At 40.2% G+C, this 279,446-nt stretch overlaps 3 protein-coding genes across 8 annotated transcripts; 2 read left to right on the forward strand and 1 right to left on the reverse strand.

The window, feature by feature from the left end:
• Positions 1–6,279: 6,279 nt before the first annotated feature.
• Positions 6,280–46,225, forward strand: SLC39A12 (solute carrier family 39 member 12). Its single transcript, XM_063147617.1, has 12 exons — positions 6,280–6,424; positions 9,174–9,503; positions 11,194–11,475; positions 16,588–16,783; positions 19,234–19,406; positions 22,183–22,354; positions 23,693–23,865; positions 29,536–29,688; positions 37,492–37,555; positions 43,045–43,203; positions 44,819–45,006; positions 46,064–46,225. The coding sequence occupies exons 2-12, from the start codon at positions 9,240–9,242 to the stop codon at positions 46,190–46,192; spliced, it is 1,953 nt and encodes a 650-aa protein (XP_063003687.1). The 5' UTR covers positions 6,280–6,424; positions 9,174–9,239; the 3' UTR covers positions 46,193–46,225.
• Positions 46,226–72,179: 25,954 nt separating this feature from the next.
• Positions 72,180–243,447, forward strand: CACNB2 (calcium voltage-gated channel auxiliary subunit beta 2). Of its 2 annotated transcripts, XM_063127457.1 has the most exons (14): positions 72,180–72,396; positions 83,909–84,001; positions 188,538–188,657; positions 210,034–210,156; positions 212,620–212,756; positions 217,789–217,865; positions 222,913–223,046; positions 226,387–226,467; positions 226,984–227,042; positions 229,279–229,388; positions 237,810–237,961; positions 238,572–238,667; positions 239,410–239,595; positions 241,387–243,447. In XM_063127457.1, exons 1-14 carry the CDS (start codon positions 72,289–72,291, stop codon positions 241,870–241,872), a joined length of 1,962 nt encoding a protein of 653 aa, XP_062983527.1. In that variant the 5' UTR covers positions 72,180–72,288; the 3' UTR covers positions 241,873–243,447. The 2 variants fall into 2 exon arrangements, with proteins under 2 accessions (XP_062983527.1, XP_062983536.1); XM_063127466.1 differs by lacking the exons at positions 72,180–72,396; positions 83,909–84,001 and adding an exon at positions 187,568–187,672.
• Positions 243,448–251,167: 7,720 nt separating this feature from the next.
• Positions 251,168–277,654, reverse strand: NSUN6 (NOP2/Sun RNA methyltransferase 6). Of its 5 annotated transcripts, XM_063127494.1 has the most exons (12): positions 277,635–277,654; positions 273,925–274,033; positions 272,355–272,510; positions 271,612–271,691; positions 270,555–270,664; positions 269,252–269,405; positions 265,284–265,365; positions 264,166–264,285; positions 259,766–259,910; positions 256,940–257,088; positions 255,268–255,393; positions 251,168–251,830 (listed from the first exon to the last, which is right to left on the reverse strand). In XM_063127494.1, exons 2-12 carry the CDS (start codon positions 274,012–274,014, stop codon positions 251,624–251,626), a joined length of 1,419 nt encoding a protein of 472 aa, XP_062983564.1. In that variant the 5' UTR covers positions 274,015–274,033; positions 277,635–277,654; the 3' UTR covers positions 251,168–251,623. The 5 variants fall into 5 exon arrangements, with proteins under 5 accessions (XP_062983564.1, XP_062983556.1, XP_062983548.1 ...); XM_063127486.1 differs by lacking the exon at positions 277,635–277,654 and having other exon boundaries at positions 270,615–270,664; positions 273,925–274,097; XM_063127478.1 differs by lacking the exon at positions 277,635–277,654 and having other exon boundaries at positions 273,925–274,097.
• Positions 277,655–279,446: the final 1,792 nt, after the last annotated feature.

Raw genomic sequence — 279,446 nt, forward strand, 5'->3', positions numbered from 1 at the left:
TTTGCTCCGCTCCGTTTCGGGTTGTAGAAGCAGGAGTGGAGCGACCCGATCTGCCTCTGCCAAAGGTTGATCCGAATTGGGTCAGGGGGGCAGCGGATCGAGGTGAAGTGGTTCACTGAATTGCAGAGCTCCGATTGCCATTTTGTACTTTTTTTTTACATAGGATTGTATTGGGCGAAGAAATGCCTATAACTTCTTTGTTTTTAAAGCTAGATCCCTGAAAATTACTGTGCTTAGAGATTGATGATTGGGGGTCATTTGCGTAGATTTTCAAAAATCTATGTTCTGCGGTTTGCTTGCAATTAATTTTTATTGAATGGGTAAAAAACAAGAGGGGAACAGCTTTTTTCATCATTGATAGACAGCTTCATCTCCCAATTGGGGGGAGGATACTAAGCCAGAGGCATACAAAGACATTTTTCTCCCTGTGTTCATTTTTGAAGTGGTTAACCTGAGAGGAAGATTCTGATCTAGGTTTAACTTGAAAAAACTCCTAAAAAATCAGGGGATGATCTGATTTCCTTCAAAGTGGCCATGCCTAAGGATCTATGTGGAAGCTATTATGGTGCAGCTTAAAAAAATAACAGAGTTCACTGCATTTCTGTAAAGGGGGGAAATATTTTAAATATTCCGCAAAAATTGTGATGATCTGATTTCCTTCAAAATTGGCATGAATAAGGATCTATTTAGAAGCTATCATGGAGCAGATCTACACAGAGTTGTGAAGGCATCCTGAAGGCGCTTGCGTGTGCCTCCAGGGCGCCCCGAAACTCTTTGTGTAGATCCTGCCATTACCTGTCCAGAAGAGGAGGCGGCGGCGGCGGCGGCCCCGCATCGCCCCTCGTGGGGACGGGGCAAAAAGTTCCAGGGCTTGGCGGCTTCGCTGGTGAGTCCTTGCCACCGCCATCACCCACCTCCCCGCTGGCCTCCTGCTGTTGGTGAAAGAGCCACCCGGATTGGAGAGCTCAGCGGAAGAAGGCGGGGCGGCGGGTTCTTCCCCCGAGCTCTCCAACCCGGGTGGCTCTTTCGCCGGCAGCAGGAGACCAGTGGGGAGGTGGCCGATGCCGGCAGCAAGGACTCACCAGTGAAGGCGCCGAGCCCTGGAACTTTTCGCCCCGTCCCCGTGAGGGGTGATGCGGGGCCGCCGCCGCCGCTTCCTCCTCCTCCTCCTCTTCTGGACAGGTAATGGCAGGATCTACACAAAGAGTTTCGGGGCGCCCTGGAGGCGCACACAAGCACCTTCAGGACGCCTTCACAACTCTGTGTAGATCTGCTCATGGTGCCCAGTTACATGTCTGTATCTTGAGAAATGACAGAGATGAATGCAGTTTTGTAAATTGGGGGAATGGTTGAGGGTTAAAAAGTTGAAAAATCGCTAAAAATCAGGGCATGATTCAATTTCCTTCAAAGTGGCCATGCCTAAGGATCTATGTGGAAGCTATCCTGGTGCCCAGTTCCATGTGTGTAGCTTAAAAAATAACGGAGATCACTGCATTTCTATAAATGGGGGGAATCTTTTAAATATTCCCCCCAAATCAAGGGATGATCTGATCTCCTTCAAAATTGGCATGAATAAGGGTCTATTTAGAAGCTATCATGGTGCCCATTTTGATGTTTCTAACTTGAAAACTAAAAAAGTTATAGGCGTTTAACCTTTGCAATGCAAGTCTATGGGGGGGAAAGCGGAGCTCCGATCCGGAACCGGAGCTTCGCAGCGGAGCGGAGGCGGATCAACGCAGAGCAGAGCAGACCCAATCCAAAAGGAGCGGATCGGGGTCTCCATGCACAGCCCTATATCTCACCAAGCGCTTCCAGTTCTTTGGCTCACCACATGGGGGAGCTGCACAGGGATTTAACTGCTCCTCTTGGCACTAGCCTATCTGCTTCACCACCAAAGACCCTATATATCCACATGGCGATGTGACATTTGAATACAGACTAAATGTGCATTAGAAACACCACAGGTGTAAGCTAGAACTATGTGATCAGTTTGCTGAATTTTTTAAATTTATTTTTTGAGAATCAACTGTGTGATTGTGGCTATACATGTTGGATTTTACAGGCCATATTTTGATGTTATGTCCTCACATCGTGCAGGGAGGGCAGTTGCCCAAAATGGGTGCACTTAAGAACATAAGAAAAATCATGCTTCTGTTAACACAATGGCCAACCAACCATCGACCAGGAACCCACAAGTTGGATATGAGTGCAGCAGCACCCTCCCAAACATGTCCCCCAGCATACTGCCTCTGATACTGGCACATAGCCATCTGGACTAGTAGCCATTGATAGCCTTCTCCTCCAGGAATTTGTCTAACTCCCTTTTAAAGCCATCAAAATTGGTGGCCATCACTACATGTCGTGGTAGCGAATTCCATAGTTTTAACTATGCGCTGTGTGAAGAAGTGCTTCCGTTGATCTCTCCTGAATCTCCCACTGATCTGCTTCATGGGATGACTTATGGCTATGTATGTGATAGTTTGAATCAGAAAGAAGCATTGTCCAATCCAATCCTATATGCTTTGCACTGATGAATGGCACTTCTATATTGCTTCAAATTGTGGGTTTATTTATGGCATCACTTCTGGGTTGGCAGACTTTCCACATGCACTCCACCACCATTTCACTTTGTACAATGAATAAGATCCTTTCATAAAGAATGCGCCCCCATGGATCTAATTACAGGAGATGTGCGCACGGCACACTGTTAGCACAGAGGGAATCTGGTGTGCGCAGGTCTCCTCCTTTGTTGCTCATAATTGCTGTGCTTAGTAAGAAGGCTCAAAGCTCATTTAATAAGTTCGTCAAAATAAGTTGTTCATAGGTTCAGTAATGGTTGTTGCACAGCAATTGTGGGTCTCTATCAGAAAGCTGCACATTACCAAGTGGGCGTAATTAAAATATCATCTCCTACGCTTCCATGTAAATAAAACCAAACTCTTTTGCTGAGCTGGTGGCTATGCTTTCTGCTGTTAGCTAAGGGAAGCATTTGATCAAGCTTGTTAATATCCCCATATTGCTCAGTTGCTGAAAATGATAGAAATGAGAAAACTGCACACAGTAGAAACATTCACAGCTCTTAATGTCTACCTGGCGTTGTTCAGCCAACAGATGTAGGAGATGCTGCAAGAAGCACTGAGATAATATGTTGTGGAATGTTTACTCCTTTGTTTATGTTTCAGATCTCAACTACTTATGGTATTTATTTATATTTACCTTAAGTATTTCCACATATGGTACTATCTGCTCTAGGTCTGGTCTACGGATGCAGCTGAATGCGGTGATTATACCGTGGAAGACTCTCGAGGTGGTAGAATGGGCGGAACAATTTCACTGTGGCTGGGGCATCACATTTTTGAATGCTCCCCTATGTAAAAAAAAATAAAAACAAATAAAAAGCAGCTATCAGAAAAATAGAAAAGCAGGAGAGAACGTTTCTTCCCGATATGCTAGTGTCTTAATTGCAGAATGTTTGATACTTTAAACAACTAAAAAAATTAGATCAACTTGGCTAACTTCATGTTGTTGTTGTTGTTGTTGCTGTTGTTTTTATGTACTTTGGAAAATACCACAGTTAGTCATTGAGAAAGAATCTACCACCAGGAAGATTGTCTATAATCTAAAGAGACTTTGCACTGAGGATTTCATCCCTTCCAACCACTAGGTATTACACACAACTTGGCCTTAATTGACTTTTTTTTACCTAGTGCACTATCTAAAATTAATCTCTGGCTTTGCTAATACAGCATTTCTGTCCAGCAGCGGGCAGCCAAATTCCTCCAAAACTACTGTTGGAATGCACCATCTCCACTCTTCAAACAGCTCAGTGGCCAGGGAATTATGGGAGTGTTCCAGCAATCAGATGCAGAGAAAGTATTTATTTATTTACAATATTTATGTTGGCCAAGCAATAACAATATTCTCTGGGTGGCTCAAAAACATTCAAAAGTTAAAATATAATAACTACAAATAACGAATTGCAGCATGTTTCTTGTTGGTAAGAGAAAAAACAAAAAGATTTGTACAACATCAGTAAAAATGATGATAATGATGATTACCAATTACCTAACGATGATGGGCTCTCCCACACTAGAGGCATTCAAGAGGCAGCTGGACAGCCATTTGTCAGGGATACTTTAAGCTGGATTCCTGCACTGAGCAGGGGGGTTGGACTCGATGGCCTTATAGGCCCCTTCCAACTCTACTATTCTATGATAATGTCACATTCCGAGCCTTAATATCGCAATTTAAAAAAACACAGGAGAATAAAAAGTTCACCTGGGGCCTTTCCACACGTCGTACTGAGGCTGCTTCTATGCGACCCCAGCGCGACCCCAAACCGATCGTCTAGCTTACCTTTGGAAGAGACGAAGAAGAGGCGTCCTTGCCGCCGCCGCCACCCACCGACCTCCTCGCCGGCCAGCGAGGAGAGCTCGGCAGAAGAAGGCGGGGTGGAGAGCTTCTTCCGCTCTCCACCCCACCTTCTTCCGCCGAGCTCTCCTCACCAGCTGGCGAGGAGGTCGGTGGGTGGCGGTGGTGGCGGCGGCAAGGACGCCTCTTCTTCGTCTCTTTCAAAGGTAAGCTAGACGATCGGTTTGGGGTCGCGCTGGGGTCGCATAGAAGCAGCCTCAGTACGACGTGTGGAAAGGCCCCTGGTACCAAAATGATCCTAAAGAAGGTGCCAGATAAGCCTCTCTGGGAAGGGCATTTCACAACCACCAAAGGGCTCTCTCCCTGATAGCCACCTACTACAATTCCACAGGGTGTGGGGGAAGGCACTCAGAGCAGAATCCCAAGTTTCCCATTGATATGTGTGGGTGGAGGTGATCTTTCCAGGTAACTAATTATCCAAAGTATGTCAATTGTCTTTAATATCTTAATTTTGTTTGTCTTCTCAAAGCCATATGAAGTAGATTACCAGTATTATTCCCATGTTAAAGTGAGGGCAGTGAAAGAAAGAGAGTGGGGGGAGGGAGGGAGCATTGTCCAAGGTTACACACTTCAGTCTACTGCAGAAGTGAGGTTTAAATCTCGGCTTCCCAGTTCAAGTTCAAATTAATGTCCTCACACATGAGGAATTCTGTAAGTGGGCTAGCTACCCTTACCCGTGGATTTACCTGTCCAAATGTTGGTGTTGGTAGATATCTGAGTGCAAGGTGGGGCTTTCCACCTTGTAGGGAGGTGCAGCCATTTGCTGATGGGTACGTTTGTATTTAAGGAAATCCTTATGTGAGACGCAGCATTGATTAACAAAACCAAACGTTTTGTTAATCAATGCAAATCGTAAGTAGTTGTGTTGGTCCATGAGGGTGGACCAACACAAGCCACATAATTTTTTATAGCTAACTAGAATATCACAAAGTTGCAAGCAGGCCTGTGAGCACTTCATAATTCTTCTTCAAGCTGGTTCTTAAGCAAAAGAACAGGAAAGGGAGCAGGAAGAAGAGGCTGAGCATAATGTGAAATGAAAACCCCATTATCTGTTTGTACCTGCCTTAAGGAAGACCACAAGAAGTATTATGTAGAATGAATTAGCTATGTGCGAAACAGACTTCAAGTTGCACGGAGGGCTGCTGGAACAAAGGAACAATTGGCTTCTATTTTTTTTTAGAAAAATATAACAGCCAGCAGGTGCTCAGATTTTTTTCCAGCACTGAGCAGAGCACAGTGGTCCTTGGGAGGCAAAGATCAGAAGTAGACAGAGACATGGTAATCATCATACTAGCAAAGTTGGACAGGAGTTTTAGGGGGTACACTAGTCAATGCAAGCCAAAGCAGGTAGCATTAACTAGTGGCCGGAGAGCATATAGCCACTGCCACCTGCCACCCCCCACCTTTAAGACCTACCTATTGATGGGTCAAGCACGAGAGTCCAAAACAAGCCATAGAGGCTCCCCCCCCATCAGTTATTTTCTGTCGCGAAAACAAAATCTAGACATTCTGCAAGTGAAACAGAAAACCTTTTCAATCTTTCTCTTTTGCAGGAGAAAATCACTTGAAAACAGCATTACAGAATGCAGAGACATTTTTTTTTTCAAGTCACTCGTCTTTATCAACTCTTTGGTAGAAATTGTTTAGCAGATGCATAGACTGCTGCTTTGTGATGCTATTAACTGGAAGATATTTGCATAACATATAAACCTAAGATAGTTAGCTGCACTGATTTTATAATGTGATTTCTGAAACCTGCCAGGAAGAATTTGTAAAAATGTCGACCCACCTCCATTGTTACCTCAAGTGCAGCTCTCTCCATAGCAACCAGAAACTTTTCAAGGCAGAAATAAACTAATCCTCTCCGGCTTGCAGAGCACCGTCAAGGAATTTTAAAAACATTCAACTTCCCGGCAGCGACATACTTTCTGGGATTCAAAAGGCCACAGAGCCAAAGATACACAATCCTCCCTTTTTTGTCCCTTGACCGAAGGTAAGAGGAGAGAATTCAGAATGGGGGGTTTCCTTCTAATGTTGTTTGTTCAGTGCTAATATCTTTTTCATTAATATCATCCTAAAGCTAAAAAAAAAACCCTTTTTTTAAACCATCACAATGTCCTTGAAACATCCGCACAGTGTTAACTTTCCAGCTGACTGTGTGCCAGGCACTACTTTGGCAGGGGTTATTCACTCGCTCTACTTTTACAGCCTCTTAGCACATCTTTATTATGCAAGAAAACCTACATTCTTTTATAGTGAACCAGATCTGGTGTGTATATCAGGCATGGATATTGTCCAGGAGCTGTTTCCAATAAAAGGATGCATGCATTTACATTCCCATATTTGCTAGCTGGAACAGGCCAAACTTCCTATTGTTTGTCTTTTGATTCAGCTGGGATGAAGATACTATGAAAGACGTTCTGTGTGGTATCCTGACAATGCATTTAGAATAAATTGTATGTCTGTACGATGATCTTTGCATTGGCATGAGGGAATGTGGGTAAATTTCTAATCATGTTTTGACAAAATGACATCTTAGCAAATTGTTTCTTTCAGCACGATAAGAAAATAATTAACTTGAAGCCAAAAGGTGATGTTAGGGTTTTAACTAATGAGTGAGCTTATTGAGATTGATTGCTGGATGTACTCAAGGGGCCAGGAAGATATAGACTCTTTTTAATATAAATTTGAATAAAAACAAACAAAGCAAACAAAGAGACAATCCAAATAGATAACTGTTCCTGAAGGTACACAGCTGGATCATGAAGCAGTATTAATGTCAATGGCTTGGATCCCAAAATAAATTACAGGCGATTCTCCTGTCCCTCTCCCTCAACTCGTCCCACATTGTGTCAGACGGCTTTTCAGGCAGGCAGGCAGGGCAGAGGAGGAGATGGGCAACTTTTCATTTTATGATTTTAATTCAATTTTCCTTTATTACATGGGACAGCCTTGAGTTACAACAGTTGCAGCTTTGTCCTGGCTTTTAAGGCCAATTCAAACCGTAATGGTCTAGATAATAGAGACCGTTGAAATCAGTGTGGTGTAGTGGTTAGCATTATGGATTAAAGCTAAAGAAACCCATGTTCAAATCCCCCATTCAGCCATGAAGTGAGGGGCCCAAGGGTGGCCCCAGGCCTGTCATTTTCTCTCAGCCTAAACGTATCTCACAAGGTTGTTGTGAGGATAAAATGGGATAGAGGGCTATGTTTGAGCTCCTTGAAGGAAAAGAGGGATATAGATGTGATAAATAGGTGGCTGCAGCAGTGTGCAAGATCGGAGAATGAGCACTGACATGGCTGGAATTACAAAGGTAGGCGTTGTCTACACATGCAGCCGAATGAGGTTGTATTGTGGATTGTGGTATTGTGGACAAAGACCTGGGATAGAACCTTGCTCTGCTGGTTTGCTATTTTTGAGGAGCTATCTTTTTTCCTCCTCCTTCCTCCCATGGAGGATTCAAAATGGAACACACACCACATAGTTTAAAGTGGTGCAGTCCATTTTATCAGCCCAGCATCCTGCCACTTCATCTTACTTGTGTAGACAAGACCTTTGATCAGGGATGAACAACCTCTTGTTGAACTGCAGCTCTCTTAATCTCTGACCGTTGATGAGAGTCGGAATAAAACACTATGTGAAGATCCACATGTTCCCCAGCCCGGCCTTGGTTACTTCAACATAGGGATAGTAGCACCTGTATGTGGCTTCCTCAGCTTAATGGCTCATAGGTTCAAGCTATCATTTGCTACTGGATCAGGTTTAAGGTTCTGTTATTGGTGCACAAAGCCCTAAGAAACTTGGGTCCAGGATATCTGAGAGAGCGCCTTCTCCCCTACCAGCCTACCCAGTCACTGGTAGTTCCACATGGACCTATGGTCCGTTTGGAGTCCAGTTTGAATAGAGTCTTTAAGAGGCAATCCTATGCATATTTAGACCAAAAAAGTCATATAACTCCTAGCATTCCCAACATACATAGGATTGTGCCTTTAGCGTACTGGCCCCCTCTCTATAGAATTGCCTGCCTGTTGATGTCAGGACAGCATCAGCATTGTTTTGATTTTGATGCCTTCTGAAGACATTTTTATTTAAACAAACCTTTTCTGACTAACTCGTCATGGTTTTATTAATGCAACCTGATTTTAAAGGTTTAATTCATTATTATTATTATTATTATTATTAGTAGTAGTAGTAGTAGTAGTAGTAGTAGTAGTATTTCTCTTTTATTGTTCACAGCTTGGATATTTTATTGATGTACAACAGTATATAAACAACAACAACAATAATTGCACAAATGGTTGGAAGCTGGTATGAATTCTTGCTGAGTCCTCTTACTGATATACTATTTTCGTTGAATTTCCCTAGTCCTTACATTATGCAGTGAAAAGGAAACCAGCAACCTTTTCCTAAACTTATCACAAAGCCTACCATTATCGAATTTGTTAATGAGAAAAAAATCAGTGTACTAAATAGATATTATTATTATTATTATGGTTGGGGAGAGAAATCTGACTCAACCTTTTTCGGTGCAATGCTACAGAATCGTTCTGCCCACAATCAATGTTGTTCCCTGCTGCTTCCCTGCTGTAAACTCCCTACAGACGCCCCCCCCCCCGTTGTTCAGAAACAGCTTGCCGCTGCAAATCAGCTTAGCCAACCAATTAATAAATCCTTCCAAACATATTGCAGTCACGCTAATTAAGGGGTTTTCCCTCCCACCCTTTATTATATAAATTCTTCAGGTTTCAAGTCTAAGCTGCGAACTTCAAACCACCCAAAACAGACGCAGACTACGGGAAGGAGAAGAAATGACTACACATCCAATTCTTTGGATAGTATCTTTGGCTTTGATATTTGGCCCACATACTGCTGGAACACAACCTGGTGGAGAAATGAAGGAGGACAACAGCTATGACTCCCGCCACAGCTATTTGAGGGATGTTTTACATATCATTTCGGCTAACAACTACACTCAACACCACCAGAACCAATCAAGGGAAATTATCAGGATGTTGCTGGAGAAAACTGTGTGTCCTCAAAGGATTAATGGGATGCAAGAGGACTGTAATCTGGTTAGTGAGTCAAGGGATGAACAGAAAATTGTACGGATAATTTAGTAAGACAAAAACCTTGCTTTCCATGCATGTGGTCTCCCAGGTCAAAAAATAATAATTTCTTATTTATGAATTTATTCATATGGTATATTCTTTGTTTCAAAAGGTGTACTATGCCTTTCAAGCATATCCATACATTTTTGTTAACATTGAGTTTTCTCTAACGTTTGGGAGGTTTGTGTGTGTGTGTGTGTGTGTGCATGTACTTTAAAACCAAACAGAGAGACGCATTTGTATGGAAGACTAGACAAGGATCCTAGTACGTCAACATTGTTTCCATGCTGTTCAGGATTAACAGAAGCCGAAATAGTCCCGTACAACTTCCCAGGCTAGTTTTATTTTGCAGAGCTCAAACTTTAACCAAAATGATTTCAAATTTCATTTGCGATTTCCTGCATTCCCCATTAAAATCCAAATTTTAGTTAATGAGCAAATAATTCAGATGAAATGGACGTTGAGGCCCGATCCATACAATTCTGCCCCTTACTAGTATGTAAGGTATTTTCCTGTGGCATTTTCCCTATGCCACTTCAGTAATGTTTGGATCCACCAAGAGCCACATCAGCCAGGGTATTGATTGGGAAGTAGCGCATTGGGAGGGTAATAAGGAACTACATCATTGGCCCCAGCCCTATAGTTCCTGGATCCAAGGTCTGGTGTGATCAAGCATGGCAGAAGCCTGACTTTCTTCCATGTGAAGAAAGGATTATATCCATGTTTGGTACTTACCAATAAGATCTAAGTTGAGCCAGAGAAGTTTGTACTCAGAATCTGAGGGAGGCAGACTTGCCAGTGATTGGCCTTGGCACATATAAAGTAATAATGAAATAGAAAATCCTCATGAACATGTACACCTCTTCATTAAGTAACCACCACAACCAGTCTCTCTCTCTCTCTCACTCTCTCTCTCTCACACACACACACACACACACACATACACACACACACTCATTAGTAGATGAAACAGACTCTTCAGCAATGTGTGTAATACTGTGATCCTACTAAATGGTCCTCAGGACATCCACCATGGAGCCATTGCTGCATCTGGAGCCTTGCTGGAAAACAAGCAGCCAGGTCAGGAAGTCGGCTCAGCTTTTCACTGGTTTCTTTCCTGGCAGATCTTTGTGATTTCAATGGGAGGAGACTTATGTAAACCTGAGGCTAGCATACGTTGGGGATACAATCCAGGGGCATCCAGTGGATTCAAAGTTGCCTCTCCCTAGAACATTCTATTTTGGGGCCTTCTTCTGGCTACTGCTAGAGGTGGACCTATGCCCATGGAGATTTTCATGGGTATAACTGGGGCTTTGGTACAGATGTGCCGCCACCAACTTGCAGCTGGAGACCTCTATGGCATCCTAAACAGCAGGTCTGGGGGTTAGGATTTCACTGTTCATTTCCATCATGTGAGACTTAGGGCCAAACTACACAAGGGCTATAGCTAGACCTAAGGTTTATCCCTGGATCGTCCAGGAGTCAAACCTGTTCATCTAGGTGACACACAGGGGATCCAGTGCTCAGGCAGGGGCGAACCCTGGATGATCTCAGGATAAATCTTAGGTCTAGCTGTGGCCAAGGTGTCTAACTTGTATCTGTTTGTGGTGAGCCCTAGTTGAAATTTATTTTTGTTTGTTTTTCATATCCATAGTGCCTTGAATCAGATGCTTTCATATTAATTGCTGGAGGAGATTTGGAAGGCCATCTTAGTGAAGAAGTATTCCAGAAAATTTCCCTCATTCTTTTGTATTATATCACGCATCCAAAAGACATCTGTTCGTCAACATTCAGTTTGAGGGACAAGGATTATAATTTTTTCCTGAACAGTATGCTCAATTTAAGACACAATGAAGACTGCTATCATTTCTCTTGGAATGAAACAGAAGACGTTCTGGAAGCAATAAGGAAACATTTTAAAATATCTGAACACCAGGTAAAAAGCAAAATGAGGTAATACATAGGTAAAGGCTAAGCATTTTTTTTTTTAGCTGAATATTCTCATTGTTGTCCCACATAGGATTGTATATAGACGAACTATTCATGTTACCTTTTTTACACCATAATTTTAATACAATTGAAATACTGTAAGTTTGACTAGACTAGGAGGTTCTACACTAGGGCTCACTCAATGGGACAGTAAGCACTGTATTTTTTTCAAAATTATTATTATTTATTTATATAGCACCATCAATGTACATGGTGCTGTACACCATAGTTTCCATTGAGGCACACACTAACGAATGCAGATCAGTATCCATTTTCTTTATAACACAATTGCATGCCACACAAAATTGCATAGTGCTCTAATTGTGGAAGAAGCAGGAGGAGATTGAAAAGTCAGCCAGATATAGTTCTGTAAGTTTGTGTCACATATTGCTTTGCAGAGCTTGGATTGCATTAGAAGTGGAATGGCTGCTGCCTTGGTTTCTTTCCTTTTTTGACTCAGCTGACAGAATGCATATCTGCAATGGCGCAAGGTGACAGAGGTTTAAAAATGGAAAATTGAGAGATCCATTTACACCGCACGTCTGCAGTCAAAAGTAGCAGGAGAAAGAAAGAAAGATGCCCCAAAAGATGCCCAAGCAGTCTTGGAAACTACAGGTTATAAGGACTGAAATAGGATGAGAAAATGGATTACGGAGTGTGTCATATGCCGTACCAGTGATCCAAGTGTTACAATGACAAGACAAACCTCTCCTGTAGTTCAGACCTAGCTGACTATGCACATTTCTTTCATAGTGGCCAGCCTTGTGAATATTTTGGCATGTGTCCAAACCATAACTTACTATCTCCTGATGCAATCAAACGTGGATGTTTTGATTGAGCCACACATTCAACACAAAGCAATTAGGTTCATAGGACATGAACTTTCCTTATCAGTGTTATCAACGAACTCATCAACTTTAGGTAGTTGACCTTGGATAGCTCCTTCGGAGTTCTGGCTGGCTCTAATGAAACCCAGAACAGATTCACCACTCCAGTGACACCAGCCTCCACTGATTAATATATTACATCTAAAGAGGGGGTCTTGTAATGCCATTTAGAGCACAATCCGAAGAGTTGCGCTCCTGTTAGACAGAGGGCTCAGAGCTAGGCCTTAGCTAGACCTAAGGATTATCCCAGGCAAATGGAGGGGTCGTCCCTGCCTGCTCCCGGGATCCCCTGTCCCATGATCCTGGGACAATCCCGGGATATAGACCTGGTCTAGCCATAACCCCAGTGAGAGAAGAATGTTTTTATCTCTGACCCTGCACTTAAAGTATAAAAAGCAGCTAGCTGACTTGCCCTTTGGTGAGCAGGGAGGGAATTGGAGAGACCATGTGATCCAGGCTTCTCCTCTCCCCTCCCCATCCTTTTCTCTCTCTCCAACTTCACTTATGACATCATAGTTGCTATTTAGGGAGCACGGAATTGTTCTCTAAAGCCAGAGTCCAAAATGACCTAACTGTACCACTGTTCTTGATGGGGTTTTCTTCAAGTGTAAGCAATTGTCATAATTTACTGTAACTCTCTGTTAGCTACTCTATTTCATAACTGAATGTTAAAAAGTTTATGAGTTCCCCAGCATCTAACATGAATAAAATAACACATATATTTATCACTAACCTTGAATATGGGCATCCCAAGCCTTAGCTAGACGGGGCTTTAACCTGGGCCGAACCCCGGGATCGTTCCTGTGCATCCACATGACACACAGGGGATCCTGGGATCAGGGAGGGATCATCTTTCCCTTGCCTCAGGATATAGCCCTCCCCTTTGTCCCTGGTTTTTGTGCAGTCCCGGGCTGAGCCCGAGACCACGGAACGTGTGGCCAGGTGCTGCAGGTTGACCCGGCTCTGTGTGATTCCTCGTGAGGAGCTGGGAGCTGCGCCCATCGATGGTAGGATGGGAGTAGTGGGGAAACTAATTTAAATTTTTAAAAAGGACTTACCTTCAGCGCTTGAGCGTTCGTGCGCTGCTTCCCCTTTAAAAGATTAAAAAATGGCCGATGCAACGCCTCTCCTGCTGAGGTCGTCGCGTGCCATGTGTAGATAGAGGAGGGATCTCATGTTAAGCACAATGTGAGATCTTCCCTCCTCCGTTGCGGGATAGCAGGTAGGTCTAGTTAAGGCCCCATTCTCCCTGGTTAAAAGAAAAAAGCTCAGTTTAAGGGCAACTCATCAATTGTGCAAATGTCTCTTTCTCTCTCTCCCTGCCCCCCAACACTTACTTTATGATGCCAAATTTATCACTACTTTTAGAAGCCTTTATGGCAGCATGGTAACAATGTTGAAAAATCATGATCTGTGGTTATATGGCATATGGGGTGAAACCACTGCAAGACACCATGATATCAAACATAAGCCCAGATAATGACATCTCTACATCTCAAGATACCACTTTGGTTGTGAAAACTGGCCTTAATTCTCCATGAGGAAAAATACTCCTGTGCAAACAGAAGCAACCCCAATATAGCTCTTTATGTATTTGGTATTTTAAACTCTTATTAGCAACTAGAAAAAGATATTGTCTGGGACTGCTTTGTGTCTCTTTTGTTGGCTTAAGAAGATAAGATTTTGGAAGCCTGTTTTATACTCTTGAGTTCATGCGGCAGAAAGTAGTTCTTGAACCATGAACAGCTTGCATGTGGAGGGTGGGGGGAAATAAAACAACTATTGTATTTAAATGTAAACATCCCTTTAAAAATCAGGAAGCACGTGGCAGCTATTGTCTAGCTCCTTGAAAATATTTTTTCTAGGAAATTGTCACATCAAATCGGGTGTGCTGGAATAGGGTGACCATATGAAAAGGAGGACAGGGCTCCTGTATCTTTAACAGTTGTATAGAAAAGGGGAATTTCAGCAGGTGTTATTTGTATGCATGCAACACCTGGTGAAATTCCCTCTTCTTGACAACAGTTAAAGCTGCAGGAGCCCTGCCCTCTTTTGTATCTGGTCACTCTAGCATAACTCCTGCAACTTTAACTGTTGTGATGAAGAGGGAATTTCACCAGGTGCTGTATTCATACAAATGACACCTGCTGAAATTCCCTTTTCTATGCAACTGTTAAAAATACAGGAGCCCTGTCCTCCTTTCCATATGGTCACCCTATGCTGGAATATATATATTTGAAAGTCCTTCCCCCATTGCTAGCCATTTCTCATGTTTTCATCCTCTCCCTCCCACCCTTTAAGACACCATCTGGACATTATTTATTGTGCATACGCACGCACACGCACACACGCACACACACCAGTTACCATCTTTCCCAGGTTCAGTTTTACCTTCCACCATTTTAAGACCCCTCCTTTAAAGGAATGGATGGGTCTCTCTGTTTTGCTTTCTCCCAAATTCAGATTTTTTTAATATCGCAAGTTCTTTCCATCTTGAATATGAAGAAATTTGTGGATTTTGGTAAATTCTTATAAAAAATGAACTGAAACAAAAAATTTGCTCACCCTGCACTGGCCAAATTCACTAGCTGCAGCTATTTCCAGCATGGAGACGACCCCACCATGCAGTTGTTAAAGATGAGGAGCCTGTCAGAAAAAAGAGGTCTATGCAAATCCGGCTCTGAGATTCGAAAATTCGAATCCCGCTGGCCATTTTATGCCAGATCCGCCATTTGAATTCACAGAGCTCTAGGCCTGCATAAAGTAGGAGCAGCCTACAACTCCCAGCATGCACTGGCTGGGAGGGCTAAACCTACCAGGGCCCAGAGACAGTGGCAGTGGGATCGCGCCAACAACGACCCCATTGTTGGCGCGATCGATTGATCACCGCTGCGATCAACCACCCAGCAATGGGGTCGGCCACTCCCTGACGCAGTCCAGGATACTTCAGTCCGTGGAGGGGTCCTTGTGTGTTCCATAGGCACCCGCAGCCACCTGCTTCTAAGTATGGTAAAAATATACCTATGCCTATAAAGAAAGATTGGTGTCATAATTTCAACTTTGGGGGAAATTGCTAGAGATTTTATAGCAGGTACATACACAATGAGAAATCATCTGCCTCCAAGAAGCTTTCACTCCTAATCAGACTGCATAAAGCAAAGCTCTGTGTGTAAGGCAGGAGCGCAAATGGGCTATTATGATCCCTTTCTGACTAATTAAGAGAAAGTATGCAGAACAGACAGGAATAAAGTCTAGATTCCGGTAAAGACGAATCTAGTGTTTTAGTCACATTTTCTTCATATTTTGTAGATGTGCCAATGAAACTATATGAAACTAGAAATCATGAGGTAAGGAAAAATACTAGAAAAATTGTACTTCCCTAAACATCTCCCAAATGCTGCTGCTATCTTATGGGGGCCATAGCAGCAGGCTGTCTCAATGTATAGTAAAGGGCAGGAGAATGTTGTAGCAGTGGTGAGGCCTAACTTGTAGCTCAGCCCAAACGTCAGAGTTTATTTTATTTATTTATTTCATTTCTAAACTTCCCAATAGCCAAAGCTCTTTGGGTGTTTCACAAAAATTACAAATCACAAATGAAAGATAACAAAAAATCTTCATCTTCAACACACAAAATTTAAAAACAATTAAAACAGCTAAAAACGTTACAGAAAAAAAAAACTGGACCTGATAAAAAACAACTGTCATAAATGCTGCATCGTATGCTGGCAAATGCCTGAGAGTAGAGGACAGACTTAACCTGGTGCCGAAAAGATGACGGTGTCAGTACCAGGTGGAGCTCAGTGGCAGAGCATTCCATAATTGGGGGGCCACCACTGAGAAGGCCCTCTCCCTTGTTGCCAGCTTCCAAGCCTCCCTCAGAGGAGGCACTCGGAGGTGGGCCTCAGATGTAGATCATAGAGTCCGGGTAGATTTGTGCCAGGGGAGATGCTCCAGCAGGTATTGTGGCATGAGCTGTGCTTGTATTAGGTTGGGCATCTGGGCTGGGGAAATCCTTGCTCCAAAAATCCCAGATTCTGACTTCAGTAGTCCTAACCAATGTAGTTTTTATATTTGCATTGTAGATGGACTTAAGTTTCTATCCAACCTCACATTATTTGTACTGTTATGTGATGAAGTATTTCTTAATACATGGAATTTTCTTCTGTTTTCAGTGTGTTCTGGAGAAAGAAACTGGTATACTTCACAGCAATGGTGCTGATAAAAATACAGTTCCTCAGCTGGCAGCAGCCATCCTTACATTGGCTCTGCAAGGAGTCTGCCTGAGCAAAGCACATTTGCCCTCACCAGAATTCTTTATGAAATATATTTTCAGTTCTCTGAACAGTACCAATGAGCTCCATGTAAGAGGTAGATTTCCAAATGTATCTCAAAAGTTGTCTTCTCTGTTAGTGCCTTTTGATGTAAAATAGTCATCATCACAGTAAATATGCCTATGAATATAAGGGGTGGACAAATGTTCCAATTTCGGTTTCTCATCTTCCAGTCTTAAGTTTGGTTTGTTCCAATTCCTCATCGATTTGAAAATTTATATACACACACACATATATACACACACACACACACACACACACACACACACACACACACACATATATATATATATATATATATATATATATATATATATATACATATTTCACATAATATGCACATTTTTTGTATGTAGTTTGGCTTAATATAGGCATTTTAACAGCAATTTCCTCTAGTATAATGCATTTTTGTGCTTTATTTTTTTGATTGGGGAACTGCATCAAAAAATTCAGAGAAATGCAAATTTTAAAGGTTAACTGCATTTATATATTGGTTTGAAAGTGCAAATTTAGGTAAGTTCACACTGAAATGAGAACCGGACAAATTTCTCTTCCCTCCCTAGTAAATACCATACAGCTGGGGTGCACAACCTGTGGCTTGTGGGCAATTACCCAGAGGACCTTCTCTTCTGCTGCTCCCAGACTGTGGAATGGCCTGCTGGAGGAGACTCGTCAACTTGACAATCTATTAGCATTCAAGGAAGCTATCAAGACTGATCTCTTCCGGCAGGCCTATCCAATGGAATTTTAGGATGTTTTTAGAACGTTTTTAGGATGTTTTAACAATGTATATTATGCTCTTAATTTACTGTTGTTCCCTACCGCGGTCAAAATGGAGAGGTGGGTAAGAAATGATGATGATGATGATGATGATGATGATGCAATACTTAGCTCCTCCCAGTGTGGCCCATGGAGCCATGAGGACCACATCCACTTTATCCTGCAGCACAGCTGTTCAGCTGCTGTGCTGTTTTCCGAGTGCTAGCTAGGCCCTCACCTAGGGTGACTGGAGATAAGAGTGACTGGAGATAAGAGCAGGAATCCCCTTGTGAGCACTTGTGCTAGCTATGCACTCTTATTTTCAATCAGTGAATGGAGATAAGAGCAGGTGAGGGAAAGCTGGAGGTCACTGCAGTCCCTAGATCTCAGTAGACATGGATGGGAAGGTTTAAACGTGGAAGGGGAAAGTGTGAGTATGCATGGATGGATGTGCATGCACATGTACAGCCCCTGCCCCTCCACCTGGCACCAGATGCAGCATTTATTTACTTATTATTATTTATTTTATTATTATTATTTATTTCATTTTTATACCATCCCATAGCCGAAGCTCTCTGAGCAGTTTACAAAAATTAAAACCACAAAAATACAGCATAAACTGGATGCGCACCCTTGTCAAAGATGTTTGTTCTTAAAGTGCAACCTGTTTCTTCTTCTTTCACAGGGAAAGTGGAGTGGAATAACAAATTTCTCTTCCTCTTTTCCCCCCAACATATCAGGGCCACTATGATGAATCATGATGCATATGGGATGTAGGTGGCTTAATTTCCCAGGGACAATGATGGTTTTTTCCAGTGATTAAATGCATTGGTATAAGACAGACTGGCAGCTTTTCTAGCTGAATAGAGTATTCCTGCTACATCTCTCCTATTGGATGCTCTAGGACTTAACTTACCATCCCAGCAGCCTGCAAGCAGAATTTGCAACTTGAATTTATCTAATCTTGGCAATAAATTACCACACTATATCTTTTTCAACCAGACTTTTAACATGTATTGGTTAGTAAGAAGCTGGAGGTACCTTGACTTTCTTTTCTACTGTGGCATCATCCTTTAGTCCAAGTGCCTAAAAGTACCATTAGATCTAAATCAGAGGGAACGAAACTAAGATAACTCTGAAACTGGTTCGAACAGGCACTTCTTCCTCCCCATGTACATCAAACCTAACATTGATAGCATGATCCAGTACAACTATCTCCCTCCTACCCCTATTCAGGCTTTGGATGTTGGCTAACCCTCTTTGGGTAAGTCTACTCTGGAATTACACATGATTGCTACTATCACAGCAGACCTTTTTGAGTGATTATGGCAATCGCAGCATTTGTGTATATTCATGATGCATGTATCTCCAGTTCATATAGAGCTTTCTTCATCCAGTATTGAATGTGCTTGACTCTATATCTAGGAGGAGCTTCGGCTATTGGGCGGTATAAAAATGCAAATAATAATAATAATAATAATAATAATAATAATAATAATAATAATCTGAGCTCAAAGGAAGAGTGCGAGCTCCCTTCCTTTTCTCCTCTAGTGGTGGACTTAGCAGGCAATGCTTAGGAGGCAGTGCTATATACTGTGGTTATCAGGTGATCCACTATGACTGTTTACAGTCACCATAGTTGAAACATTATGGAAGTAATAAAAGAAACACATTCCATTTTCTGTTTCAGTTTAGTGAGTAATGCCATGTTTTCTAACAAATTCTTAGCTATAGACCAACTCCTGAGCATGTTGTGGGCTGGAAAGAATTGCAACACAAATACTGAAGCTCGCCGTGGCGTAACAGTAAGAGATGCTGGATATTTCACAATGAGGCCAAAGAATGGGAACACAATAAGCAGTTATAATGAAGATACTGAAGATACTGTTGAGTGGGAGCAGGTAAGCAAGTGCCTGCACAATAGACCGTTTCTCTACAAGGTTTTGCTTCTGTCTGTTTTATAAATAATTTGCTTAGGAACATAGGAAGTTGCCTTATACTGAGTCAGACCGTGGGTCCATCTAGGCCAGTATTGTCGACACTGACTGGCTGCAGCGTCTTTCCAGGTTTTCCCTACCTGGCGATGCCGGGGATTGAACCTGGGACCTCCTGCATGCCAGGCAGGTGCTCTATCACACTGAGCTACGGTTCTGAGTTACAGATCTGTGATGGGTCAGGTTCATTTCTGAAAAGACATGTTTTCAAAGGATCAACATTTACTTTATCTTAGATAATTCTTTTAAAAAGCAGAAGTAGGGGGTTTAAAATGAAAAGTAGGGATAGTTGAATTGGATAGAATAGATTCTAAGCACCTCGTTGGCAATCAAGTTGGAGTTGTCCTTATGTTACTGGAGCAGTTTGAATGCCAGCTCTTTGCTGAGTCTCCTTCTGCCTTGGTAAAATTTACATTCAGGAAATTACACGAGAGCAATAGATATAATTACTCCCCTCTCCACCATTGCCCCTTCAAGCTGCATCAAAAGGTCTTGCAGCTTCATATTTGGATATATCTATTTTATCCCACCCTTCCTACAAGGAGCTTCCTTCTGTTTTATCTTCACAACAAACTTGTTAAGTAGCTTGAGAAATAATGATGGGCACAAATTCACCCAAAGATACTTTATCTTTGGCTGAATGGGGATTTGAACTCAAATACTACAGCTTTACCCACAAGTTAGGCAAGCTGAAGTATAAAGACTCAGACTGAAAAAGAATTTGGCCAATTGTCTCCATCTATGCAGGGCTGGCACAAGACATTTTGCTACCACAAGCAAAGAACAAGATGCTCCCCATGCCATTGCATGTGTAGAAGCAAGCAGTATACCTTTACTTCCATAGTGATGACAGGACAGTGTCTTAAACCACACCCGAGGGCAGAATTGGACTGGCCAAGTGGCACACACACCTCTGTCCTCTCAACAGAGGGAAATAGTTGTGGCAGGCCGAAAGGGTCAGGATAATTGGCAGGAGGCTGCTGCTATTGCCTCCTATATTTGATGTAAACAGTGGTTGCCATACTTTGCCTAATGGTAGAGCTGGCCCTAGATCTGTGGGATGAAATTGGTTGGAATATCTCTCTCAAAACAAAGCTTAAATGGGTTCTGTGTAGGGCAGTGAAGTAGTAGCTTTGGAGAAAGGCACTTCTTTTCTGATCAACCTTTATTCCTGTTTCTTAATTGCCTCATTAATAGTATGCACACTTGTTTGAGGAGGTCACTGCTGAGAGTGATTTATTTTTTGTTGCAGCTAAATTGTATCTTCTGTTTTTCACACATACATAAGAAAGCCATTGTCATTCATTGGCAACAGATGGTGCTGGTTTTTGCTACTGCTAATTAAATTAAGATACTAAAATTCATTTCCTCAGATAAAATGCCACACAAGTAGCTCATCAATCCTTATGTGAATATAGTTGATATACTGTAAGAGTCATTGTTCTATTATCAATTTAAATAATTATTTAATAATTGTATCTTAATCTCTACAAAGGAAAAGCCTGTGTGATTTTAAGGGGGGGGTGTAATTAGGTCAAAACAGCAAGCTTATGTTGAACCCCCTTCATTAATTCCTTTCACCAAACAGTACATAGATTTCTTCCTTCAGATAATAAATGGCCTATTTTCTAACTGATTGCTGTTAAGCAAATTAAAATACACCACTGAGTAGTAGCTGCTGCAGAATAAGCACAAATTCAGACCTGACATTTCTGTTTGCAATGGCTCTGAGTCATCCCATTTGCAAGGCACAACTCAGCTTCTAGCTACCAAAGAAAATAGAGGGGATGAATTTTCCTTTGTCCATCCTTAAAAACAACTCAAGACAGCTTGTGTAACTGCTACTGCTCAGTCCAATATCTGCTGTTCCCTCATCCTGTGAAACAGGAAGTCTTTTATACTACAGCATTTCTATTAAATGGTTGTCTAACCTTTTCTTGAAAACCTCCAAAGGCAGGAGTTTCCTGAACAGCTTGTTCCAGTGGTGAAATGCTCATATAGGTAGGATATCCTGGCCAATTAATTAAGAATTCCTAAAACTGTAATTTAGGCAGTGATAGTTAAAACTGTCCATTGAATGTATAGGGGGGAGAGTATTCTTCATATTTTTTTAAATCTCATGCACCAATAGGGATGGATGAATCTGTCAATTTCAGTTTCTCTCAGTTTCACATTTTTTCCTACCCTTAATTCAGTTTGTCTGAAGGTTGAGAATTTCTCCAGTCTTAACTTTGGATCATGCTGAACTTGGAGGTGTTTTTTTTTTTTTGTAATTCACATTAAAAGTCATAAGCGCGATTGTGCACATTTTGTATGCATGTTTGCCAGACATACACATTTTGCAAGCAATGTTCCTAACATAAAGCAGTTTTAATATTCTTTTCCCTAATATGTGCATTTTTATATGCAGTTTTGATTGGAGAAATCCATTGCAAAATTCAGAGAAGCATAAAATTCTAAGGTTAATAGTTTCACTTTGCACAATGGTTCAAAAGTGTGAAATGAGGTACACATAAGTCTGTATATAAATGAGAACTGAATGAATTTCTCTCCCATCCTTATATGCCAATGCCATTTTTAAAAAACCATTTTTAAAAAGTATAGTATTGTCTTCAAGAGCTTCAAACTCTGGCACTTGTAACTCTCTCTCTCTGTGTGTCTCTCTCTCTCATCTCCCTCACAGACTTGTTTCTCTGCAAATGAACTTGTGAAGATATTTGTACATGACAACCGTCTATTAATTTCTAAGGAACATTTCAAGCAAATGAGCCCAGCAATCATTCAACAATTATTAAGTTGTTCTTGCAAGCTTATGGAGTCCAAACAAACGAAAGCTCCACCAACACCTTTGGAAAGTGAGTTATGTTGACATGATATGTTATAGAAAAACATCATAATTTTGATGCAGTGTAAAAATTCGCAGGGCTTATTCGATCATCAGTGTAATGTAATATGATTATTGGGTACAGCAATTCTGAAAGAGACTCAATGTTCCGATGAAATATATGATTTTTTAAGAGTAAGAAAATGTATGGCTTTTAATGCATTTCCTACTTTCCTACTATGAGAGTTGTTCATCCTGTATTTCAGTGTTTTTCAGGGGCATCAGGATAACAAAAGAACTGAATCTGTCATTTTCTGTCTGCTAGTTTGCTCTTGATAAGTAATCAAGCATCACATTTGCCTCCAACTGTGCACTGTATTATCTTACACCAGGCAGAGCTAACACAAAACCTTCTGATTCACTGGATCCTCTCTTCCCTCTCTTCTGCTTTGCCTGCACTTTGCCTGACATCGGATCACCTGCTCGTTCACCCAGCTTCACTTGTTTTTTGTTTTTATTATTTTCTCAGCTTCACACACCATGTGCCATAGTTTTGCCTGATCTTCCTCAAAAATGCTAGTTCTGCTTTGGTTTTCACCCTGGGTGAGGGAAAACACCTAAATGTATTTCAGTTGGATCCAGATTTTAGTGTGTGCAACTGGGCTGGAGGGAGCATATTTCTCCACCCTTTCCTCAACACAGCAGCCCCTTCAGGCTCCTGAAAATGTTACACAGAGGATCAGGTGACTCTTTTGAATATGGGGGAGCTGTGCCTGTGGAGGAGGGAAAAACAGGATTCCCCAAAATTGGGCAGAGGGACCTTCAGTGAGCAGGGTCCTTTTGTCAATAGAAGGCAGATTCTGAATCCAACCCATTTATATGAGCAGGTGATCCAATGTCAGGCAAAGTGCAGGCAAAGCAGAAGAGAGGTAAGAGAGGATCCAGTGAATCAGAAGGTTTTGTGTTAGCTATGCCTGGTGTAAGATAATAGTTGGAGGCAAATGTGATGCTTGATTACTTATTAAGAGCAAACAAGCAGACAGAAAATGACAGATTCAGTTCTTTTGTTATCCTGATGCCCCTGAAAAATACTGAAATATAGGATGAGTAGCTCTCATAGACTCTCACAAATGAGAGAAGATAGGACTCAATGGCTTTATAGGCCCCTTCCAGCTCTACTATTCTATGATTCTATGAAAGTAAGTGCAAACAAAATCAGTAGGACTTACTTCACCAAATGAGTTTGTTTGTTTTATTGCTTTGCATGGCAATTGGCTTTCAAAACTGAAGCTTTTAAGTTCTTTTAATGGAAAAAAATTGAAAGAATTTTGTTTTTAATTGCATATGTGTTGTTCCTTTTCTGCTACAGAATATGGCTATAGCACTCTTGCGGTTTTACTTATTACACTTGGATCTATGTTTGGCACAGCTCTCATTCTATTCAATTCCTGTCAAGAATGCTACACCCTAATTTTACAGCTGTTTGTAGGGTTAGCTGTAGGAACCCTCTCCGGAGATGCCCTGCTGCACCTTATCCCACAGGTAATGTTTGTGTTTTCATGTGCAAAAGCACAAATTATAATTTACACATTCAATCTGCCATTTCCTTCATCATCCACATACATTCCACATGCAGGGCCAGTTTACACATCACAATAAATTATGCTTTATCATATAACTGGAATTAGCCATCGTTAACCTTGGGTTCATGCACTCCTCTCTCCTTCTCCAGCACAGCTGCTTTTGCTTCTATTTTTTTGTGAAGTGCAGCTTTTCATTTCATCCAAACATTGTTAGTCTTAACTTTGGCTTGTTTAAAATAAGTCAACTTCAAGGTAGCTTATCTCAACAACCATAATTAAGATTAAACAGATTTTAGGGTTTGGATGGAAGGCTAAATTGCAGTTGATGAAAACGGGAGCAAAAGCTTCTGGTCTCCTCATGACCAAACTGGGGGGGATCTACACTACTGCCTTTAAAGCACTTTAAAGCACTTTGAAAACGTTTTGAAACCTGTATATGCAGTGTGTCCTGGGCCCCAACAGTTGTCAAAACTGTTATAGAGCGCTTTAAAGCGCTTTAAAGCAGTAGTGTAGATCCCCCCCTGGAAGAGGAGAAGGGGAGGGGAGAGTACAAAAGACCAAGATTTATTGTGACATCCAAGCCACCTCACAGTGTGGAAATCTTATAAAATAGCAACACCTTTCATATCCATAGGAACGTCAATAATACAAGGCTAGGAACTCAAGGATTTTTTTTCTGAGCACAACAATTCTAGGAAATTCTGTTTCTAACTTATGCAAGTCTCACTGCAATAGGTCTGCTCCAGACTATGGCTTAAATTAGAGATAGGCAATGTGGTGCCCATGGGCTCCAATGTGCCCCCAGACACCTTCCTTGGTGCCCAATGAGATACCCTACTCCTCCCAATTCTTATTTTAAAAATACTTTTATTTTTCTTACTAGCAGCTGGGATTGCTTCAAAGTGATATGGGAGCCTCTAGCAGCTGCCATCTTATTTTCCCATGAATGCCCTTGGGTAAGTTACTTGTCCTTTGTGACTAGCCATTCCCAGCCATGGCAGCCATTTTCTGGTTGCGCCCAGGATAGTTCCTCAAATTTCCAGATATGTCCATAGACCCAGAAGGTTGCCTACCCCTGGCTTCAACAGTTGCCTTCCCCTAGTAGAAAGCCTCTTCCACTCATATCAAGGCTTTTTCTGACCTAGCAGAAGAGTCTTACATGAGAAAAATGATTCCAGATCCAGAGTTCTTTCACTTGGACAATCTTTTTTTCTCCCCAAGACCTTCAATTTGATATGACCCAGTTTATAGACTGATACCTATACTTTCCTTCTTCTTTTTTGTTTTGTTTTACTCATTCTGTAAAGACCCCCACCCCCAAGAACTAGTTCAAGATATTTTACTATATGAGGAAAAGGACGAGATGGTGTAGCCCATTCCGTGCAAGATGCCAACAGGATTGGTGATTAAATCTTACTTCAACACTAGCAGCAGGACAGTGTCGTCCACTGCACCTGAGGGCAGTATTCTTGCTTAGGGGATGCAGCCACTCACAAGTCTCATCTTCTGATTCAGTGCTGCTCCTTCCCACCCCTCAGCATCTGCTGCCTGAGGCAGTTGCCTCACTCTGAATAATGATAGGGCTGGCCCCCCAACTCCCAAATACATTCTGGTACTCCGTTGTGAGAAGTCTTCCTCTACCACTCACGTGTTCACAAAACCACATTAATACAATTTGTTCTTTCACTCATTGTTCTTTGGATATGTAATTAGAAGATTGTTACCTAGCAACCTGACACTAAGCATTTAAAATGGCAGATCTATCTGTATGTACTGTTGGTATACAATGAGAAGGCCAGTATAACATTACTGTAAGTTAAGACAAAGTGCTGGCATATCAATCACTTCAATCCGTACTTAACATTTATTAACTCTTGAGGGATGTTTTAGGATTGCAATTCCCTTAAGTGCTTTTTCAATGTGGACCCTTAATTTTAATCTAGAATCATTGCAGTAAAACATTTCATGCAATTAACGAATGCGTATAAAAAACAAAAGTCTACAATGAACTATATTCCTTAGAGGCAAAGTGTTTTCTGTACATAATGGACTTTTGATGATAAATCAGGGCATGATTTTATCATCCATCCTCCCGGTTCTTGGAAGAGGATTAGAAAGGGAAAGAAAAATACTCCGGATGAACGACTGGCTACGAAGGTGGTGCCAATTTTGGGTTCTGGGACCATGGGCTACACTACTTGGAAGATGGACTGCTGGCAAGGGATGGGTTGCACCTCACAAGGGCTGGAAAGAATGTGTTCGGCCACAGCATGAAGAACTTGATCAGGAGGGCTTTAAACTGAATCTTACGGGGACGGGAGACGTAAACTTCGAGGCAACAATGGATGAAGGCCCATGCACCACAGTACAGAGAATAGCTCCAATAGTGCCCCAAAATAGTGTCCGCACAATGTAGGAACAAAGCCAGACTACAAAACACATGGTCTTCGATGTCTATATACTAATGCCCAGAGTATGGGAAACAAACAGAATGAACTTGAACTCTTATTACATGAAGGCAAATACGATTTGATAGGTATAACTGAAACTTGGTGGGATGACTCCCATGACTGGAATATAACAATTGAAGGATATAACTTGTTCAAAAAGAACAGAAGAAATAGAAAGGGAGGCGGAGTTGAACTATATGTTAAAAATACCTATCCCTGCACAGAAATACAGGCGGATCAGACTGGGAGCCCCATCGAGAGCATCTGGATTAAAATAAATGGGGCAAGGAATAAAAAGAACATGATAATCAGAGTCTACTACCGACCACCCAATCAAGGAGAAGATGAGGACAAAACTTTTGAGAAACAAATTGCCAGTGTTTCAAGGAAGTGTGATGTAGTAGTGATGGGGGACTTCAATTACCCTGATATCTGTTGGGAGACAAATACTGCCAAAAGCAGCCCTTCCAAGAAGTTCCTGACATGTGTGGGTGATAACTTTCTCCTACAGAAAGTGGAGGAAGGAACTAGAGGATTGGCAATCCTTGACTTGATATTGACCAATAGGGATGACTTAGTGGATAAAGTGGCAGTTACGGGAACTCTGGGGGAAAGTGACCACGTCATACTTGAATTCTTGATTATAAAGGAGACAAAAGCTGAGTGTAGCCATACACGTACTCTGGATTTTAGGAAAGCTGATTTTAATAAACTCAGAACTATGATAAGTAAGGTCCTATGGCAGATGAGCCTAATGAGAAAAGGAGTGCAGCAGGATGGGTGGGAGTATTTTCAAAAGGAAATTTTAAGGGCACAGTTACAAACAATTCCAACAAGGAGAAAAGATAGAAGACAACAGAGGAAACCAGTGTGGCTCCACAAAAAGCTTAGAGACGACCTGAAAACAAAAAAGGATACATATAGGAAGTGGAAGGAAGGCCAGGCTACAAAAGAAGAGTACAGACAGGTGGCGCAGAAGTGCTGAAATGGCGTCAGGAAGGCTAAAGTTGAGAATGAGCTGAGATTAGTGAGGGATGCTAAAAGCAATAAAAAGGCTTTCTTCAGATTCGTGAGTAGTAAAAGACAGATGAAAGAAATGGTGGTTCAACTGCTTAATGAGGATGGCAAATTGATAACAGATGACAAAGAAAAGGCTGAAGTGCTCAATTCCTACTTTGCCTCAGTCTTCTCCCAAAAGCGGGTCTATGACCCCCCTGGGAAAAATGAAGCAGAAGTTGAGGGGGCAGGATTGCAGTTTGAGATTGATAAACAATTGGTCAAAGAACACCTAATTTCCTTGAATGAGTTCAAATTTCCAGGGCCCAATGAACTGCATCCTAGAGTAATGAAGGAGCTAGCGGAAGAACTCTCAGAACCTTTGTCTATTATCTTTGCAAAATCATGGAAGACGAGTGAGGTGCCGGATGACTGGAGGAGGGCTAACGTTGTCCCTATCTTCAAACAGGGCAAAAAGGAGGAACCTGGGAATCACAGACCAGTCAGTCTGACATCCATCCCTGGGAAAATTCTGGAGCAGATTATAAATAAGTCAATCTCTAAACACCTTGAAATCAATGCAGTGATTACTAGAAGCCAACATGGATTTGTCAGGAACAAATCCTGTCAGACTAATTTGATCTCATTTTTTGATTGGGTAACCTCTCTTGTGGACTGTGGGAATGCTGTGGACATCATATATCTTGACTTCAGCAAAGCTTTTGACAAAGTACCACATGACATTCTGATTAACAAACTAGCTAAAAGTGGGCTAGATGGAACAACTATTAGGTGGATTCACAGTTGGCTACAGAATCGGACTCAAAGAATACGTATCAATGGAACCTTTTCAAACTGGGGAGAGGCAACGAGTGGGGTACCACAGGGCTCAGTCCTGGGCCCAGTGCTCTTCAACATTTTTATTAATGATTTGGAGGAGGAGGTGCAGGGAATGCTTATCAAATTTGCAGATGACACAAAATTGGGTGGGATAGCTAATACCCTGGAAGACAGAAACAAACTTCAAAGTGATCTTGATAGGCTGGAGTGCTGGGCTGAAAACAACAGAATGAAATTTAATAGGGATAAATGCCAAGTTCTACATCTATGTTACAATAACAAACAACAGTATTTACTTACAGCATTCGTGAAGTTGTCTACAGAAAGCTGCTAGACTAGCATGATACAGGAAGAAGTGAGATATAGAGAGAGGGGAAAGAGACCTTGGGGGGATCTACACTACTGCTTTTAAAGTGCTTTAAAGCACTTTGAAAACATTTTGAAAACTGTATATGCAGTGTGTCCTGGGCCCAAACAGTTGTCAAAACTGTTATAAAGCGCTTTAAAGCAGTAGTGTAGATCCCCCCCTTGACAACTAGTTGGAAACAGATGTTTCTTATAACAATGCCGATAGTTCCAAAGACTCATTGAGGGCAGAGTGCTGTAAGTAAATGCTGTAAGTAAATACTGTTGTTTGTTATTGTAACATAGATGATTTGTTCCTGGTTGGTATATTTTGCATATATACTCTAATTAGCTGAATGATGATGTATTGCACCTTTTTGATTGCAATTTGTATGTCTTGTTATACTTATGGTTTTAAAGTTTTTCTAATTAGATATTAGAAATTTTTAAGGTACAGATACTTGTAAAATGCCTCTAATTGTAAATATTATGATACAAAGGACTTCTTTGTTTTTTAGATAAAGCCCTGAGGAAGAACGCAACTGCGTTCGAAACGTGTAGGCACCTTGGCACTTTAATAAAACTTTTGCTAATATTTATGTTTGAAGATTACTTGGTTCCACCCTTGCCTTTGGCTATTTTTTACTCCCATTCTTAAGTTGGGGCATAGAAGCGAGCAAGGACCTGCTGCTTTTACACAATCACCTGAATTACACCCTGAAAGCACACTTACGTGGATCAGCAGGGCTAGTAGCTGCTATTGCCGCATCATATGGAGGTGGATGAGTTGAACCCATTAAAACAAAGAGCCCCCTTTCTTCCATCAGTAGTTGTTCAGGATTCTAACATTCTGCTGCTGCTTCCCATGATTGGACTGTTGAGCACTTAAATAGGGTCTCACTGATTTCTCGGAGACTGGATTGCACCTGTTTGTAAAAGGACCAGAGTGAAATGTCGCAAAAGATCACAACATAATGATCAACTTGCTCTATCTCTAGGTTCTTGGTTTACATACCCATGATGTTCAAGAGACTGAAGATGTATATGAAGGTAAAGCACACATTTGGAAGATGTTGGCTTTGATTGGAGGAATTCATGGTTTTTTTCTGATTGAAAAGGGGTTTGTTCTCTTGGTATCACCACATGGACACGTAAGTTTAATTTCATTTTTTTTACACGTCTTAATTTTTGCTAACAGTATAAGAAGTTAAATTTGGGATAAGGGAATTCACAAAGCTCATTTTCCACTGATGAGATACATTCATTTTATTGGGCAGTGTAGAAATGAAATAAATAAATAAATAAATAAATTCCCTGTGGGCCTGTTCAGAAGACACAGTAAACCATGGCTTTAACCATGGTGAATAAGGCTTTCTTGCTTTATTCACCATGGTTAAAGATGTGGTTTAAGGTGTCTTCTGACACAGCCTGGCTTTCTGGCTTAACCACTGTGGTTGAAGCCATGGTTTAAGGTGTCTTCTGAATGAGGCCCATAAAACAGGGCTGAGGAATGAACCTCCAGATGCTGTTGGACTTCAACTCTTCGTAGCCCTAGCCAGCATAGCCAATGGTGATGGCAGTTTAACCAGCCACATGTCGAGGGGGCACACATTTCCCACCCCTGCTGTAAAACCTGTTGAAAACAAAAATATAGACCAGAGTATGATGCTTAGGATTGATAGGTAGAAAAATATGGCCATAGAGAGCAATTACTTTAGGACAGGGCCTGTTCTGCAGTGGCTCCACATTGCCAGTAGAGGTGTGTGGGGCAGTTGGGATATACCAGATCCCTTCATTCCAGGCTTTTAAGAAAGCCTTGAAGACCCATTTTGTTGGTGGTGGTTGTTTTCATGAGATACATTTTATTGACTTCCAATTATTTTAGCTGGATTATTTATTGGATTGTAGTGTTTTTTGAACTGGATATTTTTGTTTTGCATTATTATTACTTTTTTAAAAATTAATATTTGTTTTTTGTTTTTGTTACCTGTACTTTTATTTGGAAGCTACCCTGTGAGGCTCCTTACTCTTAAAGGTGGCCTGCTAAAATTTTAAATAAATAAAGCTAATAAAGTGCTACCTGTTGTATAAGTGTACTACTAAAAAACACACCTTTAAAACTTTTTTTAAAATAACACCGTTAATGAGTTCACATCATGATTCTTTAACAGTTGGTTAGTTTTCCAATCAGGATGCCACATGCTTTTTTTGGTAGTTTCTGTCTATTTCTTTCTATATGTTTTATGTTACTTTGACTCCTTTGCTTCATAAACTGAACACGTGGACAATAATCCAGGAAGCAGTTCTTTCTTTCCCAACTTCTGTATCTGATGCACATTTTTCCTGACTTCAGTTAGAAAACCTTGCTTTGCCAGAATTTAGTTGGGAAAAGCAAGTGTTACCTTACTTTCCTTATGTCAGCAAGTATATAGGTCAGTGAAAAGGTACAGCATGTTAGCTTGAATGTTTGTTAGAATCAAACTGATTCACACTTAATACAGGAATATATCTTAATATTCCATTGATTCTTTATGAAAATCATAGCTTAGGAGAGTAGCCATTTATAAAAGAAATATGAAAGACCAAAAAGTCTTTATTTTAGATTAATATTTGCAAGATAAGCTATTATTATTATTATTATTATTATTATTATTATTAACATTTTTATACCACCCCATAGCTGAAGCGCTCTGGATGATTTTCAAAGATTATTTATTTATTTATTTAAAACATTTGTATCCCGCCCTATATCATTAAGATCTCAGGGTGGCATACAGATAAAAGCATACAGTATAAAACAACAAATATACACAGCTAAAAGCAAATTAAACCATGAACCAAGTTAAAACAAAATATAATTTAAGAGCAGTAAAAACAGTTAAAACTATATGCCAGGTTGGTGCAGGAATATTGCAAGATATTTAGGGGGAAATATTTGTCACACTTTGCATTTACTTAATGAAAGTTTCCAGGCTGTAAATAATGTTGGCTTTCATCTCCTTTTGTCACACTAACAAGGCTGCATTACACTTCATTTATTTAAACATATTTTTAGGGCATTTTTAAGGGCAAAACCCTCTGAAGACGGCAAAGAAGTTAAAGCAGGGATGGACAACTTGTGATCTTCAGATGTTTTGGCCTACAACTGCCATCAGCATTGCCAATGGTGAGGGATGATGTTGTATGATGAAACACCTGGAGGGCTACAAGTTGTTCACCCCTGAGATAAAAGAAACAATACAAAACAATATAATTAGATAGGAATGGTGATTACAAATAAAACCGTCAGCCCCCAAATTAGGAAAAGGCCAATGAAAAAGGATGTCTATAGCTTTCCTGAAGATCTACAAAGAAGGGGCCTACCTGATGAATCCTATGCGGCAGGGTCTTGCTATTTACTGTTTTACTCTGTACAGCACCATGTACATTGATGGTGCTATATAAATAAATAATAATAATAATAATAATAATGAAAAGGTCCTCTTCCTTGTATTCACCAATTTATCCATACTTGGCAGAGGACAAGTGAGGAGTGTCTCTATTGATGAGTGTGTAGGCAGGCTGATACAGGTAAATGCATGCAAAACTGTTTCCAAACAGAAACTATGAATTATCTAGTTGCTTCTGGAAGATGCCAAATTATGATTCCTCTCGGGATTTAATCTTAAGAGTAATTAGAACAATAACCTTTTCCTATTGCCATTCTCTTGCTGTTAGTTGCACTGGTGGTGTTTGAAAACATTGTAGCACTGTAGAATACAATGCAGCATAAGGTTGTATTCATTAACTCTTCATTAACTCTTTCTATATGGTGGATAGTGAATTCTAGAATAGTGAATTCTAGAATAGTGAATTCTAGAATTCTGCTCACTAAGCTTTTGCTCTAATATTCTATATTAAAAGTTAATACTGGCTTGCTATAGTAGTACAGTCAAATCCTGTACCTGGTATGTGCCAAGCCATTATGAAAAGCAGGAGTCAACTCAAAGGGAAATGTGTAAAACAACAGCATCAAAATAGAAATATAACAGAATTAGGTACAAACATTGGCATTTCAAACAAAATAGTTTTACCTCCATGTAGCTTTTGTATCAATGTACTCGTTCTGCAAATGGCATTTTCATTTGCTCACACCCTGTATCATCTTGAACATTTTGCATTTTCTGAAAATCCTTAGACGTATCAGGACTTATTGTAGTTTAATTATTATAATCAGTTTGTCTGATGTTTTGACCGTAAGATTTTAAGCATAAATATGAATTTCACAACATTTAGAAAAGCATTAGAGTCTGGATACTAACCACTACTTTACTCACTAAGAAGAATTGTTGAAGTAATTAGTTCAAAGGTTGGTTTAATTTCTAAAAGTCATGCAGTTTCCCATAACCATTGTGGTTCATGATGCACTTTAATATTTTTTTTAAAAAACCACTTTGTTGCTTAAGAAAGCATTAGCAAATGCTTCTCATGACATTCTTCTAATTGTTTTCAAGTCAATTGTGTTTATAGGTCACATCAATTGCTAAATCTCAATATGCTACTAACTGACAAAGCTGTACCTGTGTTGCTTCACCTGGCTTCAGAACTAATCACAAAGCTTCTTCATCTAGCAGGGACTTTCATTAGATAATAGCCACTTGGGGTATTTTCAAGACCGCCCGGTGAAACATGAAATAAACATCAATTCAGGCAGAAGCAAATCCACGTCAACCATACAGTTGGTAGGTTACTGGTATGACCTGATTCAATTATATAACTGAAATCAAAAGAAGAAAAATTAAAATTAATTACTGGATCTGACCCTTTTCCCTCCATATACAGTACATGACAGTGCTGTCATACAATGCTGGTTGGGAGATGCTGGGAATTGTAGGGCTTTTTTCTAACAAAACACGCATAGGATTGCACCTTTATTCATTCCATTCATTCAAAGTCTTCCTATTCCATATTTCCATACATAAAACAACCTCATAATCTAAAAACAATGAATTAATCAATTCTGTGCATGCTCACTTAATTCTAGCAAAAATCCTATGGGGCTCAGGATTGCAGCCTTATGTATTGCCTTAACTTACTAGAAACATTTATTCTATCTGGGAAATGAACTTACTTTTATAATGTTCTGTAGGGTCATTGTTTTCTTCATCCATATGCTTAGAGTGTGCTAACTATCCTTTCATTCAGCTGGATCCAGATTTAAATGTGTGCAAGTAGGAAGTCAGAAGTGGACTTCCCTGCCCCCTCTTCCCCATGGCAGGCCATCCAGCCCTCCGAAAATGCTACACAGAGGCTCAGAGAGCCCCACTAAATGGGGTAGGCTGTGATGCAGGGGAAATGGGGGATCCCTGAAAATCAGATAGAGGCCCCTTCCATGAGTGGAGTTCAGTTTATGGAAGCTACCTACCTATGCCCAATTTTCAAAGATATGCCTTTCCATTTCATACTACAGCTTGCCCCACTCAGTAGCATTTAATAGGTGATTTCATACTACAGCTTGCCCCCATGTAGCATTTGATAGGGGATGGATAGGTTGCATCTCTTCGATCCAGAACTGTCACTTGAGGCACAGGTGAACTCAGTGGCAAAGAGCACCTTTTATCAGCTCAGGCTGATATACCAGCTGCGCCCTTATCTGGACAGAGATAGCTTAGCTACAGTTATCCATGCTCTGATAACCTCTCGTTTGGATTACTGCAATGCGTTATACGTGGGGCTGCCTTTGAAAACGGTCCGGAAACTTCAACTGGTGCAAAACAGGGCAGCAAGGTTATTAACAGGGACTGGCCGGTGAGATCACATTACGCCAGTCCTTTTACAACTTCATTGGCTGCCAGTCCAGGTCCGGGCCCAATTCAAAGTGCTGGTATTGACATTTAAAGCCCTAAACGGTTTGGGGCCAGGTTATCTGAAGGAACGCCTCCTCCCATATGTACCTACCCGGACCTTAAGATCATCTACAGGGGCCCTTCTCCGTGAGCCCCTGCCAAAGGAAGTGAGGCAGGTGGCTACTAGGAGGAGGGCTTTCTCCGCTGTGGCACCCCGGTTGTGGAACGAGCTCCCCAGAGAGGTCCGCTTGGCGCCTACACTATACTGCTTTCGTCGCCAGCTGAAGACCTTTTTATTCACTCAGTATTTTAACACTTAATTTTAACTTAAATTTAAATTTTACTGTTTTAACTCTGTATTTTAATCCTATATCAACTTTGCTGTGTGGTTTTATCCTGGTTGCGCTTTTTATACTGTATTTCGTAATTGTGTTTTAAACTGTTGGGTGTTTTACTGTGGTTTTAATTTTTGTGAACCGCCCAGAGAGCTTCGGCTATTGGGCGGTATAAAAATGTAATAAATAAAATAAATAAATAAATAAATAAATTGCATTGGGGAGGAGGGAGGAAGTCCCCTTCCACCAGCCTAGCTGCACAGAACTAAATCTGGATCCAACCCATAATTTCTGACATAGAATCTGATACTGATGCAGTGAAGTTTATTTACTCAATGTGTGTGTGTGTGTGGTGTTGCATAGTGAATATAGGAAGCTGCCTTATGTCAGGTCATACCATTGGTTCATCCTTCCTTTTGGTCCATTATTTACTCTGACTGACAGCAGTTGTTAGGCTGAACCATTTTACATCACCTGTTTGAACTGGACCTGTTGGGGATTGAACCTGAGATCTTCTACATGAAAGCCATGTGCTCTGCCAATGAGCTATGGTGTCTCGGAGGTTCCTTCTTATGGAATTATCCTATTTGCCTCCCTTAAAGGAGCTCAGGTTTGCATACACAGAGGTTATTCCAATTTATCCTCACAACAGTCATGTTGTGAGGATAAAAGAATAATGTGTGAGATACGTTAACTCAAGGGAGAGTGACTGGCCAAAGATCAGTTAGTCTGCTTCCTGGCTTGACCAAGCATTTAAACATAGATATTCCAGCTGAGATCCAACACTCTATCCACAAGATTCTTACATTTGAAGTAGCAGAAGAAGCATCTTCCTATAGGCTTTGGAGATTTCATCACCTAATGCCACTCACTTTCAGGTCTATCTTTAAAGTAATAATGAACGTAAATAAAGGACAGCCAATATAAATAATGCCCAGCCATTTTGTAAGTGTGTGTGTGTGTGGGGGGGAGATCCTGAAAGCACCAGGATGCTGAATTAGGCACTATATTCTGCAGTTTCATATCTGTGTGGTATAGTGATAGTGTATCCTTTCCCAACCTAGCATCCTACAGAAGTGTTGGACTGCAATACAAACCAACCCCAACCATCATGGCCAATGACCAGCCACAGAACAAACCTCAGTAACATCCCAGTCCCTACTTTAGAAGCATCACAGAAAAGATACTAGAAGTTCCTCTGATATCCCAATATGATGTAAGCAGGAGGGCCTGGCTCCAAAATATTGTGCTACCCAATCCAAGAAAGATCCAATTCTGACCTTCAAAACAACAACAACACCTTTCCACTCCTAAATACTGTGATAAGCTAGCACCTCTAAATAAATAAAACCATCCATGGAATTATATGGGAGTGAAACCTCCAGCCAACTATCTGCCTTTTTCTTGCAGTAGTTTCTGATACTTACCCTATGCCCCTAATGCCCATCTAGCCCCAATCTGCACATCCTTCTCTGCCTCAAGACTCAGCAGTGCTGTTTTCCTTCTCCTCAGTTCTGCTTTTAAGCTCTTTGCACCAAACAAAATCAGAAGCTTCTAAAAGTATCTGGAACACTTACAACACACACACACACACACACACACACACACACACACACACACACACACACCTATTTATGTCTACTCAAAAATAAATCTCATTGAGGTCAGTGAGCTTACTCCCAGGTAAGAGATGTATAGGATTGCAACATGAGCTGTAAACATGGGCCACAGATAGATCTAAGGTTTATCCTGGGATCATCCAGGGTTCGCCCCTGCCTGAGCACTGGATCCCCTGTGTGTCACCTAGATGAACAGGTTTGACCCCTGGATGATCCAGGGATAAACCTTAGGTCTAGCTATGGCCATGAATTCAAAGTTTGTAGGATGTATCTACATCATGCAAAGATAATGAGCGGAGGGGAGATCACCACAGTCATGCAAAAGTTGAAAGAACTGGGTATGTTTAGACTAGAGAAGAGAAGATTGAGTGGAGACATGATATCGCTCATCAGATACCTTAATGGCTGCCCCATAGAAGAGGCAAAGACTAGTTGCACTTCTACACTACTGCTTTAAAGTGCTTTATAATAAAGTGTAGTGTAGATCCGCCTTAGTTTTCTGAGGTAGGACTGGATCTTATATGCTTAACTTATGGATGGGTGAATGTTTGGCTGAATTTATTTATTTATTTATTTAATTACATTTATATACCGCCCCACAGCCAAAGCTCTCTGGGCGGTTTACAACAACATTCTAACAAATGTTAGAAGAAACATTTTGGTGAATGTTAGGAGATGGTAGGAGGAACTGACAAGTAGAACCCAGAGGCCAGTGGGCTCTCCATTTAAGCAGAAGCTGGATGATCTTCTGATGCGAAGCTCTGGATTTCCTGCATTGAGCAGGAGGTTGGACTAGCTGGTCTACAAGGCTCATAGGAAGCTGTCTTATCTGAGTTCATCTAGCCCAGTATTATTGACACTGCATGGCAGAGGCTCTGCGGGATTTCAGGAAGGAGCTTTCTGCATGCAAAGCATGTGCACTACCACTGAGCTACAGCCCTTAACTTCAAGTCTATGATTCTATGAAAGTATTTAATTTCCCAGGGTCTGCCTTCTCATTAATCTTGCTTTAATCTTCATGGGTCAAATACGTCAACAGCAATCTATAAATTATCACTATGTTTTTCTTTTTAAAAAACAACACTCATATACCATCTTGAAATATTAATAGATTAAAAACCAAATAAAAAAGAAACTGTCATAATGATCTATTATTATTATTTTAATTCTATTAGCACAGTCCTGAGGATTCTATTTCTCCTGAAATGTCTGCAGACAAGAAGGGAGTCAACAAGCAACGTAAGTACTAAAAAAGAGAGAGAGAGATAAATAGACACAAAATATTAATTGACACAAAATATTACCAGCACCTCTTCCAAATCTTAAAATACATTTGTCAGTTATAAAATGTGGATTAGTTCTCTCTCCATATTGCATTATCCCTCAGCATAATTATATAATTAAATCCCTCCTTAAATATTTGTTACTATCTAACCAGCCCTATCAGATGAGGTTCATTATAGTGTAATTTCTATGGCATCTGTTTTCCCAACACTGTAAAAAACATTTGAGGGGGGAAATTAGTTAAAGCAAAACTCTCGGAGTTACTACCAAACAATTTGTAGAAATTTTTGAAGTTTGTTTAAACATTTTGCTGGTTCACTATGTTGGGGATCATGCATGGCATTCATGGGAACAGCTGGTGGCTCAAAACAGCTGATTCAATATGGGCTGGCCATGGGATGTATGGCGAATTCTAGCCATATTTGCCCAAACATGATGGTTGGTCTTGATAGAACCAGGGGACAGAGCACAGTGGGGCTCTTTTGGCAAATGAGCAGAACTCAGCTGGTTTTGGCTGGTCCTGGGATGGAGCAACTGGTTTAGCCCTCAGAGTAAAATTCTGACAGGAACAAAAATGAACATATCTTAGAGGTTCAGGATCACAGTCTTACAGTACAAGCCTATGCACGTTGATGCAAAAGTCACTTTGTATCCAGTGGAGCTTACTCCCAGGTAAATGTACATAGGGTTGTGATCTTAGTCAGCTTTATTGAGGGATGCTTACATTCGCTGTGTCTGTGCAATGAACCATGTTGACCAGATACAAAAGAGGGCAGGGCTCCTGCAGCTTTAACTGTTGTGATAAAGAGAGGATTTCACCAGGTGCTGCATGCATACAAATGCCACCTGCAGAAATTCCCTTTTCGGTACAACTGTTACACATACAGGAGCCCTGTCATCCTTTTCATAGGGTCACCCTACCACTGACACTGCTACTTTTGTATATCTCTTGTGTGCTATGTTTTATTCTTAGAATTAATTTAAAATTGTGAGCTGCTCTGAAAGTCTTCAGACTACAAATATTTGTAGTAAAATAAATAAATATGTGGCTTTGATGAGCTCACATAGGAGCACTGCATCTGATCAACATATTTTGCCCTTTTAATTACTGTTTATCTAGATCATTTCAGTACTTGGCCCCTAGATAGTAGTGATCTTATCTTCTGCAGACTCATTAGTACGGCCCCCTGATATAATGGACTTAGTTTCCATTTCAGGGCATAACACTGCCTTTTCTTCAGTGCTAGTTTCCATGCTATTATCTTAATCTATCTCTGGATGTTTCCTTGCTGTTCAGTCATCACACTCTAATAATATTTCATGGTACAGTCATTTGCTCCAATCTAATTCTGCTGGTATTTAGGATAATTATATCAAAGCATCGTCTCTTATCATCTCCACTGCATCAAAGAGATAGATGTGTGATTTTTTTCTGCTTCTTTTCCTTAGGCAGTGTTGGCAGCAAAGGCATCTAACTCATTATTCTATCTGAAAACAGTGGTATACTGTTTAGACAAAACAGTGAGACAAAACATGGATAGGTTCAGAGCATCATCTCACAGGGGAAAAGAGCGTTTCTTTACCGTCACTTCTCCAACCCTGCTTTTGTCCCCTATTACTTCCTCTTCCTGCCCGGAGGGCAAAAAGGAAGTAAAAAAAGACCACATGGCCCATTCAAGGTCTGTTTGTATCATGCCGCTGTTCCTGCACACAGCAGGAGATCGCAGCACATTCCAATTTTAAACAGTCGGATTAAAAGAGGTCTATTTTGCAACGGGAAAACGAGCAGAAGGAGAGGGAGGTGCACAGGAGGTGAATGTCGTCGTCTAAAGGTCGCGCACATATCCGAAAGTGGGCAGTAGCAAACGTGTGATAAAACGCTCGTCTGATGAGCCTCTCAGCTTCACCTTACAATAATCATTGTTCTAGTAGAATGGTTGAACTAGCAGTACAGAATTGTGCAATTGGTTTGTTTAAGGCCTTGCATAACTCCTTTTCCTTTTCCAAGGTTGTTTTACACAAGAACTCCCCTCCCACCAACCATCAAGGAGTCGGTTTAGCCTTTGGTGGACAACATGTGCTCACTTTGTGATTTCCTTTTTCCTGTAGGGCCCACTCGAATTTTTGTGGGCTCCTGGGCAAGAGAGTATCAGTGGAGCCTCTTTGGCACTACCTGTTTTTTCCTTTAATAACACCCCATCTCTCTTTGGCTCTTGTCCTTTTGGACTAAAACAAATTTTATAAATGTATGCCAATATCATATCACAAAACATATCACAATAACAGAACATGCAATATGTTGTCAATGGAGGAAATAATTGTCATTTAAACATTCAACAATGACAGGGCTCTATGATATTTATATCACAGGTCTCATGGCATGGTAAGACGTAACCACTGGTACAATGGAACCAGGGGCTCAACTACACCAAGCAGGATATTGCACTATGAAAGTGTTATATAAAAGGCAGGAGCCACACTACTGCTTTATAACGTTATTGAAGTGCACTGACAACTGTTGGGGCCCATTGACACATACCATATACTACTTACATACTGCTTTCATAGTGCTATATCGTGCTTGGTGTGGCTCCTGTCTTTTATATACCGCTTTCATACCACTTTCATGGTGGAATATCCTGCTTGGTGTAGATGAGCCTCAGGGTTCACGCAATGCCAGCACTTTCTGATTAGCAGGGATGCTGATATTCTTCCTTGTTCCCTCTGAGTTTAGCTATAATCTTGAGGGGAAAGGCATTTTCCCAGCAACAACAGACTGTTCCCTGTTGCAACACAAAGTACTGTGGGGTGACTGGGTCTTGAATGGGCAATTAAGACCCATTAGCTTTATAAAGGAATTGTTCCTGGTCGAGATGAAAATGCTAAGGACCCTCCTTGGGTGGATTGCCATGGGACTGTCATGATGAGCTCTTAGGCCTGCTTTTTCTTTAAGCTGAAAGAGTATTATATTTCTGTTGAAATGATAAAAATGTTTACCAAACATGTATCTATAACATGTAAATCAGCACATGCAAATTTAATGCATATGAAGAGCCATGCTGGATCAGACCAATGGTCCATCTAGTCCAGAACTCTGCTCACACAGTGGCCAACCAGCTGCCCATGGGAAGCCCAAGTGCAACAGCACCCTCCCACCCATGTTCCCCAGCAACTGGTGTACATAGGCATACTGCCTCTGTTGCTGGAGGTAGCACATAGCCATCAGGACTAGCAGCTATTGATAGTCTTCTCCTCCAGGAATTTATCCAGCCCCATTTTAAAGCCATCCAAATTGGTGGCCATCGCTACATTTTGTGGTAGTGAATTCCATAGTTTAACTATGCGCTGTGTGAAGAAGTACGTCCTTTTATTTGTTGTGAATTTCCCACCCATCAGTTTCATGGGATGACCCTGGATTCTAGTATTATGGGAGGGGGAGAAAAATGCCTCCCTGTCCCCATTCTCCACACCATTCATAATTTTGTACACTTCTACCCTGTCTCCCCTTACCCTCCCTTTTCCCAAGCAAAACAATCCCAACTGTTGTAAACTTCCTTCATAGGAAAGATGCTCCAACCCTCTTGCTCATTTTAGTTGCCTTTTTCTGTATTTTTTCCAGCTTTACATTTATTTATTTTGGGGTTAGGTGTTGCATTTCCTCTTTTTTTGGAGTGGGTAAATGGCCATACTGTAGATCACATCACATTTATATCCTCTGACTCTGATTGAGTGCAGTTTCAATTTTACCAGCTTAAGGAACAGTAGCCTCAACCATTATCATTTACAGCAAGTAGTTAGTGGTATTTTCCACTATAAGCAGCTGTTTTTGGTAAGTGTTTATGGAACAGACAGAGTGGTATAAGTAGAGTGGCTTTGGATTAATATGCAGTACTGGCCAGTGTTTGCAGTTATTTTTGGCTTCTGTCTTAGCCAGTATACTCGTAGCACAGAAAATAATGTATCTGCTTTCCATCTAGCTTGTACTTGCTGTAGTATTCAGCACTCCCCGTACCCTTGCTTGCTGAAGTATAAGGTTTGAGGCTATTCTGTTCTGTCTTTTCCTACAGCCATTATGCGTATAAACTGGGATAACAGCATCATGTGTGGCATGCTAAGAATTCAGCTGAGCCATTTGCAAACTTAATGCAGTGGAGCAGCCCTTTTATTTCTGTGTTACTGTTGTTGTGCCCTGTAATGTGCCTTTCCTGTTTTTTAAAGAGCTGTTCAAGCTGGGGACATCTAGGTTTGGTTTTGTAAGTTGGCAAGGAAATCTAGCGAGCCTGCCATTTTCTGAATACATGAAGATTTATATATATATATATATATATATTTATATATATATATATATATAAATATATAATCATTTTAAAGTTTTCAGTTTATGGAACAAAAAAATATCTCCCTCATTATCTTAAAAGAGTTGACTGGGAGGAAAAACAATTGTACAGCAAAACTATAGGAACACCCCACTCCCCAACTTTCAGTGTGATTTTGAAACATGACTATTATTATTGAATGTGCTCCAATGACACCCCTTGGGAAGAGAAGAGAGATGGAATGACAACACACAACAGGACCTTCCTTGCGGTGCCACTGAGATTGTGGAGTTACTTCTCAGGGAGTCTGATTTTTGCTCTTCATTCATTTTTTAAACACAGGGTAAAAACTGGATTCTTTCCAGGGATGTTTGCATCTCAGATATTTTGTAATTTAGAGCTAGAGTTTCTGTTGGCTCTTTCTCCTTTTGTTTTGAATCGTTTTTAGTTAATTTTGTTTGTATTGTTGTTTTTCAGAATGCTCATTGTGGGCCCATTTTGGTTTGAAAGGGGGATATAAATTGTGTTTAATCAATTAATTAGAGTAAGAAAATGCAAAAAGTTATTATTTAATTTAATATACTAATGCTGAGGTACCTGGCCCTATGGATTTTCTCCCTTTTTGTACACACACCCCATAAAAATAAGATTAATTTAGAGAAATAGTACAGTTTCCTAATTCCTAAGTAATTAGCAAAATTAGTACTTAAAATGGACTGTTTAATTTCAGGCATTATAATGAAAGTATTTGTGCTTCTGAATTTGACTACACTTGTGCCCAAATGTAATAATTGTAGAATGACAGAGCTTTTTAAGTCAATGTGTATTTTACAGGACACAAGACTTTTAATTTTTTGCTTATTTGGTCTATACTTGAAAATCTTTAAAGCAAAGCAGTCAGAGATTTATTTTAGTGGGAATCTTATAATGTTGCTTATTAATTAAATTATATTATTTTTATGTTTTGATCACTACTTAGTTAGTATTTTATTGCTGTTTGGAATACCATTTGGAAAGGTGGGATACAAATTTAACAAGCAAACAAATAATGAAGAACACAGAATGGATTTTCAGGAAGAAGGTATACAAATTCAGTGTCTACATTTACTTTGGCTTTTATTCTTTTAGGCCAAGTGATCAGTTTGTTAGCCATTATGATTCTGGTGGGCGACAGTCTTCACAATTTTGCTGATGGCTTGGTAATAGGTGCAGCATTTTCATCGTCAACAGAAATGGGCACGACCACAACCATTGCTATATTATGCCATGAAATTCCCCATGAAATGGGTAAGCAAGGTCATATGTTTCCGTAGTTGGCACAACTATACTTTCTCGGGTTTTAAGGTCACGTACATGTAATCTACTCATGTCAACACTAGCACATTCATCTCCTTTTCTTTGGTATATTACTGCATTTTAAAATCAATTACTTACGTTTACCTGCTTTTCAACTATGGCATTTTTAAGGGATTGTGCTTTGTAAGCGAGTATAGGCACCAGGAAGGTACTCCTTATCAGCGATTTTCAAATGGTGGACCAGCCTTAAGAGTCAGTCATGAGAACCTCCTATATGGGTTTGCCAAGGGTTGATAGAAGTGAAGGCAAAAAGGGCTAAGTGAAGCATGTATTTTTTTCCTTCTGTTTACTGTGTGTATTTACAGTGAAACCTTCATGATCTGACTTTAATTAACTAAACCACTTGTTCCCTCTCCCACCAGACTGTCATATATCTCCCTCTTAATATCATCCTCCACAAACAACACTTCCACATATCCAACATTTCTGAATATCCAGACGTTTCGGATGTCCCATGTGTAAATGTCCCTAGTCTAGCATAGAGTGCTGCTTTCAGTCCCGAATTCCCAAGTCTAAGGTTGTAGCAAAAGAAATACTTCAAGTTCAACTTAATATTCAGAAATATGTAGGGCTGACTTCAGCCAAAGTTGAGGCAAGGGTGGCCTTTTCACTTCCTGTGAAAGAGAGAGACCCTATCTCAAATCTTTTGGAAATCACCCAAACAGGAGTGATACTATTTTTTTCTTACCTACAGCACTGTGTGAAACAGAATCGCCCCCCGCTCCTCTTGTTCTTCTTCCCAGAAGCCTTTTAAAGAAAAGCAAACCACAACCATACAAAGAGCCAGGAGAGGAGATGATGTGGATCAGGTTCCACATATGTCTAAAGATTGTCTCCCTTAAAGTGGTAAACAGCTGCCATATGCAGAACCCAGTAACCCCTTCTCTTCTCAAGCCAAGTGCTTTCCCCAGTGATCCCAATCATGGTGAAAAGCAAGGCAGGAATGCGGTTTTCTCAATGAGGAAGAGAGAGAGAGATGCTAAAAAATATGAGCTCCACAAAAATTCAGCTCAACCTTAGAAATATCAAATGTCATCAGCATATAAATATGTGAAGCAGTAATTAAAAGAGATTTATGTAATAGATACTGTATGTGGTTTTCAACTGGAGGACCATTATACGAACCTAGAAACAGTTCATAGAGCACCTTGGATAGCTCCTTTAGCGTTCTGACCGGTTCTGATTGAAACCCAGTGCAGATTCCCCACTCCACTGAATATTATCATCTAAAAAGACTCCCTGCCATATAAGACCATTTAGTACAGAGGCTAAAATAACCAAACACTCCACCGAATAAGTGTATTTGGGCAAAATACACACGCGTCATACAAATGCCCCTCCCCCCCACTTCCATTTTACCTCTTCAGGTAAAGAGTTCAATGGTTAGAGGTTCACATAAAGCTGAATGTCAATGTTACATATGGAAATGTTGTAACATTTTGCATGGGAAGGTCTATCTTAATTGTGGCTACTAGTGTGTGAAAATTGTATCCGTGTTTTATCAGCCAATTAATATTTGATGTTTTGCTTTTCTCCCTCTCCCCAGGAGATTTTGCAGTGCTGTTAAGTACAGGGCTTTCTTCAAAGATTGCCATTTTAATGAACTTCATAAGTGCCTTAACTGCTTTCATAGGACTTTACATTGGCCTTTCAATATCGACAGATCCTCGCATTCAAAACTGGATATTTACTGTCACTGCTGGAATGTTTTTGTATTTATCATTAGCGGAAATGGTAAGCTTTGCAGTCTTGTCTACTATCCTTTCATCTTTGAAAGAATTTTGTCAGAAGAACAAAGCTGATTATCAATTAACAGATTACAATCAATATACTAGATGGTGAAAAATGCTGCCATTACAATGAAAAGTGGGCACTGTTAGAAAGCCCATTCCCTTGTTAGCTATGATGGGAGCAGAATGCTGAGGTCTTAGGTAGATAGGCCCTTAGTCGGATCCGGCATAACTCTCCTTACATGTTCTTATGTAACATGTAGTTTGTCCCTAAAGGCAAGCATATTTAGGCTAGTTGCTGAGTTAAACACTTGCCTTTATTGCTATCCTTTCCCACCCTTAATTCAATGAATAATTCCAGGATCTTGGGTGGAGATGGGTCTTTTCTATCATCTGCTATTCAATCCTTTTAAGTGGAGATGCCTGGGGGTTGAACCCCGGGATCTTCTGCATGCAAAATGTGTGCTCTGCCATCCCAATGCTGGGATGCAGAGGGCCATCTGCATCCCAGCATTGGTCAAAGGCAGCCATGAACTATGAACCAAATGCATGGAAAACATCTTTTACTAATCCAAGGGTGGGCAACTTGTGGCTTCCAGAGGTTTTGGCCTACAATTCCCAGCAGCCCTAGTCAGCATAGCCAGTTGTGATAGATGATGGGAGTTGTAGGCCAAAACATTTGGAGGGCCACAGTTTGCCTGCCTCTGCTCTAAGCAGAGCCACATGGAAAGAGAATTTGCTAACTGAGTTATTCCCAAAAGGATGAAGAACTCTATTCATCAGATGCTCTTGGAACAATTCCTTTCAAAATACTATGAATGTAAACTTCTCGTAATTCTTTATAGTGGTGGTGTAAGATCTGAAATCCCAGAACTGTACTTGTCATTGGATGAAGTTGGATATGATGTTCCAACTATGCTACAGTTCTGTTTCTTATATTTAGAAACCATGAATTTGAAAGTCTTTTACTAATGAAGTTTGTCATGTTTCCCATAAGACTTTTTTCCCAGAGATTAATATATTTGGCTCTCATGCTGATGCCTTTTTTTCTCTTTTTTTAGCTTCCTGAAATGACTCACATTCAGACACAGCGACCCTGGTTGATGTTTCTCCTCCAGAACCTTGGATTACTATTAGGGTGGCTGTGCCTCTTACTTTTAGCTATATATGAACAGAAGATTAAAATATAAACTTTCCACCTACAAAGACTACCCTCTTGTCCGGCTTCTATTCATTGCAATGGGGCAGCTTCCACAGCAGAAGTATGGTGGACCTCTTATTACATAAAATTGCTGGTTTTAGACATAAATTAGCGCATTATTTGACTATAGATGAATTTATGTTTCAGAAAATAGCAATTTTTTAAACAAACAAACAAACCTGGAATACTTGGAATATTAAACAATATTCCAAACCTGGAAATCTGGAATACAGATTTATTCTGTTATATGTATTTGCATTATTTTAACACAGTTCTTTGGTTCATTTCCCACAGATCAACTTCTTAGTTAGCATTAAACTTTTCTTAATTAAATATCCTGATATTTTGGGAAACTATGATTGAAGACCAACCATTTCAACTAATTAATCAGCATGCAATTTTTGAAACCAAGGAATATATCCATTTTACAAACTATTACAAAGCATTTTCCAAAATAAGAAGTTACTAAGAGTAATATATCAAATAGTTTTGTGTGTGTGTATATACATACACAAAGAGATCTTCTAAGTAAGATTTTTCCATTAATCTTTTTTCCCCCTTGGAAGCAGGAGCAGTTATTATCATACATGTTAAATCTGGCAGCATTGCCAGAACACAATAAAGCAATACTGACATATCCAAACAGTATTTACTTTTGTACTTTGTTACATTTCTTCTGTACTAAATAGGAACTCTGGCAGCTAGTGATACAGACAGAAAGCAAATGAACCATTCAAGGGTGAAACAGCTATGATTTTACAAATCCTGTGATCTGTGAAACATTAGCATATCTATACTGGTTTTTATACCATCTTTAAGGAGTTTCATCTGTGACAGATGCCTTTCTGCTCCGGGTAAAATTGTTAGGATTTCAACACACGCAAGGATAAAATAAAGACCTGCCAATGTCCCTTCATTAGTAATGAGGCACAGATTATTCCATGACCTTCAGTATCCAACCAGTTCTAGTAGTCAGAGGTCAACACTGGTTGTAAGCAAAAAGTTATTATTTGAAAAACATTTGTAATTTCAAATAATAAATCCACTCTGGTATGATTGTATACACCGGTTACGTAAGCTTAACAAAAATTACTTCAGCACATTTGGTGGACCCATGGAGGGAGCTCCTCCGTGGGTCTACCAAATTCTATAGAACGTACCTGTGGCGTTACACCCCACAAGTCAATTCCAAATGTATGTCTGAGTTTGTAAGTCTGTGGTTTTTAGAATGTTGGCCTGAGTGGGCGGAGTTAGAATGTCTTGGGAGGGGGGAGGAGTGATATATAAGGGAATGACTGAGGGGATAGAGTTCTTTTCAGAGAGTTCTTTTCAGGAAAACTTTTCAGGGAGACTTGTTAGGTACTCTTAGAGTCTATAGTGCTCTCTGTGTTTATGATACTTAAGTTCTGGGAAATTTGAGGGTCAGTGTAGTGAGCGGTGTCTTTAGGGTATGGTGTGCACGTAGTGGAAGTATATTAATCAATACTGATAATAAAGAAAGTTCAAGAGTGATTGTGTGAGAAAAAGGAAAGTGCGAATGTGAATGAGTGACCGGATTGTATGAAAGGTTTCAAAAGGGTTTTTAAATGTTGTTATTTGAAACAAAGCTTATGAACTTTTTAAAATAAATTTTGATTGTTTTGTTTTTAAAACTACCACAAAAATCCCACGTGTCTGTTTGGCATTTATCATCTTAAGTTTACACATTTAACACCCACTCTGACAATCATTCACCTCAGCAGATATAACTCACAGCGCATTATTATAGATATTAAAATCCCTTCTCCATTTTAAACCCCTTTCTCCACATAGTTTGGAGGAAGGTGGTTCTTATCCCTTGCCTCAGGCGTATCAAGTGGTGGTGCTTGGCTTGAGCAGGGAGTCTGGTGTTCAGAGCCTGTGTCGTGGCAGTACGCACAGCAGCAACACACTTCTCATGAGGCTGGTGGTGATGTAAACACATCCCATGAAATCCAGGAAACCAACATGTGGAAGGGGACAACATACTACAATACTACACCTCTGAATAAGGCTCATTTTCCTCAGAGGGGCTTATTTCTAAGTAGTCATATATAAGATAGTGCTGTTAGAATATTTTAGCAATTTTTTTACCAGCAGGCCCACCATATTCCCAAAGTTGACCATCCCTGGCATCGAGTTTGTATTTCCATGGCTGTATCCCACAGATTCTCTGTAATGTTTAGAGGGCAAAGTCAATTGCATGGACCCTTTCCATGCAATCTTTGCCCAGCTGGAAGTGAGCCAGATGACTGGGTAGAAAGGGTTGTCCAATTGATCCAATCCATGAGAGGCTAGTTGTTTAGATATGATAGCAGTGCTATGGGGTGAAACCATGGGAAAGTGGCCCCTTCACCGTGCCGCTGCTGTCATGTCTAAAGGGCACACCAGCAAGCCTTGGTATATTTGGTAGTCTATTTTTATGTAAAATTTAGGGATTTGTTTCCAAAAGAAAAGTGGGTAGGAAGGATGCAGAATGGAAAGGTCACATGAAACCCTTCAGTTTTTTGAGGCCCAGCTGTTTCCAATAGACTTTTAGCCTGATCCTACTCATGTTTAATCAGATGAATGTGTCATGATGAAGTACTGAGATGAAATAAGTCCCAAAGGCTTCACTTTCAGGGATTTTTACTTAAATTTCTATGTCGTAATGGCTCCTATATCTGTGCATGCACTGAGTTGGTTGGATTAAACCTTTTCTTGCTTATCGTAAACTGTGATGATACCACTTTACTCCACACAAGTAACATTCTCTCTGTTATTCTTGTCAGATCAGATTTGGGTGGTTGTTGTTCATACAGTATTTTTATTTCGTTTGGTAAGTAAACAGGTCTGCTACTTACTACTGCTGGTGGTTGGAATGTTTCTATGGGAGACCACATGAAAACAACCAGTCAGGAAGGAGGTACATAGCATGGTGAGACATGACACCATTACATATCTTCACACTATAGCTCCCAAGATGCACTTTGATATTATGCTTGAGTTTGTTATTATCTGGAGAAATAACGAATTCATCTGGCATAAGTTCTCCCATCACTACTCCTAAGGCTTTATTTATTTATTTATTTATTTATTACATTTATGTACCGCCCCATAGCCGAAGCTCTCTGGGCGGTTTACAAAAGTTAAAAACAGTAAACATTAAAAAAAGTACACAAAAATTAAAACTATCAAAAACATAAGAACAACAGTATAAAAACAACAACATCCTTTTAAAAACAACAGTTCTGGGGTCTGTCAAAACACAAACTTAGCATTGTTAAATGCTATTAAATGCCTGGGAGAAGAGAAAAGTCTTGACCTGGTGCCTGAAAGATAACAGTGTTGGCGCCAGGCAAACCTCATCGGGGAGATCATTCCACACTCGGGGCCACCACCGAAAAGGCCCTCTCCCTTGTTGCCATCCTCCGAGCTTCCCTCGGAGTAGGACCTTAGATGTTGAGTGCAGTGTACGGGTAGGTTCATGTCAGGAGAGGTGTTCCATCAGGTATTGTGGTCCCAAGCCATGTAGGGCTTTATAGGTTAAAACCAGCACCTTGAATTGGGCTCGGAAATGTATAGGCAGCCAATGCAAGCGGGCCAGAATCAGTGTTATTTGTTCAAACCTCCTTGTTCCAGTTATCAATCTGGCTGCTGCATTTTGCACAAGCTGCAGCTTCCGAACCGTTTTCAAAGGCTGCTCCATGTAGAGAGCATTGCAATAATCTAATTTACCAGAGTATGGACAACTGAAGCTAGGTTATCCCTGTCCAGATAGGGGCATAGCTGGGCCACCAACCAGAGTTGGTAGAAAGCACTCCGTGCCACCGAGGCCATCTAAGCCTCAAGTGACAGAGTTGGTTCTACGAGGACCCCCAAGCTATGAACCTGCTCCTTCAGGGGGAGTGCAACCCCATCCAGAACCGGTTGAACACCCCCCATCCGATCAGAGGAACCAACCACCAGCAGCATCTCAGTCTTGTCTGGATTGAGCTTCAGTTTATTAGCCCTCATCCAGTCCATTGTCGCAGCCAAGCACCGGTTCAGCACATCCACAGCCACACCTGATGAAGATGAAAAGGAGAAGTAGAGCTGCTGCTGACAACAGAGTACTGATGACAACGCACTCCAAAACTCTGGATGACCGCACCCAACGGTTTCATGTACATGTTAAACAGCATGGGGGACAAGACTGACCCCTGCGGAACCCCAAACTGGAGAGTCCATGGGGCTGAGCAATGTTCCCCAAACACCACCTTCTGGAGCCGACCCTCAAAGTAGGAGCGGAACCACTGCAATGCAGTGCCTCCCACTCCCAACTCAGTTATGGGAAGTAAGAGCTTTAAATTAAAATATGTTGGTATTTTGGGCTTTTGGCTGTGCCCAACATTGAAATGCATCTCCCAAGAGCTTCTCCTAAATTGAATTTGGCCCTCAGGGTGAAATAGGCTGAACACTCTTGCTATAAGCAATAACTCCAATTGTACATGGGACATATATGATTTAATGAACATTCAAATACAATCAGACTGAAAATGAGGATCCCAGTCCATAGATCTTCAGGCAAAATGCAGTTTGCCACAGGTAGGGGTCTCCCACCGAACCAATCATTTTCACTATCACCTTTGATTGTGTCAGTCATCAGTAGGAGAGGGGTTGGGACTGTTTTCATCCTATGCATATTTAGACAGAAAAAGTGTTATAACTCCTAATATTCCCCAGCAAGCCAGGCTTTCTAGAAAATGCTGGAAGTTGTAGGACTTTCCCCCCTATCTAAACATGGATAGCACTGCAGGCTTAATCAGTCAACCTTTACATGGTTGTGCCACTATCAAAACTTACAGTACCGTTATTAATAAATGAATGTGGTCTTCTTTGGGGTTTTGTCTTTATATATTATTGGAAGTTTTATTTTTTTAGTCTTTGTTATAAGCTACCCCAAGCTTTGGAGAGGTGGGATACAAATCTGCTGGGAAGCTGCATCTGCAAAGGGCTCAGCACACTATTATTTATTTATTTAATTGCATTTTTATACGCTTAATAGCGAAAGTTCTCTGTGTGCTAGATCACAAGTAGGGAACTCATGGCTCATGACCAGCATACAGCCCATGGAAACCCAGGGAGCCCTGTCTACTTTCCCCCAATGCCCAGCTAATAGTACCAGGGAAAGAACAATCTTGATCAGGATCATGAAGGGAGGTTGCTTTAACCTCCTTCTTAGCAATCCTAATACAACCAAGATCAGTGAGGCAAGGACACTTTAATCTACCCACCATAGTGATCACAATGCAGCCAAGATCACACTTTTCCCACTGCTAATAGCAGATTTGAGCAGAAATATTTTGCTCAGACTCGACCTAGCAAGGGAATCTGTGTATGGCAGCTTCCTTCTACGTGCAGTTTTTCTGTGTTGTACTGGGGCAAATGAATACTGAAGTCTTAAATCTTATTGGCCTTATTCTGCCTTCTTATTGGCCTTATTCTGACATAACAATAAACATTTCGTTCATTTGTTCTCTGATAACAAGCTATTCCTTAACTCCTACTTACCAAATTGTTATTTATTTTACACCCTTTCATAAAAACCCAGGGAAACATCTGGTTTATATTCCCATATGAACTGAAATATGGCTTAGTTTGGCTTGATTGCATAATCCTCTTCGCTGAAGATTTGTACATCAGTTCAGTATCTGAGAAACTTAATAGAAGCTGTAAAAAAAAATATCCAGGCTTTGCAAAATAAATGTATTGAGAGATGAGACCTCATCCCATATCTTACCTCCACTGATTTTTGTTCTTCTGATTTTGTGAAACACTCACCCAAAAATGTGCTGATCAGATAAGTACTCTTGTTTGAGCAAAGCCTCATGTTTTTTTCAAATTCGTTCTGAACAGAACATAAGCATAAAAACATTGAGTTACTAATGCAACTATCATTCTATCTGAATGCTGGAGTTCCCTCTCAAAATTTAGCCTTTACAGGAAGAAAAGAGAACATGAATAGACATAGAAGCCCTGAATATTTTTATAGGGCATATGCTAGCTACTAAAATTTGAGTGTCAGAAGCAACTAGAGTTACATTTTTGCTTCTGTGCCATTAAACAGCCTCATACAAGGGTCCATTGCCTCTGTAATGCTGCAGACCTCCTAACCATCTTGCAATCATATATCTGTGCTAACCACAGTCAACAGTAACCAAGATTAGCTTTAATAAGGGTGTATAAACCAACTTCAATTATTGGCTTCAAAAACTGGTTTAAAACTCTGCTATTAGGCTAACCATAATGTTGGTTAGCATGAACCATGGTCTGCATTGGTACAAATTTAATGCTGCACTATGATTGATGCTGACAGATGGCCTGTTCAGATGACATGCTAAGCCATGGTTAAGCTGCTAACATTTTTGCAGTAAATGGTCAGTGAGCGTGTTTAAACCAAATTATGTAGCCACCATGGTTAGGAATAGTTCACACAACATACTGGCCCTGTTCAGAAGACACTTTAAACCACAGTGTCTTTTGAACAGGTCCACTATGTCATAGTTCAAACAACACACTAAGCCATAATGTTTAGCTCTAAATGCTTAACCATCGTGGCTTAGTGTGTCATCTGAACAGGGTCAGAGAAAAGTAGTGTGGAATTTGCATGGGAGATGGGCAGAACAGGCAGGAGCCTGCAACCCCATACCCAGCTTGAGATTTCTTAATCAGGAGATCAGCTTCCTATTCCTGAACCATCCCAGAGAAATTTAAGAGCAATGCCTTTCTGTCATGTGATTAAAGGTGGAGGAAAGTTTCACCAACCAAATCTCTGTGCATCAAGTGGTTAATGATATGTACCACTAATGAGAAACCAGAAAAAGCAACAGGTGAGTGTAACAAGATCTAGTTCAAACAAGAAGGTTGTTACTTGCCTCATGTTCACTGCATGCCTCTATTATTATTTTAATCTTTTTTCTGAAATCTTTTTCTTCCCCAAATTTCCTTCCCCCTTTCCTTAACTTTCCTTTCCCCTTCCCTGCTCTACTCCTTCACTTTCCCTGGCCATTCTTCACCCTTCCACTGTGAACAGAGTACACAATGCGTTTGTGTGTGTGAATGTTAATAACAAAATAAATTCTGTTACTTTTTTGTCTGCTCCAAATTGTCCCCCAAATGCTTTTCTACCCATGCCGGGGGGGGGGGGGGACGGGGGATGGGAGAGATACAGGGATACAGCAATCCTCTGTTCAGTCTTAAACATCTGCAGTTGTTTTTCTCTATAACAAAAGGAATATGTCCTTCTGTCTCCTAAAGCATCCAGGCTGGCACTTCCCTGCTTTGTTGTATTTATTTCTATGTATACCCTGCAGCCTCCTCCTGAAAGATCAAACCACACTATTACACTAACGCTTGAGAATTCTATTCTTTCTAATCTCCTCACACTACATGTGAATGTCACTTGTAAGACAAAGGCAACAGTGGGGCTTATAATAACAAGCACTGTTGCATTGCTTTGGATACAGTAATCAAGATCAAGTTGATCTTATGTCAAGAAAGGAGGGAGGTACAATTTTTGGAAGCCACCTCCTTGTCTGTATTAGTGCTGCAATTTAATTATTTAGGAGTATTTTATGCCACTCCTAATCAATTAAACAAGGCAGTCTCTGCCTGCAGGCTTAAAATCTAAAAAAGACATGACACACAAGGAAAAGGGGATTGTGGGGTGGGGGAAGAAGGGAGAAATTAATTGTTTTAGCAGGGCTGGTGAAATGGCCTTGCTGTCCCTCTCATCTCCAGACTTCCCCAACCTGGAGTCCTCCAGATTTGTTGCACTGTAACTCCCATCATTCTGGAACAACACAATGGAGGGCATTAGGTTGGGGAAGGTTATGGTAAATTGTAAGCAGTGAACAAAAAGCTCTATTCTGTCTAACTCAGAGCATGGCTAGACAGGCCAAATCCCGATGATCGCCCCAGGATCATCTCTGTGCATCAATTCTGATTTTTCCAATCAATTCTGATTTTTCCACTGTCTCTGGATGATCCCGAGACCGCAGAACATGTGGCCTGCTGTCGCTGTTTTGTCCTGGCTCCTCCTCACAAGTAACCGCGAGGAGTCGGCAACTGGGCATGGAGCTCCATGCCCATCGGGGGGGGGGGGGGCGGAGGAGACTTTTTTTTTAAACAACCCTTACCTGTCATTTTTATGGTCGTGTGCTCCTTTTCCTCAAAAAAAAAAAAATCCAAAATGGCAGCCGCAATGTTGTGCGCCACATGTAGACAAGGGCAATGATCTTACAATCATAAAATCGTGAGACCATCGTCCTCCACCACCCTCATCTAGACATGCCCCTTAGAATGCAATTTAACTTCAAGGCACTGAAATGTCTGTCTTTCTTCCTTTCTTTTCTTCCTTCCATCCCTCTTTCTCTCTCTCTTTATTGATTCTAGGACTTGATTCGCACAACATGACAAGCCAGAATATGGGTTGAATATAGAGTGATCTGGGTTGGAGTTGTTGTTGAAATATGGGTTGTTGAAGAGAATCCATGGCTTGTTGTTGTGTTATAAACTGTAGGTTGTCCGTGGTTAACAAACCATGGTTTACTAACATGGCTGGTTTCACACAACACAGTACCCCTTATTCAACAATCCATGATTTGACAAAAAAACTATATGCAATCCATAATCTGGCTTGCTTTGTAGTGTAAACCACCAGTATCTTTACTAAACAAAGTCATTTAATGATCATTGCAACTTCCCCAAGGAACTGTGAGGGGAGCTAGGGAACTCTGTCAGATTTCTCTGCACCTTCCCAGGATTCTTCTTCAGCAGAAGCTATAATTGCTGGTATCAAATTAGTGGGCTTGGCAAACGGAGTTGTTTTCCAATATTGGGCAGGGGGTGGAAGGTGAGCTCAATAAAAGAACACATGGTCAGCATGCAAGGTTCCAGGTTCAATTTCTAGCATCCCTAGGTTGGGCTGAGAATTACTCCAGCCAGAAACCCTTGAGAGTCAGTCAATGCATACTCAGTACAAGGCAGCTTCCTATGTTCTCCAAAACTGGGAAATAGCATCATGTATTCCAAGTCCAATTATGAGTCAGGTTTGACACCAGTGGCATATCTAGGAGCATGACAGAGTCTGACTGTCTTTCCATTACCTCTTCCGACTGGATTGGATCCAGATTTAGGAATGTACATCTGAGCTGGCTGAAGCAGACTTCCCTGTCCCTTCCTCCTGACACCAGCCCCTTGAAAATGCTACACAGAAAGAGTGGGGTGAGTTGTAGTGCAGGGGGATCCATGAAAATTGGGTAGAGGCACTTTCAATGAGAGGAGCCCTTCCACCCATGGAAGGCAGATCTTGGATCCAATCCCAGTATGTATATGGATTTTATGCTATTGTTGCTGGAGCACGGAGCCTGTGGGAGTACTGTGCTAAATTCTTTGGGTGAATGCATTTACAGAAAGGTCATGAGAATTAGGTTACAATCCTATGCACACTTACCTGGGAGTAAGTAAGTCCCATTGAATTCAGTGGGGCTTAGTTCAGAGTAAACATGTATACTGCACATGAAAAATAACCTTTTTGTTTGCAAAACATCCCACTTTGTTAGTAGGTGTGGGTGAGAAAAAGAGGGCGGGAAATAATTATAGCAAGTCTCTTTAAAGTCTCCTGTCATCATTTTGTGTAAATTCTGGACTGAGAATTAAAAGTCCTATCATCCTATGGGAGGGAATGGAGTTTACTTGGCTGGCTGTAGTCCACTAAGGAATTTTTCAACAGTCCACAGTGTTGAGTGACAAAGTAAAATAGATTGTCAAAGCATACAAGTGGTGTGTATGACTAATGACCTAGGTTTAAGAGAGAATGCATTTTTAAGATAACTTCTCCAGACATAAAAGACCCATCAAGTATTTTATGATTCCTTCTCACATTACATTTTCTCTAAATATGACTTTGAGGATAAAAGCATAGTGCTATAGGGAATTCATTCAAGTACCTGCTCCCCACACCGAGAGATAAGTACATATGATTACCCAGTTGAAAGTCAGGTAGGCATGTTTTCCTACTATTAGGAATAATTGCTTGAAGTACAATGTATGTATGCAATACGAGTAGTAGTTTAAACAATGTTGTGGCTTTTCTAGTCTGGGTTGAGAGATAGATAGATAGATAGTCCCAGATAGGCTGCCGAAAAAGACAAATTGGCATTAATCGGTGCTAAATCTATTTAATGTATGTTGCATTTAAGTTATGCTATACCTAGATCATTCTCTAATACGCTTCTTGCATTTTTATGCTGAAAGGCTATTTCATCCTGCGATGCATACATTAAATAATATACTGAACTCTTATGAAGATATGCAGTTCAGACAAATGCAGACAGTTGCAATAAACCAGGGCCATTTTACTGTAGTTTTAATAATGGGTTTTCAGGCTGATGGCTCAAAACCTGCCAAAAGACTTGGAATAATAACATTGGAAACATCTGAGTGCTCCCTTTTGACAAACCTATCTGCTTTTGTTCATGGCCCCTGATCTATTTCCAGCACTCCGCATTGTATACTTGAACACCTTTTTCTATTGCAAAATTTATTTGTTATAAAGCATGGAAGGAAATATTGTTGTGCATGGTGTTTTAAAGTGTCGTTCTTTTGACCCAGGACCATTATTTTGACCCATAAAGATGAGAAACAATGCTGGGCCCAGTACCAAACTCTACAGCATCCCACTTGTTGCTTCTCTACAGGTTGACAAGGAGCCATGGATGAGCACTCTTTGGGTTGAGTCCATCAGCCATGTACAAATCCACTACCTAGAGCCACCCCTACCTTAAAGACACTTCTGGGGTCTCTGATTAGGAAGGGAATATATACAGTAAGAGCCAAGTCCAGAATATAAGATGTATTAATCAGAAACACTTATATAGATTTTAAGGTATTCCTATTGTCTGTAGGTTTGGAAAGGAATGGTAGTCAAAATCAACATGCCTGGTATTAACATATTGGCTTCGGAACTTTAAACTGTGCTTCAATAAGATGCATGACATCAAACTTTAAACTAAGAATCAAAGTGGCAGGCTAGGTCATATGTGCAGAACATGAGAAAGGGAGCCTTCCTGGATGGATGGGTAAATGGTATGTATGTAATAGGAAGTCGTGATTCTGGAGGAAAAGAGAGAAGGACAATTTGATGGATACATTACAAAGCTGAAAATTTCTACTCTGAATCGAAATTATTCTTGGTTAGATATACTTTATGATAGATTCAGGATGATGAAGTGAGTGGCACAGCAGACCTAATTCTGGGTGGTTAATTGCTTCAATACTTTGCTGTATCCCTTGCTTCATTGGCCTTTATATTAGGGGTGTGCACAGACCCCCCGCTCCGCTTCACTTGCAGATCCGCCATTTTCCGGATCGGGCCGCTCCGCTCCGCCCACTTCCGCTCCGCTCCGCCCGGAGCTCCGGATCCGGATCCGGAGCTCCGTTTCCCCCCCCCCCCATAGGCTTGCATTGAAAGCTAAAAAATTATACAACTTTTTTTCTGTTCAAGTTAGAAACCTCATGTTTGGCACCATGACACCTCATGGGGATATACACACGCACGCCAAGTTTCAAAGCAATCCCATCATCCCCTGATTTTTGGGGAATTTTTGAAAATTGGGCACCCCACACACAACATCCCTGCGAGGTGGGCAGGGGAGGAGGGAGGGAAGGCAGGCAGGCATGCAGCTGGCATTTCTGGGGGCATAAGGAAGTGAGCCAAGGATAGGCCAGTAATGCATATAAAATGGAATAAATCAATCAATAAACAAAGGAGGGGTGGAATTAAAAGCAGCAGTGTTGCTCAATAAACAACAAGAAGAACTTTTTTTAAAAGGCTATATCTGTCTTTTACCAGCAATAGGGGGACGTGCCCGGGGGAGGGGGAAGTAGCTGCCAGTTCAAGACACTGACAGCCACCAACAGCTCTGAGAAGAAGTAAAACGCTCACTTTGACTCAGAACAGGCATTGCTCCACCACTGAAAAGTGACCATTCACTTCAACTCATGATAGGCATGGCTCCACCGTTTTACTCTCTTTGGAAGGCTCTAATGGCCTTCCAGTGCAGGAGAGAGTGGGGGCACGTCCACGATGAGATGCCCTAGGGGAGCTCATCCCCTTGCACCACATCGATTCAGTTGTTCCCCAAGGTTAGGGTGGGGAGCAGTGCTGTGTTTCTATCTCTTATTCTTGGCTTAGTATATGGTTTCAGGTTGTGTTTGTGCATTTGGTGGGGCTACTGTGTTAAAAAACACGGGGAAAAGCCCGTTCAGATGAAGAAAGAGAAGTTTCCCAGAATCCCAAGTTACCTGTTTTGCCTATGCCCTCCTCCAACTTTGGGATCATCATGACCGGGAGCTGACTCTGCCCCTCAGCCCTTTGAAAAAGGTATTTTTCCCGCCGATTTTTTAAAAACGTCTAGCCCGCGACCCGTACGATGCAGAAAGTTGAGAGTGGTCTCAAAATGACCCCCATCCACGACTCTCTGTGCACAAGAATTTTCAGAACGATAGCTTAAACCCCCCCCAGTTATCCCCGATTCTTTCCCTCAATGCAATCCTATGGGCGAAAAGCCGAAAACGCAGTTTGAGCCGCGCGGTTGACCCGATTTTCACAAAAATATAGTCCGCGACCCGTACGATGCAGAAAGTTGAGAGTGGTCTCAAAATGACCCCCATCCACGACTCTCTGTGCACAAGAATTTCCAGAACGATAGCTTAAAACCCCCCCCAGTTATCCCCGATTCTTTCCCTCAATGCAATCCTATGGGCGAAAAGCCGAAAACGCAGTTTGAGCCGCACGGTTGACCCGATTTTCACAAAAATATAGCCCGCGACCCAGACAACGCAGAAAGTTGAGAGTGGTCTCAAAATGACCCCCATCCACGACTCTCTGTGCACAAGAATTTCCAGAATGATAGCTTCAAAAACAACGTAGTTATGCGCGATTATTTGCCACAATGCAATCCTATGGCGAAATGTTTTCAAGATGGCGACCGGAGCGCTCCGCCTGAACTCGGAGCTCCGAAAAATGGGCGCTTCTCTTCGCCTTGCTTCTAGGGGGTCCGCGGTCCGCTCCTACTCCGCCTCTGGGTAAGGCGGAGCAGGCCAATCCGCTACTGCTTCTACGCTCCTAATCGGAGCGGAGCACATCCCTACTTTATATTATTGTTATTCAACTTCTCTGGCCCAATATTTCCTTATAAGCAGATTGAGAATCCCATTGTGGATAACTGGAATTTGTGCCTTGAGGTATTCCCTGAAATGTTGGACCGCTGCCCTGCCAGAGGTGAATAAGGTACAGTTTTGTGACCTTATGAAGCAACATTCTTGATTTGAAAGAGAACCAAACATACATGTCACATAAATTCTCACTGTGACCCTTTTAAATCACCTTACACCCCCCTTATCTTTTCTGAAGACTTGCTGTTGTCTTTGCAGTATTATATTTTCTTTCTTCTAGTATGAGAAACCTAGGAAATTATAACAGCAAGTCTTTGGTCCGTCTGCTGTTTTACATTTTCCTACCGTGAAAGGGAATAGCAATTACATTAGCCAACTCTCTAAAATCCTCCAAAACCAAGATTAATTACCAGATGTTCCAGGAAGCTTATCATCATCACCCCTCTTGGCCCCATTGTCCTTGCCTTGAATTTACATGCTTTCCTTGGCTCTTTGACACTTCACACAATATGCTAAACAGTTTCAGTGGGCAGCATGTTGCTCCTTAAATGAATTGGTTTTGTTTCAACGCAAGCTTCCTCCCTCTGATGATAATTCATTTTCAAGCTGTAGGGGGAAAATGAGGACTCTATATGGTTTCTCTTGATTACACTGCAGATTCCCTCACAATCTGGATTTCAGATAGAAAGCATCACCATGGGAGTCTAATCTCCATTTGCTCCCAATGCATAGAGATTAGTAGTAATGGAAGTTGTATGTGAGACTCCCTCACTGCATCATGAGAATAGTGCCTTTCGTTAGCATCACCGTTGGAAGAGGGATTCCAGCTGTGATATCATCTTGGAGCATTTGGGACACACCGTTAGTATGGATGTGGCCACAGAAACACAATGAAAAAACAAACCAATCTTAAACATCTATTAAAATGCCAAAATAAATTGGACATTTGGAGCAGCAAGAATGTTTTGAACAGAGAGGTATGATCTGACTAATATATAGGAAACCATTATTATTATTATTATTATTAATAATAATAATAATAATAATAATAATAATAATAATAAATTATCCACACAGAGAGTTTTGGTTATTGGGTGGTATTCACCAGTGACTGTTGTGTGGGGATGGTGATGGTGGAAAAGAGCATTGTATACATTCAGGATTTATCTGTCTCTGTGAACTTAGCAACCAACTCTCCAAATCAGTCTTAACAATCACTACCTGGAGGGAGCATGAGGAACTAACAGCCCTCAAGAAGCCTATGACTCAGCTTTCTTTTCATTTCTGCTTGAAGTGCTGCTGGGTGAGAATTCAGGAAGCATCCGCTTACTTTCAGATTCTCAAATGGAATCCATTGCTCAAATGTTATCAACTTATCGCTTTGCTTACTTGCGGCCTGATTGACTAGCATGCGATAAGAGCTATTCTGTTGTCCCTGTAACCATAGAGTTGAGAAGCGCTATCTTTTGGATGATGGGACTATCTTGGCCACTATCAGATAGCACAGGGGACAGTCAAGTACACACACACACGAGAGAGAGAGAGAGAGAGAGAGAGAGAGAGAGAGAGAGAGAGAGAGAGAGAGAGAGAGAGAGAGAGAGAGAGAGAGAGAGAGAGAGGATTCAGCTGCTGGGATGCTTACATGCAGAATCATTACATGGTATCTACCAACTTGAAAACTACGTTCCTACACAGAAGGTAATATTGTGATATGCAAAGCAGCCCTAAAAGGAAGCACATACTGAACTTATCAGATGCTCTAGATGACAGGGTTTGCAAGATAACTGATTCCTGAATTGCTGCCCAATTTATCACTTTGTGCCCATCACATGGTATGAATGTAGTCATCTGAAAAGAGGATCTCCCATGTTAGCTACAGTGAAAAGCTAACCAGATTAACTTACTCAGTGGGAAACACCCATCTGTCTTTAGCAATTTTTAAACATGCTTTTGATGTGAGCTTTCCACATAGTGAATTTGTGACATGTTATAAATGAGACAAACTAAAACAAACTACATAGGATTTTTTTTTAAAAAAAGATGAAATGGGAGCAGTTTACATTATAGAAAACACTATGAGTAATAATCTTATTAAAGTTTTCTACCTAACAAGAAACCTGTGTATTTCACCGAAGGATGGAGGCAGCTCCAAGTAAGAGCTGGATTTTATATTTTCAAAAATGGGGGTCCTGGGGCAGTCCCAGATGCAACCTGAAACTTAGGCCATGGCTAGATGAGGGCTTATTCCGGGAATCGCCCAGGGATCATCCCTGTGCATCCAGATGATGCACAGGGGATTCCGGGGGCAGGGAAGGATGATCCCTCCATTTCCCCAGGATTTTGCCCTACCCTTCTAGACCAGTTTTTCCATGGTCCCAGGCTGATCCCGAGACACTGGAACATGTGGCTGGGCGCCATGGTTTGTCCCAGCTCCTCATGAGTAACCAGGAGCTCTGTGCCCATCGGGGGTAGGGTGGGGGGAGCGAAAAAAATAATTAAAAAACCAAACAATTACAATTTGCGCATGAGTGCTCATGCCCTCTCTCTCCTTTAAAAGAAAAAAATGGCAGCTGCGATGTCACGTGCCGCGTGTAAACCAGGGTGATGATCTCGCGATCATAAAATTGCGAGATTGCTTCCCTCTGATCCCCTCGTCTAGCTGAGGCATTATTTTAGTATAGTCACCTTATTTGACTCTAGATTTGATATGATCACTTTTCACTGTTGGTCATTGTTTCACAGTAACGTTATTTCATATGAAGGAGTTTTTGGAATATTGTGAAATACATAAAGTAAAACACACACACACTTTCTTACATGTTGTGATTAGGAAAGGAAAGCTTTACACCCTGTAGGGAATAAAACCTCTTACTGAGTGTTACTCTGTCCTTGTTGCCATGGAACTCTGGTTCTCTATTAGCATCACATAAACCCAGAGCGTCAACTTCACATCCTACAATGAAGTTTAGTCAGTTTGTCATTATCTAAATCTCTCTCTTCCAGACTCAAGTCACATGTACAAGTCTGCAGGTCAGCCTTCCCTAACTTGGTGCCCTCCATTGGATTACTACTCCCACTATTCTCAGGAAGCATGAGATAGGAACTCTAGTCAAATACCTCTGAAGGGCATCTAGAGGGGGATAAATCATGGAGTGTAATTTAATATAAAAGACTAATAACCCCCAAACCTTTACGTATTTATTATTTAAAGCATTTCCCCCCAAACCAGCCAGAAAAAATGGTCCCAGAGCAGCTTACAAAGAACAGTCAATAATCCATCCAGCAGTCTGAAAGATTCAATGCAAAGGGATTGGCAAGGCAAGAGAGGAAAAACAAACCCAGGAACCAGTAGGGGCAAAGCACACTATTCTAAAGATGCAGAAAGTCGGTGTGGTGTGGTTAGAGTGTTGGATTGGGACTTGAGAGATCTGGGTTCTAGTTCCCACTTGGCCGAGAAGCTCACTGGGAGACATTGGGCTAGTCACTGACTCTCAGCCTACCCTACCCTATAGGGTTGTTGTTGTGAGGATAAAATGTAGAGGAGGAGGATGTAAGACACTTTAGGTTCTTTGCAAAAGAAAAAACAACTTGGGATCAGGATACCTGAGAGAATGGATTCTTCCTTACCAACCTGCTCCGTCACTGAGCTTATTAGAGGTCATGCTCCTGGTTGTTCCACATGGGCCTTGGCCCAACTACAGTCCACCAGGAGAAGAGCATTTATTTCTTTGGAATTCTTTGGAATTCCCTGCCCCTGCAAGTCAGGCAGGTGCCAACACTGTGCTGCTTCCTGAAAGCATTCCTTAATGGACCTGTCAAGATCCGGGGCATGGGTGGCAGGGTCCTTAGGCAGGAATACCAGGGCTGGGATGGACGGAAACAGAACCAGCTTGGGCGGTTGGAATACTGGTGGAGCAAGCTGGGGGTGAGACACTGGTCTCAGGTGGCAGAGTCCAACAGAGGGCCAGAGGTAGGAAGCAGATCCAGGAAAGAGGCACAAGGTCAGACACAGGTTCAGAATCCAAGCAGGGACTAGAGGCAGAAGAGAAGTCCAGTCAACAAGCAGGCAAGGTCTGGGCAGGGATCAAGGCAAGAGGCAGAATCCAGAAGTAACAGAGTCCAAACAAGGGCCAGAGACAAAAGTCAATGGTCAAAGGCAAAGCAAGGGTCAGGCACGTACCAGGTAGCAAAGGGGCTAGAGGCAGAGGCATGGTTGAGATGGGCAAGAGGTCCGGCGAGGCAAGCTCTGCAGTAGCAAATGGTCAGGAACTGGCTGCAGCTAGCACGAGAGACCGTGTTGCTGTGGCAAAGGCTGTAGGTGAAATGCAACTCTTATATAGGCCTTTCCTGGCAGCTCCCAGCTGTTCCATATGAGCCCACCTGGGAGTGCCTGCTGGTCTGGGTCTTAACCCTGCAAGGCTTTACCAGCCAGGGCTCACATTCTGCGAAACCCTGCGGCTGGTTATGTGCAAAGCTGCTGCCAGATGGTGCTACAGGACAGATCCTGACAGGACCAGCCATGGTTTTTATTGGCATTGTTTTAAAATAAACAATTTTAATATGCTATTTTAATTTTTTAAATCTTTTAACTGTTTTCTTATGTTCACAGACCAGTATATAAATATTGTAAATAAAAAAATTAGAGTAGAATTATAAGTATAATAATACAGGATGCAGCTATGTCTCCCCCCACTTTTTTTTTTTTTTTTTACTCTAGAGCAAGCATTGGGACATATGGCCTGCCAGCTTCTTCCTCAAGGGAAAAGCTCTTATCTGTGATTTCATCTGCAGCTTTTTAGGATAAAATGGCAATATGTGGCAACAATCAAAAAGCATGAGGTAAGTAGGAACTGCCTTTCAAAAGCTTTCTCAAGGCTGAAAAGGAGATTGTTCCATGTGAGATTGTGAATATACCTCTGTTGTACTTACAAGACTTTTAAGGGATAGGTATGAATGGAAGGGAGGGGAACCTCTCCTACAGATGAAACCTCAGTGAGGGCTAACGTTCTTAAAGGCACAATCCTATGCATGTTTAGACAGAAAAAAAGCTTACAGCTCCCAGAATGCCCCAGTGTGTTGTACTGGGTGTTGTAGCCTTTTCTTCTGTCAAAAATGAATAGGATTATGCCCTAAGGTACTTGAAACCTGGGAGTCCCCCGATGTCCTGACCAAGGAAATAGGTGTTCTTAAAAGACGGTAGCAAAGGGGCTAGAGGCAGAGGCATGGTTGAGACGGACAAGAGGTCCGGCGAGGCAAGATCTGCAGTAGCAAATGGTCAGGAACTGGCTGCAGCTAGCACGAGAGACTGTGTTGCTGTGGCAAAGGCTGAAGGTGAAATGCAGCTCTTATATAGGCTCATTACATAGAGCTCATTTGCTGCTCCTTTTCCTTTGCCATGCCTGTTTTGCTTGGTGAACCTCACCCTCTCCTTTCTCTTCAATATGCGTATCTACTGTCTAGAGCCAATGTGGTGTAGTGGCGAAGGTGTTGGACTGTGAGTCGGGAGATCTGGGTTCTAGTCCCCACCTGGCCGTGGAAACCCACTGGGTGACTTTGGGCCAATCACATACTCTTGGCCCAACCTACCTCACAGGGTTGTTGTTGTGAGGATAACATGGAAAGGATTTTGTATGCTGCCTTGGAGGAAAAAAGGCGGAATATAAATGTAATAAATAAAATAATGATAATAAAATAGTCTGCTCTCTTTCTTTTGTAATTGTCTCCATTAGAAATGTGTCTCTCCCTTTGTGTATCCCTGTTCCCCCTGCTCCTGTCCTAGCTAGTGTTTAAATGCTGATGTGTTTGTTGTTGATCTGGCCCAGATTCCCTCACTGCTGCTCAGCTAAACTTGTACCTGACTTCTAGACTGGGCAATCACACCCCAAAGAACACTGCTATTATTCTATGTGGCCTCTGGGAACCATAGTCAGTCCAGGAGCAGTGTGTCAGCAGGAGGAGTAAGAAGCAAGGATCCACAAGAGCTGCACCGCTGCTGACACAAACTAATTGTAGATTCTGATTATGGCTAATGAGTTAGATAACTGCTAAGTTTCAAAGCAGACATAAGAATGAAGAAACAGAAGGCATTCAGATTATGACAACTGACAGCAGCACAAATAGGTTTATTTTGCATTTATAAAATAATAGAACATCCAAACATCTCTTTTCTCTTCTTCTCTCTTTCCCAAACTAGGGAACCCTCAGGTATTATTATAAGGCTATAAAACCTACCTACTAGAAATAACTTGTTCTTTGTGAGTTGTAACTTGACTTACTTCCATTTCAATAAATTAAGAACCTTATTAAGCACTGCCCCCCTTAGAATTTTTTTTCTTTTTCTTTTTAGAAGGAAGATTTTTGAGTCCACTTTGCACATTGTATTTTTAGCCAAGGAATTTTAAATGTCCACTTTACTGCCCTTATATTTAAACAGTAGCCAGATAGCCATTGGCAAGCAAGAACTGTGTACAGTTGAGTGCATCAAATTCCATGCAGGTGAGAACGTAGACTGGTTTGTGGAGGCTGAGCACTGTTTCCCCCCAACATGCATTAAGCATAGGAACAAGTCAGGGGCAAAGCCCTGTCCTTTGCACCCAGCATAGAAACTGCAGCTCTTTGTCCCTCCTCCATCAGCCCTCAGCAAGCTAGTAACAACTGGAGAGCCAAACTAGATAAGACACTATTCACACATGAATTTGTTAATTTATTATTATATTTATATCCCACCTTTTTTCTTCCAAGGAGCCCAAGGAATCATACATAATCTTCCTCCTCCACACCATTTTATTCACACAGCAGCCCTGTCAGGTAGGTTAGGCTGAGAGTCCAAAGTCACCCAGTGAGCTTCACAGTCATATGGGGACTAGAAACAGATCTCCTGAGTTCCAGTCCAATACTCTAACCACTACATCACAGTGGCTCTCATTGGCTATTAAAAACTAAATAGTAGTCTGGAGGATTAGTCTGACACAGTATAAGGCAGTTCCCTATGTTCCTACATGTGGATATAACAAGCATATAGATCCTTAAGGGTACTTTCTTTGCATTGGCTTCAACTTCCTGTTGAGCATACACTTTGTGGCAAACCCAGATTGGCTTCTGTATAATGTATGAAGCAGCAGTCAGGTAAAGAGTGTGGCAAGGTTATCATGACACAATAGACCTATCAATTATAACTGAATCCACCATGAGTAGAAATGAAAAGCAGCCCCATGATCATGATGGTTGTTTCTCAGAATTGTTCAAGGATATCAAGCAAGAATGGAATGTTCTCCTGTATTTCTCTAAGCCTTCTTGGGAGTTAAAGGGAACATAATAAAGGAGTAATAAAGACAGTGCTGCCTGCTTTTAAAGATCTCATCTCTGTCTGTACATTCCATTAATAGACACCCCAAATAAGTATTCCAGAAGGCCAGTGAACAAAGACTTCTATCAGATTGAGTGTGTGTGTGTGTGTGTGTGTGTGTGTGTGTGTGTGTGTGTGTGTGTGTGAGAGAGAGAGAGAGAGAGAGAGAGAGAGAGAGAGAGAGAGAGAGAGAGAAGACATTCTTGATAAAATGGTTATATATAGGGGTTGACCAGGGCAGGATCTACACTACTCCTTTAAATCACTTTATAACAGTTTTGACAACTGTTGGAGCCCAGGACACACTGCATATACAGTTTTCAAAACGTTTGCAAAGTGCTTTAAAGCAGTAGTGTAGATTCCCCCCTGCTGTGAAAGCAGTGGAAACTGGTGGCTCAGATTTCAGTGGGGCTATGATTCCATTTTAGGTTTTAGTTAGAACCAGCAGAAACTCAATAGGAGCTATCCAAGGTGCTGAACCATTTTGACTAAAAATTAGAATTGAAACATGGTCCCACCACAATTGGAACCATCAGCCTCCTCTGTGAGAAAGTGAGCAGGAATAGACAGATACAGAATATGGGGAAGACAAGAACATTAAGTTTTCTTCAGACTTCCAAAATTTGAAGAGGGGGGGGGGAATAGGGATGGGTTCGCTGCCTCCAAGCGCCATGTGTTGATGATGGGGAAGGTCTGCAATGAAACAGTACCTCAACATGCTTCATGTGATTGAAACCCTCATTATGCAAGGTTCCCAATGGCACGAAGCACTGTAACTGTATTCAGCCGAATGTGGTTAGTTTAACTTCAGACCTTCCTCATCAACACTGGGAGGTCAAGGATGGAGTGGGCAAGGTGGAGCAGGTGTCCCTGTTACTCCCCCACAGATAGGATTTTTTTAAACTCCTGAAGAGGGTTTGAACACATCTTCAAACTGTGTTCACTGGATGTGTGGGAGACAAAGGGTAGGCACGTTTGGGCCACTGACAAGAACCCCTTGGAGTTGCTTTTCCTCTTCACCATGGCAACCTATTTGTTCACCTTCCTCTTGCTCTGATTCAGGCAATGGTGATGGTGAGAAGAAAGAACACTGCCTACTTGCTCTATGCCTGTCAATCAAGCAAGTAGTAGTGATGAGAAAGAGGATGAGGAGCAATAGCTGCTGGCGACAACTGCTTTGAGAAGCCAGAGTCACTGAAGGAAGGGGCTCATTGAAGGTATCTAGTCCAAAGGCCCTTAAAAACCTGTAGCTGGCATTAGGGAAAGGGAAATGGGATGTACCTCCTTCTGGCCCTTCCTTTGATCTCTGCATTCCGTGGAAGTTGTGAATGCAGTTCACACATCTACAACTATTCAGATGTAAGGTCAGTATGCATGACAGCAATTGAGCTTTTCTCATGTTTTCAGTTAATGCAACTTGAAGATGAGTATAGGACTATATGTTTCTGATTTTAAAAAATAACTACATTCATTACTAAGCAGAGAGCATGTGCAAAACTTTATGAGCATTCCAACAACATCTATAATCTACTTCCATCTCTGGGGGTAATGCTGACTGATGGTAATAGAGATTATAATGAGATTAATTAGAAATGCAAGGCCATCATACACACAGAATCTGAGCAGTTACAAGTGCTATAGTTTATCATTTTTTAAATACGCAAACAACAATACTGCCACCACATTTTCTCTGAAACAACTTTTGAAGCTAATCTGGACATTACTGCTTATGTAAAATATTTGAAGAATCGGGATGGCCAGTGAAATTTCTCTAGGTTTTGTTTTGTGTGTGTGTGTGTGTGTGTATGTGTACATGTGTGTGCCCAATTTGCCACTAGGTTTGCTTGAAGAAAAAAATTAGCTAAATGTGGAGGGTTTTGACCAGACAAAAACATCCAAGGCATTTCAAGGGAAGCAAGTTTTTAGAACATTTTCTTAATGGACTGTCAGTAGCAAAAGCATTGTGGTCAATCGGGAGCTTAAAGTCGTGGCTGCAGTACTTGCTACTAAATGTTAATTTTATTTACCGGACATGTGATACAGCTGCCTGGTGGGTTTGCAATCTGAGCTTGTGTGGTATGCTTTCTTAGAACTTTGTTTGGAGATATACCTTAAAGAGAGTAACTGCATTTTGTAAGGTTCTTTGACTTCGGAGATAAATAGTTGTACAGGTTTGTGAATGACGAGCGATGACAAAATCCATCTTTGTGGGGCTGCTTTGCATTCCTACCTTCTGACTCTTTCCTTATACAGTTGCTTCATACAATGGTATGTTTAATGTGCCAAGAGCCTCTTACTGTATTTCTAAAGAAATCTCTAGGAAGATATGAACTTAAAATACTTGAGGAGACAGTTTGACCAAATTTGACACTCCGTGTTTTTGTGATTAGGTACTTCTATCTCATATGTCTACAAAAGAATCTCTCTACTTTATAGATGCTGTCACATTCATACATTAAAAAGTGACCAAAAAACAAACAAATTAAAAGCCAAAAGCCTACAATGTATTATAAGAAAAGTCATCAGTGTCACAATTTAAATTGCAAAGAGGGGAAAAATACCATAAGGAAAATCATAATAAACAGGTGGGAGGATATTTTTACCCTTCTAAATATATGAACAAAAGGTTGAATTATCTGTATATGGCAAGAGTGCGGAACCTCAGGTCTGGGGTCCCAATCCAGTCCTCCCCAGAAGGCCACACCCCCTGTAATGTTATTACACCACACCCCCTTTTCCTGAATATGCCTCTTTCTCCTGACCACTGATCATTTGGTAGTTTTTCAACTTTTGTATAATTTCCCCCAGTTCCAGAAGGTTGAAATGCCTGTCCTAAGGCTTAGTTACTGGTATTTATTATTTATTTACTACAACATTTGTTTCCCACCCTATTATCACTGGAGATCCCAGTGATAATAGGGTGGAACACAAATGCAGTAAGAGCTTTAAGCTAAACGATGCTGGCATTTTGGCCCCAGCCTCTTTACTTTTCTTTTTTTTGCCTTTGCCCCGCCCACCACTGGATTGCAGCCTCTGAAACGGAATTTCGGTCTTGGCTGAAAGACGTTCCCCATCCCAGTATACAGATTAGATCTGGAATCTGTATTCCATGGAAAGGCTCTGCTCCCAGAGTGTGCCTTCGCCTGATTTTTGAGAATTCTCCCCTCCTCCCCCCTGTATCACAATTCTCCATGCCCTCTGTGCAGCATTTTCAGACAGTTGGAAGAGCTGCCATAGAGAGGAGGAGATAGGGGAATTTGCTTCTGTCATCCCAGTTGCTTGCACCTAAATCCAGATACTACCCTATAAAGTTTGGGAACACATCCTGCAGCACAATAGTGCCAGTTCAGTCTCTGACATCTCTAGTTAAAGGGACGCTGATAGCAGAGCCAGGAAAGATTTCTATCTGAGATGCTCTATTGTTGCCAGTTGGAGTAGACATTACAAAGATAGATGGATCAAAGGCTGACACAGCATATATATGCCCATGAGTATATACCTGCTTGAAAACAGCAGTACTAGAAGATTTCTTTAGCCCATCCCTGCACAAGCAGCAGGACTTTGTGGGTTTGAGTCCACAAAGGCTTAAGTGTGCAAACCATGATGACCATAAAAGGGAGATAAATAGCAAGGGGTTTTGGTTTTCAACTCGCCATTCACTTGTAGAGCACATGCTTTACAAGCATAAGGTCCCAGATCCATTCACTGGCATTTCCAGGTAGGACTGAGAGCCACTGCCAGTCAGTGTAGAGAATCCTGAGATAGATGGGTGATCCAGCAGGACAGGCTGGGCTTTGTAGAGCCATCCAGAGGAACAGAGGGAGCAAAAGGATGTTTGGCCAGCTCTCTTGCCCTCAGCCTCTCACTGCTCACTTGCTTTATCTCACTGGTGGTGGAAAGGAAAGAAGCCAGTGACCACCTCTGCCTGCTTACTAATCTTTGGTTACTGTGTAGTGTGTAGGATTGGGCTATCCCCTCCACCATGCTACTCAGACAGAAAGTGAGAGAGCATGCAGGTGAGTGAGAGGATGATCATATCCAGAGAGAAGGTGAGTGATCAAGACGACAGTATGGCTGAGTTCGGACGATACGCTAATCAACGGTTGTTTTCCATTTTGTTCCTATTACCACCACCACCCCCGCCATTGATTAGCGTGTTGTCCTGATGAAAATATGCTACCTCCACTACCAGTTGCTGAGAAGCATGGGTGGGAGAGTGCTGTTGAACTCATGTCCTACTTATGGGTTTTCCAAAGGAACTATGTGGCCACTGGGCCGATCCACACCAAGCAGGATATAATGCTTTTAAAACGTTATGAAAACGGTATCTGTAATGTGTCCTGGGCCTGAACAGTTGTCATATCCCTTATAAACCGTTATAAGCAGTAGTGTAGATCCTGCCATAGACTAGATTGAACTTTGGTCTGATCCAGCATGGCTCTTCTTGCGCTCTTAAGTTCAGAGGCATCTGCTCACATGCTTCTGGACAGCACTGTGGACCCAATCCTCTTTGCCCAAAGAGGTTGAGCAAGAGAAAAGAGGTAAAAAACCACTGTTGCCTTTTCTTGCTTGCACACTTCCCTGTTCCACCTCATAGCTGGAGCTCTCTGGGCGGTTCACAAAAATTATAAACCATTAAAATGCATTATACAAAGTACAAAAACTATTTACATAAAATGTATAGACAGACAGCACACAGAGAGACAATGTATATCCCTGGAGCAGGGGTAAGCTTCTAGGGGGGCTTTCTGATGGGGAGTGGGGGTCCTCCTTTACCTCTGCTCTTTTCCAGCTACTGCTGCAGGGCAGGAGGAAGGAGAAAAAAAAATGCTATTTGCTCTCTTCACCTGCTTCTTTTCACCCATGGGTTATTTTTCCTTCTTAATCTAACCACGCTCCTGGTCCCAGGCATCAGCCACGGCACATGCGGGAGGAGAAACCCAAGAGCCGGCAACTTTTCTGAAGGGAAACGTCTGCCCGCATTCAACGGCGCGCTGCCCATCACCTCAAGTTTTCGCGCTCTTTTTCCTCCCCCCATCTTTATTGGGGTTGGTTGGGGTGGGGTGAAGAGGGTCGCGGTTCTCACTTTCTGCTTCCTTCAGGCACCTCCTCCCCGTCTCCTCCCCCTTTGCTCGGCTGTAGTATAGTAGCGGCTGCCGTTGCACTGCGCTCTCCAAGGCAGGAGTCGCGCGGTACTTAAGGCAGGGCGAAGCGAGCGGCAGCCCAGAGTCTCCCTTTTCCTTTCTTTTCTTTTCCTTTTCCTCCTCGTCTTCCTTTCACCATCTCCTTTCACACAGCCAGCCAAGGAAGCAAGGAAGCAGGCAGGCAGGCAGGCAGGCAGGCAGGCACTTCAACGTTTCAAAATGGCCCATCCCTGAGGGAGCAGCAGAACCGCCCTCGTGCAACGGCAGCAGCGGCAGCCACCACCACGGCTGCCGTCGCCGACAGGGGGGCTCCTTCGCTTCGCCGAGGCGCTTTGTTGTTGGAACGGCCCTGTTGACTTTTCTTCCATTCTTTCTCCAATGGTCCAAAGCGACATGTCCAGATCGCCTCCCACCCTAGCCACGGCGGCGCAGGAGATGCAGATGGAGCTGCTGGACAATCCCCCGGCGCTGGTTACGGCGGTGCAGGTACAATTCTGGGGTTGGAGGACGTGGTGGTGGGGTCGTCACGCGGAGGGGAAGGGGCTGTTGGTCGTGTGTGTGTGTGTGTGTTTCCGTGTGCTTCCCCCCCCAGCCCCCTCCTGAGGTGACTGCCGCCTTTGGTCTGGGAAAGTTTTGATTCCTCTTTCAGCATTTTCCGGCTTCCATCGTTCTGCCTCGGAGTGGAAGCTGTGGTTTGAAGAGAAGAGTAGGGAAAGCTGAGGAGACTCGGCTATGGACCAGTCCCAGATGGAGCATACGTGACATTCTACCCTATGTGTACTTGTGTAGCCTGAGCAGGCAGGTCTACTCGGGAGTAATTCTCATTCGTCTCAGTTGGACGTACGCCTACACCCCAATCCTATGTGAGATTTACTCAGAAGTAAACTCCGCTGTGTTCAATGGTACTTTCCGGGTGCCTCCAGATGAGGCTTTTAGTATGCTAGTTATCCTTGCTTCATTCACAGCATTTTACAGAGGGTCCAGATGTCAATGTTTTACAGTCGTAGTCCTCCCATTCTTTCCCACTGTGTCTTCTGTCTTTTTCCTTGCTGCAGAAAATCTGATAAGGAGGGAAAGATGAAAAAGCAGCACAGTGTTTTCTGAGTGGTAGCAGTAAGATCTCTCTGTCTGGAACCACCCTTACATGTTTACTATTGCAGCTCTACAGCCCAAGCGTGTTTATTCAGAAGTCAGTCCCAGTGGGTTCAATGGGATTTATTCCCTAGCCAGTGAGTTTAGGATTTCAGTCTTAGTTGATTAACTAATCTCCACCTTTAGTTCTTTACTAAAAAAATCAGCTTGAATGAAATTCTCCACTTAAAATATAAAGTTGCACTCAAATGGTGGGGAAAATAACTATTCTTTCCCCAGATTATGAGTACAGCAGGGTATTTCTTCCTCACACGTGGGTGTTCACTTGAATACTACAGTATCAGTTGATGACTTGTATATGTAAATGAGCCACCACGAATACACCACGATAGACTCAACTTTTATTTTACTGGCATCTGTTTATGGATCGACTGATGTTTTATTTATTTATTACATTTCTCTACCATCCAATAGCCAGAGCTCTCTGAGTGTTTTTGGTTGCTAGTCATAAAGTGGACAGTAATTCAATATGGAGAAATCAAGTGATGTACGTGCATTTGTGAACCAGGCCAGGTGGTTATTATATATCATAAGTGGCTTTATGTGCCTTTAGAGTCTAAAGTTTAGACCCTCCAGAGAGCTTTTCTTTGTTCAGATGCAGCCCTATCAGCTTAAAGGAACTCCTTGGTGCAGAGAAATGCAAGCAGCCAAAAGACCCAACCCTATAAAGTTGATGAGAAAGGGCTAAGTGTATAACATGTTAGGCCAGGAAAATACATTTTCCTTTATGGGTATATCCTCCAGATTACTCTGATTAGTCAGAAGTACTTGAGGCACGTATAGTACATATATTTTAATAAAACATGTTTTTGAACACCAGTTGTTATGATTTGTAGTGTGTACAATATGGGTTGAATATGTCCTGAATGCAGTATTAGTTATTCCTTGAACCATCCTGTCATATGCACATCTAGGATTATACAAGATCAGAGTGGAGAAAAGTAGGTAGATCTTTATGGATACAGTAGAAATTCTAATCCTTATAATGACGATATGGAATCAGCACTTGTTTAGGTTTTTTTTTAAAGTTACTCATATAATTTAACAATATGTCTTGATGTAAAGAGACTTTGATGTTCAATAACTCCACACCAGGTTTCCTCAACCTGTTGTCTTCTAGATGTTTGGGACTACAACTCCCAAAAATTCCTGACCATTGGTCATGCTGGCAGGAGATGATGGGAGTTGAAGTCCAAAGTATCTGGAGGGTACCAGATTGGGGAATGTGCTCTACTCAAACCAGACAAACATTTATTTATTTATTATTCACCATCTGAGAAATACATGTCTAAGGAGAGTTTGTTGCTATGAATGTTGTCCTTAGTATGTCAGTTGTTTCTCATGTTTCAGCAATTTTCTACATTCTGCTTTCTATATAGTGACATTCGTTCCTGCTGTTCTTTCAGAGGTTGAAAGAGCATTTTAAGGGAAGATGTATCATTTGTGAAACTGAAATAAAAACTTTATGCGAGAGTGGGGGTCTACTGTTTTCTAAATTCCTATTTCTGTCTCTGTTTTTCAATATTATAAAAAATAGAGCCATGATATATGTGAGGTGTTTTCTTGCCAACTGCATGGTTCACACTTTGAAACATTATTCCATGTTTGTGGAAGTTGCATAAATGGTTCTACTGCATGTTTTAAACCCATGAGTAGTATAGTAACATCTTGTTGAGCATGGGTCTTTTCAACCTAACTGGTTATAAATGATTATGTTAATACAATTACATCTTTTTGATGATGTTTAATGTATGGAATAAAATAACATGACTATTCTCAGATTCAAAATATTGAAATAAGAAAACCAGAAGAAAATCAATTATAATAATTCAACTAAGTAGGGGTGCTGTAGAAGAGCTACATTTCTTTTTACTAATGAATATTAAATGACATTTCTGTCAAGCTAGTTAGGATGTTGTTATTTCTTTTGCTAAAAATTATGCCTTTTGTCAATTTCTAGCACCCCCGCCCCGCATATATAATCAGTGGTGACTCACTTCCAAAAATGTATCCTGGGGATGGGGGTATATGTTTGGGAGATACATTTGTCATTATCTCTTCATGCTCTGAATGCTCTTTTCATCAGGGTTATATTTTCTCTCTGGCTGGTTCTTTTGTTGTCCAAAGTGACCCTGATCTTGAAGCTTAGTAGTAAAGCTCTAAAATAATAAATATGTTCCTTTATAATTGTTTTCTTTCATGCTTGTGTCAATCTGATAAATTCCCTCATAGTTGACCTTTTTCTGGGGAACATTAAAGCTGAATAAATAAAACTTTTATGATTGACAAATAGATTTACTTTTCATTGCCTTCCCCCCCTTCTTTTTGTCTTTTTGATGATTAAATTAGAACCAGACTAAAAGATGGGCAACAAGATGCTTTATAAACAGCATTCCACAGTTTGATACACTAATACTACTACTTTGTCAGTTTCACAGGGAGCAGGGGGCTGGATTTACACAACACTCTAAACTCACACTCAGTGATTGAGTGTGGGTTATTGTTGATCCGTGGGTTGTTTGTTGAACTGCAGTTTTGTGTGTTTTCTGAACCCAGGATGTTTTCCACAGTGTGGCTTGTTAACCATGTAATGAGGCTTATTTTTCTCAAACAATCCACCTTGAGAACCCATGGTTTGTTGTTGAGCTGTTGGGAGTGGTTAACAAGCTACATTGCATGGTTAACTGGTCCCCCTCTGGAAAATTTCCTGGGTTCGGACAACATGCTAACTCACAGTTCAACAAACAACCCATGGGTCAACAACAAACTACACTCAATCACTGAGTGTGAGTTAGCGTGTTGTGTGAATCCAGCTCTCTGCTCTCTGTGAAACTGACAAAACAGTAGTATTTGTGTTTTTAGTGAATGTGGGTTAGTGTGTTGCATGAACCCAGCCAAGTACTTAATTTGTAGTGAATCTGTGGTTGCCCATCTCTGATCACTAAAGTTCTATAAAGTATCCAGAGGTGACGAATTAGTATGCTACTCACTCTTCATACTTTGCTATTTTTCTTCTGGAGAAGATAATGTTTTGACTGGCTGAAACTGAAAGGCATCAGTCCTCACCATCATCTTCCAGAGTTATCCTAGAAGTCCAAGGAGCTGATGTGAATTTTGCAGTGAAATTTAAAGGAAATGGAAATGCAGTTTTCAATAAAGAACGAGGTGCATGAGGAATTAACTAATATTCAACAGATGAAGTCATAGTGTTCTTCTGCTTAGACAAATCATGTTAGTGCTCTTGCTTAAAAAAGTCGAATAAACATCTTTTGCTCAAGATTCATTTTTAATGACATGTTTTCAAAAATAAAAAGTTGGTACCTTACTTTTTCTTCTAATGGAATGAAACGACACTGAGGCATTTTAAAGAATCATGCTCATTTATTAATTCGTCCATTCATTTTTACATTTCTAAACCATCTTTCTGCAATAGTATTCAAAGTGCCTCCTAAATAAAACCCCACTAAAAGCAGTGGAAAGACATTAAAACCAAAGAACCATCCAAACTAATCGGAGTCTGCCACTATAAACCTACTTGGAAAGCAGTTGAATCATTTAAAAACGTGCTAGAATTTCTGTTCTTAGTATGGAAGAACAGAAATGTTTTTATTTGGTATCTAAAACTATATGAAGAGAAAGCTTGACAGGCCTTTCTAGGATGGGCATTGCAAAATTTTGGTGTCACCAGTGAAAAAGATGCCACCTTGAAAGCCTACCTCTTTGTAAGAGAGAAGCTGGCGCAAAGGTTCACCTGCAGCTCCAATGAAATAAAGAGACGAAGTTTCAGGATGCTGAAAATATATATGTCATTTTATTCCAAGAAGTATCCCTATGTGCTTCAGCCCTGAGCATGGACCTTCAGGGTTAGTTTTTATATTTCTTTTTCATTCATTTATTATATTTCTGTGTCACCCAGTAGTCAAAGCTCTTTGGGTGATTTGCAAAGATTAAAAACCTTACAAATACAATATCATCCTACATGCACACGCACACACATGCTAGCAGAGATCTCTGAATTCTGCCCCTCGTCTTTTTCAGAGATCTGCAGGCATGTATATATGCAGAGGCTTAGATAACCCCTGAAGAAGGCACATACTCAGGACCAAAATGTGTAGTGCTATTTCTTGGAATGAAACCACATATATTTTTTCAACAGACTTTGCCTCTGGATTCCACTGGATTATTTTAGATATTCTGCAATTATTTTGGATATTTCACATACAGGTCACAATGATAATAAATAGCGTCAAAGGTTGCTTGGTGATCCAGAAGAATCATCAGGGTCACTCCCTCCTTCTCTATCCATAGATTATTAATCCAACCCACTAAAGTAGGTTTCATTCCTATGAAGACCATCCCAAAACAACAATTGGCCAAAAACTTGGGGCCTGGATTTTTTACTGAAGCAGCATATGAGGAGCAAGTAACTTTCTTCTTTAAATAGCTGCACTGGCTTCCTATTGGTTTTGAGGTGCAATTCAGAGTTGTACCTATGACCATTAAAGCCCTTTACAGGTTGACACTGGGAAACGATAAGGACCACTTTTCCCGTAAGAATGAACCCACTTACTAAGATTGTGAATAGAGGCCCTCACCAGCATCCAAAGTGTGTTGAGTTGGGATGAGGATGAGGGCCTTCTCTGTGGCTGTGCCTACCTCATGCCTTCTTTGAAGGCCTTCTGCCACAAGATTAAGACATATCCTTTTTAAAAAGACATTCAGCAAATAGTTTTTTTTAATTCTGCTTCTGCTCAACCCTCATGATATTTGTTTTGATTATGAAACTGCTCTTGGGGCTAAAATATGAACAGCCAAAAATCCATTAGCTTCAACATTCTCTCAAGGGTTCTTCTGGATACATATTTTCTTGTATTGGGCTGCTTTGGTTGGGTGGGCTGCATTTCTAAATGTTCCTTCAGGAAAAGAAAAGACCCCCCCCCCAACTCTGTGCATAGAATGCTAGCATGACAGGGAAAAGGAAAGCCTCTTTGACAGGAGTCATATTTGGTATCTAGCTGCAGCTTGAGGTGGCGAAATCTTAGAAACTGTTATCAGTTGATTCTGCCTATTGGTTCTGGATGTTCTTTATTTTTAATTTGAGCAATTTTACTTGGTTGGAATGCACATTTTATTGGTGGATCTAATATAGTTATTTATAGCTTTGTTTTGCAGGCTGCTAATGCTACTGTTCTGCCAATGCAACTTTGTGTCCCGTCCCCCCCCCCTTCTTAAGCTCATCTCGGTTGTATATCTTCTGTGCCAGAAATGTATTTAATCTCTTTCTTCTGGCACTATTGCTTCTGAAAATATAATCCCTGATAACCAGTATCACATTCATAGCAGCAAATAATGTGGGTTTTCCCCCCAGGCAGGCAGTTCATTCATTCTTTGTGGTAGAGGCCAGTGCAGAGAAATCACCAGTGTCTCCTTATTAATTAGCTAGTCTTCCTTAATTTATTCTTATATATAGCCTTATACTTAGCAGTTCCTCTGCATTTTTCCATAACCTTCCTGCTCTGTTGGCCTCTATGTTTGTAGTTTGGTGAGATTTTCTTTTCTTTTCTTAAATAATCTTAGTCTTCTAATTTCCCCCTTATATGTACATCTTGGAGTCGCTAAGATTAGACTTCTAAATATGACGGTCTCTGGTTTAAATAACCTCTTGAACGTTTACATTTTGTCATGGCTTTTTAATTCCTACTTGTTGAGAAACATGCATACCTTCTGAGTCCTGTTTTTTTCCTGAAGTCTTGTCAATGCCGTAACTGAGGAACACACCAATTTCCTTATGCTTTTATTTCCATTACCTTTTGTGTAGCCTTTATGTTTTATGCAATCTTATTGTTCTGAAAGGATTTGTTGTTTATCACTACATTTTCTTTTGTAGCTAGGTTATGAAACAATGGGTTACTTGACTCCGTTAATGAAACACTGAATCAAAGGGATAAGATGCCTTAATGCTTTAAGCACTAACTGTGAAAAGTTACATTTGTTTATGATGGATTGTATGCAATGGCGTCATTCTGCCAGCACCAAGTTTCTACCACTTCTGCTTATACAAAAAATTAAGCAAGCCATTCTGCAAGCCATTGCTCAAGGCGTTCTGCAACATGTTCTGCAACTTGTTCCAGAAGGTATTCCACAACTCATTTTGACTTCATTAGGCTAGTTGTTGCTTGCACTAGTTTTACTGGTTGTTTGGCTAGCAGTTATGCAACTGCTGGTGGAACAATGCCAACTCTTGTCATTTTGCTTGGATTCAACCCTTAGGCTGCAATCTTCTTACCTGAGAGTAAGCCCCATTGAACTCAATAGAATTTACTTCTGAGTACATACGCAAAAGATTGTTTGCATAGCTAATTTGGATCTAAAATCTATAGAGAATATTCTCTAAACACTTGCCTCTTTCTTTCCCCCCAATTTTAACATATGTTTATATTATAATTGCCACTGTCCTCCTTGCAGTTCTGCTGTCTGTTCTGTATAATGCTAATTGGCATCTGTTTCAATGTATAGCCTTAGTAATTCAGTAAACCTACAATAATTAACATACATGGTTCCTTAAGGCCCATTTTACTTTCTAATATTCTTTAAAGATATTTGGATGGATCTAAAGAAGTGTGAACCGAAGGAAAATAGCCATTTGTACTGTTCTTGTGAAAGATCTTTCACAGGGTTCACACGGGGTTATAATACGTCTGTAGTACTGAAGCTCAACTTCTACAGGGGATTTTGTAAGCTCTTCTGCAAGCAGAATTTAGGGCCAAACTAAACATTCTCTCTAGCACAGTGATTCTCAACTTTTTTTGCTCCATTCCACCCTTTCACCATTGTTCAGAATATAATTCCCCCCTTCCCAAGATAGTCTAACTCAAAAGGTGCATTCCAAATAACATGCATATAATATTGAAAATCTTTTATTTTTTTCTATATTAGTACATATACATTTATTTGGATTATTTTTATAAAAGAGAGCAAAGGCCTGGCTTTTGCAGATGACATGACACTTTTCTGGGACGTTTTTAATAACATGTGTAGGAAGACATAATCTACAGGACATCATACTTTACTGAATAGTGGTCCCAATTCCCCCCCCCCCCGAACCCTAAAATTCCCCCCTGGGGGGAATTCCCCCCTTGTTGAGAACCCATGCTCTAGCATATATTATGGAGCTTTGTGTACCTCTTTGAAGGCGTGTGCAGCCCTGATTTGGATCAAGACCATGGCACTTCAGAAGAGGAGGCTTTAAGCTTCTCTCTCCATTTTCATTCTGAAATACCATCACCTATGGTGTGTGTGTGTGCGTTAAAAAAAGAAGAAGTAAAAGGCTCCATCAGATTTCACTTGAACAGTGCTCCAGCACAAGGTGGAAAATAGCTCATTTGTAAACGAGAGGCACTGTCTTCAGGTAGAGAGATACTTTTAGTTTCATTATGTGATCTATTGCTTGTAATGGGAGCTTGGAAGAAGTATCCAGCTTTCTGCCATTTTTATGTTTAGAAAAAATATTTTCCTCCTTTTACTTAGACATAGAACAGGCTCTGATAAGCTGTATACATGAAAGTGAAAAGCAATGTGTTTATGTAGACAATATTTCTACGTGAAATGGATGCTCAACATGGTTTACAAAAAGATAACAGCAACTGAAAATTAATATATCACGTTTTTAAAAGTACAAACATTAAAACAGCACAGTTAGTGTCCTCAGGAACCTCAAAAGGCCTTTTGGAACAAAGAAGGGCCAAACAGCATTTTAGTGTAAAAGTTTTTAATTAGCATGCTTAGAACTGGTCATGTTTCTTTTTCTTTCTTTCTTTTTTTTACCAAAAGCAGATGCAAGGATCTAGATCAAAATGGATCAAGTTCATGGATCAAATGGTTCCTTTTTCTAGAGAAAGAACATGACCAATTTAGCATGTTAAAACTATTTCTAAGATTGTTCCTAGGTCTTTAACTACATTCTAAAAATTCAAATAGTGCAGGCCTAATAAATCTTATATTGGAGGACATGGGTATATTCTCCAAGAAAGACTTGATAGTGATGAGACCTGATGCAGCATGTCTTCTAATGACAAATGCACAGATCCTGGGGTAGGCATTATACATGGGAGAAGATGAAACAGTCCTTATGAATCTACATCTGCATATATGTTATCAAGGTTGTAAATAGGATTGTTGATCACTAGGAACATAGGAACCATATATTGGGGTTGTTTACAGGATCAGGGGAGTAAAAGAAGCCATTGTAGCTTCTCATCCCATGTGTGACATGTGCGTGGCCATCTTTGAATATTTCCCTGCAATGCAGTATGGGTTGGCATGTTGTCTGAACCTGGCACACGGCAGAGCAGGGGAGCTTCGTGCCCATCCTACAACCCCTACTGTAAATTGAAGGTTGTAGGGTGGGTATGAAGCCATCTCTGTTGTACCGTGCCCTGGATTCGGATGACATGCCAACCCATGCTCCATTACGCATGATGTGTGGGGGCAGGGAGAGAAAAAACTATGTCTTCTTTTACCCCCATGATCATCTGAACCCAGTCACTGAGTCAGAGCATCTAGCTCTATTGCAGCAGCTACTCAGCAATTTAGACAGAGGTCTTCACCATTCCTATCTGGATATGTTAGGGATACAACTAGGGACCTTATTGCATGCAAAGTATGTGCTCTACCGCTGAACTATCACCTTTCCCCAAATACAATGGAATTGTAGTATCATGTGCTTTTATTGTAATTTATGGTTTTATGACAGCACGTGTGTTTAAAATGTAAAAAAAAAATGGAGCTGTGTATTTCTTTTAAAGTTTGTTAATATTTTTAAAAAATCACTTATTTATTTATTTACAATATTTATGTACCAGTCCCTGTCTGAGGATTTCGGAGCTCTGAACAAATGGGATAAAAGAATAACAACAGAATAAATATATCATTAAAAATTACATTTTAAAAGAACAGGTACAGATTGAACCACAGCCGGTCATTCCGGGAAAGTTTCTTGGAACAATAATGTTTTCAGGAGGCACTGAAACAATATAACTTTTGTAAGCAATAAGCAACTTTTGCAAAACTGCGTAAGAATAGGTTTAAAATTATGTTTGATAACTTCATAGAGCTATTGTCAGATGAGACAGAGGTGGTATTTCTATAATGTATGTATTAGTGAAGTGCTGAACAACACAGAGAATGGCACACCACACCTAGATGGCAGTAAAGGATAATAAAACACAAAACACTGGTCTATTCTGCTATTGAATGAGGACCAAGGTAGATGTGACAGTGGCAATCAGCTCACAATAGGGTCACTTGCTGATTACCTATCAGCAAGGAGATAGATTTAAAGTGAAAGATGAGTGAGATCTTCAAGGCTTCTATCCTTAAAGGTAGGCTAAAAGTAAAATTGGAACTTTTCCTCAGTACTTCAGTGATTGTTAGGACACCCCTTAAATTCAGAAGTCTCAGATTTTCTCAGTTTTAGTCATACAACCTTAAGCCTCCTGAAAACAGATATTGAGAGTTCTATCACAGCTGGTAGAGAACCAGGTATACTTTGCTCCCTATACTTCTAGCACTGTCCTTCCTCAATTCTTGCTTTTCGATCAGAAAGTACTTCTCCCTAGTCATTTTTCTCTTAATGGAATTCTGCAATTGCAACCCTCACTGGGGGAAAAATGACAGAGAAACAATTTCTATGGGGAAGCAGAGGCAGGCACCCTCCTGCCTGTTCAGGCTGTGCTTTAAATCCGCCATTCCCCTGTTTTACAGAGAATTGTTATGGTATAGGTTGGACTGGTTTGTTTGTTTGTTATTTATTGCATTTCTATACCAACTTTCTGGAACCAACCCATGTGTTTTACAAAAATCATAAACCAGTAATGTTACTAGAATGGTAAAAATAACCTTAATAACTGAATTAAAAAGACATATCTTGACATACTTCTTGAATGCAAGAGACTGGGGATGGACCATTTGAAACTCCAGAAAGAATGGATTCCAGAGAAAGCCCCTGTGTTCCTTATAGTGTGCTTTTGTAAGACATTAACAGGCTCCCTCCTGCTGTTCTTCGTAACTAAGCAGGTTCATACATAGGAGGCCCCTCAAATAGCCAGGCCCTAAGCCATTTAGAACTTTGAAGGTTAAAGCCACCACATTGAATTGAGTCCAGAAAACAATTGGCATCTGGTGCAGATTTTTCAGTGTTGGAGTGATGTGGATAATGATACTGTGCACAAGTTAGAAGCTATTGCATCTAGATTTGTCCTAACAAGGCACGCTGGAACATTCCTTCTTACCCATCAGATGTCAGATTGACCAGGAAGCATTGCTTTGTGTTCTTGCCATCACTCTGATTTGTTTTCAAGATAATGCCATCAGAACATAAGTATTATATAAATAAAACTTGATCGATATAACAAAATCATGAATGTTTTAATATTTGTGCTTTATGTTGGGTGTACAGATTTCAGGCTTGCGGGATCTGGTTTGGTTTTTTGCCAGAACCCATCAAGTGGAACAAAAACCATATATTTTGAATCAACGAATCAAAGCTCAAGAATTTGCTTTGAATACTAGAATTGACCTCGCAGTCTTTCTACAAAAAAGTCCACTTGGACAGCCTCCTTCTTACAACTTTCGGTATTCCAGCAGTTTAATATGTGAGGGGTGTGTGTGTGTGTTTGTGAGAGAGAGGGGTGTGTGTCATTTTACTGTTGCCACTAGGGAATTAGAAATCCTTACTGATCTGCTTCAAAGCACATAGATCCCCATCTGTCTTCTGCCCCCTCCTGCTGTACGTATACAAGCTTATATGTCAAGTAAAGTAATAGAATTTTAAATTTTATTTTAACAGTCTTACAACAAAGGGGCAAGAAGAAAAAACAGATTTAAAGGCTCAGATGGGAGTACGTCTTCTGACACTACCTCTAACAGTTTCGTCCGACAGGTATGTTACTTTTTTCCCCATTGGGATATTATTGTGCTGTGTTGATCCATAACTGAAACCAAAAGTTATATGATGATAATTGTACTATTTCTGGCAGCAAATTGTTTATATACTTGCAAGAGTCTAAGAGCTCTTGATATTAGTCTGATGACTATTTGTTGATGCGTCCTTTGACACTTGAAAGTTGCTATATACTCTGTAGATCTTATTGCAGTTTCTGGTTTTCTGTGTCCATTTCTGTACTTCTGAAGAATGCTGAAAGCTGGTTTCTATTATCAATTTGGTGATCAGAAAGATATTTTTTCTTGTGGTATATGGATTTGGATTACAGAGAAAATTTTCTTCTTTAGGAGGGCTAAAAACCAAGGCAAAGTGCTGTAATTGGATACAGAATTTATAGAACTTCTAATATAGTCCATGTTTAGTAGCTAGTGATGGTGTACTGATATTTGCTAAGTATAATACCTGAATAGTATTTTTGAAGATCTAATGTCTGCAAGGGAACAAAGAATAAGAGGAATGGTTTTGTGGGAGGCCACGCTGAAATCACAGCTGTGGCTTGTGAGTGTGCCTATCAATACCGCATGGGTTGCTTTTCTCAAAAGAGAGCCAGGGCAGTACAGTAGATGTAGTAGTACTGGACACAAATAGAAAGCACCAGATTCAGTGCTACTTATTCATTCAGATCACTAGATGGTTTTAGTAAATCCCTACAGTACCTTAAAAGGCTTATTCTGAAGGTAACATGGAATTACGTGAATTACTGAGCTTTTTGGAGGAAAGGTGAGACAAATGTAATAAGCCAAAAATGTTTTTCTATGGAATTGGATCTAGACTAAGTTAGTTGCACTTAGTTTCTGTTAAAATCAATTAGAATTAAACTATTATGACTAACTTTTCGCATTGATTTCAGTAGGGCCTAAGTGTGACTAACTTAATTTAGTGTTTCCTTCCATATTTCTGCAGTATTGCTGAAGCTAAGTAGATTGGATGGGAGATCACTGTAAGCCACATGTAACATATGGATATAAGTATAATGAATATAATAAATGATTTTGTGGATTCCTTAGGATTCTTGAATATTTTAAAACGCAGGCCAAATTAGATACAACATTATTCACGTAGCTGATGGCTTGCACAGCTAATTATTTCTCAACAAATAGCCACTTGTTTTTTTGCAATGGGAGGAAAACTTTTATTGGCCCCAGTGGGAGCCAAATTTTACAGTTCTCATAGGAAATACTTATTGTTAAATCTGTTTGTTGGGCTACTGCTTTTTTATTAGCTCTTTCATTATTTTAAATATTTCAGGATTATATCTTGTGTACTTGAATAATTACAGGTTCTTCTTCGTGGTCTCTGTGCATCACACATATGGGCTCTGCGCCTGTGCAGGGCCAGCTTCGGAAACTTCTATAGCTGAAAACGTTTTAGGCGGGAACCCCTCCCCCACCGTCCACTGAGCATGCTCAGGGGTTCCCGCCTAATCCCCTCAGTTCTCTTCAACCGCCTGTAGGGTCAACAGCTTGTGGAGACTTCTCGTGTGTGGTATACTTTACCTCAGCTGAAAATATTCTATTTTCCTTCTTGTCGTTTCTCTCCAGTTTTCTAATCTTTTCTATTTAGTTAGCCTTGTGGCTTATGGCACATCAAGGCCTCTTCAAGAAGTGCCCCGTTTGCGGGCTGAAGATCACGCTAACCGACGGACATTCCCTTTGTTTGCTTTGCTTGGGGGACACACATTGTGGAATCTTGTGTGTTTTGTCTAAAATTCTCGAGGCAAGCGAGAAAAAACCGATCAGACCGCCTTTGGGCGTTGTTCTGAAAAAAGGCGTTGGAGGCAGTGGAGGTACCGAGAGGATCTCGATGCTCCAAATCTCCTATTATAATGGAGTCTATGCCCCAACCTCCTCCCGCGCGGAGTGAAGCCTTATCGGTTCCCCCTTCCTCCTCTCAGCCGCATCAACAAAGGTGGCAAAGAAGATTTCTAAGAGAGTGAGAGAGCATTCTGGGGCTGACAACCCCAGAAAGAAAAGAGCAAACTTAAGACGGAAAATGGGAAGAAAAAAACCATTGAAACCGACTTTGTCGGTACCGAGGAGCCCGGTACCAAGCACTTCGGTACCGAGGTATCCGACAGGGCACAGGAGCCCGATGTCGAGCCTTTCATTGCAAAGGTCTCCTCCGGAACCGATAAGCCCGATACCGAGGCTATCGCTACCGAGACCATTTTCGATACCGAGATGGGCGACACCATCCGCACCACCGGTATTGAATTCTCCGCCCCAGGCAGGGCACGGTATCGGCTCACCGATACTTTCTCCGCTGCAGATCATCACGGTACCGACAGATGATCCCAGCGTAAGAGCATCGATTTCGGAAGGTGAAATTAGAGGTTCCTCCCTGGATAATACCATACCTGATCGGGGTCCCAGTTCCCCTCGGTACTGAGAGGAACCACAGCCCATCGATACCGACGGATGTCATTACCGACAAGTGCCCCAGCAAACGCCGGTCGATACCAAAGGCTATCGATACCGACACACGCCTCACCAGCAACCGCCGGTCGATACCGAAGGCTATCGATACTGACATACGCCTCCTTACAGATACGACCGGGGTCGTTCACCGGCTTTAGCTCATTCAGGTCCTCAATATATGACCTATGACGAGCGACATCTGTCCCCTCCAAGAATGTGGGACTATTACGCTGATTGGCAACCTCCCTAGTATCTTCCGTATTATTACGAGGATTGGAGACACAGAAGGCACCAAGATTACTATTATCAGTATCCGTAGGAACGGCAACACGAGCCGTACCCGCGTTTCCGCCAACCACCCTCCAATTGCAAACGTTGCCTACATCAGACATGGGACTGGATGTTCCATCGGAGGAGGATTACCAATCGGACTCCTCACAAGATACATCACCACCAGATGACCTCGTGGTCACTGCAGACGTGGTGTCCCCTTCAGAGGACTTAGCACACTTTACTGATAAGGTACAAAGAATGGCAAGGTCCCTAGGGGCTCAAATATCCCAACCTATATAGAAATTTAATGACCCAGTTTACGATGATGTATACTGTGGGTCATCAACCCCAGTGGCTATTCCATATTTGCCTGTGCTGCTGCGCACAGCACAACAATCATGGAAGCTGCCCTCCTCTATGCCACAATGTCGAGGAGGCTAGACAACATATATTTATAAGATGCAGGACTAAATTGTCCCGTTCCTATTTACATACAAATAATGCACCAGTGGACAAAGAAGGCCGTAGGTTGCACGGCCTGGGAGAAGAGTATACTCTTCTACAGCTTTATCCCTTCGTGTGCATAATTACCAAGCCACAATAGAAAAACGTAAGCTCTTTTTATGGGGGAATATTACATCTCTCTCCGGATTCTTGCCAGATGACCAAAGGGAACTGGCAGATGTTTTTGTATTGAGGCTATGAGACTTTCTCGACAATAGCTTAATACAGCACGCCACGCTACGGACTGCGCCTCAAAGCCATGGTAGTTTCCATTGCGCTACGAAGGCATGCGTAGCTGAGGTCCGCAGGGCTGTCCCAGCAGGCACGCACCCGCATAGAGGATCTGCCGTTCGATGGAAGCCAGATCTAACCACTACTGTTAGAGTCCCCATGGCTGGCCTCCTTGGTAGCAATAATAACTAGGTTCTTCAGTACACTGAAGCCTCTCGATACCGAGACTTGCAACAATATAACTAGCTTCTTCAGTGCCTAGCCTGTGACCTCTCAGTACCTAGATTGAAGCCTCTCAGTACCGTGACTTGCAACAATATAACTAGCTTCTTCAGTGCCTAGCCTGTGACCTCTCGGTACCTAGACTGCTCTCAATACCAAGAAACAATATAACTAGCTTCTTCAGTGCGGAGCCTGAAGCCTCTCGATACCGAGTCTGGCAACAATATAACTAGCTTCTTCGGTACCGAGAATGAGTCCCTCAATGCCGAGACCGGCAACAATGTAGCTTCTTCGGTACAGACTGGAGCCCTCGATACCAACAGTGGCAATTACATAACTAGCATCTACAATGCAGACGCTGGAGTTCTCTATGCTGACACTGGCAATGAACATAACTGGTTTTTTTGGTACCAAGGTTGAAATTTTTGGTACTGAAAATGACAATAACATAACAATAATGTTAATAGCTCTTTGGTACAAACGCTGAGACTCTTGATACCAAGAGGGCATCTCGCATGCAGCTTCAATGTCAGTGGGTGAGATGTAATATCCCTCCCCTCCAAAGCCAATGGACATCTGTCCACCACATCAGGCAGTGTATACCTTGCAAGCTAACCACCTATTTCAAGGTCCCCATTCCAGAGTCTCTACGCTCTGAGTGCTTTGCTTTCAATGGAGAAAGTTTTATTACCATGATGTCTGATGTCATCATTCTTGGGGCTCCCCCCCCTTGGAAGAGGAGGGCATACAATGTTAAATGGGCCACGTCTCCTGAGAATACCATACAAGCATGGATACTGGCTTTAGTACCGTGATGGGGATACGTACAACCATGATCATTGTCATTGCGACCGATTCACAGGGCTCAGCTGTTACAGCCACAATGCGTCAGCACAGTTACTTAGCTCTTCCCCATTCCACCCCCATTCCATGGGACATTAGGAGATCAACTTGGGGAAGATGAGTTAGAGCATAAGAATAGACCTGATTCCCTTCAATCCTTTGAGGACTATCAGTCGGTCTCAACATTGCTCTCTTCTGCATCACCTACACAGGGCAGAACCTCCTTTGGAGGACTTATACCACTTCCCGGTCATTGAGGATGACCAGGCTTGGTATTGAGACACATAACTAGGAAAATAAAGTGCAGGATTTTGTATCTCATGCTGTATGTACTGAGAAGCCAACTCCAGTGTCGATATTTTTCCTCCCAGCACTGCTTCTGACAGTTAAAAATTCCTGGAAGGGCCCTTCTTTGATGGCTCCGACATTGGAAAGTGCAGAATCTTTAAAGTGCAGTAATGGACATGGGGTTTTTTCTTTATGCACCCGTGTTCCAATTCTATATTAGTTCAGTTAGCCCCAAGGGGAGTTTTCAGAACATATTCATCTGCTTTGGGCCCCAGAGTCATACGCTATCTAGTTATGATGTCCAGATACAACTTTTCCTCTTGTCAGCAACTTTACATGACCGGTCACTTCACTGTGAGTTGAGAGCGATGGTGCGCGCTCTGGCGCTTCGCATGCATACCTATGATTAGCAGGTCTCACTCTGTGAACTAGATTGAGGACCTACCATTCGATGGTGAAGGATTGTTCAATCTCATTGCTCATCTCGTTTCCTGCATCAGAACCAGCAAATTACAGATGACACACTGTCCTTCTTAATGCTGCTTCTCAGAAGGGAGTATGTTTTGCCCCATACACATAAGTATGCATACTTCCATATAGCCATTCAGAACACTCGCCAGAGGTACCTTGGGTTTATCATAGATACCGATATGTCCCAGTTTGGGTGCTTCTATGGACCTAAGCACAGCCCACCGAATGTTTGCAAAATATATGGCAGTTCATTGCCTACACAGGGTGAAAGTCTACCTATATTTAGACAACTGGCTTCTAGTGACATCTTAGAAGAGGATGCTATCGAAGGCAGTGGGAGTAATCCTCAATTTATTGAGCTCTCTGGACCTCATAGTAGAAACCACAATGTTAGACTGTCAATCCTTACCCCCTGATATATGGGACATAATTCTAGCAGCTAAGAAACAAGCGACTAGAAAGCATATGCTACCAAATGGGAAGCTCACTTCTCCTTTGCACTAAGCAGGAATGAGAAACCCCTTTCAGAGCCTATTTCCACCATCCTCACTTTCCCTTTTTCCTTGTTAAAAGAGGCCTTAAGTTTCCTCACTTAGAGTTTATCTGGCAGCGATTCTGCCTCACATTTATGGATTTAGGGCTGTTCGGTCTTCACTCATCCACTGGTTAAGCGCTTTATGAAAGGGATGAAAAATACAGTTCCACCCCTTCGTCCCTTTGTTCCGCAATGGAGCTTTTCCGTGGTGCTCAAAGCACTGTCTGCCAAGCCTTTCGAACTGTTGGCAAAGACAGATTTGCGTTTACCGACTTTTAAGGTGGTATTCCTTGTTGCCATAACGTCTGCTAGACGTGCATCAGAGTTAGCGGCACTCCGTATGGACTCACCTTATACGGGTTTTCATGCCGACAAAGTGGTCCTTAGACTGGACCCAGCTTTTTTCCAAAGGTTGTTTCTCCTTTCACCTTGGACAGGATTTTACTCTGCCAAGCTTTTTTCTTGCGCCGACAACTCTTCTTGAGTCAACACTACATACGCTGGACAGAACAGTGACTCTCCGGAGATCCCTACGTTTTTTTGTTTGTTATAGGTCAAACAAAAGGGACTCCAAGCATCTCTGCAGAGAATATCTGCTTGGGTTTTTTCAGACTATTAAATTAGCCTATGAACTTGCTGGCCCCCCGCTGAAGGGGAAAGTGCGCTCTCACTCCACCAGAGGAGGGGCCACTGCTACAGCTTTTGAAAGAGGTATTGCCATACCGGACCTCTGCAAAGCGGATACCTGGTCGACACCTCTGACTTTTGCCAGTCACTACCGTCTGGACATCAGAGCGCATAGAGACTGTGTTTTTGGGCGTGCCGTCTTATCGACAATCCGTTGAATTTTCATCCATCACCTGACACCACCCACCTCCGGGTAGTCAGCTTGTTATTCGCCCATATGTGTGATGCACAGAGACCACGAAGAAGAAAGACAGGTTGCTTACCTGTAACTGTAGTTCTTCAAGTGGTCATCTGTGCAGTCACACAACCCTCCCACCGTCCCCACTATGGTGTCATTATTTTTTGATCACCTGGTGGTTCTCCTCAGTGAGACTGTCTAGGCGGTTTCAGGAACTGAGGGGATTAGGCGGGAACCCCTGAGCATGCTCAGTGGACGGTGGGGGAGGGGTTCCCGCCTAAAACGTTTTCAGCTATAGAAGTTTCCGAAGCCGGCCCTGCGCAGGCGCAGAGCCCCCCCATATGTGTGACTGCACAGATGACCACTCGAAGAACTACAGGTACAGGTAGTTTTTTTGCAACTTGTCTTTTTTGCAACTTGTGGCCCTCCAGGTATTTTGGTCTACAATTTCCATGATCCTTCACCATTGGCTATGATGGCTAGGGCTGATATGAGTCATAGGGTAAAACATGGAGGGCCAGTTGTCCGCTCCTGATTTTTTGTATAATCTACTCTCGATAAAGCCTGGTGTTGTGAATAGTTTGTTTTTGTTTGTCATCCAACATATTAGGATATTGTTCATAAAAATCCTTTTCCTTCTCCCTTTCAGTATCTTTGGGAAAAATAATGGGTAAATTAATATCTTAATACTAACAAACATTCATCCTGCATTTGCAGCCTTTCAAAACACTTGACTTGCAAGTGCTTTTCTTTTTAAGGTTTCTAGCAGAGCACAGCTGCACAATTGTTCCTAAGAATTTTCAAAGGCCAGATCTACGCCAAGCAGAATATAGCACTATGAAAGTGGTATATGGAGGCAGGATCTACACTACTGCTTTATAGTGGTATTAAAGTGCACTGACAACTGTTGGAGCCCATGATACATGCCATATACCACTTTCATACCGCTTTCATAGTATTATATCGTGCTTGGTGTAGATGTATCATGGGCCCCAACAGTTGTCAGTACACTTCAATATCACTATAGAACAGTAGTGTAGATCCAGAAGCCAAATTGTGCAAGAAAAATTCTTTGGTACAGGCCTCAGCACTCTTACAAAGTAACTCTTATATGCTGTTGATACTTTATATATACGGTTATACACATAGCTTGTTGTATTCAGTTTTTATTTGAAATCTTGATTTTTGTCATAAAGAGGAAGACTTTTCAAAAGCTTTTATAAAGGTAGATTAAACTGTGATAAAGACAACAGGCACTACTTTAGACCAATATATTCAAAAATATTTTAAATCTAGCCCCACAGCCTTTAAATACTGGCTGGGGCCATATCTACATCAAGCAAGATATGACACTTTGAAAACTGTACATGTAGTGTGTCCTGAGCCCCAACTGTTTTCACTACTGTTATAAACCGTTTTAAAGCAGTAGTGTAGATCCTGCCAATGTGCCTGTTACGCTGTGTTCAGTCGTAAACAGAACTATAAATAATGGCAAAGTGAATTTATTATCCTTTTTGTTTTTTGTAAAGGCCTTTTCTGTCTTTAGGACTGCTTCACACATGATGAATTGTGTGTGTGCATAGCATTCCTGAAATAAATTGCATGCATCTTGAACACAATCTTGCACATTCTGTGTGTGACAAATTGTTAATGTGGAATATATATTTTTTGCCTCATGTACACAGCTCAGAAAGCCCTAATAAGCATCATGTTCCCAAAATATGCATTTGTTGAATGCATGTACATTGTGACTAGGGACATTTGTTGCCTGAGGCCATGCCTGGGGGTGCCAGTGGGTATGCCTTCACTCAGATGGGATGGACAAATGTGCTGAATTCTGACAAGTTATGTAAATTTGCTTGAAGGCTTCACTGCACCAAACTATTCCAACCATGTGAAGCCAAGTCCATTCACTATTCTGTTATATTGAGGACCCATGTCACATTTGAAAAACTAGGATAGGTGTGACTCTGACCTACTTCCCCAGAACTACAGTGCAGTTTCATTTTCCTCAAACAGCACACAGATGCAGGCTCCTAAAGCAGGGACTTACTACAGGGCCTTATGTGTAGTATATAGTGCTGTTCATTTAAGGCCAGGTGCTATAAGTGTGCTGCTGACCTAGAGTATTAGATTATAAAGCACAATGTAAGAAGGATGTCATTAAAATGGCCCTGTTCATGTTCCTACTGTTAAGATCAATTTGGTTGGTGGTCACAAAAGGCAGGACCATTTCTGTGGTGGCCCCATCCTTATGAAGTACCCTCCTAAGGGATGTGTGCCTCTCATTCCATGTCTGTTTTTGAATGGGCCGTCTATCTGCTTTTAAATTAATTAATGCTCATCTTTAGTTTATAAATCAGTTTTTATGCTGCTGTTATTTTAAATGTTTTATGCTGCTGTTTTAGTAATTGCGTTTTACATTGTGTTAATATAATTTCCGTTGTTTTTACATTTTATTTTGTAATCCATCTTGAGGAGTCTTTGCCTCAAAATGTAGTGTAAAAATATTTCAAATAAATAAATAGTACTTCTTAACTTCTGCCTTTCTTTTCCAACAAAGGCTTTGGAAACTAGCCACTATGAAAACTTTCAGCCAGTCAATTCCCTTTCCACCTATTATTCCACAATCCACTAATTAATTAATAATAATAATAATAATAATAATAATAATGATAATAATAATAATTCAGTAAGCCTATGGTTTTACTAAACATGGGTGGGAGGGTATTGTTGCACCATGTTCTGCATGTGGGTACCTGGTCAACAGTTGATTGGCCACTGTGTGAACAGAGTGCTGAACAGAGTGCTGGATTAAATGGACCCTTGATCTGATCCAGGATGGCTCTTCTTATGTTCATAATTTCCCTGAACATAATTCCATGCTATTCAGACCTTTTTTAAATTTAAGAAATAGGGATTTTTTATTATTATTATCTCCACTCTCCATTCCCATCTCAGCAGGAAAGCAATTAAGAAAGTAATTCTGAGGTCAGACTGTCCCCTTGGCAGTAGAAAATGCACAAAAAGTGCTAACATCCTCCAGACATTACTAGAAAATGAAACAAAAATTGAAGTTATTACTTGTCTTGCTCTCTAGTCAAGGGGAAATGAATCATATTGTCAAAAAGTCTCTAAAGGTTAAAAAGGCAGTTCTTGAGAAGTAAGAGAGCAGTGTCTTACCTATATCCTAACAACACTGTAGGTACTTTTAGCATTTTAAACATCTTATCAGTATGATGGTTCATGAGGATGAACAAGGAGAAATTTCTTATCATGATTATAATTATGGTGATGGGTGTTGAAGCCTACAGGGTGACAGGTAACTCAACTATATTTTGGGTTTTTGTTTTGATGCTGGGTTTGCTGCTACAGCAAATGGGTGGTGAGGCCTCCACTGATTCAACTTCAGTGGCAGATCTTTCTAATCTTTGCACACCTGTTGCCTTCACTGTTTGTTGATAACAGTAGACTTTCTAGTGTTTGAACAGGAGGGAACATTATTTCAAAAGGAAAGTACGACCAAATGATTGAAGCCAAATAGCTGGCCTTTATAAGATGTGTTGATTTGTTGTACTAATGTTGTTCCCCGCCTCAATCCAAAGGGAAAGGCAGGTAAGAAGTAAATGAATAAATTATTATTATTAGTAGTAGTAGTAGTATGTAACGTGAATCAACAGCTTTGTACACACATTTGGGTGGTTTAAGATAAAGTGTAAATAGTTCAATTCCCGTATCTTTCAATTTTATCCTAAAACTAAGGCCAGATCTACACCAAGCAGGATATTCCACTATGAAAGTGGTATATAAAATGCAGGAGCCACATCAAGCCGGATATAGTGGTATGAAAGCTGTATATGGTATGTGTCAATGGGCCCCAACAGTTGTCAGTTTACTTCAGTACCTCTATAAAGCAGTAGTGTGGCTCCTGCCTCTTATATACCACTTTCATAGTGGAATATCCTGCTTGGTGTAGATGAGCCCTAAGTGAACTCATTTTCCCACTGTGGATATTTATTTAGCTAAAATAGTACCTTCCACACACACAAGGGAATTATCGGCAGGCTTGAAGAAATCCCTTGGGCTTGAAAAAATCCCAAGGTTTGCAGAAGTATAAATGTTTAGAGAGAGAAAAAACTAATTGTTGAGGGGAAAACCACTAATGTTTAGAGGGGAAAAAACTAATTGTCTTTTTTTGGGGGACTCAAAAACAGCCCAGTGAGGACTGAGCTACTAGGTGGGGCATGAAATATGGATGGACTGTGGAGGAGGGGGACTGGAAACATGGTAAGGAGAGGAAATGGGGTGTTATATCCTGGATGAAAACATGGCTGGCTGAAACTCTGAGCAAGAGCACTCCACACTATGACATTTTGTTGCAGGTCCACATGGGTACTTCTAATATCTTTGAATCAAAGAAGAGTTGAATGATTGTCTAATAAAATTCCTGTCCCAAGACAGTATATTCCTTAGCCAAAGCATTGCTGTCAATTGCCTATCCAATCTTCAAACATTTGAAGAAAGTTTGTATTTATATATTTTAGCCAACATTGGGTCCCAAACTGGCTTACAATTAAAAGCCCTTAAAAATGTAGCATATATAAGGATGTATGAAGTGTTTATGGTAGTCCCTGGCAGGCATAGTTAAAGTTCCGCGATCTTTACTTCCAATAGAGGGAATACAAGGGGCAAAAGGAGCTGTAGTGTAGATGAACTCAGCAAAGATGCAAACCCACAAAAGCAGCTCTTCTGTTGATTTGGGTCACTGTCTGATGTCTAAGTTAAATAACCTCATGGAAGCTTTTCCCCTCCCACCACAGCAATTTTCTCAGAGTAACTTGCTTTACTTCAGTAACTCTAAGCTGCTTCCTGCAGTTTACTGCCAAATTACTCCAAAGTCGTGCCTAGTAAAAGCTATTGTCATGCTGCAGTCACAATTTGTGCAATCTCTTTTCTCTCATTTTATCCAAAGTTATACCTTCTCCAAACTTGTGTTGCATTAATATACTGCACTAAGGGGATTGTGGTGGCTTGCTATCGAAAGCACAGGAGCCTTTAATAAAAAATAACTGGTGATCTTATTCCAGACCCTTTCTTTTGGACATCAAGTAATTTTAGTTTATTGTGTTTCAATGAAGAGGCCTGATTGGAGCAACCCAGTGGAATATTTACCTTCCCACCCATCCTTCACAGTGACCTAATTTGCATGACACGACAACCCATGGTGGCTTGCCAGCCTTGTTTGTTTCGGAGTGGCTTATCATAACATCTGAAACTGGCCCAGTGGCCCAGTTCGCATGTAATGAGAAGCTCCCCATGGGTTTTTTTGTTACAGAGTCAGCCACCATTTTGAATATTTGGGATGTGGTGGTGGGCGCTCTGTAGCTTCTTGTTACAGGTGAGAGTTGGATTTTGCCATGGTTGACAAGCCATCCACAAACCTAAAACAGCCCATGGGTTCTTGATGGCTTGTCAACCAACAACGCAAGCTTAGATTGGCAACTTAGGGCCCATGGGTGCTGCAACCAGTGCTGCAGTGATCATGCAAACTAGGCCATTAACTTCAGTGTGGTTTGTTAACCACGCACAAACAACCCTGAGAACCCATAGCTTGTTGTTGGGTTGTTTGAGGTGGCTTATTATCAGAGTGGCTTGTCATGATGTGCGAACCCAGCACAATTTTTTGTGCATGGCTCGTGGCAAAAGGCTACAAAGCAGCAGAAAACGAGGCCACTCCGCTTGCTGCCTTGTGATCTCACTGGCAACAAATGGATACCCAATTGTTGTTCATGATTGTTGCTTGCTCTGCACGAATGGGAGAAATGTATAAATCGAGATAGACCATGAAGTTTGTGCAAATCACTCAAATTTTCACAATTTTCCTAATTTGCAAACTGTTTTTTTTTTTGCTTTCCAAAATTGTATACAAATTTAATTGTACAAAAACACCTCACCAGATTTCCCCCCAAAGGCTAAAGTGTGAAAATGCGGATTTACAGGGGGGTAGAATTTGAACTTTCTAAGCCTTTTTTTTAAAAAAAAAACTTTTGGGGAGATTTACTACCATGGTTTGTTTTCATAATGGCTTATCATGATGTGAGAACTCATCCAGTGTCTAGTTGATGGTGCTATATAAATAAATAAATAAATAAATAATAATAATAATAATAATAATAATAGTTCAGGGGTGGAGAATGACTGGGCCGAGGGCCAGATGTGCCCTGCAGAACCCCTGCCCCTCCCCTGCAGCAATTAAGCTTGAAAAAAAGCTTTACGTTGAAGCAGGGTTTTTCCAAGCGTAAATTGCGAGGGGGCGGAGGTATGGTTTAGGAGGCTGCAGCTAGGGAGGGAAAAGTTAACTCTTCCCATGCATTATGACCCCCATAAAAACTGCTGCATCTGAAGTGCATTTATGCAAACCTAATTGCAGCAGTGTGTGTGTGTGTGTGGATGTGGATGTGGATGTGTTTGCCTGACCACTTTAGCTTTGAGTCCATCCAACATGATTTTAGCATGATGCTACAATGGTGGGAAAAGCCATACTTGATAGAATTTTTCTTTTTATGTGAAACCTAAAGGTACAGCAGAACTGCAAGGTCTGAATGTGCAAAACCTAATTAGTACTTAAGCTTCCCTTCACAGTTCACTTCATTCCTGCCATTAGCTCATAGCTGTTCCAAGCCCTATGTGAGGTTTCGTCTCAGCCCCAACTTTTCATTAGTCTCCAGGTCTCCATCACCCATTGTTTTCTTTAGGTCCTTACTTTTCTCTGTATGCTTCCTTTAATAACTGTCTCACTCCCTTCCCCCAGTCTGACTCCGTGTCTGCCTGTCCTGCAATTAACACTCTCCAGCTTGTTAGAATTTTGCACAGCACCGTTTTTCATTTACTCTGTCTTTTAACTTCCTGTTTCCCTTGCCCTTCTTGGTTAACTTAGAGCTTGTTTATCTTAACTGACATGTTAGTTTCTTGTCAGTTTTTCAGTGACACTCAGATTGAATCTCATAAAAATGCTAGAGTAAATAAAATAATATGTGTATAATACAAACAACTTTTTCTAAAAAATAATATTTTGGGGGGGAATTTCCTAGCCCCCCAAATTTGGGGTTAAGTTTGGGGTTCCCCCCATTTCTTCTGATATTTCAGTAGTCCCCCAATAGAAATTTAGAACTAAATACTAAAAGAGGTATGCAATAAACTTTCCCTCCTCCACAAAGGTGTCAATGTTAGATTCAGGTGTCTGTTTTCCATTTGGCTTTGATCCTATCACCTTGATACAAACTTAATACGTGGACACTATATGCCTAAACGTTCATAAGGACAGTTGTCCTGCAGTAGTTTATGTGAGAGCGATGGCAGAAGACTTAATGGAAGAAACACCAAATATTGAAGAAGCGGAGAATGCAAATGAAACAGAAAATGCGGATATACAGATATATGCAAATATAGAGAATACAGATGAAAAACAAAACACAGATACAGTACAAAATACAGAGGACTCACAAAATAAAGATGAACATGAAAACAAAGAAGAACCATCAAATGCAGATAAAAGTCAGGATGCAAAGCAATCCCAAGATCCTAAAACGGAAACTGAGCAGGTAAAATAAATCTAATAATTTATGCACTCCCTCCTTATTTTGATAATTATTAAAATGTCTAGTATATAATACTTAGAAGTTTTTAAAAAAAACATTTTTGGGAATGCCACATGTGGATTATATGTATTGGGAGATGGTGATATCTAGGGAAAAGATTGATGAAATAGTAAAGAATCTAGCTGAGAGAAAGGTGTTTCCAATATGTAAAGAAATACTGGAAGCTAAAGAGTTGCCACTCTTTTCCCCCCCCATTTCTTTTCTTTTTTTTATGGGGCAGATAAAATTATTGATTTAGCATATATATGAGGTAGAGTGTTTTAAACAAGAGTAGTTTGTTTACCAAAGGCACTAGTAGAACCATGGTTGAAGGCTTTGAAAAATGTCACTCATCAGGTTTAGGAATGATTTGTCTTACTTAGGGAAGGTTGGATGAAGTTTGGTCTTTGTCATCTTACATGTTTCTGTTTTTGTGATCACATTTCAATTTCTTAGTTCAAATTAATACAGTGTAGTATTTCCGAATGGACAAATAATAACTATGTAGGGTCACGGTATTGGGTATAGGAACATCTTCCAATAGAAGAGTAGCTTTGACTGGCATTTCTATAAAGCTCATCTTCAATTATCAGTTAAATCTATAGTAGAACATTAGGCTATGAGAGCTAAGCATTCTTCACTATTATATTTGGTTGTCACTAATGTTGCCTCTTCCTATTATTAGAAAAGCAGAAAAGCTTGGTAAATTGAGAACGACAAGAAATTGTTGAAATCAGGAGTAGGCAGAATATAGATTAGTATTTACTGATAGATCTTTGGGTATTTCGTAGTAGACTGGCAAGTGTTCCTGACTCCCAGTGGTTTGGCAATGGCCACAGTAAAAATATCTCCTCTCTGTCTCTTGCTCTGTGACTGGGTTCGAATAACATAATAACCAATTGTGGTTTAAACAGTCGACTGTTGGGCCATAGCTAGACCTAAGGTTTATCCCTGGATTGTCCAGGGGTCAAACCTGTTCATCTAGGTGACACACAGGGGATCCAGTGCTCAGGCAGGGGCAAACCCTGGATGATCCCAGGATAAACCTTAGGTCTAGCTGTGGCCTTGGTTATTTAACCCACTGTGGGTTATCATGTTGTGTGGCAGGAGTTTTTTTTTTTTTATCAAGGTTGGTTATTTGACTGAAATAACCAACACATCACCAATGCTGTGCAGAGTTGGCTATTTGAACCACCGTTGGCTATCATGTTGTGTGGCAGGCACTGTTGGTTATTTCCTCAGCCACAGAGTCGCAAGGCAAGAGCAGTCAAAGTGGTGGCAGCTGCTCTAGTCCAGTTGGCAGTATACATTTTCAGTAACAATGGCTGATGAGATAATAGCGGGAAGACCGGAAGGAGAAAGGGTGGGGGATGAGTGAGTCAACTCAGCGTAGACTAAGAGTCAACACAATACTGATCTTAATCTACACCACGTTGTGTGGGGACTACCTCCTAGATAAACAACTGTCGAGTTGATTATTACTCCACCATTGACTGTTGTGTTGTCCAAACACACCCTCTGTCTCTCTGTTAAACTTCTGGAAAAAGAAAGCTTGGGGGCAATCAAAAATAGATTTGGGGGTAAAAGCACTGTGACCTCAGTTCTTGTATTAAAAACAAAATCCTGAGTTAGGCAAGTGCACGTAGGCACCCTGTTCCTTAAACTCTAAGTCATGGGTTTTCAACAAGGGGGGAATTCCAGGGGGGGAATTGGGACCACTATTCAGCAAAGTATGATGTCTTGTAGATTATGTCTTCCTACACATGTTATTAAAAACATCCCAGAAAAGTGTCATGTCGTCTGCAAAAGCCAGGCCTTTGCTCTCTTTTCCCTCCCTCCCTCGCAATCCTAGAAGTTTCAAGCTTCCTTATTATTATTATTATTATTATTATTATTATTATTATTATTATATTTATTTGTATCCCGCCATTTGCCCAATGCTGGGCCTCAAGGCGGCCTAATTCCATGCAAAGCATGGGAGCTGAGAATGTGAAAGGGGCCATGCTTTGCGTTGCCCCTTTAAATGGGACTAATATAGAAAAAAAAATTAAAGATTTTCAATATTATAAGCATATTATTTGGAATGCACCTTTTGAGTTAGACTATCTTGGGAAGGGGGAATTATATTCTGAACAATGGTGAAAGGGGGGAATAGAGCAAAAAAGGTTGAGAACCACTGCTCTAAGTGTATCCCCACCATCCCCACCACCAGTCGTTTTGCACCTGGCTCTGGCTGGCAGACCCTGGTTCCAGTAAGAAAACCCACAGTGAATTCCACAAGCCTGAAGTCCGCCCACTCCCGGTTTAAACTATTATAATGCAATAGCAGCAGTGTAGATTGATGTTACCCCGCCCTCTCTTTAATGCTGTGAAAGCTACTTTCACAGCATTAAAGTTTTTGATGCAGAGGTGCAATGTTTTTGATACAGATCAATACAACAGTAAGTCTGTGATTTCTCAAAATTATGCAAAGAGAGGACAATTCGTTGCTGTGGGGAGTCACAGCAAAAGCACACAAATAAAATCTATGGGGAATTAATAATAATGTACAAAATATAGCAAAATTCTGCATTGCTTCTAAAATGTCAAAGAACTATATAATGGTTTTTTTCAGAATATCTTTCAATGGCATGACAATCAATTATAATAATAACATGAGGTGTTTTTTTAAAAGCTTTTGATATCATTGTTGCATGGGGACAAATGACATGGTAATAATTCTACACAAAGGAAAATGTTCAACCATTTCCTTCTGCAATCTACAAGCACTGCAGATTCATTTGGGTAATACCATGGTGGGGTGTGTGTGTGGTATAGTAAAGTAGAAGGTTTCTTTCAGAAAGCTTGATTATGTGGAATAATGGATATATATATATATATATATATATATATATATATATTCTGACCACAAATTCTTGTATTTTATTGATTCCTTTATAAATTGTTTATAATTTGAGGGAGGATATGAGTGGCAGTGCTCTTATTGCTACAGATTTAAAAGTGCCTAGGTTCCTTGTAACAGAAACTGGAAAACAGGTTTCAGAAATTTTCTTCTAGGTTTCTCTATCTTGCTTTAAGCATTATCTGAGGGGTATTTTTTAAGGATTCTTTATCTAGTCTTTCAGTAACAAGGAAATATTTTAATGATTTAAGAACTAGAAACATGTGCATTAATGTTTTATTCATTATTTAATGGTTCCCCCCCATAAACTAGACATTTTTCAAGCTATACAATTTGTTTCCTTATTTACTCTACAGATAACCTTGCAATGTATGTTGCTTTAGGATTGAGCAAAGTCTTTTGCACCTTTCTGTAGAAACTCCCCCCACACACTTTTTTTTAGCATGTAGTTCAAAATCTGGATTGTGAGCATCAGCTGTCTGTCTTGCAACTGCAACATCCCACAAACATCCCACTAGCAATTAGAAGGGATAAGTACTTCCTGAGACTGAAAGTGATTAAGGCTGCAGTTCTGTATGCCAGGGCTGGAGAACCTTCTGCTCGCCAGACACCACAGCCTGGCCCATGGAGCCTCTGGAGGTTCATCCAGGGGGCAGGGCTTCAGGTGTCTTAGACCAGAGATAACAGTGGGGGTTCTCATGCTTGTGCACGCCAGAAACAGAACACTAGCTGTTACCTCCGATATGAGAAGTAGACCATATTGTTAGGGAATGTGTCGACAACCCATGGCATACAGGCCATCTACAGTCTGTGGGCCCTCTCTCTGTGGCCCCTGATGCACCCCTTGCATCTTAATCAAGTCGCCATAGTAAGGAGGAAGAAAAAAACAGCTAGAAGACAGTGAGTTGCAACAGAGTGTGGTGGCTAGAACAATGTATTAACCTTAGGAATGACACTTTAGGTGCCACCACCGTGCTTTGGGGTTTGTGCCTCACTAATTTACTTGATGTGGTATGAATGAAGAAAGTACTGCAGACTCTAGATGGAGTATTTGTTCCAGGGGAGGATGGGGCACCTATCAGCTTAGAAGCAGTACATACACAGCTTTTGCCCTGTCCTGCTGCCTGCTACTCAGATAATCATGCCATTGAGCCACCTGAATCTCTTCTGGGCTGAGGTATCTGTGTAGAATCATGATAGGGTTAAGGGTTCAAAGATGGTATCCTGCTCAGAGAGTCACCAAAACCTGGACACAGCCATGCAGATATATATACACATTTCAAACGTTCATCATCCTATATGGATTCAGCCAAATTTCCACAACCTCTTTCTGGCAAGTTGCCATTAAAGTGTACACTGTTTTAACTGTTGCATTCTAAATATTCTGGATAAAAAGCCTTAATTAATTTATTGCTCGTTTAATGATTTTTTTTTTATCATGGTGATCATTCATCAAAATATTTCTGGAGCAATAGATTTTTCATAAGTTAATTCTTACAGACTGAATTCATAGTAGTGCATTACACAAAGTTTATTTATTTTAAAATGAATGCAAATCTGTAGCATGAACGCAACAGTGTGCAGCTGCAAACTACGTTTCTAATAAAAATATTAATCGAAAGAGTGTTTTACTCAGTAGCAATAATAGAAATATTAATTCCCAAAAGTTGAAATGAAAATGTTTTAATAGTTTTTCTTGGGCAAAAAAGCATATGCTACCAGTATTCTTCTTTCTTAGCAAAATCAATTTTTAAAAGGCCAATTGTAACTAACTTTTCTTTCCCAAGATTTCATAGTTGTAATGGTTTTGAAATACAATTTGAAATTTATATAGTACACTTTCTTTTGAATCAGTGGTGTTCCTGTGTTTGCAGAAAGACATTTTAAAAAAATGTCTATAAAGCGTAAAAATGCTATCATTAACAGGGCAGAAAGTTCAGTCCCTCCTTTTAAAATGCTTCTGCCTTTTTTGGAATATCAAGAGACAAACATACAGCATAGTGTTGAATCTAAGCACTTATATGATAGGATAATGCATTTGTGTGGTAGTTCTTGAACTCTTAAGATAATGTTTGGGTTATGAACAAATCATTTGATACAGAACAGGCTTAGCTTGATGGCATATGTTAGACAAACGTTCCAACCTGAAGCTTCATTAGATGCCTTTACTAAGTTCCTTTGGGATTCCATAAAAGCTACTATGGAAGTAATTAATTCTTTTAATTTTTTCTTTGATGGAGAAATTGGTAGGCTTGGTGGCAATATTTCTATATTTGAAATATTCCTTCACGTCTGAATCATTACAAACAAGTAAATAGTTAGAAACATAAATGTTTATGAAGAATATTAGTTTAATGCCTAGCACTAATGACTTTAGGGTCAAACCACATGTTACGCAAAAATATTGGATCGCCTGATGTTTTCTTTTTTTTCTGGTCCAAACTACACTGCAATTTGATTGGAGCAGTGAAGCTAGATGAGGTGTGTTTTAACACTTTCCCCTCTGCTGTTTTCCTTCTGGCCCAAGCAACAAGTAGGTTGGTGATGGATTTTGAATGCTCCCTTCTCAAAAGATGCTTCACTGATGCAAATGGAAGTTCCCTGTAGCTGCTTTTCTTGAAAAAGTTAAATATTAAGAATTGTGCTCTATCAACTTATTTTTCAAGGATTGTTTAAGGACTTGTTGAGCTGTGATCCAAACATAATAACAATAATAAATTTATTTCTTACCCACCTCTCCGCCTGGATCGAGGTGGGGAACAACAAGTATAAAATACATAAAACGTCTGTTTTATAAGACCATTTCAGCATGCGAAACTCTCTAAAGAAGTCCTCTTGCATTGACTTCATCCTCTAAAATTGACTCTTTGAATTATGCTATGATAGCTGTACTGATAACTGATTAATTTAAGTATTAGTGTTCTTTTCTGTTTAGAAGACTTGTATACTTAGCATCTTGAAGCTTCAAAGACAGAGAAGCGGAACCAAAGGACAGTGACAGGAAGGAAACAACTACTAGCGCTGTTCTGCAACTAGCTTCCCAAAAGCTAGCACAAGAGTTTCTACAATGTTATATTAAAGTTGGAAGTACTCTCAGTAGGGCTGGGCCAAGACATTTTACTTCTTGAAGTGAATAAGAAGTTGGTGCCCCCTCCCAGTTCTCGTACTGACGAAGCCTGGGCTGCTTCAGCTTACTTCAACACTGGTGATGGGTAGCAGGCTGTGTTTGGGGGTTGGGGAGAAGTAGTTTAGGGGGCCCAAACACGCTGTGTGGCATTTTCAGCTCTGACCTCTAATAGAGTGGAAATACCCAGAGAGTTCATAGGAAACAGATAGGAGGCTGCCACCACTGTCCCCATCATTTGCTGACTTGAGGAGGTCTCCTTACTCTGCCTAATGGTAGAGCCAGTTCTGACTTTTGGTAGGGGTTTCTGCTGATGTGGCTGTTCAACCTGTTTTGATGGACTGAAAAATTTGCAGTATCGGAATTCTTCTGGATCTAGCATCGCTCTTAGAAGATGAGGTGGCAGCTGTAGACAGGAATGCTTTCAGGTATTTATTTATATGTATTTATGTACCACTTTTCCTGTTGTTCAATATGACTAAAATGCAGATATAACTCATAATATCAAGAACATCTAATAATTGTACTAAGCAGCCCCAGAAGAATTCAAGTAATTAAAAAAATTGCAGCCCTTAGAAAAAATAAAGTATACCCATTCTAACCTCTATGGGCAGGAGGTTTCAAACCTTCATGGTGGCCATTATGAAATTCCTACTCTGGGCTAACAGAAGCACCAAATCCTGCTGACTAGAATGCAACAGTAAGTGGGCTGATAGAGGGAGAGGTAGTCCTTCAGATCTGAGGATACCAGGATTTTAAATTTTAAAACCAGCACATTGAATTCAGCTCAGAAACAAATCAGTAGCCAGTACAACTGGAGAAGTACACCTTGGATATGACTACACCTGTCAGAAGATATGCAGCAGAAGCTTCTAAGTCATTTTTGTGTCAGCCCCACTTAAAACACATTATAGTAATTAAGCCTGGAAGCTACAGAAGCATGGATTAGCATAGCAAGGCCTGACTGTCCAGAAAAGTGAAATGCCTCCTAATGAGCTGAAAATAAAAAAAGTCACTCCTTTGGTTAGTGTACTAATTGCAATTCTTTCTGGAGAAATCAGGCCAGCCATGTCCTCATTAAATCTAGTTTGGATTATTCTAATGCTATGTGGGACTGCCTTTGAGAAGAGTTTGGAAGCTTCAGTTGGTTTAGAATGCAGTAATCAACCTATTGTCTGGTGTAAAGTGTTCTGATCATATTACTCAAGTGTTGTTTCAGCTACACTGGCTGCCAATTTGCTTCTGAGCTCAATTCAAAATACTGGATGGTGCTGGTGGGAATTAACAACCATTTGTCCAGAACCTGGTGGTTACATATTGCTGTTGACAAATGAAATTATTTCACAACCTTTTTTTTTTTTTTTTTTTGCTTTTTCTGAAATTTGGAAAGGGAAAGGAAATTATGAAGGGTGGGTTAGAGTATCAGAACATGAACATGAAAAATATGAGGTTTTAGGATCATTAGAGAAGATCTTTACATATTTATTCAAAATTATCCCAAAACTATTTTATCATCTTCCATGTCGGATTACATCCTTTTAACACACCAATAAAGGCACAGTGGTCTGTGGTGTGTGTGTGTGTGAGAGTGTCAGATGGAGTTTGCCCTGTGTGTCACTACTGTCCAACTCAGGCTGAAGAGAGAACTATACAAAGTTCAGCCAATCTCGCAAGGAAGCACTGTAAAGAAAAACAATCAGTCTAAGTGGATCAGGTGATATTAATTAACCCCTGTAAAAGCTACTCAGTCAGGCTTGCACACTGGGCACCAAAAGGGCTCAGCTGCTAAATCCAATGTAATACAGTACCTTTCATCTTGGTTTGCTTTAGTTTTGCCTAGTGCATTCCTCCCCCCACAATTTGGATTTGTCTCATGTGAAGAGAAGGCATAGTGAAACCAGGTGAACGTAATTTCACCAAAGGTGAGGCCTTAGGAACTGTGCATACGTGTTGCTATCATTGTGCCAGGCACATTCCAAGCCTGGTAAAGCAATTGCCCCTAGGACTCCACCCAACACATGTTATGCATGTCCTATTTACAGTGCTAACACAATTGTGCGGGCAATGAATGATGGAGTGGTGTAGGTAAGGTTTTCCCAGTGTTGTCTGCAATCAGCATGGCTCAATGTCATGATAAAGAGTAAGTAGCAAGACTGGTTGCTGGGGTCACTGGGAACTGGCCTACCCATACTCTTCCATGTCTTTATAGCTCCTAGAAAAGTATCAGGCTCCTCCCCCTCCATCATATTTGTGTGCAGAACAGGATTGTGTCTGCTGTTTTATTAACTATTTTTTTTTGCATCAGATGCTGAGTAAACAGTTTTTTGTTTTGTATGCTGTGTTACTAATAATTTGGAACCATGCCCAGTTATGAGAGACAGGTCTATGAAGTGTAGATCAGTAGGTAAATACAGAGCTGAAAATTTTAAATTAGAGAGAAAGATTGCAGTTCAGAAGGAAGAGTTGTACAGAATATATGACAAGAAGATTGTATTCAGATTATTTGGGAAACCTTTAAGCGAAAAACTCTAGAAATAGGTCAGAACATATTAATCTATTGAATGACTTTGGAATCCGTTTGAGACTACAACTGCTCAAAACATTACTAAATATATACTGTTTGCATAAGTAAGTGCTGAAATATTTATATTATTCCACAGAGTGGTGTAGATTTCTATCTTCAACTATTTTCCAAGAACAGCAATTGCTTACAGTTCTCAGTTATACTGTTATCAAATTGCCTTCTGAAAAGAAAAGAAAAAGACATTGAAAGCCAGTATGTTTATCTAATTTCAAATTATAAGTTAGAATTGTGGCCTTTGAATAGCAGACTCCCATGTTACTTTGCAAAAATCTCTTTATATCCCTTTAAGTTAAAAAAAATAATCTTTGAGTGTGAGAATTAAATACACAGACACACAGAAAACAATAACAAAAGCATCCACTTGGGGTGCATACAGGTGGCCATTTTACATTAGTGTTGTAAATTATGACAAGTTGGAGCCTGAGCATGGCGTATAAAGAATTTGGAAAATAGCCCCCAACCCACCCTACTAGTGTACTAGTAGGAAATTGCTGAGCTCTGAACACAGGTGAGTAAGCTTCCTGCTCATCAGCCCTGAACAAACCCTGAACCTCAGTAGTATAGCATTATGGCACAGATTTGTTAAGTTATATAGCCTTTTAATTAAAAACCAAATCACAAGGTAGTTTTCAAAATTCAAGTACATAATTAACACAATTAACATAGCAAATCTCTGGTCCCTGGGAGGGTGTTCCAGGGGCCATAGGATATTTCAGATCTCCCTCCCCATGATGCTGCACTGCTAATGTGAAAATTGTTCTTGTCCTATTTCAAGGGGGGACTTCAGCATGAAATGGTAGGTGGCTATAAGCTAGAACACCCAGCCACCTGGAAAAGAAGAAAAACGTAAGCAAGGGGTGATTGGAACTTTCCAGGAGGGGTAGAGTGGGTGAGCAAGGATGGATGCTTTGCCTGTCTTTTGTTTTGTGGTTGTGTGTGTTTTGCATATTTTCCTTCTGTGAAATGGGTATTTCATTGTACTTTTGGGGGGCAAATGTATGATTTGGCATTTGGAACTCAGATTCCACCTCTTCCTTATAGTCCATTTCTTGGGGAATTTACTTATCTGTGATCTACATCAGTTTTTCTTCAGTGAAATGGGTATTGGAGCAGAGAAAACTGTAGGCTCAGAAGATTGGTTTTGTGTTTTGGAGTTCAGAACCCACCTCTACATTGCACTTAAGTTCTTGACTAAATTACTTTTATTTAGTTTGCCTTCTGGGAAATGAGTGTTTTGTGACTGGCCATGCCTAGCATGACAGTTAATCCTGTAAATAGGCTAGCTCCCTATGGCATCCATTTTGAAAGAACACCTATGATTCTCTCTCAAAATTCCAAATGTGCTCCGATCCAAAAAGGTTGAGGATACCTGATATAGGCCTTAGCTAGAAGAGGGGTTATCCACAGGGGATCCCGGGCTCAGGCAGGGATGAACCCTCCCTTGCCCCGGGATAACGGGCACCACTTGTAGGCCGATATTTTTCACAGTCTCGGGCTGAGCCCGAGACCGCGAGCATGTGGCCCATTCCGTGGCGTCGGAGCGCTGCGCCCATTAGGACAGGGTGGGGAGATCGGGGGCAAAGTGGGGAGATCAGGGCAGGGTGGGGGGAACGGCCAAATATATATATTTTAAAAAACGACAACTCACCCTTGCCGCTCCATTGTTCATGCGCAGCGACCCCTTTAAACCGAAAAGAAAATGTCAGGCGCAACATTTTCCTTCCCCTTGTCGTGCCTGACGTGTGGATTAGAGCGACATCCCGGGCTTGCCCCTCCTCACGCCGGGATTTTGAGGTAGGTCTAGCAAAGGCCATTGTTTATGTTGAAACCGAAACTTTACAGTCTTTTGTACAGTCTCTCCTATTCTCAAAAAACCTACTTGATGTGCTTTCTCTTTCTAATTACCATCCTGTCTCTTTGTTGCCTTTTGTTTCAAAGATCCTGGAGCGTGTGGTCTACTCTCATTGTCTTGATTTTCTTTCTAATAACTCTGCTCTGGATCCTTTTCAATCTGGATTCCGTCCTTTGCATTCCACTGAAACAGCCCTTACTAAGATTACCAATGATCTTATTGCCAAGTGTAAAGGCCTTTGTTCAGTTCTTATTCTCCTGGACCTTACTGCAGCCTTTGACACGGTTGATCACGATCTTCTTTTGGATTCCCTTCATGACCTCGGATTTTGTGGCTCCGTCTATAACTGGTTTCCCTCCTATCTAGCGGGTCGCTCTTTCAACATGTTGGCTAATGGCAGCTCGTCTTCTTCTTTTCCCCTTTCAGTAGGGGTTCCGCAAGGCTCGGTGCTTGGCCCGTTGTTGTTTTCTTTATACTTGTTGTCCTTGGGTAATCTTATTCAATCTCATGGTCCAGTATCATCTGTATGCCGATGATACACAATTATATCTTTCATCTCCGGAACTTTCTCCTGATGTTCATGATCGTATCTTGGCATGTCTTTCAGATATCTCAGCTTGGTTGCTTCATCGTCTTTTGAAACTTAATATGGCAAAGACTGAATTGCTTGTTTTTCCTCCTCATCTCTCATTCTCTCTTACTGTCAATGATGTTACACTTACTCCAGTCAAGGAACCTCATAGTCTTGGCTTTATATTGACTCCTCGCTCTCCTTTATTCCTCATATTGAGGCAGTCGCTAAATCCTGTCGTTTTTTCCTATATAATATTCGATCATTTTTGTCTGTCTCTTCTGCCAAGACTCTTGTTCATGCATTGGTTATTTCTCGGTTGGATTACTGCAACCTTCTTCTCACTGGCCTTCCTTCTTCTCACATCAGTTCATTGGTTTCTGTTCACCACTCTGCTGCTAAGATCATCTTGGCTCGCCGCTCTGACCATGTTACTCCACTTCTGAAATCTCTTCACTGGCTTCCAATTCACCTCAGAATCCAATATAAACTTCTCCTGTTGACCTACAAAGCTTTTCACAGTCTAGTTCCTTCCTATCTTTCCTCTCTCATCTCACACTATTGCCCCGCTCGTGCTCTTCACTCCTCTGATGCCATGTTTCTCACCTGCCCAAGAGTCTCTACTTCCCTTGCTCGGCTTTGTCCATTTTCTTCCGCTGCCCCTTACGCCTGGAACACTCTTCCAGAACATTTGCGAACTACGAGTTCAATCGCAGTTTTTAAAGCTCAGCTAAAAACTTTTCTTTTTTCTAAAGCTTTCAAAGCTTGATTTTGATCTTACTTTTGTACTGCTAGTTTTACTCTACCCTGTGCCTGTTTGGTGCATTCTCTTCCCCTTCTTATTGTTTTATTATGATTCTATTAGAATGTAAGCCTATGCGGCAGGGTTTTGCTATTTTATTGTTTTACTCTGTACAGCACCATGTACACTGATGGTGCTATATATATAAATAAATAAATAAATAAATAATAATAATAATAATAATAATAATAATAATAATAATAATAATACTCCTGTACCAGTCTTCAAGAGGGCCAGTGCTGAGCAAGGCCTCAAACATGGTGCATTAATATTTTTATTATGTATAATTCACCACCAATATGTGTGGCAAGTTAGAGACTAATATATGCAAAAAGTCAGATCACTGCCCTGAGGAGCTTACATTCTACATTTCAGTTGTGAAGGCTGGAGCAGAGGGATGGGAAGAGAAGTATGAATGGAGGTTGTCTGTGGAAGGAAATTCAGCTCTATAGGCTGAATTTGTCACGAGAATGCTCTCTTTGACCTGTCATGTTTCTTGTTGCTGAGGGAAGTATATTTTTCATTTTGTCCTAACTTTGGTTTTCCTTTCCTCCCAGTGGGCACTGGCAACTACCTCAGCCACTTACTTTATTTGCATTGCTTTATTTATTATTGTTCGATGAGGAGAATAGGTAGTAATACTTGAATAAAAATATTAAACTCTAGCAAGTTTTCATATGCAAATAGTTTTTCAGTGTGCAGAATTACCAATTTTGGTTTCTCTGCCTGTGATCCCATTTGATTACAGATGGTCTGTGTGATAGTTACTATAGAAACCAGGCCATTTTACTTCAGTCTCTTCCTGTTGCTATGGTGTGTTGAGAGCAGCTATGTGTAAAGTGCCACTTAATTTTTTTTATATGACAGACAGTGTAATGGAGAATATTGATTTAAAGATAACTAACAATGGTGTAGTGTAAAATGACACCCTAACTAGATCTGGGAAGTAAGAACTGCTGGTCCAGCAGATCGGTAGAAGTTAGGTTTAGGATAATTCTGTCCGGAATTCTTCCCTTCACTGCCTGATGCTGGTTTTTTATTCAACATTTAATCATTTTAAATAGTCAAGTTCTGCCACCAAAACTCTTTACCAATCTAAGAAAATAGGCAGTGTGTAGGAGATGCTACTGACCTAAAAAGGAAGTTTTCCCAGCCCTTAAATGAGTCACTGAAAGTAGACCCGTTTCGTTTCAATTTTATAGCATGTAGTAACAGTTAAAGTTTGCTGCCATCTCATGGAAGGATGTTGAAGATAATTAACTTTTTAAAAAAGGTTTAATTAGTTGACAGCTCCAGTTTTGTAAAGGATCACATATACTTTCACTATCTGCATGTTATGTAACAGATTTATGGGGTATAAGTGGAAATTAAAGACTAGTTTCAGCTGTGCAGAATGCTAATGCATGTGTAGCAGGTAACGATAACTACGATAACGCACGTGGTGTACAAATGAGCTACGTCATAGCTCCCAAGATTAGTAGAAAGAAATAAGGTTGGGCCAAGCTGCACCGTTATGTACTTGTAAAATAAACAATTTATAGTTGAGAGGCTACTCACACCTCCCCTGGAGTCAGTCCAAACCTCCCCTGGGGAGGCATACCCCACTGGTTAAGAACCCCTGTGCTAGGAGGTTTTAAACTATTCTGAAAGAATTGGTGGCAGCAAAAGAAGGTCAGCATATGGAATTCTGAGTTATAGTGGTAGAGAGTTCCTTAGGTCCTGAAACATAAGCATTTGCTTAAAATGAGTAACCCCATAGGTGGGATTGTCCAGTGCCTAGGTGATGCCAGCACTGGAGAGAAAATCCTCCATATGGTTTTTAAATTATTTGCAGCCATCCACAGCCTTGTGTTTACCAGATGTGTTGGACCTACTACTCCCAATCACTGACCATGCTGTCTGGGAATGATGGGAGTTGTAGCCCAGCAGATCTGGAAGGCACTTGGTTGGGGTATACTGGACTCTGGTAATCATCAGACTGAATGATTCTGGTAATCAGACTGGACAATCTGGTGAACTGGTGTGTTATCAAAACACCTTTTAATAACACACCAGTTAAAAAAAAACCAAGATTATTCAATCTGAAGTAATTATGAGTAGCCATGTTAGTCCATTCCAGCAAGATCTCTGTTTACAACCAAGCCAGATTAATTGGTTAGAGGCTTCCAATTTAAGGATTCAATTGAGGCATTCCTCCGACTACAATACCCACCCAACAAAGTGGGGTAGGGGAAGATTGACTAATGCCATACTGGTTCTCAGGAACAGTCTCAGAAGGCACCACTTGTTGACACCTACAGTTCCTAGCTAAAACCACTCAAATATAATCAGTGATTTATAGCAAATCCTGGACAGTGATACTTCCTTCTCACAGGCCTTGGATGTAGACCTATATACTACAGACAGCCATGCCCCACCAAAACAGCTAATCACTAGCAACAATAGGCCACATATTGAAGACTCTTTAATAATAGACACTTCAGCTTTGTTCATTCATTATAAAAAGTGGTGAAACTCACCATGTGAGTAGAAGTGAAGGTCTCTTTGCTAGAGGCATTTGTGCTTATAAGTGTGGATGTCTTTGGACAGGGCTGTGATGTGCCATAGCCTTGGGCAGGGCTATTCAGCGTGGCTCCATTCCTGCTCACATAGTTCTTATTTCCAGACTGCTTTTAGGAAGCTGGTGCCCTCCTACAACTATTCTTCATTTACCACATTGTGATTTCATGGACTTTACCACAGATACCATACAAACACAGGAGCAAACCCTGCAATAAATCCAGATGCCAGCTCTGTCCCCATATCTACTCTGGAAAATTTATTACAGAACCTAGTAGCGTTACCCACAACATTAGGAGTCCATTCACTTGCTCATCTTCCACTGTGATATATGCCATCTTCTGTCAGTAATGCCCTTCTACTTCTACATAGGGCAGACAGGCTAGCCTCTGTGGAAAAGAATAAATAGATACAAATCTGACATCAGACATGTCAGTATTCAAAAACCAGTTGCAGAACACTTCAGTCTCCCAGGACACACTTTCACTGACCTTAAAGTGACCCCATATGTACTCTGGAAAAACTATTACAGAACCGTAGGTTTTTTAAAGTTCTGTATCAGGGCCCCAACCTACTTGAAAGTAAAAAAAAAAAAAGGGGGGGAGCATTGCTGCTAGTTACAGTGTTTGTTTTGGGCCCATAGAATTGAATCTGTTAATGAATTCTATCTCCAGAGGCTTCAATTAGGATGTTTTAAATCATACTACATGTGTTAATTGACTTAACCAATGCCAGTAAGTTTGTGTTAACAGTAGTAACTGTACTGTGAATGACTACTGTTAATAAGTGATTGTCACTGTCAGTACTTTCTGCATTTGATTACCATCTGACCTGTTTACAATCCCCTCCACCCAAATATATTGTATACATATCTGAAATTCTCAATAGAACTCTGTACATCTGAGGAACCCTTATGCCAGAATAAATTTGTTAGCCTTTAAAGTGATACAATACTCTTTATAGCCCCTTTTAAGATGCAGGATGTTCCTGAATCTAAAATGTGGCAAGTAACAGTTATGGCAACTGCATGGTGTGTGTGAGTGTGTGTCTTTCTGTTGACTAATTAAACATCAACATTAGGGATTCAAAGTTAATTTAGGGTGCAATCCCATATGGATAGTCACCAGCCTCTGAGTGCAGAGATGTAGCTAGCGTGGTGAGAACTGCACCATCTACGAAGGAGTAGGGTGGGGATTGCGAGAGGTCTCGGTTCCTAGAAACCAAAAAATCCTGTCCCTCTAGACAATGTCTAATAGCAATAGGATTTCTCCCTTATTGTCTCTTGAAAGGAATTGTTATTGAAGTGACCTCTTATTAAGTTTACGAGCAAGAGGCCTTTTTTCAATTTTACAGAGTGTTCTTAATTGGTGAGGAAAAGAATTTCAGTCAGTGAGAGAGCCTGGAAAATGCGTGTGTGTGACTGTGTGAACTTTTCAGTGCAAGACTAAGGTTTTAGAGGTGTGTCAGTTGTTCTGTGGTCAGCTTTGCCATCTAGTGGCCAAAACTAAATAATGTTTTATCATCTTTTTGCCCATCAAGCACAGTGAAAGTGCTGCTGTATACCTTTCTCTATTTTGTGTATGAATTTAAATATCAGATATTCCAAATAAACTCTGACTGTAGCATGCAAGGGAGCAAACACAGTACTTGTCTTAGCATTATCAGTTGAAAGCCATTCAGCCCAAGACATTTTGCTGCCTGAGACAGATAAGGGGAACCTCCTCCCTATTCCATGTACAGAAACTGACTGGATGTTATGTTGAATCTTACTTTGTGTCAGGATTGGGGCCAGACTCCCTGCAAATACTGGGAATCGGAATCAGAGGCAGAATTAGAAGAAGACTTGGACCTGGGAGCAAGGGAGAGAATTCTCCAAGAGACTCCAGGAGACAGGGAGAAATCTTCTTAAAGTGGTGCTAATCAGTTAGGAGCAAAGTCAGATACCACTTCTCCCTCTGAAAATACAGCAACATACAGAGGGGTAGGGGTAGGACTTGGCAGATCCATGAGCCTACCGCCACTTGAATAGGGCGGAGCAAACAAGGGAATTGAGATGTTCTGTAAGATCAGCCTGTCACAGGAGAACATTAGGAGGAGATCCTCCCTTAGGGCAGGATTGAGGAAGCCTTTTAGTCCGTTGAATGTGTATGTTAGATTTGCAGAAACCTTAGTACCTCTCTCAAAGAGAAATTGTAGATAAGGAAATAAAATCTGAATAGTTGAAAGACTGGGTATTCTGCCTAATAAAAGCCTATTGATGTGGAGATCAATTTTCTGTCTGATGACTACACACTGGGAAGGCTCTAACCCTGACACTTTGACAGTGGTGAGATGATAGCATCTCCCACCTGCATGTGAGGCAGCAGGCTAGCTTGCAGGAGAGTGGGTGGGCAAGACAGGCAGTGCAACATACTAAGCTCTGTCTAACAGAGGGGAATAGCTGGGAGAGGAGATGCTCAGGAGCAATAGCAGGGGTCCTGCTGCCTTCCCCAATATCTGCCAACTGAGGCAGTTGCCTCATCCTGATATTAGGTAGAGTCAGCCCTGATTACGGCAATGTGTGTTGGACTATCCTCAGAAACGCCAGGTTATGCAAAATTTCACTGCTTTTCTCCTGAAGGGTGTAGAAATGTGAGACTATGGCCATGGCTAGACCAGGCCTATATCCCGGGATTGTCCTGGGATCATCCCTGTGCATTCAAATGACACACAGGGGATCCCAGGAGCAGGCAGGAACGACCCCTCCATTTGCCTGGGATAATCCTTAGGTCTAGCTGTATTAAATCAGTATGTTGGCAGTTGAATTGGCTGACTGTTAACTTTCAGAACCAATACAATGTGCTGGTACTTAAAGCCCTGGGATCTATGCAACCTAGAGATTTCCACCATTTCCGCCAGTGTGGTGTAGTGGCTAAAGTGTTGGACTCGGAGTCAAAAGATCTGGGTTCTAGTCCCTACTCAGCCATGGAAACCCACTGGGTGACTTTGGGCCCGTCACAGACTCTCAGCCCAACCTACCTCACAGGGTTGTTGTTGTGAGGATAAAATGGTGAGGGGGAGGATTATGTACACTGCCTTGGGTTCCTGAAGAGGGAAAAAGGCGTGACATAAATGCAATAATAAATTAAAACAAATGAGGCCTCATTCAACCTGTGTTTTGCAGGACAGGTCTCGAAAACTGACCGCAGGGAGAGGAACTGCATGAATTCCCATGGCCTGAGGCTTTGGAAAGTGCTCCCTTGGGACGTCCAAGATTGCTGTCCCCTCATTGGCTTGTGTTAACCTCTCTTTTGGTGGGGGTTGGGGGAAGGGCTGAATGATTGGCTAAGGAATAGCTACGTTGGAAGTAATATTAATCTGAAGATGTATTTCCAATTGGTTCAACAACATGCAAATCTTGCACTAGGTCATGGGGGCACCATTTAGGATTAAACTGTCTCCCCTCTGGTGAATTTCAGAGCTCAGTTGTTTAGGGTATTTACATTTTTTACCTCTTTGTCATGATAGGAAGATGCATTTATCCAGTCAGTGTGAGGATAATTGAGGTCTGCCATTACAATGTAGGAACAATGCCAGACTATAAAACACATGGTCTTTGATGTCTATATACTAATGCCCAGAGTATGGGAAACAAACAGAACGAACTTGAACTCTTACTACATGAAGGCAAATATGACTTGATAGGTATAACTGAAACTTGGTGGGATGACTCCCATGACTGGAATATAGCAATTGAAGGATATAACTTGTTCAAAAAGAACAGAAGAAATAGAAAGGACAGTACAACAATGGAACCAGTTACCTAGGGAGGTTGTGGGTTCTCCCACACTAGAGGTATTCAAGAGGCAGCTGGACAACCATCTATCAGGTATGCTTTAGGGTGGATTCCTGCATTGAGCAGGGGTTGGACTCGATGGCCTTATAGGCCCCTTCCAACTCTACTATTCTATGATTCTACTATAATACTTTCTCATTTGGATTCCTCCCTGATTTTATTCTCCATCTCAAGATCAGACACATATTTATGTGTCTGATTTAGATATGCTTATTTTCTGTTGTTAAGCAATAAAAAATAAGAAAAACATGGAAAGTGCATACAAAGCCTGAGGTTAGGCGTTTAATTTATATGGTAATACATTTAGATAGATTTTCCCATGTTTTTTTTTTTAATAAAAAAGCTTGTAATAATTCTAACTTACAGTCTATCTTCTCTACAGTTCAAATAAGAACATTTGTGACACTTTTCCTGGTTCAGCTATTTAAGAAGCAAGCATTACTTTCATTAAGAATTACAAAAAAGCTTCCCATCAGGGTGTTGCAGATAATTTAATTTAGAATTTAAGTCAGTTATTCCAGAAGATAAGCTGCTTGCAGATGGGTGGCTCCTAGTGTGAACAATTATTGCTTTCCCACTGTAAGCTACAAGTGGAATTGCAATTGACTTTCTACACTCTTGGAGATATTGCAGTTTTTCTGTATGTTCATCCCTCTGTGTTTTGCCCACACCAGTGGGTGTGGCAAAGCTGCTGTGGGTGAGGAAGAAGGTTCAATTTGTCTGAGTAGTTATTTGAAATCCAGCATACATTCAATACAACCTTTCTGCTGGGCTCCATTTTATCAACTTGTTTATTTATTTTTAAATCAATCTTTTCATTGGCATGAAGAGAGCGATGCTGTGCCTCCTAGACAGCACCTGAGGGGCCATGCAATACTGCAGTTCTCCTCTTCTGATGCCAGACACCATGTTCCAATCTTGAAGGAGAAGTTCCAACTGTGGGTCTTCCTCTCCCAGGCTCAGTGTCATGATTGTATTGAGGGCATGCTGGTGGGTCGGGGAGCAAGAGGCTGTGGATCCACCAGATCCAAAGACTTCACCGCTCCTGTCCCCACTCCCAGCAAGAAGAATGAATTAGATGGCCTCAAAGACCTGTCTAACATAAAATGCATTTTTGGAGGACAGACTACCCCATATGATAGTACCTAAAATAAATTTCTCGCCATAATTAAAAAAAATACTAGCAAAATACCATTGAAATGAACAAGTGTTGTATAATGTTAATTTTAAAATAAAATAATGAACTTTCCCAGTCACCACCATTAACCATGTTGGTAGAAAGGAATTTCATTTTTTAAAAAAGTATTAAAGTGCATTATAATATTATAACATTCTTTCATAATATTGTAATACATTAAAAATAATCAGTAAACTGTTTTAGTGCTAAACAAATGATTGATTAAAAACAGGGTGATAAAGGGTAGTTTTATTGTGTAACTGCTCTGCCATTCACATGATTTTACAAGGTTCAAGACCCTGTTGTTTCTAGTTTGTAGCCCTCCCATGTTTTCCCACTGTTTGTTCTGTCCTTTTTTTAAAAAAAAAAAGAAAAAGAAAAATAACATTAAGGAAGAAAAGATAGAATAGCTATACAATGCCTTTTGATCATTAGTGTTAGGAATCCTCCATCTGGAAGATGCATCACTGCCCATGCTGAATCCCTAAAAAGATAGAAGAACAATGATAAGGGCAAATGTCTGTAGAAAAACTCATACAATGGGATCACACAACACTAAATGATGAGTATTGGTTGAGTGTGGATTGTTGTTAATGAAATGTTATTGAAATGTGGGTTGGTGTGTCGTGGGAATCCAGACGCACTAAATCATGCTTTGTTAACCAGGAACGGCCTATGAAGAAAACCCTTGGTTTGTTGTTGGGTTGTGAACTGTGGGTTGTTCATCGTTAACAAACCATGGTTTGTTAGCATGTCTTGGTTCACACAAAACAACCCACAGTTCAACAATAACCAACACTCAACCAATGCAAAACCTTAAGTATGAATTGTTGAGTTGTGTGAATCATAGTCTTAGCCATAAAGTTCTTAGGTTACATGAGTTACTTACAAAATAGATAGATTTGAGGCTAGGAAGAAATACTAATAAAGCATGGTCTGACTTCTCAGTTGGTCAAAAAGGAGACTTTTAAAACCAATATCTAGCTTTATCAGAGCCAGAATCTTCTTTAACTTCTCCAAAGTCTCCTTTTTGATCAAACTGAGAAGCTACAAGTTTGAGTATCTTAGCTCATTTAATAGAGTCCAAAAAATCTAAAGTGCTTAGGGAAAAGACTTTAAATCAATAGATTAAATTAGATCTAGCAATAGTCTGAAAATAATATGAGTAGGGATCTCTTGTGCAATTCTGAGGAGGCATTATGGCTGTTCATTCATGGTACTGGAGCAATGCTATCAGGATAGCTATAAAATGATCTTAAGACTGTGTTTTTGAGTTATGCGTGCAGCCAAAACAGCTCAGTCTCAGTGGATTATAGATTGTGCTGCTATCACAAAAGCCGTTCTTTACATCCAGATGACTCTGGAAATGTAAAAGATTCCACCACCATCCGCCCAACTATTCTTAAAAAGCATAAGACCCTTTTCCAACATGAAATAAACAAGTGTAGAACACTGCAGATTTCTAAATACCACAGCAAAAGGTGTTGAATACCATATTTATTTAAAGAGAAATTCATTAAATTTAGATGCTTTAAAAAAAAATCCTGCATTTTCCCCCAAAGAGAAATTCAGCATGGCTTACAACAATAATATATACAGACTGTAAAACCAAATCCATAAAATGCAACAAACAACCACTAGAAATGGTTTTACCAACATCATAAAACCTCCAAAACCAGTAATTCATAAAGCCCCCCAAAACAAACTGAAGACACAGCGAAAGAAAACAGATATTATTCATAATATCAAGGAGAGAAAAAAGCAATAAAGCCATAGCATCAGAAATAAAATACTCAGTTTATTCAACTAAACTAAGGCTGGAGCAATTTCATTTAGAGCATGATCCTATGCAATTGCTGCTCTTTATTGAAAGGGGTCTGAGATCAGAATACTACACCTATTCACAGCAAGATGCAGGCAGGGCATGGAGAACAAAAACCTCTCCTCTCCCTTCCCAACAGTATGTCCATTTTCCACCACCCTTGACCTCTTCTGGAGACACTGTTGCAACCTTGGAAAGAGGAAGATCCATAACCAGATGTCCATGCTCATACCTCTGTCTATGGGCATTGAGCAGAAGCCCTGCCTCAGACATTGTCTAGGGTTGCGCAGCCCAGTTGAAACATTGGGTGGTATTTAATGTTGTTCCCCACCTTGATCCAGAGGGAGAGGCGGGTAATAAAGAAATAAATTATTATTATTATTATTATTATTATTATTATTATTATTATTATTATTATTATTGCAATTTGAAAAAATCTGTTAACCCTTTTAATCTCAAAATCAGCATGGACCATCCTCAAACTAACCTGTTCTACAATGCCCAGTTTCAGAGCAATCTGTTGGGTCATTTTCCAAATAGAACCTTTCCCCCCCTAATTTCAGGTCATAATGGCATAATGCAATTCATCTGACTCACCCTTAACCTAAGGACACAACAGTGACCCTATAATATCAGATAGAAAATATCTACTCTTTTCAGGACAGAAACGCATGCAAATTGCTTTCACTACCCTAAAAGATTTCTGTAGCATGTGCTCAAGTGCCAAGCAAGGCACTTCTTAAAATAGTTTAGTCCCCCCCCCGCTCGCGCTTGCTTTGAAAATAAAGAGCTAAAACCAGCAATTTGCAGTGACTTAAGCCATTCGTTCTTTCCTCAGTCCCTTACTAGATAAATCCAGAAAATAGTGATTGTGACAAACTCGGGAAATGGGAGTTCTCACACTGCTGCCCATGAATCCATTTCAGATCAGACAAAACATAGCCAGGATTCTAGCACACAGTAATTGCTATGCACCAATGTGATGTAATGGCTAAAGTGTCAGACTGGGAGTTGGGAGATCTGGGTTCTAGTCCCCACTCGGCCATGGAAACCCACTGGGTGACTTTGGGCCAGTCACAGACTCTCAGCCCAGCCTACCTCACAGGATTGTTGTTGTGAGGGTAAAACAGAGAGGAGGAGGATTATGTACGCCTCCTTGGGTTCCTTGGAGGAAAAAAGGCAGGTTATAAATGCAATAATACATAATACATACACCAGTGTGCAGAAGCCAAGATGCTGGTTGAGAATTTAGCCAGCAAGTGGGATCCTCTCTTCTGCCCCCCTACTTACTGGGGAAGGCAGTGCGTGCCTCATTTGCAGCATGAAAGCCATAGCAGGGTCTCCCACCTAATGTTTCCACATGTGTGCTTTTAGTCAAGGTAGCTTAGGAATCATGGGAATTCTAGGCCAGTCTCAGGGTTGCTTTGTTCATAATATTCTTCTGCTTTCATGTACATGATGAAGGGCATTTCTCCCATTTCCATTGAGGTCTTCATGAACTAAGCAACAGCAAAAACATCAAAAGGTCTAGGGAACTTTTACTACCACTATAGACCCCGATGCTTGTATTAGTCACTACTATCATTGAGAATTAGGGGTGAGAAGCAACCATTACTATACCAGCTGCTCAGTTAGGGCCCCAATGAGTGAAGGAAAAGAAGGAAGGAGATTGGCCTGGAGATCCCCAGGAAAAGCAGGGTTAAAATGATCTAAATATTTTTTTCCATAGCATTGTAAATTTCCTACAATATAAAAAAAATACAGATTCTGCTTGGAAATAAGGTGTGTGCTCCCTGTATGCCTTGTTTCCCTGCGAAATTGGTATGAATTTTGTGGTGGCAGCAAATTTAACAGCACAGATGGGGTTTGCCTGTTTGATTTCAGGGAGCACTGTGGCTTCCTGACCCGCAAAAGTATACAAAATTTAAAACCATAAAAAGCATAAAATACAAACAAAAACAGACAATATCTGTTTGAGTTCAAGTTCCTTCATTTTTAGTATTCTACTCTTCTCATATACATATACAATACAAGCAAGGCCATTAGATGAAATAACTAAGCACTCTGGACTGCAGTGTCCTCAGTGTGCTGGCATCAAGCTACACGAATCCATTTCATCAGTTCCAGACAGTCATTTGATCAGCCACTACAGTGTCTGGCCAGCACTGGCCCTGGGATGAGAATGAGCCAATAATGCTAGTTAGCTGAGGAAACAATCACAACCAAAAGCAGACTGTGTTGGTTTCCTTTTGTTTTTTGTTAACATTTCAGATGAGTAAATTAAATTAAGAAAATACAGATGAATATTTGGTATAATAAATCACAGTTGAGGCATAGAGAGATCAAGCCTGTTTGAAGACATTTTTCTGTGGTCTAGAAGTGTTTGGGGTGGGGGGTTGCAACATGCGGCGAGAGGATGGTTAACTCTTACCTCCCCAGCTGCATGTTGTCTCGTGCATGGCAATTAAGTTGGGGGGAAATCCCTCTTCCGTTGGCACAAATTGAGACTCAGGTCTATGGAAAATAGATCTGGGGTCCTGAAGGCCCAGGTCTAGCCACAGTTAGGTGAGACTATGCAAAATGAGAAAGTTGGGATTAAGTTTATCTCTGTATGTCACAAGCAAAAACCCACCTGCATTCTTGCAGTGCTAGTTAGATTTGTCTCTGAAGAGGAATAAAAACAATTTATTTTTTTAAATATTTTTTTTCTATGTCGTAGCATATATGGGTATATATCTGAGGGCATTTGAAAAATGCTTGACCCTTTGAAAGTCAGGATTTTTTTTATCATTGAGATGAAGATTATAATAATAGGTTTTAACATGCTGCAAAATGAATGTGTCGTGTAAAGTCTCATTTAAGGATAAAGAATAATGGTTATAAGTAGAACAAAGTGATTAAATTGTGCTAATATAGAGCTAATCCTAGGTGGTGATATTGGGTGTGCAGCTATAGAATCTATGATCTTCATTAGAAACAGGCTGTTAGAAACAAAAGTAACACATATGTATGCTTATTATTCTAATAAGAAGTAAAATTATTCAAGAATTAAAAGAAACTTGCATTTAGCATCTTGTTTCAGGGTTTTTTTTTCACAAAGAAAAAGATGATAATCACTTAGCTCCAATGTGAATGTTCTACATTTAAAATTCTTTGTGGGCTTTCGCATTCACACATCTGGGCTCTGCACCTGTACAGAGCCTCGTTCGGGAAAACTTCCATAACTTTGCTAAAATACTAATATTTTACAGTTTGCATAGTTTCCAGCTTGTTCCAGTTATAGAATATAGTGTTTGAGACTGTCAGGATGTTACTATAAAGTACTGAAACCAAGATTTAATTCTTCAAATGTGGTATAACTATTACTCCTTTTTAACATCAGCTTAAGTCTGAAGAAACCTGCCACTTCCTCTTATGTACTGTGGCTCTCTAGATATGCCATTTTGATTTCAGCTCTGACTTTGTGACTTTGAAGGACACAAAGGCTAGAGTGGGAAGAAGGAGCTCATAAGTACTAAACCATGGACAAAGGTTTTGGGGGCTATGGCTCAGCTGATCCCTCCTAATTCCCTTAGGTTGAGGAAATGCTAAGTTTATGGTGTAAGCAGAACATAGTGAAGCCAAATACACTTCAGTCGGCCCTACAAGCAGTCTTGTAGGACCAGATGAATTGCACCTTAGGACACTAAAGGAACTTACTGATGCACTCTCTTTATCGTCTTTGAGAAATCAATGGATAAGTTACTACAAGACTGGAGTCAGGCAATGTTGTCTCAAGGAAGGTCCAGGAAACTACAAACTGGTTAGCCCAACTTTAATACCAGGGAGGTTAACTAGAACAGATTATAAAGGAACCAATCTGTAAGCATTATGGTAACACTACAGTAATTAATAGGAGCCAGCATGGATCTGTCAAGAATAGATTCTGTCATACTAAATTTGTCTCTTTTTTATCAGATTACTATTTTAGGATATTGGTATGGATTGTTAGAATGCTCTGGATGTAATGTATCTTGATTTCAACAATCATTTGACAATGTTCCCCATGATACTTTGGTTAGCAAACTGGTTAAATGTGAGCTAGATTATAGTACTGTCAGGTACATTCATAGCTAGTTGCAAACCTGTGCTCATCAGTGGTTCCTCATCAAACCAGAGGGATTTTTGAGTGAGGTGATGAAGGGCAATGTCCTAAATCTGGTACTCTTCAACATTATCAGTAACATAGATGAGTGGGTGGAGGTATCTTTATCGAATTTGTAGATGGTACAAAAGTGAGATGGATAATTAACACCACAGAAGACAAGAATAGAATTCAAAATGATTTGATAGGATGGAAAACTGGGCCAAAGTTAATAAAATGAAAGCCAGAGACAAATGCAAAGCTCTTAATTTCAGCAAAAAAATCAAAAATGCACAAGTATAGGTACCATAATGTGAAAAGGATCTTGTGATTGTAGTTGATCACAAGCTGAACATGAGTAGGCATGTGATGCAGTTGCAAAAAAAAAAAGCTACCATAATAGTTTCTAAGGGCCTTGCTATACCTACCGGATAATCCGGCTGGGAGTCGGGGCGACGGCGCGCTACAGCTAGCGCGCCCCATTGCCCTTTTCCACACGTCAACACACGACGGGGCAAGGGGAAGCCCCGTTGCGTCCGCCATGTTTCCCCTCTTTAAAGTGCCATGTGTGCAGGAGCGCACCGCTGGAAAGGTAAGTGCTTTTCTTAAAAAAGCACTCCCCGCTCCCCTTGATTCCCCCCCCACGATGTGTGATTCCCCCCTGCCCACTCGCTCGCCCGTCCTCCCCCCATCCGCCATGCCCTGTCCCCCGTGCCCGTTCTCCCCCCGCTCCCCGTCCGCCATGGCTGTGCCCGTGCCCGTTCTTCTCCCTCTGCCCCCGTCCCCGATGCCCGTGCCTGTTCCTCTCCCCCCGCCCTGATGCCCGTGCCCGTGCTGTCATGTCCCGAAGAAGGGACATGACAGCATTCTTCAAATAGCTATCTGCTAGAAGATGGCAAAAATTAGGGTTCTCAGTTGTGTGAATAGAGGAGGCTGACCTCTTCAGAACATCACCCTCCATGAGCAGAGAGAATCGGAAATCTGTGAGGAAAGGAACAGGCTAGAGTGGTCCCACTCCTCATGTGTTTACTGCACACAGCTATATAATGCCTAAATTGGCTTAAATCTAATGGGCTTAAGTTACAAAAGGGTAGATTTCAGTTGAACATTAGGAGAAACATCTTCATGGTAAGAGCAGTTTGACAATGGCACCCATTACCCAAGCTGGTGGACTCTTCCTTGCTTGGACAGCCATCTGTTGGGGAATCTCTAGTTTTGGATTTTCTACATCAAGCAGGGGGGTGGATTAAATGACCTCCAACCCTATGATTGTTTTAAAAAGTGCATGATTAAAAAGAAAAAGGGGGGGAAAAAACTAAACTTGTGTGTATAGTGTTATCTCAAAATCTTCCTGCTGGTGTCAACAGGAGGAAAATCCTCTGCAGCCGTAGTTTCTAAGCTAGTCAGGTATTGCAGCCAGTAAAAATCTTTGTCTGCAATTCATGTGAAACACGTATTGCAAGACAAAGCTTCTGACAATTTGTGCAGTGATTCTGTAGCCCAAAGAATCCAGAGAGAATTAAAGTCTAGACTCAGTCATTTTTCAGTCTTGGGAGTGGGGGTGGGGAAAAATAAAAGATCAGATATGTTCATTGTGGTACAGAGGTAACATTGAATCAAGGGTGCTTTTGCTAGTTTCTGTATTGGGAAGAAGCCTGTGATAACAGCAACCGCAGGAACAGCAGCAGGAACAGCAGCACCAAGAAATCTCAAAAAAAAGAAAGCAAGGGAGGGCATTTTCAGTAGCCATAGGCATAAGATTCTTCTGTGTGATTCTTTTCTAAGTTCAGAACAGGTAATATAAAAGCCTTCAAATAAGAAAAGATTCATCTCAGAGATGCATTTTAATAATATAGGGATACTAAGGACAGAGACATTTGGTAATTATACATTCAGCTGAAACAGAAGGGATTGATTTGCTTAAAGGAAAACACACACACACACACACACACACACACTTTCATCAGCCGCAAGGGCACATTTAACAAAATTGCTTGGCTGAATGATTTCTCTACCTGTTCTCCTTTTCTGGGGCTGGAGACTAAAGAGAAATGGACAGTGTCTCAGAGGAAATGACAAGACAGACTGAAGCTTGGTGAGACCATATACTGAGTGTTTTCTGCTGTCCTCTTCATGCAGTGCTGTGGGTTGGCACACCGGCGGCGAGTACGGGTTTCGTATGTAAGTTTCTGATTGTTTTAGAATGGTGATGATTGTGGAGCTGAACACAGTATATTTGGTGGTGCAGTTTGCTTCATGCAGATGCTTTGAGACATATGTGTTGGATGAAACAGACTGTTGAGCAATGGTTTTCTGGCATAGAGCTTAGGAACAGTTCTAACAGGTAATTTTTTTTAAAAAAAACCCACCACATTAATAATTCAAAAGGACCAACACAGTGGGAAGGGGGGAACCCAGAAAACAACTTGTAGCGGATAATTGACCTTTCTGATGTCTTCACTGACAAAACCAATATGTGTGTGTGTGTGTGTGTGTGTGTGTGTGTGTGTGTGTGTGTGTCAATTAGAAAGGGGTGGATTTTTGTCTACATATGTAAGAAATCTGTTGAAAATTAATTACAGGCATAAATGACAACTATAGACATAGGGAAACCCATTTTATGTAAAGCAACTAGGACCAGCATCCTGGTGTGGGAAATACTGCTTTTCTGCATTATTCTTCAATGTAAACATCAACATGGTAGCACAAGTATGGCATAAGAGTGAATCAGTTTCTGGTATTTTCTAGAATAGAATGTTTGTCAATTATTTGTCAACTCTGTATTGCAAAATGGCTGTTTGAATATTAAGCTTTACTGTGGAATTTGGCAATTAGAAGTAATAGAAAGACTGGATATTAATTGAAAATGGTTGAGGATGTACTATGTAATAGTCTTTTAAGTAATGCATTATGCCTTAGCACTTCTTTTCTGCTTTACTATGCTATTGCCAGAGGAAGATATGAAAGGAAACAGAAAGGTTATATGATCCGGTCAAGCTTATAGGGCTAAATTGATTAACATTTTTTGATAGCAATTGGGTCTGTACTGGACTTGAAAAAATGATTATGCATTTCTGTGATGCAGTATGTTTGTTTGCGACATAGAATTTATTTTTAATAATTTGATTTGTTATTATAGGCCAAACAAAGCCTATAACTAAGAACAATTTACTTCCCAACTGCAGTTTTGCAGTTTTCTGCTGTAGTTCATTTTTACTTTGAATTTTTTATTGCTGATGCAACAGTTGACATAATGAACTTCTTTACTAATGGAGTAACAGACATTGCAATACAGTAATATGGGATATCTTTTTGCACAAAACATGAAACAATTAGAACATAACTGCCATGCTGCTGGTTTAAACATAATAATCAATATTTGCTGAACTAGATAGATGATCACATACAAATGCAGCATCAATATTCCTTAGTTTGCTCAGTGATATAATATGAGGCCCACATAATATCAGGAACAATCTAAAATAGCTCCTACCGCACTTGAGAATAAGAAACATTCTGTTGCTTTTAATCAACATGTATTTTACCAATTAACAACTTCTCTGGGTTATCTTTTAACACTGAATACTTAATTTGTTAGTTTTGCACTAAGGCTACAATCCTATTTGCACTTACCTGAGATGAAGCCCCATTGAAAGCAATGGGATTTACATCTGAGTACACATACATAGATTTGCACTGTGAATGGGAGGCCAGGCAATGTTCCAAAGCACACTCAAAAATAAGACTGTTCCCGGTTCAGGGCAGACACAGAGGTTAGATTTCACATAGGAACATGTAAATGTAGCATGAGAAAGCCTGAAGATGTGATGAAATAGCAACTCCTATAGGCATTGCCAGTCAACTACGTTGCAGTCTTGGAAGGATGATTATCCTAAGTCAGGTACTTGTGGAAGATTCTTTGATAAAGCAATATTCAGCTACTAGTTGGAGGACTGGTTGGAGTCTGGGAGCACTGCTTCATGCAGGATATGCAACTATGGATTTCCAAGGACCCTCATTTCTAAGGTTGTTATTTGAATCTGGGCTTCAGGTCTCACAGGTATAGATTTCTGATAACTAGAAACCAAGACAAGATATTTTACAAATACTTTGAATCTTATTCCATTTTGCTCCCCCCCCTAAACATTTAGAATCAGTCTGCAACATTTATGACTAATGGAGTACTATTTCGTTTCCTAATGTACAGACAAATGTCTTCCAGATCGCAGTACAACATTTTCCTCATGTTGGGATTTGTTATCAGTAACCGAAAGTGTCAGTCGAGGCTTCTCCTCAACTTTTTCTCCTTATTTTGAAGGATTATATGCTTGTTCTGGCTTCTCTCACTGTTATGAGATTCTGATCATGGGAAATAGCTTTCTGTAGATATAACATTCAAGAGTCAAGGCCAAAGGCAATCTCATTAAATATCACAACAATCTTGTGAGGAAGATGATTCTCCTGTTGGCAACTTTCCCAATGTCCACAACAAACTTAGATGCCCTCGATTTGAATTTAGTCACCCAGATTCTTGTAGTCCAAATTATTAACTATGTTACTTTGCTTGCTCAAGATATGGTATAATTGGTTTGTACAGAAGGCCACATAAGATGGTAAAACGAGGGTACTTTAGAAATTAAGAATTTTAAAGTCACATTGGGTAGCATAGTTTACCAGTACAACTTGGTGAATACTAAGATATAATATGCTGCTGATGCAGCCAGCTTAGCCTGGTTCATTGCACGAACCAAATATGTTAATAGCAGCTTACATCATTTATATTAAATGTGACCTCAATTCTCCAAATACCAATATCTGTGTAGCCAATATGGCACTCTCTATGGGCAAGAGGAAGTTATCAGCAAGCTTGGGGGAAACCACAAATCTGCAAAATATTACACAAAATATTAAGGAAAAGAAATCCTTAGGGAAGAACCCTCCCCCCCAAATAACACCCATGTTAAGTGGGCACAATATGGAGTGATAGTTGCAGGGGGTGGTAGTATAAACATGAAAAGAAGGTGGAATGGAATGGAATAACCTGGAAGAGGTAATGACTGAACAAGAGCAGTCCAGGCTGTAATATTTTGTTGCAGGACCACCTTGTAAAAGCCTAATGCCTAGAGTAGCTATTGCCAGTCGGGAATAGTGGGTGGACAATTTCCCTTGCATCTTGTAGAAGATAATTATGTTTGGCCAGGAATGCTCTACGTATTGGTAGAGGGATCTAGCTTTAAGTAAAATGGAATTTAAATTTTATTTGAAGAAAGACGTTCTGAAGTATGGTAGAAATAGTTTGAACACATTTTGAACACATGTTAACTAGAAATGCCAGGGACCGAGCATGGAGGATTATGGGTTGGATCCAGATTTAGGGGTACACAACACTGGTGTGTGTGTGTGTGTGTGTGTGATCCCTGAAAATCTCATAGAGGCATTTTGCATGAGTGGAGCATCCAAGCTTTTATTTTCTTTTACAACATCTAATAGCAATATTTCTGCTTCACTTTTCTAATTTCAGTAATGATTTTCAATATGACACTATTTCAAAGCTTTGCTGGAACTCCATAGACTAGACTAGCTACATCTACTTAGTCCAGAAAGCCATTAATCTTATTAAAAAAATTATTCAGTCCCTTAAAAAAAATACAGTCCCCTTTTAGATAGATTGAAATTAAATCTAGTTATTAAAAATGTAAGTTCTTTCTTCCAAAATGTGTAAGGTAATTATTTCAAGACTCTAATGTTCTAAAATGTTCATTGTTTAAAGTAAGTTATAGTATCAATATCTAAGATCATAGAACAGAAAGAAATAATCATTTTAATGAGCTCATGTTAATTAATATATTTATTTTACACATTTCTAGCCAGCTTTTTTTCCTCTAAAAGAATTCAAAATAGCTAATGTTATAGAGATGCAAATAAACATGCCAATATTAAACAGGAATGTTACATATTATCAATATTATAATGAGCAAATGGAACAGATAATCAGTTCAGCTTTTATGCAAAGACCTCTTTTAAAAATCCAGGAATTCACCATGCTTTGCAAGATATATAGCAATGGGGACTTTTTATGGAGGCCTTCCAAAGTATCAGCACAACTGAAAAGGGCCAGTTTCATTTTGCCCATCCACCAAACAGTCAGTGATGGGCCCTAAGCAGTATTGCAGAAGCTGAATGGAATGTGTGGGAATGCACATATGGCAGCCTGCAGTAGTTTCAGTACGCAGATATAAAGCTATTAGGGCTTTGAACACTCAACACCTTGAATTGAGTTTTATGCTCTGTTTAGACCATCACAAACAATAGTCTGGAAGCAGTATTTTGGAACAATTGATATTTCTGAACACTTTTCAAGGGAGTCCCATCATTTTGTTTCATCCTGCAAACCTTGTTTCAGTGAGGGTGTAGCATTGTTGGACAGTACAAGGTCCAACAATGTTATTCCAGCCAAACACGTTTTCTAGAAACGTTTCCCAGAGAGATAATTGGTTTCATCCAAGAAAACTGGAACAGGATTGCCATTACAATCTCAAGTCAAAGGCCGAGGAATATAATGTTAGAAATACTGCCTCTGATACTGGAAATAGTATCCAGAGTTTCAGAATCAGTCATAGGAAGTTTCTGAAGGTTCTCTATACATGCTGCCCTTGGGTAAACTTATTCAATCTCATGGCCTCCAATATCACCTGTATGCCGATGACACACAACTATACCTCTCATCTCCGGAACTTTCTCCTGATGTCCACGATCGTATCTCAGCATGTCTTTCAGATATCTCAGCCTGGCTGCTTCATCGCCGTTTGAAACTCAATATGGCAAAAACTGAACTGCTTGTTTTTCCTCCTAAACCTTCTCCTCATCTCTCATTCTCTCTTACTGTCAACGATGTCACGCTTACTCCGGTCAAGGAAACTCGTAGCCTTGGCTTTATATTTGATTCCTCGCTCTCCTTTATTCCTCATATCGAGGCAGTAGCTAAATCTTGTCGTTTCTTCCTGTATAATATTGCCAGGATTCGACCATTTTTGTCTGTCTCTTCTGCCAAGACTCTCGTTCACGCACTGGTTATCTCTCGGTTGGACTACTGCAACCTCCTCCTCTCTGGCCTCCCCTCATCTCACATCAGTCCGCTGGTCTCTGTCCACCACTCTGCTGCTAAGATCATCTTCCTGGCCCGCCGCTCTGACCATGTCACTCCGCTTCTGAAATCTCTTCATTGGCTCCCAATTCATTCCAGAATCCAATATAAACTTCTCCTGTTGACCTTCAAAGCTTTTCACGGTCTAGCTCCTGCCTATCTCTCCTCTCTCATCTCACACTATTGCCCCGCTCGTGCTCTTCGCTCCTCTGATGCCAAGCTTCTTGCCTGCCCAAGGGTCTCTACTTCCCTTGCTCGGCTTCGCCCATTTTCCTCTGCTGCCCCTCATGCCTGGAATGCTCTTCCAGAACACCTGAGAACTACCAACTCAATCACAGCTTTTAAAACACAGCTAAAAACTTTTCTTTTCCCTATAGCTTTTAAACTTTGAGTTTGTTCTGATTCTATACTGTTAGCTTCACCCTTCCCGGTGCCTGTTTACACTTCCCTGTGCCTGTTTGCATTCTCTTTCCCTCCTTATTGTTTACTACAACTTTATTAGATTGTAAGCCTATGCGGCAGGATCTTGCTATTTACTGTGTTATCTGTACAGCACCATGTACATCGATGGTGCTATATAAATAAATAATAATAATAATAATAATTTCTGGGGGCCTAGCTGTAAACAGCACCTTGTGACTTGGAACAGCTCTGCTGGCTGACACTGAGCAGGTGCAATATGGCAGAAGAATAAAAAAAATTGCTGGTGGTAGTCATGAAGCCACATTTGACAAGGGGACTTTGGTGTAAATGTTGAAATCCCCCAGGACCACCACTCTGGATGTATCCAATACTACATTCAAGAGTATCTCCATCAGCTCCAGGAGGAAGACTGTCAGGTAGTGAGGTGAATGGGATAGTAATCCTGTCCAGAGCACCCAACACCAGTCATACCTGCTCACAGTTGGACTATTGCAAGGAGCTGAACATGGAGCTGCCTTCAAAAACTGTTCAGAAATGTCAGCTGGTCCAGAATGCTGTGGCCAGACTGTTGACCAAGGCTGGTTACAGGGAGGATGCAACTCCTTTATCACAACAGCTTCCCTAGCTACTGGTCTGTTTCCAGGCAGAATTCAAAGTGCTGGTTATAACCTATAAAGCCTTACATGGCTTGGGACCAGGCTATCTGAAAGACTTGTCTTCTGTCATATGGGTCTGCCTGGTTCTTAAGATCTTCTGGAGAGGTCCTTCTTTTGAGACTGCTGACCACTTTATTCAAGTGGGCCTTTGGTATGTAAGTGGACCTGCTGGGTTGGAGGCTGTAATTGTATTTTAATTGTATTTAAAATGTATTTTTATTATTGTTTTTATCAGGTTTTCTTAGTAATTGTAAGTCAACTTGAGTGCCATTTTTGGAAGAAAGCTGGGGTACAAGTCAAATACATACATACATACATACATACATACATACATAAAATTGGCTGACTGCTTGATGGGCACCTGGAAAGGAAGATAGAATGTCAGTATATCCCTTCCTGTCGTATTTTTCAAGGACTACTACATTATGAAACTATTTAGAAACCCGAGTAATTTTTTAACTCTGATTTTTAGACGTTTGAAAAAGAGATTGGGCTATATATTGGATGAAGGTAAGCATTGTCAGCCATAATGCAGTTTGGACAGGACATACTCAAGGAAACCCAAGGGTACTGGCAACTATGAAATTGTTGATAAATGACTCTTTCTTCTGACTCAGGGTTAAACAATGGACAAATAGAATCTGGTGTCGTGAGGCCTTGATCACCTGAGTCTATGACATTAAGATGTTGCTCTTGCCAAAATACTACTTTGGTAATTAATTTTTTTTCCTGCATAATTTGTAGTGTTCTTTGGAAATCATTTCACTTTTATGAACTTGATGAGTTCAGTAATTTATGTAAATTCAGCTGAACTGAACTCCAGAGAGGAATGCAGTTCTGCTGTGAACACATCTTTCCTACTATGTTAACAGTTCAGCTATAGAAGTAGTGTGCCAGAATACGCCTGTACCATTGTTCCAAGCTTGCTAATTGATGTGCGTAGTCTGATTTTTAACATAAGAGACTGTATGTCCTCATCAAAGGATTAATCCAGCATCTATACCTTGCTATTAGCCATGTTTGTATGTAACACAAACATATGTTTTGTTTAATCCATGGTGTTGCCCTACCCATGAATTGTCTGCCGGATGAGCAAACAACCCGCAGCTCATTTTCCTAAACCCTGAGTTGTTTCTTCCCCTCCCTTTGTGGAGATGCATAGCTGCAGCTATGGAAAGATGCATAGTTGTAGCCACTATTCTAGTGGGAGATCAGCTGAATGCTGAGCTGAGCACCTCAAAGTGGTGGTGGTACCTATCTCTAAGTTAAGGTGGAGGATTGGAATGATGTACGCTTTAGAGGAACTTTTGGAATATCCTAAGCAATCTTTGACACAATTTTTAACAAGTGCAGATGTAAGTTGTGGTGCAGCATAGTTTTTTTGGTTTTTTTCAAACATCTAGCTTTTAAACATTGTAATACCTTTTTAATTAGAGTATTGACTTAAATCAAGGTGATATGAATCAATGATTTAAATCAAAATTCCCACTGAAACTTTTTCATATATTTCCTAAACAATGGTGCAAATCAGACCACTAAGCTATGTTAATTATATAACTAAGCTATATAATTATATAACTAAGCTATATAATACCCTATACTAAATAGAGTATTATTTACACTGTTTCATTCTTACAAGCAGACCTTGAAGCACTTTGTCTCACTGTATATATTTTGAATCCTTTCCTTTTTACTTATCTAGGGTCTTCCTTATGACTGGCACCCATTACAGTTTGAGGTTAACAGCAAAATCTTATACATCTCTCCTCATAAATAAATTCCATTGAGTTGAGTGGGACTTATTCCCAGGAAGTAGGCATAGGATTATAGCCTTAGTATGTGGAGGAAGCTGCACACTGGACAGATTTGTCTTACCTTTTACTTTCTAGTGTTTCTGCTTCTCTCTGCTTTGGCCAAGTCTTGACCTCACAAAAAGCAAAGTAGCAAACAAAAATGAAATGCCCATGACTGATAGGTCAAAGCAAGGTTTGATAGTCATTGTGCTGAAAAATCCACTTTTTAAAATCCTGTTTTTTGGGGGTGGGGGTGTTAAGTATCAGTTTTTATCCACTCTGCTGTATTGTCTTTCTGTCTTAACCAACTTCTCTGCCTTGCTTGGCCCAACTCCACCACCTCATAAGCACAATCCTATCTAGTCTGTGTCCTTGCACATATGATTTTAGCCAGAGAAACTTTCAAGAAGCAAGAGCTGTAAGTTAGGTTGAATAGAATCATTTTCGTGAAATGAAAACCTGAAATTAATGCCCATGTTTGTCAGGTAACTTCATTTTTTATTAGTCTGTACGTGTAGGTTTAGCATGTTTATGAAGAGATTTAATTGTAACTATGTTATATTATATGATAGAGATAAATTTAGTATTTTATTTATGATTTTGGGGAAAAATGATTTACATTAAAAATAACTTCTCTTTTTAGTGCAGGTAACATTCATGCATGCAATTCATTCTGTAGGAATACTTTCCTTTAAGTTATCAGCATAGACAGTTTTATGATTGCAATGTAATGTATGAGCAGGTAAAGCTGGAAGCAAGAGCTTTTTAACAGCTCTTTTCCCATTCACTGAGGTTTACAGATCAGGGCTTCTTGACTGTTCCATTGCCTGCACAGGTACAATTGATGGCAAACAGATGGTATTTCCTGATTTTACTAGCTACCTTGTTAGATTTCCTTTGTTGTTTTATGTTGTAGGGTGACCATATGAAAAGGACAGGGCTCCTGTATCTTTAACAGTTTTATAGACAAGGGAATTTCATCAGGTATCATTTGTATATATGGAGAACCTGGTGAAATTCCCTCTTCATCACAACAGTTAATGGTGCAGGAGCTATACTAGAGTGACCAGATTTAAAAGAGGGCAGGGCACCTGCAGCTTTAACTGTTGTGGTGAAGAGGGAATTTCACCAGGTTCTCCATATATACAAATGACACCTGCTGAAATTCCCTTTTCTATGCAACTGTTAAAGATACAGGAGCCCTGTCCTCCTTTTCATATGGTCACCCTATGTTATGGCACCCTGCCTTTGGAATTCTTTCCTTCCTGGCACTATCCTTAACAATACTTAGACACCTGTTGAAAATGTATCTGTATCTATCAGGCATTTCTTGAAATCTACAAAGATAGATTTCCTTTGTTGTTGTTTTTATCTTAATATTTATTTTAATGTACACCACTCTATGATTTGATGATGAAGGGTGGTATATAAATATTTTAAATAAATAATAGATAAGATTGCAGAGGACTTACCTTTAGCTAAATAAATGCACATATGAATTGGTGTTGCTGTAAATTAAGTGTTAGAATAATGATGGCAGGGGATCACAGCAAATAAAGGCTCAAGTGAAGGGTTAATTTGTTCTTGGAGTTTTAAAAGCAATTAGTAGGTGCAATAGGTGTAATAGTACGGTGCACAGCTAATTAACAGCCCTGATCCATTACAGAGCCTTGGTGTAAACAGGGATCTCAATGAGGTGATGTTCCTTTTCTTGTGTATAAGAAGAATTGCATGTCTAATATGTTTAGTAGTAGTGGTGGTGGTTTCATTATTTTAGAAGGCTGGGCTGATTTGCCATCCTCCTGTTTTATATTTATGGCTATATTTGGGGGGTAGGGGTGCAAAGCGCTACAAGGGGAAGAAGAGGAAGAAGTATAATAACTTGCAATCCTCTAGTAGTTGGATTTTGCCCATTCACATTCATTTAGAATATTTAGGGCGCAAACGTATGCATGTTTAGACAGAAAAAAGTTCGCCATGCTGGCTGGGGAATGCTGGGAGTTGTAGGACCTTTTTCTGTCTAAAAATGCATAGGATTGTGCCTTTAACCTTGAATAAGGTAAAAGACAGACAAGTAATAAACTAAAATTCTTCAGTCAATTAACAGCCTTATAACTTTTAATTTGTTTTGTAGAACCATTAGCTTTTTTAAAAGGCTTTTACATATGAACATAACATCAAGGTTGCCTTAGAATGAGTTAACATTGGACAAGTAGTCAACGACTGTCCAAAGTGGCAGGAACTCTCTTAAAGTCTGACATCTTTCTCCAGCCCGCCTTTCTGAGATCCTTTAACTGGAGGGCTTGAATTTAGGACCTTGCACATACGTAGCATGTGATCTGCTACTTAACTGTGCCCTTCCCCAAATGTGTGGGTATGATTTATTGTGGTTTCACAGAGGCTAATAACGGAGATGGGTTGATGACTTAATAAAAACGGGGCAAATGTATGAGTTGATAAATACATACTTCTAAACCAGTATGCTCTATGCTAAAAATATCCAATTTTTAATCAGAAATGTTTTAAAATTGAAATTTATTTTTATTTTTAAAATTTATTATTACATTTCTTTCCTGCCTTATACTATTCTCTGATAAGGGAGAATCCCTGGAATTATAAGATAATTTAGAAAATATTTTAGGGTACAATTGGCCACAAATGTAAATCTATTATTAGGGTAGATAATACTTACATAGATTTTTTTTTTTTTTTTACAAAACATATAGAACACAAATCTTTAATAAACCATCTACCATTGGCGCTATGATTAATAATGTTGCTCTAAAATAAAATATTTCTGGTTACACCACTCTAAACTTTCCATCTTCATTACCTATTCATTAAGAGAAATTTGTTGCTAACTTTGCCTTCTCTATGTATTCTACTTTGGTGGTTTTAAATTATGCTGTAATACTTTGTTTCTTTAGTATGACTTTCCAAATAATCACAGGTCAGGCAATAATATACAAAAGTGACACTATGATTACTTTAAGTGTAATACTTATATTATACACGTGACTTATACATTATACCGCATTTACACCTATATTGTTTTGTTACATTTAAGTAGTCACATTTACTCACCTCCTACTGAATCCAATGAGACTTGAGAGTTATATCCACAGGTTTACAGAATTGGAACTGTTTTATGCAAAGTTACTGAGAATGTCATTAATGTACATTTCATCTGTCTTAGTAAATGTGAAACTCTGAACATTTAACTAGAAAATGGTAATTTTCAAAGACTACTTATCACTGCACAAGTATTAATCATTTACAAAACAGTAAATAATCACATCAGTCTCCCAGTGTCCTTAAGCGATAATGCTTTAAATTGTGTATTCAAAGCCCTTTAAATATTGGTTATTAAATATTAACATTTAAGTTTTGAAATGTGCTCTGATTAGGAATGTTCAAAAGCTTTGATGTAATCTTCTAGCTAGAAAACATGAGAGAGAGAGATTTGCCTTGCTCTTTAAGACGAACCACAAATCTAGTTTGCCCATGTCTCTGAAAATGGATTGTTCCAAATGCTGTGATGTGGTGAGGTGAAGCATAAATGGTTTTCAAATGGTACTGGCCGGCTTCCTGAGTGAGAAGGCAGAGGTCTTCTTGTATAATCCGATTTCAATCAGCTCACGCTAATCACTACTGATAGTTGCAAAATTTAGCCTGGATCTGCTTTGGTAATCTAGATTGACAAGAGGTAAAAGTAAAGGGACAGAAGGACAGAGATGCAAAACGAAAGAAGAAGGGAATCCAATTTTTCAGTTTTTGCTCTCCCTTCTGGGCCTTCTTTCTAAGCAAATGCTATTGGTTGTTAGGTTACCAGTCTTTTCACTGTGGAGATACATCAACAACAGGTGCATTATGAGGCTCTGAAGCAGCAGCAGCAGCCGCCGTCACTCTGTAAGGAGAATGCGCAGAAGGTAGCAACAGGTATATACTGTGTACCTGCTTGTATACATTATTTATGGGAACAGATCTTAATTCTTTTTAGATGTCAGTAGATTCCTGGACTTCAGAAATATTCAAGCATAGCAAATCTTAATCAATGCTACCGGAAACCAACCTCCTCAAGGTCTTCTGAAGGCTACTTGGTCTCAGTATTCATTTCTTAATTCTCGGGTAAGCTTCAGCCTCAACGCTTTTATTAATCGGGTGCATTTTTAGAGCTGAAGGAGGACAAATGCGCTTCAACATTTCTTGAGTTTTTGATTGTGATCTTTTGGATGAGCAGTCAACTTTTTGGTATATACGGAAAGTACAGATTTGTGTGTGTGTTTGTGTATTTCTTAAATATTTTTGTCTTTCTTTCTGACTGGATGAAATATTAAGAAGAAAATGGCTTTTTTAAGTGTTTCCTTGCCTGATGCTCACTGTGCCTGCATCATTCTGGCTAAGGGACTTTATACGTTTGGGTAACAGAGACACTTGGAATACCCCTCCATCTGACTTTCCATGCTGGTGGGGCTGTTGTTGGTCATCTCAGCACTGCATGTTGCCATGCTAAAGACACCCAAGGGTAAAAATGTGTCCTGGGTAAGTACAAGTAGCTTAACAAAAATGTTCTTTTAAATGTATATTGCCAAATAAGCACTGTAGTAAACAAGGAGTGATGAGATCAATATCGTTTGTAATGTTCATTACTTCTTCAGTGTTATTTTGGGACCCAGTTTTGGAGTAATAATGACCTATTTTAAACTCAGTCACATCATTATATAATTGTGTCCACATATGACTTGCAGTCCAGAAAAAAAGGAATTTTCCATAAAGAGTACGTCAAACAGTATTCAAGATAATTTTATATTCTGTGGTAGATTCAGGGCTTATGCATATATCCGTTTTGGGATGGGATTTATTCTATGAGTTAACTATCAGCCCTGGCCTAGTAACTGTCTATTTTTACAGTACACTAGTAACAGTAATCTAGTACATATTCTCTAGCCTTAGAAGTACCTCTGATAACTGCTTAAAGATAGGCTTGCAACTATCTAGAGATGAAATCAGCAGTTGCCTCTTGGCACAGGTTAATTGGTCCTTTCATTTAGGAAGTTTTTCTTCCTAAAAATTGAATGGCATACACAGCATGGAAAGAAGAGCCACTCAGTAAGCATAACACAGCGTCAACTGATGTACATTGCTGCTGTACCTAGGTATATTCCTGCTTTTGACCAGTGCAGGGTGTAGTGCAAGGTGAGAAGGTGTAAGACCACTAGAAGATGATGTAGACTGTGGTGGAATGTGTTGATACTAATAACTAAAGTCTGCTCCTGGGAGCTGTACATGTACAGAGCCTTCTCTCATTGTGCTACACCCATGCAAAGCACACAGCCATGCTATGGGCTATAGCCTGGGAAATTATTTATTTATTTTATTTATTACATTTTTATACCACCCTGTAGCCAAAGCTCTCTGGGCGGTACACAAGAATTAAACCATAAAATACAAGACAATAAAATACAATATTCAAATAAAATAATAACCAAACAGAAACTATCAGGAGTACAAAATTTAAACTATAATACCAGAAATAAAACAAACTAAAAAACTAAAATGCCTGGGAAGGGTAAAGTCTTTCATGCATCCCAATTGGACCCCTGCCTGCACTTAATTTAGACTGTCACGTTCCTGCATTCTTTACTTGGGAGTGTTGGTGTCTATACATCAAGACTATCTTACAGTGACTCAGAGGATGTTAGGTAGGTCAGCCATCCAGTGGACTCCTGATTCCAGAAATCACAGTATCAGCCATACTGGCTGTTGGAACCTGGAGGCCACTGAACAGTAACCTAACCTACGTCTATCTCCTGTCAGCCATAGGAAATGGCTTGTAAGTGAGAATACCCTTACTCATGGCTGTAGCACTGTATTCATCATGGCTGCAAAAAACATAGGGCCTGTTCACATAGCTCCACAGTCATCTGGTCTGCCCTTCACCCTAATGGCCTTGTGTCTTATATTACTAAAGTCAGGATGCACAAGAACGAAGAACGGTAAGCTCCAAATTCTTTTTCAAAGTAGGTTTTTTTAAAAAAAAGTCTGCTTACAGTTCTATATTTTTGCTGTTGCAAAAGCACTGCAAAAAGTATTTAATTAAATATCTCATTACATAGTTCATGTGGGTGACCTGAGTTTAGACAGCACCTTTCCTCACGTCATTATATTGGCAATAGATAGCAGCCAGTGGGGCCAACAGTGATATAGATATTCTAAAAATAGTAACTACCAAAACTAAATATTTATGCTTGAAGTCTGTGTACAAGAAGAGTAAACTACTGAGTATATAAGCATTTTTTTTAAAAAAAATGTTACTGTCTTAAGTATCTACTATGAATGTAGAGGTCGACACAGTTACTTGTGACCAAAATCAGATGTTACAGTAGTTGGCATGCTCAGTGCCCATTTAAAAGTTTGCATGATTGAGGGGAGAAATGATAGCACTCTTAAAATACTTAAAAGGTTGTCACACAGAGGAGGGCCAGGATCTCTTCTCGATCCTCCCAGAGTGCAGGACACGGAATAACGGGGTCAAGTTAAAGGAAGCCAGATTCCAGCTGGACATTAGGAAAAACTTCCTGACTGTTAGAGCAGTATGACAATGGAATCAGTTGCCTGGTGAGGTTGTAGGCTCTCCCACACTAGAGGCCTTCAAGAGGCAGCTGGACAACCCTCTGTCAGGGATGCTTTAGGGTGTATTCCTGCATTGAGCAGGGGGTTGGACTTCATGGCCTTGTAGGCCCCTTCCAACTCTGCTATTCTATGATTCTATATCAGCTCATGGTTGATGGAGGATAAAGTTCAGTGGCTACTAGTCATCAAGGCTTAATATTAGATCTAGTATTAGAAAAAATATGTGTTTGAATTATATCAGTTGCTGGCAAACACAAGCAGAAGGATGCAATTAAACTCATGTCCTGCTGTGGGCTTCCCATAGGCATCTAGTTGGTGTCTGGGGGAACATAATGCTGTTCTGGATGGGCCTTCTCTTATATTCTTATGGTAAAACATTCTGAAGTATATGTGTCGAATTGGTAACAAAATTACAATTAACTCTGGGTAGCCAAAAAAGTATTTCTGTGTTTGTGTGTAATGGGGAGGAAGGGAGGGAAGGAGGGAGGGAGGGGATGAAGCAGGATGAATAGTGCGAGAGTTTTATACTCCCTGAAAGGGACATTAATCTGTTTATGTAACTGTGTTGTGTGTTGATCTCTTTTCCTTATGACATGCACATCTTCCCCAGTCACACACCTCCCATTCTTTATGTGACTACCATGTTTCTGTCTAATGTAGGCAGTAGAAATAATGAACCTTAAGTTCCTGCATTAGAGATATTTTTTTAAAAAAATTGATACTTAATTTTAGATGAGCATACGTATTTTCAAACCTTATTTAACTATGTACAAATGATAGAATTATCTGGCATCTTTGAAATTGGATGTTATAACATCTGCCAGATTAACTGTTAGCTTGTTTCTGTAATTGATTTCTTTATTTGAACAGGAATTGTTTTTGACGGATTAGACCAGCCTTCCACTTCTGGTGCTCTCCAGAAGTGTTGGGCTACCATTCCTACCATCCCAGCCCGGTTGGATGAGGAAGGCTGGATTAGATTAGATTCAGAAAGTTACTTAGTGTGCAGAAATCCTCACAGTTTGATTATGAAGTCAACATGCAGATTTTAGGCTGGAATTCAATAAAGCAATTAGTCATATATGCAGGGTATTTAGGCAGCAATCCTATATACCTGGGAGTAAGTCCAGTTGAATTTAATATTCCTTAATTCTATGTAGACACACATAGGATGATTGCTTTGTTATTATTATATAAGTTAAGCATATATTTTCTTTAAAAGGTTAAGGCTATAATATACCTATTCATCACATGTTACCGTATATATACAGGGCATGGGTCGCATATACACTTCACCATGCATACTGCATCCTTGGCTTGGTGAGAGTTTAAACTGTCCCCAATTCACATAAAATATTGTAATATGGAAGGCTTGTACTCAGGGTTCCGGCCAGCCATACCACTCCATTCCATTTTCCCTTCCCCATTTCTTGCTTCAATCCCCAACAGACACTTGGCATTCTTTTACCACCGAGCATGTTTATGCCACATTAGGATGTTTTTCTTGGGGGTGGGGGTTTCCCTGAGGTTACTTTTTAAAGATTTCTTGTACTTTTCCAAACTGCAGGGTTCTCCCGAACATTCTAATACTTCTCTCTTGAGTCTCAGTGCCCCTATAATCCTATAAGCACTCACCAGCTGAGTTTCCTAGTGAAGCGGTGTTTCAGCCACATGGTGCCTGTGGATACAGCAGCATCTTCTAGGACCTCTGAGTGTGGCCGCCAGACCCTCTGAAGATTTCTTCTTCTTCCTCCCAAGGAGGGGGAGATAGGCATGGTGCATGGGTGGGTGAGTGGGGTGAGCGGAGTGAGCGCAGTGTAGAGTGTGATGGCATGGGAAGGAACTTTTGGGTTCGGGGAGGTGGAGGTGGGCCCAGCAGCCAGTGCCCACAATTTTTTTCAACATGTGAAATGCACCCAAGATTCCAAAAAGGCTTCCTACACTTGTATAAGAGGAAGTAATATGGTAATCAGGTAGTTACAGAATATTAAAAAAAAAAGTTAGTTGTAACTATTATTGGGGTGGGGGCTGCAGAATCTTAGATGTTGATGTTTTGTTCTCTTAGGTTCATCCCAGTCCTCATGAATATATATTTATTAATAGCTTGTTTATCCATTATTTTCTTTAACTTAAATTATTCTTCTGCATATCTATTTGTTAAGCGTAACTGTATCTCTTCTTTGTAAAAACCAAACAGGCCCTATTCTGTCATCTATAGAGTTAAATTTATTCAGCTGTTCTTTTTTCTCTTGTTGTATGTTTCCTGAATTTGAATGACCAAAAATGGATACAGCAAAGCTGTATTACAGTGCCTTGTACAATGATATATTCTCGCTCTTATCGGAATTGCCAAGTCTAATACAATATAGAACTGATTTTGCTTTCTTGTGGTCTCATTTACCTTATAGTGATTTGTGATTGACTAAAACTTCAACTTTGTTAGGCAAAGGATACCTTTAAAAGGCACGTCTTAACACATAAGAACATTGCTGAATATTAAAAACAACAACAATCATTCCTTTTAATGACCCAAGGACTCCAAGGCATACATAATGTACAGCACCATGTACATTGATGGTGCTATATAAATAAATAATAAATATAAATAATGCTAAACCATGATTTAGCATTATAAGGACGAGCCCGTGTGATCCTCAGGCTTGTGCATTCCACCCTCCTCCTCTGGCGCAGCAGTGAAAAGATTGTAAGCTTCGTGTCCGATTTTTTTTAACTACACTTGAGTGTTATATATGTACTCTATACTGTGGTTAATCTTAACTTTAGGTTACTAAAACAAGCCAGCTTCATAAACCATGATTGTCCAGCTTCTCTACTTCCTGCCACCTCTTCCCAGTCTTAAACCTATTCCTGTTGTTACAGCCTGTCTGAAAATGTTAACGCTTACGCCTGTCTGAAAATGTTAACGTTAACGCCTTTTTATTTTCTCACTATTTTAACATCTAATTTAACTTAAATTTAAATTTTGTTGTTTTAATTCCGTATTTTAACCTATATCAATTTCTGCTGTGTGGTTTTATCCTGGTTGTGCTTTTTATATTGTATTTTGTAATTGTGTTTTTAGACTGTTGGTTGTTTTATTATGCTTTTCACAGTTTTAATTTTTGTGCACCGCCCAGAAAGCTTTGGCTATTGGGCGGTATAAAAATGAAATTAATTAATTAATCTCAACCAAACTGACAACTTTCACTTTATTCAGAACATTGACTATTAGCATTCTGACATCTTTGTTGCCTGTGTGGTTTGAATGAATGTTCACAAACAACATTTTATGCCACCATAATAGCTCAGTCAGTTCACCACCACCATCACCACCGCCACTACAAACTCAATACAATATAGATAAGTGTTTTATTAAATTATGCTAAACCATTGCTTTATAAAGCCTAGCAATCAAATATTTTACTTATTATTTCAGTCAACACAACAATAATACATATGCCTCTGAATTTTCTTGATTATATTGTTAAACAATCTTCTATCAGCAGCAACAATATTTCTTTTATGCATGTAATATAAGGCTCAGTTCACACAGCTCCATCTCAAACTCCGAAATTACAATCCACTAATAGTAAACTGAAATCTATTTATATCTCCATTGCCACATGCCTATTTTAGTATGGAAACAAGTCATGCATCAAGCATGGAACTTCTGTTTGATTTTCTAAATTTTTTACCCTTGGGATATAGTAACTTACGGCTTTTCTACTCAATATCTCAAAACTGTACAGGAAGAATAAAAATGTAGGTTATTAACCAACATACAAGCCATCTTGAGTGACATTTTTCTTGGTACAAAGGTGGAACACAAATAAATATGGTATACCAGAGTCCTTCCAGGTGTACATATTCCTTCAGTTCTGTAAAAGTACTAAGTGGACAGAGTCAGTATAGACAAATGGAGAACCAAATTAGTTGATCTTGCAAAATAGAAAAGCGCTTTAAAAAAATTATCAGAGTTTTTCTACGTTGCTTGAAAAATCAGAGATTCAAAACACATTTATTATTATTATTTTTATTTATTTATTTATTTATTTATTTATTTATTTATATAGCACCATCAATGTACATGGTGCTGTACAGAGTAAAACAGTAAATAGCAAGACCCTGCCGCATAGGCTTACATTCTAATAAAACCATAATAAAACAATAAGGAGGGGAAGAGAAAGCAAACAGGCACAGGGTAGGGTAAACAGGCACTGGGTAGGGTAAAACTAACAGTATAAAGTCAGAACAAAATCAAGTTTTAAAAGCTTTAGGAAAAAGAAAAGTTTTTAGCTGAGCTTTAAAAGCTGCGGTTGAACTTGTAGTTCTCAAATGTTCTGGTAGAGCGTTCCAGGCATAAGGGGCAGCAGAAGAAAATGGACGAAGCCGAGCAAGGGAAGTAGAGACCCTTGGGCAGGCGAGAAACATGGCATCAGAGGAGCGAAGAGCACGAGCGGGGCAATAGTGTGAGATGAGAGAGGAGAGATAGGAAGGAGCTAGATAGTGAAAAGCTTTGTAGGTCAACAGGAGAAGTTTATATTGGATTCTGAAGTGAATTGGAAGCCAATGAAGAGATTTCAGAAGTGGAGTAACATGGTCAGAGCGGCGAGCCAAGAAGATGATCTTAGCAGCAGAGTGGTGAACAGAAACCAACGGACTGCAACCAACAGTCTAAAAACACACTTTCATGGACCAAGTTTTGTTGTTGAAAGAATATCTAAGCATTGAGTTATGCTAAACTCTGGCCTGAAATCTGTACTCTGCTTTAGTGCAGAGGTGTATATGTGACTACAACAAGCTAAAAACAAGTTGCATACGCATGAAAAATGACCAGGCATAAACACTGTGTGTCACTTCAGTGTGCAACTGAGCCAGTCTTCAGTTCCTCTAAGAATAAATTTAATGACCACCATAATTTAATATTATTATTGCTAAGAGATTATTCTAATCTGGCATATTTACATACCAGTGTAATTAGTTCAGCAGCCATCTTTGAGCTTCAGCCACCTTCACACTTGGAGATAGATAGATACATACATACATACATACATACATGTCATTATTGTTCTGAACCATTATACTGCGTTGAAAACATTGACTTTTATTATATGGTAGTTTCTGATCAAAGAGATCCTAGATGCTGTGTGTCATATTTCTCCCTGAAACCGAATAATAAGATCAAGCTATATAAGCATTTTAAGATAATATGGATGGTGGAACAGAACAAGCATGAAAGTTCTAATCAATGTGTTCTAAAATGTCACTGCTTAAACACTGCGTTCTTAAAGTGAAGCAGGATAAATGTTGATTAATGCTGGCAGAGGAGAGATCTCTGACTCAGCCATTTCTGTAAAAGGCGCTAAGTTATTTAAAAATTGCACAGTAAATGAAATATGAAATTTCTAATTGGAGTGAATGTTTCTTGTGGCTGAGAATGTCTATAATAGAAAGGACTTATTCCACACTTTATATTGACATTGACTTTGATCTGCTGAAAACAGAGCTGCAGTAAATTGAATGCTGGCAATCAGGTCTTTCCAAGATCACTTTGCAAAAGCTCATAAATCCAATAAAATCCTTTGTTTTCCCTGTAATGAAAAGTGCAGTCTGCCAAAAAATTCAGATTTCCCCTGTAAGTGAACAGCATGGCAGCAGGAGTCATAAACCTGGAGAGCTTCACTGTGGATTACACAGTAATGCTTCAAAACTGTTTCCCCATGCTTTACAATTAGCTTTCCCTGCATAAAGGTTTTTTTTTTTAGATTTGTTTTGTACTTTTGGTCCAGAGTCATAGATTCATAAAATGTAAAAGATGCATTAATAACTTTACCTTTTAAGCAAACAATAGCATTTAAAAGGGGGGAAAGCAAAGCAAAACAACAATCCAGCTGAAACAAGAGCAAACATTTTACTTGCCTCTGTATCCCCTCCTGTTTCTCTCTCAGAGGCAGTTGCTATGTGTCTTTTTAGTAACTTTAAAAATGTGCTGTGCAAATTAGGGTTATGCTGAATGTTCACTAGGGGTGAACATGTGCTTTCAAAGGGCTCCCAAACTGTTACCTATTTTCCCAGCAACTCATGATAATTGTTTCCTTGGGCTTTTTCTGCTTGTGTGCTATTTTTTCCTCTGATTTTTCTTTGAGTGATCCCAGCTAATCAGAGATCACATAGCAGATGTGATGATCAGTGATGTGTCTGGATTATCTATGCTCTGAGTTATAATTTACCTCTCCATTACAACTTTGAAACTTCTCATTTTGATTGCTATTTTAATTCTTTCATTAAATTCCTAATTAACATTGTGAAAGAATGCATTTTTAGAAACAGACAATTTTCTGGGGATAAATGTGATAGTGAAAAACATTACAGTCAACCTTGCTTGTCATGATATAGCTGATGGCAAACATAATTGTTGAATGTGAAGGCAGTGGTTCCTGGGACTGTTCACATCATGATCCTTACCAATCAACAACTAGTTGCCTATCCGTTAACCTGGCAAAGTATTTACAATTGATGGGGGAGATACAACACTGCACTGTAATGCTTTTAAGTTGGCAAAGGACTTGAGAGAGGGGTCATGCTGCACATTGTCATAACACCCTGCACAGATAAGGGCAGGCCAGCCAGATCAGTTGGACCAGTGACATCAGAGGCAGAGGAGCCAAATGCAAACCCAGGCCCCAACATCATGCCTGGTCTTGACTCTGAGCCTATTAGAACCAGGGACCCCCTGAAAAGGGAACTCATGATCCAGCATGCATCTTCTTAAGTTTTTATAGAGGAAGAACTATGCTGTGAATTGTACTGCAAGAGCAGCCCCCCTCACTGGCTGCTGTGGCTCTCTCAGTCAACCTCCCACCCCACCCCAGTGTGTAGCATTGCAAGTGCCATCAGTCTCAGCCATAATCACCAATGATCTACTACTGACCACCCAATCAAGGAGAAGATGAGGAAATTTCCAGTATTTCAAGGAAGTGTGATATAGTAGTAATGGGAGACTTCAATTACCCCAATATCTGTTGGGAGACAAATTATGCCAAAAGTGCCCCCTCCAAGAATTTCCTGACATGTGTGACTGATAACTTTCTCCTACAGAAAGTGGAGGCTATTCTTGACTTGATACTGACCAATAGGGATGACATAGTGGATAAAGTGACAGTTATGGGAACTCTGGGGAAAGTGACAACGTCATACTAGAATTCTTGATTTTAAAGGAAGCAAAAGCTGAGTGTAGCCATATGTGTACTTTGGATTTTAGGAAAGCCAATTTTAATAAATAAGTAAGGTCCCATGGCAAGTGACCATCATGAGAAGATTCCAAGATGGGTGGGAGTTTTTTAAAAAGTATTTTTTAAAGGCACAATTACAAACAATTCCAACAAGGAAAAAAGATAGAAGACAACAGAAGAAACTAATGTGGCTCCACAAAAGGCTTAGCGATGACCTGAAATAAAAAAAGGACACATATAGGAAGTGGAAGGAAGCCCAGGCTACAAAAGAAGAGTACAGCCAGGTAGCACAAAAGTGCAAGAATGGCATTAGGAAGGCTGAAGCTAAGAATGAGCTGAGGCTAATGAGGGATGCTAAAAGCAAAAAAAATAGCTTTCTTCAGGTACGTGCAGAGTAAAGACAAGAGAAAAGCAATGGGGGTTGAGGATGGCAAATTGATAACAGATGACAAAGAAAAGGCTGAACTGTTCAATTTGGGAGAAGACTTTGGCTCAGTCTTCTCCCAAATGCCAGGTCTATGACCCCCTCCCTGGAAAAAGAGAAGTATAAGCTGAAGAGCCAGGATTGAAGCTTGAGATTGAAAAACAAATGGTCAAGGAACATCTATTTTCTTTGAATGAGTTCAAATCCCCAGGGCCTTTGAACTGCATCCTAGTGTAATAAAGGAGCTGGCAGAAGAACTTTCAGAAGCATTGTCTATTATCTTTGCGAAATCATGGACGACAGGTGAAGTGCTGGATGATAGGGCTAATGTTGTCCCTATCTTCAAAAGGGGCAAAAAGCAGGAACCTGGGAACTACAGACAAGTTAGTCTGATATCAATTCCTGGGAATTTTTTGGAGCAGATTATAAAGAAGTCAATCTGTAAGCACCTTGAAAACAATGTAGTGATTACAAGAAGCCAGCATGGATTTGTCAAGAACAAATCTTGCCAGACTAATCTGATCTCATTTTTTGATCTGGTAACCTCCCTTGTGGACTGTGGGAATGCTGTGGACATAATATATCTTGACTTCAGCAAAGCTTTTGACGAAGTGCCCCATGACATTTAGATTAACAAACTAGCTAAAGTGGGCGAGATGGAACAACTATTACGTGGGTCCACAGTTGGCTACAGAATCAGACTCAAAGAGTGCTTATAAGTGGTACCTTCTCAAACTGAGAAGGTAATGAGCAGGGTACTGCAGAACTCAGTCGTGGGACCAGTGCTCTTCAACATTTTTATTAATAACTTGGATGTGGAGGTGCAGGGAATGCTCATCAAATTTGCAGATGTCACAAATTGGGTGGGATAGCTAATACCCTGGAAGTCAGAAACAAACTTCAAAGTGATCTTGATAGGCTGGAGTGCTGGGCTGAAAACAACAGAATGAAATTTAATAGAGATAAATGCCAAGTTCTATATCTGGGGGGGGGGAACCAAATGCATAGTTACAAGATGAGGGTTATTTGGCTCAGCAATACTACAAGCGAGAAGGATCTTGGAATTGTTGTAGATCACAAGCTGAATATGAGCCAACAGTGTAATGTGGCTGCAAAAAAAGCAAATGCTATTTTTGGATGCGTTAATGTATAGTCTCCAGATCTCATGAGATACTGGTTCTCCTATTTGGCACTGGTTAGTCCTCATCTTGCGAACCGCCCAGAGAGCTTCGGCTATTGGGCGGTATAAAAATGTAATAAATAAATAAATAAATACATCTTGAGTACTGCGTCCAGTTCTGGGCATCACACTTCAAGAAGGATGCAGACAAGCTGGAGGGGATTCAGAGAAGGGCAACAAGGATGATCAGTGGTCTGGAAACAAGGACCACTGAGGAGAGACTGGAAGAACTGGGCATGTTTAACCTTGAGAAGGGAAGACTGAGGGGAGACATGATTGCACTCTTCAAGTACTCGAAAGGTTGTCACACAGAGGAGGGCCAGGATCTCTTCTTTATTGTCCCAGAGTGCAAGACACAGAATAATGTGGGCTCAAGTTACGGGAAGCCAGATTCCGGCTGGACACTTCCTGACTGTTAGAGCAGTACGACAATGGAACCAATTACCTAAGGAGGTTGTGGGCTGTCCCACACTAGAAGCCTTCAAGAGGCAGCTGTACAGCCATATCTCAGGGATGCTTTCAGGTGGATTCCTGCATTGAGCAGGGGGTTGGACTCGATGAACTTATACGCCCCTTCCAACTCTACTATTATGTAAATTATTTGCTGCTTTAAATGGGGAGGACACCTACAAATGAACTTTTGTAAAAAATTCCTACCTAGTTGCCTGATGACAGTCTTTCCTCAGTTGACAGGGGGAATGTATATTTTTGCGGGTGTGTTCTATAGAAAGAATTATTGCTACAATATGGTTCTAGTTTGCTAATTTAATTGAATGGCACTTTGCAAATATCTATGAAAAAGACATCTCAGGGCACAAAGAATTAACTGAAATTTAATTAATTTTCAGAAGTATATGGCATACAGGCAATTCTCTTTCCTATTTTAAAGAAAGAGCTTTACTTACTGGCTTAAAATTCAGTATGAACTGATAGTGTTCTAGTGTCAAGCACTACTTATTTGCAATTGGAAAAACATTTCCAAAAATAATAATGCATATACGTTGTTACATTTGCATTATTACAAAGAGACTGTCATGTGTTTGTACCATCTATGTTATTATATATTTTTGATATTACTCTTCTAAGCTATAAATGGCATTGTACAGACAAATAAGAAAAGCCCTTTCCTGGAGCAGCTTACTGCCTAAATAAAGACTGTGCTTTTAAAGAGGATATTTTGACTGAAGTAATTATATAGTCTAGACCAGAAAGTAGACGAGCAAAGGTCATGCAAGTAATTTTCTTCTTCGTCTTTTAATGAGAGAGTTCACAGTTTATAAAATTTAAAAAGATCCTACTGGCCAGAAACAAGTGCATTTATGCCACTTTAAAAGTACGAGTGCAAATTTCTGTTAAATCAATGTATGTCTAGTAGGACTTCCCACTCCCAAATAATTGGTTATATAAATGGCAAATCAACACTTTATTGGTTTTCCTCCCAAAAATTGAACTTAGAATTTTGTCATGTACTGTGGTTGTGGTTTTTCTTTCTGGAATCCTGAGGTAGTCACATTTGGTATCAGGGTATAGATGGATGACTTTCTTTTTATAAGACTAATGTCCTTTTTCAGACATTTCTTTTAGAAAGCTGTACATAATTTTGAATTCAAAATCTATACTCAGGCAATATTTTTACTTGGACAAACCAAACTGTCACAACATAGCACAAAGCTTTCAAGTGCTCCAGAACTCATATTGCGTTACTACATGCTATTTCAAGCTCCTGTCTATGCTCTCTGGTAACCTTAAGCTGCCTCTGACACTTCTTCAAACGTCACCTAGTAGCAGCCATTCTCTCAGGCTGTTGAACAGAGAGAGGGAAGGGAAGTAGGGCTATTCTATCAGTGATGCCTTTGGCCCTCCTTATTTGTTATCTAGCAGCAGCCATTCCACTGGGCTACCTGAACTGTTTCACCCCAGCTATAAAGAATCGTAACTTTAAGAACTGGTGTTCCTTTCTCCCCTTTCCTCTCCCTATCCCTTTTTTCCTTTTGTGTGATAACCACTTTGATTGAACTACTTCAGGAAGGGACTGTCTTGATCATCATCATTATTATTATTATTATTATTATTATTATTATTATTATTATTGATCTGTAAGCCACTCTGGGGTCCTTTCAGCTGAGTAAAATGGTTTAAATAATAACCCTTCATAGAATTTCTTTCTGAAGGAAATTGATTCTTAACTTGGAAGCCTGCACAAAGTTTCTGATGTAAGTTGATGAAATGGAAGGTATTAACAATTCATATTAAAATCTAATATTGTTAGATTTGTTATGACTCTGTTGCAACCTTTACTCTTTCCAATAATTTGCTTCTTACTTTTATATTATATTAGGGTGGCCAAATGAAAAGGAGGACAGGGCTCCTGTATCTTTAACAGTTGCATAGAAAAGGGAATTTCAGCAGATGTCATTTGTATATATGGAGAAACTGGAAAAATTCCCTCTTCATCACAACAGTTAAAGGTGCAGGACCTATACTAGAGTGACCAGATTTAAAAGAGGGCAGTGCACCTGCAGCTTTAACTGTTGTGATGAAGAGGAAATTTCACCAAGTTCCCCATATATACAAATGACACCTGCTGAAATTTCCTTTTCAATACAACTGTTAAAGATACAGGAGCCCTGTCCTCCTTTCCATGTGGTCATCCTATATTATACAAGTCAAGGATAGCTGGTATGTCAACCAATCTGCCATCAAATTCCTTGCAGACTCCTGCACAAGACTTGCAAGAATAGGTCTTGATGGCTTTATAGGGCCCTTCCAACTCTACTATTCTATGATTCTATGATTCTATGAGGTCCAAAGCTAAGAACATTAGAACTCTAGGAATCATCAGATGGCTAACAGGCAGGACTATTAAAGACATAGAATCAGACAGAAACACCAAAGAGGAAAGTTGTCTTGAACTCACAAGAAGCCTGTTAATAATGTTTATATTATTTATATTACAGACTTATCTGATGTATGTTGAAAAAAATCTAACACTCTATTATTTTGCCACTTGGTCATCTCAGGAAGCTTTCTAAAATAAAGCCTTCCGATTTGGTGCGGTTGAATTAAAACTTATTGACTATGGCTTCACTTTGCAGTAAAGTGGACAATATTCAGATTAGTCTCAAATTGTGTCTAGTGAAGTTCATGTTTATTTTTTATAACCACAAACATTAAGGTATTCAGCCCCTACCTTTCACACTGTGCTTCCCTCCAAACTCTCTTCCAGCAATGCCTTCAAGGCAGTAGCTTATTTGGGGGCAAGACACGTACATTCTTAACTATAGATTGCCATAAGGCATTGTAAGATAAGATTTTTAAAAGAAGTTCTAGCCCTTTTAGGGGCATCTAAAATCAAATCAAAGGTTGTCCTTGAAGTGCTGGTTTACTTTCATTGAAGTACAATGATAAGCAAAGAGAAGAAAATGGGTCCACAATTATTATTGTTATTGTTATTAATTCAATTTATACCCACCTATATACAGAATAGCCTAGGTGCCATACAAAGATAAAACAATTTACACAAGATAAAAACAATAAAATACCGTAGGGAGCATAAAAATGTTAAAAACTATTTAAAAAGAGAAAGCAATCAATAAAAGCATACAATGTATCTACAATTTAAAGTTCAAGACAGAGTACACAGTGAACCCATAAGCCTGTGAAGAAAAAAAGTTATTGCACTCATCTCTAGCCAACAATCAATCAGAGCAATAATGATAAAGATATACAGCCAATGCTACATTCCTTTCTTGGCATAATCAACATGCACCTAGACATACTGCCTTGGCTGACTGGTCATCAAAAAAAAATTTCTTCGCAGTTTGAACGCTCTGGCTCTTATTCCATAGTTTATCAGATGCTTCCCCCAAGGCACACAGAGAAAATTGGGGATAGAGCAGCAAGGGAAGAGATGGTGTGGTTGTGGCGACACTTTGTACGGATGTAATCCTATTGTGGAGGAATAAAGACAACTCTGATTCACACAGGATCTGGTTTATTCCTTGAATGTACAGCTGAGGGCCGTCACTCACTTGGCAATGAGGCGGTAGCCTTAACAAAGCCTTTAGTTTTTATTGATAGAAGGAATTGGTAAAATAAGGACATATTACTATATAAAGAAATTAGCAGAGTTCATCTTTTAGAAACAAGTTTCAGTGTGCATAGCCCTTCTTCTGTGTATGTGCTTCAATACAGCAATCTCAGTGATACTGATAAGCAGGCCAGTAGCATGCTCGCTTTTTTGCCACATACACAGTTCAACACAAACACCATTTTAGATTTCTCTTACACTGTGTATGACTATTATCTATCTATATAAAACGCTTAGGTATGTTTCCATAAAGGCTGTGAGCCCCGGCCCCAGCCTAATGTCATACGAGCTGGGCGGGTGGCCCAAGGCTGACAGGAACCCTGGGGAGTGGGTCCGGATCATGAGCGAGGCACGGCCGAGGCCCTTGGTGGGCGGGTGGGAGGCCGCTCGCCTGCTGCGAGCCGAGGCCCCGGCCTAACCTCATGTGAGCTGGGCGGGCAGCCCAAGGCTGACAGGAACCCCGGGGAGAGGGGGACACCTGCTCCCCCTCCCTCCGACCTCCCTGCCACCCAGGTCTGCCAGACGGTGCTGGATCAGCAGCCTCCAAGCAGCCCGTGCCCCCGTCCAGCCCTTCTGGCTCCGAGCTTTCCAAGGTAATCCTACCCCCCTTTCTGCCTCTTCGCTCCCCCCCACACATGAAGGGGGCAGCGCCACAGTCCAGAGCATGAACAAGGCACAGCCGGGGCCCTTGGTGGCTGGGTGGGAGGCCGCTCACCTGCTGCGAGCCCAGGCGGCCCAAGGCTGATATGCTACAACGGTGTATGTTACGCCGAGTACAGCTAGTTCAGAAGAAAGGCTGTTGGGTTCAATAGGAGTTACTCCCAAGTAAGTCTATGTCCCTTGCTTTATACTGATAAAATGGATGGAGACGATAAAGCAAAGCATGCCGCCATTTCAACAGACACAATTAAGGGGGGGGGGGAAGAGCTGCATTTTACATTGTGTTTGCTCATATGGTTTCAAACAACAGTAATTTACTCAGTGGTCAAGTGCTGTACTGTTGACACTTTCAGCTCAAGTGTGAAATGTCCCACTGACTTGGCAGTGTAGACAGAGAAGCTAGGTACTTGACTGCTGGAGTGAAATATTGCATTTTAAGGCCATTGATGAGACTATGTAATTAACATTCTTCTGTTATTTCAAGAACACGTTGCATTGCAGCTTATGATCAGTGGACACACTGGCCTTTTTCTACCGTTTCAAAATTTCATTTTGAAATTTCTACCCACAAGGGTGAAGAACCTGAGCCAGCCAATTAAAAATCTTGCAGTCTGGACTCTTAATCATGAGAGATGAAAAACATGAAGCTGTACGTAATGAGGTCTCCTGGGTTATATTGTTGTGGTGTTGGCTTGGATGGAAACTGCTGCTGGTGTTGTGTACTTTTTAAAAACAAAAAGTTAAAAATGGAACGATACTAGGTATGCTGATTAATTTTGTTTTATGCATATTCATGAATACAGTAATAAATAAATAATAATAATAATAATTCTAAATAATAGGCAAAAAGTAGGAATACAATGTTAAATTCATCTCCTCTAAAAACAGGCAAAATATCTTAATACAAGGCTAAAAAATGCAAACTACAGTAATTAAAATGTCTGGGTAAAGAAAAGGTTTTTTTTGAGTCATCTGAAAGCTAGTCATGTTGGTGACAGGCGAGCCTCTCTGGGCACTACAGCCAGAAAAGCCCCCTCTTTAGTTAATATCCACGTCACCTCTGAAGGAGGAGATACTGTATCTGGAGAAGGCTACTGACAGGTGTTCTTAAAGCAGAGGCAGGCTGATACAGGTATAGGTATTCCTCCAGGTACTTTGGAATCATGCCATGTAGGGTTTCAAAGGTAAGTACCAGCGCTTGGAATTGGGTCAGCGGTAATGAGGCTTCTCGTGAAGCCGGCAGCTATATTCTACACTGCTTGAAGCTTCTTAACTGTTTGGAAAGCCATCCTCATGTAAAACACATTGCAATAGTCCAATTGGGAAGTTACTAGGGCATGCATTTCTTGCCCAGACCCACATTTATAGGGTCACAATTCAGCACTTCTTCACACTGAAAAAGTATTTTCTCCACTACATTTTAAAAGTAGTCACCATTTAAAACATGCTAAAACTTTAAATTATGGATTTATTAGAATGTAAGCCTATGCGGAAGGGTCTTGCTATTTACTGTTTTACTCTGTACAGCACCATGTACATTGATGGTGCTATATAAATAAATAAATAAATAAATAAATAAATAAATAATTTTATTGTTAACTACCTTGACCACCATTCTTTGGCAGTAATGAGGGATATAAATAAAATAAATAAAAATAAATAAAATAAATCAAACTGAAATATTTAAAAGTAGTGCTCTAATTTTTCAGTAAATATCATTTTAAGGAACAATCCAGTAACATTCCATAATTGCAGCAGCTAAATTGGGAATCTTGGAGAGCCAGTGTGGTGTAGTGGTGGATCTTGGTTCTAGCTCTCACTTGGCCACAAAGCTCACTGACCAGTCACCGATTCTCAGCCTAACTTAAACCCACAGGATGGTTGTGAAGATAAAATGAAGAGCAGGGGGATCATATATGCTGCTCTGAGCTCCTTGGAGAAAAAGTGGGATATGAATATAATAAGATAAATTTAGGCAGTTTGTAGGCTTTGACGAAGAAAGGATTAGTTTTAAAATGAAAACTAGATTGGAAGAGTACATAGTTGAACTGGAACTGTATATTACCAAGGTTAAAATGTAAAGCCTGGGCAAATTAATATGGATATAAATTGTTCCCACTACTAGAAACCTGAGAAGAACAGGTCAACAATATTAGTAACGGTTTGTGCCAACACACCAAAAAGTTGATTTTGGATCTCTAGCAGTCCTTCCTCCATTGCATAATAATTTCTTATGACTTTAGAAGAGAAGCAACACCCTTTCCACTGAGCTTAGAGACAACTTCATGACCTGTTGAACTTTGCAACTAATAATATAGATGCTTGAATTTGCTTTTTCCCTTCCTCCTTTCCAATCCCCTTTCCTTTTAGATTATAAATCTGTCTTCTTTCTTATCTTTGTAAGCCATTCTGGGAGCCCTTTTGGCTGAAGAATGGGATAAAAATGCTATAACTAAATAATAAAACAAAATATAGCCCATGTATTAGTTTCAACAGACTAAAGATTCAATTTACAATTTATTTTAATCTATTAATTTGTAGAATCATTTGTATTTTATTTAGATTTTGTGTGCTATACTTCATTAATCTGTAACAGATTACGACACAGAAAACATGTGATTTTTTTAGAGCATTTTGAACAATGTGTGATGGTTTTCTGTGTGCATGAGATAAACAATTTGTGGGGGAAAGAATGGACCACCAGTATATAATTTAGAGAGCAATCCCTATGATTCCTGGGAGATCATTCCAGAGACTATAGGAGTGCTCTAAAAGACGCTTCTGATGTCAGAGATGTCGCTCTGACCTCAGAAAGGGGAATCAGAGATCCGCACCTGCCCCCTTGTAGCCAGCTGTCCTCCAAGTTGGAAAAACAACTTCAGAGGAGGAGGAGGAAAGGTGGCATTCCGATGTGTGTGAAGGGGACAAGACATCCAACCTCCTTGCCTCCTCCTCCAAAGCACCCTTGCCAGGATCTCTTCTTGATCATCCCAGAGTGCAGGACACAGGATAACAGGCTCAAGTTACAGGAAGCCAGATTCTGGCTGGACATCAGGAAAAACTTGCTGACTGTTAGAGCAGTACAATGGAACCAGTTACCTAGGGGTGTTGTGGACTCTTACACACTAGAGGTCTTCAAGAGGCAGCTGGACAACCATCTGTCAGGTATGCTTTAGGGTGGATTCCTGCAATGAAGCGGGCGAAGGACCTCGCTCTCTAGGGGACGCCTTCACCAGATCGTGTAAGGGGACACTAATTTACATGTTTCCACCGTTTCCACTGATCACCCGTGTGGTGTAAAAAATCCAAGTCGACAACTCGGACTGCATTCTGATAGCCCCATGGTGGCCCAGGTAGCCCTGGTTCATGCACCTTCTCCTCTTATCAAGCCACAATTTCATAAGGCTCCCGTCGATCCCGACGCTACTGACAAGGGACAGTGGAAGGATTCAGCATCCAGAACTGGGAACACTCCAAGCTGACGGCATGGAGAATATCCCCTCACAGCCTACAATAAGTTCTAACCTGTTGATAGATAAAATCCTTCTGTCACCCCGTAAACCATCGACTAGAAGGTCATATGCGTTCAAGTGGAAAAGGTTCAAGCTATTCGTGCTGAAGGAGAGTTTTCAGCTTGAAAGTTGCACACTATATGTCATACTACGATACCTACTCTCTCTGTATCGACTAGGGTTGAAGTTGTCGTCTATCAGGGTCCACCTCGCAGCCATCTCTGCTGCCCATTGGGGTTTCGATGGAGTGTCACCCTTCTCCCACCCCCTAATGAAAACGTTTCTACGGGGGTTAAAGAATTACGGACGAGCAGACGTGTAGTCCCCACTTTGTTTGTCTGTGGTGCTGCAAGCACTCACAAAGAAACCCTTTGAACCTTTGGCTACTGTCAACCTCAGGTTGTTATCCCTTAAGGTCGCGTTCCTCGTAGCAGTGACTACAGCATGTCCTGCTAGTGAACTCAGGGCTCTGAGAGTTGACGCACCATATCTTGCTATTCATAGAGAAAAGGTTGTGCTCTGCACTGATATGGCTTTCTTACCCAAGGTTGTGTCAGTTTTTCACAATACCCAGGATATTGTATTGCCTGCCTTTTTTCCCAGTTCAACCACACCACTGGAGTCTTCTTTGCATATGTTGGATGTCAGAAGGGCACTTGCATTCTACAAGTCTCGTACTGAAGCATTCAGGAAAACTCAGCAACTGCTTGTGTGCTACGGTGCACCTAGGAAGGGTCTCCCTGTATTGTGCCAGCGTCTGTCACATTGGATAACACAGACCATTGAGCTGGCCTATTCTTTAGCTGATCTGTGCCTGTCTGAACCAGTAACTGCTCATTCCACAAGAGCAATGGCTACATCTGTAGCATTTCGTAGAGGAGTTTCTCTACAGGATGTGTGCAAAGCGGCGTCGTGGTCTATCCCATCTACATTTATAAGACACTACAGCATTGACGTTCGAGCTATACAAGACTGTGCCTTTGGAAGAGCGGTCCTGTCAGAAGTGTTGACACAGAACACCAACCCACCTCCAAGGTATGTCAGCTTGTTACTCGCCCATATGTATGATGCATAGAGACCATGAAGAAGAAATGCAGGTTGCTTACCTGTAACTGTAGTTCTTCGAGTGGTCATCTATGCATTCACACAACCCACCCACCATCCCCTCTTGGTGGCAATCTATTTTTATTTTTTTTACTATGTATTCCTTATGTGTATGTTTATGGGGCCACAATGTCGGACTCCTGTAAACTGAGGTATAGGCGGGAACCGCGTGCTCATGCGCAGTAGCGGGGTTGGTTCCCACCAAAAACGTTGTATTCAGCTATTAGAGGTTCCGATTTAGGTCTCAGCGCGGGCGCAGAGCCCATATGTGTGAATGTATAGATGACCACTTGAAGAACTAGTTACAGGGAAGCAACCTGCATAAATTCATTCTTCATCGTGGTCTCTGTGCATCACACATATGGGCTCTGTGCCTGCGCGAAGCCCTGCTTTGGAAAATTTTCCATAGCTAAGAGTGTTTTGGTGGGAACCCTCCCCTCCGTACTGCGCATGTCTAGGAGGGTTCCCGCCCAAAATCCCGAGTTCTCCTTCGACAGCCATTGTGACCGCCTCGTCGGGAACATCTCTCTGAAAGAAGAACAAGAAATAGCTTATATACTTCTTTTTCAAACCTTTTTTTCAGACTTTTCTTTCATCTTCGTTATATTCTCTAACTATCATCTTTTCAAGACTTTACTCTCAACTTCTTATGGCCCTCAGGGCCCCGTTTAAGAAATGAGCCCAATGCGGGAGCAAGTTACCGCCCTCAGACGGGCATAATTTTTGTGTTCTGTGCCTTGGAGAAGCACACAAGGTGGAGACCTGTCCGAATTGTCAAGCCTTCTCTAGACAAACTAGAAGGCATCAGGCAGACAAATTGCGGGCTGAGTTGTGGCTCATTTCCATCCTACCTAGCCCTTGGTGTCAGACAGTAGTTTTTTTCACATCACCAAAGTACTATAGCTGATGATGTTGAAATAACAGCAAGCCTGCGAACTACACTTTCGACAGATTGGGATGGGCTGTTTCATTGCTTTCTTTTTCTCTATCTGCTAGGATTTAAAAGCCTCTTAAAAGACGATTACTACTTCATTCCAAGACAGATTTATTGTTTTGTCATAAATTTTTGCACAAGCAGTAAAAGGAACATAAGGTAAATTCATTTTTACTGGCACAAACTGAGACAACAAAATAATTTTAAAATTACATGTTTTCAGTAATTTTGAACAAAATGGATAATTTTAATATAAATTTTAAATCAGTCACTATTAGTACACATGCTGGCTCAGTTCAGACATTTCCTGCACAAGCTTAAAACTCTCATGCTCTCCGTTCCTTCCTCTCCTCTTTTACACACCTGAGAAAGAGATCTGAAGTATCCACTTTTAAACTTACGATACGTCATTGTGATGTTTCAAGTCAGAGAGCTGTGATTTGTTTAAACTATGGTTAGTGAGAACAACCCAGGATTGTTATCAAATCTTAGTTTAAATCATGGATCGGTCCCCTGGTGCCCTCCAAATATTTTGGGCTACAATTCCTATCTCCCCAAGCCAACATGACCAATGTGAGTTGTAGTATAAAGCATTTTGAGAGACGTTCCCCAAGTTCAGATATCTCAGGGAATTAATATAGAGGGTAAAATTAAAATATACACAAGATTGCATTCTTAAATAGAGCAAAAACTAAGGCAAAACCTCACAAATCCTAACACCCCTCTATTGCATTGGATTTCCCTTGGTCTACAAATGCCAACTCAAATAGAATGTTTTAACACTTTTAAAAAATGTTTGGGCTTTAGTTAGTATCCAGAGAAAGGCCACAATTGTAGATACAGGACGGAATAAATCTAATGATTGCCATTACCATGTAGACAGAGCTGGAAACAGCTTTGACAGCATTCTCTTTCCCTTCTGCCACCATAAATATATATTGTCTGTTACGTTATTCTACCATCAGGGATGTGAACCATGCAGAATAATCATGGAGTTACTGGTCCGACCCGTTACAGCAGCATGGAATAGCCATCACTTTTCTAGAGTCTTCTGTGGAATAATAGATCTACCTGTAGCTAAAAACTATGCATGATGGCAGCATACTTGTATCTTCAAATTTGGGATTGTCCCAGCTTTGTCTAAAGTGGAAGTGGAGGGTGCAGTTTAAAGTACCAAAATGGAGTGGGTGCAGGTATGAAGTAATGAACCTTCCCTCCTCCTCCTTTTATTCTTACAGTCCATCCTTCAAATACCCCTTTCCTTCAGCCGAGCTCAGAAACTGGAAGTATGCTTGGCTGGGAATAATGTGCCTACAGGAAGGGGGGGGGAAGGCAGAGAGGGGTTGAGTTGTGATTTACATAGTTTGTGTTCCTTAAATAATCAGCATTAGGGCAAGGATAGCCTCATGATCTTCCCCCTTTTCAGGATGCAGATAAGATAAAATGGCTACTAGTTCTCTTTATGAAACATTTTTTGGCTATGATCAAAACATATGTTTAGGATTGGTTTATTATTCTCATGGCATCTTGCTATCTAGACTGAACACGACATGAATATCAATAACTGTTGCTCAAGTTCAAATCTAACTCTTGGCATGATGCACTTTGCCTATAGCTGTTAGAGAGGCAAACCTTTCCTTGAATGCTATAGCAGTACAGAACTGTCTGAAGTAATTTTAAAACAAAGACAAACTAAGTATTTTACAAAACAATCTTATTGGTGAGAAGCACTCATTTTTGTAGATAAGCAGAATAAAAGCAGTACTTTCACCATCATGATAATTCCATTGGCCTGGTTCAGATATTAAACTAAACTATGGTAGAGCATTATGTGCCTGATGCGCTTCGCCTTTGCTCTCCTTAGGTGCTGCTGTGAGGAGGATATTAGAAGTTTTCACTTCCATTTTTAATTAACCACAGTTTAGCATTGCATCCAAACCTGAAACTGTGGTTAATCTTAACTACGATTGAAGTAGGCTGGTAGTCAGTAAACTGTAGTTAAGACTAACTATGCTTTGTCCTGATACAGAAAGCATAGTTCTTTCTGTACAAAACACCAAATCAGGAATTACTTAAAAATTGAAGCAAAAGCTTCTGATCTCCTTCTTACAGCTTAGAGAATAATTTATATTATTATATTATATTATGACACTGTTTTTGTGTTTTTTACTGACCTGGTTTGCATGTAATTGCAGCCCAGAGTACAGGTTGTCATTGAACTGTGGTTTGTCACTATGTGTGAACTCTGCACTATGGTTTAGCCACAAGCAACCCAGAGTTTACAACTCCACAATAAACCATGGGTTTTCTTCTGGGGTAATTTGGTTAACCCAAAAGTAGAAGGGATCATTGTAGAGAAATCCTAATTGGGGTTCCTGGGCCAGGGAAAGAGGCTTTAGCCTCCCCTCCCCACCCAGTGATCCATCATATGTGTGTATGCTGTATGTGTGCGCTTATCTGTGCCCCCTCCTTCCCACCAACTGGTACCACATGTGGCCTTCAAAGTTATCCACCCCAAATTTAAGAGGATAGTTGTGTGTTCCCTAATCCATGTGTAGATCCTCTGTGTTACAATTAATAATAGCCTGAGTTTATTTTTCAGAGAAATACTCTTTAAGCAAACATGCATTTCCCCCAAGAATTGAAGGGTCCAAAATGCCTGCTGCAAAGCTTTAATTCATTCCATTGGAAGCAAGATCTTTGAAATGAATGGAGGTTATACTGAAGAACTACTTTTTAAGATTGGTTCCCAAGCTTGCCCTAACTATTCTTAGGGGACATTTGAATTATTTAAAGTGTATATTCAGGAAATGCATTCTAAAAATACATATTAAGACCAAGGTTATGCTAATATTTAGGAAGAAACTCTACATTTAATAAAAAGAGTGATCTATAATTGTAGAAAATGGCATTTCCTAGTAAATAAACAGAATTAAACAATACTTCCTTTTAGGATTTGTTCCTGTTTCCATGCCCATCAGATAATTTCATTTTATAAAATGTTAATGATAGACTGAATAATTTAGATCTTGAATCTTTTAATATATGAGCTGATTCACAACGTATCAGATGGTTTGGGTCTCAAGAAACTGATAATTCATCAAAACAGCCCCAAGTTTTAAACTTTATATATGAGCCCTATTTCTGACACAGCAATTATGATATTGCTGAGAATTCACTTGGACAAAGCTGGAGTGAACTAAATTTGAAAAAAATGGTAAAATTATGAGTATCATGCAGTGCAATTATTCTACACATGTGTGTGCACACACACACTGATACCAGTGGAGGCTAATGGCTCCAATGTCAATGGGGCAGAGAATCTGCTCCAGGTTTCAGTAAGAACTCTAAAGGAGCTATCAAAAGTGCTTCAAACCTTGAGTAGTTCCTTTAGAGTTCTAACTGAAATCTGAAGCAGATTACGACCCCACTGACATTGGAGCCAGCAGCCTCCATTGATACTGATAGTTGGGGAGGGTTGGGATGGTGTGTTGGTACTTCTCCAATGGCCTCCACCAGCAGAGGTTCCTGCTGTACCTGGACGAGGGAGCAGTTCTGCCATCAGTGATTCTCTTGATAACAGAAGTTCTGTAATGGGGTGTTGTTTAGGAGGGTCAAAGTCAGCTTTAGATCCAGATGGGTCTGATCCAGGTCTGCCAAGTATGACCACACTGGAATGACTGATGGGAGAGAAATTTGGAAAAAACGAATTCTGTTGGGGGGAAACCGAAAAAAGAAAAACCCCACCAGAATTTTCTGCCCTGGCTGGTGGAAGCCAACTAAGCTCTGGAAGAGGCGGGGACCCTGTTGCAAGACCCCTAAGAGGAGGTTTGACAACCTGAGTTTCAAGGATATGGCTCTGGCGGTTTTTAAAAATAATTTTTAAACCTGAAACTTTAAAAAAATCAACAAGTGAACAGATCTGCTTCAAACATGGCATGGCTAAAGCCCTCCTTAAGAGCTATCATGGTGCCACATTTAATCTCTTCATCTTTACAAATGATGGAGCTTTAAGCATTTTTGTTAATTTCTATTAAAGTAGAGTTGCCCTTTGGTGGAGAGAATGGGAAAAATCTGGATTGTTCTTCAAATTTCATGATTCCTCCCCCCCTTTCCCAGATTTGTTACCAATAATCCTAACAAATCTGGATTTTTCCTTTGATATCGTCCAGACTTAGTCATGGAATAATGGACTCAAGTTACAGGAAGCCAGATTCCGGCTGGACATCAGGAAAAACTTCCTGACTGTTAGAGCAGTACAACAGTGGAACCAGTTAACTAGGGAGGTTGTGGGCTCTCCCACACTAGAGGCATTCAAGAGGCAGCTGGACAACCATCTGTCAGGTATGCTTTGAGATGGATTCTTACATTGGGCAGGGGGTTGGACTCGATGGCCTTGTAGGCCCCTTCCAACTCTGCTATTCTATGCTTACAATAGGCCCATTGAAATCAGTGAGACAAGTTAGCTATGACTAACTTCAAGTCTTATTGAGCTCAGTGGTCTATTCTGAAAAGGAAAGGAACCTCTCGTGCAAGCACTGAGTCATTACTGACTCTTGGAGGGACGCCAGCTTTCGCTGATGTTTTCTTGGCAGGCCTTATAGCGGGGTGGTTTGCCGTTGCCTTCCCCGGCCATTATTACCTTTCCCCCAGCTAACTGGGTACTCATTTTACCGACCTCAGGAGGATGGAAGGCTGAGTCGACCCGAGCCGGCTGCCTGAAACCAGCTTCCGCTGGGATCGAACTCAGGCCATGGGGAGAGTTTCAGCTGCAGAAACTGCTGCTTTACAGCTCTGCTAAATCTGGATCCAACTGTTAACATGATGCAGCACGCTAAAGCAGTTTATACTGAATTTCTAGTCTGTCTGATGTTAGATGTCATAATAGCCTGAAGACACACAATGCAGCAAACGAATTGAACATAAGCAAATCTAGGTTTGGTCAGTGCCTGCATGTTGAGGGGAGGGGCATAGCACAGTAGTAGATCACGTGCTTTGTATGCAGAAAGTCCCGGGTTCAATCCCTAGATATAGCTGGCAACACCCCTGTCTGAAACTGTGAAGAGCTGCTACCAGTTAGTATTGACAAATAGTGAGCTAGATGGACCAAATGGCTTTACTCTCTATAAGGCAACATCCCGTGTTCCCTACAACCTCTCGGGAAACTTAGCTATATGATGAGCTCTCTTACATAATGACTTTCTTCCATTATGCAAGAAAAGCAGGATATAAAAGTCTTAATAAAAATGTATCTCAAAGGTTTCCTTATTGAGACCGCAATCAGAAGACAGGCAATGAAAATTCATCAATAGTGACATGAATACTATTGATGACTGCTGTAATGAATTTCTAAATTACTGCAGCACAATGACTGCAATTGACTGCACAGACACCAGAGGTTTTGCTCTTGGCATGCTGTGTGGGGCTGCCATGAGTGATTAAAAATGCATAAAGTAATAAAAGGAGGAAATAAAGCAGTGGGAAGGTGTTGTTCAACAGCTGTCATGGCCTGTGTTCTTTGACGGAAACTGTTCTTCTAAAGTTGCACCAACATGTCATACTCAGTAGGTGTTGATGCAGAGATGCTAGTAAAAAGGAGGAATGCATTTATGTGAAGCATATTTTTAGCCAGATTTTGATTCCAGTTATGCAGTTGTGCTTTTCTGTCGCTAGGGGAGGCACAATAAGTAATACAGCAGTCCTCAAAACAATGCTAGCCCTGCACAGAAGGGGAAAGAGCCCAGAGAAGGATTGAAGAAGCAGGAGCTGATGTCTGGCATTACTTTGACTGATAAGATGGAAAGTATCTATTTCTGGAGTTGAACTTACCAGTGACAGAGAGAAATGCCATTCAAACTGTAGCAGATGTACAACAGGAAAGGCCTAGGGATGTGTCACCTCCTTAGATAAAATAACACAGCCACCGCAGTTGAACAACTTCAGTTTATTTCAACAGGTCTTATGCAGAAGCAGCAATAGCAATACTTCGATAAATACTAAATTGGACAGAATATTGTTTCAGCTACTGCAAAGAGCAAAAGACAAATGTTTACATAAAATGAATCCCATTGCTAAGCACAGAAGTGAAAGTTACACGTCGACATACTATATTCAAACAAATATTAAGCTGTAGACATTAAATATTGTTTTTATATCTATATCTATATCAGTGCATTTTATTAAAGCTATCAAAATAAAAAGCTAGCTGTGAGAAAAGTTGAATGTTATTAACAAAAATATGTTTATAGTACAACCCTATACATGTCTACTCAGATGTCAGTCCCATTGAGTTCAATGGGACTTACTCCCATGTAAATTTGTACAGGATTGCAGTTATCTTAACATAACTATTTATGTTAACAACAATGTCTGCTGTGGTGTCCTTTTCTGTTGGTTTTCCCATTGCAAATGTATGAGAATCTATTAATAGCATGCACAATTATGCAGCTGTTCTTTATAGCCATACACCAATACTTCAATATTAATCTAACTGCTAATCTGACTTCAAGATTCAAGGGATTAGTGCATTTTGTGATAAACTGTACAAATAATAATGGGAAATAATGGGAAAAATTAAGCACAGGGCCACCTAAAACATTTTGTTGCCTAAGGTGATGGGCAAGTTGGTGGCTGCCCCCATACCATGAACAAAAGCTAACCGGATTGGCAGTTGAATCTTACTTCAGGATTGGCAATGAGGTACCATCCCTCACTTGGCAGTAGGTTAGCTTTGGGGGTGCATGAATATATAAGAAATTAATTTACATGTACGTTCTTATTTGCTACATAGACTTGGCAATAAATCCCACTGATTATAATCGTGAGGATGGGTCTGAACTTTATTTTTAAAATTTTAAAGACCCCTGGTTCTTGGTTTATTGATGCTATAGTGTTCTGATTGGTAATATGAGCTTATTTGTACATAGTGACTGCACAGAAATAAACATATGCAGATAAGTGAAACGAAATGGAATAACGCTTTGCTCTTTCTAATGGGTATCTAGTGTTCTTGCTGTTTTTCAAGAACAGCCCTATACTTACAACCAATCAGTGCAGGGCTAGACATGTGATTAGCATGGGACTTTACATATCCACCCCTTGCCTTTAAACTGTACACTTCTACTTCTAGAAGTGGATTAAGATAACACATCTTTGTTGCTGTCTTTACTTGTTCATGGACTTTTTTTTTTTACTGGTGCTGCTTGCCAAATCATCATTTCCTTAACTGCCTGCAGCAAGAAGTTTTATTTAAAGACCATTTTGAGCGTGGGAAAGAAGTACTAGAGCTGTCTATCCCAGCTGTAGAAAGTGTGTTGCGAAGCTGGTGAACTTTTAAGAAAATACTAAAGATCCCCAGGAATGTATGGACACGGAGACCTTTAAGAAATTGTAAACAAAGATATGTACCTTTACGACGGCGAAGAATATGAAGGGGTAAGCTGTGAACGTAAAGAGTATGGATAGAGATGTAAAATTTCTGGAAATGTTTTAACCATGAGGCAAAACTCCCCAACTTCAGTTTTTTGAGGGGAGGGGAGGGGAAGATGGAAATAGAAATGTTGTGAAAAGTTGAAATATGTGCAATTTTTTTTAATGCAAAGTTAAACATATAATGTTTGGTATATTTATGAAATTTTGAAGTATAAATGCTTAATGTTTCATTAATGATAATTAAAAATATGCCTTTTGTTAGAGATGAAGGTGCAAGGTGTTGTGTCCTTTGGTACCTAACAGTGCAAGTATTCATGTCTATTCAGAAGTAAATCCCACTGAATTAAATGGTGCTTATTCATAGATGACCCGGTATAGGATTGCATAAATATGTCTTAATTTTTACTAGTTGGGAAAATTGGGATAAAATGAATAGAAACTGTCAGTGTTGTAATAAACACAAATAAAATTGCCATTATAATGTAGAAGAACAATGCATATTTAGAGAGATAAGTTTAGAAAATAAACATCATTATACTTTTATTAAGAAGTAATAAATTTGGCTGTTCACTTAAACTTTATAATAACACTGAACTTTTTAATAGTACAATATCATTGTACATACCACTGAAAGCAAAATTCGCTACTCCAAACCCATATTTATTAATACAATTGGGCTGCTTTTTCCATCATAGTAAAAATATATTTGATAATATAACTCAATGTTATTTCTGTAATCATAGCTTCTGATTCTGTGCTTTCACTCTGCACTTCAAAAAATGGATTGTTTGTGAAATAATCCTCTCAGCTATTTTACATGTTAGTTTGTTCCTTGAGTGTACATATATATTTTAAAATACTCATTAGTTTATTTCACTTTTTGCTAAAAGTTAAGGAATCTGAGCAAGTAAAAAACAAATCAAAGTGTGTTGTACAAAGGCCTATACCCACCATTGTGCAAAACAAATATACTTTGCAATCTCCCTTACTCCACTCCTGCACCAAATACCTGAATCTATTATATATTTTTCATCATCATCAGAAGTGTGTAACTCATTTAGTAATCCAGTCAAACATAGTAGCAATGCTCTCAATGCTTCTCTGATAGAAGGAGTCGCTTAAAGAACCTTGAAAGAACCAGTAATTAGATTTAAAATAAAACACCCCCCCAAAAAACAACAACAACTCCTTCTGTGGATCCCTCTATATCAGACAGCTGTTTACTATTTATGGGCAAACTGAGGTTTAATCCAGAACAAGGTAGAAATGCTCTTGGTTAGTATGACTTCTCATCCTGGAATAGGGTTACAATCTGCTTTTGAAGGGGTGGCACTCTCGTTGAAGTACCAGGTTTGCAGTTTGGAAGTAGTACTGGGCCCAGCCATATTTTGGAAGAACAGATGATGGCTGTGTTCCAGAGTGCCTTTGATTGTGTGAGCTGGCAAGCTTTAAAGATGGTTATAAATAAAATGGGGTTTGGAAATAAATTTAAAGCGATAATAGAACAGTTATACTCTCAAAATACAGCCGTAGTGGTAGTGAATGATGGTGTGACAGATAAGATACGACTAGCCAGAGGGACAAGGCAAAGTTGTCCGCTCTCACCAGTCCTATTTGTAATGGTAATGGAATTATTGGCGAATGCAATACGAGAAGATGAGGAGATTGAAGGAATAGGTAGTATGAAGGAAATTAAATTGAATATGTTTGCAGACGACACGTTGTTGACGATAAAGAATCCAATAGAGAAGATGGGGAGAATTAAACAACAATTGAGAGAATTTGAGGATATTACGGGGTTAAAAATAAATTGGTCTAAATCAGAATTGATGTTGTTTAATTATACTAAAAAGGAAGAGAAGGATTGGGAAGAAAAGGGAAGAGAAATTAGAGTTAAGAATCAGATTAGATATTTGGGAATAAAAATTACGCAGAAATTAGAGAGTTTAGAGAAAGAGAATTTAAATGTGTTAAAAAAAGAGATTTTAGCAAAATTGGAAAAATATAAAAGGTTAAATTTATCTTGGTTTGGAAGAATAGCATTAATAAAAATGAAGATTTTAGCAAAGATTAATTTTGTGTTCAGGATGCTACCAATAAAAATTTCAGAATTAGAGCTAAAAAGTTGGCAAAGGATTATAAATAATTATTGTAATGGTGATAAGAAAGCGAGGGTAAATAAAAGTAAATGGTATTTGAGCCAAAAAAAGGGAGGATTGGGTCTCCCGAATATTAAATTATATTATGTAGCTAATAGATTAAGATATATAGTGGAGGCAATTACAGGATTAGGGGAATTAGATTGGATGGAAGAAAAAATTATGAGTAATATAGAGACTAAATTGGAAAATGTATTTTTTATGGAAGGGAAAAAAAAATGGGTGGAAAGTATAAATAACCCGCTCTTGAGGTTTCACTGGGAAATTTGGAGTAAATATAAAGGGGAGCTGCTTCCAAGCGGCTCTCCTTTGTCACCGGTAATAATGTTGAAGAATTTCCCGGAGGAATTAAAGAGTAGATTAAGTAAAGTTTTAATAGAAAAAAATAAAATGAAATTAAAGGATTGGTTAAGAGGAATGAGTACAAGAGAGGATATGGAAGAGGTTTTGAAGGATAAAAAATTAACTTGGTTAAATTATAGGCAATTAGAACAGTGGACTAAAAAGTGGGTAAGAGATAATGGAGAGTGTAGAGAATTAACAAAGTTCGAGGAACTAATAGTTAAGAAAGATAATGAAAGGGAGAAAAGAACAGTGTTAAAAGGGTTGATGAGTGAATTATATAGAATATTGGTAGAGAAAGGGACGGTGGATAATTCGGGTAAAATGGTTTGGGAGACAGATTTGAAGGTACAAATAGGACAACAGGGTTGGGAGGGATTATGGAAACAAAGAGCGTTGAGAAATATGTCAGTAAGAATAAAAGAGAATTATTATAAAATTGTATGGAGGTGGTACCTAACTCCGGTTAGATTGAATAAGATAAACAATCAGCAATCAGAAAATTGTTGGAGAGGTTGTGGGGTTAAAGGAACGTATTTGCATATGTGGTGGGAATGTAACTATGTTCAGAAATTGTGGAAGATGGTGTTTTTGGAGATTGAAGAAATTGTGGAAATGAAGATAGAACGAACACCAAAAGTTGCATTGCTGTCACTATTTGAAGAAGATTTTAAATGTAAAAAGGAAACTAAGGAACTGATAACGAATTTGTTGATTGCAGCAAGATTGATTGTAGCTAGGAACTGGAAGATTCAAGGGGAATATTCTATTGAAGAATGGTATAAAGAAGTATGGGATATAGCTATTAATGATAAATTAACAAGTAATATTAAATGGAGAAGAGGTATAGCTAAATCAAATGATTTTGAAGGAATTTGGAAACAGTTCCTAATATTTGTGTTTTCAAAAGGAAGTGGGAAACCACCAGCAGAAGAAAGTATGAGATTCTGGAATCAGGAATGAGATCCCGAGGTGGGGGGTGCACTTGTAGGTTATTTTGATTATGTTATTAAGATAAGATTTTGTATTCAAATTGAACATTATGTAGTATGTTGTTGTTGTTGTTGTTGTTTTTATGTGAATGTAAATGTATATGTTTAAGTATTGTAGAAAATAAAAAAAAATTAAAAAAAAAATTAAAAAAAAAAAAAGAAGTAGTGCGACCTATAGGCCCTGTCCACACGTGAGACGCGACAGGGCCGAGGGAAGCCCCGTCGTGTCCGCCATTTCCCCCCTGCCTTAAAGTGGCCGCGTGCGCAGGAGCACACCAACGGCCAAGGTAAGGGTTTTTTTTAAAAAAAAATATGGACCCCTGCCCCTGATTCCCCCCACACAACTTCCCCTGGCCTCCGATCCCCCCCGTCCACACCTGCTGTGTCCTCTGCTGCCGCCGCTGCCGCTGCTGTCCCCAGCCGCCCTGTCCTGCTGCCGCCGCTACCGCCACTGTCCCCAGCCAGCTTTTCCTGTTGTCACCATGTCCGGCCTGCAGGACATGGCAACAACAGGAAAACCGGCTGGGCATAGTGGCGGCAGCGGTGGCAGTGGGACAGGGCGGCTGGGGACATCGGCGGCAGCAGAGGACACAGCAGGTGGGGCCAAGGGGGGGGTGGTGAGACATGCACGTGAGGACAGGGAGGGATCGGAGGCCAGGGAAGGTCGTGGGGGGGAATCGGGGGAAGGGGGCAGGAGCGCTGCAGCCCATCTGCCGCTTTTCCCGGCTACTCGCGTGTAAGTGCAGTAGCCAGAAAAAGCGGCAGAACGGTCCACACGGCTGCGGTCCCTGCCTCAGCCCGACCTGAGGCCGGGACCACGGGAAGAACCGCGCTACAAGCGGTTCCTGTTAGCGCGGTACCAGGGCGGCTCGAGTCCTGGTTGAGGCCGGGATCCCCTGTGCGTCATCTGGATGCACAGGGACGAGCATGGGCCTCGCACCGCGCTAACACATGGTCTAGCAATGGCCCAAATCTCACTACCAGTGATGTGGGGTGGAGATTTTTCCAGTACTTTATTTTTCTGTGGAAATTTTCCATTTCATAAATTCATTAGTAAGAATGAATGTATGCCAATTGCAAACACAATATTATGCAAGCTTAGCAGTTTCAAAGTTGGAATTACTTTTTTTCAGGTGATTATCCCTAGACGTATGTGTGATAATACATATGTCATTGAAATACATATATGTCTCAAAGTGAAATGGAACTAATAAGTTGTGACAGCGAAACTGAAGGTGCCCCAGCAACCTTAGTGGAAGAGTTGAACTCTGCTGACATAAATGAGTGTCAGCATATCATGTATCATTCCTTGGGTTGCTAAATTTAGTTAGTATGTCAACTTTGGTTTTTCCCCCTTCAATTTAAAGAATATAAGAGAAGCACATGCTATTGTCTTTGAATTTATTCCAATAAAAAATGTCTACAGAGGATACCATTTAACTCACATTAAATGTGCTTTAATTCTGCCCCTCCCCTCAAATATTTCTGGACAAAATTTTGTACTGGGGAAAAATTACCATAGAGTATTTTTTTTTAGCTTTGTTGTTTATTAAATACAAGTAAAATAAACATGCTAAATTAGATTATTCATGCTAAATAAACATGAAAATTTTGTGATGCAAACTGAATATTTTCCTATGGAAACTGAAAATTTCGTGATGCAAATGACCCTATGCAAATTAATTTCATTGGATCCACCCCCGCCCCCAGAAAACCCACATCACTGCCCTCTACCAGAAGTTAGTTGGTGGGCATGCAGGAGAGAGCTCTTTCCATAGTGGCAGTCAGATTTTGGAATTCTATACTAGGGAGATCCACTTTCTACTCTAGCAAATTACTTTTTGTCACCAGGTTTAAGGCTGTTCAGCCTCCACTAAATTTGAGACCACCACAAAAATGCATGTTTGTATGCTATCTTAGATAGTTAGTTTTTCAAAAGTAGTCTGTTGTTTTAATTTGTTATTTGTAAGTGGCCTTTGGCATTGTTTCGTAATGTAAAGAAAGGATATTAAATACCATCATTATTATTATTATTATTATTATTATTATTATTATTATTATTTAATATTAATAACAACACTAGAAATACTGCCTTTGCAGTAGAAAGTAATAATACTTTAGTGTGTAAAATATTGCACACACTTTCTGGGGGGAAAGTTGTTTTCTAATTATCAAGCCTTGGGGGAAAAATCCTTTTTGTGTTGTTCTTCTAAATTTATCCTTTTCCTTTTATTTTTGTCTGCCTTTATCTTGTTTGAGGTTGGGGTTGGGGCTGAGTGTGTTTCAGAAACCATGAGTTCCCCATTGAGGAAAATATTTTCATAGTATTATCCCACACAAGCAATTATTTCTGAGTCACTGTACAACAAAGTGGCAGAGAAATTAGGGGGTTTCTTCTAAGTTCAAATGTACTGTTAATTACAATTACAGTAAAAGATTAATTATGAATTCCAGTAGTGTAAATTATAGATACAATGATATAAATTCTAATAATAGTCATACTGTAAGTTTCAATGTAAATAGGAGCAATTATTTGTTTATACCAAAAGTCATAACAAACCTACTAATTACAAAAAGAATGGAACAATTAAAAACCCAGCAATTTATCACTATATGTATAGGAAAGAAATTTTTATATACACATGTTGCCATATAAGCAAAGGAAATTGCTAGTAATGAGTCTGTTGGCAGAAGTTCAATTTTTTAGGACCAATGAGAAATTCCCATAAGTGTTCCAGATATATATGTCTCACGTTCTTACAGATAGAGCAACTCAACAAATAAAGGAGCCAATCTGCCAGGAATGTAACAAAGGCTTTTATCAAAAACTATAATTTTGTTTTTTCTGCAATTGATACTATGGTGTTCTTACAAAAAAATTCCAGAATTTTTTTGTAAAAAAATTACAAAAAGGTATCTGAATTCCACTTGAGCAAAAGAATCAAAGAAGATGTCATTTACATAAAACAAGACAGATACTTTTATACAGCCCAGTAGACGAAGTTCTTTGGTCAGTTAACAAAAAGTAAAACCATGAGGTACAGCATAAAATGTAAAACATTGAAGCTTAAATACAACAATATAAAAATGCAATATAAAACTACAACCAGAATAAAAGTGAGCAGCAACACAGAGATTTAAAATACAAATTTTAAACAGAGCTAAAATGCTAAAACACTTGGAAAATAGAAAAGGTCTTCACCTGCTACCAGAAGGAGTATAATGTAGGTGCCAGGAGAACCTCTCAGGGGAGTTCATTCCACAGCCGGGGTGCCACAGCAGAAAAGACCGTTTTAATGGTAGCCACCCACATTACTTCCTTTGGCAGGGGCTCACGAAGAAGGACCCTTGAAGATGGTCTTAGGGTCCGGGCAGGTACATATGGGGGGGGGGGGAGACAATCCTTCAGGTATCTTGACCCCAAATCATTTAGGGTTTTGAATGTTAACCCCAGCACTTTGAATCGGGCCTGGACATAGACTGGCAGACAGTGCAACTGGAAAAGTACTGCCATAATATTGCCAGTCCCCATTAACAGTCTTGCTGCCCTGTTTTTAAAGGCAGTTCCACATGTAATGCATTGCAGTAATCCAGATAAGAGTTCATCATAGCACGGAGAACTGTAGCTAGGCTATTTCTGTCCAGATAAGGGCATAGTTGGTATATCATACTAAGCTGATAAAAGGTGCTCTGTACCACTGAGTCCACCAGTGCCTCAAGTGACAGTTCGGGGTCCAACAGCACCCCCAACTACAAACCTGATCCTTTGTGAGGAGAGTGCAACCCCCTCTAGAACAGGTTGAATTAAAGAAAAGAGGAGCAAGTATATAACCTTGCTTAAGGCCTTGGGTTGTGGTTAACTGCCCAGTTGGTGTGTGCATGTGTGTGTGTGTATGCTGTTCTTATATAGTATATTCAGTATGCAAAGCCAAGGTTCCATAGAATCAAAATTGATTCAAATATTCTTTTTTTTTAAAAGCACTTATTTAAAACCTTATTAAAATGTACCTGTGGTCATTCTTGGGGGAGCAAATTACTCAGATCTTCGCTAATCTTCCAAAAAGAAACACTGTATTTTCATTTAGCTAATTCAGTCAATTCAACCCTACTGGAAGGAATATTTCTTTAAGCCTTCTGGTATCCATGAATTCAGAATCTATCTCAAGAGAGATACTAACAAAATTATCCCTTGCCACTAGCATCTCAAAATTGACTCTGATGAATTGATGATCACTACTACCAATGATTTAAGAACTTAAAAATCATTAAAGTTTTTTAGTATTGTATTCGGGATAACTAATCAACCACAGTAGCACTGTTCGACAATAAAATTCAAAACATAATAAACAATCAAGAATTGCACACATGCAGTCGATAAATATTAGTATTAATATACATATATTTAATTAACAGATTTAAAATGTGAAACATTTCAGCATAAAAACCAACTTCAGTCACAAATAAGACTATGCTACAATACCACTTATAAACTGAGTCAGAACCAATTAGGAATAGACCAGAATTAAGCCTCAGATCAGTACCTGTGTTAAATAACCAATCAAGGTGCATTCATAAACACCATGGCTCGTTTCATCTCATCCTTCACATAAATATCAGGTTTCAATTGATCAATCAACATCAACTCCTTGGGAGGCACTGCTCAATTGCCAGCTCAGAGATCTTTACTGGGGCTGCTTTACCAGCATGTTTATCCCTCATTTGAAGAGACTACCATCTACCCCATTGCTCCTTATACCATTTCAGGAAAAATGTAAAAGGAATTGCATTCTAACCACTTAATTTTGTAAACAGCACCCGTAATTGCACACACACCCTAGACATTTCTGAGTCCAGCATTTGTTATTACACAACCATTGTTGTTGCAGTACAAACAACATTAGCAGGCTTGATACAGCAATGATGAAATGAAACAAACCATTACATTTCTTAATGCAGCTTGGTTGTTTAAAACAGGTGCTGTTTGTGGTCTGTTCCTGATTGGTTCTGGCCCCGTTTGTATGTGGTGTTGTAGCATTTCAGAGAATTCTTCAGAAAATTCTCTGGATTTTCTTCAAAAGCAAGCAACACTTTAATGCCAAAATTCAGTGATATGGCAGCAAAGAAAGATCAGCCTTTTTTGTTTTTTGTTTTTGTTGCTACTGCTGTGCTGGCAAATTTCAGCAACAAATCTGTGGTGTGGGGGCAGCCCCCGGTGGGTTCTAGGAGTGGAGAAATGGCCACTGTACCCTGGGATTGTCTACCCCTGCTTTCAACTCTGAAAATGCCTAACAACACATTAGTGGAAATATTTTGCTTCATAAAGTTTCTAGGTACACTTTAGTATGGTAAAGAAACAACAATTATATACCAAGCAAGTTGTATTGCCCTGGTGGAAGTGAGACACAACCTCACATCTCCAGTTGGTCAATTTCATGCTCTATGCAGTCAGCAACAAGTGCATGTGGCATCCCTCCTTTTCTATCCTGGTCCTTCCCTTTCACTCCTTTTGAAAAGACACTTTTCCTCCTCAATGGATCATAGAATTATAGAATCATAGAATAGCAGAGTTGGAAGGGGCCTACAAGGCCATCGAGTCCAACCCCCTGCTCAATGCAGGAATTGACCCTAAAGCATCCCTGACAGATGGTTGTCCAGCTGCCTCTTGAATGCCTCTAGTGTGGGAGAGCCCACAACCTCCCTAGGTAACTGATTCCATTGTTGTACTGCTCTAACAGTCAGGCAGTTTTTCCTGATGTCCAGCTGGAATCTGGTTTCCTTTAACTTGAGCCCGTTATTCCGTGTCCTGCACTCTGGGAGGATCGAGAAGAGATCCTGGCCCTCCTCTGTGTGACAACCTTTTAAGTATTTGAAGAGTGCTATCATGTCTCCCCTCAATCTTCTCTTCTTCAGGCTAAACAAGCCTAGTTCTTTCAGGGCTTTGCTAGACCTGCCGGCTTACGCCGGCAGGGAGGCAGGGCCAAGGCGCGCTAACATTAGCGCACCTCGCCCAGGCTTCCAGACGGCGGAGTCACAGGGAGGACGCAAGCCCTGCGGCGTCCGCCATTTTTTTGTTTTTTGTTTAAAGGGGCCACGGGTGGCCCGAAGACTGCGGCAAGGTAAGGGGTGTTTTTTTAAAAACCTGGGGGGGGGGAAGGATGGCAGGGTGGGTGGCAAGGGGGGAGGGCGGGTGACAGAGGGAGCGCGCCGCCGCCCGAGCAAGCAGGTGAGCGGCGCTGCCCGGGCAAGCGCCGCTCGCCTGCTTGCTCGGGCGGCGGTGGCGCACGGCACTCCCTCTGTCACCTGCCCTCCCACCTTGCCACCCACCTGCCATCCTTCCCCCTCCCCTCTCTTTCCCCCCTGCCCCCGGGCCGATGGGCACAGCGCTCATACGAGCGCTGTGCCAGGCAGGTCCGCGGCTTTTCGCGGCTACTTGCGAGTAAGCGAGTAGCCGCAAAAAGCTGCGGAAGTGGCTAGACGTTCCCCAGCTCCGGCCTCAGGCCGGAGCTGGGGAAAAAGTGCGCCATAAGCGAATTCGCTTATGGTGCGTTGGAGGAGGCCTCACTGCGGCCTGCCGCCGGATTCCCCTGTGCGTCATCTGGACGCACAGCAGGGAAACCGGGTTGGAAGGCGCGCTAAGGCCTCGTCTAGTGACGCCCTCAGTCTCTCTTCATAGGGCTTTGTTTCTTGAAACCTTGTCCCAGGAAGGCTGCTGTGTGTGCCCTCTCCAGGTGGTTTCCCAAAGGATCTGTCTGAGTGCTACATTATATGGCTTCTCCTTCCTTCCCTTTGTAACTTGTGATCAAAAACACTACTTGTCAGCGTATGATTTCTGTGTATAGCAATGTCTGTGGCTCTTGGTTACTGGTGACTGTGCTCATAGACATACAGGATTGTGCTGTTAGACATATTTTATAATTCAGAATTGTTCCTTTAGGCTAATAAAGGAGGCACTTCATCTGGAAAAGAGCTTTCATTTTAATTGTACAATTCATGCGTCACCTGAGGCAGAAATCTATACATGTCAAGGCCTGAAATCTTAGAATGACTTTCCTTTGTTCATCTTGGTGTATACTCGAGCAATCATAATTCCATCCTACAGGATGGAGTTGAAAATACCTTCAGTGTACATGTGCACATTCGTGCATGCACTAAGAGTATAAAAGTGACTGTAGCAGTAGTGGGATTCATGGTGTAGCAGACTGCCCGTTCCTAAATATGTTCATTTAGATACAAGGCCCAATACGTTAACTGGATATATTCTGGATGATAAACAGGGTATTCTAAACACATGCAGCTTGTGTGCTTATCCATGATCAAAGACACAGAAAAAGTAGGATCCCAAACCGTAATTCCTAACAATTTAGTAGTGAGTGTATTTGGGATTTTCAAATCCAGCAATGAGAGGTGGCCCACACATAAACATCTAATTTGTAATATCGAAGTCTGTTAATTCTAAAATAATTTCAGAATAATAATTTTAAAAAATCATTTTTTAAAAACAAACAAACCACGTTTGTACAGTGAGGATTGTCATGCTTACCAAAGCTGAGCCATACTAATGTGTTTGACAAAAGTTTTTGGATTTATTTTTAAGATATTGAGGCTACAAACCTATTCACACTTACAGGAAATAAGGGTCATTGAACTCAGATGGATTTACTTCTGAAAAGCATTCATCAGATTGTACTGCACATGTATTCTTGCTGCATGATATTTGAATCCAGGCACTGTAGGTTAATCATCAGTTAAACTAATTGAAGGTTACCTGTGGGTTATTTAACCCATGATTAATCTATAGTGTCTGGGTTCGGATGTCACAAACTTCTGATTGGCTCGATTGGAGATTGCAAATGCAAAATGGCAATTGAACGTGCCTGGCACATCCAAAGGAAAACTGTGGGTTAATTAATTAACCCATGATGAGGGATGTCACGGAATCTGGAGTCTAATGATACCATTTATGCCTACAATGTTGGATAAGTGGCACTATTTACAGCCCCATTTTGCAAATCACAATTTATGTAAAATGGTGGCTCATGGGGCAGTGGGATACCAGGTGCCGCATACCCATGGATCATCCAGCAGCTTGCCCCATGGCCCAAACAGAGTCAGGTGGCCGGCAGGGGTCCAGCAAGTGGCATGTGAGGCAGCAGCGGATATGTTTGGACATCCCTACCCATGATCTGCCACAGTTACATGTGAACCAGGGCATAAGCTTGGATTATGATAGCTGGAGTTTCCAAGGGGGCAATATTATACATTTTTAGACAGAAAAAAGTCCTATATGCTGGCTGAGGCATGCTGGAAGTTGTAGGACTTTTCTCTCCCTAAGCATGCATAGAATGCAACCAAAGTCTGTTAAATTGAACAAAGAGGTTGTTTTATGAATGTTTGCTGCCTTTTTGTGAACCGCCCAGAGAGCTTCGGCTATTGGGCAGTATAAAAATGTAATAAATAAATAAATTATTGTATTGGTCTTTATTATATGAATTGTAATGTTGTAAGCTGCCTAGGGAGCGCTCCTGCCCCAGAATCTATAATTCCATTCCACTAATATATTTTGTCTGTTAAAGCTGAGCATATAGCTTTAAACAGCTGAGCATATAGCTTTTATGTTAGTGTCTAGATCTGTCTTTGGATCCTTAAAACAGATTTTTTTTTTCCTGGGGGCAATTCCAGGAGGTTGGCAGTAGCCCGGATTAATTTTGCTAGCCCAACACAATAGAAGACACACCCTGCCTTCATAGACCCTATGTCCTCTGCCACATTAATTTTGAAAAGTAAGTATGCTCTTCCCTACTTAACTGACAGAAATTTACATTAACATCTGTCCTGTAGAACAGAAGATATTGCCAACTTTCTCAAAGTTAAATCAGGACCAGCTGTCTTAGTACACACACTAAACATCTGTTGTGCCTACACTCCTCCTGAGAAGTGTTCCATATTTAATGAATGAATGCTGGTGATCAGTTTTACAGTGTTTTAGCCTTTTTAACTACCAGTGTTCTTGCAGAGGAGCCTGGCACTTGTTAAATTATGGGAAATATTTATTTTAAGTTAGGTTGCAGCTCTTTGGGGATTGTGTTGCATCTATATATATATTGTTACATTGTTGTAATTCACCTTGACACTGTGGATATAGCTGGATATTATAATGATATTTGCCCATGGTTGATATGGGAGTGATCTTACCTGCTCAAGCTTGCAGACTGCTGCTGGCTTTATTATCCAGGCAGACCCAGGGCCTTGCAAGACCAGGCCTTAGCGCGCCTTCCGACCCGGTTTCCCTGCTGTGCGTGCACATGACACACAGGGGAATCCGGCGGCAGGCCGCGCTGAGGCCTGGTCTAACGCGCCATAAGCGAATTCGCTTATGGCGCGCCTTTTCCCCAGCTCCGGCCTCAGGCCGGAACTGGGGAACGTCTAGGGACTTCCGCGGCTTTTCGCGGCTACTTGCTTACGCGAGTAGCCGCGAAAAGCCGACCTGCCTGGCACAGCGCTCATACGAGCGTTGTGCCCATCGGCCCGGGGGGGGGAGAGGGGAGGGGGAAGGATGGCAGGGTGGGTGACAAGGGGGCAGGGCGGGTGCGATCGCGCCGCGCGCCGCCCGAGCAAGCAGGCGAGCGGCGCTTGCCCGGGCAATGCCACCCCATGCCAAACATTGCCCGGGCAAGCGCCGCTCGCCTGCTTGCTCGGGCGGCACGCGGCGCGATCGCACCCGCCCTGCCCCCTTGCCACCCACCCTGCCATCCTTCCCCCCCCCCCCATTTTTTAAAAAACCCACTTACCTTTGGGCCGCACCCGGCCCCTTTAACAACAATAAAAAAATGGCGGACGCTGCAGGGACTCGACGTCCCTGCGCGTTGTGTGTGTGGAAGCCTGGGGGAGGCGCGCTAACGTTAGCGCGCCTCGGCCCCGCCTCCCTGCTGGCGTAAGCCGGCAGGTCTAGCAAAGCCCCCAGGTACTTTAACAATGTGGGCCTTTATTATTATGACACATGGGGGAAGACTATCTTCTGAGGAGTTGCATGACACAATGCTCAATTCCAAGGCCTGCACTAAGACAGACCTCCAGAAAAGAAACTAAAACTTTCAGGCTCTTAAAGACATATGCACTTACATCACAGGTATAAATATGAATAAATAATTGCTTAACAAGAACGTAAGTATCTTCCATATGGTATGAATGTGACTGTGATACATATCACATACCCATTAGCAATCACTTGCTGTATGCTTCACACTCATTTCTGAATATAAATAAGTGATCCATAAAATTAATGGTGTGTAATGCCATTGAAGTTTAGTTGATTTCCCACAAGAATCCCAAATTCCTTTTAAAAAATCGACTTGCTTTGAAACTATTAGTAGGGATCACTGCATATTAATTTGTTTAATTTTCAACATACAGTGTTTTAATCAACTGTTTCAAGGGGGAAACTGAGATAACCTAAGGGTAATGGCTAATGTAGTTACTGGGACATTGGAACCTGCAGTTATAGAATCTTCGCACAGAAAAATGAATAAAAGCCCTGAGAGACTTCATTTCTTATGTTGAATTGTTTGTACACTGTCACTTGCAACCAAGTGTATTTTGTGTATGGATCCCTGCATTGCAGTGAACTCTGGAATTGCCATTTAAAATAAATAATGTATATTTTAGAACATTACTAATATCAGTTTTCTATTATATTTCTTGCTCCATATTCTCAGTGCAAAGGATATCATAAGTGTGGTTTAGTTTTATATCAAATTAACTGAAGGGGGAACATGTTTGAAATGCTTTATACCATCACACTCAAGTTGGAGCGAATATTGTAAGGAGAGATACAAATTCTCTTTAACACTTACTTAAAATATAATAAACATTAATGTAGGTTTTTTGTTCAATGAGAAAATGAATTGTTAAAAGAGAATGGTATATTTCACTGAATAGATGTATGTAGACTATGAATGCTTCCAGACTAGGCTTTTGGTGTGCAATCACCCTACATTGTCCAAGGAATTTTACAAGTTGTCCAGATAGTGTCATCTTCCATTTCCAATCTTCTTGTGTCTTCCCATCAGTATTTCCATCTTTTTTCTTATCCCAAAATATCTGATAATGAGAGAAAGACAAAATAGCTGCACAATGCCTTTTGATTGGTAGCACTTGGACCCATTTATCTGGAAGCATCCCAATTCCTAAACTGTTTATTAATGAGATGGCTACCAGAGTAGTGCCCTTTGTACTGTTAGCGGCCTGACCATGGCTTAGCATGTAATCTGAACAGGCCCATTGGCATTATGAATGTATAATGCAGTTAACTATCTACTATCAATGTAATATTTTTAGTATTGTATTTCCCTCAGCACCAATGTCTAATTTGAAAGGTACCTGCGAATGTGCAAGTTAAATAGTAGCATAAAATCTGTCTTGGTCATATATATTATACCTGGTTATGGTGATGCTTTTCCCACTGTGATAATAAACTAATTTCTTTTTCTGGTTTGGATGTTGCTTCTTCTTTTTTGGATTGACACCATTTTGGGAAAGCTAACATTACATGGTGAGCAAACTCTGTGGGCTTGTAAAGGCTTCTAGTCCTGCAGTCTGTGGTGGATTGATGTCTTTTGAAGGAGCTAATTTGGATGGGGACTATGTTACTTTAGGTCCACCCCCTGGATTCACTTTCTGCTGTGTAAGGTCATATATTTTTGGCTTATGGAAGATCCATCAGTACCTTTGCTTTGCAAATATCTATAGCTGGGCAAGTGTTAGGTTAGGGATTTTTAATGCCCTTTATCCCATGGAATGAATCATGACAGCAATTTTGAACTCTTCAGGCTATTTAGTTCTAAGGAGTGGTATACTTGATGTTTCTGCTCCCACCAAAGTTGCCTGTTAAGCACAGATGCACATCCATAAATCCACTTGACAGCAGATGAAAATAGAATTACTAGTCTTTGTATTGGATCTACACTAAATTAGTTGAACTTGGGCTCTATTGAAACTAATGGGACGAGTTAGTCATGATTTACATACCATTGCTTTAACTTAGCCTGGATGAATTTAAACTTAATGCAGTGAATGAATTTAAATTTAGTCTGGATGTATTTAATATAATCCAGTGAATTTAAAATACTTGAGCTATTATAAATGTTTTAAAATGCCTGGGTCCCTTAGAATGTGTTTTGGCAGCAAAGTTGACAACAGACATATCTGCTGGGGACAGCATCCCACAATTGGGATGCCGCTACTGGAAAAAAAAATCCCCCTTGTAGATATAAGCTTTATCTCCAAGTGATGTAGTATTTGAAGAAGGGCATTGACCAATGATTTTGCCATGTATGTAAGTTAAAATAGAAGGAGTTGCTTCTTCCTGGCTTTGCAAAAACATAAAAAAAATTTTTTGACGAACTCTGACCATAATAAAACATTTGGGGAGATTGGGAGGTTTCTGGGAGCAGCACAGAGTATACTAACCGTGTTTTTAAATGCACACATATAGCAAACAAAGTAGAACTGATTAAAGTGAATTGTGTTATAGAAATTTTGATCTGCCCAAATCTTAAAATAGAAATGCTATACAGAATACTAAGTGTCTGGTTTATATATTAGCCACCTATTTTCTAAGCCAGTTTTTAATAATCAAAATAAGCAAAACCATGTAACAATTTAAGTAATTATACTGTGATTTAGGGTGACCATATGACCGGATTTGCCCGGATTTGCCCGGGTTTTTGATTACAAATCCGGGAGGGGGAGGAGAAATCCGGATTTTTCCAAAGAGCAGCTCTAATGGGAATTAACTAAAATGCTTATAACTCCATCATTTTTTAAGATAAAGACATGAAACTTGGCACAATGGTAGCTCTTAGGAAGGGCTTTAGTCATACCAAATTTGAAACAGATCGGATTTTTTTAAAAATTGAGGTTTTAAAATTATTATTTTTAAAATCGTCATTTTTAAAGATAAAGAGCTGAAAGTTGGCACCATGATAGCTTTTAGGTAGAGCTTTAGCCATACCAAATTTGAAACAGATCTGTTTATCCATTGATTTTTAGGAATTTTTTTAAATTTGAGGATTTAATTTTTTTTTAATTATTTTTAAAGATAAAGAGTTGAAACTTGGCACCATGATTGCTCTTAACAAGGACTTTAGCTATGCCAAGTTTGAAACAGATCTGTCCATCCATTGAGTTTTAGGATTTTTAAAAAAAGTTTGAGGTTTTAAAATTATTTTTTAAAAATGACATTTTTAAAAGATAAAGGGCTGAAAGTTGGCACCATGATAGCTCTTAAGGAGAGATTTAGCCATGCCAGGTTTGAATCAGATCTGTTCATCCATTTTTTTTAAGGATTTTTTTTAAAGTTCAAAGTTTTAAAATTATTGTGTTTTAAAACTGCTGGAGCCATATACTTCGAACTCAGGTTGTCAAACCTCCTCTTTGAGGTTTTGCATATTCAGCAGTTTCAGCCCTTGGCATTAAGGGGATCTCCAGTCTTTAGGTAAACTACCACAACACCCACCCTAATGTTAGAGTAGAGAAACTTGTGACAATTATACACAAGCGTTTTAAAAAAATTGAAATTAAAAAAAGCCAGCCATGCGGCTGGCCAGTAGCAAACCCTGTTAACAACAACAGCAGCTTGCAATGAGTGAAGACACAGTCAGAAAAGATATTTGAGGGAAGGGGAGACTGTATCACACAAAGCATAGCAAAAGCTTCAAAGTACATCAAAACCTACAAAAGTAGGAGTGAGTGAAGTTAATTTCAGATACATTGAATCTCTCACTTGTTCTTTATTTCAGTGATTTTAACATTGAAATGCTATGTAGAACAGATTTGTCTTAAATGTGTGCTGTAAAATCAGACATGTGACCAAGGCTATGTTCGGGTGGGCACCCCCCCCTTGGTGCTGGACACGCCCCCTTGGGGGCCGACCATGTTGTCCTCCTTTTTGGTTTCCAAAATATGGTCACCCTACTGTGATTGCATTGAGGTTTTGACACCTTATTAATTTTGCTTCACAGATTAGGTGAATAGCTAGATTGTCCATAATTTGCCATGTTAAAATCCAACATACCTAAAAGTTTGAAGATGGTTCTTGACCCAACACTCACATTGAATATGGAGGTGGCTTTGGTGCCAAGGGGTACCTTTTTCAGCATCACTTGATAACATCACCTACAAACCTACCTGATAAAAGAGGGCCTTGCTACAGTTACTTCCAGGTTAGCCCACCAGAACCTGCTCTACACTTAAAAAGTATTTAAAAAGTGCAGTTAGTTCCCAAAACGCTGTTACTACGGCATTGACTCAAGCAATCAGTTTGATCAGTACTATTGCTTTTAGACTGTGGCACCCACCCTATGGAATGCCTTCCCAGTTGAAATTCGCCAAGGGAGAGAGTGGCCTTCCTTGGTTCCCATGCTACTTTTACAATCTTCTCTTCTACATTCTTTTGTGAAGAGGCTTTCTTTTATTTGTGACTCAAATAATTATGAAAAAGGGAACATTTTAATTAAATTTGCATGTGTTATAGCAGGCATCCTCTTAGAAGAGGCATCCCTCCTGTGTCAGAGAAGGGAGACTGCCTCTTAAAGATGGTGCTGCTAACAAACAATTGTATAAGAAATAATTGTTTTTGCAAACTTGCTGTCTGATTAATGGCCCTGAGTTTCATAAATAAATCCTGTTGATAATAAAGTGTTCCACCCTTGGCATTATCTCAGGGAGATATTTGGAAGCAAATACATTAAACAATATTCATTAAATAATTTGTACCCTAAAGGGAAATACATCATTAGCCCAAACAACTTGTAATTGTCAAGCTTTCTATCCTCTAAACTGGGGGAAATGGTTTCTATAGGAAAAGTATTTGTGCAAGATTAGTTTTTGTATATTTACTTTCTATATTTAGTAAAGTACACAATAAACAGTACTGAGCTATGATTATCTCTCCATTCCCTCTGTATCATTAGAAATAGAAAATAGAGTTCAATATCTTCACAAACAATGAACTTGGGACAATGGGCATGTCTACACTATGCCTTATCCCAAGGAGCGTCCTGGGATCATCCCTGTGCATCCACATAACGCATAGGGGATCCCGGGGGCAGGGAGGGATGATCTTTCCATTTCCAAGGGATAAATGGGTGGCTTCGTCTCGGCTCCTCGCATGGTCTCAGGATCATCCCGAGACCACGGGAGGTGTGGGCACCGTCCCAGTTTTGTCTCAGCTCCTTGCGAGTAAACGCAAGGAGGTGGGAACCGCAATGGGGCATGGAGCTCTTCAGGCGCTCTGGGCCCATTGTGTGTGTGTGGGGGGGAAGCGGGATCAGGGTGGTTTTTTTTAGAGAAAAACACACATTTGCATTGGAGCACTTGTGCACTTATCGTCTGTTTAAAAAAAATGGTGGGCAGGACATCCCTCGTTCCTCCTGGGATGTCGCGCGTGTGTCTGTCCAAAGGGGAGGATCTCACGAGCAGAATATCGCGAGATCCTCCCGGAACACTGGAAGGTGTAGACATGCTCAATATCTTTTAAAACTTTCAGCTAGGATTTGGGAACTGGTCTTTTAGAGGATCCTGTGTCATTTTGGTGTGTGTTGATCATGGTAACAAGGCACTCTGGCCTGGTCAATGTGAGTAAATATTCAGTTTACATTCTTCAGCTCTTCTAAGGTAAGGGGGCTCCATGAGGGTGGCTTGCCCACTATCTGAAAAATCCTGTCACTGGGGCTGGAGGATGGTGTTGAAAGTGTTTCTTATCTTGTCAAAGCCTGAAACTCATTGTTGGTTCTGATTAACAGGACAGGAGAAAGGTGTGGGAAAGCGTGCTGGGCTCTGACCCTTGTTCTGTCTGCGACAGTGGCCTCAGTGATGGATGGACAGGTGGGGTGGGTGGGCAGTAATAGGGGATTTTTCATCTCTCTCCTACTCATCATTCTTGATGAGCCTTTAGTTCAGCCTTGCCCAACTTGGTGCCCTCCAGATATTATGAACTTCAACTCACATTTGTCCAAGACAGCATGTCCAATGGGAGTTGTTGTCCAAAATGTCTGGAGGGTACCAGATTGGGAAAGGCCACTATAGCTGGTGTCAATATTTATGACAGCCCAATATTAATTGCATTTTAATCCTTCAGCAATTATTTATTTATTTATTTAATTTATTTAATTTATATACTGCCCCATAGCTGAAGCTCTCTGGGCAGTTTACAAAAGTTAAAAACAGTGAACATTAAAAAGTATACAAAATTTAAAACCATCAAAAATATGAAAACAACAGTATAAAACAACAGTATCATTTAAACAACTGTCCTTCAGTGTGAGTACTATGGTGATTTTTTATGTGTTCTCAATATTTATCTATATAACCAGTATTTTTAATTATTAATTGGGAAGAACGCAGTAGCATTATTTGAATGTGTGTTTATCCTGGCCGTATGGTTCCAACACACTGTGTTGTTGTTGTTGTTGTTGTTGTTGTTTTAAAAAATAGGAATGAATAGTGTGAGGTATAGCCTACATTCTCAGAGATAATAATGCAGTTTGTGACATATATGACAAACATCTATTTCAGCTTTCCAGGGACCTTGCTGTTTTCCAGCTGTTTACCCTTGAGATGTAAAATGTTAATTTGACATAGACTAGCAACACAGTATGATGTGAGCATCTGCGTAAAAGGCTGCATATATGGAGCATGCCCAGTGATGTGAAAAGCCTCTTACCCCACCCCCAACACACACCCGAGCTCTGAAGAGATGAAATGAACTTTGCACTTGCAAATGTTACATTTTGCATGGGATTTGTAAAAAGGTTCTTTTATAAGCACTGTATTTAATCAGTAAAGAATAATGAGAGCAACGAAGGCAGTTAAAAATACGAGCAACAAAGGCAGGTTGTGTGCTTGTGTGTGTGCGTGTGCTGATGATTACATCAGTATAGCATCTCTTACAGTATACTTGGTCTAGAATTCCCCCACCCCCCTGAATTAATGAAACATCTTTGCTTTTTGGTGCCATGGGAAAATTAAGAATTTCACTAGAACAGAGAAACTGAGGACTTGCAAAGCTGAGGAAAGAGCTTGCAGCACAGCATGGATAGGGAAAGAGCAGTGATTCTGCGGTGTTCGGTGTGCACATGTTTTATAGAATCAGTGCTGGGCTCTGCAGCTGCGGACAATAACTAAGCTGTCTGGCTAATGAAGGCCACCTGGATCAGGCTTCTGAAAAGAGCCAAAGGAGGACGGTTGAAGAATTCTGATATCTGTGTAAGCTTTAAATTTCAATTTGCTGGCATAATTTGCTTTGCAGGTGGGGTGGGGGAAGGACTGCTTGCATTCATTCTCTTTAAATTAACAGGTTTTCATTCTTTTGATTGCAACTCAGAGGTTGGGGGGTAGGAATCAAAGATGTATGTTGTTTACATAGTTATTCTGTCATTGTGACCAGAGGTTGGACATGTGCTTGACTCCAGACATGTTCTGTCAGCTGTAATATGATTTGTGGTCATTTCTGTGTTTTTGCTGAAGAGCTAAGATAGATTTGAGCCATGTTCTTTTTTTTTCTGATGGGGAATGAGAGTGTCAGGTTGAAGAGGTGCTCTGCAGTTAAGATGGAATTTGCAGTTTAAAGCTGAGGTTGTAGTCCTTGTCAGGAGTAAGGATTGATCTTACCAACTCTGAGATTTTAGGCTGAATGTTGTCTTTAGTGAGACTCAAATGGCCTGATTCATGGCTTTGCTTATCTAAACCTATCCTTGAAACAGCTGCATGTCCTTCAGCCCTGCACTGCACCATTGGTGTTACTCCACAGAAACTAGCTCTGCATAGTGAAAGGAATATACCAATCGGAATGAAGAGGAAACAGCAAACACAGAGCTGGAAAAACAGCCGAAAGCTGGTTTTCAGAATGGCTTCAGGATCAAAAAAATGTATATGCTCATTATTTTTCTCATTGATGCTATTGGGAAGCACAGGGTTACTTTTTTAAAAAAAAATTAACAAGGATTTCTGTTGACATGCTGAAAAGGAAGATAATGAAACCATTCTGAGCTTTTGTGATTAATGTGTTGATGTTTTTAAAAAAGCAACACCATTTTCTTTATTTTTAATATTTTATCTTCTTCTTGTCCAGGGTTCGGCGGACTCCTACACCAGCCGTCCGTCTGATTCAGATGTATCTCTTGAGGAAGACAGAGAGGCAGTGCGGAGAGAGGCAGAGCGACAGGCCCAGACACAGCTGGAAAAAGCAAAGGTAAGGTGCTTCTTCACAGTCTTGATTTATGGGAATGTTGTTTCTAATAAAACCTGATGTCTGCTGAATTTTCAGTAGCATATGTATGAGAAAGATACAGCACAAGCTATTTATGTTGTTGTGCTCTTATTCCTGTGGTACTTCTACAAAATAAGTAGTTTGGGGAATGTAGCTTGAGTTCTCTTAAGTATTTTTTTCTTCAGGAGTATTTTAATATTACACGTTAAATCACACACCTAGTGGAATGTTACTTTCCATAAAATATCCCAGAATCTTTTATTAAATTGAACATGGAATGCCAGCTACTTTACCCACTGGTAATTCTGGACTGTGAATATAATTGTACAGTGCCAAAGACTGTATGATAATATCCTTGATAAAAGGATATTACTAAAAAAGAAATAAAGCAAAACAGTTGCATCTCCTCAATCATGCTGCTGTTATTTGATCCCTTAAACCCACTTATTCCCTTTCTTATATAGCCTAGTATAATACTTCCAATGTAATTTTGGTTAATCAGATCCATCTATGCCTTTAGCTTCTCTATTTAGAATATAGTACTTAACATCTATATTATTTAGTCACTTGACCTGATACAGTTTCTTAAAATAACTTTTTGCTCTTGAGTATTCTGCATACTGTTTCATTCTATTTCTTCCTTCCCTTAAACCCACGTATATTTTTATTTTAAAACTGCTCATCCCACCTAATTTCAGATTGTACCATGGCTTAACATTAAGACCTAGAACAAAAAACAAACAATTACTAGAAACAATAGAATATATATTAAAAACAGCACCCAAATAAAGGGCCACGCTAACAAGTAATCTAGTTATTCCATACTAAATACTCTTCTTAATGAGAAGGCTTTGCACCTCCCCCACCCTGAACAATTAAGTCTATGTTTGTCTGTTGTTACCTTTTCCTTCTGTCAGTTGTATATTTTCAGTTTTAGTATATTGATGGTAGTTGTGAAATGGTTGGTACTCATTAGCCAGGAATAAAATGGCTAAAGTTTACCTAGGCCAATCTTTGGCAGAATCATCAGATTCACTTTCAAAAACTAAGATACACTGGATCAGTGGTAATTTTTCTATAGAGTTTTTTGGAACACTGTATTTCTGAAATGATATTTGCACATGCCATGTGACATTCTTGAGTGATGCGCTGTTTTGGGTCACTTTATTTCCTAAGTATAAGCAGCTCCTTGAAGGCCTATAGACTTTTTCAAAGATCACAAAAAACAGGTGTAGTTTTGAGATGTAATTTCAGGCTGGCAATATCGATAAGTTTCTTGGAGAGCTGAGGCCAACCACTTACTCATTAGACCCATGCCCTTCCTGGCTGATTAAAATTGCCAGATGGCCACATGGATGATTAAAGTCAAAAATACCTCCCTAGAAGAGCGCTGTATTCCTAATATATATAAGGGGCACTGGTCAGACTTCTGCTTAAAAACTTGACCCTATCAACTTGGATAATTATTGTCCGGTATCAGGCTTGCCTTTTTTGAGTGAGATGTTGAATAAGGGCAACTCAGTTTTGGCATTCTTGGAGGAAATTTATTGTTAAGATCCTTTTCGGTCTGTATTCAGCCCTTGTTTTGGGAATGAAACAACCTTGGGCATCTTGGTGGATAACCTTTCCTTGTAGCTAGACAGGGAAAGTACATCCTTGTTGGTTCTGCTTAACCTCTCAGTGGTTTTCAGTACCACTGAATATTGTTTCCTTCTGGAATGCTGAATATTGTTTTCTTCTGGGAGGTCAAGTAGAACTAACAAGGATGCACTTCCCCTGTCTAGGTTATTCAACAAGATGTTCAAGGTGGCTGGTACGGAGCTAGGAGGTACCATGCTGTGATGGCTTCAGTTCTGTATGGTTGGGCATTTCCAGAAGGTGGTGCTGGTGGATTATGGCTCAGCCGCATTGCCATTGGCTTATGTGATTCTGTATGGTTATATTTTTTCTCCCCATACCATGTAATATATACATTAAACCACTGGGAGAGGTCATCCAGGGTTTGGGGGTTAGCTGTCTGTAATATGCTGACACTCAACTCTATTTTTAAACTAGTGCCAAGGAAGCTATGAAAGAACTGAATCTGTGCCATGGTGCAGTTAAGGATTGAATATGGGCTAACAAGCTGAAGATTAATCCAGAAAAGACAGAAGTACTGACAGTTAGTAGACCAGTTGATTCAGGAATGGAAATACAGCATATATTGGAGGGGGTTTACTCCCTTCGAAAGACAAGCTTTGCAGTTTAGGGTTGATCCTGGACCTAACATTGTGCTGAGTATTACTATTGCTAGGAGTGCTTTTGTCCAGCTTTGTTTGGTGTGCCAGTTATGTCTCTTATTGGAGAAGGTCAATGTTAACAAAGATACAGATGCTTTATTCACATCCAGATGAGATTACTGTAATGCTCTCTACATGGGCTGCCTTTGAGGAGTGTCCAAAATTTGCAGCTAGTGCAACATGTGGCATGACCAGAATGCTTTCTGATGCTTGCTGTTTGGATCACATTATACTAGTCCTGCACATGTGCTGATTATTATGTAAACAGCTTGGTGTCAGGATATCTGAAGGGCCACCACCTCCCACATGAACCAGTTTGTCAGTTGTGGTCATCATTAAGCCTGCTCTGTGTCCTGCCATCCAGGGAAGCTGGCTTGGCGGTGACACAAAACAGAGCTTCTCAGTGGCAGCGCCCCTGTAGCAGAACTCTCTCCTGAGGGAAGTTCAACTGGCTCTGTCTTCAATGGTTTTTAGGCAGACAGCCAAGTCATTTTTATTCTGCCAAGCTTTTAATGGTTTTTAAATGGTTTGTTAATCCTTTTCTTTTGGTGCTTTTTTTTAAAAAGTGATTGTCTTAACATCTTTATAGCTCTCAATTTTATTGTATTAAGATATATGTTTATAGTTGTAAAGTATTCTGGGGCTCTTTTTAGAGCCAAGTAGTGGTATATAAACATTTTTATTAATAAATTTATTCTGAAAATCCAGACAGTCCGGTAAGGGCTCCTGAGCTATCTCTTTTTAAGGTTTCCTGCTGAATCCGGAAGAAATACAGTTGTGCTCTCAGCTGCCTTGCTCTTGGTTTAGTTCTAAAACTCGGAGATAGAAAGCTGTTAAAGAGGTAGCACAATTGGGGTCAGTAACTCTCACGTCTCCCCATCCTAACTCCCCTGAGACTAAGGCATCTCAGCTGGCAGAGGTTGATAAACATACATATTTATGAAATTTCTCCCTTCACTTTTAACTTGATGATGCAAGTCAACTATTGTATGAAAGAGAACATATTTCATTCAGACTATCAGTAAAATTAAACTTTCAAAGAAAAAGATTTAATATAATATGAACTTAAAGAAAAAACCTGAGTAGCATTAGAGCAGTTAACTGCTAAGCTGATGCATCTCTTACTGATGAGTAAATCTATGTGAGTGTTGCTATGGGAATTTGGCTTAGTGATGCTGGCTTGAATGCATGGACAGCCCTTATGTAATATTCATGACCTCTAGCAAAGCTGCCATAGGAGTTTAAAGAGGAACTGCCAGCAGACCGTGACTTTTTAAAACTGTATTTCCGTTCATCAAAACAGTGTTCTTATTTCAGCTGGTTGAAGAATAAACTTCAAGTCTGACATTGTCTCTGACTGTGAGACAACTTGTAAACAGCAGAAGTATTGGCAGTGTCAAGCTGCTACAACAATGGTGTTTCAGTACTACATAAATGTTAATGATTTAAATCATTTGCACATTAATAAAAGTTATAGCTGAACTCCAGAAAATCCATTTACTTTAACTAACTCAATGATGAAAATGTTTGCTGTTAAAGAAAACATATCGGCTGAAATAAATGTTTGACCATTCAAAATATTTCCAAGCAAACATAGAAAAAAATTCTAAAAAGCACTATGAAAATTACAAATACGTTGTTCTTTCTGCTTACAGACTTATTTGCTTCCACAGCTATGTTTGAAAATGATATCTTTAGCTTACCTTTATGGTACTGATGTGCATACTGTCACTCTAGTTGTTTGACTTTTTTGATTTAGCACCAGTGGTGCATCCCCATCCCAACCAATGCTAATTTCTATGCATTGCATTTGAATGTTCACCCTTTCTATTTTTTCACTTTATGTGCTATCTATCAGGATCAAAATAGTGCCACTGATTATTATTTGTCTATATAACACAGTGGATGAAAACAGTGATCCTTATTAATGTGATAACAATTTTTTTGTTCAGAGAAATGTGGAAAATATTGGCATATAGGAATAATTCAAAGCCAGAAAAAGACAACTGAAATCCTTAGAGCACATTTTTAAAACGTTTTGGACCAGTAATGTATACCACTGATTATGTATTAATTGTGTTTGCTAACATTAAGAGCAAACCTCCCCCAGATTATAATCAGAGATGGACATGGATACATGTAAATCGGGAAAAGTATGTTTTGGAAACTCTTTTGGCTCTTAAAACCTACTTTTCTTCTCTTATTTCAGCTTTTAGTAAAAGGTGAAATTGAAAACCTATGTAACTCCTATTTTATTACAAGAGAGATTACCAGCATGATATATGATGTGAAATTTGGATTTAATCTCTCTTTCTTGACTTTTTTTTTTTTAATTAAAAGCATCTTGCGAGGTTGCCATCAGGAAAAGCAGAACAGGGGATGGAGAAGTCTGCTAAAATTGCCCCCAGATGTTTTTCTAAACATGGGGATGAAAGTATCTTTTCCCTGTGGGAAGAAAAGCAACTAGAGGGTTACTTTTGGCAGACAAAACAGCAAGATGGGAAAGTACAGTGCAGATCTCTTGTTCTCAACTCTTTCACACCTGATGACAATCTTCCAAGGTAGTTTGCACTTTTTTAAAAAAATGCAAGTTTGACCCTATGTCCATTTAGTCCTCAGTTCACTTCTAGATTGGGCTGTAGAACTGCGTACATGTAGATTGGACTGTGTAGTTGTGTAGATGTAGAAGTGCTACCTAAACTAGCAAAACAAATAGGATATCAAGGACATAATTGTGATCACAGTATAATCCTGGGAATCATCCCATCTTCGTTTAAAATGGCGCAGAGAGGAAGGATGTCCAAGAAAGACTGGTTAAGGCCATAGCTAGATGGGGCAATATCCCAGGGATCACCCCGGGATCGTCCCTGTGCGTTCACATGATGCACAGGGCACCCCGGGGGCAGGGAGGGATGATCCCTCCATTTCCCCAGGATATTGCCCTACCCTTCTAGCCCAGTTTTTCCTTCTAGCCCAGGCTGATCCTGAGACCACGGAACATGTGGCCAGGCTGAGACTTCTCTCCCTTTTTGTTCATATCATCTTGCACATCCTTCCCCAACCTCCAGATCTTGTTGTCTGGGTCTTCATCTCAGTTTGAAAAACAGTTCTTGCATTCCAAATATTTAATATGTCTAGTACTCATCTTAGCATCAGGTTGTAAATAAATGGATGAGGCACAAATAATGTATGGAAAGCTATGATTGAATGCTAAATTTGTTGCTTTGATTACTCAGAACTCTTTTGAGTCCAGTTGTACATATTCTCAAATGTGTATAGATTGCCGCCTTATCTGGGAGTGAGTCCCATTAAACTTAATGGGGCTTCTCAGTATACATGTATAGAACTGTACTGTTAACAATTTCAGAGTAGTAACCATTAAGGCACACTGGCAGAAAGTCATAGCAGTTTGTATTACACACATTTTTCTCTCTAGGTTCTTTCTCAGTTGGAGAAGGCTTTCTTGTTCTCATTACAGAGTCTTAGTTTTTAAGTCTATGTGTTGCAGATCTTAATAAATCACAGCAGAAGTGGCAACCTAACTATTGTTCCTTATTATAATTCATATAATAATTAAATGAAGTTCAAGGTCAGTTCCAACTGACTTCAGAAAGAAAAACTCAGGTGAAGACATCAGTTCATGGGTGGGCTAGTATGACAGAAGACAAATGTGACAGATACTTGTGTTGCAAGCTGTGTAAGGCTTTTAAGGTAAGCACCAACACTTTGAGTTGAGCCCAGAAGCAGAAAAGAAGTTGTTTCAGAACAGTAAGATTATCCTATCTCTTGGTCCCTGTTAACAATCTAGCAAGAGCATTCTGTACTAGTTGCAGCTTCTGGACTGTCTTCGAAAGGCAACTTCACATTACCATAATCCAACACGTTAGTTATCAGAGCACAGATAACCGAGACTAAGCAATAATTGTCTGTGCTTGGATGATCATATCTGTTTATTAAGCCAAAATTTTCATGAGCCTTTTTCCTGTGCATGCAGCTCTTTCATTCTTCTTTTTGCGCAAACTGTGATAAAACCAGGAAATCTCTATAAATACCAGAAACTATGCTTACCAACTTTGAAACAAGCTGTCATGATTAGGCCTGTTCTCCCTAGTGTGGGGAAAGGGGTTGAGGGGGTCAATCAAATTCAAAATCCAAATAAGGAGGACCATAAATTTACCAGCCAACACAGGAAGCGGGGAGGAGTTTCTCCAAGACTCTTCAGGAGTCAGTCTTCCCAGCATCTTATCTGCGAGAATGCAGATGGCCAGAAACCCACCCCCCTTGGGAATTCAGCCTCTGTCTGAGGGGAAAGGGGCATTGGAGTTGACAGATCCCAGAATCCACTGCAGGATCAAGAAAGCGTAGTTGAGAGGGGGTGGGAGGCGGTCTCTTTGGGTAGTGGCTCATGAGAGGCTTCTCAGGAAAGACCCTCCCTGATGAAAAGTGTCTGTTGGAATGTTGGGAACAGCTCTGCTAGAGTTGAAGGCAACTGCCTAGCTTTGTTGGTCAAATTAAGCTTAGAGCATAGGTCTTGGCATTCACACACCCTTCAGGTGAGAAGAGATATTTTGTTTGTTGAATAAAGTTTTGTGGATTACACAGCAGACATCTTTACTCTCTCATACCAGTAGGAGGGGCTTGGAATCATGACACAAGCCAGGATATTAAATTATTAAATGTCCTGGCTTGTTCCAAAGCTACTAACCATAGTTTGCCAGTTCAGATGAAACAAAACTATCGAGAATTAGAGACTTCCTGGCTTGTGTGAGGGGAAGTGGAGAGGGGCTGTGTGGGCACATATGTTGGCTTAACAGCTTTTAAAACACAGCTAAAAACTTTTCTTTTCCCTATAGCTTTTAAACTTTGAGTTTGTTCTGACTCTATACTGTTAGCTTCACCCTTCCCGGTGCCTGTTTACACTTCCCTGTGCCTGTTTGCATTCTCTTTCCCTCCTTATTGTTTACTACAACTTTATTAGATTGTAAGCCTATGCGGCAGGGTCTTGCTGTTTACTGTGTTATCTGTACAGCACCATGTACATCGATGGTGCTATATAAATAAATAATAATAATAATAATAATTAATAATAAGCAGAGATATGACAGTTGAAACTGGGCCAATTGGTATGTACATTTTTTAATGAAAGTATGATTTAATTTGGATACTTAATTTAAGCTGTCTTGATCATAGAAAACTGAATTACTACTGTTTGAGAGTAATGCAAATAAGTTCTGTCATACCTGTCAATACATGACACGGTTTCACATATACTTAGTGGCTCATTAGAATGCATTTACCTGGAGTTTTCTTTGTTTCATTTCTGATGGTCCCACAATGCATAAAAATGAAACTGCCCTTGTATGTGTGAGTTACATTATGTGCCATATTATGGAACTGCATAATAATTCCATTTTAAAAAACATGTCATTTATTTATTTTTAATTTTCAGTACCCTCACTTAAAACTTTTCATTCGAAGGATAGGATAAGTTGACTTTCCCCATATTTTCAAAAGTGGCCGAAAGTGTGGCTTTGGATTTGCTTGCTTGTATGCAGCTCTTAAGCAATTTTAAAAAGAGTGAGGTCAAGATGGAGAACTGGACTTTCCAGGGTGACAGTATTAGATCAAGGACTGAGGCATAAATTTGGTCCAGAAAGTCTCAGAGAAGTAAACAGATGTGGAAAAGGGGAAATGGAAGAACATGTGAAAGAGAAGGAAAAGCAAAGGAACAAAAATATGTGTTCTCAGGGTTATAGACAAAGAGCATCAAATATGAACTGTAGACCAACATGACAACACCTTTACAGGGCTGCTGAAGGTAGGGACTAGTGAGACTACAAAGGCCAAATGTAGTCTAAGGTGAACTTCATTTAAAGCCAGCAGAACAGCCATAGAGCAGATTGAGATAGTGGTGGAAGATGTATTTTTGTCGCAATCTGATGCGGAATCTCATTTGCTCTACTTGTTCTTTTCTACACAAGGCTGTTTATCTATTGTTTCTTCTTTTGGTTTCATTGAGAACTGAGCACTACACGAGGGGTGTTTTCTTTTCTGTTTTTCCACTTCATAACCTACAAGTGGCACTGTGGTATAGCAGGATAGCACAAATGCATAAGTAGAAACAGGGTTTTCTTTCTGCCATCACAAACAATACCCCATTTCCCCTGCTTTAAAAAAAAACTTGCTGAAAGTGTTGTTTACAAATCGACATGAAACTGGAGGGTCACAACGTCTAAAAACCCCATTAACAACTGTGAGTGGGGAATGATGAGTGCACAATAACTGTCATGTGTAGAAAAGCTCACTGTTAAATATCTGCATGTAATTGTTCTACTGTCTATCTGCACCTTGAGAACTTGTGTGCACTGTGTACTTTGCAGTGCAGATCTGTATCTGTGACACATTTTAACAGAATGGGTTGACTAGCTGAGACTCCTTAGAAGTCTTTATTAGAGACTGGTAAGCGCACTTCACCCCAGCCCCCATCTAAAATATGTAGATTGTATAGAGTGGCTGTAACCCCCATCCAATTTGTGATCGCTGTATATTAACTATGTTACAACATTATTGTAAGCTACTGTCTCTCAGCTCCTGCCTGCTCCCACCCACCCCTGCCAGTAGTATGTGAATGCTTAACAATAGACTACATTACAGGTTTGCTGAGTCACTCACACTCAGCTGTCTTCACAACCACACCACCCTTGCAAAATGGGAATAATAATAATAATAATAATAAATAGGCTCAATGACAAGGTTGTCATAAACCACTCTTTTTACCTCCCCTCACACAAAGTGTGGAGGAAATAACATTGGAATGTATTTCAGGGTTATTGTCCTCTCCCACAACTCATATGTAACATATTGCTCAGACTCCTGAATCCCACCCTGACCAACTGCAGTATGAGCACAATTATGTTACCCTTCTCCATCCAGTACAGGGAGTTTTCTCAAGGCAATTTTAAAAAGCTGAACAAATTTTATCCACCCAAAAGACCTGGCTTTAAAAAAACAAAACATTTCTGCTATTGGGTAGTGGGGAATGGGGAAAAGATGCTATTGTTGTAATAAAGCCTTAATTTTCCCATTGTTTCATATAAGTAGCTGACATTGTTACTGTTCTAATGAGAGTACAATTTGGTCTCAAAAGCACAACCACCACCACCACCACCGCCCAAATAGTCTGCAGGCAAAAGACCTTATCAGTCAAGTGCTTTCTTATGTCTGTGGGCAGGACTCAGTAATAATTTACAATGTATGCCATCTCTCTCTCTCTCTCTCTCTCTCTCTCTCTCTGTGTGTGTGTGTGTGTGTGTGTGTGTGTGTGTGTGTGTGTGTGTCATTTACTTTTTTACTTTACTGATGTTTCAAATTTCTATCCTGCCTTTCAATGAAATAACTCTGTAAAAATTAAACACTATAAAAACAAACTCTAGCAGAAGCTAAAAAGCAACAGCAGCCAAATTCTTATTTAAAGCAGTATTCCAAACAGGCCCACTGAAATGAAATTGTTTTTGTTGCTCATCTAAGAGAGAACAGAAATGGGGCAATATGTGCCCCTGTTGTTAGGCTATTTCAAATTTTGGTGGGTGACAAAGTAAAAAAGGCCCTATCTTGAGTCTATCCAGTGAACATTCGATGGCAAAGAGACCTAAAAAAGAGCCTTAGAAGTGGAACAAAGTTCTCAGAACAGGCTTACATGGGCAGAGACCATTCTTGAGATGTTCCATTTAGGCTTTGAATCCAGTATCAGAGGCAGTAAGCCTATATACACCAGTTGCTGGGGAACATGGCAGGAGGGTGCTGTTGCACCCATGCTTGTTGGTTCCCAGCTGAGAGCTGTTTGACCACTGTGTGAATAAAGTGCTGGACTAGATAGACTCTTGGTCTGATCCAGCATGAAATAGTTCTCTGTGTTTGTGTGTGTGTGTGTATGAGCATGGATTATCAAATAACACTATAGGTCAAGTATCCAAACTATTTCACAAGTTTGTTTCAGAGAGACTTTCAGGAATATATAATTTGTTTTTAATAGATTTTTTTCTGAATGAAAAATTGTGCCTCACGTGAGTCTCCCTTCTGATGAAACAATTCAGAGGAAAAACTGAGACTGACATTAGATCTAAATCCACTGTATAGTATCACACAATCCTTTGAGCCTAAGGAAATCCATGCCTGCTTATATATATGTATAATGTCCCCTGAAGTTATTTTGAAAGATTTTCCCCTGACCAGCTTCTAGTCTATGATAGCAGAGAGTAGAACAGATATATTAATTCATCCATGAAGTTTGATAGTAGGCAGTACTGTATAATAAATATTGGTAGTTCCCTTTTCTATTTTCTACAGAACTAGAGAAACTAGGTGCAAATAATGACATGGCTTCTGTACCTTTAAATAGTTGCATAAAAAGGAACATTTTAACCAATGCCACTTTTCTCACCTCCCTGTTTAATGCGGTGAGTATTCAAAGTGGGCTGCTCAAAAATGCAAGCAAACGTGCTAGACTAATTAAGGCAATACCAATTTGAATTAGGCTTTATGTGCACTTCCACCATATGTGGCTGGAGGATTATGGAACTTGCAAGAACCCAGGTTCTCAGGCTGTAAAAAGCAGGACATTTCCTGGGCTGTGTAGGGCTGGGTGCCTTTTTTTAAAGGATTTCTTTGCAGCATGAGACTGTGGACACATGCCAGTTCCCATAATCTCAGGCTGCAAATGAAGATGACAACTAGCTCTACACCAATTTGGCTTAATTTGAAATCCAGGATAATTTCTGCTTCATAGAGAGGGCAAGAGCTGGGCTGCTCAAACTGTTCAAGGAGCCCAATTGAATTATGGGTCAAACAAGCTAGTTCTCTGCCATCTCTACCGACAAGCTGAAATCCTGCCCAAAATCCTCCTTCTACATAACTCTTAAAGGTAGAAGAGCCCTACCTTCTTCTGCATAAAGTCACCCTTGAATACTATAAATAAAAAATGTAGTTTCCAAGAGAAAACTTGGAATCTTTGTTTATGAGATATCATTACTCAGTACTGGGCAGCCTGAAAGCCCATATGGTGCTTAATAAAGCGTGAATAGGGTTTGACTGGAGTGGAAGTAACTTGGCATCAGGTAGGTTGTGGACAGGATCCAGACAGAAGAGAGAGAGGATTGTAGGTGTGGGAGAGCTCCCAGTGAGTGCTCCCAAGCAAGGCAAACATTGCTTTGGTAATCATCTGCGTTCAGAAAACGTGATAATCCATGGTGTTATATCTGACTGCCTGAATGTTTCAGTGGTGCTAGAATGGTAGGGGAAAAGACATTATGGTTAAAATTTAGTGCAATGGCTTTAAAATTAACGTCCCACAATTAGTAGTAGAAGATACCAAGCCTACTGGGATAGAATGGCTTATGTTGGCACATAATTACTTGCAATGATACTTAGAATAGCAAATTAGGCAAGCAATCATACAAAGTATTTAAATGATTCCAGTATTGTAAATTGTGAATTTACACTTTGGAAGACAGATCAGGTGGCTATTCATTTTAGAAGCTTTACAATTGTTATAATTGGACCTCTTGCTATCCGGCTACCAAATCTATGCACAATGTATTTATTAGATATTATAAATTAATGGACATATTTCTAAACTTAGTCATTCACTAAGTTGCCATTGTGAAGACTAAAGAGTAGGAATAATTGCTCTTACCTATTGTTATTATGTTAATTAATGTTTCTACTCTCCCTGGTTAAAAAAAAAGACACCCCCTCCAAAAGTGCTATAATACATTAAAGACTAGCTGATATATATATATATATATATATATATATATATATATATATATCCTTAGAATGTATTTTTTTTAAAAAAATGAAGAATGGTTCATTGTGAAAATCAGAAGACAAAACTTTTAATATTTACGTGGATTTTCTTAACAACAAAACCATACTAACGTTACCATTATACATGACAGATAGCAGCATTATGAGGTGTCAGATTCTTTGCCTCTGAAGATTTCTTAAAGAACAAGATGCATGCAACGATTAACATATCTCAGTTATTAGTTTTATAACAAACAGGAGCATACTCTCACCTTTCTTGTTCGGTACAGAAGCCTGGGAAGTGCCTTGCATGTTATTTACTCATGGGCAACTGCTGCCACCACATTATCTACTGTGGGTCTGAACACGCAGAACTCAGACCCATGGTATGCTCTTCTGAAGAAAGACATACTTCTTTTCATACTTCCATTAAACTCTCCTTAAAAACTTGTTGCATGGTTAAATGGCTAGGCATATGAGTGCGACAGATCCTGTGATTTAGTGAAACATTTAATCAACTCCAGAATTCCAATTTGACTTTTATTTAAAAAGTTTCAGGTAAGGGAAGAGTAAATAACAGTTGCATAAAAGGAAAGAAAGCTGCCCCCCTTTTTATAGTTTCTATCTTAGTTCAATAAGCACAGCCTCCATGGATGTGAGAATTTGGGAAAAGTACAGGACTTCTTTGTAGATCAGGATCAGCAGCAATTTTCAGGCAATACAAAGGCACATAGCAGAGCTAACTCTTTAAAAGTTCAGGTCTAGGAAGAAGGCAGTCAATGGACACAGATATCAACGTCCAGTCAAAAAGAGGGAAGTCTGTAATGATTTGCAAGGGAGCTGAATCTTAGGAGATGATTGCTAGATGGTCTATTGGATGAAATTCCGTCATTTTCACCTCTTTTCTCTGCTGATGAAGGGAGGTTAGTAGGAGGACGGGATTCCTTAAAGGGACAGAAGAGGGGAGGCTTGGTTTTGTCACATATCCCTTGTGGGTTGTTGTTGTTTTTACAAGACCTTATTTGATCATTTGGGCCAATGGGAAGTTTTTCCTAAGCTTAGCTGCCATGAGGGGAGGGGGATTTCCAGGGGTCTCAAAGTTGGGAAGGGAAGGGTGAATCTTCTGTTACTGTGCATTTTGCTCCCCAAAATTCTTCCTCCACATGGCAGTTATGCTTAGGAAAAAAACTTCCATTAATGTGAATGGAAAGATTGGGTCCCCAAGTCTTTTAAGTGCATAGTAATGCCTCTTGGTGCCCTGGCAGCTGCAGGGAAAGTGAAGAAGTGAAGTCCACACTTCCCTTCTCTCTCTCACTCTGAAACCTGGAATGCCGAATAGGTCTTGACAGGGCTTTGGAAGTGTAATTTTCCCAAGGGCTCCTGACTTGTTTATCTTACCAGTTTAATCATTTTTAAAGTGTGAGGCTGTTTTCCAAAAACTGTAAGTGCCACTTTAGTGAGACTGATGTCAGACTTTAAGGATTCTTAGAGAATTGTTAGTTAATAAAGGTGCAGTCCTATGGGTTGTGCTCTCAAAGCTTATATGCCCCTGAACTTGGAAGCTTATGAGCAACCTATGCAGGGCAGGACGAGCGGTGGAGGCAATCTTTGTCTCCCCATCATCCCGCCCAGAATTTTCCCTAGATTATGTTTCGTTAAATGCGCAGGGTGTTGGTGATCATAACGGTTTCTTTTACTTGCATGTAAATTTGGATCAGAATCAACGTTCCCACCCAGTCACTTTTTTCCCTTTAAGTCCCCCCCCCCCCCCAGTGGTGATGATGGAATTTTCTTTCTTAAATCTCTGCATACCCAGGTTTGGAGATCCATGCAATGACAGCTGAGTAAAAGAAACATTATGATCACGTACATGCAACATATTTAATGTTTAACTTACATCTACCTTCTTATACAGGGGCATGAAGAACTTCATCAGCGTTATTTGAGAGCCAGTCTTTAAATTACAGTATTTGTGTAATAGGATAACAAACTGTGCCCTATGTTCTTACCATCCTAGTTTATTTTTGTGTCACAGATGAAAAAATAGCTGAACACAAACAGGCTATAGGAGAAACACATAACAATACTAGTAATTCTTATTGAGACTACCTTAATTGACCAGGCTTAAAACAGTGCTAGTTTAACAAATGTTCAACCAGATCTGCCCATTTAATTATAAAAATATTAAACATGTTGTCGTAACCTTTAAAGGGCAAAATACCATATGTATTTTTCAAATGATGCTGCATGGGCATAAGAATACAGTAGCCTTGTAACAATGACATTTAAACTCTTACTTTTGTATTCATGCTTCTCTAAAGTGTTTATACAGTACTTATTTAACAAATTACACAGTACAGACATTTTTAACAAGCACCATGATAACACGTGGAGAGATTACAAAGGATGAATTCATTCTAAAAATATGTGCTGGCAAATGTGAAAACATAGCTTTTGAAAATGTAATTATTTCTCTTTTTTTATCATCATAATTGGTATGCTCACATTTTTCTTGTTCAGCACTAACAGTGATACTGAGGAATTTGAGTTAAAAATTGAGGTTTGTGAAATACTTCCATACTTTAAGACGTGATTCAGCTTGTTCAAGGAAACACATATCCTGTATGTATAATGTAATTTTTGACAAGGAGAACTAACATAGAGAATAAACAGTAGTACCCATACGATATAAGTTTGAGGTTATTTGCTCATCCTTGTGGGAGAAGGAATACTGCTCATATCAGTAAAATATGCTCAGTCATGCTTTGACTAAACACACAGAAAAGGCTCTTAGTTTGCCACTCAAGTGTCTGTCTTGTTGATAAATAATATCAGATATATGAAAATATGATTTATCTTCATTCTGGGACATAAACTGTGATTGAATAGCACCCAGAAATTGGAATAACAGAATTAAAATCCACATATTTTGAAAAGAAAAAGAAGACTACTAGCCTTGACAAATGATAAGATGTTTAAGTCTGAATTGTGCAGACTTGAATTCTGTTTGAAGATGACTAAAGAGACTATGCCATAGCTACCACTGCAACTGGATTTAAGGAAGTCCTCTTAAATTAGATTAAGATTACAATCCTGTTCATATTTGTCTAGGAATAAGTATATTGAGGAACTTACTTTTGAGCCAGTGGACTGAGAGTCAGAAGATCCGAGTTCTAGTCCCCACATAGCCATGGAAATCTACTGGGTGACTTTGGGGCATTTACAGACTCTCAGCTCAACTCACCTCACAGGTTTGTTGTTGTGGGGATAAAATGGAGATAAGGAGGATTATGTACGCCACCTTGACTTCCTTGGAGGAAAAAAAGGCGGGATATAAATGCAATCATCATCATCATTAAATGCTCAACATCATCCTCATAGTGATCTTCTAGAAAGGACAGAACTGTTAGGGGAGTGCAAAGTGGGTCTTCTCCACCTCGAAATTCTAGCCAGAGCTCTGTTGAGGTGATTCTCTGCCCCAATTTTGGAGCGGCTACCCTTACTCCACCCCTTCGGATTACCCGTTGGAGAACTGCCCCTTTTCGGATAACTGCTCTAATCAATGGAAATTAATCAAATGCTTGAAATTCCCTCATTTTTAAAGATAAAGAGATAAAACTTGGCACAGTGATAGCTGTGGCAGGCTTTAGCCCTGCCAAGTTTGAATCAGCTTGGTTCATGCTTTGATTTTTAGCAATTTTTTAAATGGAAATGATAAAAAATGCTTTCATTTTTATGTGTGTGTGTGTGTGTGTGTGTATATATATATATATATATATATATATAGAGAGAGAGAGAGAGAGAGAGAGAGAGAGAGAGAGAGAGAGATGAAACATGGCAAGGTGATAGCTCTTATGGAGGACTTTAGCCACGCCAAGTTTGAATCAGATCTATTCATGCCTTGATTTTTTAGGATTTTTTATTTAAATGTCCCCACTCCAGCTTTCTCCAACCTGGTGCCCTCCAGATATATTGGACGGAGCCCTCCCCCTCCCTGCACTGGAAGCCCAGCCACTGAAATAAAGAGCCTGCCTGTGTCTGATTTAGGTGCAGAAGCTTTCTCACTCACTATGCCAGCCAGCCCAGCAGCACTTTCATACTATGGAAATGTGGGTGATTGACTCCTATGAGTCTGAGCAGAAACATGCTCCCTCTCCCTGCCTCCCCCTGCCATGGCCAGAATGAGCAGCCAGTTAGTGTTTCCCACTACCCCAAACACTGCAATTTGAGAAGAACAGGTCAAGGACAGCGCTGTGGCTGTTCCTAATTGGTTAGTCACAGTTAAGCTATCCCTCACCTCATTCAGCATCTTCCAAATATGGAGATATTCAATTGAGACACACACACACACACACACACACACAGAGAGAGAGAGAGAGAGAGAGAGAGAACTGTAACATGAATCCAGGTTGTTAGTCCCTTTCAAGTCCTAGTCAACAACAAAGCACCTGTTCTCCCTTCCTCTGGTTCTTTATCTTTCAACTGGTCTTGTGCTGGACAGTCCTTCAAGCAGAGGACTATCTGCTATAAAGCAGGACACATAGCCATGCTAGTTTTTATAGATGTTGTTTGGTTTTGTGTTGGGGTTGGTTGCTTTTTTGTTTTCTCTCTCTTTTGTATTCTTTTCTTTTTCTTTTAATATCTTTTGTGACTTTATCAACAGAATATGCACCAACTCAATGTAGAAAATGTAAATAAATAAAACAAATTCAAATAAGTAAAGCATTGTAGGGTTGTACTGCATAATGCCTAACTCTCCAATATTTTGTGTTCAGTTCTCTCAAAAGCAAAAAGAAACAGAGAACGTGACTGCAAAAATATGTGTGTATTCCAAGGAAGTCTGCTGTCTAAAACAACATAATATTTTAAGAGATTTTATTTCATAGTGTTGACCGTAAAATCACATGGATCTCTGGGTAAGCAAGAGATTTCAGTCTAGACAGCAGGACAGAAATAACATGGAGTACAGTTTGTAGAGCCTCTCTTGCCATGGCATTCCTAACATCTATTTTTCTTAAGGATTCTAGCAGCTTTTATTACTTTAGGCATGTCTGTATCATTGTATCAGAAATGTGTGAGTACAAATTGTGGAAAACTCACTTATATGTATAATAATCATTCACCCTTTGCTTGTTTCAAGTGTTGCTCTTCCAAGCGTTGATCTAGGTTGCTTCTGAAGTCAGGTGGATTCTGAATGCACCATAGCTTCTTTCTTTCTTTCTTTCTTTCTTTCTTTCTTTCTTTCTTTCACATTTTGATCTGGCAACTATAGGGCATAAGGTCATCTTTCGTTATTTGTATAGGACTCATTAATTCACAATCATAGCCCATTAGTAGTTTTATGGAAAGCAACCCCACTGAGAATAACCTAATTTAAACAATTGTGGTATCATAGGCAAGCTGAAGAGAAACCCCCCGAAATAATTTACTTTCACTAGAAATTACAATTCCATAAATATGAATGTCAAAACATTGGCAGCCAGCTTGCATACTGTTTTCTTAATTATTGATGGCTTGTTTGCTAGATGCAGTGAGAATGTAGAGACATTTGTAAAAATGTAAAATCTTGCATTTAATGTGCTTGCATTGTGTTTTAATTAATATTTCTTATATGTAATTAAACAACAAAAAATACCCCTCCTCCAATTTTTTCTTTTATTGTACCCTTCCTGTCAGATATCAGAAGCAGCCTGTGGGATACCAGATGAGTTGATGTGCTAAGGATATTTTGAGATGGCAGGAAACTATTATTGATGGGTCAGGGTGAAACTGATTTGGAAAGATACACTGATCTCATCATTCACAGTAAATCTCAAAATATCTTGTTTCTTCCATTATTTTATTTTATGGGGTTTTAGTCCCCCTCTGCGAGCGATTTTATTTGCCAAGAGGGCACATGACCAGTTGCATTGCTGCCAGCACCCAAGACTGATCTAGCAAGGCTCTTCCTGTAGTCTTTTCTTTCAATAGGAATGTCCCTAGCCTAGACCATTTGAAATAGTTATAGCTTATTTTTAGATCCAGAATCCAATATCTGTATGGAACTGTGTGAGCTGATTTTAATCATTCAGAATAATAGATCTCTGTTTGGTTTCCATAGGCACATGTCGTTTATGGACAGGAATGACTGAATTCTGATAACTGGTTACAGATAATACTGTATACATTTCGGTAAATATTTAATTCAGGAGAACTGATATATTTCCTATTGCAATGGGACATACTTTCCTGATGGATTAGAACTTTTGGAGCTAAACCAGAGTCATAGCAAGCTATTAGAATGTCTCTTTCAACAAAGCACATAAACTTTTGAAGGAATGCTCAGGTGCCCTGATTGTTGGACACACTATGTCTACCTTGAACCAATGCTTGTAGCCATGCGTGCAAAACATCTGCGTTTGCAGTGCTGTGCAAAAATGCTGTTTCCTGAACAGGCTTTATAAAAAGTCTTGACTTTTCTTTGCTTTTCTTTTTTTGTCATATACTGAGTCACTTTTCCAGCTTTTTCGTATACATTATTTATAAGGAGAGCTGAGGAAACAACACATCTACAGTGGCTCCTATATTTAGGCTAACACTCTTTTTTCAAAAGACTTTCTGAAAACTGCTTCTTTTGAAAGGCTCCTTTTCCCTTGGGTGGGGGGCATCAGCTGTTTAATATGAAACATTGAAAGTCCCTACCAGTTATTACAGAGATACCAAGGGAGCTGCCAGAACATTTCTAGATGTATACATCATTTTTAGTCTGCTGATTGTACATTTCACAATCCTTTCCTTGCTATGTTAAATAGGGCAGTCTCACCTTGAATATGAGTGAATGACATACATAGGAAAAGGGGATAAAATTGACCATCTTCACAGAATTGTGAAGATTAAAGAAGATGAAGTTAATACTTATTCTGGAGCTTTAGAAATATTTTTTAAAAAGTGTATGCAAAAAATCCCAACTCTTGTGGCTTTCTTTTGGCAATATTAGTACACTATTCCTTGTCTGACTAATCCTTGCAGGCTATCCTGGCATCAGTGGTGGGCAGCAGCAGTGCCCCAAGCAGCACAGATGAGTAGGAGCTACACTTCAATGTCCTACAATGCTCCAGAGTGATGATATGCTGGGGACCTTGTGGGAAATTTAAATGGCAGATAGACCCAGATGCTTCTCAGAACTTTCCTCAAGCTGGTACCTCCGTATGAGCTGGACTACAGTTCTCATCATTCCCTGCCAACAACACATCTTGGGGAAGACTGGGCTACAGGGATCTACAAAGCTATCTCCAAGTCTTTGAGCCTATGATAGGATTGCTTTCCCAAATTAAATCAGATCTTGACTTTCTGAATTTCTTTCCAGTCTTTTGTAACCTATACCTGATCATAGTATTGCTTAAGCTGTTCCACTTCCTGCTAAAATGCATCATGTGTGAAGATCCATACATTTTGTGAAGATGGCCATTTAAGGCTATTTCATACATTCTGCTCAGTGTGTGGTTGCCTCTGTTGTTTACCTAGATCAAATTTTAGGTTGTAAGCACCTTAGGACAAGGATTGTCCTTTAGTACTCTGTAAAATACTATGCATAGATATAAATGAATACTACTACTACTCATACTACTATTATTGAGAATAATAATAATGAATTGGTGGGAAAATATCTTTAGTTTCTTTATGCTGGAGCTCATCGTATAGGACTTAATAGAAGTAGAGTAGTATACTTAATAGAAGTATAGCTTCCAAATCACGTGAGGTACTGGTTCCTCTCTATTCGGCCCTGTTTAGGCCTCATCGAGAGTATTGCGGCCAGTTCTGGGCTCCACAATTCAAGAAGGACGCAGACAAGCTGGAGCGTGTTCAGAGGAGGGCAACCAGGATGATCAGAGGTCTAGAAACAAAGCCCTATGAAGAGAGACTGAAAGAACTGGGCATGTTTAGCCTGGAGAAGAGAAGATAGAGGGGAGACAGCACTCTTCAAATACGTCAAAGGTTGTCACACAGAGGAGGGCCAAGATCTCTTCTCGATCCTCCCAGAGTGCAGGACACGGAATAATGGGCTCAAGTTAAAGGAAGCCAGATTCCAGCTGGACATCAGGAAAAACTTCCTGACTGTTAGAGTAGTACGGCAATGGAATCAGTTGCCTGGTGAGGTTGTGGGCTCTCCCACACTAGAGGCCTCCAAGAGGCAGCTGGACAACCATCTGTCAGGGATGCTTTATGGTGGATTCCTGCATTGAGCAGGGGTTGGACTCGATGGCCTTGTAGGCCCCTTCCAACTCTGCTATTCTATGATTCTAGGACAAATGGAGAACTATACTATTGAATTCCTTTCATATGTACAGATTGCCATCTAACTTAATCATCTTTGCTATATTGGACATCTTCGTGAGACATTCCTCAGTTAGACAATCTCTATTCCCCCATCCAGCTACCACCAATAACAGGCTATCACCAACTTGATGCAATACGTACATTTTTTAAAAGTTATTTTTCAAGTTATCTGGAAAACTACCATCTACCAAAGTAGAACATCATCGCTCTTTGATTGCCTCTTATGAACTAGTTCACCAATTTCTTTGGTGTACTCGTTGTTGTCAAGCATCAGTGGTGGAATGATCTCCCTGATGAGGCCCACCTGGCACCAACCTTGTTACCTTTTCAGCATCAAGTTAAGACTTTCCTCTTCTCTCAGGCATTTGGAACCACATGATGAGGTTTTAATCAAGTTCTGGATTTTTGTTATTGTTGATAGTTTAAAATTGTTTTAGATGTATGTGTGTGTTTCTGTGTGCTGGCTGTTTATTTGTTTATATAGTTTTTATAATCTATTTTTAAGGTTTTAGTCTTTGTAAACTGCCCAGAGAGCTTTGGCTATTGCGTGGTTTCGAAAATTAATAAATGAATGTTCGTAATAAAAAGAATACATGAACCTGTTCAGGTGCTAAGATCAGCCACAGAGGCCTTGTTTCTCTGCCTGCCTGGAAGATCTATGAGCTTGGCAGGCACAAAGGCTTTTTTTTTTTACTGTAGGGGCCCCATCCTTTGCAATGCTCATGTTCGTGTGCACCCCCTCCCTGACTGTTTTTAAATGAGCCTTTAAGACCTAGATGTTCCAGTCAATGGATGCCAATTTTTTATTTTATGTTTTACTGTTGTTATTTTAAATGTTTTATGCTGTCGTTTAGTTAGTTGTACTTTATAGTTCATTGTTTTAAAATGTTACCTTTTAAATTGCCGTGAGGAGGTTATGGGGAAAATATCAACCATCTTTCTCTCATTTTGCTTTACAGACAAAACCTGTTGCATTTGCAGTCCGAACAAATGTTAGCTACAGTGCAGCCCATGATGATGACGTACCAGTCCCAGGCATGGCCATCTCATTTGAAGCGAAGGATTTCCTACATGTTAAAGAAGTAAGATAGTTTATACTTCCATTATAGCAGCAATTCCCTGACTTATCCTTAATTAAAGTCTGTTGCTTTATATATCTTGGTCTTTATATATGATAGAGGTGATATATCAGCATCCCTGCCCATTTTTTCTCAAAAGTTGCCTCTCCACTGCCCATCCTTTCACTAAATTGACAACCTACAGGAGAATTTAAAATATGGAGTGTGACTTTGGTATTCATGGGGCCACTGGAACAAAAAAGGGGTTGAGAATGTATGCTCACACATGATGCCTGGTACATGCATTGGGGTGTGTGTGTGTTCTTGGAGAATGCATCCCACTCTCATTTAAATGATGGAATTTATGTTAAAGATGCAGTGGATTGGCTTTGGGTTTTTTTTCTTCTCTTCCTGAAGGTAATTTAAAATGCCACATAATTGCTTCTGTCAAGCTTACTGAGCTACTGTACCTTCTGTGGTCCTTCAGTTTACCTTATTATTATTTTATTTATATAGCACCATCAATGTACATGGTGCTGTACATTGACAGAGGTAGATAATATTTATTGTCAAATGGCTGAGCTGTGCTTGTTAAAACATCTGGATACACTTATAGAATTACTAGATTTTTACTCAGATGGAAAATAACTATTTAAAGCAGGTAATTTGTATTCTGTGAAATGAAAATGATTCTCTCCGCCCCAGCTACATGACTGGGTTTCTGGCTCTGAGTTCGGAGCTGTGTCTCCGAGCTCGGAGCCAGGAAATTCAACCATTCTATGCCCCCCAGATGCTGTCTGGTAGGCATAGATTGCTTCTCTTAACATATTTGTGAAAGTATATCCTTTCTGAATTGGATTGAAATTAGTGATCTGTGGCACAAAGGCCATTGCAAAATACAACACATATAAAATATAGCAATGCAAAATACAAAATACTGATAAAAACGAACCAAACAGTGAGGCACATTTACAAAAGGACTATAACAGATTATCTCCTTTACAATCCACTATAGACATCTTTGAAAAAATTATGATGACTTTTCTGTGTTGCTACTACAAAGGTAGCAATCTTGTTGCGATGGAATTCTTTTAATATGCAAACAAATCACAAATGTCAGCCAGAGGACATCCACCTCTTATTTTCAAAAGACCCTCCACAGAAAGTGAGTTCTGGGTTCCTTATACAAGAGATAATATAACAGTCACTACATCTTCTACTTTCCCAGTGCCACAAATACACAACCACTGTGCATAGGGAATCCCTTTATATTTCCCGTCCAGATATGCTGAGGCATTCTTTGAAAACAAAGGGCAGTAACACCTTTCTAAGGACTACAAAAGTCATCTCCTGAATGTACCGTTGAAAGTATTGTCCTCTCTTAAAAAGTCTGAACCAGGTGAAAATACTTGAACGGCAGGTACATTTTGCACAATAATCTACCTTAAACATTACATGTGTGAATAACCATTTATCCTTATGAAGTAAGGTAGTCTGAGTCTCTCCAGCATAAAACTGTAACTCTGTTAAGCTAATAATTGGCCCATCCACCTTTGGCAAGTTGCTCTGCCAGTAATTGTTTTGCTAGGTTTCCTTCCTTGGCATTTAACAATCTTTTACCATGCTAGATGCCTTAAGATTCTTGCCTTAGATAGAAGTCCATTGTAAATGTCAATCCACCCTCAGTTGCTCCATGTTCAGGCACACATGCCTATAATTGTGATGTTCCCCTTTATATTTTAAGTAGAAATCTAAGTCAAAGCCTCTTTAAGTATTTTACAATGGCTGGATATGTAGCCTAAATTACAATGGGTTGGATCCAGGATCTGCCTTGCATGGACAGAAGGGTGCTCATGGTAGGTGCCTCCCCCTGATTTTCGGAGATCTCCCCTTCTCCATTGCACTATAGCTCATCTCATTCAGCAGGGTCCTCTGACCCTCTGTGTAGCATTTTAACAGGGCTGGAGGGGGTACTATGAGGAGGGTGGAGTGGGGAAGTCCACTTCTGCCAGCCCAGTTGCATTCCCCTAAATCTGGTTCCAGCTCCATGACCCGGTTTGTACAACACACTGCAGCTGGTCATGGTTTGTTCAAGCCTCGTATAACCCACGCTCACTGGGTTCACACAACATGGTTGCATATTCAAAATGGCAGCAGTATGGACCCTGCATGCACCACAGTGGGTTAAACAACCCATGGTAAGGCTGTTGTGTTGTCCATATAGCCCCTATATAAATAGGGGAGAGCCTTTTGGCTGAGGATAAAAATACTCTAAATAAATAAATTAATTAATAAATGAGGGTGTGATTCTATACACATTGGGTCTTACTTCTGAGTAAATATGTACAGAATAGCACTGTAAACTATATACAGCCCATTATAGCACTAGCATAGTATTGTCATATATAAGGATGGGGGAAATATGTTGACAATGGCAAAAATTCTGTACCTCTGACCTTAGAATACATGCATCTGTTTTTTCTTTAGAAATTTAATAATGACTGGTGGATAGGACGTTTGGTAAAAGAAGGTTGTGAAATTGGATTCATACCAAGTCCAGTCAAATTGGAAAACATGAGGCTGCAGCATGAACAAAAGGCAAAGCAAGGAAAATTTTACTCCAGGTAATAAAAGAAAAATAGTTCCTGAGAAATTCTTATCTGTGGCAGGATGTTAAGTTATATAGCATACATGAATTTGTCTTATGGTAATGATCGTAAGTTGTTGTTTATGTAATTGCCATTGAGTTAAGATACTTAGTTGGAAAGCAGTGAAAATCCTGGGAATGTTAAGCCGTATTCATGCATTACTTCTGTGTAGGGCATGCATGAGGCACGAAAGGAGCAGAACTGTGTTCTTGGCCCTACCCCTGACATCTGCACATTGAGTACCATTATCTACAGACGAACCCCTATGTGTGACATGAGCAGCTGCTTGTGTGTAGGGTTGTTATTACTTGGAGCTCCTATGCCCCAGCAGCTATTTATGCATAAGTGTTCCTTTGCTTACAACTATCCTCAACATGTAAATGTTGGAGAGTGGGGAGAGTTCAGGGTTACAGTGTCAATGTCAGGGGTGGGGCCAGGAGCACAGCCCCACTCCTTTTATACCATGTGAGTGCCCTACTCACAAGTAATCTGTGGATAGGCTTTTCTTCTCTACTAAAACTACTTTTCCATATTTATTTCACCATTTCCCTTTTTAGTTAAATGTTCCTAGTCAAGCTCTAATACTGTTTACAGTATTAATCAATTACAATTAATGTCACAATTTGTTTAGCATGTTTAAAATCATAAATGAAAACTATTAATACTGACACTGTAATATTGTGGAACACTGTTGGAGTCAGTGGGGTCTGGTGGCTTTGATTTTGGTGGGCCTGTGAATCCGTTCTGGGTTTCAGTCAGAATCAGCCAGAACTCTAAGCGAGCTATGCTAAGTGCTGAACCATATCCCCAAAATGGGTTCTGCACCTTAGATATCTACTTTGGAGTTCTGGATGGTTTTGACTGAAACTCAGCCCCACTGAAATCGGAGCCACCGGTCTCCACTGGCTAGAATTGACTTGAGTAGAATATACTTTCTGTTTTAATTGAGTCATTTAAAAGAGACTATTTAGGCAAAACTTTGACTCCAGGATTGTATTCTAGAGGAAGAGACTGGGAACATGTTCAGGCTTAGATGCCCCTTCCCCTGCTCCTCACATAGGGTAGGAAGTAACCATCTTCAAATAAATAAAGGATCTCTCTAGTTCAGTAGTTCAGACTCCATGCTGTTGGGTTAGCGAGGTGTGAGGGCAGAAGTCAGTGCTTATGTCAGGTAAAAGGTAAAAGATTTATACAATCTGAAGAGAAGCCAAGGCCTCCTCCAAATCTCTCTTCAGCTACAATTCTGGGAATAAAGTACTGTCTGAACAAGCCCATTACGTCTGCATTTTTCCACATATGTAAAAACCAGGATTAGTCACTGATTCTTTATGAGCACTCTTCCCTTTTCCTTAGTATTGAAAGGAGCTGCTATTTCAGTACTTTCGAAAAGGCAATAGAATTTTCAAACTTTAATTATCGTTTTGAAATTTAATGTTATTTTACTTACTGCCACTTCACAATAGTAATGGCTATTAGTGGGAAGAGGAGAGCTTTTAAGTCACAGTGAAGGCTACCCTTTGCTCCTTTAAATTGGCTGATCTTTTTTTAAGATCAGAAATGGTTTTGTTTTTTTTAACAGTTCTGTAGAGGCCACCATCACTGCTGTCAGCTACAGTTCTTCTTTATGGTCTCTGTGCAGTCCCTCAGATGAGTTCTGAGCAAAGTCACCAGGCTGTATTATGTCTTTGCGTGTTCAAACATTAACCTCTGTTTTGGAGGAAGGAACTGCCTCAGATACTGGAGGTAGCATCTAGCCATCAGGAGTAGTAGCCATTGATAGATCTATCCTCCATGAATTTGTCCAATTCCATTTTAAATCCATCCAAAGTGATGAACATCACTACACTTGTGGATGTCATGGACTCTGAGACTGAAGATCCAGTGGTGCCAGGTCTGAGCACCACTCCAGAATTGCGAGACCCCTGAGCCTAGCCCCACACTGGACCAGCACCAGACCTCTTCTACAAGAGCCCCACATTCCCAGAAGCCAGTGCGCTAATGCCAGCAACATGCCAGAGGAGTGGTAGGCTACAGGCCAGAGGCCTGTCCCTTTAATGCTTCCATTCTTCAGGAAAGCATGTAGTCTGGAACTGCAGTATAAAAGGCTTTAGTTTGGTCCCAGATCTTGTTGAAGCAAATTGCACACTAGGTGCTCTTTTGGGTGCTGCAACTTCTGGCCTGCTTGCCTTGACTCCTTGCTGCCCTGTCAGGTTCGGCCCTGTGGGCTTCTGCTCAGTCCTGAACTGGACAGTGGAAATAAATTCCATAGTTTAACTATGTGGTGTGTCAAGAAGTATTTCCTTTTATCCATCCTTATATTTCGAACCTTGTGCATTATATTAGAAGAGTCTCCCTCAACCTAGTGCCCCCCAGATGCACTGTACTGGAATCCCCATCATTCCCAACAAGCATGGGCATTGGGTGTTAGGTTCAGGTAGGCTGTATGAGAACCATCCCTCTGATCGATGATATGATGCAGAGTGGAATAGGGCATCCCTCTGATTGTTGATATGATATGGAGTGAAATAGGTCATTCCTCCACAGTTTTTTCCTCTGAGGAAACAAGCACTTTCCACTGCACAGAGATTATGAAGAAAAGCAAACATTGGTTGATGTTCTTTGCGTGGTTAACTGTGCAGTCATACTGCGCACCCCTTCTCCATTGCAGGTATCTCTCATACTCTTTCATGGTCATCTTTGGCCATGAAATAAACGTTGCTGAATAAATCTCTAACAAGTTAGATATCAGTACAATGTAAATTTCAATATGCAGTAACTAATCCCATTTGTTTGCTTTGTTTTAACATGTGTTGTCTGCCATTTCTCCTATGAATAAAATCATGGATCTTTCTCCACCCTTCTTAGCTGCCAAGGAATGGTCCACATTGGTCCTGTTTCCAATGTTGCAAGAACAACCTCAGAAGAAGTCAGGGAGGGTGGAAAAGGGGGCATGCTGGTGGGTGGGAAGAGGCATCGATCCGCCTCTTCTTCCCACACACCAGCTCCAGAAGCCTCTCTGTCACCCATCCCTGCCTGGGATGGGTAGGGCAGAGAGCTTGAAACAACAAAACCGGAGGAATGGGAGGCCATTCTCATCCTGCTCTGCCTGGCTATTGCTGGTGGTGCTTTGGATATACAGAGAGCTCTGATCTTAGAGTCTTCTGTCTAATTACAGAGGAATCCATGTTATTGCCCTAATAACAAAGATAATACAATTTATGTATATATCCTTCCCCCGTCTATACAACAACGGGATTGCTCCTCATTAAATATAAACCCAAATTTTCGTTGATTCGAATGTAGGTAAAGAGCGTCACACTGCGGCAGCAACAGTAATTTATTCCCTGAATTTTTTTTATAGTGCAGTTATAAATGCGCACATGCGCATATACGCAGATTAGATGCTACGGAGTAGAGACGATGGAAGCTATAAATTTTATATGCGGAGCTCCTCAGATTCATATTACAGACAAACCAGGAGTGGGGTGGGGGAAGGAACAAGACAGCATAGGAGGATGCCCGTTCCCCCCTCTTTGTTTTAATAAGCTCTCTCTGCAAAGCTCTGCAAAATCAGAGAACTCAAACTAAAAACGGCGCGAAAGAACAAGGCAGCCGGTAGGTGGGAAATCGGCCAATCACGTTGTCCTACCCTCAGCTCTGCCCACATGTCAAAATGCGATTTAACTCCCCCAAAGATGCATAACCATAATGCGGTGCAAACTCAGACGTGATCCAAAAGTCACAGTAAATCGCCACTACAAATATGTGCATTATCGCATTAAAAACCCGGCGCTACGGCGAATGGACGGCTGCGTCATGTGTCCTGAAATGTGAATATGCACATTTAGGTTGGGGTAAACAAGCCCATATAGACAAGACCCTTGATCAAGCTTGCCCTGATATGTCATTGCCTAGATTTCTTTCCCAGCTTGTCTTAAATTTTTATACAGAAATTGCATAACATGTTATAATTCCATGCCCAAATTCCTTTCGATTCCTCATTTTGTCTTAATGGGTGAGTTTGGACAATCACAATAGGGAAAGAAGCCATTGTGGCTTCTCCCCCTATGCGTGACCACCATTTGCATTATTCCCTGCACTGCAGCATGGGTTAGCATGTCATCTCGACCCAGCATGTGACTGGGTGGTGGTGGCGGCTTTGTCCAGCAATGTATGGATAACATGCAGCAATTTGTACTGCTTGTCATGGGTTGTACAGTGAGAATGACACTACCGCTACCCCACGCCGTGTGCCAGGTCCAGGCGATATGCTAACCTGTGCTGCAGTGCAGGGACTAATGCAAATGAGGGGCGGAGAAGCCACAATGGCTTCTTCCCCTGCTGCAGTTGTCGAAAACCAGTCAATATCTCCCAAGTAGTTAAAATCTTAATGAGGGGAAAGGCCCCAATTCATCCAAAAGAAAATTTCTGATTCGTAAAAATTGAAACCAGGGGGGATTCCAACCACCTGTTTCACACCTATCATAAAAGGGACAGAGGATGCACAATAATGTAAAACTCTCCACCTAGCTAGTCTGCTAGTTCAGGCTGTAGAACAAGGGTTGTGGCCCTCCAGATGTTGATGAACTGCAACTCCTATCATACCTTACCGTTGGCTATGCTGCCTGAGCCTGATGGGAGTTGCAGTCACACGTTGCCCACCCTGTTCTAGAAGGTTCCAAAAAATTCTCCATGCCGATATCGAACCCACATGCCTGAGTGCACAGACAACCACGAGAAAATATCCATTACAGCTAACCAACCTGTTTTTAGAATTATCGTTCATTTAAAGCTGTTCTATGCATGTAAAAATTCCCACATTAAATTAAAGGCTGAACCACTAGAAAATTAGATGGCCCTGTACAATCTCTGTTTTCAAATTTTTCATATAGTTTCTGTAAGGTAGAAGAATCTACATTCAGTCAAGGAAAATCTTTTCTCTGTTGGCTCTAATGCAAGTAAATACATGAAATATTAAGAAGGTGTATGTTTATTTACTTTACTCTAGTAAATCAGGAGGAAATTCATCATCCAGTTTGGGTGACGTGGTACCTAGTTCAAGAAAGTCTACACCTCCATCATCTGGTGAGTGGGTCATCGCTCTTTTTTCACAATTATTGCCTTCCTGCATCTTACAGTTTTTAGTGAAGTGACAAACTCCCCCTTTCAAGCCACCTGCCTTTAAAAAAACAAACAAGCATACAATTCCTTAACAGGTTCGTGCTACATTAGTAAGACTTATTCATGCATATGCTGGGAGTGAGGAGGAGGACAAATCTAACATGTTTGTGTCAGAGCAGGGGTGGAAAGTTTCTAGGGGCCTCCTCCCCTCGCCCATGCTGTCAAATAAGCTGCTAAAAATTGTTGGCGAAACAATTGGGGCGGGGTGGAGGTAGCTTCCTTTTAAAAGCAGGAAGTCATGGTTTGCCACTGAAATTCCATGGCATGGCCATGGGAAAAGGAGCAATGTTGCTTTAAAACAGCCCCTTTTTTCCACCATGCACCAAATTTCATCAGCAAACCACAAATTTCTGCTTTTAAAAAGAGGCTTTGTCTCCCATCCCACCCTACCCAGCCACAACTCCACTGCCACATTTTGACAGCAGTGAGAAGCTGTAGAAACTGCCAGGGAGGCATGAGTTGCCAATCCCTGTATTAAAGAAATGTTGGTATAAGTTAGGGGGTCTATGTTTTTCTCAAGTGTAATCTGAGTAACTAGACTACATCCAATATCTATTGATATTTTTGTAAGGCTAATAAAATGAATAGGAGCCTCTGGCTTAAAATGTCACTCCCCATGGCCCACTATTACCATGCCAGCAACAGCCATGGGAGCTCACGCTGTTCTTTTACAGCACATTATGTCTGTATGTACTCAGGAATTTACAAAGTGGTGATGGCCACTAACTTCAATGGCTTTAAAAGGAGATCATACAAATTCATGGAGGAGAAGGCTTTCAATAGCTACTAATCAACACTCAGAGGTGCCATCCCTCTGAACACCCGCCGCTGGGAAACAACAGCAGGCGACGTCTCTTACCCTCATGTGCCCTTGTGGGCTTCCCAGAGGCTAGACTAGATAGTTATCTTCTTATGCTGTTATGCGAAGATTTCATGTGGTGGCATCATCCATTTTGTGAGCTTCTCATGTTACATGGGCCTAATCTACACCAAGCAGGATATTGCACTAAGAAAGTCGTATATAAAAGGCAGGAGCCACACCAAGCAGGATATGGCAGTATGGAAGCGGAATATGGCATGTGTCCATGGGCCCCAACAGTTGTCAGTGCACTTCAATACTGTTATAAAGCAGTAGTGTGGCTCCAGCCTCTTATATACCACTTTCATACTGCTTTCATAGTGCAATATCCTGCTTGGTATAGATTAGGCCTTAGCTGGTAAAATTGTTGATTTGGTTTATTGCTGTCACTTTGATTTTTATACCTCCACCAATAGAAATATTAAATTGCTTGCTTGTGATACCTTCCATGGTTGTCTTGAATCTTTCACCATATTTTCTTAACATGTTTGTGGTTTTGAGTAAGAAGTGTTGTCTAATGATTAAAAATTTCCTGGGGATCCATGAAGAATCTCAGAGGAAACTGCATGACTTTTAAAATGTATAATTACAGTATCCAAAGGTTACTTTTCAAGGATTTTCGACTGCACTTATTTAACATTTTCATTTCCTCATTAATGTATAAAAAGAGCCATGCTGGATCAGATCAAGGGCCTATCTTGTCCAGCATTCTGTTCCCACATAGGCCAACCAGATGTCTATGGGAAGCTCACAAGCAGGGCATGAGCACAACAGCATTCACCCAATCTGTTCCCCAGCAACTGGTGTTTAGAAGTATATTGCCTCTGATAATGCAGGGCCAGCACCAAATGACACTGGACATAGTGCTGCCTCTAAGGCCCCTGTCACCCCCACCAGCAAAGTCTCATGCCTGCCTCCACACCTCTAACTCATTCCAGCACCTCGTCGACCTACCTGCCACCATCAAAATCCTCCATGCCAACCACTGCAGCCGTGGAACACCCACCTAACGCAGCCCTTCATCCGCCTGCCTGCAACAGCCAAAACTCCTATCTGCTACCACTTCTGCCACCAAACAGTTGTTGCCCCCAATCACTGCAATCCTTTAGCCATTGCAGCCTGCTGCTGTCCCTCAACCACCAGCCCTTGCCATAGCCCCTCAACCACCTACCCCTGCTACTGACACACACCCCTGCCAGCCCACCCAGTCAGTTTTATTTTTTACTTGGTTGGTGTGTGTGTGTGGCAGCTACACTTCCCCTTGACCCTCTTGCCAGCCCCACTAGCAAAGTGTGCAGCACCTAGCCATGCATGCAGCATTTATTTATTTATTTATTTATTTATTTATTTATTTATTAAATTTATATACCTCCCCATAGCCGAAGCTCTCTGGGCGGTTTACCAAAGTTAGAAACGGATGTGTTGGGTTGTCAAACAGTTTGGGGTGTTTTGGGGGCAAGGGGGTGGGGGTAGGGTTCTGATTATGATGATCACTGATACTTGGCTTGACCAGATGTAATATATAGCCATCATGACTAGTAGCCAGTGGTAGCCTTATTCTTTGTGAATTTGTCTAATCCCCTTTTAAAGCTATTCAAGTTGGGAGCCATCATAACCAACTCTTAAACCCTGCTTAACAGAAATCAGTATATTTCAGAAGCAGGTGGAAAGGAGAATTTAGCAAAGGAAGTAGATTTTGTTGGTGTGTTTTATTTTGTTTGGTAAAGGTTATAAGGAAGAATAATCCTAATAAGCAGCAGGTGTGGAAGATTCTTTGATAGGATAGTATCCTACTGTGCCTGTGCGCTCCCAGGAGTGACTGCTTTTGCAAGAAAGCTTTTGTGCTTCTAAAAATAACACAAAATAAGCAGGAAGGAGCTCCACTGAACTGTTCAAATCTGGAAACAAGTATTTTCCATTCATTTCCATGATAGGTTTTAGAAGCACGAAAGGCCCATTTCGCAAGCTGTTGATCCTGCAAGTGCAGGACCCCATTGGATACTGCCCATAATTGACTATTTTTGTGTTATTCATAGACACAGATAGTGGTAGATAAAAATATGTATTTGTAAATAATATCCTAACAACAATCTCACATGGTAGAATCAGCCAACCATGTTGAGGAAATGATTGGAGGTGCTGAAGCTTGGTCAACTGATAGTTCTAACAGCTACGCATGTTATTCACATATGATAGGGCTGGGGCGACCCATATTTCATAAATTTATTTGCAAAGGGTATTTCCAAAATTTCTCCTTAAAAGTGTGTTTCTGATATTATTATTCTTGAAAAATGATGTTGTAAATAATATTTATTATTTTCATTATAGTGCCGTGTTTACCTTCAGTATTAATAAAACATGATGGAAAAGTTCCCTTAATTTTGGAAGGCTACAGACTTATACAACCAGATTTGTAGGCAAGGGGTGGTGGTGGAGTGTGTGTAGCAGAGGTGTCTTGGAAGTTTTTACTGCAACCGATTACCTAGCAGAATGGGCTAGCCTCTTCCTTGTTTAAATCGGCTTGCTGGTTCAACTGGATGATTGGTTTCAGAACAAACTTTCAAAACACATCCACCTGCACATATAATTGTCTATAATGGCAGCCAAAGTTTTTAAAGAGCTAAACAATCTTCATTAAATTCTACAAAACGTGTGAAGTAAACAGCACATTCTGCTATTCTGTCACCTAATGCTAAATCATACTTTTGTGTTTTAAGGACGAGCTACAGCAAGCACTGGGGTCATACGCCACCCTGTCCTCTTTCCTCCAGCGCAGCCCCATCTTGGCTGGAAATTGCTGGGAGTTGTAGGACTTCTCCTCCTCCTCCCCACCCCCCACCCCAGCGAAACATGCATATCATTGTGCCTTAAATGTAGAGCTCCACTTCTAGTGTTACTATCAATACTAGTATGAGTAGTAGTATTTGTGCTGCATATTTTAATTGATTGGGAGTAAAGAACATTTGTAATGTTTTCATTTTCATCCCAACTCCAGCACTTCCTACTCAACCCCATATTTTAGCAAAGCCCTTTTCAGTTGACATTTGTATATAACTATACAATTTCCACAATGAACTTGAAAGGGCTTTCCTTCCTTCTTGTCTGTCTATTTCCTCAAAATATCCATAATTTGCAAGTGTGACATTTTATATAAATTAATAAATCTGTTTATTATACACTATTACTTAAATAAAGGCAATTGGTGCTATTTCAACTGGAACTCTTGATAACTGTACCTAATTTCCCAGATGACTACAGATAACTTTTACTGAAAAGAATTGTTTATCATATGCTATTACTTAAATAAAGGCAATTGGTGCCATTTCAACTGCAACTCGCAATAACCGTACCTAATTTCCCAGATAACTGCAGATAACGTTCAACAAAAATAATTAAAAACTGCTACTATATAAAACAGATCTGGTTTTCTTGAGATTTGCTGTATATGGTGTAGTAAAGTTTTCACAAGATGAGATTTTTTATGTATAAAATCATTACACAGAATAGTTATATACATCTCTTCCCTAAGAGGGACCCGAAAACAACAATTGATCTTTACCCACCATTGGTTCCAAGACTGACCTAGAAATCAAACCTCCTAAGATTAATTGTCCTTAAACATTGCTTGCAGTATGATTCATTCATATGGCTTCCATGGCCCATCTACGTATCTCAGGGTAAGCTTATATATTCCTCTTTGTGATTACTTTATTTATGCTACTGAGATGTGGATGTTTCCTACGACCCAGCCTATGCCACTAGTTTTGAGTGGATTCAGTATGTTGATCTAGATCTCCAGTCATTCTTTAAAGTCTCTGTCTCAGTATAACAGAGGAAACATTTGTATTTGTGAGTTATAACTAACTGAACAAAATTTACATATAATTTATAATTCTACGTAATCCTGAATTGGTACCAGTTGCCTTAAATTAAGTTATAGTGTTGTACCTTTTACAGTTTCCCTTTTTTTTTTAATTCTGTTTGATATTCCTGATGGATGTCTCACCTGGGATGCTATTGCTTCATGTTTCTTTTAACCTTTCTCTCCTCTCCTTGCCATCTGATAATTTTACATTGTTTATCTACATATAGCTATAGACATAGATGCCACTGGTTTAGATGCAGAAGAAATTGATATTCCAGCAAACCATCGCTCCCCCAAACCCAGTGCAAACAGTGTCACATCACCCCACTCCAAAGAGAAAAGAATGCCCTTCTTTAAGAAGGTAACACCTACTTCCAAGCTGCCATCTGTACACCTGCTCACCTGCACTGCGTCACATTTTGAGTCCTGTTGACTGTCTGTGTCCTTTGACAAGCCAATAACATGCATGCTTTTGTTATTCTTTGTTTCTTTTCCATGCTGCTGTAGCTAAGCAGAAACAGAAATCGGTAAGTTTACGCTGATACGAGCTGTGTTTATTCTGCCACTGGCATCATTAGCATCATCACCTGCAGTTTATATAATGCAATCATTTTAGAGCAAAGAAACTAACGTATCAATCTGCTAGCTGATCCAATAAAGTGAAAACAAGCAGACTAGGCCCTGTGAGTGACTCAGTCAAACACTGCTTATGGTACTTTTCCTTTTTGATGGAATAATAGGCTGCCAAGGGAATTTCTTTAAACATCCAGAGAAGTAAAACTTTGACAAGACCAGATAATGCACCTCTCTAGTGCATGCTTACTCTTTGTCATTTCTCCAGATTTTTTTTTACTTGTAATTCAGTCTTATAATTATAATTCATTTTTGTTAACTCTAAACAGATACTCATCTTGTTCTTTAAAAAGAACTTTCAATTTTTAATTTAGTCAGTATTTAAACTTCTAATCCACTAGGTGCAAAATCTGCAGATGAGCAAGACCAGTGGAAAACTGCAGACTTGTTTTGGCGGTCTACTGTGAGTTTTTCCTATTGTCATATATAAACTATTTCCCATTGTTCTTGCCTTCTCCTCCAGCAGTCAGACTGTAGCATCTTGCCTATTAGATAACAGAACTGGTGGCTCCCTTCATAGTCAAAGCTAGTCCATAGGGAGGCTGACATATGTGTTGTATTGTCATGCTCTTTTCACCCCTTATCTGGGAACTACAAGATGCTCCTAAAAATCTACAAGAATTTGTTATTTAGCAGCCAATCACAAGCAACTGAAGAGTAAAGCTAACTATTAATTTTCTTCTTATTTTTTTTACAAAAGTATTGTCATTTTTTAAATAAATTTATACGCACACCTACATAGATAGCGTCCCATATACATCATCTTCCAGGGACCATTGTTTTACCAGTGTGGTCTATGCTCAATGACATAACAAATTCCTTACTTCATGACCGTCCAGTCTTCTCCAAGCCACATTTGATTCTTCTTTTGCATTAAAAAAATTCCCTTGCTTGCCACCATTATCTTCCTTTATCAGTGCTATAGTTCATTTGTCCACTACGTCACAGAATGATAGTAAATAAAACTAGAAGCCTTTGGGTGATTATTTATTTATTTTTGTAGAAAAGCTGGATATAAATCCAACTACTAAATAGCTTTAAAATTCATCATTACTGTGCTCACATGTATTTTCTCTCTTACATATGATTCATTTCTTTCTTTTTACTGGACTAAGCGTATGTTAATAACAAAGGGCCATTTCTGAAGCAGCTCCAGTTAATTATTTTTAATTCTTAATCCTTTCACTTTTGTGAGACAGGTTTCTCAAAATCTCAACAAAATTGCCAGGTGCAGCGGTAACTCTTGTCATGTGTTGACATTTGCTCACCATAATCTGGATGGACACTCTAATTAACTCACTGTAACAGTCAAAGCATAGCCATCCGATGGAAAAATCTCCCTTACTGGCTTTGTGGAATTAATTTGAAACAGTAATATAGAGGTGAAAGGCTCTTGTAGCCCATTTCAGTCCCTTAACATATTGCCACTGACAGCATAGTTAATTAGAGCTCGGAAAAGCTGAAGGCTGGCATACAATTGATTTTAACAAGTACCAGTATTCCATCAAATAAGGTAATTTCTGTACCTACCCTAATTTTTAAGGGTTATGATTAGTGCAAGTCTTTTGTAGATAAGCCATGGATATATTACATTGGGGCATTGATCTGTTAAATACAAGAGGGTCCTAACATAGTTCTAATGGGCTGCTACAGTAGTGCATGCGTCAGTTTATTTATATCCATAGAAACAATCATTCTAAGAGTGTATCTTCATAATTATATAACAGACCTATAGGCTTTTCTTCTAAGCAGTAAGTGAGATCTCGTACTGTAAAAAATTAAGTTCACATGCTTTTGATGCCTTGGGCACTCACTGTTCATTATTATTCTTATGTTATCAATTATGTGATGAATTTACATGTCAACAAAAACTAGCCTTGACACCAGTATGTGTTTCATGTTTTAGACTGCTGCTTGTGTGGCATTTTGTGCTGTTTCTGTATTAATGTTTGTCTCTGTTTTCTTATGTTTGTATTCTACCTTATTGCTTTTTTTGTGGTTACACTCTCGGGACATGTTGAGTACTGAAATAATGAACAATGACAACATTCTGTGATGTTGACTGATGTATTTATACTATGTAGGCCCTTGAAAAGTAGATCTGGCATACCTACTTTTAAGCTTTTTCCAGGTTGGTGGTTTTGAATTTGAAACATTTTGCCCTCTGCAAACAAACAAACAAACAAACAAAACTTAAACATTGTTTTAAAATAAGCCACTTTTTGTGGTCTTGGTAATATCTGTTGGTTTTTTTAAAAAAAAGACGAACATATTTGTATATAATTGTATGACTCGTTTTACATATTGAATGGTCAGTTATCCATTCATATATTTTGCATGATACATCAAGCGAGTACTTTATGAAACAGTATGCATTAACATGAAACAAAACAGAATTTCTAGAGTCTTCTAGAGAGGAAGGATAACCTGTTTTGGGTTCTGCTTTTATATAGCATTTAGCATTTGCTAACATAATTTTATTTGTAAATTCACATGCCAGTTGTGCTAATATAGACATTTGAAAATATGGGTATGAATGAAAAACTGTTGTGCAGGCAATGGGAATTCAAAATAGTGTTACTATGGTTTAATAAACCACATCTTTATATTAATGAAAGGATGAAGGTTGATAATTCTTTACTTTTGTTTGCCTCTTGTCCCTACTTCTTGGATGATAGATTCAAGAGGTATTAGATTATTACATTTTACAACTGCTTTGACTGTATTTTCTGGATATCAGTAGAATTCTGTAGCTGCAGTGTATTCACTACTATTTCAAAGTGGCAGCCATCTTGCAATCGCATGGACTGGTGGTTCCATTTCAGAACATAATTTAAACTGGTTATGCAAATGAGGTTGGATGGAAGCATTTACAAAATATTCTCCCAAATATCAATAATATCCTTTTGCTACTTTCGGGGTACTTTCTGAGAGGTGTCTGGTAAAAAAAAATGCTTTTCAGATTTCTCCTTTGGTGACACCATTGAGAATCCCATTAGATAAATATATGTGAAGAATTAGCCTTTATGTAGAAACCAGATGTTGAGAGTGTTTTTTCTCTTTCTCAGACAGAGCACATCCCTCCATATGATGTAGTGCCTTCTATGCGACCAGTAGTCTTAGTGGGGCCTTCCTTAAAGGGATATGAGGTAAAAAACAAAAACAAAAAGTCCTTATGAACATCTTTGATCTTGTTCACAACTATGCTGCTTTTTTCTCTGTGGAATTATGGGAGAGAAAAATATTGTTTTGTGTTTATTTATTACGTTTACATTCTGCCTTTCCTCCAATGATCTGAAAGCGGTATACATGCTTCTCCCCCTTTATCTTCACAACAATTCTGTGAGGTAGGTTAAATAGAGAGATAGTGGCCCAAGGCCACCTAGTGAACTAAATGGCTAAACAGGGATTTGAACCTGGTTTTCCCCAATACTAGTCTACTACTCGAACCAGTATACTACCACCAGTTTAAATAATGATTTTTCTTTTCTAGTTGAAGCTGAAAATATTTTGATAATGCCAAAATGCATGAAATTATATATGGCTTCCCCAGATCTGTTAACAGGCATCATTTTATTCCTGTATGACTTAAAATAGTAATTAACAAATATCGTATTATATCAATTTGTACACAAAACATGAATATTTTTCTCCTTTATTTTCAGGTGACAGACATGATGCAAAAAGCATTATTTGATTTTTTAAAACATAGATTTGAAGGGCGGTAAGTACTTAAGAATTTAGATTAACTTAAATATTTGTAGGGTGCAATCCTATGCATGTTTAGACAGAACAAGTGCTACAACTCCCAGAATTTCTCAGCCATAGATCAAGTTCCTTGTGTGTTTATTCTAGCTACATTATTTTTCTAGCAACTATTCTTGCTAGAAGTCACCTGATTATAAACAACACAAAGCAATATTATATATTTTACAACCATATTTCATATACAAATATTATACTATGGCTGCTGCTGCTATTATAACACCTAAGCCATACTAGGTACTGTATAAAATATTAATGAAACAACAGAGTTTCCTGCCCAGGCAGATCACAGTCAAACCGCACGCGAACACACACACACAAAGAGAGAGAAAGAGGAGGATTCAGGAAGAAAACAAAAGTTAGTCATGTGTTAAAGAATAGAATGGGAAGGAAGGGAAGATTGGAGACAAAACCCTCCAGTTTGGAAGCCTCCAAGCACATTCTGAATTGAGCACAAATTTCTCTACATTCTGGGCGATGAGTACTCGTAGGGGTGGAAGTCCTTTTAGGCCCTAGATCTAGGGTTTCAGGAATGAAAGGAAATATAGTTTTCCATGGGTGCTTGATCCCCTTGATGCAGCCTGAGAATGTCTTGAGACCTAATAGAGGCCCCTGGTGTGTGCTTACCTGGCATCAGGGAAAGGTAAACTTCATAAAGGGAATAGATGGTGAAGGATTTCTTAAAGGGTGTGTGTGTTAAGGAGCCATTTGGGTCCTGCTACAACTTGCACTCCCACCGATGTCAACAAAATGACAACTGCAACAAACAATATATTGTTGTTAAAGCTCTCTCCTCAACCAATCCCATTACATATTAAATTTATTTATTTATTTATGTAAGGATTTTTATGCCTCCATTCAGCCAAAAAAGGCTGTCACGGCGGCTTACTAAAGTATTTATTGACAATCCCTGCCCACAGGCTTACAATCTAAAAGACATGACACAAAAGGAAAGGGGATTGGGAGGGAGGAGGAGGAGGGGGGAAAGGAAAGCAAATTCAGGCACTACAATCTTAGTTGCAAAGTTCAGCAGTTACAGTTGACAGCAGGAGGGAGGGGGCTCTCAGCTGGAGCTGGACCCAGGCAAGGTGGAGAGGTGCCTGGCTACTGCTTCTTCCCTCACTGGTGGTCTCTGCAGAGACAGTTGGTAGCAGGAGGGAGGGGGCTCTCAGCTGGAGCTGGAAGATATGGTAAGATAAGTTGGAGATATGGACTTACGCGTGAAAAGTTCTAAAAATTTGTGCAGCTATTTAGCATAATGTTGACAGGGAAAAAAGAGTAGCAGCCTTAAAAACAAACGAGGCATAGGGCAATATCCAATGGTCACCATTGGATACTGCCCAAAGTCTCAGACTGGTACTCAGAAATAATAATTAAAAAATTGTTACCTATTTGCTCAGTGTGTTTTGGATATGATGTTCTTTAGAGACAAAAGAGTCTCAGTCTTTCTTAGACCCTTTCTACATATTTTTTATTTATTTATTTATTTATTTATTACATTTTTATACCGCCCAATAGCCGAAGCTCTCTGGGCGGTTCACAAAAATTAAAACCACAGTAAAACACCCAGCAGTTTAAAACACAATTACGAAATACAGTATAAAAAGCGCAACCAGGATAAAACCACACAGCAAAGTTGATATAAGATTAAAATACAGAGTTAAAACAGTAAAATTTAAATTTAAGTTAAAATTAAGTGTTAAAATACTGAGTGAATAAAAAGGTCTTCAGCTGGCGACAAAAGCAGTACAGTGTAGGCGCCAAGCGGACCTCTCTGGGGAGCTCGTTCCACAACCGGGGTGCCACAGCGGAGAAAGCCCTCCTCCTAGTAGCCACCTGCCTCACTTCCTTTGGCAGGGGCTCACGGAGAAGGGCCCCTGTAGATGATCTTAAGGTCCAGGTAGGTACATATGGGAGGAGGTACATATATAAGGGTTATCCCAGGAAAATGGAGGATCGGCCCTGCCTGTTCCCGAGATCCCCTGTGTGTCATTTGCATGCACAGGGATGATCCCAGGACAATCCCTGGGGAAAAGGCAGGTGTAGAAACAGCAGGTAAAATAGTCCTCTTGAAAGAAAGATGTGTGGAATACTGAATGCTACAATGTCTGATTATTTTGCTATTCATGTATTTTCATCTCCCAGTTTTCTGAACAATGAATCACAAAATCCCTCCCTTTTTTGTTGTTGTTCAGTATATCAATCACACGGGTCACAGCAGACATCTCGCTTGCCAAACGCTCAGTATTAAACAATCCCAGCAAGCATGCGATAATAGAACGATCCAATACAAGGTCAAGTTTAGGTAAGTGTATGAAGTGATAACACTACGAATTGTTGCTTACTATAGCAATCCAAAGCTTCAGAACTGTTCATTTTCTTTTTATAAAAGGGGGATTATTCACTGTAACTCCACATAACAGTGCCAGTATGTTGATTTTTAGCACTAGACGGGTGTAGTCCTATGCATGTTTAGACAGAAAAAAGTCCTACACCTCCCACATTCCCCAGCCAGCCATGCTGCAGGTTTTTTTTTTCTGTCTAAACATGCATAGGATTCCATCCTGAATTACATATAGAAACTAGTTTAGGCACTGCCACTCCTTTTTGAACTTAATTTTGCTGTATCCATTGATCTGACGGATACAACACATGTACTTCTTAGCTAATGCATCAGAAATTATGTGCATATTTCAAAATAGCAAGTTTTTCAAGACAATTGTTGTAAAATAAGTGATGGTCAGATTACTTCTATCGCTAAAGTAATAAAAAAATAACATACAAGTTCATGGTGTTACAAATGTTGCCGCAATACCCAACTGTTATAAATTATCATAACACAAATGTCGTCATAAATACATCTTGTTAAACCATTAGTATGGGAAGGAGAAAATATTTTCTCTAGAATTGCTTTGGGAATCTTTCTTGTGAGGTATGAGAATATGTGTGATCCAATTAGTCTTATTTTGCATTCATATTTAGATATCTATAAGTAGGCATCAGTTTGTGTGAACTTTTAATATAGCAAAGACCACATTTCAGTATTGATGATAGTTTTTATGGTGCCTTCCTTGAACAGAGTAGAACACCTTGATTGTCCTCCGCAAAGCTGTGCTCAAGCAGGTAGTTAATTTCCCAAAATATGCTAGGTTACCGGGTACATGCACTTCATAATAATAGCAAACTAGTCTGGTTTAAAGCTTCCTAATAAACCTTTATCTTCAGCCAGGAATACAAACAAAAAACAAAAAAGAAGACTATTTACTATCTCTTGTGATTCCACAGCAAACATACAACTGTGGAATTTATTTTTCCTACTGGTTTTCTCTTCTTATTCTGTTGTGGTTACTCTTTTCATCCTTCTGAACTCTACCTTCTTAAATGGGGGTAAACAACCACTGATTCACTTGTTAATCCCATTAGTTAGTAGGTTTATAGTCACCCACCTTCCAGTGTGCACTGTGTTTAAACTACCATCTTCTAAAAGTTGCATTTATTTCAATCAAAAGATGTGGCCATTTTTCACTCAAACTTATTTTGTTACCCTTGTAGCACATTTATATATCCCGCATTTCTTCCCTCATGGAACTCATGAGATTTCGGTGTGGTCTCCTCTATCATGTGCCATCAGATCATGGCCTGGGACCATGGATGTTCCCTTATACATGAAAAAAAACTATTTCAGGTTCATTTCAAGTTGTTAGACTATTTCTGGGCATAAAACTTTACCAACTATGCTATACATGTTGTGTTCGTTGTATACCAGCTATGTTAACACAGGCTAGCTATTGTTCCCAGTTCGTGATCTCTTTCTGATGTAGCCCTTGCTGCTGAATTAATTACCAAGCTTGTTCAATATCTTTCAGACATTGAGTGCAAATATGCTAGAGATCAACAAGGTCTTAAAACAATTTTGGGATGTATATTTCTTTGAGAAAAGGGGCTTTACTCAGAACACATGATTGAAACTCAGTAGCCGTATATGTGTCTTTGTGTGTACATGACATCTGTATAAGCTGCTGTACCAAATCTATTGCTTCATTTCTTCGTCAATCTCAAGAACCCACAAACCTTTTTCTTGTTTGTTCCCATGTATGTTACATTTCTAGCTGCTCTTGTTGTAACCTTATCTCATTCTGTATGCTTTGGACAAGAACCTGATTGTCTTGGGTTTTTCCATTCTTTGCTTCATTAATGCCCTCCCTTTCCAGATGTTTTGGGTATGTATATATGGTTGCTAATTATTTTTCCGTGTGTGTGTGTGTGTGTGTGTGTGTGTGTGTGTGTGCGTGTGTGTTCAGTACATATTGTACCTCACAAAACCACTATCTGTATCTGATGGCAGGTTTTGTAATGGTAAAAACAAGTCATTGGTGTAGTTTGTACTGAATTCTCTATTCTAGAAGATATCCATTTTAAATGTTAGAAATCAACTTGTAATTGGCATGAAAATACTTGACAATTACATTTTTTTTAAAAAAAGTTTATACCTAAATTGTGTACCCAAAATCTGTACTGCATCACCCCAAAATAGTAAATGTGCATGTACAAAAAAACAGATTTATGTAGCTGTTTGTGACCACAGTTCCCTTTTGTGTAATAGGGCTACATATGCAGACATTTTTGCATGTGTATATAGATGTACTTTGCTTTGAAAATGTTGCCTTAGAAGCTATATTTAACTGTTTTGTTGCTACATGTATCATGTAGATTGCGTTATAAAAAGCAACCTCTAAATGTTTGAAGCAACTGTGTATTTTAATGAACGTGCAATTGATTGGTGTTCGGAATTCATCCAACATCCCTTTTTTGTATCAAAAGATATGCATACAAAACAGATTAATTGTGCAGTGGTAGCTCTTAATTGTGTCACAAATCTCTCACAAAAGGAAATTAAAATCTCTATTATTTTTAAAATATTGTGTCATCTGTTGACAGCAATTTTGGTAGTAAATTATGCTACTCTATTGTACAGAATATTGATTTTCAGTCTGATTAGGACAGGAATTTAACAATAGTTCATGGACCTGTTGGAGCGTTGCCCTCTTCTGAACAAGCTGGAGCGTGTTCAGAAGAGGGCAACCAGGATGATCAGAGGTCTAGAAACAAAGCCCTATGAAGAGAGACTGAAAGAACTGGGCATGTTTAGCCTGGAGAAGAGAAGATTGAGGGGAGACATGATAGCACTCTTCAAATTCTTAAAAGGTTGTCACACAGAGGAGGGCCAGGATCTCTTCTTGATCCTCCCAGAGTGCAGGACATGGAATAACGGGCTCAAGTTAAAGGAAGCCAGATTCCGGTTGGACATCAGGAAAAACTTCCTGACTGTTAGAGCAGTGCGACGGTGGAATCAGCTACCTAGGGAGGTTGTGGGCTCTCCCACACTAGAAGCCTTCAAGAGGCAGCTGGACAACCATCTGTCAGGGATGCTTTAGGGTGGATTCCTGCATTGAGCAGGGGGTTGGACTCGATGGCCTTGTAGGCCCCTTCCAACTCTGCTATTCTATGATTCTATGACCTAATACACCCTTGATCAAGATTACATCATTCCTGGGATTAGAATACACATATCTATATAATGATAAATAACATAAAGGCTTGCACCTGCACCCAACTGAATTCATAGTGCTATAACACTCATGGCTAAAACACCTAAAGGTTGCTTCATAGTTCACACACACAAAATCATTCCCAAGGAGAAAACAGTTATGAGGCAATGAGCTGCTTCACACATAATGCTAAGCCATGATTTATTTAACCCATGGTTAATCCATGACTTCTTTCCCTACCCAGGTTTTGCTTCATAGTTGAGTGAAGAAACTGTGGTTTGTTTTTCCATAACTGGATTGTTTGTTTCTCCCATTCTTTACCCACTCCCTGCCTGTATCCCAAATGCTGGGATACAGGCAGGGTGGTGTTACTGTATTATAGAACAGTATTACTATTCTATAATACTGGCATGTAGGCTGTGTTTTTTTTACCGCTGTTTCCTGCTGCCTTTGTAGGCTGGCAAAAGAACACATGAACACACCTCCATTCTGGGTGCACACATGATGACAATCCATGGTTTAAACAACCTAGACTTCACAATCCAAGAGCAAACCTTGGGTTCTCTTTCTGGGTTGTTCATGGTTAAGAAACCATGGTTTGTTAGTGCAGCTGGATTCCCACATCATGACAACCCAGAATTCAACAACCCATGGGTTAAAATTAACCATGGGTTAGTGTTTTGTGCGAACCAGGTCTAAGAATCAGTAAAGATTTTCATTCTATTTTTTCAGAGGTTATGATTTTTTTTATATCCTTAGAATTAGATTGGTCTCTTGGAAGAGATCAATAAAGCCACAAGCAACCTAGACTGGAGTTGAGTCAAAAGATCCTCTTAGAATTTTAAGTGCAAATGTGGGAGTTCAGGGGCAGGAAGGTTTTTCAAAAGTGCATGTTTCATGGCCCTGTTGATGACTGTATCCCCAGGTGCGGGTGAGTTCCATTTTTGTTTTTTTTATCCAGAAGTCTCCCAAGATGAGGATAAAAATCATTTCACTCTGATTGGACTTCAAAATGTAGTGTTTTCATGAAGCCAAATCAAAGTGAGGTTTTGTGAACCGCCCAGAGAGCTTTGGCTATGGCATGGTATAGAAACAGAAAAGAAATGAAAATGAAATGCTTTCTGCTCTTATGGGTAAAAAAAAAAAAGGGCATCCTTGCTCAACTTGTAACATGATCCCCATGAGTAAGTTTACCCCATATTTTGTGCCTATTCACATCCTCATAAAATTACCAAATGTACCCCCATTTCATAGCCTGTGAACAGAATGGTAAAAGTCGGAGGGCATTTTAGTTCAGCATTATACTGAAAAATACGCAAGGCTGCTTCACACAAGCCAAATTTATTGCATGGGAGTGCTTTTTTTATAGGAATGTAACACAGCCTAAAGTGATATGTAACAGTGTTCTTTTATTAAACTAGTTTGTCCTGAGACAGTTCGGTCTTCTGAGAATCTCTCCCTCTCTTCCTTTTTTGATGAGGTTGTGGCATTTTCCCTTTTGAACATTACTAAATAGCTTCCTAGTTTGGGAAGAATTTCATGTAATTGCCTGTCAGGTCTACTCATTGTCAGGAACAGTCTTTAACGTCTTTTTCAAAGTAGTTGGACTCTGCCCATATCAGAAATATTTGATCCATTGTGTTTTGCAATATGCTTGGAGAAAATGTCCTGTCATGCCACAGAAGTGTCATGTATTTTTTGCTTCTTATTTTGGCTGTAAAGCTAAGGTGATTCCTGTCAGTCAGAGGGACAATTTTGTTCTCTGGAACACACGACCTTTACTGTCGTTGGCAGCTTTCTTGGGATATATTCATTATTTTCTCTTACAACAGTGGTCCTATTTGAATTTTAAAGGTTCATGTGAAATCTTTTGGTGAAATTATTAAAGAATAGAAATGTGTAGTGTTAGTGTACAGAGGAAGATAAATGCCATATTAGATTATTTTAAAAACTTACAATGTACCATGTTAATATTGTTGCAAAACACAAAAACTCTCCAAGGATGGAATGCAACAGGGCGCTGCACCCTGCCGATTCCCTTCCACCCTACTAATTCCCTTCCACCAGCAGTGGGTCCTACCAATTCAGTTGCCCAAGTGGAACCACCATTCTTAAAGGAAGCCTCTAAATGAGCAGAAACACTCATTTCTGGAAGGAGGCAGGTTGGCAGAGCTCCCTTATGTACGCTCTGCTCACCTGCTTCTTTCCAGAAACAAGCATTCTGTTTCAGATTGCCCTGGAAGTGCCAAAACACCAGTGTGCAAGTAGTTGAGGGCTGCATACACAACAGAATTGGCAGGATGTAAGAGAATTGGGTGGTTGGGTGGGCGTAAGCACCCTGTTCCCTTCTGCCCAATCCAACAAGGGAGGTTCCAATGCGTTAGAGTCATGTGGATCTGTATCTAGAGGCACAATGATAATCTAGGCCTGATTAGCTTGTGTGCTGATGTGGATAGTTGTATGCATCCAGAAGCATGAGCTGGGGTGCTTCCAGATGGTTTATTTATTTATTTATTTATTTAAGGATTTTTATGCCGCCATTCAGCCAAAAAAGGCTCTCACGGCGGCTTACAAAAGTATTTCTTGACAGTCCCTGCCCACAGGCTTACGACACAAAAGGCATGACACAAAAGGAAAGGGGATTTGGCTCCTTTCGTTACCACTTAGAAGGCATTGCGCAGCTATTCCGTCTTTTCTCCTTAACCGATTTTTTGTGGTAAGATAGGAAACCATGGAGTTACAAATAGAAGATTATGATGTTTGGACGCTCTGTAAAATTCTGTGCATGAGGCAGGGTGATGGCACCATAAAAGCCTTGTCTGGAAGCACCCATGGACACGACACCAGCAACCAGAGCTGGACTGGGGCCAAAGTATTTAGTGTTTTAATAGTGAAGGATCCACCTGTGACCAATATCTAAAAATCTGTTTCTAACCAAGATGGATAAATATTTCCTATGTGATATTTTGATAATACTTAAATAATGATTTCCCCTCCTGGTATCGTATCTGTGCTGTTCAAGAAATTCAACAATATCTCTCTTGTACACTATTGTTGTTGTTTTTTGTAATTTTTCACAATTGTTTTGTTTAACAAAAAGTTCATAAATATTTTTTATAATACCCTTTACTGATTTAGGCACAATCCAGTGAAGTTAAGCATTTTAGTAGCAATCCTATTCATCCTTACTTCTGAGTAAGGCCTACTGAACCCAGTGGGACTTAAGTCTGAGTAGACATCTGTAGGATTATGCTGTTAATCCCATTTATTTCAGTTGGAATTTTACACTTCATTCTCCTATTAGAAATCCTAGGGTTCAAACCAGATTTAATCAAAAATAGAGTAGATCCATTGAAATCTGTTGGACTTTAGTTATGACTAACTGATATCCCATTGATTCCTGTGGGTCTCCTCTAAGTATATCTAAATCTGGATCAAACTCATAATACTTGAAAGTGCTCAATTTTGGCTGGATCATGCTGTAATTTGACATGAAAATGAATAGTAAATTGTCAATATCTTCTGTTAAACCTACCACATGTGATTTATTTATTTATTTATGCTATCTCCTAAAAATCATTTAAAAATCGTATTGAAATTGTACATGATTAACCTTGCTGAAAATATGCAAAACATAATCCTTCCTTAGTATTAATCATGTTAGCACTCTGATGCTAAAACAGATTTGCTAGTATATCACCTTGATTTGCTAGAGAGACCTTTACTCCCCCTTCAATAGTTCTGCATCATGAAGGGAACTACACCTTTGAGTATGAGATAAAATAGGATAGAAACATTTTAAATATATGGCCCATACTTCAACTGGTGCTTCCAGCAACAAAAAGATGAAGTCTATTTCCACCTCCTGGACGTCTCATAAATATCAGCCAATGTGCACTACTGTCAGCTCTTGAAAAAGTTTCCTGCTAACTGTCCAGTTGCATTATAATATAGATATGTATACATACGTACTGATATACATGTAGATATGCATATGGTTGGGTATGGCACCACTCTTAAAGAAATACAGTTGTAAGTTGCCTCCTTAAGCCCCAGCATTATATATAAGGAGAGAGCAACATTTCTATTGAATGACCCAATCTATTAAGCTCATTACTTTATAATCAATTTACAGTAGATCCTTGGGCTCATCTCTAGCCCTTCTACTTAAAACCCTGTAACTCTGCTGTTTGAGGGAGCAGAATAGGGAGCACTGAGAAGAGTTTTTGTTTGAGTGACCCTGTTCAGATGACATGCAAGGCTACAATGGTTACGCATTTTGAGCTGAACATTACATCTTAGCGTATTGTGTGACCTAGTACATCATGTGAACCATTCCTAAACACAGTGGCTACAAAACCAAGGTTAATCATGCTCACTCACCATTTTCTGCAAAAGGGTTAGCGGCCTAACCATGGCGTAGCATGTTGTCTGAATAGGCCGATCGATTTATATTTCATCTCTCCATTGTCATGCTCAAGTCAGCCAAACACAGTAATCATTGCAAAAACTGTTGCAAAGTCTAGTACAAAATCATAGGAAACGTAAGAATTGTCATGTGGAAGATGACTGTTGATGGAAACATGGAGAGGTAGATTTGGCAGCTCCTATGGCTGCTGTCTTAAAAATCTTTCAGCGGCAGTAGCAGTTAGGGAAAATGGTGGGGGTGATTTTGTCCCTTTCTCTACTTTGGCAGTTGGTGGTCTGCCAAAGTAGAGAGGAATGATGGAAAATGGGCTCTGGGAAGCACAATACGCAGTACAAAGCATTCAGTCGAATGACACCCATGTTATACTTGGCTTCCCAAGAGTGCCAGGAATTATGCTGTATCAGGCTGCTCATCTGCCTCGCAGGCAAGAAGCTATAAGTCTGAAACTGTTCTCTCTCCTGTACACACACAGATCTCATGACTGGTACAAAAATGACCGTAACTTGTTAGCAATATAGGCTTCTCCACTACTGACAAGGCTAGAAGTACTGCATAGACAACATAAATCACTGGAACCATAATCATAGTTTAAAAATGTTTGTTCTATGTAAAATGTCTCTCTGTGTGAAAAGCCCAAGTTTTCTTCTCTTATGAATGCTATACATGTTCCTGTGCCATTTCATCATTTGTTACAAAATGAATTGTCCTTTAACATGCTCATAACTGGGGTCTCTTTACTTTTCTGCAGCTGAAGTTCAGAGTGAAATTGAACGGATATTTGAATTAGCAAGGACATTACAGCTGGTAGTACTTGATGCTGACACTATTAATCATCCAGCTCAACTTAGTAAAACCTCTCTGGCTCCCATTATAGTGTATGTAAAGATTTCTTCTCCGAAGGTAAATATTTTCAGCTGGTAGTTCAGTGTTTGGGCATACCTTTGTTTTCAGTTTTGTGCTGTGGTATGAAGTCATACTGATTTTAAACCCCTTGCCTCTGAATATTGATGGATTGCCAGTTTGAACTACTGTGTGGGGGAAAATATCAACGAATAAATGATTTCCAATGAACTCTACATGTAGTTTCTATACATAAATTGATATTACAGTTCTGATGATGCCCAAAAGAAGAGTAGCCTACAGTACACAGGAAAGGAAGTGGAATAGGTACTTGAAAGAACATGTGGAATAATTGGAATCTTTTGTATACAGAGATGACTTCACAAAGTCGTAGAAAAAACTTCCCAGGAGTTCAAGGGGGGGGGGGGGAATCCCCTCCTGAGTGCACAAAATAAACACATTGTAAAGAATTAAAATAGAGAACACTGGGGCAATGCTGCAGGGTGCTGGTCCACTGAGACTTGCCCTGTAGTTAATCAACGTACTTTGTTACCTTTTCAAAAGGCTCTTCTTTGGGTATCTGTGCATGCAGCATCTTTTCACATGGTTCAAAGATTACTATTTATTTTCTCATCCCTTCATATTTTAATTGCAGTCTTCTTCTCCACAGGTTTTACAGAGGTTGATAAAATCCCGAGGGAAATCTCAGGCTAAGCACCTTAATGTTCAAATGGTAGCAGCTGATAAACTGGCTCAGTGCCCTCCAGTGAGTTATTCCTAATATATACTGGTGGGATATATATATATATATTCTATTGTAGTGTGAATCAACCAGAGAACCTCATGAGCCACCTGGAAAGGAGCTTCAGCTATTCAGCAGTATAGAAATGTAATAAATAAATAAGTAACCATAACTTATCCCATTTTTTTTACTGACTGAAATCTAACTGTAGCAGTTTCTAGCCACAATGGCAGAAGAATATGGTAAACAGGAAAGAAGACCAAGAGAATTTCTGTAATTCTTCCAGTCCCTGCTCATCCACAGCCCTGTTCTAAAAGCAGGAAACACAGCAATCAGCAGGAAGAAGGCAGTGGAGGGGGAAAATAATCAAGTTTGCCTCTTCTCCCTTCCTGATTGGTGCAGTTACTGCTTTTAGAAAAACAATCCATCACTGCAACCCAGAGAGCTGGATTGAAGAGGGGGGGGGAATTGTGTGTAAAGGTACCACTGAATAACTCTTAAATAAATAATCTCCTTCTCTGCCTATGCCTTAGCACTGGAAGTCCTGCAACTTTCTTTTGCACCCTCTTTGACTTTTTTTTTTTTTTGGTGTAAACATATTTTCTGGAGTAGTACACTTGAGTGTTATCTTGTCTAGTTATCTTTGCTGCTTTTAAATGCAGAGTGCAATGAACGTGATGTATTTACAGCTCATTGGGTTGGTTATCAGATTTAGTTTGTGCTCTTTGGTGCTTTGGTTGTTCTGATTGGAATATCCCATTTACAGGAAATGTTTGACGTGATTCTGGATGAGAACCAGCTTGAAGATGCTTGCGAGCATCTGGCTGACTATTTGGAAGCCTATTGGAAGGCCACGCATCCTGCCAGCAGCCACCCCCCTAGTCAGCTTCTCACTCGAACCCTGGCAACTGCCACTCTTCCTATCAACCCAGGCCCAAATGTTAATTTACAGGTACAGGTGCTTTTTATTATTATTTTAAAGGTTTTCCTGCAAGGGCCACTGCTGTGCATGTGCACTGCGGTAGCTGTTGGTGTTACAAATGGGTTGTATCCACTGTTAGATCTGTTTTAATTTAAGTCCCATTCATTTCAATGGGTCTATACAATAAAAACATGGCAGATGTTCCCTTAGCTTTCTGATCCAGTGCAAATGGAATGCCATATAAAACAATTCCATTAACGTTGACGCCTAAAATAGTTCCCCCAAATCGGAAAAGAATGAATCTCAAAATGTGGTGCCACTTTACATAGAACTCGCATGGAAATAGTTTGAAAGAATCACAGCTGTTAAATTTAAGCCTAAAACCAAGCCCCGCAGTGGTGACAAACCCAATTCTGTGTCTACCAAGCTAGTGAAGAACTCTTTGAAGACTAAATGCTATCTTCAAGGTTGAGGATAAATCCTTTTCATAGGAATTGTGAATGTAGAAAACATCAAAACAATGCTGTCTTTAACTCTAGTTTTGATAATAAGATGCAGATTGGATACCCAGGGTTGGATTCAGGATCTGCAAGTGGAAGGGTTTTGCTCATGGAAGATCTGTCCATTCAATTTTGAGGGATCTCCCCACCACCGATGGTCTCCTCATTCTCTAGGGCCTAAGCTAGACCTAAGGTTTATCCCGGGATTGTCCCGGGCTCGTCCCTGCCTGCTCCCGGGATATCCTGTGTGTCATTTACATGAACAGGGATGACCCCGGGATGATCCCGGGATAAACCTTAGGTCTAGCTAAGGCCAAGGTAGCATTTTCAGGGGGCTGGAGGGGCTACCCTGGGAAGCAGGGGGTGGGAGGGGGGCACTTCCATCTGGATCCAAACCCCGAATATTCGTATTTCATTAACAGTAACATGCCTTTAAGTGATTTTATTGATGGGAATTGTGAGATTGCTATAACTGCATCCCTAAGCTAATCACAATTGTTCATTTTTCAGTGATTTCAAAACATTGTGCCGATGAAGATTAGGTTTGATTATGCTTGGTAATTTTCACTTCCATTTTCAGTCACCAGTAATGTGCTAGGAAATTAAATGATAATTTCACTGTGTCTGTTTTTTGGCAAAGTTCAGTCTTTCCAAATAGATCATTTGTACAATCAAAACGACCTCCTACCAATAACTAGAATGCCACTTAATTGCCTTGAAAAACAGTACAGCAGTGATATTATCGGTGTTATAATACAAGTGCTGTTTGAATCTTTGATAAATCTTTATTTTAAGGACAAAATCCTGTTTTTAAAATGGAAAATCCTTTTATTTGCCTTAATTCTATTGTTTGCTCTTGATCTTTTTCCACTTTATATGCTCTCAAATTATTATTATTATTGTTTTGTTTCTTTGGTGGTGGGGTTATTCACCCACTTCATTGCCAGAACTGCTCTTTACTTTCTGTGTGGTGTGTCTGTACTGCTAAGTGGGCCTAATCAGCATGTTCTAAAAGTGACTATGATCACTCAAGCTCAGGGCTTAGCAGAAAATAAATTGAGGATGACTCCATTTTCTTTTTGGAATGGAGGTTCACTTGTATTATAAAGCACTATCTTCAGTAAAAGTTGAACTCTTAAATTGCTAGGTTAGACCAAGGTTGCTAGCCCTAGGTTGTTTCCTTCAAGCCACTTACTCTGGAATAGCGCTGTGAAAGTCAGAGATCCTGCTCAAGAGTAATAGGTTTGAGGAACACGATATTACTGCATTTTCTGTTTTAACATTTGCCAATGTGAAATTACAATTCTGTTGTATTGATCAGGGCTCTCAAGGAGATCAGAGGAATGAACAATCAGCCCCTGAACGAACTGGTTCCCAAGGGGAAGAAGAAGCACGGGCTGAACCCACCAGGAAATCCCAACACCGCTCTTCTTCTTCGAGTCATCACCATAACCATCGTAGTGGAACTAGCCGGGGCCTGTCTAGGCAAGAAACGTTTGACTCAGAAACACAAGACAGCAGAGATTCAGCATACCTAGAGCCAAAGGAGGACTACTCACATGAACACTACGATTCTCATAGAGACCACAGTCACAGGGACGAGTCCCACGGGAGCAGTGATCACAGACATCGAGAATCAAGGCATCGCTCAAAGGAAAGAGACCGAGAGCAAGACCATAATGAAGGCAACAAGCAGCGGAGCCGTCATAAATCAAGGGACCAGTATTGTGACAGGGATGGGGAAGTGGTATCTAAAAAACGCAACGATACAGCCGAATGGAAGAGGGATGTGTATATCCACCAGTAACATTTGCCTCCGGCAGTTTTGTGTTTCTTTTGAAGTTGTGTATGACAAAGGCCCTTTAAAAAACAAAAACAAAAAACTAATCTGGGTTTTTCATTGCAGAACACATGGCATCCTGTATATGCTGATTTTGTATTGCTGTTGCTTTCATGGCAATGGCATGAAATAGAATATTCATTTTTATTAGTGCTATAACACCTTGGCATAGTACAACTGCAAAGTTCCTCATGTTGTACCGTGCTTTTTTTTTTTAATTTTGTTTTCCAAAGCTGTTTTTGGTAGCTGCCACTTGAACAATATCTGTTGCCATCAAGGTGTTGTTAGTGTTTTCAGACAAAATACAGTTGATGTTTAATAACTTCCCATGTTTTCCAGCAAGCCAAAATCAGCACATCCAAAACTGAAGCTCTCATCTATTCGGATTTTTTTTAAAACTGTAGGCACCTGATTTGCATATTGATTTAAGAGCCACTTATGTTGCTTGTACGTCTAGTGGACTACATTTGGGGACAGAATTCAGTCTTGCCTTATACACTGGGGATCATAAAGTCAAAATCTCTTTTCTATGTACTGGTACTGTGTACTGTATAGACAGTTTATAAATGTTATTTCTGCAAACACCTTCTTACATAAGATTGACCACACTGTTTTAGAGTCCTAATGCCAAGTCAGCAGATTTGCTTTTGAATTACTGGCAATTGAAACTAGCCTCATTCAGGAAATTTGTTAACAGTGTTCACTCTAGACACACTTTCTTGTACTTAGTGTAAATAGGAATGAATACTTTAGATAAACGGTTGGATTGCCCTTGCAAACTTATCATTTTTGCATTTTAAACCTTTGGCAAAAATAATGTGACACTTCAGCTGGTCATGCTCTGCACAGTATACACTAATTGCAGTGGGCACACAGATATCTTTTTCCTTGTCAACTTGATAGGCCACATTCGACATGGTGTATGGAAGTGTGTGCTTGTGTGTAAAATGATATATATTATATAAAATATGACAGGAGTGATTGCTAAGGGTACCCAAGAAATTCTAAAGGTGAATCCATATGTTATGGATCAGCCATAATTTGCATATTTAGCTGCTCAGGCATGAGATCTATTCACATATGTACTGCGGTGTCTGAGGAAGACACCCATGGAAGACCATGAGGCTACTTCTATGAAAAGGGGCTGCCACACTTTCAGTACACCAATTTATAGAAGCGCACGATCTTCCAGGCTTCTGCTTCAAAGGTCATACTGCTCATCTGAGCAGCTAAATGTGGAAGTTGGGGCCAAAACATAACACATCAGTCAGCCTTGAGAATACAGATTATTCTAGAATCCAGTAATTGCTTCCTTCTGTCTATAATTCTAAAGGTCCAAATTGCAGGCAAGCAACATGAGGACGTTTATGGCTACGGGTAATTGGGAAAGCATCAATCTGCTGGCTCTTCGTTGAGGATCCAGGAAAGTTAAAAACACAGGCAAATGTGACTGTGAGTGTTTCACTGGAAATGTAAAATCTTTTTGTGTTTTAGAGTATTCGTTTTAGTAAGAAAAGTTTACACCGCTTGTGGAGAGTTATTTTGTTGGAAAATAAATTTTTGTAGCTTCTCCACTTTTTCTATATTTAACACTCACTCTATCCTGTTAAAATTGTTCCTCTACTTTTCACTTCTTGGGTTTAGCTGTCAGTAGGTTGCTAACAGGTTATTGTAATGACCAAACTATCTGTTGGAAGCAAACAAGATTCCAAATGGAATTTCAGGTATGCACTATAGAACATTTGTACTAAGTTCAAGTTAATACAGCATATTTTTTATTTTCCTGTTGCATGGCTTAGGCTAGATCAATTTCTACCCAACGTTCCTTCTAGAAACAGTAGCTCAACATCTTTATTAAGTAGCAAGCATTACAGAAAAGAATAAAGCAGGAAGAGAATTATATTAATCTGAGAACACTTAAAATACTTATATGAAATGAGATTTTCTAGGAAAGAAGTCTTCTGAGGTTGGTATCTAAATTCATACCTCTTGGAAGATTCCGTCCAATGTAAATATGGAAGATGTTGGCATTCTGATTTCTGTTAGTTTTGGAAATCTTTAGATTGGCCTAAAAGGTAGTAGATCTCCATAACTTAATATACAGTTAACATGCAAAAAATCGCAGTACTTCAGAAGAAATCAATATTTGACAACATCATTCTCTCTAGTAGAACACTTGGGTTGTCATGTGCCTTTCAGTTTGGAAGCAAAACAGGACTATCCACAAATAAGGTACAGGTTTCCACATTCTTCCGTGGTACACAGTAGTATCTAAATTTGTAAATGAAAATGAAAAGAAAAAAGTACTTCAGTGTATAAACTATGGAATTTGCAACCACACGATTTAGTGATCTTGGATGACTTTAAAAGGGGATTAGACAAATTTATGGAGTATAAAGCTAGCAATGGCTACTAGTTCTGATGGCTATAAATTATCCCTAGTATCAGAGGCTGCATAGCTGTTGCTGGGGAACATGAACCGTTGTGCTCATGCTCGGCTTTTGGGCTCCCCAGAGAAATTTGGTTCTTCAGTGTGGAAACAGAATGTTGGACTAGATAGGCCTTTGGTCTGATCCAGCACAGCTCTTTTTATGTTCTCAAAAACAAAACAAAAACAAAATGGCTTGATGAGAAAGTTTGGGATCTTGATATATTTGTTTTTAAAAATAAACTGAAAGAGGGATGAAGAAGAATGAATTAACCTGCTCAGGACCATAAACTCTTTATAGTAAGCACCTGGGGTGGGGTTAGGCAGAGGAAGGAATAGGGATGTGAGTTTCTAGGTTTAAAAATCTCCCATCCTGGCACTATACAGCAAGAGAAATGAAAGGAAGGACATCTTTTCCCTTTTATACAACCTGGAATCCCCCCCCCCCCCCGTTATATAGCTACAAAATGCTCATATTTGAGCCCTTCAATGTTACAGAGACATAGGAGCTGCTTTACATGAAGTCGGTTAGACTATGGGTGCGTTCAGACAGCACAATAGTGAATGATGGGGTAATAGTCAACTCCATGGTTGATTATCAAGGGGGTACTCCCCATATGACATGATTATAATCACCTGTAATGTTGATTAAGGACAGCGTCAAGTTGACTTAGTCAATAATGTGTTTGATTGACACATCCCCCCCTCTCCCCGCTCCAGTCCTCCTGCTGGTATCCCATCAGCCACTGCTTTCGTCACTCTTGCTAGGGGGTTCTATAGTTGCCAAAAATGCGTACCACGAAATACTTAACATTGCAGACACACAACTCAGGTTGTTCAAATAATCAACTCTGCACAGCGTTGGTTATTTCAGCCGAATAACCAAGCATGGTGTGAAAAAGTCCTGACAGATGACACAATAACTAACCGTTGACTATTTAACCCAGCATTGGTTATCGTGTCATCCGAACCCAATGTATTTGTCAATTCAGTCCAATATTGTTTAGTGTGTTCAGAAGCAGCAGTCCAGGGACCGAAGAGGTCTTTCACATTAGCTGCTACCTTTTAGCACAGCAGGGGAGTCTGAGATAGGAGTGGAGAAACTGTGGTTGGGGGGGGGGGAGGAGGCTGTTGTTTTCCCCTCCCCCTGAAACTCACCCTTCCTCAGAAAAGCCTCAACAAAATTACAAAGGCTGACTGGATCCCTGAAAAAAAGAACTCTTAGGGTTTGGGTTGCGTTGCAGGTACAACTTGTCCTCTCTATTAACTATTTGGTAGTCCTGTGCTTCTCAGTTTGAAAGTAAACTCATGAGCTGTACTTGACTTGATCTTGTGAGACACCTGTCTCTCCCTGCCCCAAAGCGCAGAAACATACCAACTTGGAGCCGGGGAAGATGCTCACAGAAGCACGTGGTTCTGGCACACTGAAGTGTCTTCCCAGTCCTTACAAGAAGAGATACTCTGAGTTCTAGAAGCGCATGCACACACACCCCCCCACTGCTACACACACAAGAGCCTTCCCCTATCCCAAAGGGAAATTTCTAGGCTTTAGGGTGGGGGAGGGAGCAGGCAGGACAGGCAGCTGCTTTGCAAGCCTATGTGAGCGATCAATGAGAACACTCACAAAAGCTCACTCTCTTTCATGGCAAGCAATGAGATAGATGCTCATGCATCCCTTACCCTGAAGGACGTTTAAACTGTAAAGGGGACAGAGAACTTAGCAACTTCAAATAACCTGTAAGGAATCAAGAAGCTAGGGTCTGTTGATGTGTGCTCTGTAGAGGGCTTCCCCTAACCCTCATTTCTTGCCCACACTCTCCCATATACCACAAGACGAGAGGATAAAGACAATATATAACCTCCTTCCTTGCAGCACATCTTCAGGACTAGATGAGCATCTTCCTACTCAATTTCCCCAAACCTCAGTATTTATTTACCGTATTTCTTCAATTCTAAGATGCCATTGATTGTAAGATGCACACTAATTTCAGTACCACCAACAGAAAGAAATATTTCTAAGAAATAATGAACTCACCCGCGATTCTAAAACGCACCCCGTTTTTAGAGATGTTTATACGGGGGAAAAGTGTGTCTTAGAATCAAAGAAATATGGTAGTTAGATTTATATATCGGCCCATAGCTGAAGCTCTCTGGGCGGTTTACAAAAGTTAAAAACAACAGTAGTCACTGGTATAGCACAATTACACTATAGTGCTAGATTGCTGAGGTTCAGGGCTAGAGAAGCAGGGAACTATTGATCCCTGCCATCTGTGATTCTTCGTGGACTCCCTTTCTACTAATTCTTTTCTGGTATAGCTCCAGTATTCTACTTTTCTCCTCAACTGTAGTTTACCCTCACCGTTGTCATTCTGGCTTTTGATTCCTATTCTTTGACTCTGTAGCATTTCTCCTACTTCAAGTTTATCTTTGCAACTGTTTGGCAGAATTTCAAATTCTTCAGCAGCTATAAATGGAAACTTTAAAGTAAGCATCCATAAAAAGATATAACTAAATGTGTAATTATATAGTCTGAATCTTAGTAACTTAATGGGTTGGATCCAGACAAATTTAGTTGCAGTTGTCCTACTGATTTCAATAGAACAGGTTAATCATGACTACTAATTTTTAATGGGAAATAAATGCCAACATAGAGTTGAATCCAGGAACTGCCTTCAGTGAGAGGAAGGGCTCTGCTCATGGAAGATGCCTCCACCCAATTTTGCTCCTCCCTTCCTTTCCATACACACACACACACACCACAGATCACCCCTTTCAGCAGGATCGCCTGAGTCTCTGTGTAGCATTTTCACGGGGCTAGAGGGGCTGCTGTGAAGGAGAAGTCCACTTCCATCAATGCAGGTGATCCAGCATAACTCCAGATCCAACCCACAATGTTGATTGGTTTGTTCCTAGCATGTAGTGATATTGACATCAAAAAGGATGAATTCTCAGAATAATCAAGTAGGTGAGAACAGATGCTGGGTATCTATCATCTCTTGATTACTATTACAGAGCAATCTTTCTTGGAGGAATAATTACAGAGCAACCCTTTCCTCTATGCCAGGAATATCTGATGGCAGACAAACCACCTTAGGCAAAGTTTGCCGGACATGTGCCAGCATGGCAAGAAGAATGGCGTTTACGTTCATTTCTTCGTGTCTTGGTTATTTTTTTCTTCTTGGCACAATTCCCCACCCATTGCAACCAATGGGAGGAAAATTATGTTCGCTAGCTCAAGTGCCGGTATACACTTCTAAGGACTGGAAAGCTTTGGATCCTGATCTACTCCCCCCTCTACTGACATTGGTCTTCCAATGCTGAAAGAGCAAGGCCTGCAGAGGTTTCCAGAACAGTTGGGAGGGGAGATGTGAGGTCAGATCTCCCCTTCCAAGGGCAGATCTCTTTTCCTGCTCTCAGAGGGCAAGATTCAAACAACCCTATGGCCCCTGACACACCTTCACAGGGTCCATAGGATTGCAGCCTTAACTCATTGATTTAATAAATGTATTTGTAAAATATCCCCCATTACTCTTCAGAAAATGTATTCTTGTATTTTTTGCAAGGTGATGACACCATTTTCTAGTATGAAGCTCCTAACCAAGAAATTGACACTCAGACAGGATATAATAGGCTTTTTAAATAATCCAATAAATACATAAAAGGCTCCTATGGAGTCACTGGTTTGAATGTGCAATTTACTTTACTTACAGTGTAGTAAAATGTTGCCCTAATAATCAGGATTTGTGCTGGATGCTAAATGCAAACATAGGAAATGTCACCCTAAGAGGATTAAGAGCATACACAGAGAAAGGATGAAGGATTAACATATGAATTAGAGTGTGTTCAATAACATATGATTAATAGCATGTTGACTGGAAATGCTGATGATAAATTAGCATTTAAGGTGGAGTTTATTCTTAAGGAATCAGAATATGATGGCGGGGGAGGACTTAAAATATACAATCCCCTTTAATAGTTTGGAAACTAAATGCAGTGACTCAAAAGTAAGATAATGGTTTCTGCATAGTCAGATAAATCCCTAGGTATGCACAAGTCCATGTATGTACAACTAAAGGGAGGGGGACTGGGGCATGGCGACAGCTAAAAATGGCTCTGTAACTTCCAGGTTCTTTGAAATATTGAGATATATAAATATGCCCAGACTGTATCTCATCTCATTGTCTGGAGAGGAAACTTCACATTCACCTGGTTCACACAATGAAACAATCCATGGTCTGTTAACCGTTGCTTGTTTGGGAGCAAGCAGGAGCGCTTGCTCCCAGATAACCCGAACTGGTTTTTTGGGTTATAACTCTGGGTTGTTCTCCCTCAACAGTCCAGAGTTCCGGGTTCAGATGTCACAGGGAACTGTGGGATGGAGCAACCCTTGGTTGTTTAGTGCACTGGAAGTGGGCAAGTTGTCAGGAGCCAGCATGTTCATTTGCTTGTTAATAAGCCATGAGTTGTTTCATCATGCAAACCAGGTCACTGTATGCAAAAGGCAGGAATGGCTCTCTGTGCTACTCTTCTTCCTGTGGGGAGGGGGTGATAAACCTACTGCTGCCTAGTCACGGCTTGGCTAATATCCAGATTTTATGAGCAGCTGTCTCTTCTACACTTGGAAAAAAGGGAGAGGAGTCCCAAAGGAACCACAAGTCTGGCAGATTGTGAATTTAATCATTAACTCTTCACTGAGGGACGGTGAGCCATGGGAAGTTGAAAGTATCAGTTGCAGTGGAAAGAGGGAAATAGAGGGGAACAAAGAAATCCGCTGCTCGAGTATTTTGCAGAGTGTGTAGAGCCTCCTCCCAGTAAGCGCATGTGCCAGTGGTGGGTGGGAACTTGGAGGCGGCCATGGGCTAGATCCAAATGTGCCATGGTCTGGATGCAGTAGTCCTGTCCTGTAACATGTAAGACAACCTTTTGATTCCAGGAAAATTATGAGCAAACAGAAGTGCCGATGTTCATAAGTGGGCTTTTTCCTTAACTTAGTTCTCAAACTGTGTATGCAATTGGAACAATCCAGGTGATCAGGAAACTTCTTACAGACTCACTCACATTCAGGCCTACAGACTGGTTCATGGAGGTTGTAATCTCTAAACTAAAATAAATTACTAAACATATTTGTGTCTGAACCTTACTCATTATTGGGTTGGATCCAGACTTAAATCATACTTAGAGGATAGCCATTAAAATCAACATGACTGAATTTAATTGTCCCATTGTTTTCAGTGGGTCTAATCTGTCAGATAAGGCTGGATTCAAACCAATCACATTGTAAAACTCACCCCCCCACAACACACACACACTTCCAGCACCTACAAAACAGGTTAGGAAGATAGACTTTTGCCTACGTTTTTATGTGAACAAACTGTTTGAGGTGCAGGATATCTTGACATTTAATCACCTACCTGCAGTCTGAAATTATATAGCCCAGCCACAGCTACATTACACAGGGCATCTGCTCATGTTTCAACTGTACATCATGACGACCTTTCCCTCTGTTGCTTTCAGTGAAACCGAGTTGTGATAGGGTGGTTTTTTTACGGGATTATGCTCAAAATCTAATTTTTAAATTGTTAAAGGGCAAGTAGAAAGACTTATAATTGAATTTATAATGCATTCAGACATTTTGTGTCTGTTAAACTCCTATCAATAATGTTAGCAAATTATCTACAGCTTAAAGCTGTGGAATACAGCCTTCTCTGACTTTGGTCTCTGATCTGAATCAGGTTCTTCTTTCCAGAGAGCAGTTCTAAACAGTGCAAAAAAAATATGGAATAAAAAACTAGTGCTAAATTGATTTATTCAAGCTCTCTACTTCAAGGCCTTTGTCTGTTTCAGAATCTTCCTTGTTCCTTTGACTTCTTTCTGTGTCTTCTTTAAAAGTCTAGGAGGACTATTTCTAGTCTCTATGCACTACCAAAGTAAAGGTACACTAGCCCAAAATAGGAGGAAAAACATATTTATTTACAGGAGTAAGCCTATAATGACATTAGTTCAGCATTCCAATTGTAGCAGTAGCCAAGCAGCTGGAAGGCCCACAGACAGAACGTGAAGGCAACTATTTTTCCTTGTTGTTTGTCCCAAAGCATCTTGTGTTCAGCGGCCTACTGACTCTGGACGTAGGGATTTCATATAATTAATATGGAAGCTCACTTTCAAGTGGCATCACACTAACCGTGTTAAGCTATCACCTTACAAATGATTGTCTGCATTTGCCAAAAGTATTTTTGTTACACACAACGCACCTGGCTCACTGGGCCAGCCTTGGTCTTGATGGAACCATTTCACTCAGGTCTGTAACAGGTCCTTGCATTCAAGTCTCACCAGTTACTCTGTCCCAGCTGGTCAAAGTGGAGAGGAGAGCTGAGAGATCCACCTCCCCCCTTCCCTCAGCATCAGCATAAATATTTACATTAGTACTGGTGTTGGGTATCAGTTAGCCTCTTGGTTCTTGAAAAGCAATGGAACTTTGTAACCTCAAACAACACATGGCAATAGAAAGTTGTCTAGGATTATAAAGGCTAAAAAAGGAAGAAGTAAAAAGCTTTGGAAATATTTAGATTCTGAGTTGCCACTCCTTCCAGCACAAAAGATGGTAATATAAAAAATGGTAGCAGCACATTAGTCTTGAAACCTCTGCTCTAGTATTACTTTGGCTTTGTCCCAGAATGAAATATAACACGGCTGATCTTGGAACACTCAAATTTGCATTTCCTAAGAAGAGATATATAACCAGAACAGGATTAGGTTTCGTAGGATATCAGCTAGAAGATACTCACATGGATTAATAATAAAAACAACAAGAAGATGCCCAATCTCACTTAGAACTGTTTTCTATTAAATGATGCTGTTTAATAATATAGAGTTGTTTTTGAAAAGCAGCAATTTGAGAGTTCAGTAAACAAGACTTTATACAACACGACAAATATTTTCATTACTGATTTTGTGTGAAGTGTGAAGCAGACTTCTTTTTGTACATGATTGCAGAGGTTTTTTGAGACTAATTCATCTGGACAAGCTGAAGAACAAACACGTTTCTAGGATCAGTGAACTACTGCTAATACAAAACCAAACAGAGCCTTCCAAATTGAAACTGCCCCTTCCCTCAGACTTGTTTCTCCAACCTGTAGATCTCTCCCAAGGGAAACAGCTGGCAGATTTTACTGCTGCTATAGCAACTGTGTCGTCAGCCTGTTGGCTTGGCAACATTGCAGCAGCATGATGTACAGTTCAGAATGCTCCAAATGTTAACAGGAAAGTATTTGTTGTGCTCCTAAACGATTTTCACTGCACTTTTAAGAATTTCGCAATAAAAAATCCTATACAATCCTTATTTGCCAAGCTTATCAAATCTTCATACTTCAAATCTTGCAATGAATTAAAATCCATTCCTTGCAAAATTGCTTCAGATGGATCAAACCTCTGCAGCCGTTTCAACTGCTCAGGTGACAGTGCAGCTCCCATCATACCTTCTCCTCCGATATGGGGCTCCTTTTAGAGAAGAAAATAAAACAAGTGGCTTTAATTGCTCACCACTTCATTATTTATTTAACTGAAAATAAAAGCTGTATTCACAAGGGCCAGTACTCCAATCCTACCACTGTATAGACATTTTTTTAAAAAATACTGCAGAAAACTTACTTAACTTTGCCTTACTGCATCCCTTTGATTGGATATTTCTATTTAGAAAGGTTCAGACCACAGGTGACAACATAATGATACATGTGTTATCAGTAACCTTAATATAATTGACACTAACAAAACAGTTGTATATGCTGTCCATTAAAAAAAACTGTTTAGATAGAAGTTATGCTTGGGTTGCCTTGTTGAATCAGCAAAGCAGAGATGGAAAACTAAACAGCTAATAGTTAATACTCAGCTATTAACAATACTAGAGGAAGAAGGAGGGAAAGATTATCATATTATTTTGCTACCTAAAAGGGAGGGGCTTTCTCAGGGCCTTTGAGCAAGTAAATCCCCATACTAGCTGACAAGAAAGCATTGAGACTCAGACTGCAATCTTATAGACATGGGAATACATTTCATTGCATCCAGTGGGTCTTACCTCTGAGCAGACATGCATAGGATTGTCATTCCCCCACCCAACCCCAAAATATATATCTTGGAGGATGGACAGGAATGATCCCTTGGTCATTCCACCTTCTCCCAGTCAAAGATGCAAATGGTCTTGCTATAACTGAGGTTGTCCATGTGAAGATTCTGTTCTGGGTTCCCAGAAGCTTGGGCAGAATGACGCCACTAATATCTCTTCTGTCCCTCACTTGAGAGAACAAGAAGACCATTATTGAGACTGCTCTTATTGAGCAATACTGAGTGCATTCTGTCCCTTCCCATTCCTGCCTCTGGTGCATCGTTCAAATGAGATATATACAAACAGAGTGGATTTCTGCAAAATTAGGCAGATCTTAATTGCAAAACAGTCCCCCACCCCCATATTTGGGGATCTTGTAAATGGCAGTCCCGATTTATACCTGCTCCCTTTACGTGTATGTTTCCCTCAGAGAAATGGAGCAAGACACTTAATGCTGTTAAAGGTTTTACTGAAGAAAAAGCCTGGCACATGACACAAGTCAGTTTGTATCCGATCCCTCTATCTAGGAAAGACATTTATGCCATTTGTGGAATTTCAAATGCAACATACCACAACCGTAACAGTGCATTCAGCATACTCTGCAGGCATGCAATAAGATAAGCATGATTACAAAAATTACACAAAACTCACTATCAAATTAGAGTCTGTCTCAGCCATTTAATCCTGCAAGATTAAAACCTAATCCCCTTAGCCGCTCTGTCAGTGAAGGTCTGGGAGAAGCAAAGTGTAACTAATTAAACTCCTCAGTCACACAATTATCTGATGTATTCTGAGCATAACTTTTCAGAGTTCCATGTCGTATCTTTGCAGTGATTCGGTAAACATCTGATGATATTGAACACAAACATTGATACTGGTTAAATGATTCCCAAACTGCTGTTCACCCACAAAGCATCAGCACAGCCTGAACCCTTTAAAGGGAAGGGCAATGGAGTCATGAAAGCGCATCAACACAGATGTTTCTTCAGCCCACTCTCCCTGCAGGATCAGCAGGCTGTCCAGACTCGGATAAGTCAACATAGGCATATTGTGCATCCATCTGCTGCTCCCAGTGCCCTTTACAGGGGGCAAACGGGCACTCAGTGATGGGAAAGTTGAGCAAGCCCCTCTTTGGCAATGGTGTTATAGCTGATGGCAACTTCTTAGAACTTGCAGGACTTGGCTTTGTACTCCATTTCACCAGGTGGAGGGCATACAGGGGAGGTGGCAATATGTATGCTCTGTGATCTGTCAAACTTTGCCCAGCGAGGCAGCTTTCCAAATAGAAAATACTTCTTTTTAATAGCAAAGAAAGACTTCCAGAAAAGTAGAAATACAGGCAAGCATTGCCTCTTTCTTTCCTGGGATAGCATGGAAGGCTAAGGTTTGGAGAGAGCTTCTGGCTATAAGCTCTAGAGAACTTCTCAGACCTTCATGTTCCTATTAAGTGTGCATGTCTCTGTGTGTATTCTACACCCACACACCTTCCCACACGATGACGGGGTGTAAGATTTCTGACACTTGCCATCAAATCAAGACTGAAAAAGCCTTTGGGTCATTTGTGACTGCCTACACACAGGGATTGCAATAGTCTTGTAAAATCTAGTTTTCCATGCTAGTATATGTGCTCTATTATAAGAAGAAAACAAAAGGAAATACATTAAGGCAAATGGTCTCCCAAATGAGAGACTATGAGCTTGTTTGCTCATCATGGTGTCAAATCATGGCTTAATTAACTTACTATATGCAGGATGTGCACCAATGGAAGCTTTTTAAAAGCCTAAATGCATTGTGGGGGTTGAATCATAGAATAGCAGAGTTGGAAGGGGCCTACAAGGCCATCGAGTCCAACCCCCTGCTCAATTGGGTGGGGTTTGAGGGAAATCAGGAGATAAAACATTTTCCGGGGTAGGGAAGGCGCTGGTGGAGAATTTTGCCGGCTGGTTGGGGTCTCCCGTGGGCCCTATCCCATCAATGGCCAGAGGTTTCCCATCCCTGATCTAGACCCTATTTCTAATACTAGAAAGCCTGGCCAAATCTGTTTAGTTTCTAAGACTTGCAGCCAAGTAAGGTAACTTTTCTTCTCAGTAACCAGTAACCTCTCAACATATGGGGCTGGTTCACACATTAACACTAAATTATGGTTTAGTACTATGCACATGAACTAAAACAACCCCTTGTCCTCCTTCTACACAGCCAGTAGAAAGGATTTTGTTCACTTTTAAAGAATCTAATTTTAACACTACATAGGAACCAGAGATTGTGATTTAAAACACCTCCGGGCAGTTTCTAAACAAGCTAATTTCACATTATGGATTAGCGGATTTCTTCAAGTAACCAGAACGTTAAACCATGACCTTGTACATAACACTAAACCAGGATTCTTTGAAAGTGAAACTAAACACTGCAGAAGTCCTTCTCCTAGTTGCACAGGAGAAAGAGAGGGTTGGGGGAGCATTTGAGCCAAGACTTTGCTTAGGCTCGTTGTGGTTCATGCACATAGCACTAAACATGGTTTAACATTACATGTAAAACAACTCACTGGTGCCTGTGCTGCTCTTCTCAACCACCTTTCTGCCACTGATAAGAGTCTACAAATATAAAAGATGTGGACCAACATTTAAAAATGATTACAAAAGATCCCTCCCACTGAGAAAAACCAAGTTACACGAAAGCAAAAGAACTCCAAGAGTAACAGTACAGTTCATATTGTTACTGAATGGATAAAGGGAAATAAAAATATTTTGGTATCAAATCTCAATACTTGCTGCTGATATGAAAGTGAGAAACCTATATATGTTGGGTTGTGAATTTTAAAAAAGAAATATGTTCTTACCTGCAACTGAAGCTGGAGGCATGGGAAAGTCTCCAGTGCCCAAGCAACCTGTTCTTCATTTTCAGAAAGCGTAATTGTACAGGTACTATATACCAAGATGCCTCCTGGCTTTAGCAGCTGCACTGCCTGAAGACACAATATACTTTCAATGTTTAGGGTAGCATCAGCATTTCATGAGAAAAATACTGTACAGACTAGTTCTAATGTTTTCTCTGTATAGAGAGGCTACACAATCCACTTATTTAGACAGGACTGGGGACTACTTCTTATGCTATGGCAACCATGAACAGGTTGTCTGAAGCTGCCCTTGAGTAGGGCGCCCTTTGTGCGTATCAGCTTCCCACGTGGATTGTGGCCATTGGGCAGCCCTTGCAAACAGTTCTGGCAACAGCCTCTGTGGAGTGGAGACAAATCACAAAGCAAGGGCCTGTACATACAAATGTTTGTTTGATAATAATTAAGATCTTACATCTTTCTGATGTTTTAAATTCCCTCGACACATTATCTTCTAGCAGATACTTTCAGAAGGTGAACCAATAGTTCCCCGGTTGCTTCTCCTTTAGGAAAAGCAGGATGCATATACTCAAACTGACCTTTAAGCAAACATCTGAAGGGCTCTAGGGCAAGGCTGAAACTTTCCCCCTTCCTTTTGGCTCAGCAGATTCCAATACGCAGGGGAACGCAGCTGAATAAATCATGACTGTTGATGTTCCCAGCCTCCATCTGAGCACATCAGTAAGATTAAAGATTTCCTAGGACAAGGCAGAGGGCACCAGGCCATCTTCCCACTGGATCTGCTAATGGTCTCTTCAACAGGAATGGAATATTTGGGCTGTAACCATGGTTACACCTTCAGTGGGTTTGAAGTTTTAACAAATGTACTGATTTATTGGGAGTGGGGCAGTCTCTGCACTTTTAAGCAGTACTATGACCAAACCCTACAGGTGGGGCAGGCTAGCAACCTGAATAATAAGTAAGTTACAGCTCATGAACAGGTTCAGAAAAGTAAAATCCTCACACATCTGATTATATAACTGGAGAGACCCTATGCTACCTTCTACTTAAAAGGGGTTTGGGGAAGGATTTGAAAGAAAATAGTTTCAAATCAAATAGACATTTACCATTTGAAGTGAATGGCTTGTTCTAATTCTAATAAGATTTTATTTTTCAATCATCCTGCCTCCCAACTTTAAAAAAGCTTATTCACCTTACACTATGGCTTGCTTCCATGCTACCACAGTTGGCTACCAGGAACGTGTTGGCTTTTTAGATAGAGAGCTAGATTTAGTGCATCAACACCTCTACTCCAGTGTTGCTATTTGCCAGGTAACATCCTGACCTCTAACAGTCTAACTTTTGTGTGCTGATACCATGTGAGTAGCTTCTATGAATCCTCCCCTTGTCCTTTGTACTGAAACACAAGAAAGGGAGCCAACATGTCAATGCCTGAAATTTTTGCAATGGGATCAGTTGGAACTTGAAAATGGATGCCTACAGAAATTTACATGCCTTGCATGACGACTCAGTAATGCATGTAAAAATTCTTGCTAACCATCACTACATAAGAGCAAAAGCTATGATTTGATGAAGCAAGCTGCTAACTCACTATCTTTCCAAGGTAATGCTATATGCCAGCAACTTTTTGTAGCAATTTTTTACTATTAATACATACCACTCTAAAGAGTTTGCGCTGCAAGGGCTGATAAGAAGTCACTTCCTTTAAAGACCAGGAATAAGCCATATTTGGTCTCTGCCCCATCCCACTACAGGGAGCATCAAGAAGTATTCGATCAAATGATTCTGGTAAGAATGGAGGCCCTTCTACAAAGAGACACATCACAATTTCAAAAACTATAGCCAATTTATGTTGCATATTTATCTTCATTATTGTCTGGAAACTTCACAGTACAATTCATTTAATTATCATGGGCCTGGTGCCGTTTTAATGTAGTTAAACTGATGTTAGCTTTATAATTGTTGACGAATTGCCATTATGCTTGGACAAAGAAAGCAAAATGTGCCTTGCCTCCCACTCTATTCCTGAAAGATCTCAAGTGGAAAATATATTATGAATCCCATTTTGGTGCTATACATGTGATGCCAATTTCTTCTAATCTTTACTGCGGATGTCAAGTGAAGACTTAATTGTGTGCTGAAGCTTGTACCAGACATGCCAATTCAATTGCACTTATGAAAGATGCACCAAATACCAGCCATTTATAAAATATATATTTGTAGAAGGGGAAAAACATGTTAATGCAACTCCTGACCTGAAAAAAATAATGAGTAAAGAAAAAACAAAGTGATCTAGTTTGGACACAACAGCACACCACCATTTAACATTGCAAGAGTGGGCTTAGCTTCCCCTCCCTCTCTCCCCCTGGGCTCATACACTTCCCATTTCCTATGAAGCCTTGATGAGTTCGGAATTTTTCACTGGCATTTTTTATTAATCGTGGTTTGCCATGCTGGTCAAATTAAGATAAAATGTGGCTAAAGTTTACTAGGGTTACTGGAAACAAGCCAAGTTCAAACCACAGTATATGAAGCTGGCCTGTTTCTACTAACCATAGTTAAGTTTAAATAAGGTTTAAGGTTTGGACAATTGTGGCAACCCACAACTTCAAAGCACAGTTGGCACACACCACAACCCACCATGCTTTGAAATATTCAAGCCATAGCGGGTGTTCGCCATCACTTATTGTGCTGTGTGAATCTGCTGAAGATACCTATGGCAATAAACCATGCACAACCTAGGGACTGTTTTAGGATTGTGGGTTGTTTGTTAACAACCCATCCTCGCTGGTTTTGCAGAACACATTAAGCCACAGCAAGCACCAACTGTTGCTTGAATATTCAAAAGTGTGTCTGGCAGGCGCTGCAACAAACCATGGCTTAAAAAAGCCATGCTGGGCTGCTGCTATCATGCAAACTGGCCCAGTGATTAATCTAAAACAGAAGTGGAAGCTTTGAATTCCCTCATGGCTATGCTGGAGAAGGAAACAGGAGCATGGAAGACCAGCAAGTGGCTAGGCATGTTCTCATTATGATAAACCATGGTTGCAGCCAGTGACAAACCTTATGGCAAAATATATCTATGACATGGCAACGTATTTTGGGGAGTGATGTTAAGGCTATAATCCTTACTTTGGAATTGCATTGCAATTGTAAAATATAAGCCTGGTTTACACATAACTCTTGTTCAGCGTTAGATGTATGATTCCCTTCTCCCTTCCTAAATAGGGCAGACTCTTCCACAGGAATGCGGTGGGTGACAATACAGGGCCCTAAAACTAATTTAGTGCTAGGAAGATGCTATCGTCCCCCAGACCAAAATATTCAGGGTGACCTTGAGATGGAAAATGAAATCAGGGAGGCCTCCAAACGAGGAAGTGTTGTAATAATGGGTGACTTCAATTATCCTCACATTGACTGGTCCCTGGTCGACAGCTGGTTGGCCACTGCGTGAACAGAGTGCTGGACTAGATGGACCTTCGGTCTGATCCAGCCTCAGGGCTCTTCTTATGTTCTTCCAGCAGAATTGCAAGGAGGATATCAAATGCATCTGCTTCCATTTTCAACAAGCAGCTGTTTGTGGTTATGTCTGAGCTGGATACTGTGGTAAACTACAGTTTATTCAAGCAAGACAGGATCATTAACCAGTTGGTCTGGCTTTTGACCTAATGATGAACTGCAGTGAGATGAAAATGGTAGTGGAAGCTTCCGATCTCTTCCTTGTGGCTCTACTAAAAGAGGAGAAGGGAGGGGGTAGAGTATGACACTGAGGCTCAAACATGTACTGCCAAGCTATCGTTAAGCATTTTGTGCAAACACAGGGCTCATCTACACCAAGCAGGATATTCCACTATGAAAGCGGTATATAAAAGGCAGGAGCCACACCACTGCTTTATAGCGGTACTGAAGTGCACTGACAACTGTTGGGCCCCATGACACATCTACACCAAACAGGATATAACACTATGAAAGTGGTATGAAAGCGGTATATGGTATGTGTCCATGGGCCCTACAGTTGTCAGTGCACTTCAATATTTTATTTTATTTATTTATTTATTTATTACACTTATATACCGCTCCCATAGCCAGGGCTCTCTGGGCGGTTTACTTTATACTGCTATAAAGCAGTAGTGTGGCTCCTGCCTTTCATATACCACTTTCATACCACTTTCATAGTGGAACACCCTGCTTGATGTAAATGAGCCCACAGTCATAGAAGGGTAACATTGGTTTGCATGCATATCATTGAGGAACTGATCAATAGAAAATAAAAAGAATACTGAAAATTATAAAACATTTTTCAACATTTCAGGGATTTGTAGATAAACATTACATATTAACAAAGATCCAGATCCTTAAGCTGTTTATGGTTGAGTAGTCTAATAAAATCACAGCATGGATCTAAGGATTGCAGAACAAATCCTGGCCCTCGTTTCCCAGGAAAACACAACCACAAAATAAGCACGTAGAAACTTCATATTACCTTGCCCATCCTCTCTCTTGCCAATAGCAAGTGCCTTAGTACCATCATAACAAAACGCTTTAATACAATTCAACTTCAGTAATGCAGCATTTTGCTTAATCTTTTTCACTTTGTCTGCTATCTTGTCCAGGGCTATCACTTCCCCCTGAAAAATATATTGTAAGTCAAAAGGTATGAATTATATAAAGTAATGTGGACTTGCTGGGGTTTTTTTAGTAACCAACTCTTTAGCGCAGTCAAATGTATACACATATATACATTACCCAGGGTGCAATTTACCAAGTAGTGGACCTGTGAAGTAAGTAATTTGATATGCTATCAGCTCAACAGGTCTCTTTCCCTTGATGAGATGCTTGGGCATATGGATGTCAAAACAGTGGGTGGACTTCTGAAATAAATGTGCAAAATCAGCCATGATTCCTACCATCCTTCTTATATAACTGACTAGCTGATATGCCCGGTGTTGCTCGGGTCCGTGAATAGTGTTTATAACATAAAACAATTTTCAGTATCTCCTGCTGAAGAAATTTTATTTATGGAATGTCCTGAAGGAATAATAGCAATTTGTACTGGTCATGACCATGAGTCATAGTTTGGTGGCAAGAGAAGACTCGTGGGAGTTCAACCCAAGGCATGCTGGGAGTTCTACACATAAGCCACGGTTTTTTATTAAATTCTTTAAAAATACTTAAAATACAAAATTTTATGTTTTTTAGATTTTTCTGGTACATTGTACAGCCAGACCTATCAGCGTGCCAAATTTCAAGTTTCTACTTGGGCCCCCTAAGATATATGATTGCGAGGTAATCATCTTAAAGTAGCAGGCCGATGCTAGGCCTGTGAGTTAACCTTTACACAAATTAAATTCATTTCTTTTTTTCCTCTCTCACCCTCATGACAACCTTGCAAAGTAGGCCAGTCCTAGGCCTGTGAGGTAACTTTAAAACAAATTAAATTAGTTTCTTCCCCCCTCCTACCCCCCCCTCTCTCTCTCTCTGAGGACGCTGGCTGACTGACTCACGGGTAGCTTGGTCGTTGCCATCAGTGACGGGCCCAGAGCTGTGACCTGCTCCCCTTCTGCTCCAGCTGGCCCCAGGCACTCTCCCTTCAGGCCCAGGATAGCGAGCTACTTCCAGATAATGGCTGCCAAAGCCTGATAAGTCTTCCCTCCCTCCCAAGGCATGCTGGGACTTGTAGGCGCAAGCCTAGTTCCCTGAATAAGATGTTAATCTTTGAACACATCTGAGGTGTGGTGGGAGAGTGGGCCTTCTTAGCTGTAACACCCTGCTTAAGGATTTCTTTTTCCCAGGCAGGCTTGCCTAGTGACTACATTAATAGCTTTTAAATGCCAAGTGAATTTTTTAAAAATAAATTTCCAAAACTTTTAACTTGATAAGATTTGTGTGTGTGTGTGTGTGTGTGTGTGTGTGTGTGTGTGTGTGTGTGTGAGAGAGAGAGAGAGAGAGAGAGAGAGAGAGAGAGAGAGAGAGAGAGAGAGAGAGAGAGAGAGAGAGAGAGAGAGAGAGAGAAACTGTAACATGAATCCAGGTTGTTAGTCCCTTTCAAGTCCATAATCTCTGTGTAAGAGCCCATTTTTTGGCGGCTGTCTTAAAACTAACCACCCTCATGGTATCTTTTAAACACAAACTGCTAACTAAAGTCTTTATGGGATGTGCTAACTTAGCAAAAATGTGGCCATTAAACTAAAGCAAATATAAGCGACACAACCACAATGCATAAAGATTTTGCCATCAAGTAAGTGATTGTTTCTTGTGAAATTTCATGGCTCCATCTCATGAATGATTTATATGTTGGCAATTTCTCCATACTAGAAGACTGAACAGTTCACTAAGCACATGCAATATTGTGTCAAGGAGGCTGTCACCTATCACAAATTGTGTAGCTCTTCTGTATACACATGGATGGCCACAACTAAGTCTCTGCTGATGTGCAGACCACAACAGGAAGCAGATTGTGCTATAGCCCACTTGATCTAAGTTACCTAACATTTATATATACAATCCCTTTTCAATAGAAATAGCTATGTGCTATTCCAAATTGCTAAAATGGACACATTTTTTGTTCCATATACACCACACTCAAACCGTTCTGTGCAGGATGAAATGCCTCAACCCATAGCAAATTTATTAGTGCTTTTGCCTTTTCCTTCTAAGACCATCAGACAAACAAGAGAAGCATTTTAGTAGACTAGTAAGAACTAGATCTGAAAGGTATGCAAAGAAAATGCCTAAATGTAAATGTGGCAGTCCTTGCTCAAATTTTGAACTTCCTCCAAGTTGAAAAACTGAACTTTTCAATAAGCATAATATGATGAAGGCAAAGAGGCTTCTTTGGGGATCTGTGGGGGGTGGGGGTGGGGACAAAATACAAAATTTAGAATTTTGAAAGACAGAAAACAAGCTCTCTGGTCACTGCATTAGAGGCCATCTACTCTCCCTGGTTCTCTGCATCTCAAAGCGTTCCATGATTTGGTGAACAGGTCCGTAATGCGGATGTCAAAATGTACCAATTTCAGGACACTACAGACTGCAGGAGACTCTTCACCTTTGCGGCTCCACAATGAGCACATTAAACTGCCTTATACAGAATCAGATCATGGGTCCATCTAGCTCAATGTTGACTATGCCACTGATCTTCAACTGGTGGGCCACAAGTGGGTTGCCTTAAGACCTAATGGGATCACACCAGTGGCACTACCACTTTTTTTTAGTTATAGTATGGTTAAAGTAAGAACAGAAAGATGGAGGAGAGAGAATGCAGATATTTACAGTAAAGAAGTAAGTGTGAATTCCATGTTGCAAATTGGTGCTGAAGGTGGGTCTGAGGTCTAAAAAAGTTGAAGACTTCTGGTCTATAGTGACTGGTAGAGGCTCTCCAAAGCCTCAGGAGGATGCCTTCCCAAAACTGCAACATCACATCCTTTGAACTGGAGAGACCTTCCGCATGAAGAACCATCAAATGATGGCTAGGAGTAATAAAACCAAATTGCTACAAGTTACTCATTTGCAGATGGGAACAGGGGGTTCAATTCCCTCTAGGAATAGCAGCATTTGGAGCATCAAAAGGAGAAATGGATTTAAACTTTCTATAACATTTAACTTGAGGATGCAGAAGAGATTTTAACTTTGTTACCCTAGTTGTACCAACAGGATGTTATGTTCATAAAGATGCCTCCCCTATGTCCGGACAAACAAACCCTCTGAAATGTAATGCTATTTCCATTAGATCTGGGGTGGGAGGGGGATCTGCACAAGAAAAGCTGACCAGATGATGACTGCTAAAGCAAGGTACTGACCAAGGGTCCTTGGGCAATGAGGGACACAGGACCAACCCCAGCCTTTTAATCTAGAATCTATCATGCATCCTGGATATAGGAGAGTTGTGAGTTGCCCAGCATTAAACAGTAAATGAACAAAGGAACCCCACTTCCTCCATTTCTTTGGATTTCTGTCATTTTTAGGTAGGCATGATGAGCAAAAGACAAATGTCCTCTTCCAGCCATTGAGGCTGGGTGGGTCTATCCTGGACAGAGAATCTATCTACTTTTCTGGAAAGTTTGTCAGTCCTGTTGGTGGCCTTTGAAACCTATGGCTGAAGGGTACGATATACATTCCTTAAGAATTGAAAAGAATAAAATAAATAAATCCTGAACCTCAAAGTTAAGATAGGGAAGGGGATAGCCAAACTGTACAAAGGCAAGGTTACTAGCAGGGTGGGGGTGGGGGAAACGACAAAAAGGAGAAGGAAAAAGGGTACACTTCCCAAACTGGGAAGGTTAGGTGTCTTCAGGAGTCCTTCTTCCATCATAGACCTAGAACGGTGCCTCCCTTTGCAGCAGAAACTGCCCCTTGAAACTGGATCCTACCAATTTCAAAAAGGAAAGGCACAAACCACTGGGTTACTGAATTCAACTTAATAGCTCAGAAGCCGCAGAACATTGCAGTTCCTAAAGCTCTCATGATTAAACCATTATTTGAACTTACTGAAGATGGTTTGCCACAATGCCATGGTGGAAGTTCAAATACTTTGATTTAAATTGCATTTTTTACACCATGAAAGTATTGAAGTTGAAATAATTTTTTTAAAAGGCTTATTATATTCTTCCTTGTAGGACTATTCTACCTGTATGTTTTTAAAATCACACATGTCCACTGAAATGTATTTGTTCTAAGCAAGTAACCCAGAAAGTTCTACATTTGCTTCAGCAATCCTACTATACTACGAAGTCAGTCAGTAAATAAGCAGCATGTTCAAATATTAATGGTGTGCTACTTTGAGTTATCTCTGGTTCTCAGCAAATGAGTGAAACAAGCCATGCTAATGAACCAGAGGTCAAACTTTCCTCACTGAAATAGAAAATGCTCAGGAACTTCACTTACCTCATCACACATTAATGTTGCAAGATGAGTTGTTTTCCCCCCGGGAGCAGCACACATGTCCAAAATTCTTTGTCCTGGCTGAGGATTCAAAACATAGCTTGCAACTGCAGAGGGCAAATTCTGGCAAAGAAAGGAAAGAAGTCTTTTAAGAACATATTTTATTTCAGAAATGATAAACGTCAACATACTTACTTAAATCTAATTCTATTATTTGCTTCTTCCACTAAGAGCCTAAATAATGCATGCTCGAGTGTACGGTTTCTAAGCGTGTAAGCATTTTTGTGATCAGGAAATTCATGATATTTAGTTGAATAAAGCATTATACATATTAGAAAGGAAAACCTATTTTGAGGCATTTCTTAGAAGCCAATACAAATCAAACTGATGGAGGCTGCAATCCTAAACACATCTACTATGGAATAAGCCTCATTGAATGCAATGGGACTTAATTCTCAGTAAACCTGCATAGGATTGCATTGTCAATTAAAGGAACAATCCTATGTACGTTTAGACAGAAAAAAGCCCTACAACACCCAGCATGGCTGGCTGGAGAATGCTGGGGAAAAGTTGTAACACTTTTTTTCTAAACGTGCACAGGATTGAGCCGTAGGCATTTAAGGAGCACGAACAATAGGCATATATTTGTTAAGTATTTCAGTGTTCTGATTGAACGTTGCACTGTTTAGGTTGAAATACTGTGATTTCAAAATAAGGAGCGTGATTTCAGTATTAGGATTTTCCCCCATCAACACTAAAACTGTTTTAGCATTACTTTAAAAATGCATATTATGTATTACTACTGCATTATATTATCTTTGAGGGCATATACATTTCAAAAGCGGTATTGCTTCCTTGAACAAATGGAATGCAGACAACACTATTACATTTCACAGAAGCACTATGAAAATGGAAACCCAGCACACTCCTAACATAGCATGCCAGATATAAAAATCCTTATAATCAGATGATAAACACATTTATTTCGAATATCTCAATTTTGATGTAGTATGTTCCCAAACTCACAAGTAAGCCCCACTGTGTTCAATGAGGCTTAGTCCCAAGAAAAGCAATTGTAGCCTTAATGTTCAGGAAACTACAGCCATTTTAATGCAACTTACCTGTAAAAATAGATAACTGGATAACATGTTGTCAAATGAAGGACTAAGGTAAATTGGCTCTATCATTTTTATTCCCATCCCTCTGAAAGGCACAACATACATTGGTAAGAATAAATTATCTATCTACAGATCTAGACCCACATTACATACATAAAAGATATAAAACTTCAAAGAGACTGCAATACAATATCTACAAGTAATTTAATTCTGATTTTAGTTTCAGGAGCATTAACCAGGAGAAAAAAATACAAGTCCATATATACTATAAACCCAGTTTAAACTTTATGTCGAATATTCTTAACAAATATTTGTTTGTGGTTTTGTTAATCCAAGACAAATCATTAGATTAAGTTCTCTATATTTGTTTCTCTGTATATATGCCTTAGACATAAGGTTTAGTTGTCTGGCTTGTATATGTGGATTAGTTGCTATCTGATTAGAGTGTACACCGTGAATAGTGCTTACACAAATATGTAAGATTCCAAAATCCCTGGGGAAAAGTTCCTGCATATTTTCCAAACACTAGTTTCCATATTATTAAAGAATAAATCTGTGTCCTATATTGATTTCCTAACATTTGTAGCACACCTCCACAATATAAAACCCATAAACCAATTGCAACCTAATCCCTGACTATTTGTAGCTGTCTGGGGAAAATCCAAATATACATTTTTTGCAGCACCTTTCTACCTCTTTGTGGGAACATCTAAGCTCCCATTCTTATGTTACGCTGGTAATAGTAATGGAATTCCTTCCTGAGCCACCAATATGACATGAAAATCCTTTGACTAGGGTAAGTCAACATTGCTGCTCCTAACCACACCAAGACTGCCCAGTTTCCAGGAATGGAAATATTAGTGTGGCAAGAAGCCATACCATGGGATTCTTATTTTACTCTGGCAGTACAGGAAAGACCATACTCCAGTTGATTCCAGCTTAAGGCTATAAACTAGAGAATGCCTGTGTCACTGGCCTGGTTTGCATGACATGCTAGCCTGTCATGGGTTAATTTACAAGAGCTCATAGGGCCTCTTGTGTTGTGCTGGGCGCCGATGGGCACCCAACTTGCTATAGGTTGTTGTGTTGTCTGAACCCAGGGGCAGGGTTGACTGAGGATAAGACAACTCTCAAATCACCCCTGCCACTTGTGTTTGCATAACACGACAAGCCATGGCAAGCTGGGTGCCTGTGGGTGCCATGCAAAAATGGCACTTGTGGGTGACCAGTATGATGCGACAGCCCCCATGAGTAAATTTACCCATGGTGAGCTGCTGTTTCATGTGAACTAGGACAGCATTACTTTCTCCCCTGGATTCAGAAGCCTATGGTGGAGCAGACTCCAACTTTTTCAGCCCGTCATCCATCCTGTACAGCCAATTTAAATGGTTTGGAAAGTGAAAGCCTTCTGTGTTGTTGTCATCAAACTGAGTGAGAAGGATTAGAGAAGGGATAGAAAAAAATGAAAGAAAAAAGAGGGACTGAAGGATGGGTGTACAGGGAAATATAAAGTATGCTATGGAGTTCCCAGGGTGGGGGCAAAGAGGGACAACTGAAAGATGTAGCTAGAGTGGGACCAGTGAACTGGAAAACATGAAAAGGAACAGAGAAAGAACTGCTAAGTAGCAGAGAGAGAAAAGGAGGCAGACTTCACAACAAGAGAGAGGGAGGGGGAGAGAGAGAGAAAGAGACAGAAAGACAGACTGAGCAGAAGAAGGAAGCAGCACACAATGGGAATGGGCAGAAAGAAAGAGCCAGTTAACACAGAATAGGTTAAAAGAGAAAATACTGAGTTAGAATTGTAGCAAAAATGCTCTTTCACGGTTGGTGAAGTGATGCAGTTCTCTTGATAAAAATATAAAATTGGCCTCAAAGTGATCCGAGTTGCATAACTCAACTTAGACAGACAGAAATATGTATAAAAACATTGGGGGAAATTCACTACTGATGTAGAGCTTCCCTGCTATTCTTTCAAGGCAGTCTAAATTAAAGCAAGCTTTAAGCCTTTCCCTCCTATAAAATAAATTGAAAACGGTACAAATAAACATGTAAGGGTAACTGATAAATAGCTGCCGTGAGCAAGCATGGATACTGCTCAATGGATGAGACAGATAATGCCTCATGAGGCAAATGAGTTCAGAAACAGGAAAACAAATAGTGACAGACTGAAGTATCGAAGTCATGTAATTCACTATGATCATCAGCCAGGGTTACTCTGTTCCTATTGCTTTCTTTAATCTATTTGGAAATCAAAGGATGGTCCAAGTAAAGGATGCTCGAAGGCTATTTTAATCAGTACACTTGCTGAACATATATTAGGCTGTGACTTGCTTCTCAATATTGTCAACACACATAAATATACCATTTCTATAAGTATATATAACTTACAGTGGCCTAAAAGATGGTGAAAAGGTATGACGTAACTATTATGTGATATTATCTTCAATGTTCTCATGCCTGTCTTCAATCTTCACAATACTCAAATCCCATTGTTTTGTAACCGTGCAGTATTTCTGTCCAGCTGGTAACACGGATTATTTCAATATCAAAATATAGATACCTAACTATTTATTTAAGTAAACTACCCCATGGCCTTAGTAAATATCTGTGTTATTACTGTACCTAGAACATAAATTTTATAGAATTGGTAAGTATGCTGATACTGCAGCATATGATCCAATGGAACCACAGTATCTGACAGAATTCTCCTTTCCCCACACTCCTCCAAAACAGGTAGTCCCACATTTTTAGGGTATTTGAAGGGAAAGAGTTTGCTTGAGTGTTTTTAAAACATTTTTTGACCTGCTCTATCCAAATCCAAGCGCAAGGAGCCCCAGTGACAAAGTGTCTCAGCCCCAGTGACGAATCAGCAGCAAAAAGGAAATTAAGCAACTGTGCAAGTTTAGCAACAGGGCAAGGAAACCAGGGCAGTCGACTCTCCCCTCCCTACTTACAGTAAGTAACTGTAAATATAAACTTGCCACCTTCTCCTAGTAACAACTAAGTTTTCCAGGTAAAATACACCCAAATGAAAAACCAGTTACGAAGGTAGAAAGTCAGCAGGGGTGTGGGACTATGCAGTGTATTGTAGTGAGTGCCACATGTATGCCTGCTGGACAGAAGTTGTGGGTGGGTGCTTAGTGTAATGCGCTCCTGGCTCTCGGAGCAAGTTTGTTCTCTTGAGATCAAGGTTGCTGACCTGGAGGAGCTAAGAGAGGCAGAGAGGTTGGTGAATGAGACTTTCAGGTGAATGAGACTTTCAGGGGCCTATTATCAGTGTCACACTCCCGGGTTGACAGTTCCTCTGCTGTTATGGAGAATGTGGGTCTCAGGGAAAGAGGGGGTTATTCTGAGGAAGAGGGAAAAGATCCCTTAGAAGGGACCCATTCCTCAGAAGACAAGCAAATATCCTCTCGCACCAAGAATGTGCCTCCGGGAGGAGGGGGGCTTGTGGTAGTGTGACATCCTGGAAGCCAAATTTAGGTTGCTAGGTAGAAGGTTGAAATCAAAATCATCAAGGTGGCTACCTGTTCCATGCACAGGACCAGCGAGACAGGCGAAGCTGAGGAAACTCAATGTGTGGATGAGATGGTGGTGCAGGGAGAAAGGATTCAGATTTGTTAGACACTGGGGAACATTTTGGGACAAGCTGGGCCTGTACAAGTGGGACAGGTTCCACTTGAACCAAAATGGAACCAGAATGCTGGTGCTAAAGTTTTAAACTAAAAGTTTAAGATTTTAAACTAAACCCTAGGGCAAAACCATCAGGAGCTAAGAAGCATCCAGTTCAGGTTAAATCATCCCAGGAGGATGAAGAAGAAGAAAATGTCTTCCATTGCACAAATGTAGAAGGGGAGGAAATAGGCCATGGTATATGATAGAACAGAATAGCCAATCGAAGAGGCATCTGGTCATGGACACAGCCTACAGGTGTTTTTATGCAAATGCTACATTATACATTTCTCACTTACTTCAGTGGGCCGTTAGAATTAAAAATATCATTGCGGCTCAATTCAGAAATCCCATTTCCAATGAAAACTTTGGTCCCCTGAAATTCTTTGGCTCCTCTTTTACATTTCCCTTCAATATCAGAGTACACTGAAACCACATCACCAGCTTTCATGACTAGGAAAAAGGAAAGAGCATTGAAATTTTTTTTGGCACAAGAACACTGATCTAATCACTGGGGACCTCTGTTAGGCCGTGTACTTGATCCCCATGTATTCTATTCAGGTCAGGACTAGTTCTGGAACAACTTCAATAATGACTATTCCAGATGCACACTTGGCAGCTTTTTCTGTGACTTTTAAAAAGATACAGCCTATATTTAAAAGATATAGTTTAATCTACAAGACATTTTAATACCCAAATTACTAAAACCAAGGGGCAACAGTGTCTGAGGTATGGAAAAAAAGATATAGAGCTATTTCTGGTTTGTTGATGGTGGTGGTGGGGTGACTGGATATAGATTAGAACCGGATCAGAGTGAAACTCTTGTTGTGCAGCACAGCCTCTGAACAGGCATAAAAAACCCATTTGGAAACAATTATGAAAACAGTATAGTAGGGGCATTTTTTAGGAGTCTCATGAAAAACTGGTGCAGCACTAGTTAAAAGGCAGCAGATGTCATCTACAAAGTACTAGCATAAAGTTCATGTCGCCATGGATGCTAGTCTGAGGGCAAAACATACTATTCCTTGACTCCTGCTCTGTCAGTCCTCCAGAAGCTGTATGGAAGTTAATTTCCTTCAACGCAACTGAAGACTTTTGGCGCTCGCTTCCCCACACCTGTTGCTCGTGAATGACAGTAGCTTCTTCCCCTCAGGACCATCTGCTTCCTTTCCCCTCACATTTTAAAACCCAGCTTTTTCTCCTCCTCTGCCACCTCAGAGCATTCACCTCCACCTCCACCACCATACCTGATGCCAAGAGTGGGCTCAAGTCACACAGCCTAAGCCCCCTTCTGTCCCTGCCTTTATATTTTTCTGCCTGCCCGGCACAGAGCTACATGGCAGCTGTAGTTTCCTGATTGCCTCAGGCCTCCTGGCCAGCACACGGAAACATACAGTTTGGATATTAAAGCTTGAGCTTTGAACTTCTTTGAACTTTCAAAATGTTCTGCATGTCTACACTGCTCAAGCTTCAGGGTTGTTGTTGTTGTTTTTTAAAAAAACCTGAGCAAAATCGGTCTCTAGTTAAAAGCCTTACACTACCATATTCCTATATAAGATTATTTTTCCTCAAATCCTGGAGGAAGATAAGAAAAAAAAGTACATTTTGAAGCAGATATAACTCCAGGAGTATAGACATGTGCTCCACGAAGTACTGCATTACCACACTGTGCGCCAACAATAACTTGATTTGTCAACTTTTGTAGATCTTTTCTGAAATGGAAAAAAATGTGTTTAATTAAGGAAAATCTAATAACACAATTGGGAAAAAAGTTAATTCAACCACTGCTGTAGTTCTCACCTGCCTCCATCTCTCCCATCTATTACTGCTTCTACTGCCCACCCTTTTTGCTTCTACCTTGTTTTCTCTGTATTATCTTTGTTGCCATTAACTTTTCTAAACAAACAGAATGCACTTCTACAAAAGCTAGACATTTCAAAACTAAAAGTGAGTTTAAAAAATGAAGGGCTTTTTTACCTTCCATCCCCAACCCCAGTAGAGAAGTTAAATTTATTGATAATGAAAGTTATTCATATATCTTTTTTCTGCTTACAGCAAACTAATTTTCTTTTCAGAATTGTTAATTATTATAATTTTTATTCCAGCATTGATCAATAGGATTAATATGAGTTCATACATTGAGAGAGTTCAAACATAATACTTAATGGTGCTCCCCACCCTCCTCTCTCCCTTCTCCAGTGCAGCTGCAAGGAAGCCAGAAGCTTCCGAACCCTAAACTGTGGATAATCTTAACTACGGTTTATTCAAACAAGCAAGCCATTTAAGTCATGGCTTGATGTTGGCTTGTTTGAACAAACCATGGTTATGGTTAATCACAGTTTATTGGGTTTCAACAACACAACAAGCTGCAATTGATCAAACAGAAGTGGAAGCTTTGAACTCCTCACAAACATAGCACAGGAGGATGTGGCACATGCAAACCAAGGCTCGCTGCAGTTTATCCTCCTAATACAACTTTGGTTTAGCATTAATATGTGAATAATCTCAATCTATTTTACAACGACTAATAGGTTTATTCTAAATATTTTCTCTAGTGTATCCTATGTGTTTTAGAAACTTGGGATTAGTCTACAAGTCATCAGAGCTACACAACATAAATCATCAATTCTATAACATTAACAATCTAAAGAACACTGACCTGGGCCCAATAACAGGAATAAGTAAGATGTCAGGAAGTTGTGGATGCTGAAAAACTGGAACATTAAGGTTTGGATATTGCTATAAGTTTAAAAAGAATATATTTCCAGTGAGAAGTACTCAACAGCATTACAGCTATTTTGTTTGTCAACATTAATATTTTAAGTTGACAGAAGTGTTTATGTTCAGAATAGATTAGAGAGTCTACAACTTAGCCATAGTCCTAATGAATTAAGAAATGTTTATAATGACTACAATGTAAGCCAATGATAAACTTAATTTCTGAATTAAAGGATTATTCTCAAGTCTTGAATAACTGACCATATAAGGATATCACCAATCCATCCACTTACATTATTAGTGATTTCAGGTGCCATTTTACATCCTCATTTAAAGGTGGACTTAGTGACTGACAGAGAAGCAGCTCAGACACATATAAAAAGAAACAGCAGGGCCCATTTTGGACTGTACTAGCGCAGACTACATATGAGGAAAATCATGTTCACATTTTTAAAAAAATAGTTGCTTCCCCATGTAAAAGCAGAAAATATATGGAAGCATTTCAGAACAATCTGCTATACATTAAAGAACACAAGAGGAGCCATGCTGGATCAGACCAAGGGTCTGATCCACACAGTGCCCAACCAGCTATTGACCAGGAGCCGCAAGTACGGCTGGCTGAAATATGCATAGGATTCTGCCCTTAATGGCTTAACTAATTGACAGAAGAGACACTGCACAGACCTTGTGGATCTCTTCAAAAAGCAGGCTTTTTACATGTTCCACAGATGCCAAGTTAGTGTTCACTCGAACAGTTGTGAAAGCTGGCGGATGAGATAAATTATTTAACAGAGACTCAAATTTCTGTTCAGCTTCCAATGGACCCACAGCAGTTATGAGCTTAAAATAAAAGCAAACAAACAAAATACATTAGATCTGGAATATTAGTATGCTATGCTATAATCCTAGAAGTAGAATATCATTGATACAAATCAATTAAAACAGAGTACTTGAGACTCGAATGGGGTTGAATTGGTTTAAATCCAGGTACTCCGAAGTACAGAAATCAATGAAAAATCAACTGCAATCAAATGCATACTTAACAATATATAAGTAAATCAGTTTAGGATTGGTTGTAATTCAGAATAAACTGAAGTAACTTGTTTTAACCAACTGATGAACTAAAGCCTAAATGCACAAGAATTTAACGTCTGTGAAATAGGCAAGATTGATTTTAATAGTAGATTTTAAATGATCATATTTTATATTGAATGTATGTTTTGTAAAGTCATTATCAACCATGAGCTTCTATGGATGGTAAATTATAGCAGAGATAAATATTTTTTATGAATACCTTCAGCATAAAAATGTTTTAACTCAAACATAGAAAATATGAAGGGTTTTTTCTTATTATATCTTGACAAATAAAATGACAGATCTTATAATCTGGTCAACTACTTTAACTGTCACTAAATGTATTGTTGGTGGTAGGCAAGATGCACACACATTTGTGTACCTCTTTCCAAACATCTCCTTCCCCTTACATTAGCTTTCCACATGTAGTACCTACAATTTTAATTTCATTTATTTCTTGTGAGGATTTATATCCCATCCTTCAACAGGTTCTCAAGGTGTATTATATAATCAAGAAAAAAGTAATTGAAATGCATAGGATGAAACATATTAACTATGGGCACAATCCTATGTATGTTTAGATAGAAAGCTGGCTGAGGAACACTGAAAGCTATGGGACTTTTTTCCTGTCTAAACGTGCAAAGGATTGCATCCAAAAATATTTAAACAGCATAAAATATCTCAGTGACGATAAAATCAATTTAGAAGCTAAAACAAAGCATGTGGTTTTTCCTATGTATGCTGTTAAATGCCTGGGAGAAAAGTCTTGACCTGGCGCCGAAAAGATAACAATGTTGGCGCCAGGCAAGCCTCATCAGGGAGATCATTCCATAATTGAGGGACCACCACTGAAAAGGTCCTCTCCCTGGTTGCCATTCTCCGAGCTTCCCTCGGGGTATGCACCCAGAGGAGGACGTTAGATGTTGAGCGTAGTGTACGGGTAGGTTCATGTCAGGAGAGGCATTCCGTCAGGTATTGTGGTCCCAAGCCGTGTAAGGCTTTATAGGTTAAAACCAGCACCTATAATTGGGCTTGGAAACATACAGGCAGCCAATGCAAGCGGGCCAAAGTCGGTCTTATATGCTCGAACCTTCAAATTGTATATGATAACCATAATCTAAAATACAACATTCACATTTTGCTTGGCATTTTTAATTAATCAATGTGTACAGCACTTTACCTCATCATTTTTAAATGTTGTCCTCAGATACTCTTCAACCTCTGGCCTCAGTAAGATTTTGGGGAAAATAGCCATAGTCTTTAATGTCATGTATTCTTTCTGGAAAACACTAGTAATAAACAATACATTTATTTCATCAGATAGTTTTGACATGCATAATTCATAACCAAACAAGATCAGATTACAAAGGTTATACTTTTTTTTCCTTCTACATTGCCACTGAATATGGATATATCATGAAACCAAATAAAATGTGTTTTAAGCCGAGGCATCAGTTGATATTGATCCTTTATCAGTTTTAACATTCAGCAGGATACTCAAATTCCCAAATTGTGTGAAGATGGTTTAAATCAGGGGTGTAAACCTCAGGCCCAGGGGCCAAATCCAGCCCTTCTGGGATCCCAATCCAACTCTCCTGGGTTCTCCTTTCTTTGGCCCTCAGCGTGAAAATTCCACTCAACAGTTGAGTTTTTAGGGGGTACTTCCCACACATGTTCTAACTCCACCGTTGTGTGATTGTGTGCTACCATGGAGTTGAGTACAAGTCAACGCAACGTCTGATTGACAGTTCCTCTGCCCTCTCTCCTCCCCCCTGTCCTCCTGATTGGCTCCCATTAGCCATTGCTGAGAAAAAAACAATGCCAGTGGTTCTCTTAGAGCAGCACTCCCTCCTTTCACCACTCTTACCAGAGAACTTTGTAGCCAATGGGAAAAGTCAACACAATGGAAAACTCCAGAGTCTGCCACACAACGCAACAGTTGTGCAGGAACTCTCCTCTGCATAGTGTGGATATTCTGCGTGGAGTGTTTTCCAAAAAAAAACCTCCACTGTTGTGTGGAGTTTTCCCACCAGACAATACATTTCTCAACGGTGGTGTAAAAACTTCACTGTGGAGTTCTAAAACCACCACTGAGAAAAGTGTTGTCTGAACTGAGCCACTACTTTGTTATCAAATATATATATAGTGGGTCCTTTAAAATTGATAAAAGTGTCAACAAATGTAAGATAGTTTTGCTCTATCCTTAGCAATCTTTAGCCAATATCCAGCTTATTTTCTAGGCTTCAAAAAGCAACAGAAATTCCAAACAACATCAAGAAACCTCCTGACATTCCTTGTGATCTATTATGTGATATTATTTAGTAAGGTAATTGGTTCATAGCAAAGGCAAGATGCAAACCAAGAACGTTCCACATTGTAGATCAGTTTCTTAGTCACCATGCTACAAGGTTGACTGTGAGTCTCATCATAATATGAATTTTAGAAATGCCACCTTTCTTCCTGTTATATCATCTTAATAACACCCCCCATGCATATTTACTGAGATTGGACCCAGTGCAAACTCACAACAAAGACTTTCCTCCACACTTGTATATTTTGGGTATCAAGAAAGGTCCCGTCTGCATAGAAAAAAAATGGAGGGTAAGTGGATTTCCTTTAGCTTCTTTTTGTTTAAGCTGGTTACATTTCTGACCCCAAGATTTATACCTAATAGGCAGAAACAGCAGTATGCTGTATATGTACATAAATTGCATATGATGGACAAATGCTCTTTAGCTACTGTTCCCTCTTTCTGGGATATAGTATCAGCTCTTCTATGGCAATCTATGAACTCTGGGGCCTATAAATCCTTATCAACAGCTCTGCTGTTCCTCTGTTCTCAATATCCCAGTTATTATGATGCTTGTCAGTGCTACTAGTGGGGCTGGTGTGGGAGAGGGAGTTAATTTTGTTTCCAAATTGATTAAAAAGTAGAGTGACGGCATCCCACCCCATTTCAAGCCCTGGTGTTTGTCCCACCCTCTTTCATAGTTTGGCAGGCATCTCTCCCTCAACCAAATGACAAAACCTATTGCATCCTGTATAAGTGCTCCCTCTCTGTTTTAGAGGATCTAAGCAAAAAGCTCACTATAAGTTCATGAACTTTAACAACAGCCTCCAAGACTCTTCTCTGGGAACCCCTTCTTGCCTTCCGGTGACAGGGGAAAGGCCTTCTCTGTTGTGGCACCGCTTACTGAACTCTCCCATGCTAAGCCTTCTATCATCCCAGCACCAGGTGAAGATCTTTTTATATGTTGTATTTATTTGATTTATACGCCCCTTACTTTCTCTTGCTTTCGTTTTAACCTCTCCAATGTTTGTTTTCTGAGGTCCTGTTCTTTAAGACTTGTGCTGCTGTTGCGTATAGACAAGTTTAGTCATTTTTGTTGGTTTGCCCTGTAAGTATTGTTTCTAAACATTGCTCTGGTTCTTTGGTATTTTATTCCCTTTTCTTTTTCTAAATAAACTTACCAGCTATCATATTTGAATGTACAAGCTTTATTCCAATTGAGCTTTATAATTATAAACATCCCAGATATTTATGTCGGTTAACTATTTTAGTTGCTGTGGCTCTTTTTATCTTTTGTCTCCTACTCGTAATTTTTAGTATAAACTGATAGTTTCCCAAAACAATTATTTGTTACGCCTATTCCACAAGTAGTACTGAGCTGCCTAGTTGTTTTCCACTGCTTTATATTTTAAAACCAAAATCATCATCCTTCAGCAGTGAAAAGCTTGCCACTCACCTGAATTTAACAGTGAGGTGAGAGGGCAGTAGTCTTCTTCTTCTTCACTAACAAAAGAGGCATTATTTTGTTCAAAAACCTTTTCATGTCCTGCCAGTACTCCAAGCTTAGTAACATATGTGGAAGAAATTGCGCTCTTTTTTATTCAACCCCCACAGCTACTTTTAGAAGCCCAGAGGGAGGGACCCATTATAAAATGGGGGTGGGGATGAAAAGGAAAGGTTTGTGACTTCATTGGGTGGGTGAGTGTAACAATATGAAAGAAGTGCTGGATTTGGCCTGAGTGGGTTGTGTTTCCTGGGAGGAACCAAGAGTTTCCTAGGAGGACCAAGTGGTTGAGGGCAACACCCATGCTTCTGGCCTGAAGAGAGAGAGGCCACTTCCTGAGAAAGCTCAGTGTAAAGGCTTTAAGTAAAACATCGATTTGTTTGGAAAGCAGTTTGTGGGATGCAGTGCACCAACTGTGAAACGATGAGGGTCTCCAACCCTCACAGTTCAAGCACTAGTCCTCACCGAGCTCCAGCATTTTAAAATGATTTGTTACATGTCCCACCCTTCATCCAAGGAGCAGTGTTCTTCCCTTCGTTTTATCTTCACAACAGTCTTGCGAGGTAGACACAGAGCTAGCGCGAGTGTTTGTGGCTGGTCCAAGACCTTCACAACCAGGTCGGGATTCGAACCCAAGTCGGCCCTCCCCAGCCCTTACATGCCACTCTAACCACTATACCACTCTGTCTACTTTCCCCATCGCTGCAAGTATTTTTGTTTAGTTTTACTAAGCAGCGTAATATGATTATCCGGGTTAAAATGATGAGGAATACAGCACGTCATAACGTAACCTCTGCTCTTCTCACATCTCTTGCCATCCAAGGAAAAGAAAAAGGGGTGGCCATTTTTTAAACGGCTCTCCTATTGCCTCAGGCACGCTAAGAGACGAAAAGCGACGCCCGCCTCCGACTACCTCAGGCTGGGCGCCATCTGCTGCCCGGCACCAGGCAGGCAGGCGGGGACGGAAAAGGCCGGCTGGGAGCAGCCTCGCTCTTCTCCCCGCGACGAGGCACAGCCAATGGCGTCTCTCCCTCTTCCTCTGTCAAGCGCCCCAGTCCCTAACCCAGCGCCAACCAGTGCTGGGCCCAGTCCCTACCTTCCGCCTTCCTCCTTCAAGCTAGCCAACTCGGCTTCATCCGGCGAAGGGATAAGAAACCCTCCCGTAGCTCAGCTCAGCCCCGCCTCTTCCCCCGCCTCACTTCGTCCAGGCCTCTCGCTTTTCCGGGGCATCGGAGAGCCACAACAGTACATGCCGACGGCTCCCATTAAATACCCAGTTAAATTTTAAGATGCCTTTTAATGATGTCCTTCTTTTAATAATGTATTAGTTTTAAGTGTTTTAATCAATTATATGTATTTTATGGTGTTTACATTTGTGTTGTACCCTGCCTCGATCCAGAAGGAGAGGCGGGGAACAAATAAATGCATCATTATTAATATTATTATTGGGATTCGCAGCGCGTTTCTGTGTGTTTACTCGAAAGTAAGTAACATTGACGTCAATGGAGCTTACTCCCAAGTAAGTGTGCCTAGAATAGCAGCCTGGGTTTTCTCTTCGTGGGCACCTGCGCGGGGCTGGCGACGACAATCGAGCTTTGTAGATTTGAGATTCGCCACCTCCACCGAAACTTCGTTGGCTACAAAAGTTGTGTGATGTCTGTGTTTCAGGAACGCTGCAGTTTACAGAGATCCGTCATGTCTATCCAATCAGATTCAGAGCCTAGCCAACCCGGTCGCGCGTCCGGTATCCCTCTCTGCCCTGTAGGAATCTTGCATGTCGGGATGCGCATCCCGTGTAAAACAAGATGTGCTAGGGCATGTTCTGGCTTTCTTTTCAGGAGACAGGGCACTATGGTGATTTTTTAACTGGTGAGGAAAATGTACCTTTGCAGATGCTCAGTACTTGCAGGCAAGAACAATCCCCTGTGTTATAGATAATATTTAATAGCCCATAGGGTGACCATATGAAAAGGAGGACAGGGCTCCTGTATCTTTAACAGTTGTATTGAGAAGGGAATTTCAGCAGGTGCCACTTGTATGTATACAGCACCTGGTGAATCTCTCTCTTCACAACAGATAAAGCTGCAGAAGCTATACTCGAGTGACCAGATACAAAAGAGGGCAGGGCTCCTGCAGCTTTAACTGTTGTGATGAAGAGGAAAATTCACCAGGTGCTGCATGCATACAAGTGACACCTGCTGAAATTCCCTTTTCTATACAACTGTTAAAGATACAGGAGCCCTGTCCTCCTTTTCATATGGTCACCCTATGTAAAGCCCATGTTGTCATGGGCAACCCCTCAATCCCGTCACCACAAAAGGGGTTCAGGAAAAATGCAAATGTGGCAAATGCACAGTGAATCCCCCTCCAAAATCTGCATGTGGTGTGGCCCCAATTTGCTGCCTCCCTCCCTGCTGTGCTTAGGGCCTGCCTTCATGCTCTCCTGACCCACCTGTTTGGTGTGGAGGAAATTAGTTGGTTTTTAAGCTTGAGCTTCACACCTTCTTGAACTTTCAAACTTTTCTGCACATCTATGTTTCAGTTTAAACCAAAAATGAACAAAATCGGTTTTGTAGATTTCAAGTAATAAGCCTTACACTACCATATTCTTAAACAAAATGAAGTCCAAAAAAACTCACAAAATAGAGAGTATGCTTTCAGTTCTTCAGAGCTCTTCTTCAGTCTTCATCCAACATCAGGAAAAATTCTGTAGCACTTGCTCAGTATTTTGTGACATTTTAGATCAGTGTTCCCCAACCTGGTAACCTCCAGGTGTGTTGACAACAATTCCCTTCACTCCTAGCCAGCATCGTGGGTTTTGCAGTACCACAAATCTGGAGGGCACCAAGTTGGATAAGGTTATTATTATTATTATTATTTATATAGCACCATCAATGTACATGGTGCT

The sequence above is a fragment of the Elgaria multicarinata genome, chromosome 1, assembly GCF_023053635.1.
Source record: "Elgaria multicarinata webbii isolate HBS135686 ecotype San Diego chromosome 1, rElgMul1.1.pri, whole genome shotgun sequence".
Classification (NCBI taxonomy): domain Eukaryota; kingdom Metazoa; phylum Chordata; class Lepidosauria; order Squamata; family Anguidae; genus Elgaria; species Elgaria multicarinata.

Coding starts and splice junctions, on each gene's coding strand:
- SLC39A12 (XM_063147617.1), top strand. CDS start 9,240: ATGACTACACATCCAATTCTTTGGATAGTATCTTTGGCTTTGATATTT. Junction 11,476..16,587: donor TTAAAATATCTGAACACCAG/GTAAAAAGCAAA, acceptor TTCTGTTTTCAG/TGTGTTCTGGAGAAAGAAAC. Junction 37,556..43,044: donor GAAGGGAGTCAACAAGCAAC/GTAAGTACTAAA, acceptor TTATTCTTTTAG/GCCAAGTGATCAGTTTGTTA.
- CACNB2 (XM_063127457.1), top strand. CDS start 72,289: ATGGTCCAAAGCGACATGTCCAGATCGCCTCCCACCCTAGCCACGGCG. Junction 84,002..188,537: donor CTAACAGTTTCGTCCGACAG/GTATGTTACTTT, acceptor CTTCTTGTCCAG/GGTTCGGCGGACTCCTACAC. Junction 223,047..226,386: donor GAATGCCCTTCTTTAAGAAG/GTAACACCTACT, acceptor TCTCTTTCTCAG/ACAGAGCACATCCCTCCATA.
- NSUN6 (XM_063127478.1), bottom strand. CDS start 274,077: ATGTCAAAACTATCTGATGAAATAAATGTATTGTTTATTACTAGTGTT. Junction 269,406..270,554: donor AGTTATATCTGCTTCAAAAT/GTACTTTTTTTT, acceptor CCTTTTTCCTAG/TCATGAAAGCTGGTGATGTG. Junction 255,394..256,939: donor AGCGCAAACTCTTTAGAGTG/GTATGTATTAAT, acceptor TTGTGTCTTCAG/GCAGTGCAGCTGCTAAAGCC.